The 243,793-nt window shown below is 34.7% G+C and overlaps 1 protein-coding gene across 5 annotated transcripts; it reads left to right on the forward strand.

Annotated features, from left to right (window-relative positions):
• The first annotated feature begins 51,645 nt into the window (after positions 1–51,645).
• kn (EBF transcription factor knot) lies at positions 51,646–242,640 on the forward strand. 5 transcript variants are annotated; one of them, XM_074177260.1, is made up of 16 exons: positions 51,646–51,910; positions 54,336–54,504; positions 70,080–70,233; positions 78,683–78,746; positions 92,951–93,006; positions 130,861–130,934; positions 134,628–134,696; positions 214,062–214,143; positions 220,137–220,254; positions 228,843–229,009; positions 232,905–233,031; positions 233,195–233,283; positions 233,354–233,543; positions 236,297–236,506; positions 239,348–239,530; positions 240,522–242,640. In XM_074177260.1, coding segments are annotated over exons 2-16 (1,719 nt in total). In that variant the 5' UTR covers positions 51,646–51,910; positions 54,336–54,370; the 3' UTR covers positions 240,524–242,640. The 5 variants fall into 5 exon arrangements, with proteins under 5 accessions (XP_074033361.1, XP_074033362.1, XP_074033364.1 ...); XM_074177261.1 differs by having other exon boundaries at positions 233,354–233,528; XM_074177263.1 differs by lacking the exon at positions 239,348–239,530.
• Positions 242,641–243,793: the final 1,153 nt, after the last annotated feature.

Genomic DNA, 243,793 nt, shown 5'->3' on the forward strand with positions numbered 1-243,793 from the left:
TGAATCGAAACAGATATAATTCACAAAAACATTACACAAGGTAGTATATGAAAGAGTATTCACCCTAAATTCAACATACATGGAAAAGAACCAATCTATCTTCGACTTTCCATCGGCACTTTAAAAAAACTTCAAAAAACGACGCCAGCAATTTTGAGTAGTATTACGACTTTTCAGTTGGGATTCGAAAGAAGCTTCTGTACATGATATAAACACTTTTCTAAAGATTCTATTGATGCCAAATACTTTCATCCTTTCTTTAGATAATGATGGAGAATTATGAAGCCATTCTAGAAAAAATTATTTCCTCATTGAAGAAGTTTGTTCTGATTGGTTTGAAAGATCATAACTTAAATTGAATTTGCCTTGGTAAATAGGTGTCAGAGGAAAACGAAAACGGAACTTTGGAACTAAAAAGGAAATTTTTAATTGTAATGAACATCATCATATATCTGAATATATATAACAACACACTTCTTTGTTAGCACATTACATTCGAATTTCCTTCTTTTCGTATTACATCTGATGTATTGATGTTTCCCGTGGAAAAAATTAACGACTACATTTCTTGCGATTTCCCACATATTTCCGAATCAGCCGACCACATGTGCCGAAAAGATGAACGAGATTGGTGATTTGAGAGCCAATAAGGCGATCGCGGCGGCGGCGCTCAGGTGAAGGCGGCACAACGTCGGGACGCTTCAGAGCACCGGTCCCAGGGCGCTCGTCCCACGGCCACGTGCCCATTACAACGGTATTTACCTCTCGCGGCTATTGTAATGGACGCGATAACTGCCTGCTACTGCTATCGTTTCGTATTCGTGAGAATTGAATGGTGATGCCTTCAACGCAGAACTGGATATGGATTGGAAAAATTATAAGTTTGCTTCATTTGAGTTTCGTTTATCAATATTGAGGTAATATACACACAAATTTCGAATAAAAACTTTCCTTAATGAGAACCAGGTACTTTCAGCCGAACAGTATGAAACTACCTGCTACTGTGATCGCTTCAGATACGGGATATTGAATGGCGATGCCTTCAACGCAGATCTGGATATAGATTCGAAAAATATGAGTTTCCTTTATATGACTTTCGTTTATCAATATTGAGGCAGTATTACAAAAATTTCGAATGAAAACTTTCCTCAGTGAGAACCAGGTACTTCCAGCCGAACAGTATGGAACTACCTGTTACTGCTTCGGATTCACGAGAATTGAATGACAATGCCTTCAATGCAGAACTGATTATGGATTCAAGAAATAATAATTTTGCTTCATTTAAGTTCCATTTTTCAATAATGAGGCAATAATCACAGAAAGTTCGAATAAAACTTTCCTCAATGAGAATCAGGCACTCCAAACCGAACAGTCTGGTACTTCCAGCCGAACACTCTGTTACTACCGGCTACTGCGATCGCTTCGGTTTCGGAAGAATTGGATGGCAATGTCTTCAATGCAGAACTGGTTATTGAATCGAGAAATAATAATTTTGCTCAATTTGAATTCCACTTTTCGAAATTGCGGCAATCAGTACAGAAATTTCAAATGAAATATTTCCTGAATGAGAGCTAGGTTCTTCCAGACGAATATTCTGGAACTGCCTTTCACTGAGATCGCTTCGGATTCGCGAGAATTGGATGGCGATGCCTTCAACGCTGAACTGGATTTGGAATTGAGAAATGAAAATATTGCTCCTATAAAGTTTCATTTATCGATATTGAGGCAATCATCACAGATATTTCGGGAAAAAAAAACGTTTTGGAATTGAAACCAAGTATTTTCAGCCGAACAGTCTGGAACTACCTGGAATCAGAGGTATCAAATTTATTGCACCCATAACAGAACATCATGAAATCACTAGTTTATAACTACAAAAAAATATAATAATGACAAGGTACCTAACAAAATTCCAGAAATTGATCAATTGAAAATAAAATAAAAGATTTTTAGTGCATAATAATCAAAATACTCATATATTTGAACTTTCTTCATCTACAATGATATCGATGTGTGGACAGGTCATTCGAACATCTTTTGAAATTTGAAATGAAAATAATCAAAAATTTTTGTTGCTTTTTTCGGAAATGTCACTGGTATATAACAATGTAGAGACGTCACCAATCAAGTTTTCAAAGGAGAAATGTTGATTATGAAACTGAAAAGTGTTTAAGAAAGTGAACAAATACTTGTGATTCCATAGTTTTTAGTTTTTATTGAGCGAAAAGAATGCTGAAAAGTTTAGAGAGTTCCAACACTAGCACCAATTTTTTTCTCGGATTCGTATTCTACACGCCAAAATATCCAATTGTACACAGTTTTTTCACAAAGTCGGCAGGTGCAGCGTATACAAAGTTTTTTCAAAAAATCATTCATGGCAAGCAAGAACTCAAGTGGTGGTGCTGCTCTTTGAGCTTTTATAGGAAATGTTGTCTAATTCCTTTGAAATATACCAAAACAATCCACTACATATTGTTCTTTTTTTTACAGAAAGGTTACTATGACTTCCGAAGAATCTGTTAAAATCTGCTTTTCTGCTAACTAGCTGTCGCTTCGCTACGAACGGCAACCTCCATAAGTGAACATTTGTGCGAGCTATGGATTAAGGAGGTCTTCCTTTTCAACGTACGATTCATAGCTATAAAAGACTACAAACTCACAGATTTATAAAATTGTAGAGGTCCGCTGTTGACGTCCCCACTCCGTAGGTTTTTGGGTCTAACATTCCTTCTGCAATTATGGCACGAGACATTATCAAGAGAGATGGAGCAATGGCCGAAGTGACCTATCTTGCTGTGATACACAAATTGGTTGCACTGACCAAACCAGATCCAAGAACCTACCGACCACGGCTAATGAACCCAAAACAAAGAACAATCTGAGGAATACATTTTCCGAGACCTTTCTGAAGTTGCACCACTTCGTCCTGCACTCAAGACCTCCAACTTGACAGTCGCAATAGTCGGCAATATGTCGCAGTAACAATCAACACTAACGATCGTTCTACACTTTTTAATGAACAATCAGATTACGACACGCTGACAAAACGGCATTGTCGACATGTCGTTAGCCGTTATGGGCTCGATGAAGGCCGTTTTGCCTTTAATTATTTCGTTTCGGAATCTACATGCAAAAACGTTGACAATACAATCTTGAAAAGACTGTGTTATTGGGTTTGGCAAGTGCAAAAAATGCATTCATTGAGCACACTTCTGTCGCGAACGTTTTCACTTGCTTTATTGTCACGAGCGCAGAAATGGAGGGTTGTATAACATACCTACTGAGAAAAAATCATAAGAAATTCCTTTCTTGTGGATTCATTCTGAGGTTAGAAATTATTGAACGTTCCCTTTTTTAATCCATTCAGATTTATGTATTCGTGTTGTTGAAGCTAGCAACGCTGGTGATGAAACAATTTTATACAAGAATCGGGTCAGTGTAGTAGTTTTCATTAAAAAAATTCAATTTTAATTTCAAATACAGGTAATTATTGAGCTTCAAGTACTATACATTATGTTTGGAGATTTCTATAGGTGATCGTACACGAAAAGTAAATATATTATTAAATTTACTGAAATCATTTGAGTTGTTTCTACATCAAAATTAATGAATGCTACTTCTGATTTAATCAAGAATCGATGACTCAATGTTGATTCAAAATTATCTTGATCGAAATACATATGAATATAGCAAGTGTTGTCGTGATAATGTCAAAGATAAACCGATGTACACCCGAGATTCCACTCTAGCATCTGTGATGCATTCCGTAAAGAACTACGCCAACAGAACTGTATAAGGGAATCATTCTCTAGAGCAATCGAGAATTTGAATATCAAAATACCTCTATACAAGAAAAGCCATACACAAAGATTCGTGTTTTATTATGGTCCGAAATTATACAACATATTCCCAGTAGAATTGAAAATTATCAAAGGAATTAATAAATTCAAACAAAAGCTCAAACAATTCATAATCGAAAACCCTCAAAAATTTGACATATACTAAAAGGAATAAAAAAGAATTTTACACATTGAATAGCAACTCCTATACCATTTGTATATTGTTGTATATTGTATTTGTATATTGTATTTTTTTTTGTTTTTGTTTCCTCAGAGTTTGAAAAAAAAATGTTCATTTTATTTTTTTCTCTTTCTCACTAATCGTATTACCATGAATTATTATAATATTATCATATTTTTTTATTATTTTATAAAATGTACTTACTGAGCTCTTATCTTGGTGAGTAACAGATCACAATACAGGCATTTCAATGTCTAGGTGAAAGTTACTCATTCAAGATAATTGAAATTTATTAATTATGTATGTCATACAACAAATTGTATATTAACATGGAATAAATAAATTTGATTTGATTTGATTCTAATCGGTATGATCCTTCCCCAGATATTGGGAGTTTTTAAATTTATTTTTCATACTTTCTTGGCTTGAATTGTTCATCTAGTATACGTTGAATTCATTTTTCCATTATAGCAACTGTTTTTATATTTTTTACTGCGTGCTTCACGTCTTCTTTCAGTTTGACCTACATAAAACATCGGACATAATTCACATGACAATTTATAAACTAATCTATCTGACAACAAACTCATGTCTTCGTCATTTTCGTTATGAGATCAAAGACAATATCAAGATATATCAGTCATTCGCGAAATTATATATTTTTTACATAGGTTAAACGTAAAGAACATTAAAAGCAGTCACAAAAGAACATAGAAACAGTTTTCAGAATGGGGATATTATTTCAACATAAGCTATTCATTTCCCCACAGGGAGACATGCGTTCAGTAATGAAATCAATTCAAATAATTCGCCTCTGCTTTAACTGCTCCATTAGAAAATTATAACTAGAATGAATGACTTTGATATCATTCATTTTAGTAATTTCAAAAACTAAACTTTCAATGGATCTTCATCAAGTAAATAACGGCCGAATCAATCAGATCATTCATTTTAATTACTTATTTCTGCTAGAACTCAGTACCTTTTTTAATTGAAAGGGTATACTTTTAGGTGACAATAATTTTTGGAAAGGAAAGTTTTTGGTTTTCTACTTCTTCATACAAAAAATGAGAAATTCTTCCAAAGAAAGCAAGGAAGCGATCAATTTCAAAAATTAACCCTATACAAAGTGGATCGTGCAGAGAAGTAACTTACAGAACAAACTGGAAGAAAAAATTCTCTCAAAACAGCTATTTTCATATAAAATTTGAGTTACACTTTTATATGAACGCTGAATTATATGAAAAATATTGTTCTTCATTTCGTTTGTACTCTAAACATTCGTGATGGAAACAAGTCAGATATCATTTACAAGATTTCTACACAACATAACTAATAAAAGAAGTAAAATTTCACTTATATTTCACGTAGTTGATTTGGTTAATCATCTGATTAGACCATAGATTATTGGAACAGTTGATGTAGGTACTTATCTCTTCAGTGCAAATCCCACATGGAAGCTACAAAAATGAAAAAAAAAGTTTCACAAAGATAACTACGGTTATACTGAAGTTATCATGTTTTTTTTAAATTTCAGTACTCAGTAGTTCAAAAAGACAATTAGTACATATGCATTAATTATGAATAAATTATTTTCAATAAACTATGTGCAGTTTATTCAGTGATGAACTTAGTAAGTGAAAGGAACGTTTCGAAAAGTTTCAGTCTTAGTGTGTGAACGCAGCGTCCGAGTTGAGTTGATTATATTCCATAATTCCATTTCTAGGAGTAAGGTATAAGTATTTCTCATAAACAAAACTTGGTATATTTTATACGTAGTACTGAAAGTAGGCAGTACGTCACTGAGTTTAAAGATATAGTATGAAGGTGTGTCATGAGATGAGAGTATTCTTTTATTTATTCACTTTGAAGCTGCCGCAATTCATAAATATAAAAACAATTAGCGTTCAATTAAATTCTTGCACTTTTCTTTGAAGTTAAACATGGATAATTCATTTGAGAAACAGACAATGATAATTTGAAATATTTGATGTGAAAATGTAGTTAGGCGAATGTTAATGCAAAAAGTCACATGAAAAAATTGCCCAATTGTAATTCACCCCTAATCCGAATATTCTGATAATAGATAGAAGAGATTCAAATTTTTGAACTTATTATGGAACTGCCATTGCTACAGATATGTACTGAATCTTGTTATTGATAATGACAATTTTGATATTCCAACTGTCAAAAACTTGGTATACTATTACAGGTTTACTATACAGGGGGTTGCGAAATGGAATCGACTTTAGACGAGGGGGTACCTGAAGAAAAGAGAAATGTGTGGTTGCAAGCAAGGTTGGCATCAATGACACAGTGACACAATGACACAATGACGACGTTACTATTACTGAGTTTGAATTCAAGAATTGAAAATTACTCTGGCAGTTCAGTTTATGGTTGGTTTATGAATTTTTTTAAAGTTTTTTTTGTGAACATTTTAATCGTTAATGAGAGATTCATAGTTTGTTTATTCTCTATATAATTTGAAGTACATTATCAGTTTGTGATGTTTTAATAATGCCAGGACATGAGTGGGGCTGATTTCACCGATTTTTCTGTAGCGATACTTTGAGACATCAGTGAATACATTTTTTCACAATTCCGATAATTGGGTCCTCTTGAGTTATCAAATTCAAAATGAACTCATTACAGAACTGTAAAGAAAATGCACAAAAGTTTCTTTCAGACAAACTGAAAAAAATATTTCCGAAACAACTACTAGCTAAACTCCTTCCATGTGAAAGGTAGTATGAAAATGAGAAATGGTATGATTGTTTAATATCTTAGCAGTTTTCCCTATATAACTCGAAGAGGTACAGTTTTCATGTTGCGAATTATGAAAATATTGCAGCATGAACTATTGATTATATGATATTTGTTAAAAAAATATCATATATTTTGATTTTTAGAATGGCTACGACTACTTCTGTAAGCACGCTTATGGCAGAAAATTAGTTGTAAGGCCTAACGTTAATGATAGCAAATTGTATAAATCCATAGGCATGATATTATTCTCTCCCGTATGTTGCAAACGAGGAGCTTTTATGTTTCAAAAAATTTCCTGCTGAAGGACACCAAATGTTCAGATACCCATGAACTCAATAGTCGAATACTAAAGGAAACCTCGTCTATAATAATCCAACCTCTTACTATACTGATCAATTCAATCTTATGTACTGGTATCTTTCCAGATATCTTCAAGTCTTCTAAAGTAGTGCCCCTTTTTAAAAAAGGTGATGAAAAATCCATCGATAACTACAGACCAATAAGTATTATTTCAATATTCAGTAAAGTGGTTGAAATTATAATTTAGATTCAGCTCTATGTCTACTTTGAAAATAATAATTTTTTCAGTAACTCACAATATGGTTTCAGAAAGTCGCGCTCAACAATAGATGCAGTGTACGACGTCGTGTCTGGCGTGATTGAGGAACTTGATCATGGCAATCACACAGCGTTGATGCTTTGTGACCTGTCGAAAGCGTTCGACTGCGTCTCACATGAAATTCTATTGGAAAAATTAAACTATTACGGAGTTAGAGGTATTCCGCTTCACTTAATAAGAACATATCTTACTAATCGTCAACAAGCAGTGATGCTCAACGGTACCTTATCAAACTTTCAAACTATTAAGCATGGAGTTCCGCAAGGGTCTGTTTTGGGCCCGCTCTTATTTGTCATTTATGTGAATGACTTGTGCAAACATATGTTGCCGTTCAAATCGGTTCTTTTTGCGGACGACACCACTTTCATTCTGTCGGATAAAAATAATGATATGTTACAGTCTCATCTCGACGAGATATCTAATAGTGCTAATCAGTGGTTTCTATCTAATAAGCTGAAACTAAATTGTCAGAAAACACAATACATACAGATTTCTGATACTAATCAAATTATCTCTAATTGTGATAGGTACTAATAAAGTTAAATTACTGGGCATTACATCAGATAATAAACTTAACTGGTCTACACATATTTCTCAACTGAAGAGAAAACTCTCGGGTTCTCTATTTGTTCTTCGCCAATTGAAGTACATCACTAGTGCAAATATATTAAAAACCTCATACTTTTCACTGTTTCACTCACATATCAGTTATGGGGTACAACTTTGGGGAAATTCATGTCATTCCATTCAAATATTTAGGATGCAAAAGAAGGCATTGAGAGTGCTGGCTAATATTGGATACAGGGATCACTATCAAGAATATTTCAAAAAACTCAGAATTATGCCATTGCCAACTTTATTTCTATATTACGTCTTGATTGATATCCATAAGAAGAAACCGTCCTTGACGAAACAATATCATATCCACGAACATAACACACGAAACGCTCACCACATTAGATTAAAACGATTTTGTCTTCACTCTTCGCAAAAAAATTCCATAGATTACTCTCTGTACAATATTTTTCCCCAAGATTTCAAAGAACTCAGAGAAAACTGAAAAATTATTTGTTGAGGCATTGCTTCTATTCTGTCGATGACTTCAGAACACATTTTTGTGGTAACATACAAGTCACTACTTCTTTTTGATTTTCAAAGTTTTTACATATGTGATTGTTGTGTCAATTTTAATTTGTGAATGTTGTGTAAATTTTAACTTGTAAATTTCAAATGTAAAGCCAAACATGACTTGCTACAAACATATTGTATTATGTAACGTAGTTAAATAAATATTATTGTAATTATTATTATACTCATTAGCATATGAGGTCTATTGAGAAAATAAGGTGAATTTCCATTTATCTCAAAAAATATTCATTTATTCATCAATTTCTATTTTGTTTCATTCAAAATAGTCCCCCTCAGGTATAATCTGTCTGTCTGTTTTTTCGTTAATCAGCTGCCGCCCCCATACGAACGACAACTCTCAGAAGTTGAGAAACTTGTGCGAGCTAAGGACTAACGAGGTCTTACCTTTTAACGTGTGATTCCTAACACGGACTCTTGTATCAGCTTTTTTTCCAATACTTGAAAGTTCTGATTTTATTTCACTATTTTGCTGATGATCTGGCATAGACGAAATTCATTAAAATAGATAATTGTACACAGAACGCTTTTAGTAGGCCAAGGAGATAAATGAGGCACTTCTTCTCTCTGATGAAAACCATCCTTGGTATCATTTGTACTCAATCTTGAAACCCCCCAATTTCACTTCTTATACGTTGGTCTCATTTGATGAAGAAAACCTGAATGTGAATGGATTTCGTTGGGAATCCATGTTCGTGTTATTATAGCGACCCGCAATTCCTGACTATTCGGCACTCGTAACTGCCCCGCTGACGATTGCCCTCGGGGGGGCAGCATCTGAAATCGCCATTTCACTAACCATCATTTCCACTTTCATTTGCCGAAGAAGTAACTAACAACTTTGAAGATTGCCAATTCCATCAAATCATGAAACATCTGGAAAGGAATCCCTTATTAACGAAAATATTAATATACAGGGTTCTCTATAATACATCACCAAATTGAAATTGGAGATTCATCTCGATGAGGACAGAGAAAACGAACACCAATTCAAGAAATCTTTCACATACAACAATACGCCTCTTTGTGATGATATTTCGAATAATATTGAAAACTATCAAGTACATATAAAAAATGCTAATGTGCAGCAGTTATAGGCTGTTAGGTTTTAAAAATTTCACTTTCACTCATCATTTACATTTTTTTCTATATTCATTTTTTATATTATCATTGACTTGTTGAAACATGATAATCTATTGTGACAGTCAGCGGTTCTCCAAATGGAAAATAAGTAATGGTAACTAGAAGGATTTTTTGTTTTTGTTTGCGGATTTTGAATTTATTCAGGTATTTATATGCATGTTTGTTATACGAATACAAGAGAAAAAAGTTGACTAGATATCTAATCTCGATACCTTTCGACAGAAAAGTACAAAAATGTAATAAAAAAATGAGCCTACGGAACACCAGTGTGAGTTCATTGGTGCATTTTTGAATTCCATGACAGTTGTCAGTTAACATTTGACTATTGAAGTTTCCAAATACTCCTATACATAATAGGGGAGCTGTTCAAAAAATAGGGTGATCTGGTCATCACAAAATGTTTAAAAAGTGATGAAAATTGTTATGGAGATTCGTCGAGTTACTATCAGAGAAGTTGCAGAGAATATCAGCATATTTATTGGCTCATGCCAATTTTTGGGCATGGAGCGTGTGGCAGCAAAGTTCGTTCTGAAATTGCTGAATTTAGACTAAAAAAACCGTCGCATGAGCATCTAAATTGTCATAACTGGTGACAAATCATGGGTTATAGTCATGACATGGAAACCAAAGTCCAATCATCCCAATGAAATGGTCCAGGAGAGATAATTCTAAAAAAAGCACGCCAAGTTCGACATATGTACAGGTTTTGCTCACTGTTTTCTTCGAATACCATGGCGGAGTGCATCAGGAGTTCTTGCCATATGGTCGCACATTTAATAAGGAGTGATATCTTGTTATGCGCCGCTTGTGAGAAGCAATACGATGTGAAGGTCAGGTATTTTCGAAAAACAATTCATGGCTTTTGCATCACAATAATCCACCTGCTCACTCGCTATTGCTTGTTCTTGATTTTTTGGCCAAAAACAATACCGTAGTCATGTTTCAGCCACGGTATTCACCAGATTTCCCTCCCTGCGACTTTTTCCTGTTCCCAAGATTGAAGAAACCCATAAAAGGACGACGTATCGTGACGATTGAGAAGATAAAAACCGAATCAACGATAGAGCTGAGAGACATACCAAACACTGCATATCAGAACTGCTTGGAGGATTGGATATAACGCTGGCACACGTGTATTATATCTGAGGGGGACTACTTTGAAGGGAAAAAATCAGAAATTGAAACTTATGACGTCTTATGTATTGTGGGTAGTAATTAGTAAATGAAAACTCATTGTTACTGAAAGTTAACCCATATCATCCCATTGTTTCGAAAATGGAACGTCCGATTTTCACCCCCTCCACTAGTTTCTTGTCATCCCGATGTGTGTTTTATCACTTGAATGTGTATATCAGACTCGACAACGAAGAATACTCACCATTCGGAACTTATGCGTGATAAAATTTGCTCGTCTCATGTTGACGAGAGCAGTACAAAAATGACGTACAAAAAGTAAGTAAAATATAGTTCTCATATTCATTTTATGTTATGTCCAGTGGTAATGATTCATCTTTTTTATCTTTTCTACAAATCTCACTACGATGGATACGGATATCTTCAGTATAATATTAAATGTATGATGTTTTATAAAGTGTTCCAATATTAGAACTTTGGGCAAGGATGGGTCCATAACATTTTTCTACTATTTTTCAGATATTACACAACTGAAGAGCTCATTCAGCTTGTGGAGGACGAGAAATTTTGGGAAGGAGATGTTTTCATAACACCTCCAGATGACGGTGCTGAACTTGCTGAAGACAGTGAGGATGAAGAAATATGCAATGACATAAATAAGATAAGTGGTCATCGACTACAAGCTCAAGCCGTAGCAAATATAACAAATAGGGGAAAAACTTCCACTATTGGGGAAGATAGTCACGTTGATAGTGAACAGGAATTAGAATCCAATGATAATGAGGTTGTGGAGAAAATAAATGAGTTTCAGAAAAGTGAAGACAGCGAAAATAATATGTCAATATTAGAACTGAAGAAGAGATTACCAAAAAAGTATACTAGAGATTCGAAAAACTCAGTAGACCTCACCTGTAACTTTCCCCAATTGTCAGCCCTAGATTTGCCTAGGGCTGACAGATTCCGGAAAACCCTGTGGAATCTTTTGAATTATTTTTCGATGAAACAGTTTTCAACTTCCTAACAGAGATAACTAACTCATGTGGAAAGAAAAGAGAACCCAGTTTCCATGTCGACATCAAAGAAATACGCTGCTTCATACCTATACTTATTTTATCCGTATATTGTTCAGTTCCTCGCTGGAGAATGTGGTGGGAAATTGACACGGAGGCATGCATACAAGCTGTTGTAAATGCAATGAGAAGAAATAGATTCGAAACAATCAAGCGACATCTTCATTGTTTCGACAATAACAATTTAGCAGTAGATAATAAATTTGGAAAAATGAGGTCACTTATGGATATGCTGAATGGGTTCTTCGGAAATTCAGAATTACAAGAAAAGTTGTGCATTGATGAAAGCATGATGCCATATTTTTGAAAGCATGGTGCTAAACAGTTCTTGAAAGGGAAACCAATACGATATGGTTATGAAATATGGTGTCTATGTGAACCACTTGGTTATCTCGAACTTTACCAAGAAAATTTGAAAAAATATGTCATAGCTACGAACCTTTATATGAATCCAGGATCTTCTCGAAAACCTGTGAGGGAGAGGAAAAATCATATGATGCCTAAAAATATGAATTGGGAGTTGGTGGAATGACTGTAGTTAACCTCTTGAGAGTTTTGCCAAAAAATGTACCATTCAAGATTTATAGCGATCGATTTTTTCCATCACTTAAATTGATCAATCGCTTACAAGAACAAGGTATTGGATACACTGGTACAATAAAATATAATAGAATCGAGAAATGTTCTGCAATAGCAACAGCACGATACATAGAAAAACAGCCCACAGGATCTTATGATTTTTGCTCCGATGTGAAGAATAATGTGACCATAACAAATCGGCACGACAATAGAATCATATTGACTGTTAGTACGTGCGATTCAACAGGAATTGAAGATCATGTATACAGATGGGTAGCATCCGAAAAGAAGAAGATTCCTGCTACCCGACCATTTGTTGTCTCTCAATATAACGGATATATGGAAGGTGTAGATAGATTGGATCAGAACGTAGAAAACTACAGGATATCGATAAGATTACAGAAGTGGTGGTGGTCTTTATTTGCTTATTCTGTGGATGTTAGTATCCAAAATGCTTGGCAGTTATTTAGAAAAGTTAACGGTGAGAAAATGGATCAACTGAAGTTTCGACGTACAATCGTTCAAACTTACCTTCAAAAATACGAACAGAGAATTGGTGGAGGTCGTCCAGTTATACATAAAGCTATTCCTTCTCGTCTACCGAATCAAGTGAGAAATGATCAAACATTACATTGTAGCAGCAGAAAAACTGAATAGATGTCCAGTTTGCAAAAGGAATACCACGAAATGCTGTAAAAACTGTAGTGTCATGAACATTGTTTCGAATCTTTTCATACGAAGAATTGATCGATATTCCTGAGTAAAGAATCAATGTGTGAATCCTCAACACAATTGAATTTCTTTATACAAATTTCATATGTATATTTTTTCTCCCAGTGATATAGCTGAAAACATTTGTGCCCTAAGTTCCATCATTGGAACACAAAAAAAACTTCAGAAAAAACCTAAAAACATATTATGCCAGTAACATGTCTTCTGAAACATCATTTCTTTTCAAAAGTATATGAAAACTTGTTGTAATTTGAAAAAAAATATTCGGGCATTAATGGGTTGAAGAAGAATTATAGTGTGTAATGATCAGAATATGTGACAATAAAAAAGTAATATAAAAAACATCCCCTCCGTGAGATAAAAAAAAATTGTGAATAATTGAAAAAACCGTATTCATTTCAAACACGCTCCATTTCTGAACAACGTCGCAACAGTTGAATATTATAGACAAAAAACCAGTATAACATTTTTCTCAAATCAACTTGTGATGAAAGAGATAATAAGTGAAAGTGCATTATTTATTAAATCTATTGCTGCTTCATTGACAATATCAACACTTTAGCAAGAAAACAATCTTCTTTTTAAAGGTTCCAACAAAATTCACTTCCGTTAATGATATTTACAATATCTGGTAACTGAGACTTGAAAATATTTCACAGGAAATGGACACATCCAGAAAACTAACCTCAAATATCTTCGTGAAATTTGACAGATTTACACAACGAAAAAATGTCCCTTTATGCACGAATGCAATATAATCATAGCGTCCTTATTCAGAGTCGTTGTCATTTCTATATTCCGAAGGAGTTTTCGAATAATTGCAATTCGAATTTCGTCATCAGAAACTGCAATGGCTCTTTACCATTTTCGAGATGTGTGACTGAAGAAATCGGTGTCGGCGGATCACTTGCCTTTCCTTGATCACTTCGGCCTTACACTTTTTTCTCGGTAATTAAGCATTTCGTACGCGTTTCCCATCCCCGTGCATTACGGGTTCATTTGGTAATGTAAACCGCTGAATTCAAGAATTTGCGGTAATCAAAGCTCCGGCTCATTCAATCCTTCGGAAATTTTGTATTCGAGTTGTCAATTTGTTGCGTCGAGTGTTTTTATCACATTCTTCGGCGTCGCGTATAAGGAAGCGCGTTCAGAAACAAACGACATAGGTTCCAAAAGTCACTATATACAGAGTGGATGTTTCGAAAATAATGACTTTCCTTCAAAAGCGGTTATCTCAGTGGATTTTTATCACGGATGTATTGATTGTATTGATTTAGTATCACAAGGAGGTCAAAAATAAAAGATTTGAATGTAATCTGAATTCACACATTTATTGTAACAAGTTGTAGGTACACTGACTTTTTTCCTTAGGTTTCATTTCAACCTGCAGTTTCCTCACTCTTTTCTTGGATTAGAGCAAGAGAGCAATACCTGTGCCTAATTGAAATGACTAACTCTTGATTTGAGGATTCATGGGTAAGGGTGAGTTCTTGTTTTTATAGAAATTCAATTATTAAGTGCTGGAATGGGTTATCAAATCACTATTTACTGTAGAGGAACTTAGTTATACTGGTACAGAAGACACTTCGTGTATTCCAATAAAACAAGGAATACGGTTTACATGAGCGTTTTCTCGCTAACCTTAAAATGAATGAATGAATAATAATAATGAATTATTAATATTACTGTAAAAAAGAGAATTGAAACTTTCTATGTTTTTTACCACTTCTATTGTTACTAACGGTACTGCAGTTTCGTCCTATGAAGACATTTTCAAACTTATACATTAAACTGGTAAAAAACTTCAGCTAGAGGTTCCTAATATGACTAATAACCAGTCCGTGCAAAGCTTATTGTTGAATCATCTGAAAATGGAACTTTTAACAGGTGATGATCGACATTATTGCCAAACATGCGCGAAACTAGCTGACTGTTATAAGAAAACAAGTATAGCTGAGGCACCAGTCAATCTAATAGTAACACTGATGATCTTCAAACATGACTCAACTTCTGACGAAAGCACTAAACTCTTACGTAGGTTCGAAATAGATAAACACGTCAATCTAGCAGACCACTATTATAATCTCCTTGCAGTCATTGTTCAATGTGGTTCTGGCGTTGAATCTGGTCATTATTACGCCTTGGTCAAAGACGAAACGGACTGGTTTAAGTTTGACGATAGTCGTGTCACAAAGTGTTCTGGCGATGTATGGAATTTATTGGAGCCTCTGGCTCCTCCAGAGAGGACATTGGCAGATCAAAATCTTCAGATAATGGGGTGCTGCAGTTTTTTCCGGGTTTTCCTGCAGCTGCAAAATAAATGCGCCACTATAATCAATGAAGTCGCCCCGGAGAGCCAAATAATTTATAATTTCATGATTTGTATTTTGGAAGTGTTGATTATAATTTTTTCAGAACTGTCACTATAAAAAAAATTGTATGAAACTTCTGAAATTTTCTACTCTCACCAATGATTGCTTCAATAGAAAAAGTAACAAAATAAAGAGTCTTACCCTATAGTTAACTGCACTAAACGTCACAACTCCTGATTGGAATCCAATTTTAAGAAACCATCGGTGAAACTCAAGGCTTTTGTTTACACTCCTCTAAATGGACTTCTTCAATTCTTGAGACTCGGGACTCCGGCAGTCATCAGCAAAAGCGACCTCGGACATATGTGTTGCTGTGAAGCCAGACATGGCAAACACGGTTTCCCCTCCGCGTACAATGAAATCTCTGAATATTCAGAATATGCAGTCGACGTTTGTCGACTGCATCGATTTTCTAATTTTTTAATATTTTCGTTTTGTCCAATTCATTCTAACGTTATTCACAATTTACCAAATCCAGGTACAGGTAGTATCACACCAGACTACCTGAATCGATATAAACACGCTTCAAGTAATATACCCAAACCAGATACAGGTAATAGCACACCAAACCACCTGAAGAATCAATATAAATACGCATTACGCAGCAGTGATATCCATTCATCGAAGATATTAACTCAGGATATATGACGAAGCTAGCCACTCGCCCTAGCAAAACGTCAGGAAGAAATTCAAAAAATCCGCGACCTTCAAGCCCGGAAAATAGTGACACTATTCTAGATATATTCAATACTTTATTGTACCTGAGCAACTTTGATTCATATACCTCCATAGTTCCAGTATTTTTTCCTTCCTCTCATGGATTGGGCATAGTACTGTTTTCATCAGTTACTTTGGCAGTATTCGTGGATCCGAGTGTTTTTCATTAGTTTCTAGATTGTATTCATCAGTTGTGGTCCCTTTTTGATAATTTCACTTCCTGCAGTTTTTAAATCAAGTACGATTTCCAATTTTCAGCTCCCAAAAAAGATACAACATTCAGAATAGGAAAAAACAAATTCACCATTATTGCTTCCTGAACGATTTCTAAATAGCTACATCTTGTATAATATAATTATTTTATTCTTCTCCTATTCAATATACACCTTCGTTTTCATGAAACTCAATTTTTCCCCTATCTAGCATACTTTTTCTCAATTTTCTATCCTCTTGATCCACTTCTTCATAATCATATTTCCCAAAGTCAGATTCGTAATAGATCACCTGATCCGCTTTCTCATCATCATTTACAAGGTACGGGTCTGATCCCTCTGGACCTGTTGCGCACGGCTGGTGTAAACCTCAGAGGCTGAGCCTATGGCGAGAAGCGCTTACTGCGCAACCTCTGCTGCAGGCAACCAGTGATGCAATCGAACCCAGGTTTGTGTTTAATAAACCCTACAAAATACAAATAAAAAAGAACATTGAGTCAGATGCTACAAACGCAAAACGCATATATACAGACGGCTCCAAAAACCAAAAAAGGCTCAGGATGTGGAGTGTACTCCAGATCACTAAGCCGAAGGATTGAGTGTTGGATGGGAAAAAATACCAGCGTGGTCCCAACAGAACTGGCTGATATATCAATCGCCATAAAAGAAATAACCAGGAAATTTCTGGCAAAAACATAACAATCTGCACTGACATCAAACAAGTCTTATTAGTCTTGAACAGACAACTTGTTACCTCAGGGCTAGTACTAGAGTGCCACCAAGATTTGCCAAAGCCTCGGTAGATAATTACATTATCCTGAGGTGGATTAAAGGGCACGACAGAAGTAAAGGTGATCGCAGTGCCGACTCTTTAGCCAAGAAAGCGGCTGGACTAAGAATTTTAGGACCCAGTGACACCTACGTCCTGATGACTTCGACAATTGCGGAACTAGCCAAATGTTACACTCATGCCCAATCCCTAAAGAGATGAGATGGAATCAAAAGATGCAGTTTTGCCAGGATCACCCTGGGCGACCCTGGGAAGCTGGCGCCGAAGAAATATCTGGCGATGACCAGGAAAAATCTACGCTTAACAGTAGGATTTTTGACTAGCCACTGTCAACTAAGGAAACACCTCTATAATATGGGGCTAGTGGACACACCTTTATGCAGGATGTGTGAACAGGAAGATGAGACTGTCAGGCAAGTCCTATACGAGTGCCCGAAGTTATCGTCGATAAGTGATTGTGTGTTCGGCGAGTCTTGGCCTACACCTGCCGATATAAAGGAGATATCTCCCAGTGACCTGTCCACCTTCCTGGAAAGGACAGAATGGACGATGACCTAGGAGGGCAACTCCTCGGGAGGATGTACAATGGGTCACATGTGGCCTAAGTGCTGTGGGCTTACACGCACCCTCCCTACTCTACAGATCACTTACAAGCTTTTCTAATTATATTGTCAACCTCTTATATTTCATCTGTTAATTACTTATATCTAAGTGTACAATGTTTCGAGTGCGAATTATTGTACAAAGTCTGAAATAATACTTCGTTCTATCAATAGGCTTTAACTGAAAGATTAATAACGGTGAAAATTACAACTACAACTGGTGAAAACAGAAACCATTCAATTATTACTTTTTTGCAATATGAAACATTTCAGAATTTTGTGCCCTAATATCCCCCAATAGCAGTCCGCCCTGTAGCTCAACGGCATTCCTGCGTGGTGCTTATATGGCAGCGCGATCTCGCTTCTGCAGGCCCATTACCTCGAAACTGCCAATATACGGTCGCATTATACCAAAAGTCAATACATATATGAGTCGCGGTCTAAGCAATGGCAATAACCATTTACCACTATCTTTAATTCCCACGACGGCCACCAGATGATGTCGGCGAGCCTGATTGCGCTCCTCCACAGTCACCAATGAAAACAAATTACCTCCTGCGGAAGGATATTGCAGGCCCTAAAAGTTCTACGACTCTTATTTGAACCGGCATCACGTGTGTACCTCGCTTCGACAAATTGTTATATTATGTTTGCTCGAATGCGACCCTATGTTGGCGGATGATGGCTTTTGTTATTATATCGGCACTCGCACGGGCATTAAAATGGAATAAAATCTTGGAATTGCTCGTTTGACATAACGATATCATGATAACTGAACAATATGTTAAGAGTTATTGCTCCTGTGGCTTGTAGCTGAATAATCCTCCTGCGTGTATGTTTAAGGTTAAGAAAGTTCAGTTATTATTTTTAAGGCCTCTTTCGTATTTTTGAACGGTTTTATTTAGCTTGCTATGTTTATTTATTTATTTGTTTTGATCAAATTATTAATTGAAGTTTGACCCCTTTCCTGTTGACAGATTGATTTGATATTTGGTACACACATTCAGTTTTGATGACAATACAATTCAACAAATTATGTATCATTGTCAATCCAAGATGGCCGTAGCTACAAAATGGCGGATTTACATAATGTTTCACAACTACCTCAATATGGATATCAAATGACAGGGCTCGACTAGAAAAATAGTAGTGAACTTCGATGAATATGAAAATTCAAGATGGCCGCAACCACAAAATGTCGGATTACATTTTTTTCACAAATACTTCAATATGGGTATCAAATGACAGGGCTTGACTAGTAGAATGATAGAACACTTTGAAAGAGATATAAATTCGGCATGGCGCAGCTACAAAATGGCGGATTGCATGTTTTCTCACAACTACCTCAAAAGGATTTCAAATGACAGGGTTTGACTAGTTGAATGAATGTACACTTTGAGAAAGATGCAAATTCGAGATGGCCGCAGCTACAAAATGGCGGATTACATATTGTTCCACAACTACCTCAATATGGGCATCAAAAGACAGGACTAGGCTAGCAGAAGGTAGTACACTTTAAAAAAGATGTAAATTCGAGATGATTGCAGCTACAAAATGACGGAATACATATTTTTTCACAACTACCTCAAAAGGATATCAAATGGCAGAGTTTGACTAGTAGAATGAAAGTAGACTTTAAAAAAGATGTGAATTCAAGATAGGTTAGGATTAGGAGGTTAGATCCAAAGGGAGTGGGTCTATTCGACCCTCCACTGCAACCCGCGAGGGTTTATTGTGGCTCACGCCTATTCACACTTGACCAAATAAACCCAGCTTCGAAACGAAGCCGATTAGTTTGTATGGTGAGTGGTCTTTCAGATCAGATGGTGAGAATACGGCTCTGCCGAACTCTAAAAACCTAATTCGGCCCCCAGCGAGGCAGGCACAAAGTATATGCTCTGCTCTTTCATCGTTAATGAGGTAGTCGGATAGTCAAGGTGCAAGATTCCCACTTTGATACCCTAGACAACCTTCCCATATAAGGGTTTTTACACGTCAGCTTCACCTGACGATGCCTTAGATTCAAACATGCAGGGCTTTTTCGCCTCTGGTTTTGGTGAATCATTATTTGAGCGCAAACGTTAGCTAACCTGCTCATGGGGGTTCGTTCCTCCACCTGAGACAGATTCTGCGTATGCCGCTCAAGAATTTGGTGAAAGGTCGTTTCATGAGTTATACCGCTCTAGAGGAGACGACTCAGTCATTTCCTAGCTGCACCACCAAACCTTTTTTTTAGGTTCAGTTATTGGATCTGGAGTTGGAGAGTTGACAAGCTCTCGCTCCTAATCTAAATTTACGGGGAGGCCAGTTGGAGTAGCAAGCTTGACATCCATCTCCTCTGTAGACTTACTCCTGATCTAAATTTACAGGGAGGTCAGTTGGAGTCGTAAGCTCGACATCCATCTTCTCTGTAGACTCAGCGCCAGAAAAAATTTCTAAGTTTACTCTGTCCATAAAAGTCCCACGAGTATCTAGGGAAAGAAGCTTTCTAAACTAACTGATTCGCCAGAATTAATCATTTATCTAATTCAGTTTTGCCAATATTTTACCTGTTTTCTAAGAGTAATATTATATTGCACCTATCTGTTTATTTAAAATCGTCCTATTTTACCAGATTCAATCATTTGTCTAATAAGATTTGCTACTACATACTATTATATACAAATTTGATGTACTATTAACTAATGAAGCTATGGTCTAGTCCAATGCGTTCCAAATTAAATTTATTGTGAAAATTTTGTAAAACTGTGATGATCCCTGACACCAGGAGAAGAAAATTGGAAGATCTAACGCCACTTTCCCTCAATGGTGGGGCCATTCCATGAAACGTTTCATTTTTCACTTGATTGATTTTAGTCCATTTGCAAGGCAATGTGATCAGGATGTTACTCCCCTTTGTCAATTTATATTGATGAACTTGTAACATGCCATTTATTCAAAAATTATAATATAATGCTATTTGCTGTAGATGGCACCCTAGTAAGATTTTTTATTCTTATTCTTTTCGATACCACCCATTCGAACTTCCAAAAGGCCAAATAACTTTTGTCCTAAAGATCCACGCCCTTGCCACCACATGCTAGAGCTGGCTGTATCCATCGTGGCAAATAAAATTCAAAGGAAACGTTTTAAGAAATTGGCGCCCAACATGGGGCCCGATTTTGGAAATTCAATTGGGTGAAAAACTCCAAAAAAGCAAATAAAATTGTATGGTGTGTTACAATTGTTCTATTGGTATTTAAGTGGTGGCTTCTGTTCGTATTGCTTTGTAGAATACAATTTGTTGATTTTAAAGTTTACCATTTAGTACGAAGGTGAAATATCTTGGCATTGTCCTCGATAGAAATCTCACCCCAAATGCTCACTTGGAAAAAGTTTTACACAAAGCCAGACTGTCCCTATGAACATGTCAAAGGATTTGTGGTGAAACTTGTGGAAACTATGTGATGATTGTCAGACCAATGATCACTTATAGTGCAATTGCCTGGTGGCCGAATACTTTACAGAAAACGGCCCAGGCGAAGCTGTCTGGCTTACAGAGACAGGCCTGTCTGGTCATCAGTCCACACATCAATCAATTAAATGTAGAGTGCAACAGACTGTTGGTTGACACTCGAAGTGTCATTCTGGAAATGACCTCGGACTTTATGCCTCCAACTGTCAACTACGAACAGCCTTATGAAGTACTGTTCCCGAGTAGAGAGGACTGGATCCTCCGAGAGAAGGAAATATCAAGAGCAGATACTTGTTGGTTCACAGATGGATCAAAAACACTTTCCGGTTCTGGTGCAGGTGTTTTCAGTCGCAGACCCAAGACAGAGATATTAACCTGACTAAGAACGTATGTACTGTATTGAATTGTGTATTGAATTGTGTGCGGAGAGATTGGAAGAATCCAACCTCATACAAAAGTCAATAAAAATATTCTCGGACAGTCAAGCGGCGTTGGAAATTTTTAGCTCCTACCGAGCAACGTCTAAATTGGTAGCAAATTGCCAAAAACGACTCACCTCGATAGGAAGACTTAACAGATTGTATCTGGTCTGGATTCATGGCCATACTGGCCTGGAAGGCAATGAGGCTGCTGACTTCCTTACAAAGGGTGCTGCAAGCAGCTTCATCGCACCAGAACCTGTCATTGGCATCGCTTTAGGCTTCGTCAAACAAAGATTGAAAACCTGGATGCCAAGAAGATTCATGGATTAACTCACTCCTAGGCGTTCATTCACCCTTCGAAGCTTGATACCAAACAGTTGTTGGACTATATAGGGATGAACCACGATGTCTAACAGGCCTTCTTACAGGTCATTGTCATTTGAATCATTCTATGCAGAAACTCGGCCTGTCGGAAGACAGTGTGTGTCGCCTCTGTTTGGGAAATGACCTGAAAGACCACGCACCATACAAACTAAACGGCTTCGTTGAGAAGCTGGATTTATTTGGTCGAGTGTGAGACACAATAAACCTTTGAGTGTTGCGCTGGGGGGGAGGGGTAGGGCGAATAGACCAACTCACTTTGAAACTAACCTAACCTGTGAAATTATTATCATGGATAATCCTTTAATGTTCATTCATTCAGTTTTCTGACAATAATAATTTGAAACAAATGAACTTCAACTTGATGATTCTTGAGGATGAGTAAGACATTAATAATAAGACAGATTCTTTCAATTCCACATCTATTGTTTGATGATGGATAAGTGGAAACCCAAAACGCTTTATTTTCCAGATCATATAGAGTCAGATATGCAATACCTATATAATATTTTCAACACAATCTGAGTCATTCAACAATCCAAACATATTCGCGATTCCTCTTGAAAATCTGCATGACCGATGGTCTGGTAACTAATAGGTTGATACAACAACCCCACGAAGTGATCAAAGATTGATGCGGGGGTAATTTGACAGGTGAGTAAGTAATGCATTATAACTAGTAAGAGGAATCTTTTGTCGGGTGGGCATTCAGCGTGCCCGAAAACACAACAACTTTGATATAATTCAAATGTAATGAGGGTTGGACAGGAGATAGCGGCTGCTTCATTCTGATTCCATTATGCTCAGATAGTCATTTCATAAATGAACAGTTGGGCAAGTATGGTGGTCGAGGGACGATATTCTGTTTCTTACCCCGATATTTTCAGTGTACAGTTATATTGTTGTACATTTCGTCTCAATTAAGTCTTTTAGTGTTTATTACTTCTTCATTTTACTTTGCTTTGAAAAACAAGTTAATTGACTTTTTTGTAAAATATTAGAATATCATTTTATTCTAACTACCATGAGATATGGAGATATAACAGTTTCTAAATTGAGATGTACCTAGTTTTCTCCTTATCAACCCAAAATGAATGTTCCCTTTTTCAAAATTGAGTTCATAAGAGTTAAATTTTGTTAACCTGTCTGAAATCTGTTTATCCGTTAACCATCTGTCGCACCCCTACGAACGACAACCCTCAGGAGTCGAAACTTGTGCGAGCTAAGGATTAACGAGGTCTTACCTTTCAACGTAGGATTCCTAAACGGGTTGGACGATAGCAAGTGAAAATCGATAGTTCAGCCTGGGGCTTGAACCACCGACAAACTACAAAAAAAGGGGGTGTAAGAGATTCCCGCCAACCACCCTGTCTCTGAATTAGACAGGCTTCTTGGAATCAACGTGAGGTTATTTGTCCTGGATGAGTTTGTTCACCTTTATTATTTGTTTCTGGGAATTTCACAATGACGATGGGGCTGTTAAGCCAATTCTGAAGGAGTTTTTTACCTTTTCGGTCTACCTCCCAGATCCTATTGATGACTTGGCCACTGTAGCTATTAGTATGTGTCTGAGTTGGCCTCTGTGGGCTCGCGGAGTTCATTTATTATCTAACCTAGCTTATATACCTGAAGAAAGAAAAAAAAGAAAGAGAATGAATATGCATGTAGAATAAAGTTTGGCTTACCTTCCGGGTCCGCATCCAGCCCTTGGGTACGGCCCCTTTTAGTTCGTAACAAACCGACAAATTACACAGTCAATTCGCGTGAGTGAACAAAGCACCCACGTCGAACCGACCGACTACCGACCGACGATGTTCAGTTGAATGAAAAAATATTCGCCGCATATTTAGATATAAAAAAATGAGTAGAGTTGTTTTGCTACCAAATCTGTCGCGATTCAGTTTATGTGCCACTGCTTTGCAGTTGAGGCTTCTTTCTGTTGATTTTTAAAGTACTAGGGTGCTGGATGACCTTGAGCTTCATATCTCTGTAGATAAATATCTTCATTGAATCCTATATACTTCAACGCGAACAGTTTGTGTCTTATAATGGATATAATTCTTTTTATTACAATCCTTCATCTGGAGTACCTCAGGGGTCGAATCTCGGACCGCTTCTATTCTCATTATTATTATTTTCATTTTTCAAAGACAAAACACAAGCAATGCAGAAAAATCCTTAGGGCTCTCTCAGAGCGGTTCCTGTGCGAAAGTAGCGATTCACATTGGATTTGAATCGCTGAAGATAAAATAAATTTGAAAAAACGTTATCGAGAAGTTTATTTCATACCAACTCACTTCTATAGATGAGAGAGTTCTCAAACAGTGAAGTTCGATGTGTACTGAGTTATGTTATGAAGTTAACAAACTATATATCAATGTATCCAAATGTAAAGTAGTGTCTTTTAGTAGGAAAATGCCAATCATCGAGTACAATTATCGAGTAGATATCATTTTACTGTCATGTTGAACTCAATTAAAAATCTTGGTAAATATTTTGATCAAAATTTGTCTTTTTCCAACCGCATTATGTCGCTGCTCCAACTACGCTTCACGTAGCCTACGTAAGGTCAAAATTAGGTTATTACTTAAATTTTATGTGACGGGCGTCGATAGAGCCGTTACGAGTTTTTGTTTCGGAAGCGAATTTAAAGATTTGATTTGAATTTAAAAATTAAATTTTGAATATTTATTGTTCACAATTATTCGTATCACAACAGTATATGTCGATCGCACACTGAACACGCGTTATGTAACGAAGCCGTTTACCCTTCCATAAGTAGTTATCACTAAAATTTTTTTTTGTTCAACAGGTGGATCATGAGAGGGTTTTATTTTATGTACATTGTGAAATGTAATGAATTGATGGGTTTGATCCAAGTAAAAGTTTATTCTATTCTTTTCACAGCATGCTGATATAAATGAAAGTTTGTTTTCAATAATATTTTCATTCTATTACATTATTATGAACGGTTTTATTCATCATTCAATATTCTATATAGCTGAGCGGTGAGATCGGCCCGTCTGAACTTCACCTGACACGTGCACACTTTATCATCATTATTACCGTTTCAATACCTTTATATCTCTATATTCTCCGGCGAAGGTGAACAAAAACCCATAATTGCCCACCAGCTTGATTTATCCCCAATGTTGGGGGAATATGAACTGCAATACAATTGTCGATTAAACTTATAGTAAACGTGGCCGGTGTGTAACATAATTTATTTTCTCATATTGGTATGACCGTAAATAACGGGTGAATTGCCAACTGTACGTCAAGTTCGACATACGGACAGTGGCCGTAATTTGTCCGCCGGGATTCGGTACACGCAACCATGATAATCATTTAGTATTATACGATTCATATGATGGAATAATTGTATTTGTCGTTGGATATACTACTCCTCAAATGAAATGTTGCATTGACTATCCTGTCAGAAGCTTTGGTGGCGCAGTATAAAAACCACTGACAGTTGGATTTTCTCTAGGAACTCCTAGAAACACTGTACCCAGAGAAAATCCTGCACGAAGGATATTACCTGATTTAACCCACATACAGGCAAATTTACCTGCACTAAGGGGTTCTAACCGCATAAAAGAACAAACAAGAAGATAAAACGTTCATGCATTTCATTAGTTCGGACTTCCATTGTCTAATATGATATAAATTGATTTGAAATCCCTGAGACAATCTGTGAAAAAAATTAAAAAGATTAGCTGAAAAAACAATTACCACGAGCTGAAATTTCTAGAACAGCTCAGAATATCCGAGAGTATTCGAGATCGTTTCTCATATTCAAGAACATACCGAAACATTCTGGAATACTGTAAAATGTTCGGAAACATCATGAAACATTCGAGAACAATCAAAAGAGAAATGGATAAATACTATTCCGAGGGGAAACCTCGGACACGTGTTTCTGGCTATTGGCTTCATCAGCGCGGTGCTGCCAAGTGTAAAGATGAGCAACACTTGGTTGCCAAAAGCAGGAAACAACGGACACGCGTCAGAAACCCGTGTCCGCGGGAAACCGCGAACACGTGTTTCTGGCTATTGGCCTCATCAGCGCGGTGCTGCCAAGTGTAAAGATGAGCAACACTTGTTTGCCAAAAGCAGGAAACAACACTTGGCTGCACCGCGCTGATGCGGCCAATAGCCAGAAACACGTGTCCGCGGTTTGCCCCCCTTTTTGGAGTGTTGTGTCCACGAATTGTTTCATTTTTTATTTGTATCATACACACTCGATGAAATCTCTATCTGTATATATATATATATATATATATATATATATATATATATATATATATATATATATATATATATATAAATAAGTACTCTTTGATCATTCCCATATTGATTTCAATTTAAGAGCCACCGGTATACAGCTGTTTCAGCCTATTGAGCATCGTCAGTACCGGGCAGGCGGTCAACTTGCCAAGTTTTTATGTCAGTGTTGGTGGTTTGACCAATCAACCGACAACTGCGGTAGCAGAAATTTGGCAAGTTGACTTGGGTGTCACACCAATAGGTGGTTCCACTTATGTTTCGCTTGCATTTACGCAGCTATTTTTATCAAGTACTTTCTTGGTTTTTTCTCATTTTGTCTTCAATCGAGGACCGCCTGCCCGGTACTGACGATGCCCAATAGGCTGAAACAGCTGTATACCGGTGTCTCTTAAATTGAAATCAACATGGAAATGATCAAAGAGTACTTATTTATTTATTTTTTGATTTTCATGGAATTATTTTCCAGCAGCTTGACTACATTAACCTTTCTAGATTTTATATATACAGGGTGTCCCTGGACTTCCCCTTTTTCTTCTCGGGAATGTATAGATGGGGTCAAAATATCACCAGTACTTCATATAACTTTTTTTCCTAAAATCCTTCGTTACCAAGTAACGGGCCCTCGAAGTTACAAAATGAAAAATGTTTTTCTTTGATAACTTTTCAAGTGAATATTCAAAATCATCCAAATTTTGGTAATTGACTTAACAAATGAATTCCTTCGATGAGCTTTCATGCAGGAGTCAGTTGTTTTGCTACAAAGTCAGGAACGGACTACCCCCGATGGTCCACACCCCAAAACTTTGAAATGACAGATATTTTTCAATATTTTTCAACAAATTAAGGTTACTTGGACAATTTTATGGATAAAAGTACTCGTGTGGAAAGTCGATCGGAGCAACGAGTCTTGATAAAAATGTAGTTTCACTCGACGACATCAAACCCGCTCGTCCACCATTATTTGAAATGAATAATTATCAAAGCAATGGAACATGTTCCAAAAGTCCATTCAAATCGTTCTGAATGAACTCCAAATAACGTTCTCCATTCAATCGGTCCTGTAGAACGAATGGTCCTATAAGATGGTTTCCTATGATACCAGCCCAAACATTCACATTGAATTTCCGTTGGTGTTTGGTTTGCAATATCCCATGGGGATTTTCTTCGGCCCATATATGGAGATTATGAGAGTTGATAACTCCATCTCTACTGAAACCTGCTTCATCAGTGAATAAAACTCGATTGATAAAAGTCATATCCTCTCTTTGCCTATCCATGAACCAATTGGCATATTCCAGTCGTGCTGGAAAATCTTGAGGTGTCATGGCATGTACCTTCTGGATGTGAAATGGGTGGAGCAGTTGTTCCCTAATTATTCTATGAATAGTGGACTTGGATGTATGGAACTGTTCTGATTTCTGATGCTCATTGAAGGATCATCAGCGACGGCTTCCAAAATATTTTCCTCCAATACAACTGTACGTACAGTCCTAGGAGCGCCCTCACCACCTCGTTTTGGCAAAACTGTACCTACAATAATATCGAAATAAAACAACGTTCTCAAATTAATTATCAATTATTACATACCTGTCTCCCTCAAGCTGCGATCGACACGCTCGAATGTTTCTCTTGACGGTACCGTTCGATTGGGAAAATGCTCGGAATACAGACGACGAGCTTCTGCAGCATTACAAAATGCTCGTCCATAAAATACATGCATATCTGCATATTCATTGAATGTAAACTGTTCGGCCATATCAAAAAAAATTCAAAATATCCTATAGAATATTGACAATACAATGATAGTCATATGACAACGCACCACTCAACAAAACAAAATCGCATTCCAGTTTCTCATTTTTTATCAAAACTTTCTAAAAGGTTTTTTTGTCAACATCTGTGAAAGAAATGAAACATAATTATTCCCTGGATATTTTTCACCTGATCATGTGCAGCCGTTTTTGTAGTTCATTCGTTTGCTTTTTATTAGTATAGTAAATATTTTTTCCGATGTGCGTTTTTTCAGCTGAATTTAGATTCGTGTTAAAGAATTTCTCCCATAAAATTATAATTATCAGTGAAACTCCTCAACAGTTTAGCTGTGAAGAAGAATTTGAAACATTCGAATGTTGAGTTTCATGAGATTCAGATAACTGATCAACACGAAACGTGATTATTCCACACGTATTATGTACATACAAAATATGGAATGAATTCGATATTTCATAGTAGAGTAGCTTGTTAGTTTAAAAACACCACGAATCTACAGAACTTGATATTTCTTTTGAAAAAATATCTGCTATCACAATTGTGACTTAAACTTCCATATAGGTACTGTACTTTTTGTTTACGACTTCATTTTAGCATACTTTGTATTATTCCTGTTATAAATATTGTTGAATTAACGTTATCATTATTATTTCTGCTTTGATAATTATTCATTTCAAATAATGGTGGACGAGCGGGTTTGATGTCGTCGAGTAGAACTACATTTTTATCAAGACTCGTTGCTCCTATCGACTTTCCACACGAGTACTTTTATTCATAAAATTGTCCAAGTAACCTTATTTTGTTGAAAAATATTGAAAAATATCTGTCATTTCAAAGTTTTGGGGTGTGGACCATCGGGGGTAGTTAGTTCCTGACTTTGTAGCAAAACAACTGACTCTTGCATGAAAGCTTATCGACGGAATTCATTTGTTTAGTCAATTACCAAAATTTAGATGATTTTGAATATTCACTTGAAAAGTTATCAAAGAAAAACATTTTTCATTTTGTAACTTCGAGGGCCCGTAACTTGGTTACGAAGACTTTTAGGAAAAAAAGTTATATGAAGTACAGGTGATATTTTGACCCCATCTATACATTCCCGATAGGAAAAGAGGAAGTCCAGGGACACCCTGTATATATATATATATATATATATATATATATATATATATATATATATATATATATATACATACATACATACACACATCGGAAAAGTCTAGGCATATTTTTAAAAATGGCAATAATTTTTTTTAGATCGCTTTAGGAAAAAAAAGTTGATGGGTGATTAGTAAACGAATGTAACTCACAACAAAATTTATTAAATGGTCAAAAATACTGAGTGCGCATAAAAGCAAAACTAAAAAAAATATGACTCTTCTTTGGCACCCCGAAAAAAAATCATGATACAAAAAAAATTGTAATCAGTACAAAGTATGGCCTCCACGCTGATTTATTACTGCCCTACATCTATCGTGCATCGACAACATGAGATTGTCAATGTCTTGTTGAGGTACATTTGCCCATTCAGCGATTAAAAGCTCTCTCAATTGAAACGTTGTGTGAATGTTCCCCATATGCGGAGTAATTCTTCGTTGAAGCATGTCCCATACATGCTCGATGGGATTCAGGTCCGGTGATAGTGCTGGCCATGGCAATACATCAACTCCTTCGTTAGTGAGCCAGTCAGTCACTAGACGCGCGACATGTGGACGAGCATTATACTGCATTAGGTGGAAGTTTTCACCAACAGCACCAGCAAACGGACGGACGATTGGTAGAAGAATGGTGTCGAGGTACTGTCGAGCTGTGAGGGAGCGATTTGGAAAAACGAGATCGGTTCTGCCACCGATCATGATTCCGCCCCATAGCATTACTGTACCACCTCTGTATGTGTGGACTTCCTGGACGTGTCTGAAACGTTCATTATTTCCAGGTCGTCTCCACAGTCTTACTCGACGAGAATCTGGATGAAATCCAAATCTGGATTCGTCTGTAAACAAAACTGTGGCCCAATCATTTGCATCCCAGTTTTGATGTTCTTGACACCACTCTAATCTTCTACCGCGATTGCCTCTCGACAAAGGTGGACATCTAAGTGGCCTTCTGTTGTGGAGATCTGCTTCATGCAGTCGATTTCTGACAGTATCACGACCAATGGTTACCTGGTGCGTCTGCTGCAACACGTTAACCAACTCAGATGCTGTGATTGTCGGTTGTCTTCTTGCGGTTAAGACCAAAAATCGGTCTTGAACTACAGTTGTAGCCCGTCCTCGCCCTGGATGTTGTTCGGCTGGACTGCCAGTTTCACGGAAACGCCGCCACAATTGACTGATAACACTTTGGGAGACCCCCAAACGAAGAGCTACATCATTTTGTCGCATGCCACCTTGAAGAAGCCCTACTGCTCTATTCATCTCAGCCAATGGTAAGTGATGGCGTTCCATGTTAAAGCACAATATTTCCAGTTTAATTGCCGAGCAAGAACTGCATAGAATGTACAAACTCGACACTTTCAGATTATTCATTTTAGCCGAAAACCTACAGTTTGTAAAAAACTTGATAAAAGATCAGTTACCGTTTTTGCAGGCTTTGTTCAACCCATAGAAATCTACAGGGTGGTCGAGTGTACCAATTTAATCGAAATTAAACGACCTCATGCATTTATTTTTATGATATTTAGTATGTTATAAAAATATCCCTAGACTTTTCCGATGTGTGTATAAATATATATATATATATATATATATATATATATATATATATATATATATATATTTATATACATATATATATATAGAAATACGGAATAATGTTGGGGATGCAGTCAAAAATTGCTGGGCTGTTGTTTAAAGAATACTCTTTGTTATATGGTCGAGCTTTCGAGAATGTTTATTCCCTTTATCAAGACATCTACAATGAATTGATAACATTGAAGCAAAATTGTAAAACAATAGATAAAAAGTACTTACTAACTTGAGGTTATATTAAAAAGTCGAAAATTTCACTGAGAAACACAAAAAAGTCCTTTTCATTATGTAGAAAAGTGTCACACATTAAAATTTTTATGGTTTAAAGAAAATATATATATATAAACTTTATTCAGAAATAACATTTAGAGGATTTGAAATTTTAAATTTTATTTTAACGGCCATGCATGGCACTTACTAGTGGCGTGGTAGCAACTAGAAAGAAAGGAAACAGGAAATATCTGCAAATTGATAATTGACATTATGACATTTGAAGTTTAAAATTTGAAAATTGACAATATAACTAAACCAGGATTACCAAAAGGTATACCAAACAACAGTGATTACACTAGCAGTCTCAAAAAGTATCTGAAAATGGATACAGTGCTTCCAAGTACTCATAAAAGAAGTGAGTAACAAGACTCAACACTACCTCCAAACTCACACACTATCTGTTACTTTGGGAACCTGGGGGAATCAGTTCCAATTTCAAGATATAATTATAAATATTACTAAGATTGTTAATCTCAGTCTTTTTGTTCATATTGTTTGTATTCCTTTTGATAAAGAACATTTCTTTAAACAGCCGTTTCCGTAAATTACTTTCAGTACACAATACTCTAACTTCGGTGTAATTCATTGTGTGTTTTGTGTTGATGACATGTTCAACCAATGCACATGTAGCTTTGTTCATATTACAATCACTTTTATGTGACGTTATACGTCCTGATAAAATTCTAGATGTTTGACCAACATATGTCTTATCACATGTATGACAAGGAATTTCATATACTACATTAGACTTTTCTAGGGTTTTCAAAGGAGTTTTAATTTTGGAAAACAGACTATTCGTAGTAGTGACAATGTATTGAGCAAATTTAATATTTTCACTCTTGAAAACGTTCAAGAGCTTGGGTGTTAAAGACTGAAAATATGGTAAGGTTTTGAAAAATAATGAAGTTGGAGGTATATCTCCACTGTTTGATAAATTTAAATTATTATTATTTATGGGGTTAACTAAATTATTTGAAACAGTAGTCACTGTGGAAAAAGAGTTGAAGAGTAATTTATTCAAAAGTTTGCAAGGATATGAATTTTCAAGGAGAATACCTTTTAGTTCTTTTATACAATCATCTTTGAAAAGTGGATGTGTCAGATTGATCACCCTGTGTTTCATGGTGAGGACTAAATTCATTTTCATCTTTGTAGGATGGTATGAATGGTAGTTCAGTAACCTGTTGCTTGCGCATGGTTTCCTGTACCATCTTGTTCGTAGAACGTTATCTGTGTTTCTGCACACTCGCATATCCAAGAATGGTAAACTGTTGTTACCTTCCTCTTCAGCTGTGAATTGCAGATGTTCGTTGTAACTGTTAAACGTTGTTAATGCTTCATCAGTTCTCCCACGAGGCACAGATAGGATCAAATCGTCCACATAGCGTTTAATGAAAGGAATATTAAAAGGGATTCTATCCTTTACATTCATAATTATATTACCATATTTTCAGTCTTTAACACCCAAGCTCTTGAACGTTTTCAAGAGTGAAAATATTAAATTTGCTCAATACATTGTCACTACTACGAATAGTCTGTTTTCCAAAATTAAAACTCCTTTGAAAACCCTAGAAAAGTCTAATGTAGTATATGAAATTCCTTGTCATACATGTGATAAGACATATGTTGGTCAAACATCTAGAATTTTATCAGGACGTATAACGTCACATAAAAGTGATTGTAATATGAACAAAGCTACATGTGCATTGGTTGAACATGTCATCAACACAAAACACACAATGAATTACACCGAAGTTAGAGTATTGTGTACTGAAAGTAATTTACAGAAACGGCTGTTTAAAGAAATGTTCTTTATCAAAAGGAATACAAACAATATGAACAAAAAGACTGAGATTAACAATCTTAGTAATATTTATAATTATATCTTGAAATTGGAACTGATTCCCCCAGGTTCCCAAAGTAACAGATAGTGTGTGAGTTTGGAGGTAGTGTTGAGTCTTGTTACTCACTTCTTTTATGAGTACTTGGCAGCACTGTATCCATTTTCAGATACTTTTTGAGACTGCTAGTGTAATCACTGTTGTTTGGTATACCTTTTGGTAATCCTGGTTTAGTTATATTGTCAATTTTCAAATTTTAAACTTCAAATGTCATAATGTCAATTATCAATTTGCAGATATTTCCTGTTTCCTTTCTTTCTAGTTGCTACCACGCCACTAGTAAGTGCCATGCATGGCCGTTAAAATAAAATTTAAAATTTCAAATCCTCTAAATGTTATTTCTGAATAAAGTTTATATATATATTTTCTTTAAACCATAAAAATTTTAATGTGTGACACTTTTCTACATAATGAAAAGGACTTTTTTGTGTTTCTCAGTGAAATTTTCGACTTTTTAATATAACCTCAAGTTAGTAAGTACTTTTTATCTATTGTTTTACAATTTTGCTTCAATGTTATCAATTTATTGTAGATGTCTTGATAAAGGGAATAAACATTCTCGAAAGCTCGACCATATAACAAAGAGTATTCTTTAAACAACAGCCCAGCAATTTTTGACTGCATCCCCAACATTATTCCGTATTTCTCCTTAACTAGTCAGTCAAGACTACCCATCGCTTTATATATATATATATATATATATATATATATATATGATGTTTCCGAACATTTTACAGTATTCCAGAATGTTCCGGTATGTTCTTGAATATGAGAAACGATCTCGAATACTCTCGGATATTCTGAGCTGTTCTAGAAATTTCTAGAAGGCAGAAATTTTCCTGAATAGACATGAAGGACTACCACAATAGATAATTCTCTTGATCTTCTACAATGATCTGTGATGTTTCGGAGTTTTATATGTTTACTACCTATGCGGAGTCGGGTCGCTAGTTATGCATTTTCAGATCCATGCAAACCACTGACTCTTTAAGAATTCTGTTGTAAAAATGATTAGTATTAATGAAATCCAAAAAAAATAAATTGGATCATTCAGGAGAACAATTCAGAACTATATGTAATGCCATACTCAAAAAATCAAGTTTGAGCTAATTTTGCGGAACCAAAACTTTGTCATTTTCAGACTGAAATCCTGATACTGAGATACCAAAATAGCCAATAGGTACTCATTTCAGTAATAATATCAACATTTTCATTCCCGTGAGATATGAAACTTTCTCCTTATTAAAACTCTCTTTATAAATGATAGATACGTTCAGCATCTCAGTTTGACCAACTCTTAATGGATGTCAGATTGAAATAATTAGATATAACCCTAATATTACGCTTCAATCGAGTTACATATTCTACTTGAAATGGGGCCTTCCTGTTTCAAATATTTATGTGTTAATTGAACTGATTAGTTGGACATTAAAGTTAGGTTCATCTTCATCCTAGTACGAAAACGTAAAATGAATTTCATTTAATGATAGTATTGAGGATCTTTCATAATCTTCCGTAAAACAAAATATTTCTCAAGGTTTACGATAAACTGGAAGATTAACCAATAAATCTATGAACCGATGAACCAAAAAATAATGAAAAAAATATTCCGGTTGAAATAAACCATTGAAAGGGGTTGCTATACTACAAACGTGGGCATTCGTATTCTTTGGTCCTCGTATAACGAGTGAATATTTGTATACGTTTGTCATTCTTGAGTAATATCGAATATATCTTCAAGTTTATCATGCAGGAATTCCACTTCTCGAATTCGTAATTTTCACAAAAAAAATTTGAAATATCAGTGACAGAATTTTTGTTGAATTGCACGAATTGGGAAACATCAGAATTCAGATAATATTTCGCAGTGACTCAATTAATATTTTGGAGTGTTCAATGAATAAAAGTTTTTTGTAACAAGTATGGTTTTCCAGGATGAACGGAAATTTTATCGAGCAACACGCTAACTAACATACACATCGTATTGAGGCTGTCTTCAGATAAGGAAGTTTGTTGTGAACCTTTGTTACAATTTCAGTAGGTTGAGCGGAAAATATTTATACATATATAAGGGAAATTCTTATAACCAGGTATATTGAAACGGTACTTTGTAATGATTATCTCTGAATAGAAAGAAGTGTTTGAAATGCAGTTTCAAAGAATTTAATTTTTGGTTTCTCAATTAGTAATGCAGTTAGGCTGGAGATAACAACTTTAATGAATGTTATTTTTTTTTCTTATGATCTCTTCGTACTGTCCCGTTTAGTGAAATAGTTATTTTGAATAGACAGTATTACAAATTCCTGTGTTATACGAGGTCTATTAAAAAAAAGGTGAATTTTCATTTTTCTCAAACAATACTCATCTATTTATCAAATTTCATTTTGTCTTCTTCAAAATACTCCAATTCTCTAAGCGAATCTTTATTTTTTGGTATGGCCTTGAGATCTCTCATCGATTCGTTTTATATCTACTCAATCGTTCCAAAACGCCATCCATTCATGGCTCTCTCCAATCTTGCGAACAGGAAAAAGTAACAGGGGTACAAATTTGGTGAATATGGTGGCTGGGGCACGATAACGGTGTTGTTTTTGGCCAAGGTGAACAGTTGCATTATCGTGATGCAAAAGCCATGAATTGTTTTTCCACAAAACCGAACGCTTTCTTCGCATTGCTTCTCGTGAGCGGGCATATCTTCAAGAAAATACTTCTTATTGACCGTACGACAATGTGGCGAGAACTTTTAATGTACTACACCACGGTAATCGAAGAAAACAGTGAGAAAAACTTGGAGTGCTTCCTTGGTCTTGGCTCTCTTGGGGTCTTCCATAAGATCGATTGGATCGTTTCTACTTTTTCGATGTCATAACCATATATCCATGATTCGTCATCAGTTATGACCCTTTTAAGCATATCTGGCTTGCCGTTGATGTCTTTCAACAATTTCTGAGCAATGCTCATGCGACGGTTTTTTGATCAAAATTCACCAATTTTGAAACGATCTTCGCTGCCACACGCTTCATGCCCAAAATTCCCGAAAAAAATGCATGGCATTCCTCATTTTCCAAATTTTCTTAACATTTTCATCGGTTGTCAATGCGCTGAAGCGTCCTGGGCGAGCGTCATTATTCACATCTTCTCGACCTTCTGCGAAAAGCTTGTACCACATGTAAATATTTTTTGAGGCAGGGTTCAATCACCGTACGCCACTGTCAATATTTCAAGTGTTTTTGACTACTTCATTTCATTTTTTATGCAAATTCGCAAATCACTTGTAACGTTTATGCCTTTCACCGATAAACTAAACGTGCTAAACAGCTGAAGTGTGATGAATTTCACTAGTTCGGACTTCCATTGTCTACTATATAAAATTATTTGAAATCCCGAAGACGATTGTAGATACCAACAATCGAAACGTCGTGAACTAACGTGACTTGGAATCTCTACACTTTTTTATTTTTAATTTTTTTATTATTTTCTTTTTTCATTCCTTTAATTTTTATTTATTCAATTATTATATTTTTACTTGTAGGTTATTTCACTATCATTTCACTTCAGGTTTATTGTTGCTTAATATAATTGTTATTTTATACTATTCTTTTTTAATTATTCTTTTTTACTTGTTTCAGGGATTTCAAATCATTTTATATAGTAGACAATGGAAGCCCGAACTAGTGAAATTCATCACGAAACATTGTCAATCACCTTCAAACAGCTGAAGTGTGAACATATGTTCGAGACGAGTGTACCAACTTAAAAGAAACTGTACGTAGCCCGCGAAATTTTAATATTGACCTCATTTTTCAACAGATCTCGTACGTATATTGTGCCTTTGACTTCACAGATAACAAAACAAGATACCATATATCATTTGAAATGAGGAAAAAATTGTTAAAAATTCGTGGACCCAAGGATTAAAAAATTCAGGAATATTTCATGTGACTATTATTTCGAACATCGAAATGAGTAGGTATAATGAATAATCCTTGAGAGATAGACATTGCTATTGTTTTTTGTGAATTGTTTTGTTATATTTCAAATGGATTGATTGGCATCTTGAGGACATGAATTAACTTGGTTGGTTAAACGTTCGTCAAGAAGAGTATTACAGTTCTGTTGTTTGGGAAAAAGGCTTGTTTTGGTATTAGCTAGAATTAGAATATAATCAAAATATTTCCACTTGGACATCACCTCTACTTTTATAAAAGTATCGTATACCTATATATAAAATATCTTTAACAAAATAAATAGCATCCTTGTCATTATCTATGCATAATATTGTTGAGCCACAAGTCCATTGAAAATGTATACTGTGATTTTTACAGAATGTTGTAAACATTTCATTCATTCGGTTGCTGTCATAAATACCTACTGACAATCTCTTGGGACTATGGTTTATTAGTTTCGAGGAATTATGGTTTCTTGAAATCAATGTGACATCAAGAAACTCAAACGTGAAAATTGTATTGAGATTTCTTGGTTTTTTCTTACTGAAAATTCAATCAAAATGTAAAATCATCATAAAGTAATGCAATTTTATCAATCAATAGATGTTCAGTAACTTGATATGATAATATAAACAATGGTTGATTACAATTAGAAAATGAAAATATATCATCAACAAGATATCTCTCACAATAGAGAATAAATAGTTTTTATTGATTCCATAATAGTATATTATGCAACGATCATGTAATGATGGTTATTAAGACACGAGCATTAACCGGGATACGAAACGAGCCGAAGGCGAGTTTTGTATGGTATATGCGAGTGTATTAATAACCATTACATGAGAGTTGCATACGCTTTTTTTTCTAAACCCGATAAATAATGAAAAACTATAAATATTATATTTGTATTGAACACATTCAGAGTAATTAACTCATATGTTTTTAAAAAAACACATACTTAATGGTATTATCATGGATATATGAAAACTATAAAGATTCTAATTATATTTATATTGAATATAACAACTGTAATTAATCTGATCTTTTAAAAATATTGGAGTCGATGGTATTCCTTCTATATCGCTGTTTTCAGACATTTTGATAATATAGGTAGGTAATATGAAAACTGATTTTGACAAATAAAGCAATTAGTTACTTAGGTTAGAATCTAGGACAAACAAAGGAACAGGATTCTTGATTGAAAAATTATGGGTTTCTATTGGTTGATAATCTGTATCGTTATGAAAAATTTGTATCATAATGGATATCATTATGAAACGGATTATGGTCATATAAGTGTATTGTTAGAGTACGGGTGTAGAAAAAACATATTTTCATTTAATATTGGGTAAACCAATGGAATTATAACAAAAAAATTGCTTAGGGGTAGTTTTTTGATCCCACTTGTATTCCTCTCAAATGTGAATCCAAAAAAATTGTTTATCCAACATTATATTGAAGTTATTCAAATCGTAATTGAAATTAATTAATAAAGTTCATTGTACGATTTTCCCTATACACGGTTTAACAAAAACCGCGTTTACGCTTGAGAAAGCTATTGTATCGGTCAGTTCTGTTCAATCAAATCGTAATTGTTGCATTTTTTTAGGTTCCTTTTGAATATACTCATGTTTAATTGGCACATTATTCTTGTGTTGATAGCTATAAAGGTATATTTTGAAAGCAGTTTCAATAAAGATTTTAAATTTTTTTCCATTATCTAAACACTTCATTAGTCAGGTAATAGACCCATTTTTTTTTAATTCAACAAATGAACTATCAAGTTATGATTCAACATTCCGTATAACCATCATTCTCAATGTCTTCAACTTTTATCAAAATTAAATATTAAAAACAACATGACTTTCAGAAAAAAAATATTTTGTGTGCTGTTCCACAAGGATCAGTTTTAGGACCCATCTAATTCTTATTATATGTCAATGACATTGCAAAGTTGAGTATTCCTGGAAATTCCATTATTTTCGATGATGACACGACGATATTGTGGAACAACAAAAACTCAAATGATTCACACAATGCAACATCTACTGATATGAAAAAAATCAAGAAGTGTTGTGATGCTAATTTGCTATCCTTCAATATCACTAAAATGAACATTTTATTATTCAGATGTGCTCTTGATAACCTGTAATTTGGTGATCTAAATTTCTAGGTATTCACATTGACAATAAGCTCAAATTTATCATACATATCAAACAACTCAAAAGTAAAATTTGTTCTGAATGTTATGCAGTGAGAGTAACTTCAATGAATTTGGGAATCAAAAATGTCAGAACAGTGTATAACACCTACGTTATGGAATACCGTTTGGGGAGTATGCAATTCATCAGCACTTCTGTCTGTATTAGTACTGCAGAAACGGGCTATCAGGTATATGTGTAAGATTAAACCTCGTGATTAATGCAGACACAAATTCGTTGAGCAAAATATTTTAACAGTAATTGCATTGTTCATTTTGGAATAGATTTGCCTCATTTACAAAAATATGTCCCTATTTAGGCTGAATGCAATTCTTATAGTACCCGTTCCACCGCCTTGAAATTGCCAATTCCTTTGACAAATTTGGTCAGGAATTCTATTCATTACAATGCCCCTGGATATAAAACAGGCAAACTTGACCAACAAAATGTTTAGAATATGAGTAAAAACATTTCTGGCTGATAGACCCTATTATAATTCGCAAGAGTTCTATATTGATATGTTTACGTGACGAAATGCGCATATCTGAATATAGGTTATATGAGATTTTTGTTTATACTCCTGTTTGATTGTCTGTGTTTATTAATGTAATTATATATGTTTATATTTGTATCATATGAGTGCTGATAATATTTTAAAACAAATCTACACACAACCATGTTGATACAATATCTCGACGTTCAACTATAGTGTATATTCTAACTTTAATTTTTTGTAGATGTTTTTATACTCACATTTTATTTTTGTATACTTACATTTATAATTATTTTTCACAAGCTTTATTCTTAATGACAATAAAGTATATTATTATAATTATTATTATCGACATATTTTTTCAACGATAACTTCGTTATTTAGTACTACTATGATAGGACTCGTGATTCCATAATTCTGGTTTGTTCGACAAGTATAGGTATTGATCAAAAATAGCAAAGTTTGATTTAAAAAAAAAATATTCTTCTGAGAAAATTCTTAGGTCTAGTGGTATTTATAATGGTTATTTCCTGAAATATTCTCAGCTGAATATATGAATATAATAATATAATGAAATCAATGACATTAATGACACGTAGATGTCAATTTTCGCTGTTATTCGCTGTTCAGAAGAAGCGTGTTATCGCTGTTTTCAACTCAACATCATAACATTTTGTAATCAAGTATGATCAAATTTAATAATCACTCCAAAATACAAAACGAAAGTGTTTAATATACCCGTCATTGTTTCGAACTATTCATAAGATTGCTAGGACTTATAAAATATCACTTTTTTGGTATTTTGAAATGTATAAATGAGAAATTAATACAAAGTTGTTCCACGATAAGCTCAATACAAAAAAAATGATCATTTATTGAAACCAGATGAATCCAAAAATTCATTACAATACAAACATTCCTGATAGTACCACTGATGAGAATCATGTAGGTCTAATAGAATTTGATGTTGATTCACAAATGCTTTGTTTGTGGGCTCTGATATCATCTAGATTATTCAAGCTTCAAAAAACCTATTTCCACTATGTTTTCCTGCATCGTGATGAAAAAGCAATATGTATTCCTTCAAATTTTTGATGATATATCGATATTTATTTTTCAATAGGTAGAATACATACAAGTTATTGTGAGATATGTATATTGTATCTGAGTAGAAACTAGAAATCATTTTCTTTCTACACCTGTATGAAGTTTCACTTAACAATTTTAACTGAATTCAGACTTTGGGTACTAATTATTTAAGATAACCTCCAGCAATGGTGGCTTTTTTCACAGAAATTGGATAAGCAAGTCAATATCTGTACAAGCCACTTATTTAACAGGATTACAAGCGATCATTAATCACCCGTTCATTATTCCCAGATCCCTTGTCAAAAATTAACCGAACGATTATTAAGAAACCAGAAGTCGACAAAAGGGATAATAATATATTTACAAGCCCCTTGTAAAAACGTCAGGTACATCCAGTTAATCGGCTAACAATTGCTTTCGGTCCGCTCCACCCAATTTCGAAAATTCGTGAAATATGCATGGAACCGAATTTTCCGTGTAAAAGGCAGAGCCAGAGTTATAAATCAATTTTTCAATATCGCCCTGCTAACAACGTGTGAAAATATGTTCTTTGGCGGGTGGATTCTACAGCAGCGTTACGGGTGATGGGTTTGATATATGCTTGGCGTTATCAAGTGTTTTTCCCATTTATGTCTTCTCTACGAAAGGTGATATTTTTATTGTTACCGCTAAATGATCAGGTTCATTCATCTGGTGACAAGTAAATAGATAACAATTGATGAGAAAAAGAGAAAAAAGTAGAAAAGTCAAAGTAGAAAAAGATTCTTGGACTTATTAATAAATGTGTAATCCTTTATTTGAATGCGTGTACCTACAGTACACGTCACGGCTGATGGCGAGCGATCGCGCAGGTATAGACTCTCCTAACTAAATTACTATTGGATTACGATAAGCCCCTTGCCCGCCAGTGTCGTACGTATAATTATTTCTAATTAGGGTAGCAAATGGAACATGACTTCTTTCTAATTTCTTTTCATATTTTATTTAGTATTATATGTAGTAGTACAGTTCATTAAAATATTATATAATGATGCACTTAACCAAAAATGAACTTTAATCAGTCACAACCTGAATATAAATTTTCTCTCTATCGTCATTTGAATTTATAATCACTGGATTTACCTCTATTTGAACGTCTGTGAATGTTTCATTTTCCAATATTTCCGCTCTATATCAACTACATATCGGCAAAGCTTTTACCGTTCCTCTGAAATGATTTGATCAAAGTAATGCTCCGCCAATTTTCTCACATCTTCCAACTTGAAAGTTACATTTTTTTGGGACACGTTGTTTTTGACAGTAGTCCAAATGAGTTCAATGGTATTCAAATCTGGATGGTGAGGTGGAAGTCGCAAAACGTTATGTCCGTGTTCAAGCAGAACCCCGCCAAATTTGTATCTAATATGATGACTTTTATTTAGCTTGATCAACTCGTATAATTTGGTTGTGAGCATGTTAGAGTGCAGCCGCTTCACCATGTCAGCCTTCCTAGAATTTGTGTTGTGGTCTGGATTGATTTGAATATTATGATATGGTACATTATCGGTCACGACTACCGAAGTACAGGTGAATTTGGGATTAACTTTTCTCTAATTGAATAAGACTGGCCGATACTTGATGAAAATCCATATTGAAGTATACTTTATACTTCAATATGGAAGTATATATATATTAACGTGTCGCTTTTTTTGTAAAACCCGTTACAATGAAAATCATACAATAAACGGTATTAATGAATTTTAACTTTTTTGTAACCATTTACCATAATTTTCCGAATTGATTTTTGAATGATAATCCCCTGATGTTGTACCTGATTTACATATAAGCCGACAATTAGGTATAAATTCCATGTCACCTCCTGGATGGGCAATAATGAGTCTTGGTCCCTTCGAAATATTTTTTAAATAACCCTTTGGTTGATTCTTCCGCCCAGTTCTTGGAAGATGTATGTCCACTATGAAAATATGTTTCATTAAGAAACACAATTGCTGGGTGTTGGCTACAGAAATAATTGATTTTTATGTAAATACTTGATCCTCAATACTCTAATGTCTATTTTCTCTATTAAAATATTTCTGTTATTTTCAGTCCTTCTCCATTTGAAACCTATTTTCTTTGAAATTCTACGAAAAGATGTTGCGTAAGCCACAAATCCCGAAACGTCATTGGTTTTGTGTTGGAACTATTTTACCGTAATACGACAACGTTCCGTCTTATGAAAGTCGTAAATAATCCGTCTAGTATTGAAATACTCATAATCGGGAATATCAGTTACTGATGCTCTTCTAGGCCGCTTCTTTCTTGGGACGGAAAATTTTACTTCTCACTTTTTCACATTTAATAAAGTTTCCGACTCACATTTAAAATAATTGAACACTTTAAAAATTATTTCACGTGCCTGGTTTTTTGTTAGGCGATGGCATTTTTTCAGTAACAACACTAATTATTCAGACCATGCCAAACGCCAACAGAATTGGAGGACAAGTAATGATACGCCTCTGTACAGAGTATTTATTTGTCAAGAGTTGTAGTGCGGATTACATTGAAAATGAGTTTTAACGCTTGGAGGTGGGCTAGCCATCACGTTTGGCGCTTGCTATAGTATTCTCGATATTCTGTGATATCATGATGATATTACCTGTTGTCATTCTGATTGAATAATTTTGTTATCGATACACTGACCCCTTACTTAATGAAAATTAATGATACTATTCATGATTGTGAAAACATTTTCAGACTAATAACTTCATTGAAGACGCGTTTTGCTTCACAGTAGCTTCTACAGTCGAATTTGTTCACTTATATCTGTTTTCTACCTGTTAACCTACAATTTCCATCATTAACTGATTGAGTTTTGTAACTGCTGTCGTATAAAATTAATTGTAGAATAAGTCATTGTAGAATGTGGAATATCACCTGTTTCTTAAACTATATATCACTGATTCCAATCAACAAAACTTCAACACAGATTTTTCTGAAAAACTGAACACCAAAACGAAAGAATTTTCAGTCCAAATCCAATTTTCACAAGAATATATCGGTTTTTGAATAATTATTATTTGACCTAATGTAATTTCATACATTAAATATATCCGCTAGTTAATTTCACTTAAACTTGTTTAAATTTTTGTTCCTAATTCAAAATATGTATTTTCTACTGAAAAGCTTTCCAATTGGTCCAATTTTCGAAGTATCTGTCAAACACTACAGTCTCATTGGCTGACTGTATTCTCGTCTCATCTTTTGGTGACACATATTCCAAAAATATTATTCCTCTTACCGTTTTCTACAGGTTTTTGTTGAATGTTTATCATATTAATTTGGCATGATTTACGTTACATCCTTACATTTCCATAAAATATGCTGAAAAAGTCTCCGTCTTCGTTGTATTTCCTGCAGCTAAGGTCACCCTTATATCATTTTGTTTGTGTTTTCTAAAACGGATATGTCTATTGAATAACTTTGTAAGTATCCTAAATATGAATCCTTCATGAAGGTTTTTTCATGTTATCAGTACTCTATATACGTCTATTTGCTATGCTTCAGATCTATATTTCCTGTTTCTCAAGATTCCATGTTCATTTTCTGACCCATGTATATAACAAGTTTTTCTGCCAAACATAACTGTACTTGTAAATATTTTTTATGTTCATTATTTCACATATTCTCGTTTCGCCAGATACTGTGTAACTCACTGTTTTGTAAGTGAGGTGGATTAAAGAATGTCTCTAATGCTTCTATCTAGTTTGTTACTAGTAGTCGCGTGCTTGATCTGTGGCTATCCAAAAAGAGGTTGAATCACCATTCACCATTCCAATACATCGTTGGATAATTGGATCTACTTCCAGCTCCCAAATCTTCCTCAGAACTTCGCTATCTCCTCCTTTCGTTTCACACTGTCCGAAAGTTGGTTCTAGGTTCACTTCTAGATATTTTACTTCTCACTTACATGTGTTTCTCTTCAACTCGCAGTTCCATAGATATCATTTTTTGTATTCACTAAGGATCCATTCGTAACTAATCTGATGTCGTTGCATTTTTTAACAAGTCAGTTTAATTTCTGGCTAATTGTGGGACGATATTTATTATACGCCAAAAAGACAAGGGATAATAACTTTGACTGAATGGAAACACATTGATATGAAAATGGAATTCCGTTGGTTCGAAAATGGTTGGGTATGACAGGACCAACATGCATACTCTTTATACATGTATCTTGAAAATGAATAGAGCTGAACAACACTAATAGTTGATAAGTGATTTATTCGTAAATCAAAAATTATTTGAAATCGCAAAAATTCTTTAAAACTGGCATGGAAAAATTAAGTAACTTCCACTTGAGCCACAGACACAAGTGATTAAAATGAAAAATGAGAAATAAAACTTTCTACTCTACCACTTGTAAAAGGTGATTAAAAGGTAACGACTGAAGAACCACTCCATATTATTAATAATTTCTTTCCTGTCTAAAGATATGTCTATGAAGAAAGATTTCCGTCGAGAGGAATTGGACAAATGTCCAAGGATGAAAGAAGGGTTACCCTTGATTCCCTCTAACTATTGACGAAGCAGGGCCCAGGGACCTGAACGACCTCGCCAAAATGTCATTATTTTCAGGTTCAAATAGATCAAGTTCATGTACAAGATATCTTACAAATTACAGTAGGTAGGGGAGACTGGGGCAAGATGAGATAGCTAAGACAAAACTCGTTATACAAAGAAAATTAAACTATTTAATATTATTCTTTAACAAAAGAGGTAACCAATATATATTTCTCTCTTATAATTAAACGTTGTAGCATGCAAAATCACAGAACTTTTTTTGGAAAATAATGAAAAAATAAGCTCGGCAAATTTTCCGTTTTGCCCCATAACTGGGGTAAGATGGGAAACGATGTGGGGCAAAACGAGTACGCTTTTTAATCGGGTAGAGAGCGTTCACAAATGTGTGCCTCTTCATCTTCCTCATCTACTCCGGCACATGAATTATGCGCCCAACCGTGGCACACGCCGCAGATGACCCAACCTTCGGTTGAATCTGAGTATAAGTACCCACAATAGATGCAAACACAGTCATCATCCTCTTCTTGGGATGAACTATCTTCCGATTCAGTTTCTTTTTGCACCTTTTGGTTTGACGCTTTTTCTGCAGGTTTTCCTTGAAAGTTGTCTTTTTAATCTTCTTTGCAGTCTTTTTTTTAGGTTTCTTTATTTGTTTTTTACCTTTTTCAGTCACTTGATTATCAGTACATAGAAAATGTTATTTTAATCATAAGGACGGGGCAAAACGGGATAGTATCCCATTATGCCCCGATCATCTTGCCCCGATCCACACGTAGGTGAAAAGATGACGCAATTCTAACCTCAAACTTTACCGGTGAAAAAATCTGGTTTGAATTTAATGTTTTGGACTACTATAATAAGCTCGGGATTGGAATAATACATTAACACATGTACTTACATGTCTGTACATCAGTTATTGAATCAAATATCGCGTAAAAACACTTGCAATATCACTTTTTTCTCTCTGCAGCGCAAAAACGAGTTCTAAGCTGTTCGCTCCGCTTGGACACACTAGCGAAGAGTGAAGTTCGTGCAAATGGCGCTGTCGCCGCTCCGAACACGATTACTATTCACGCACACAAGCTTACTTCCCGTGCCGCCCCGAACTTCATCTTGCCCCGGTCTCCCCTACCTACTGGTAACAAATGGGGAAAAAATTATTGATTCACTTTCTACAAGTTAATTGACTCACCTTGAGTTATAAAATAAGATTCTTTCATTCCAAATTGCATCTGAAAATGTGTTACGGTATTATTTTGGAATGTCAGCTTTTTTTGAGAACATCACATTTGGAATCTACAATTGAAAAATTCAAAATCAATAGATTAATCTCACTTTTCGTCTTATTTTGATTGAGTGTAATTGATGAATTGAGTTTTGATATTTTTTTGTGAACTCAAAAATTTATTTCTAGCTGAAACGATGCATTTTGACTTCCACCGTATCAAAGTAGGTTGCCTTGAAAAAATGGCTGACAGATTCATCGAACAAATGATATCCAATAAGCCCCAAACTAATTCGAAGAACAAGCCGTCATCAATTCCAAACGAAGTTCTACTACCACCGCCTTGCTTTACATGGAACACCAATTAAACAAATTTATAAGCCTCATAAAAATGCTAGTTGTTGGAAGTAAAAGAGCAGCCGAGCATCGCGGAGGGTGAATGCAGATTGGGTCTAATGAAGAAAATTGGACTAAACGCATCTTTAATTCCTCTGCATGACGGGGCTCCGGCTCTACCAAGGCCTGCCAAGTCAAGTCGGCAACGGAAGCAGCCACTTCGTTACACCGAATTTAGCAATTACAACTTTGCTGAATAATTTAACTTTGCGAAATTTAAACTAAAATTAAAATAACGCAATTTACGACTAACTTTATCTCTTTCACAGTTTCAATAAAGATCGTTATTGACCAGAGGCATTATAAGTTCCTCGTTTTTGGTTGAGTAGGAATGTTTTCCTCGATATTAACTTAATGGTTCGAGGACTAATGCTTTTTATATAAATAGTCATCAGAATTCGAAAATCGATTTTATACGACTCCTGACACCTTCCAGAAATGAGTGTTGTCCTCATTTAAGAGAATAAAATGAGGTAATACCAGTTCTTTTTTACAGTTGAACATGAAATGTTTAAATGCAAAATATTCCTCTTTCGATAGAAAATTTTAATGAAGAACTCATATCATTAAGCAAATAAGCAAATTGCAGTGCACAATGGGTTTAAAGCTGAATTGATAGACTGAATTCTTTCCAAAGAAGTCTACGCAAAAGCAATTCGGGATGTTTTTTATATTGAAAACTTACATAATCATGATTATAGAGCTTCAAAATATTTTGGAAAAAACCAGAAAAAGTGGTTCAAGTCATGTACTTATTCCTGAGATAATTTAAAATAAGTCTATGCGAATTTGTGTCCGGAAATGCTTCGTTTCGGCGATACAGGATGTTGAAATTGAATTTTGTTGTTCGTTTTCCAAAAATTACTTTTGCAAAAAATAAGTTATTCGCATGAAATTTGGTCCCCGAGGTTTTTTCGACGTGAGAAATCATAATTTCCTATTAATTTTCATGTAACATCTATACTGTCATTATTCATTTCAAATTGCCCCAACTTTTTTGACAGTGAACTTTTGGTACTTTTCATGAAAAAACCTAATTTCCACACCTTTCCCAAGTAAAAAAAGAAGATCTCCGTCCTCAACAACGCTGAAGGTGATCGTTTTCGAAATATTTACAATTTTCTGTATCGCTGTATATTATTACTTAGCTTCTGTAGGACGCTGTAGTGAAGTTGCTGATAACATTACAAAAACTTAGTATTGAAATGAATCATGACAGCGTACGCAGTGCTCTGTAGATGTTACATGAAAATGATTACGAAATTATGATTTCCTACGTCAAAACAACCTTGGGTACCAAATTTCGTAACTTGGTTTTTGCAAAAGTTATTTTAAAAAAATGAACAAAAAATCAATTTCAACACCCTGTATCTCCATAACAGAGCATTTTTGGACACAAGTTGATATAGATTTTTTTCTTAAAATTGTCTCAGGAATACGTAACTTGAATATTTTAATACCTTGTATATTGGTCAAACCGGCAAAACATTCAGGAATCGCATTTAGGAATCGTATCCAGGAACATCATATGAGCTATGTAAACAAGAACACAAGTTCTACATATTCAAAATTTTGCACAAAAAAATAGGCTTGAAGCTAAATCATTTGGAAACAATGGAAATTAATAAACTCAAAAATTCAATAATTTTACTGAATGACGTACTGAATTTGAATAAATCACTATTAGGTACTGAACTTTTTCTTAGAAAACGATGTAATTCTAGTCTTTGTTGACATATTATCATTGATGTAGAAGAAGAAGTAGTGTATGCTCTAGGTAATTATAATTGAGTGTGTACCTGTGGTATATAAAAATTGACTACATGTAGAAATAATATATACTCTAGGTAATTATGAGTGAGTTAGCGTGAAGAATTACTTTTCACTATATTATTTACAGGAAAAAGCTACTGTGATAGCGAAACATGTCGTGACAGTTTTGAAATTAATTTTATGACGATTAAATCGGGTAGTTTGTGAAATTACTATGCATCTTTATCGAGTAACGGCCGAGTCAATCAGAAAAAAAAAGAAAAATAAAAAACGATTTTCAAATTCAGTATCTTGATTCAGTTGAAATATATTTGCTTAGTCTAACTGATTTCGTGATAAAATATTGGTTTTGAAATCAATAATTTGATTTGTTTCAATTAAATTAAGTGTGTATATACCTGAAATGTCATTTTGTGAATTATTCAAAAAAATGCATCCATCTATTTAAATCAAGATTACAGTTTGTCAGTCCATTCAAAATAATGATTTATTCAATATTCATATATACCCTTGAACTTAAAAAATCTCAAATTACTTTTATTTAAAAAAAAATTGTTTGGTTTCGATGATAGAATTTGTTGGTATTGAAAATACATTATATTGTATTGAAAATACAAACAAATTGGAAAAAATCTTGAAAATACCAAAAAAAAGGTAGATGAAAAACTGATTTTCCTCCGCAAAAAATGACTTTCGTTAAATATTAAAAATATTATTTGAAAATATTATTTTCAATATTTTTTTATATTATTAACTGAACTGTTGGCATCAGATATTTTGAAATCATAATAAAAAATCAATTATCCAAATTACAACATTGAATTAGCAATTTCAAAGAAGATGACTGAAGGAATAATATGGTATTTATAGGTATGTGTAATGCAACGAAACTTTTGTGCGCTTTCTAATTAACTACTATACTTACTGTATATGTATTGTCAAGTAGTGTTCTATGGTTCGAATCTGTTTTCTGTTTCTGTTTTTCCGTTAACCAGCTGTCGCACCCCTACTAATGACAACCCTCAGAAGTCAAAACTTGTGCGAGCTATGGATTAACGAGGTCTTACCTTTTAACGTGTGATTCCTTACACGGGTAATGAATGTGAACATTATTCTGAATGTAAGTTTATTTCAAATATACAATCCTTTTGCCCTTAGGTATGTGTTTTCAGAAATATTTGTAGCTCTTATGGTTTAATTAGGCTAAAACAGTTATATTTGTTTTCAGTTAGGTATCTGATTTAGTTCTGGTGGGTATATTGATTAGCTTCCCTTTATTGCAGTGTATTATTTCAATTGTCTGATTTTTTTCATTTGGATTATTGATTTTTTTCTGCAAATTTTCGTTTGAGAAACTCCAGGAAGATGACAAAATTTGCAGGTAGTGATGCAATAATCACTACCAAATGGCCTGGAACTCAGAATAGTTCAAATAAATTCGAAAAGAAATAAAAAGTACACCCTAGATATTTTTCGAATGATTTAATTTCCTTTAAAAAATGGTACACCCTAGATATTTTTCAAATGATTTGATTTCCTTTAATAAATGCTTGAAAATGATCAATTCTTTTAATTTCCATGTTCTCAATTATTCGGACAATAGGTGATCATCATGTATCGTAATCTATCTATTAGGCAGAAATCTATTCAGAAATGAATTATAACCCAAATTATCGAGAATATGGTTCATCTTAGAGTATTTCTCTGAATTATTGGATGGGTACTGTTCTGAGGTGTTTTTGGGAATATCTTCCTTTAGTTGTAAGACCTACTACTTAGTGGAAAGAACATGAAAGATTAGAGACCAAAAAAGCATAATCAATAATAATTTCTTGAACTTCTATTCATTATTATTACGAAAAATACAACTTTCGGTTTCTTCTCAATGAATGAATTTCTATGTCGCCGAAAATAGTAATACTAACTGAAGATTTTCTAAAATAGTTTTGAGTAAGCTGTTCTATTGCGCCGAAGGGAAGCAAATACCATAAAAGAAGAGAAGAAGAGCTTTGAGTAAGTTTTGTGAGTAAGGATTGAATCTATATTTATTATTCAGAAGGAAAATTAAATTACTTCGTCTATCTAGAGAATGGAAGTATTGTAATGGAATGTGTTGAGAATGGAGATCTTCAAAATCACAGATGTCTTGGGTGGAATTTCCATCCCCTCATCACAAACATTTTCAAAAATATATGGAAGGTTGAGCAGAAAGAGAAGTTTTCAACCAAAGTATCTAAAAAAATACAACGTACTGTAAGAACACCAGAAATTGAGGTAATGCGTTTTATGCGTTCAGGATATTTCGTGTTAGCATTGTATTTGCATTAATTTCATAATTTCACTGTTAGAAAATATTTTTCTCAACCAATTTCACGTAACGAAACCGGTCATGACTCTCATCCAACACCTCACCTTCCAGTCGTCTCACAGTTCTGCGCCAACTGAAAACACGGAAATACGCTTTCCTGCTGCGAGCTCTCCTGCGACCTATCCGCTCTCGCGTGAGCGAAAGCCGCACTTAATCTGAACTGAACGCTTCGCGCTTCTCCCAGTAGAGACCACCACCAGATAATACCGTCCCAGCACGGCGCCTGGGATGTAACTCGGCCGCTTCATTGGCTGGCGCCCGTTCGCGCTATCCCAAGCGATTGGCCTGGCCTCATGGGCTCGCGACGCAAGCCACGCCTGCTACCCTAGCAGGACGTTCGCGGTGGCCCCTAGGGGTGTAGCTCCACCCTTGGGAGGCTCTCTTCGGGCAAAGATAGAGAAATATTCTCGACGCTTATCAATACCGGGTCCCAGTCGCGAATTGACCTTACTCGGTAGAGGAACTCTCGCGAGATAAAAGAACAACGTTGACTGAGAGTGTGCGGGTGGTTTTTCGGTTGATCAGAGTGTGTGTGGCCGCAAGGCAGGACTTTGTGAACCGTCTTGAAAAGCTGTCAAGACGAGGTCGGACGAGGGACATCCTGCGGAGCGCGGTTACCCAACGGCGTCTCCTTGGCCCGCTCTGTCCTTAACGGCTCACGAACTGGACCCTGTGGCAGCCGCGTGGGGGCGGAAACTCTATCCAGGTACTGATAATCTTTGAGAAAATAGTACAATATGGATTGAGAATGTTGACTGGAGACAAATGTATCTGTTGTTTATACAAGACGTTTATATCTAAGCACGTGTGTCTGAAAATTAATTACTGGACAATCCGTTATTGAAAAAAATACACTCAATATACCGTTGTTTTAGATAACAGATTAGTAAAATCAAGTTGTTCAATAGATGAAGAGCTTTGAATTCATAAAAATTAATTGTACTATTCCTGTCTGTTTTTGAATTCACTATTCGGTTGGAAGAAATTTGTTGTAGTTCTAGAAATTCTAGTAATAATTAGTTTGTAATACTTAGATCAGCTCTGCGTGCTCATTAAGAAATTACTGTTGAAGATAGCTGGAGAATCTACACCTCAACATTCGCTTTATATATTATCTAGATGTATTTTATGGCTGAGTAGATCTGTTCGTATATCTAGCAATACAAACAAAATATTATGAATTATAGTGTATAATGCATTTTGCTCTCTTCATTGAGTAAGGACGTGATCTGGCATATCTATTGACTTTTGAATTGAAAAAAATTATATGTTGAATATTCATTAGCATCAATCAATAAAAAGTGTCATACTTTCACTCACCCAATATTTTGTAAAAAAATCTTCTGTTTTTAAATATTCATTTTTTATTCAGGTACCTACATGAACCAATTGAGGAACGATAATATATATATAATTTTATTGTTTTGACATATTTAATTCATTAAAATGAATAGTTTTTGAGTGCATTCGAAAGTTAAAAATAGTAGGTATAGAAACTGTTGAAAAGATTCATTTTTTTTTTTAATTATTTGCTATTTTGATGTTTTTATGAAGTATACCTAGGTACCTACATATGGAAGTACTTATACAAGAGTAAATCTATGCCTGTAATAATTGTGATAGATAAAATTTCATTAGAGTTTTGACTTCTCATTTCATTTTCACTTTCATTGCATTTGACAAAAATTTCAATATTTTTGGCACGTAATATTCAAGACTCAGAAACTTTCATTCATGATTTATATTTTGTTGTTAGAAATTCATGAAATTATCAATGAATTTCATTTATAAATATATATATATATATATATATATATATATATATATATATATATATATATATATATATATATATATATATATGTTTATATTTTCTATTATTAATATTTATTCTCATAGAAATTGCAGTCTTATAATAGAAAATTTAAAATATTTGTAATACTAAAAAGCACTTTCATTACTTAGGTGTTTTGAAATTAACAAAAAAGAGACCAAAAAATGAGTTAATATGAATATTTGGCTTTGATTATCAATTTTCATGAAAAACTGAATATATTAACATTAACAACTGTAACAAATCAAGGTTCCCTGAATTGAAAAACACATTTAATGTTTATGAGGAAGTGATATATCATTCCGTTCAAAAGAAATATCCCAGTTGAAAAAAAAGATGGGTAAACTAGTATGTTAATTCGTCGTTCTGTTTATCCAGTCCAAATTTAATCACCCTTATTGAATTTTATGATTTTTAGTATAATTTTTTTTCGTTCAAAAGATTCTATTCAAATCATCCTAAGCTATACCTGGTTCATATGACATCCTCTCGAAAAATAACGTATTTCATTATAGGTACCTGTTTGATATCTTTCAGTTGAAACACAAACAAAAATTCTGATAATATAATAATGTAACAAAACAATATAGGATCAATGGAATCATGAAACTTTGGGCATTTGAAATGAGCCGACAAAGTAATGAAAACCAATTGACTGGTTATTTCCTCTGAACAATGTAAATTTTCAATGGAGGATTACTTTTATTTATGAAATTCGCTAAAAGGTAGCTGAATGTTATGATTTCATAAAATATCCAACTGCGATATCTATCAATTTGAATTTTCGAGTAAACAGAATATTAAAGAAAGCCATTCTCGATTTGAAATTGAAACTCATAATCACGTCATAAAATCTACTTACTATGAAATGTGTAATGCCCACAGATTAATACTCATGAAAACAACCATAGTTCATAAAAGACTACAAACATTATAAACTTCTCAGTGAATAACATTCAACTGTCAAATGATAGTGATACGTCAACAATTGCCAAATTTGGACTTCGACTTTCATTTGTATAGCTATCTCTCTTTGATGTACCGAATTCAAGTTATCATCAGAAAGTTCTTGTTGATAAAACGCAAACGTCAACTACTGTTTTGTCCAACCTTTTTAATTGTTGAAGATGATGCTATATACCTATTACAGTATGTATTTTATCGCTTCAGTGGTGCATGTATGATGATTCGTTGTTCCAGTTGTATCTACTTTAAATTATTGTGGGTTATATGATGACATAAATAGAAATTTCATGAATATTTCTGAATCTCAGCTTATTCATAATCTTCTCTTTAGGTACGGGCACCTCAAGAGTGGCCGGTCCTGGTCTGATGTTTGGTCTGCATCACCACCAAGATGCTACTGGGTTGCACCATCATCATCAACCACGTGGTCCCAGCCTCAAAGAAGAGCCCTTAACAACGGCCCGGTCGTGGATGCAGAGCACTGTATCCGATCAAAATGGGTAGGTTCCGTATACTATAATTTTTGAGATGAGTATTTGTTACTGAAACATTACAGAAATGATTCATGAGGTTTCGTTTTCAAATTGTCAACAATTCTATATAACATTATTTATTTTCGTGACAAAAACTCATCTTCGGTCATTAATCACTATAGTAGGTAATCACTAAACTAATTTTAACTCAAACCAAATAATCATGTAGGTGAATCATTAGGTACTATTTTTTAGGATATCTTCGAACGTTTCTCTCACATATACCGATTCTTTGAAGGTGATTGACAATGTTTCATGATGAATTTCACTAGTTCGGACTTCCATTGTCTACTATATAAAATGATTTGAAATCCCTGCAACAACTAAATTCTTCTTTTTAGTTGTTTCAGGGATTTCAAATCATTTTATATAGTAGACAATGGAAGTCCGAACTAGTGAAATTTATACCGATTCTATTAAGCATTATTTATATAAATAACATGACTTTCAGTAACATTATTATTGTCTTTCTCAATAATCGTAAATTAATCATGGAAATTAATCATCAAAAATACAACGAAAAAAATCCATTCTATCCAAAATATGGGGGTTTCTACAAATATATGAATCTACAGGTGTTTTATCAAAGTATTTCGTTTTTCAAATCTGATAACATTATGAAAATCATTATTGAAAATCTGAATATACGTTAACCAAACTTGAGCTTTTTTGATGAAGTCTTGAAGAACGTTGAATATGTTGATGAATGTACTTGTGATGCACTGTTTGGAACCTTTGGTGTAGATATGAAAATTACTGGAGTTTTTTCCAACGCCAAACCATTATTTCAACACCTCAACATTTTTTTCTATCACCAAATGAACATACTCAACATCAAACTGCAGTTTGATCTTCCACTTGAAGATGATCACTTGGTGATCGAAACAAGTGTCGAGGTGTTGAAATAATGGTTTGGTGTTGGGAAAAGCTTCAGTAATATTGATGAATCATGGTTTATAATTTTCAGTATGTGTGTTACCGGCAAGAACTCTAATGCCTCGCTTCAGAATCATAAATAGCGGCTGAGTGTGAATTATCAAAACACAGTGGAAAATTCCGTGAATGTCGAAAATGAATGCCTCCAAGTTAACTAGTGATTTCAGCAGTCTAATCACAAATATTGCTTTGGATACCTTTCTTGTCAATTGATCTGCATAAAGTTTCCAATTGAGAGTGGGATCGATCGTAGATCCTAGAAATTTTACGCTCTAATGGACGGTTTACTTCGTAATAAAGAAAAGTGTCTCAGTTTTTGCAAATTTAAAATGATTTTGAACCATTCAACAGCTTGTTTTACAATCGAACATGATTGTTAAGGTAGCATCATCAGAAAATTCGGTTGTTTATGCGTTCATTTTCTTGGTAGATGGTTTATATAGATCAAAGCAGTCCTATTATACCACTCTGAAGCTTTGTATTGTCAAACATGATTATTGAAGTGACCTACTGGTGATGTAGATGCTGAGTATGAACACGACTGAAGAAGCTATTGTTTAGCAAGTAGGACGACACTATATTTGAAAATCATATGATTGAAAGTTTCTGTGACTTTCTGTTCAGACTTTTGAAAATAATCTCTGCTTTTTATGTCGTACCTTTTACGAGATCCCCTAATGTATTAACTCCTTGTATATTTTGAATATCAAATGTTATGAAACCCATGAAAATGAAAACGAAAAAATGTTGGAAAAAAAAGCACAATCTTTCGATTAGCTTGAATATTTTCAAACAACCCAAAAAATCGAATTCTCACATTTACCTCCTTCGATTTTTTTTAGTTCGTGATATATAAGATTGATAAATTTCACTTTCATGTATTCCTAGTTTTTCATTTATTACTATTTTATTATCAAATTTCCAAAGTATATTGGCCAAAACATCAGAGGTTGCCGTAATACCTATAAAATCATAGTTCGAAATAAGATTGGAAATACATATTCCGAGAGCTCGATGGATACCATCAGATACATTGTCCAATTTTGGATTTCATCAATTATAGTATGATTCACATATGTGTCTTCTTAACAAACACTTCACGTCACAAAATTGCAATTTGGGATCATGCAGTTCGTGATTTCTACTACGTGTTTTGACCCACATCAATGATACATTTCGCCCAAGATCTGTTGTAATTCATCATCATACCGACTGCGCCATTGTGAGCCTACAAATCCTAAATATAGCCTTTCATGTTCCAGTGTTCATGTGACTTTGCGGAGCAAAAAACGATTGTCAAATAAACACCTCCCGCAATATCGGAAGTCCATAAAAAGACCAGTTAAGTTAGCAGCTTTTTACGGTATTTAGATGTCAGATAAAGGTGGTGTTTATTCGAGTTTTTCGCTCATTTATTTCAACCAGTCAATTGTGCGTGGTGTACAACTCGAATCGACTAACGACCAATAGAGGGTGATTTCGGGGTGATTATATTGAAATACTGCTGCTTGCAACGGAATATCTACCGTGATTTATAACAAAGCCGGTCGAATCACACAAAACGAGCCATTTATTTTATGGCGATGCTGAAATCATTGTTATTTTTATTAATGGCATTTGTTTAGTTTTCACTTTCGGTTCCGAATGGCTTTATTAGGGAGGGCGTGAGGTTCGAATTAGAACCACTGATTGCAAACCAATGTAATTAGTGTCAGTGTATGATTTCAATTAATTATTAGGTAGTTTAATTTCATCTATTACCGCTAGGTGAACATTCGATAAATAAACATATAAGCTGATTATCCCTACCAATTTCAATGACTAATGATGATATCACTTCACTTTAAACATTTTTGAACATGAAATAGAATTGAAGAACTTGATGTTCCATAGTTTCATTAATTCAAAGGAATAAACCTTTCTGTATCTGTAGAGTAGGAAGGGTGAGTGTAGGCCCACAGCACTAAGGCCACATGTGACCCATTGTACATCGTCCCAAGAGTTGCTTTCCTTGATCATCGTCCATCCTGTCCTTTCCAGGAAGGTGGACAGGTCTCTGGGAGACATCTCCTTTATATCGGCAGGTGTAGGCCAAGACTCGCCGAACACACTCTCGTATTGATGATAACTCCGGAAATTTGCATAGGACATGCCTGATAGCTTCATCTTCCTGTTCAAACATTCTGCATAGAGGTGTGTCTACTAACCCCATATTATGGAGGTGTTTCCTTCGTTGACAGTGGCCAGTCAGAAATCCTACTGTTCAGCGTAGATTTTTCCCGGTAATCGCCAGATATTTCTTCGGCACCAGCTTTCCAGGGTCGCCCAGGGTGATCCTAGCAAGATTGTATCCTTTGATTTCATTCCATCTGTAACGTTTGGTTAGTTCCGCAGTTGGCGAAGTCATCAGGCCGTATGTGTCACTGGGTCCTAAAATTCTTAGTCCAGCCGCTTCCTTGACTAAAGAGTCATTACTGCGATCACCTTCACTCCTGTCGTGCCCTTTAATCCACCTCAGGATAATGTTATTATCTACTGACACTTTGGCAGATCTTGGTGGCACTCTAGTACTAGCCCTGAGGTAATACGTTGTCCGTTCAAGGCTAACAGGGCTTATGTGCTATCAGTGCAGATTGTTGAAATGGACCTTTATGCATCTCTAACACATGAGGGTCTATTGTGGCTCACATTCACTTGAACTCGACCTAGTGAATCCAGCTTCCTGATCAATGAAGTCAATTAATTCATAGGTGAGCTGTCAGCTGTCGAACTGTCCACTGAAATCGAAGAAACTTTTCAAAATGAATTGAATATCAAGATAAATGATTGAATTTACCAAGAAATCTCACTGTGCTTGAATCAAATTCAGATGAGATCATCCAACTGTATTCAAGTAACATTTTATTGTGAGATTTTCACTGCACAGTTTACAAATCCGCAACACGTATTTCGCTATAGAATAGCATCTTCAAGCATTTTCATACAGACTCTACTAAGTTCAGATGAAAACTGATTAAAAATTCATATACTTATCATAAAAGAAAATTTTCACCAACTCAGAAATGGTCCTACAATTAATTGAAACTTCATTTATTCAAACCGCGACTTGGCATAAATAATTTTCATAAATACTTTGGATTGATTCTATGCCAGAAGTTTCAGTTTTACCTTTTATTATTGTCTATAATTAGTGAATAACATTAATGAAAAACTTTTCCTGATAACGCTGAACGTATATCGTTTGATATCCGATACTTAGGTTTTCCCAGTATTCCGCCAATCGAAACAATGAGCTGACGAGCGTCTCTTAGACAGAAACCATGTTAATCCTGTAATTTATAAGGAAATTCTACACTTACTATTTGTCTATCTCAACATCATTATCAATTCATTGAGAAGTTTCATTCATTCAACGAAGAAATAATAATAAGAAACCCTTGGAGTCCTTTGCTGGATAAAATGTTCAAGAACAACCTTCAAAATGGGACACATAATAGTCAGCAGACTGAAATTTTTTCATACTGTTACAGAAAAGTAAATGATATCTCAGTCTATTTTACTGGTACAGGTAGGGAGTTGGGCATTCAATTGAATTCACCTCTGAAATGGAGGTAAATAATTCAATAGATTTTCCAAAGTGAGTATTACGAAAATTATCAATAAATATGATCTTGCAATTTTTCACAAACCATATTATACGGACATTTTCATACATGATTCTTCCACACATCCCTATCAACATAAAATAGCAGTGTTCGATAGTATGCTTCACATGCTATTGAATATTTCACTGTCAGAAATTGATTTTTCAGAAAGAACTGAATTTTATCATACAAATCGCGGTCAACAACGGTGACAAAGTAGAAACTATCGACTCCATTCTTTCTAAAAATTTTGGAAACATGTCATTTACCAGAACTATCCCATTTCAAGAAACAATAATGGGCGTTCTAGGACATCAACATACTTTAATGAACCCACCAATAACATAACTCGTCTTTGGAAAAGGAATGGCTCGGACGTGTCTCACCGGATCACTTAATTATTGAAGCAAATTTTTCAGAAACAATAAATACAAACCTTCAATGTAGGATAAATCAAAAGTAAATGAATTGACCTGTGGTTTTTGTCCAAAACTTTATATTGGCCAAACGAGGAGAACTTTTTCCTGAAGAGGTAAAAAACATAAAATTAGTTTTCTCTTTGTGAACGTCAATTACACATTTGCAAATCATCATAATTTTTCAAATTGTTTCAGATTCATACGAGTACATCTCATTCTTCCAGATTTTGACAATTCTGGAAATTTCAACTCGATTCATGAATCGAACCAAAAGAGGTTCGACTTGCATTACAAAAATAATGAATTCAGGCACGTGAATTGTCCATTTCAATTTGTCCATTTCATTAAGAACCACTTGTAACACTTTTCACGTTCGGTAATCACCAGATTTCATGGAGATAAGTCTGGTGTCCGTGCAATTTTCCGCGTATCAACGGCATGGGGAGACAATTTATATTATTGAAGGAGTGCTACCTCATTTCCTAATGGCCATTCCCTGTTTTTATTTTTCAAAAATAACTTAATATTAATCTGTTATTAATTAATTAACGTTGAAGTCGTCATAACGTGTGCTGACATCATTTGCTGGCGGTAGGTAAACAAATACGGGGAATGCCTCTTGAAGGTTGGTATGATCGATCAATCTGTTTCGTGCTACAATTTTGAATAATTACTCATATTGGAAGTGGAGCATGGGGTAATATAACGATTTGATCCATGTAGTTTTCCAATGAGAATATTATTATATTTTTCAATATTTTTGGAATTAATTGAATGACAGTACAATGAAAATAATACCCAAATAATATGTAAGAGCTTTGGAAATACTAAATATCATTTTTATGCCAGTATGAACCGTAATGATTAGATTCACTGAAAATCACGTTCTTTATATTTGAAAAAATATTGGATTTTAGACTATCAAATTCTGATGATGAAAATAATCAAAAAATACTGTTCACGTTTTTTAATGGAAACGTGAATTGTTATCACAATTGATATCAAGAGATATTGAGAACTGTTTTCCGCCTTTGCAATTGATGATATGATCATATTGAATATTTGAATAAGCTTATTTCCATTGATGTCACTGAAAATAACAAATATTTCTCACGAACTTTCATATATCATGGAACCTCTTCCGGTGAAGGCTGAAGGCATTTTTGTAGGAAACAGGATCACACTATGCGAAGATCATCAAAATAAACTTGAAAATATTGATTTTGTATTGCTTACTAGAAAACGAGTTTTTATTGGGAAAATGATCCTGAAGTCTCTTACATATATACTGTATTTTTTAATGGCCCCTCTCTTTTATTTTTTGAACGGGTACACTCAAAAAATTTAAATTTAATTTGGGATAATGAAATTAATGCATATTTTATTCTGAAGTGATATTGACAAATGAAACAGCGCTATCTGATGAAAAAAATTAAATGGAAAGGGGGGTCTAGTGACACATCATTTTGAAGCTCCTGACGAATAGTTCATAACCCTAGAATGAAGTCAATATCTTCACCTACTACAAAATAGCGAAACATTCAATAATTTCCTGAAGACAAACACATCAATATCGATATTTCTAGAAACATTTCTTTTTATTTGCCATATGGCTATTCCAACAACCCGATAAGGTTTAATATGTTATTATTCGTTTAGAAAAACGACAAAAAAATGTCAGTACGACAATGAACATCATTGTTCAGTTAGAATATTCTCATTTAGTTTTCGGTCTTACAAGTAGAAAGGAACCACGTCAACAATCTCTAAAATGGTCAAATCTCTGAAGGATTTTCAATGAACGTTTTCCGAATCGTCCTATCTATAAAACATATTTGAGGAAACTTGTATCCAAATTCACAACTACCGGTAGTGTACATAAAAAAAGCCCCTAGGACATCCGTCCATCCGTCCATTCCGTGCAAATCATTGGTGAGATGGTAGAAAATCCTGAACAGTCTACTTATTCCGTCGCGAATATTTGTGAGGTGTCTCCTTCTACTGTGTGGATACTTTTGAAAAGGAATTGGTATCATCCATACAAAATTGAAATGGTACACCAATGAACTGAATATGACCTAGATCGAAGCACAGAATTCTGCGGAATCATGACGTAAACCATTGCAAAATTCAACATAATAACTCTGTTTGAATATGCTGGAAACTACTGTTGACCCTCTCATCGTTGAAATCGTCGAAGCGAATCCTAATGAATCCGATATGGATATTGTATTCCAACAAGATTAAGTACTACCACATCAGTCCAGACAAGAAACTATTTGGATACTACTTTTCCCGGTCGTTGGATTGGCCGTCGAGGTCCTACAGAATGGCCAGCCCGCTCGCCAGATTTGACACCTTTGGACTTTTTATGGGGCTATTTGAAGCAAAAAGGTGTCCAAAACTGAACCTACTCCAATATGGGTTCTACGGCAGAGAATAATAAATATTTGTAGAGATATTAACGTTACTATGTTCGAAAATGTTCAGCGTGGAATATCTGATAGATATGTCAAAAAGTTTAAGGCAACAATTTCAAGCGTCTTCTGAACTCACCTCAAGCGAATTAACTCATATTATGTAGTTAAATGACAATATGTTCAGGCAATTATTGAAAGTTTCGCCATTTTGTAGTAAATAAAGATATTGTATACTAAGGTTATGAAGCATTTGTCAGGAGCTTAGTGTAAGAATGAACTGAAAGATATTGAAGGATTGTAAGAAAGGTATGGAAAAAAGTCATCGAAGCAATTGTGAATGTGAAACAATGAAAAAAACATAAATGAGATTTATGATGAATGATATGCTACCACAAAACGTCATAGAGAGATAGCGCTAACATTTTCAATTTATTTTATTGCAGTTAAATCATCTAATAACATTAAAAAATGTAATGAATATGTGAGATCAGATTTGAAATCATATGACAAAAGTTTACGTTGGCCGCCTACCTCAAAAGCCTAAGTGATTGAAATTAATATGTGATTTGAAAAAATCCACTCTAGTCCCTGTTAAATTAGAGAGCAATTTACTTTAATCTGCTGAATATCCCATAGCAAAACTTTTGGTATATATTTTTACCAAAAAATAATCATATGAAATCAGTTCAAAACCATTTTCTTATTTATATTCGAACTTGATAGGTATCCACTTCATTTGGAATCAATGATAGATAGAAAATTTCAATACATGAAATTCTAAACAATACAATTTGTCACATGTTTGGTATTTACACCTATGTCGAAAATTACCTTTATTGAGATATTTAAAACTTGTGAACCCTCATAGCTACATAAACTTTCCCAAATATATTCTAAGTTGAAAATTCTTTGAGACTTTTCTTGTATTCCTGGAGTAGTCTCTTTTCTTGTTTTATTTTACTGGGCTATGATCCGTCTCCATAGCACTCTTAACAATAATTCAATTTTGTTACACCTTCGTTTCCGAAAACTTGAACGTTCCATTCTTAGCCACCCCTTCAGAGGTATGAACTATCACACAATTTTTCTGGACCTCGTCCTCTTCATGAATATATCGAGAGTACAAAAGGAAACGGACTCATCAAAAGCCTCGGATGATCAGCTCTCAATTGTCGTTCATAATTTATCTCTCATGCGATAAAATGTTAATCTATTTTGTCGAATACACAGGTAAATGGTGGCGTCGTCCGTTATCGCCCAGGACGGGAGTTTTGTTAGCAACTCCCCGCCACAGTGTCACGTATTGGTTCATCGATAATGTATTCCATACACCCGGAATTGCCCGTATTGCCTTTTGCCTCTATCTGAGTTGCCTTGCTGCCGCGCACAGTTCATGGATAACGTATATTGGACGAAATGGAAATGCCAGGGAGTTTTCAGTACATTTCGAGATATTGTGGATCTTTGTTTCACTCTTATTATATAGGGCGATTCAGAAAGTTTGCGAAACTATGGATATTTTTTGTGGTTGAACTTACGCAGAAGGAGTTTTTGAAAATAGGACCGATTTATGAAGAAATTAGTTGTGGAAAAGCTAAGATGGAAAGTTGAAAGATTAGAGACGATGCGTTTTTCTATTTAAAAGAGAGTAGATTTACTGTTAGAACTCTTTAATAAGAAACGACTGTGTGATGAAAATTCTCACAGGACATTCTGTCTGTATGAAGGATAGATTGAATAATGCTAAGTTCATATCTATATCGTCCATCTATACTTATGAATACTTAAAACTCACTCATTTATTTTTGTTTCTACGTACTGGTAACTCCTAGAAAGCTAAAATTTGGTATATAGATGCTTTTCAGATATTAGATGAGCACTAAGAAAGGATTTTCAGATATTCTTACTGAAGCGCCCCCCGTGGGGGTGAAAGTTTTGCGTTTACATATGAAAAATAACTTTTCATTACTGTTTTTCCATACTGCTATATTTTCGGAAGCTGAAATTTTGTAAGTAGGTTCGTTTAATTTTGTAGATGTACAACAAGGGAGGATGTTCAAATACTCCAAATGGGGCGCCAGCCTCGGTAGAAAAAGGCGCGCCCATAAAACAAAATTATCTTTCCATCACTGTTTCCCCATGCCCTCAAATTTCAACATTCGCAATATTTCGCATTCCACAATATACGGGCAAAACACAAGCACTACAGAAAAATCCTTAATGCGCTCTTACACTGATGCCTGTGCAAAAGTAGCGATTCACGTTGGATTTGAATAGCTGGAGAAAAAATTCATTTCAAAAACTTCTCAGGAAGTATATTTCACATGAACGCAGTTTCGAAACAGTGACTTTCGAGGTGTACTGAGTTGAACCTCAGAACGATGTGTATCCACAGTCCGTCGCGTATTTCTGATATGTACCGCTTTTGGTGCAATCAAATATGCCATGGCACTGGAACACTTTCCATGAAAGTATCTACAGAGGAGTGACAAATTTTCAGCCTTTCTTCGATGTTCCAGACTATCAAGGTTGCGAGTGATTTTCGTGTTTTCAATCAGGCGGACGGCTCTTTTCTGGATAGAATCCAGCAGCTTCAGGGTATATTCAGGAGCCGGGCTCCATACATGAGAACAGTACTCCAGATCTGAACTTTATGAAGCATCAAAAGTTGCTGCGGTGTGTACAGTTCTCTGGTTCGTAACAGTGTTCCAAGCTTTTGAGAAACGGCCTTTGCAATTCCAGTAACATGATTGTGCGAAGACATATAATTATCTATTTTAACCCCTTTTAACTATCTTGACATTATTATGCCCGGTTCGGGGACATTTATTTTGAAGAAAACCGATGCCTGGGTTTCTTGGCATTGAATTGAACCTGGGTATTTTCACCCCAATTCGAATTCATCTCTAGATCCTCATTAGGATATGCAACCTCCTGCTGTCGGTGAAGATGTGCATCCGCAGCCGATGTCCTGGAATCCAAATGGAATGGCGAGACAAGTATTCTGTCGTCAGCAAAGCTGTCCGAACATAGAATAAATTCCATATTTTTTTATCCAGTGAGTAAAAAATTATTAGCAACTGTTATAAGTAATCTTAAAAATAAAAAGTCGTCTGGTTTGGATGGTTTCACTACTCACATCATAAAAAATATTTGCAATAACATCACAGATCCACTGCTGCACCTCATAAATCAGTCATTTCTTAGCGGAGAGTTTCCTGATCTTCTCAAAATAGCTTGTATAATCCCGATTTTTGAAAAGGGCGGCATGGGAGAAGTAGAAAATTATAGACAAAAATATCCTTGCTAAGGCATTTTCAAAAATTATAGAAAAAATTCTCTACTGCCGCATTTTAGCATATACTGAAGTGAACAAAACTTTTTTAGATTGTCAACATGGATTTGGGCCATCAAAATTAAAAGAGACAGCGTCCGCACTTTTTTTAAAAATTTATATAAAGAGCTAGATGATGGCAAATATATTTTGACTCTATTTTTTGATCTGTCTAAAGCATTTCGGCGGACAGGAACATACTTTCTAAAAAATTATATAATATCGGTATAAGAGGATGCCTCCTAAGCTATATCAATTCCTACATGGAAAATAGGAAACTAATGGTAAAATGTAACGAATTACAATCGGACATGTATGACGTAATTCTCGGTGTTCCACAAGGCTCTATTTTAGGCCCACTACTATTTTAAATTTATGTTAATGATTTACCAAATCATATTCAATATGGTGCCACCACTTTGTATGCTGATGATACCACTGTTACTGTGTCGGGTGTTACTGAGGAGGAACTTTACCACAAAATATTAACCTGGGGACGATCGAGTCATTTACAGCGCGTCTTTGTTGCTCAGAAAAGATTACTGAGACTAATTTTGAATATAAATCGCTTAGGTAGCTGTGAATTTTTTTTTATAAATAATAATATTTTTACGGAACCTAGTATTTACATCTATAAATGTCTAGTGTACGCGAAAACTAATATACTTTCTTTTAATACCTCTGCGGAAAGGCACATGTACGATACACGACATAAACAATTTTTGTCGATACCTGGGCACAAAACAGCTGCATTTAAACAATCTCTTTACTATAACTGTATCATTTTATTTAACTGTGTTCCTTTGCCTATCAAAGAAATGAAGTTATCTTCATTCAAAAATGAAATAAAAAAATATTTGATGCTGAATGCTTTTTATAGTATGGATAAGTTTATAAGTAGAAATAAATGACATGTCAAAGTGAAAATATAGGAGGGATGAGGAATCTAAATTATTTCCTCATTGTGTAAACTTTTTGTGCAGTGTAAATATTTTGTTTTGTCCCATATACACCTGTTTTTTTTTGTGAATTTAACAAGTATAAGTTATATTATACAATCATATTTTTAAAATATTTTTATGTGTAAAAATGTGATGAATCAGTTTTTAATCTGTCTTTATTTATTTTGTTACATGACTCTATAGTATTTAAGGGACGTGCCAAATGTACAATATTGCATCAAATATTGGTAAATGAATATTCTATTCTATTCAATAAGTCGTTGATATACATTAAAAATAGTGTTGGAGACAATATGGATCCCTGAAGAACACCAGCGTTGATGGTAAAAGTATTCGAGAGATTTCCATCGATGGCCACTTGCAGAGAACGTTTTTTCAGGAAGCTGAAGAGCCATACACTAAAATTATCCGACAAGCCATAGCCCCGAAGTTTGGCCAGCAAACCCTCATGCCACACACGATCAAAGGCCTTAGGAATATCAAGCACAACAGTTCTTGACTCCCCATGTTTCTCGATTCCTTTATTTCAAATATGGGTGACATACGATAAAATATTTCTTGATCTTTTTCCCGATAGCTATATTGATGATCGCCCAAGATGTTGAAGCCTTCCATGACTTTTGATATAACGACAGCAAAGCTACTGGTCTTAAGAAATATTTTTCTTGTCCTTTTTTGCAATAGGCTGCATGCGAGCAATCTTCCAACAAGAAGAAAAAAACACTTCTTTGTAAGACAGGCTGAAAAGTCATTATTTGAAATATGACATCTTGAGCTTTGAACAAATTAAAATGATAAACTTTTTCTACCTGGAACAGTGGGTTTGCAACCCATGTGTCGTAAACTGGGTAAATTTTCGTTATGTGGACACCCGACGATTTTGAAAAAAATTTTGGCTGTACTTACGTATTTTGATGCGTAGATTACGAATCCGAAAGAAAAAAGCGGCGCTCTCCCTTATTTAAAAAGTTACGGCCCTTCAAAGTTCAGAAAAGGGCAACTTTTCAACCTTCTTTTTCACTAAATAAACTATTTAAAAACACAAGCATTTATTCAGTAGGTCACCTTTACACCTTATTCCTCCTTCTTTAACACTTTTCACTTCAATAATCAACATTTTTCTTATAAAAACTTAATTTAAAAACGAATGCTTCTCCTGGTGACATTATTCTATTTTTAGGTTAGTTACTAGTGACATTTCAGAAAAAAGCGGTTGGTATTTGCCGTCGCCTACTATTTCAAATTCGTAATACACCACCAAAAACCAATTTACGATCTAAAGAATGAAGGTAAAAAACATTTGAATTACTTCAGGAATATGGACAGCATCAGTCGTACCAACCATATCATAAACCTTAAAAACGTAAAATACAGTGATATGTAACCAAAAAGCAGCTCCGTACATTTTTTAACATTTTTATAAGAAAAATGTTGATTATTGAAGTGAAAAGTGTTGAAGAAGGAGGAATAAGGTGTAAAGGTGACCTACTGAATAAATGCTTGTGTTTTCAAATAGTTTATTTAGTGAAAAAGAAGGCTGAAAAGTTGCCCTTTTCTGAACTTTGAAGGGCCGTAACTTTGTAAATAAGGGAGAGCGCCCCTTTTTTCTTTTGGATTCGTAATCTACGCATCAAAATACGTAAGTACAGTCAAAAATTTTTTCAAAATCGCCGGGTGTCCACATAACGAAAATTTACCGTAAACTGTTGCATGATTTAGGAAAGTACTTTGAATTTCTTGTAAATATGTTTCTTATAACTATCTAGATTTCTCAAAAATCGTTTCCAAAAACTGGCCATTGACGGTTTTCTTCCAGATACAATGAGATGCGAATAGTAATGACATATTTACGGTACACTGTGTCTGAAGCTGATATTTCTTCACTAATATCCAACTACAACATTTATGGAGTGAAAGCTTATATCCTTTGAACGGAAACAATTCAGATAAAACATTTCCCCACTTCACTGATCTATAATTCATCAACGCTCAATGACATATAAAATGACACTGACAAACATCTAAACAAAAATGAATATTAACGACGCCCAATTTTTCACGGCTCCGAGGCAGATAAGTACGACAAAAAGTTATCAACGGAACGACGAGATGGCTGATGTAAAATTAATAGGAACAAACGAAAAGCAGCATTTACCACCTTCATTAACAGCAAGGTATAAATTATTGTGTGCACATAATTCACCGAGCTCGAGGGTATATTTCTGTTAGTTCGGCGGCGCATTTTACCGAGCGATTTCGACGTCGGCGTCGTTTGGCGTCGTATTTGTCGGAGAGGACTTTCCGTAGTCGAGTTTGTCCCAATTTGGTCGTGATTCCAAGGAAATGGATTTGTTGGCGAAACTCTGTGAAAAATGAGATCTGAGAGTAACACTAAGATGAAATATACAGTGTGTAAAAAGCAAATGGAATAAATTCATTATTTCGGTTAGTGTACATAGTGTACATAGTGTAAAATTACGAAACGAATTATAATTTGACATTCTTCAAAGTAAAAATGCCACCCCTACCTTCACCCCTTTCGAATGTCAGGTACAACCCTCAATTTTTTTAATGGGTAGTATAGATTTGTGATATATCGTCTGAGAGGTCTCTTCATTCTCTATTCGAAAATGTCATCGCTTTCAAGTTTATTGCAACAATTGGGATAAAATAAATCAACGTGGGTACTGAAATTTTAAAATACACTCAAAAACCAAAATGTAATGCAAAACGTAATGAAATGTGGAATACGAAGAAGAACTATGGAAGTTAACGTAGTAGATGTTCAAAATGTTCACCACGAACGTCTTGAGGCAACATCTTAATCTCAAAATAAAATGCTGCTGGGTATGAGAAAATTTTTACGTGTAGTGTCGAGACACAAATCAGCAGTTTCTTCAGTCGAATCAGTACTTGACAATTTGAAAATTGTAAACTTCAAAATATCGAATATGTACACGAATATGAAACGTAACTGACCACTCTGACACTGTAACAATGAATTCCGCTAGCCGATTGCAGTTAAATCTGATTGACCAGCGTAAGGAGGCTTGTTTATTTTTTCCAATAGATGCAAATGTACGTGGTAATCATGCTTTGAACACGTATCTATCTTTGTTTGGGTTGCTTTGTTTGTTGGATGGATGAAGTTAAGGTTATTACTAGATTTGTTATGACTGAGTGAAAAACTGAACTTGAAGTCTGTAATAAATATTCAAAAATTGTTCGTCATTGCTTGGAAAAATGTCGAAAGATTATTATATTCAACACAGAAATTTCGAGTCGTAATCGTTCATTATGCATCACGTGAATCAAGTTTCATTCAGTCTATAATATCCGAAATTGTATCCGAAATATTGAAAATTAGTACTAGAGTCAAAATACGTAATATTCCTTTTTTTATTGAATAAAACAACACGAAAAAAGAATTCAAAATGTCATTTGAGTTGAAAAAGATTTGAAGCATTTTGCTATACATGGATGAATGTAGGATTAAAAAAGGCATCAGAATTTGCTATAAAAAATACAGGTCCTTATTTGTGTAAAAAATGATGGGGATGACCCTAAATAAACGAAATGTCGTATGAAAAATAAAATTATAGCAATTTGCAGCCTTCAATCAGAAACCTTTTCATATTTTTTGTTATTTTGTATACAAAAAAAAACCGAACAAGAAAAATAAGAATCAAAGATTAAAATTCGCTCAAAGAATGTGAACTGTCTTGAAATTGATTAGAAAACTGACTGTACTATAACTGATATTCAACCCTAGCTCGCACTTTTATATTTTTTCTTCTTTCCTTCTCAATACTATCTCTCCTTTTCAGATCGACTGTGGGTCGAGCTCACTTCGAGAAACAGCCTCCTAGCAACCTGCGAAAATCCAATTTTTTCCACTTCGTCATCGCGTTGTACGATAGAGCCGGTCAACCCGTCGAAATTGAACGAACGGCCTTCATTGGTTTCATCGAAAAGGATCAGGTTCGTAAGAATTTTCATTCAATTACTCAACTATGTTGCAAATTATATTTGAATTTTTTATATATGCAGTAACACTGTTTTCAAAATTAGTCAAAGAATAATAGATAGGCAGTCAAAAACCAGAAAGACCAAACACGGTACCTTGTTTGGACTATCTAGTGGTTATAATATACCAAAAATTCACCAGGAACATAGGTGATTAAAGTTACTTCACGTACCTATTTTTCAGAAATAATTTGTTCTACGTATATTGAAAATAGCTGATTTTCCAACTCGTTTTCAGCCAAAATTCTCTCAATAGCCGTTTAAATTTTCGCTTCACAAAACAATTCTTCGAGAAAAGTAGACAATTAATATTTTTTTTTTTCAAAATGAGTCTTGAGTCGATTTTTTATACTAAATGATTTAGACTCCGTAAGTCGTATGAAATCTCATCATTTTGGGCTCATTACGTTTCCAGTTGAGCTTTTTGTTCAGTGTTTGCATTCATTTTCGTTGCCTTTTCGAGCAAGTTCTACCCACTATATCTAGGTAGTCCATTTGGTCATTTCAGTCTCTTCTCCACCGTGGCCATCATCATTTTTCGTTTCAGAAAGGATTCTTCATTCTTTATCAGCATCATCCTCATTCATTTCCATTGGCTCAGTGGATTTGCATTTGTCACCTATACTTTAGCACACCATGGCCGTCTTTCTGGAACTATAACATCCACTTCTATGATCTATAGTTTGCTAATAGAAAATGAAATTAAAAATCCACTCCTTGGCTATGGGAATTTTCATCATATCGCTGAGGTCCATTTGTCCATTTGATTCACAACTATTTCTCTGGTTTCAAGTTTGCATTACCAAACCACTACTGGATCTGATAACACCATCAAAAACTACGCTGCTTAGCTGATGCTTCTGACATTTTGACATCGACTTGAGGAACATATGATATCAGAACTAGTTCAGTGACTCACCCATTCTTCTTTGGGGTACCATACCACCTTGAGAAACAAATGTTGCTATTTTCTCCAAATTTGACAAATGCAAGTTTGTTCTCATGCATGTCCTGTTGATGTATGAATGTAAGTTGGTATGAACATAGGTAGGTATTTTTCTTTGACTTGATTCCGTTATTATAATATTTCAGCTTTCTGAAGTAAGCGCTACCAGAAGAACTATGAGGTTTGCATTCCCTCCAAAACTAAGTCTATTGTCATATCAATGGCTGCATCGTCAGTTGCTAGTTTAGTAGTGATTTCATTGTCTGAAAGTTGTAGTTTCAAGTCCCATAACTTACATTTGTTGCTGCAGTTTGAGAGAAAATATTCTTGCTTCCCAGTTACTGGTGTCTGACGATTGAAGTCGGAACATTTCTTGAATCTCTTATTGGAATAATTTCACGTGAAATAAGGTACCAAAGAACTACTTTGAAGTACATCTGTCTTTCTGGGGAATTTCTTGTGTAATACATAGTCGAGGTGTAGACAAAATATTAGCAAAAAATGTTTCGAACGGTATGGGATGGAAACACATCGGAGTGCAAAAATGTAGGGATGTTCGTCAGCTATATATATATATCAAATTATATTTCTGAATACATTTCTTTGTGAGGCAAAACGTTTCTTAAAACTAGGAAAAAGGCAAAAAGACATCTAAGAGATCTTTGATCGCCAATTATCTTCATTTCCACAACCTCCAAAATCAATCATTTTCAGTATTCAATAATACTAAATATTAACTATGGGAATTTGTTGAATGGAACATTTGCAATCGGTTTCTGCAACGTTTTTCCAAATGTATTTAATTTGAAGTGATAATTTCAAAGTGCATTTACTATGGATTTTCAGATACTCCGACTCTACATACTTTTCACGTAAAGCGCTATAGCGTGCACGCTTCAAGACAACAAATAATCTAATAACACGTGTAATGTGCAGCATGCATTCGCGTTGTTTACCGCTGCACTGGAAAACTAATGTTACTAATTAGCGTGAAAGCTACATGACATCCCACTTCTGATTATTTAATTCCTAGCCTTGCATCTATTAATCAAACGCAGACGTAAAATCAGCATGGAAAAATGCCTTCAAGAAGTGATGAAGAGCGTGATGTAATTAATTGAGTGGGAACTTTATAGATTATACGATATTTTTACATGCTTGATGCATAATTATATTCCAGGATGATGGTCATGGCACTTCAAAAATCATCATTATTCAATTCATAATATCCACAAGAATATTTTCTGTATTTTCTGTATTTCCTATGCGAACAAACGAAAATGTATTGCTGAGAAATACGAGTATTTTTGAAATATAGTCACGAGTAAGTTGTGAAACGTAAATCAAAATACATTCCGGATAGAAGGCGGCACATACCTCATTTCGTAGTTTAGAAAGACTTATCTGTGTTCCGCAGATAACTCTATAGAACTTTTATTGCATATGCACAGCTCTCTAAGTATCTCAAGCGATTCCTTACAATGTTTGTGCATCTAGATAAGAAGTTCTGAAGAAGTGCATATGGTGAATTTGTTTATGACATGTTTGGTATTGTATTTGATTTAACACAACTTCTGCAAAAAATATTCTTGTTGCATCCATTTTTTATATAACTCAACCAGAAATCTAAAAGACGTTTGAACATCGTTGCCATTATTTATTTGGATTTTCGAACTTATATTGTCTTAGTCAACATATGCACAACATGGTTGGAAACAGTACTGTTGAAACGGCCCACAAGAAACCTTGAGTCTTAGAAACATATATATACGACACCTTCTCAGTATGTAACTATGGAGACATTGAAGTACACACCTTTCTCTGACGCATAGGACATTCAATATTTGCAACAAATAGGAAAGTACCGGACTTTTTCAAGGCTTCCATATAAAAAACTGCCGGAAAGGTTAGGAAAAATTGGATCACTGTACACTAGAACCTATTTCAGACCCAGGCACTTCATCCCTAGTAGCTTCACGGAATCCACCAAACACAGTCAATGACGCCAATCATTTCAACGAATACCAACGAGTACCAAATAAATGTGGCAACAAATGAATCGGTGAAAATATCGCTTGGTATAGACAAGCATAAAAATATTTTTTAAGGACGAAAATACAGCAAATCGGTAGTAGCAAAGCGTGTTTAGACCTATCATCCGGAGATGATTGTAGATACATTCAAGAGAAACGTCCTTCCTTACGAATCAGTAAAGAGTTGTCCTGAAAATCTTGAGAAGAGAATTGGATTAGATAATATAGAAAACACTTGCTACATGAATAGCATTTTACACGAATAGCATGCAGCTGCAGTTTCATAAGAATGTATCATCTTCCTCACCAACCGATTTCCTGGAGTCTTTGAAGTCCACTAGATACTCGTTAGGACAAGAGAATTGTTCTGAATTCTTTGGGTTCTTGTTGAATACTCTTCCTGAGAAAAAAATATCAGAATCAATACTCCTGACAGCTCTGGATTGAATGACTCCATACAGTCTATTTCGTCTTGTGTTTGTTAATCTTTTGTTGGAAAAATTCTCACTTGTTTACTTTGTAGTGAATGTTCACCTGAGGCACCAGTCAATCTAATACAACACTGATGATCTTCAAACATGACTCAGCCTCTGAGGGAAGCACCAAACTCTTACGAAGGTTCGAAATAGATGAACACTTCAATCTAGCAGACCATTATTATAATCTTCATGCAGTCATTGTTCACTGTGGTTGTGGAGTTGAATCTGGTCATTATTACGCCTTGGTCAAAGACGGAACGGACTGGTTTAAGTTTGACGATAGTCGTGTCACTAAGTGTTCTGGCGATGTATTGAATTTATTGGAGCCCCTGGAGATCCCGTATTTTTTGTTTCATGAAAGAGAGGACATTGGCAGATCAACATCTTCAGATGACGTGGTGCTGCAGGTTTTTCCGGGTTTTCCTGCAGCTGAAAAAGCAAACGCGCCACTGGAATCAATGAAGATGCCCCGGACCGCCAATTAATTGTTGTTGTTGTTTTATAATTTCATGATCTGTATGGAAAAGTTATTTTCAAAGTATAAAAAACAGTCTAAAATTATTCTTCGAAGAATTTCATTTATATCATTTGTAATTTGTCAATCGAATATGTAATATATGCATTTAATTGAATTGAATGTTGTTTTTTTTTAGTATATTTTTTTTAACGTGTCCTGTAATTGGATGTACACCTGTTGGAAATAAAGTGATATCTATCCATCTATCTTTAGACAGCTTTGTTATCATTTCAGAGTGGGTGAATTGATGGAACTCTGAAAATCTATTTTCGAGAATCTACTGAATCCACTAATTAGTGTCGGATATAATTCAATGTCCTTCATGGTATTTGCCAAGGGAGTAGTTGTTTTGCGTTAGACATTTATTAGGGAAGAGATAAATGTTTCGAGATTTCCTTTCGAAATAATAACAAATCATCAAAATAATCTAGAAATGATATCACCTCAACTTCATGCATGCCAGTATCAGAACACAACTTCTTCTGAAAGTCATAACACCCGAACTCGCTGCAAAACTTCAAATTCCTACGCAAACTTCAAAGACTGAACTTCAACTTCAAAGTCGCGAGGCAGGTAGTAGTGGAAAATATAATTTCCATGAAAAGATATAACTTTAAAACGGACCCAAGCGGCGGTATTTAACTCGGCTGTGTTGCCATGGTAGCGCGTTCAGTAAAGTGTACAATGGAGGGAAAGTGAGATGAATAAATACAGCGTGTTCGACTCGGCTGCAAGTTGTAGAAGCGAGATACGGGGGAGGTATGCCGCATTGGCGTGCCAAAAATTAGTGATGTAATTTTCTGCATTTATCTTTTGAGTGAAGGTGTTCTGGAAAAATGACATGATAGGGACAAAAATTTATATTAAGGATAATTTGTAATACCACATTTCTGGAATATCTAACAAATAATATTAGTTATTCAAAGAGAGATATAAATTTATCAGTTGGGCTGAAAGTTCGTAGGATAACATACAGATGGTGCCACTGATAATAAATCCATATAATTTTTAGTCAACCCTGACATTCAAAAGACGCGTGTACAAAATACACAGCTGTAGGTGTATTAGTTTGTGGAATAGAGCATTTTGAGTGAAGCAACTTTTGTTACTTCGAAGCAAATGCATTAAAAAGAATTTCATGTGTTGATGAAGCATTGCTTTTTGGCGATGAAGAATAATACTGTTGATGTAGATACACATTATTCGGGCTTCGCCCCAAAGAGGCTGTTACCGACGAAAACATAAAATAATTCCACAAAATAATTTTGTATGACCTCAAAGTGAAGTTGATCGATAAAATGGGGCGCTAAAGATCGAAAGAATGTGTTGGATTTATCGTGTATAAATATTTGGGTGTGCGAAAGCTCTGTTCAAAGAGGGTGCCGCGCGTGCTCACAATCGACAAAAAACAACAATGAATTGATGATTTTACGCAGTGTTTTAAGCTTATAAGTCCATCGTTTCACAAGAGAAACAAAACGATCGTTATGGACTGCACGTGGTTAATCGACTCCAAAGCATACAAAGATGCTCACTGGAAAGGAATTAAGCTCCCATGAAGAGGTAATCATCAAAAGTTGTATGACTGCTAAAACCATTGTATCGCCTTCGAAGTCAACTATAATGAATAAATAAACAAATTTTATCAGAAAAAAAAATCAGTCTACGAACTTTTCAGCCAACTGTTACCATTTTTGGAAACAGTATCCAATTCTCTCTGGTATCTGTAGAGTAGGGAGGGTGAGTGTAGACTCACAGCACTTAGGCCACATGTGACCTATTGTACATCCTACGGAGGAGTTGTCCTCCTAGGTCATCGTCCATCCTGTCCTTTCCAGGAAGGTGAACAGGTCACTAGGAGACACCTCCTTTATATTGGCAGGTGTACGCCAAGACTCGCCGAACACACACTCTCTTTGGCAACCTTGAGGGGTCTCACGGTGGCCTCCGCGAAGGTTCTGGAAGATGCAGCGATATTACTGTCGTTGCGCGGCTTCTTCAACCTTTTCGGAATTCCCTCCGTAGAGGTGCACAAGTGAGGGAGTTTTCCTGCATGGGCAGCCGGTTCCTTGCCTACATTCAAGGCGGAGCTCTTGGCGCCCGTCGCAAAAAGTCCCTTGATGTTGGAGGTGATCTGCTATGTCCAGCCTCATTTCAAGCGGTAGATTGGGGTGGAAATTTCTGTTCATCCCCAGCCACCGTCTTAGATTGAGGTGAGCACTTCTGTCCACTCTCGGGATTCGTTTTTGTTGTTTTTTTTTTGTGTTGTTTCATTCATGTGTGTTCGCAAAGGAATAGTTGTTCACCCCTGGCAGAGCCCCGCATTACCAGAGATAGGCTGATTACAATAAGGTTTCTCCCAGTTCCCCAAGGGGATCGTTCGTGAGCTTGGGTAGGCTGGTCCACGGTGGCATGTTTTGTGAAGGCTTTTGTGGGGTTTCAGTTCCCCTCATCCTACTTATTTCTGCCAGTGACCAGGAGCCCGGCGATCCCTTCTTTAAGGTCACATTGGCTTCCCGGACAGGGCCCCAGTCCCCTGGCCTATCCCCTATCCGCCACCAGGGGACGCGCACGATAGGTAGCCCAACCCACAGGACAGTATCCCAATATTTGTGCATGAGGGGGTTTTTTCACTTATTTCTGTATCAATTGCAAGAAAATTATATTTTTTCTTATTGTATTGAATTCACTACCTTCATTAGATACACAAAAAATTCGGAAAGGATATAGTCGTTCAGTATCAGGTGCATTACAAGCATAACACTCAATTAAATCTTTAACAAATGAAATGAAATCACCTGTCTTTGCAGTGAGTGCCACAAAAATATTGAAAGAGTTTGATCAGAACTTCAAACAGATCATATCAATAATTGAGATCAATTAACGACTACAAAAATGTAAGTGAACTGAAATCAGCTTGTGTAAAGTGGGTACGATGAAAATCGAATTAAAGTTAAATTAGTCTGTGAGAGATATACATTTTGAGAAAACAAATGATAAAACATTTGTTTTCCCAAAATGTCTTACCTTTTAACCGTGTTAGGAATCACAGGTTCAAAGGTAAGACCTCGTTAATCCTTAGCTCGCACAAGTTTCGACTTCTGAGGGTTGTCATTCGTAGGGGTGCGACAGCTGGTTAACGGAAAAACAGATTTTAAACAGATTTTAAACAGATCATGGAGTAGAATTTGATCTAATACCATGAAGGTCATCAGATTTCATCCAGCAGACAGTCTAGTGGTTACTTACCGATCGGTATCAGATTGTGTCTCCTCATCAGTGGAGTATTTATATCAATAAGTTATTGATGTATCGTGTGCAAACAACTTTACAGTGCAAGAACATCACTGAGACAAAGCTCTAAGACTCTAAGACTTCGGAACCTGATTTTTTTCTAGCTTGCATTGAGTAGACGAAAATGTCATTTGGAGAAATGGTTATAATCAGCATTTCCCTTGCTGCAGGTAATATACAAATACAGATCAGCTGGTTATTCGACCAGTGAATCGGTGAACATTTGGTATATCTTGAAAGAAGGTAGCTTTGCTAGATTGTTAGAGTCAACAGAATCTAAATGTAATCAGACTTGTTCTTCAAGGACAATCACAATCAGATATCGCTTTATATAAGTCGTTGTGTCAATTTTTCATTTCTCCCAGCTCCAACTGTTCGTCTTTCCAAACATGTAAAATTGTAAATGAAAAATAGAAGCTTTCGAAAGGAATTCGATTTTTCTTTCCAACAAGGACCATTTCAGTTTGTCTTCTTCGAATTTGTACAAACCAATCCTTTCGTGGAAGTCATGACGCCGCCCTTGCATAGGGGAGCACGTCGAGGGAGGCGCAGGGGAAGTAATTGTGTTGGTGGCGTTGCAGAAGATTAGGGCGCTTTTAGGGCAGGATATTTATCATGTAACCTGAAACCAGAGTCCTGGTCACAATATAAACAATGACCGAGGAGTATCTACAAGTTAGTTTCTCCAAATTTGCTATGACAAAGCAATATTGCTATGATATAGCATAATGAAATATATATATATATATATATATATATATATATATATATATATATATATATATATATATATATATATATATATATATATATATATATATATTGACTGACAAAATAGTGAACACGACTTGTGTGTGCAGTACACATTTTGAGAAGAAGAAGAATGATAATTAAGGAACTCGACCATAAAATATTTAAAGAAAAATGTAAGAAGTTGCTTCTTCGATTTCTCAAAATTTTATATCTATGCTTGATGTTCATCAACTCATTATGCAAGTAGTTTATTTCTTGTATCGATCTTTGAATTGGAGACAAAAGTTAATTGGATGCAGATTTGATTGAAATAACATCGAAATAACATGTAAAGATCATATTCAAAACTACTTAGTTTTCATCAGAGACATTTTTTTTGCAGGAAGCCGACGGACAGAAAACAAATAACGGAATTCAATATAGGCTACAACTTCTTTTCGCAAACGGTAAGTTATCATTTTTTTTCGACATTTTCTTCTCTTTTCAAACTTGGAAGACGACATTTCTTACATGAACACGTTCTTATAGCTCTAAATGCATATGATTATTCACAGAACTTTGACTAGTGAAAGAAACTCTTGAGAGGTAATCACTCATTAATTTGAAATTATTGAAATGAAGAAAGAAGGAATTAGTTATCGTTGATTCACCCAAAACTGACATTTCAATCAATTATTATTTCAAGTAGAAAGTGATATTAATGCAAACAAAAGAAATTAAGAAAAAAATAGGTTCCACCATATAGATATTATATAAAATAATGCATTAAACGTATTACTAACACCTAAATCATCTTTCATTCAAAATCCTGAGGGACTATTTATTCAGTTAGCCAATATGTCTGAAATTCTCACCATATCATTTTCATCAACTCAAAAAGTATTAAGGGATTTAAAAAATATTCATGATTTTTGGGAAAGAAAGTTTTTGGCTTTCTACTACTCCATCTTGATACAAAAAAAATCGATGTATACCAGTGAGGATGACAGTGTTCCATGTAAGTGCAGTTTGTTACCATTCATTTAAAGTAGAACTCATGTGAATGATATCTGATTTTTATTCTACAACGAATGTTTGAAATACAAACTGAGTAGAGAAAAGTATCTTCTGTATAATTCAGTGTTCATATAGAAGTATTTGTTTCGAAATAATTTAATTTTTTTCGTATAATTCAATGTTTATATGAAAGTAGATGTTTCAGGAGGACTTTCTTTCAGTATGTGTCTGAAAGTTACTTCTTTGCATGATCTACACATCTATGTATAGAGTTACTTATTTTCAAATTGATTACTTCCTTCCTTCCTTTGGGAGATTCTCTCATCTTTATTTGTATCAAGATGGAGTAGTAGAAAGCCAAAAACTTTCTTTCCCAGAAATTATTCACTCACAAAAATATAACCCCTTCAATTCAAATATTCTTGATGTTTTGCATTTCACCAAATATATCAACTAATTTAAAAGGCATGTATAATAAATATCTTTGAACAAATGTTCATCAGATGACGCGACGATCACAAAAGTGTAATTCACACTTCGTTTCATAAAGAAACAAAATGATTTATTGCCATTTTTTGAATGTCTTCAATATGTATTTGAAATAACGTTATTTTTGATTACTTATAACTTTCATCTTCAAATATTTATGTATTTTATGTTCGTAATAATACAGAAATAATACATCCGCATTCTAAAGTTTTTATCAGAGGAAATACTGATTTTAAATGATCAAAGAAATATGTATTTTCATCAGTCTGGAGAAAATTAATTGTTACAATAGAAGATACCAGAATATATTTTTTCACCATTGAAATATACACAAAATTCAAAGCGATGATTATCGAACTAGTCAGCACTGAATCTAAAATACAAAAATAGTGCAATTTATTTCACATCACATTATGAAAGATTAAAAAGAGACATACTTATGATTTTCAATATTCCATAAAATATTTCAGTCACGACAAAAAAAGTATATTCATTCCATCACAAACGTCATTGATGACCATATTTATATTTCTTAAGAATCATTTTTGTGATTTCATTACCAATGTAACTGTTGAGAACTATTCTGGTCTATCTGCATACGTCTCACAAAACTATCATATGTAAAATATAAGAAGAGCAATAGAAAATCTCTTTTCTCGAAGTATACAGATCAAATAAGCAATCCCATGCTGTCCCTATCAATTCCGAAGTAACCCCAATACAGACTGACTCACCAGAATCATAAAGTAAAAAAGTTATGGAAGTTCGGCAACGACGACGTCCGTAATAAAGCTGGGCTTTACCCCAGCCGTCCCCTAAGCCCCAGAGTCCGAACAACGAACAAGGAAAAGCCACAGACCAGCAGAAGGAAACTAGTATGGCCGCAAATTCCTCGAGTTTCCACCGCCTCCTTATCTCTCTACAAGACCAATCTCCGCGGTTTCTGGGGGAGTTCTGGAAGTGTCGTACATCATGCCTTTGATTACTAGTTGAACCTTGGTTGAACTGTTGCATCAACATGGAGACAAGCTGACTGTTTAAATATGACAAATGATATCCCTTCTTATTTTCACATTTGTCCACCCCATCGCTGCTTGTGTAGTGTCTTTGATTTCGAATTGAAAAATAATGTGATCAGGAGAGGGAACATTAAAAGGTAAGACCTCGTTAATCCTCAGCACAAGTGTCGATATATGCGGGTTATCGTTCGTAAAGAGGCGTTATCTGGTTAACGGAAAACAGATTTCAACAGTTCTGATGGTGATAGCATTTTTGAAAGCTTTGACAATGTGTGAAACAATGCAGATTTGTATTTCGTAATCTTCATTTTCAAATTTGAACCACTTTCTCTAACGATGGTCATAGATCAGTGAAACAGATCTATGAGAAGCTCCATCCATTTTCTTCGATAACAGTTTTGTAACTTCCGGACCTTTAATTAGGTTTCAAGTCTCTCCATTGGTGTTTAGCATTCTTTCCCGTACTTATCTTTGTGAAACTGTATGGACAAAATCAATTTTGCATACGCCCTCCACTGGCAGATGAAAAATTATGCAATGTATAGCAAAGTTAATAGTTCTAGGACGCAACAAGTGTACAAAAACAGATTAATTTGTTCAACTGGTTGCACAAAAATAGAAAGGATTAAATGCCATATCTTCTGCAATGTTGAATCCATTACAAAATATCAATGATACAGCAACAAGACGGTATGAATTTTTCGTTTTTCGGGACCGGATTTTTGTTCATTTTGAGTGATATTTTCAATATCTTCATACCAATTTAAAAATATATTTTTCCGTTAATCAGCTGACACCTTCTTACGAACGATAACCCTTAGGATTCGAAACATGTGTGACCTGAGGGTTATCGAGGTCTCACCTTGTAAAGAGCGCTTTCTTGCACTTTCGTATCCATCAGAAAACTGATGAAATATAATTCTTTTTATCAGTGTTGATTATCAGAGACATTTCATCAGTCCGCATTTTTTATTTTTTGAAAATCTCTCTCAGCGAATTCTTACACAACTACCTTACACGAGTTTCCTGAGTAAATTATAGTTATGTCATAAGTAAATGAAGAAATTATGCCAATACTTTCTAGGTTCAGAAGTTCGATAATTCAAATTGAAAACAAAATTGGTCCCTATACTGCAGGTTTACTCAAAGTTTAGTCAATTTGGATATATCTCTAAGCCTAAATTCTTCTAGTACATCAATCAATGTCTTATAATTGACGATATCGATTTCTTCAAATCTTACCAAGGTATGGTAAGCTATTAGATGTGTGCTAATAATCAAGAGTCACATATGCTCAGTCATAGTCCTTGGGAAACTGATATATGAAGTATGTCATAGAAATCAAAATTCAGTGTCTGTCACAGGATGAAACATAGAACAATTAATATTTGCAACTTGGTGCAAATGTGATGAGAGGCATCTGTTGTGGGAGCAAGAGCAGGAAAATTACATTGAATGATTTCCAGAAATATCACTCTTATCCTGAAAATGATACATCTTTCATCAATATCCAGTGAACAATCATTAATTCCCGTGAGGTGGCTGATGTCATTCTTTCTGTTGAGACAAAAATGAAAAAAACTCTTACTCATTTTGTCAGTTGTGAGAATTTTGATTGAATTTACGTCCACCTTACGAACTTCTTTGGAAACATGGTTACTGACAACACATCTCTTATGAGATGAAACATACTAACATTTTTATTTTCCAAAAGTCTTTCACTAGTCTAAATGATATATTGATTTCTACAATTATAGTAGGGAATTGAATGAATTGATTTTGACTAATGTTTATCTTGTTAGTTTTGACAGCTAAGTGGTAAAGAACTTCCAAAAATGTAAATGTCAAGATTTCTCCAGATTCCTTTCAACCATCCAGAGATTTGTTTTTCTCCCTCTTCATAACGAATTAGCTAACTCACAATTTTTTATTATAATTTTTTCCATCAATTCAGCAATACTTGATATATGCGATGTGGGCTGGTAGTGTTTTGTCTCCTATTTTGTAAAGAGGTTTTGTCCAACCTACTTTAAATGCTGATGGAAAATAACTTTTGGCGTACTATTCATCCATTCACATATATTCAAATAACATTTTTCCACAAAATGGATCCAGAAACAGAAACATTGAAATGTTATATAAAATACCCTCTATACTGATATTCAAATGAGGCATCACATATTTGTTGAAAAATGGCACAGGCGTTTTAAGTTAGCACTGACATCATCAGTGTAAATTGGTATCCGGACAAATGTCCTTTATAAATAAGCAGCCTTCTCCACTGAGCCTACACCACTTTCTTTTCGTCCTTCATCTCGTCAAACATTAAAATGATAATAGCGAAGTTTACTGGCACGTCAAACTATTCGACTACCAAGGAAACAACCCCTCGCACTCACGGAAGACTCGATAAGAGCGAGTCTGATAGCGTTGAAACAAAGACAAGACGTCCGTGCCTTCAGGGTCCGCCATCTTTTAACTCCTCGGAGAGCGTTTGTGGAGTTATTTTATTACAAATAAGGACAGGATGAGTGTACCGCAGGGAGGACGTTGAGTGAGGTGTGTGTGTGCTGGTAAATGAGATATAAGGTCGTTTGGTACACGTTACGTATATTTTGAAAGGGAATCTCTTAAGCTGCTTGCTTGATACGTTTGACAGGATGATATGTTTACTGGATGTGATTTGTAAATCAGTTTCGTGAACAAGATTGTTGATGAAAAAATACATGTATTTACGTCTTTACTTTCGGAAAAGGAACTACCTTCTGTTCAAAATTTTTCTTTTCCACATTGTTATTCACTGAAAAGAAAAGATAATATTCAAGACCGACAGATGGAGAAAACCTGACCTTCCTGATTTTGCTTGACTACAGCAAAGCATTTGACAACTTATAACATGGAATTCTATGCTAAACCTTCGCTCTTTTGGGTTCTCCAATGATGCATCATCTTAAAAATGAATTATCCCTCTCACCGTAGCTGGAGTATCATCGGGTTGATAAATGTTATAGGTACCCGATGTGAAATGAGGAGTTCTCCAATGTTCTATTCTGGGACCTGTACCATTCATTATTTACATATCGGACAAATCCATCAGAATATGCAAAATAAATCATTTTGCAGATAATAATGATGACGATTCTTCATTTCATAGTGATACTTTGCATGAAGCCCAGGATAATATTAACCGCGACTTTCAGTCTTTATTTTACATTTCTTCTGCTTTTATCCGAACTGAAATGAGTTGGCAACAGCTAACTCAGTAGTTGCTGGGATATCAAGATGAAATCTTTCTCATCGAGGTCGAAGTACAATATCACTGATAATGTCTGCTGTAGTAGCGGACGAAACGTTTGTTTCTTCAGGTTCTATACGAGCACTTTGTTCAAGATAAAACCTTTCTCCTCGCAGTCAACGTACAATATCACTGATAATGTCTGCCGCAGTAGCAGACGAAATGTTTTTCTCTTCAGGTTCCATACGAGCAAGACCTATGTTCTGATATGGTTTCTACTATCAATAACTTTGGTTTGAAATATCTGAGAACCGTAAGGAAATCGGAGAATTATACTTTCGATATACTTGTTTGATACCATTCATTTTGAAGAAGAAATTTTCCACTCAAACTGTAAACCCACTGTTACGTCCAATAAAATTCAATAACTTCATTTATTCATCCAGAATATAATTGAATACTTTTCATTTCAATTACAATTCATAACTGTTGCACTTATTCCACTTATCCAGTGTCTCTCATAGACCTATCGCTTTCTCTCTGAACTAATTTGAGTTCTGAACCAATCTGCCTGATCTCTGAAAGATATGCAGTATAAGCCATATTTGAACACTTCAGTATATTCTCCAAATTCAAGTATATTTCCAATATCTTTTCGAAGAGATTGGGAAGGTCACCTTCGATATAACTGTGTGAATAAAATCAATCCTTGATTCGAGTGAATCGCCAACCACTGTACACAGACACATTTTATCTCTCAGAAAAAATCGAACACAAATAATGTCACAGAACTATGAAATGAGCAAAGTTGTAACCTGTAAAATAATCACCCCACTTTCAGACATCTGTTTGATGCAATATCCATCACTGTCAAAATTTGGGACATATTTTTTCAATATCCTATACTCAGTACTCAAAACCGACAGCACCATTCTCTGCTAGGTATGCTTTTTTCGTTCTCAGAAATGATAAAGATTTTATCGCTTCTAGCTATTCTACTAGTCAGACTGTCGATTTGGGACTACCTATACAAATCTTGACGTTTGCCTAAAATTCAGTAATTTACTATCGCCTACAAAATTCAGTAAAGCAAATGACGTTCTATCATCGATTGGACTTCAATAAAGTTTGAACAAACCTCATGACTGCCGTTATTAGAATGAAAACAAATCAAATTAGTCTAATTAGGAAATTATTGAAATCAATTTTCATTACACACTATTTATTTTCATAGTAATTGCTCTCGCTGAAATTTTATGGTTGAGTTAATCTCCTGATAGGTAACAAACCACCCTGATATATGATTAGAGGAGTCCTCATACAATACTCTACATTAGGCAATATAGAGTTGATGCCTTGATTTGTCATGTGCAGACGTTGAATTCTGCCATTTGTTAGGTTAGATTAGTATCTTTTGTACTGAGTAACCTTTCAATAAAAGCATTTATTATTATTATTATTATTATTATTATTAATTGATATACGGTTCCAAAATAAAGCAATAGAAAACATCAGTAGCCAATCCAGTAATAGATTCTTGGATAATTACAATGAATAATTCAAGAGCAGTTCACTCATCGTAACCATAGCCTACCCAATATTAGCGATACCTTAGAAAAATCATTAATTCATAAGCAATCTTACTTGTATCATATATTTTTTCCTAGTGATAACGGGTTGTTCAATAATTTTTTTTATCTCAAATATTGACGACCAGTGACTTCGTTAGTTTGTAACTAACACTGTCAATTTTCATGTAACATACAAATTTCGAAGTGAGTTGAATTTCGTTGAAACGATCACATATATCAAAACTTGGAAAACGAAGTAAGTTGGCCTCATCATCAAAAAAACTGATGAAATCAATATTCGATCTTCTTTGGGTGACTTTTTGAATTGGGAAAAATGTGTTGTTCAATTTCATGGCAATAATAATATCTCCCGATGAAATTCTCCTTTTAATATACTCATAAATGGAATACCTAGTTTTATATACGAAGCTACACATTTTTTATGTATGCATACCTTTATCATACATACCATACCATATGTCGGAAGACAGTGCATGTCACCTCTGTTTGAAAAATTATGAAACAGCAGAGCACATAATTTTTGCGTGTCCTGCTGGGGACCGAATCAGGTTTTTAGAGTTTGGCAGAGCCGTACTCTCACCATCTGACCTGAAAGACCACTACCATAAAAACTAATCGGCTTCGTTGAGAAGCTGGGTTTATTTGGTCGAGTGTGAATAGGTGTGAGCCACAATAAACCCTTGCGGGTTGCGGCGGAGAGTCGAATAGACCCACTCAAATGACTGAAAATATTCCATGAGAGACACCAGGTACACAATTTTATGAAAAATAAATAATTTCTGCCTGAGCCTCTCATGAATTAATCTGTATTTGCTGAATTGTCATGGCTTTGAGAATTCTGAACCTGAAACTAGAGAGTTTGGAGCTGAAAAAGACCGACAGACAGACACTTTTATTGATCATGAATTCAACAATTTACATCGGGTTGACAGGTCATAAAACTTAAAAATACAATTGAAAAATAACAGTAATGCAACAGTAATAATATGTCATATAGGACAACATAGAAGTGCAGGTCAGCATTATAATAAATAGTAAATGTTTAAAGTGCATGAATTTTGACAGAATGGAAAGAGTTCATCAACTCATCTCAGTTCATATTGCAGAGAGAGAAAAATTCCTGAATGTTATAAAATGTATTCGTGATCAAAAACGACTTGAGACTATGTTTGAATCTGGCCAGGCTTGTTATAGTTTTCAAATCGTTTGGTGAAATGTTGAAGTACTGCATACCAGCGTAGTCGGGTGATTTTTTATAACTAGAGTATTTCACCTGTTGCAATCTGAATTGATTTTTTGTCGTGTTTGGTAGCCATGAAAGTCGCTATTAAGCTCAAAGTTATTTTTATTCTTGTAAACATATGTTAATAGTTTATATAAATAAATAATATATATATATATATATATATATATATATATATATATATATATATATATATATATAAATAAATATAAATATAAATTAATAATTGCTTCTCGACAGAACTCACGATAGTCTAGTCTGAACATAGCACGGATTATTCTTTTTTGGGCCAGAAAAACTCTATTACTGAAAGTTGCTAGCCCATAGACAAAGATGTTGTAACTTATGGTCGAGTAGACAGTGGTTTCCTTTGTCAATTTATCAGTTCCAAGTTTGTTTATCTATAATTCAGTCTGACATTCAAAATTCAATTGTATTGGAGACTACATATTATCGAAATTTGTTGTTGTATGGAATTTCGTTTTATGAAAATCCAATCAATAGGCTGATGAAAATAGCTCGATCTGAATTTTAAGTGATGGATTTGCTCTCATGAATTACATTAGAACTATCCAATAATGGGTCTATATACGTGACGTTTGCAGAAGCACTCATTGCTCAACAATCTCACGTGCAGAAATAACGAACCCACAGACTGCTTGTAACATACATTTTTTCCTAGTGGTACTCAGTTGTTCAATGATGGAAGATTGAACAGTTCTGAGCAAACACGCGTCAGTTAGCACAATGATGAATTTCTGCGAATCTCCAGACAAAAACCGCTACGAAAAGAAATGTCTCAAATACGTCAGATACATAATAAGATGGGAGGATGTATAGATATGACGAGAAGCAGAGGTGGTCGTGAAGAAACCATCATTCCAGAAAAGTCGCACGTGCGATTCAAATATTTATCGCGAGAATAAATCAAACAACTCGGCCCATATTATGCCTTTTATGTCGCCTTACCGTTTACGCAATAATGAGAAACTACTCACATAGCATGAAGAGCGCTTGTAAATGCAATTAATTAATTAGTAAAGTCAATTGTCAATTACATCTATTGCCGGTTCGCAAACTCTTAGGATTGCCTTTTACATTCGGCAGGAAAAACTTTATTTACACTTTAGCGCAGTAAGGAGTAGCGCTTATAAGGAGCTGGTAGCCGCACGGCACGCTGAAAGAATTACAAATCGATCTACTAGACGTTGTTTTTAATTAGATAGATAATTAATCCGATCAGTCAATCAGATCAAGTGGAACAACAAGGGCTCAGTCGGTCGGAGACGCATTCCTGGTTCTACGGGAATATTTTCGAACGTTTGAAGTACTGATTTGGTGAATGAGGATGCGAGTGAATTCTCTGGATTGATATTCAATGGACAGGTCTCATTCATTATTCTCTGAACTGAAATACACAGAGCTTAGTAAATAGTTTAAATAAACGCCTTCAAAGCTTCTATTATTTAAGACCTTCCATACGCAAAAGTTTCGAGTAAGCTGTCTAAAACTCATCAAATCTCAATAAGTATCTCGTCAGGTTCGCCCGTAACAAATTCAAATCAAAAATAAACAAACGTAAAGCCTGCATAATTAGATAAATTCTGTCAAAAACAGTTCTATAGCTTTCTGGACGATGGGTTGACCTGTTGTTGAAAATTCAAGCGGGTTTCCCATTCAGTGTCGGTCCTCTTATTAATACGTCAAAGAATGTCAATTGGTAATGGACTTCCTTCTCCATAGTGAAGGTGATGGAAGGTTTTACCCTATATACCAAAAACACACTCACACGGAACATTATCTGAATGTCCACCATCAATCTACCAAGAGAGGAATCATCAAGACTCTAGATGATAGTGCTTTCGGTCTCTGTAATACAAAAAAAGATCTCAAGAAGGTTCTGGGCATCATCACAAAAAAGATCTTTAACGGAATGGTTATTCTAAAGTGATGGTGGAAGTGATTCTGGCTAGAAGACAGCAAGAGTCTCGCAAGGAAAAGAAGCCATCACAACCAGTGATTGCACTTCCCTAAGTCAGAGGATTGTCCGAAAGGATAGAAAGAATTGGATCCAAGTACAACATCAAACCTACCTGAAAACACTATCTGTAGCAGCCTCACCAAAACTAGACCACCAAACGCGGACTGTGATTTCAAGAATTGCATTTATCGGATACCGTGTCAGTGGGGCAATTCCTATATTCCTTAGAGTACGGCTGTGCCGAAAATCTAATTCGGTCTCCAGCAAGGCAGGCACAAAGTAAATGCTCTGCTGTTTCATCATTTTCCAAACAGAGGCGACACACACTGTCTTCCGGCAGTCCGAGTCTGTGCATATGATGATTCAAATGACAGTGACCTGTAAGAAGGCCTGTTAGACATCGTAGTTCATCCCTACATAGTCCAACAACTGTTTGGTATTAAGCTTCGAAGAGTGAATTAACGCCTTGCAGTGAGCCAATCCTGGAAGATTCTGTCAGAATTCCATTATTCTTCTTGCTGTTCAGGTGTTCAATGTTTGTTTGGCAAAGCCTGAAGTGATGCCAATGATATGTTCTGGTCCGATGAAGCTGCTTGCATCACTCTTCTTTGCAAAGGAGTCAGCATCCTTATTACCTTACAGACCAGTATGTCCAGGAATCCAGACCAGAGGCAATCTGTTCAGTCTTCCTATCAAGGAGAGTCGTTTTTAGCAATTTGCCACCAATTTAAAAATTGCTTGATAGGATCCATAAGCTTCCAACGCCGCTTGACTGTCCGAAAATATTTTCATTGGCTTGTGTATGAGATTGAATTCTTCCAATCTCTCCGCACACAATTCAATGGCGTTAATTTCCGCTTGAAATACAATCGCATAGATTCCTAAGCAGGTAGATATCTCTGTGCTGTGTCTGCGACTAAAAACACCTGCACCAGAACCGGAAGGTGTTTTTGATGTCCTGAAGTAACTTAGTTTGAATGTTTAGTTATATTTTTTCAATTTCACTGTGATGCAGGAGCAAATATCTGAATACGTGTCTATACGTGTATAGACACGCCTGAAGAAGCTACTGTATTGCGAAACAGGTGTTGCATTTTTGTGAAACTGTGGAAATATCATAATAAGGTGTTTATTGAATACGTTGTGGATTTTCAAGTATCGTCTGATATTTGAAAAAATCTGTTTTTCCGTTAACCAGCTATCGCACCCCTACGAACGACAACCCTTGTGGCGAGCTAAAGTTTAACGAGGTCTTACCTTTTAACGTGTGATTTCTAACATGGGTTGAACGACAGCAAGTGAAAATCGATCGTTCAGCCTGGGGCTTCAACCACCGACCAACACGACGATCAATTCGAGTGAGTGAACAAAGAACTCATGTCGAACCGACCGGCTATCGACCGACAAATAATATATAACATGTGGATAAAATTGTTCCAGAGTTTATTATTCCAAAGGACCAAAATAATGTTCATTATTTGACACGTAAGTTTAACAAACATGCTTGTATTGAATAGTTTCTATTAGTTCCACAGTACATTACAGCGTGTCACACGTCATTTGACTTGAAACACATAACTTTCAAATTGCTTCAAGACGCCTTACTGTCATTTCATATAAGTTTCGACCTCTGTCAGCCAATTTCAACCATTCCCGTCCCGGAAACCTACCATGTCTGTCGTATTATTAACTCTATTATTATGGCCCATTCCGAACTTCTACTACCGGTCGATGTCTGTTCTGAAGCATTAAAATTATACTGTCATACTTTATGATCTCGTATGTATACCTCGGTCAGGATATTTTGATGGGAAATTTGGGGTGACCCGGAAACGAGTTCATGTCGGAACTGATTGCATACCCTTCTCCAATATATATTTTTTCCAATGTCATCATCACCCTAATAAAAAGTATTGTTAGATATTACTGAGTACTGAGTAATAACACAATTAATGAATTTCAATTCATAATGAATAATTCATTATGATTCATTAATGTGCTGCAAATTCTTTGCAGAATCAAATTTTGAATAGCACCAGAAGTTAATAGATGTTCCATAATCATTTTAGAATGGCTTCGAGTCAAAGAACAAACCGGTGCAGGGTAAAAACTATTGAATGTTCATATTTGTAAAATGTATATGGATTAATATTTCTTCGACAAGTTCATGTTTATTGTAACAGATATTGAACGGGATTTCGAAATTCCGCGAATAGTTTTGCGAAAAGAGTAATATGATTGTATTCTAAATTTTTTTGTTTGAAGATGAATCTGTTTTCACCACAAGTTGTACCACCCCAAAAATGAAGAATATCCATTTCCGCTATCGATAGCTACTGACAATCAATGATATAAAGAAAAACGTTGATGTGGTACAATAAATTATTAGATCTTTTTCATTTCGGAGAAAATTTGAATGCAATAAGAGTAACACAATTTATAGTTTCATGAGACTCAATTTTATTCACAATGACACTTTTGTTCGATTTGTTGACTTGACTGTAAGCTTCATTATTATAATTGAATAAGAGTTAATTTGTTTATAATGACATTTCTGTTGGATTTGCTGACTTGTTTTATTAGGGATTTATGTTAGGATTTCACGTGATGTTATGAATGATACCATAAATTATCATTGAAACTCCTAATTTGCTGTTAAGAAATTCGGTTCCTCAATCGGGAAGTAGGTTTTTCTTCCGAAGGCACCAACTTTCCTGGTCGCCAATAGAAAAATCAAAAGCTATATAGCACGTAACGTCAACATAAAAAGGGGGAATCTTTGAACATCATCTTCATTAGAAAACTACCTATAATCCTCAAATGCTGTTGGGTTTCAACACTCTTATAATTATGTTTCCATCGCCTCGATGAAACGTATTTCCTCATTCGCAAAAGTAATTCAAGCGTTCCTACATACACTTTCAAATTCATTAATTTTTATTGATGGCTGGAAATATCTCCACTACCTTTAAAAAACAGGTCCAAGTGTATTTGGCACATAAAATAATCATTTCAGGTATTTGTAACTTTTGTGTCCATGGTTCTGATAAAGTTAACAATTATATTAAGATCAATATGCAAAGGAGTAAAAACCTCTTGCATGATAATTGAAAAAATATTATTTGTTCAAGGTACTTCGAGAAAATTTTTTATGTTACCTATATTTCTTAACAATGATATTCTTTGGTTACTCTTTTTTTAAGGACAAAACACAAGCACTACAGGAAACTCTTTGAGGCGCTCTAAGAGCTGTGCCTGAATCGCTGAAGATTAAATTAATTTGGAAAAACGTATTCAGGAAGTTCATTCCACATAAACGCAATCCCTCAAATGAAAAAGTTCTTGAATAGTGAAGTTCGAGGTGTACAGAGTTGGTCCTCAAAACGATGAGCAGCCACAGACCGTTGCGTATTTCTGATATGTACCGCTCTTGGTGGAATCAAATGTGCCAAGTTACTCAAACACCTTCCGTGAAAGTATCTATAAAAGAGATTTTCCGGATTATCAAGGTTGCAAGTGAGTTTCGTGTCTCCAATCAGGCGGATGGCTCTTTCCTGGATGGAATCCATAGCTTCAGGATATGCTGATGGGCGGAGCTCCATGCATGTGAACAATACTCCAAAGAATGTCTGATCTCAGCTTCATAAAATAACAAAAGTTAGTTTTTGAAGTGTAAGTTTATAGTTTTCTGGTCGGAACAGTGTTTCAAGCTTTTCAAAAGCAGCCTTTGCAATTCCAGCGACATGATTGTGCCAAGACATATTGGTGTCCATTCAAACCCACCAATAAACTTATCGAAGAAGAAAGCGGAATTATCTGACCTGACATTATTATATCCGGATCGTAGACATTTATCTACTGTGCAAAAAATGGCAACACTTTGTATAATCCCCTTGGAGTTTTATAAATATACTCTGAGTTCAGGTCATGATGTTGTTCATAGTTGAAAAGTGGTATCTCTTGACTGAAAAAAGGACATTCTAATCAGTGTGACAATCATCTAGAAGACCTGTAAATGAAAAATCATAGCATAGCTTTCAAACTTCCTTATACTCATGCTGAAATGTACCAAAATGATTACGATTTTTTTTTCAGGTGTGCGACAAGAACAGGACATCTACGTGAGACTCATCGACTCCGTAACGAAACAAGTAAGTCACTCCTCTGTCACTCACTCCACCTTAGTGTTATTAAGAGATTAATCATATCTCAAAATAACTTAAAAAACAGTTTTTCACCAAAATAACAAGAATATCGTCGTTGGATAACCCTACAATCTACTCGAGTCAGCAAATGAGAAAAATGACGAAATTAAAACAAAATTAGATATCCTCTTCACCTTAATGAACAAAAAATATCGTATAACCCCTGTATAAATTTTTTGAAACAGAACCACATGGAATAAACTTGCACAGTTCCTCTGCAAACATCATTTAAATAGACTGCTTTTGAAATTGGTTAAGAAAACATAAGGAATTCTTTGTAAAAACATTAGAAATTAAACGACAAAGCACAACTAATGGAATTACGGTTGGGAAAAGGTCGGGCAAATGAGAGCAAATAGAATTAGCACCCAATGTGTTGTCCTACCACTTGAAGAGCATCTACACGCTCAGAATGAAGCAGAGTGCTAGATAAATGAGAGAGAACGAATGACGTGAATACGATAATGTAAGAATATCATGGAAAGGTGATTATTTGAATTCACAGTTTGAACTTATTGTTTTATAAAGCAGCAGTTACAATAAAACCATCAAACTGTGGGAAATGTTCAAAAAAATATGACTTCATGCACAATATCACTGCTACCTCACTGAATCAGTAGAAAACATTAGGATTTTTTAAATTCAAGATAAGTCCTGACGACATGGTATTGATTTTTTTTTATTCTGCTCTCGTGAACTGTCTGACATGTCCATTCCTTACAAATCTCTGAAAAAGACGGCCCCAACCTCAGGCTTTCGTCCCAACATTTTTCAATATCATCCATTCCAACAACGTTGTTTTCTGTACTGGTGTGCAGAATGTGGATGTTTGTTGTTATATTCTTTAGAACATAATTCAGTCACGTGTTTTGATCACCAAGTAATCATCTTCAAGAAGAACACTTAGGCTGTTGATAAACTGTTTGCCTCCTATCATCCAGTGCCCCACATTTGCGTAAAACATGACAAGCTGTCGCTGTCACTTTGTTGCATCGCATGCAGTTGAGCTCTTCTTTATACAACCTATATTGATCAGATATCTGATTATTGAACAGTGAACAGTGAATAGTTATGTGATTATTTCGAGCTGATTTCTTTTCAATTCTCTTCTCCTACGATCCCTGGTTCTGTACCAAAGGTTTCAGTACCTCATAGCTGTTTCAGGGCCTACATATGGAGCTGATATGGCATCCGTGTCCGGCACACTTATCAGATTTTTTTTTACAGTTCTGCAGCACGAACTTTAAGAACCAATGGTGGAATACTTTCAATTTCAGTCCCTAGTTTCAGGAAAAATAATTTTTGGCCTCAGCCTATCTATGAGCGCTACTTATGGAGATTCATTTCCTTGATAATTCAGGGTTGATCAGGCAGCTAGAGAAATTTATGTCTTTTTCGAAGGTGGCAAAAAGGTGGAAAAGGCTGAATATGAAGTTGTAAATGACTATCTTCACAAAGAACCAGAATTAATGTGATTTCTTTGGAGATATAATTATTACAGATTCTATAGTATCTATAGTATGATAAATGGCAATTAGGCCCATTTTGTACTTTTATATAACATTTTTTTAGTTTTGGGTGGGGAATTGAGGAAGTAACGATAAAAGACTTGCTATTCGGAGACGACAGCTTTTGCATTTTCTTGGTTGAGCTAGAATATTCATGTGAAGTGTGACTCTGTTCATAGGCTTGAAGTGCCCCGAAATAGGAAGAGAGAGAGAGAATATACCTTGAGTTTTTTTATATAGATTTATATGTGAAAATGGGTGCTTAGAATCAACACACCAAGTTGGCGGGTTATAATCCTCTCACAATATATCTACCCCTACCAGAATATTCCGATTCAAAATCTGGAATGAAAAATAGAATGAATATCGATTAAATTTGAATCGTGGAGTTCTAGTAATTTGAGTGTGATGATGATGGAATAGAAATTGACACTATTAATAACAATCACACATTTTTCGTGCTTCTAAGAACATTAGTGAAATGTTTCAAGTACATGATTATTTCAGTCTTTAACTGAACATTTTATTATAGTTATTTTTATCTCTAATATCTCGTTGACGCACGGTAATTCAGAATGTATTAGCGAATATTAAATAAATGTCGGCAATTTATTAGACGGTTGTTAAAAATTGCCTGCTAACAAAATCAGGTTCAACAATTTATACAGAAGTCAAGTTGATGGAGTGAAAAGGGGAAAGTTTAACGCGTTTATGTTCTTAAATTTAATTTTAGTCAATCATCTAACTTCAAGACGGTTTGAGGTGGAATTTAATTTCGCGCTCGCCGAATTTGTAGCGAGAGAGACATATTTCAGCGCGACGAGTGGTGAGAGATAGAATCTACTAGATATTGTTTGCAAAGTATGGAGAAGTTTTGGTATCTCGACTTCATGTCATCTCACATTTCAATTAGTACAGTGCAGCGTTTCGAGATGATGAAAGATTTAGTATTATTGAGTGCTCATTTTCGACGTGTGTCGACAAAAGTGAAGTGTATCAATCCTACCTCAGAATCCCAAAATACTACAAATGTCAGTGAATGATTCTGTTTTCAATTCGATTCGAAAAGTTTGACCAGTCTGAAATTTGAGAACTATTTTACAAATGTTTCTCAGTGTTTTTTGCGTGAATGTCAGTAGAGAATCTGCTGAAGTGCAATAAAAGGCAAACTGAAGAGTTCACTCTCAGCCAGAAACTTGTCGTATTCACCGATATACCTCCTATTCATAATCAAGGCGAAAGTTTTGGAGTGAATTTTTGATTTTTGAAAACGGATAAAGATTGGTTTCTCATTGATGAAAGCAAAGTATAGAATATTTTTCAATTGATTATTCAATTTGTAAGCAAAATGTATGAATAGTATTTTCACAAGTTACTGAGTAATTGGATTCTTCAGTGGTTTATATTACGTAGTGAACTTTTCAGTTTGCCCTTCATTAAACTTCAGCAGATTCTCTATTAATTAGGCTTTGTTTATTTTTCCAGATTGAGAAAAGTTATACATAGTTTGTACAGAAAATCAGGTGAAATTGAAATTTTCTCAATAAATATTCATTTATTCATTAATTTCTATTCTATCCCCTCAAAGTAGTAGCCCTCAGCCTTTGTTCAATCCTTGATGCAGTTCCGATATCCACTTTTCGGTATGTCCTTGAGTTCTCTAAGCGATTTGGTTTTTATCTCCTCAATCGTCGCAAAACGCCTTCTTTTCATAGACCTCTTCAATATTGGGAACAGGAAAAAGTCGCAGGGGGGCAAATTTGGTGAATACGGTGGCTGAAGATGAATATTGTGTTGTTTTTCGCCAAAAAATCACGAACAAGTATTGACGAGTGAGCATTATCGTGATGCGAAAGCCATGAATTGCTTTTCCACAATACCGGAAGTTTTCTTCGTATTGCTTCGCGCAAACAGCGCATAACTTCAAAATAATACTCCTTATTGATCGTTCGACTATGTGGCAAGCACACCTGATGCAGTATGCCAAGGAATTCGAAGAAAACAGTGAGCAAAACCTTGAACTTGATCGAACTTGTCTTGGCTCTTCTGAGCTCTTCTATTGGGATGATTGGTTTCGATGTAATTGCCATATATCTATGACACCCCACCAGTTATGACATTTTTTTATAACAAATTTCTTCACATTAGTCGGTTGTTGATGTGCTGAAGCGTCCAAGTGAGCCTCGTCATTCACATCTCTCGACCTTCTGTGAAAAACGTGTACCACCTATAAACCGTTTTCTGACTCAGAGTACAATCGCCGTATGCCACTGTCAACATTCTGGAGGTTCTGGAGCATTTATTTAAACTTTTCACACAAAATTTGATACAAATTCTTCAATTCCTTTTTTTGATAGCAGGAAATCACCGAACACGCAAAACACCTCTAACTTTTACGCCTATCACCAACAAACTGAAGATGCTAAACAGTTGAAACTGTGAACATATGTTCGAAACTAGTGTATCAACATAAAAAAATCGCTAGTCGAATGTACTTAACCCGCGAAATTTGAACAGTCACTTAATTTTTTGAACAGTCCATGCACATACACTCAAAAACAGCAAGAAACATTGATTCCTCCAAAAAAGAAGTGTTTCAAAGAATGTATATTTCAAATCTTTCTCACTAATCTGAATAAATTTAATTTTTGATTTGGCGTCATGTCCTAATGCTTCTTGCCTTTCTATATGAAAATTTTTATTCATCGCGCAATGAGACTATCCGTGGAAAATAAACTCTGTTTCAGTGTCATATCATCAAATTACAGAAATTTCTTTATTTCTACAACAGAAAGTGTTATATTTATAATAACTTCAATAAATTCAAGCAGCATTCCTGCTACTTCGTACTGAAGCGCAGAAGAGCCACATATTTTTATTATTTGTTTCTTGGAAGTTACGACTTTAAATCTCGAAATCTCGACTTTCATCTCGAAATTTCGACTTTAATCTGAAAATTTCGACTTTTATCTCGAAATTTCGAGTTCAAAGTCGAAATTTCGAGATTAAAGTCGAAATTTCGAGAATAAAGTCGAAAGTACGAGATTAAAGTTGGAATTTCGAGATAAAAGACATAATTTTGAAATTAAAGTCGAAATTTCGAGATAAAAGTCGAAATTTCGAAATTCAAAGTCGTAATTTCCAAGAAACAAATAATAAAAATATGAGACCCTACTGCGCTTCCTTAACTTCGTTACTTTCAATCAATACAAATATTTGAATAACTAACACTTTTTCCTTTTACAACCTAAACCTCCTTCTAGACGACATGATATTTTTCAAGCAGTTCCATTATTTGAATTTTTATTCAAAAACTCTGAAAAAATGATTGATAAGTCAATATGACATATATTGTTCAAAGAGATCAGTTTCTCAAAAGATTTCACTTTCTGGAATCCAGAATGATTTGTTAAAAAATCAAGAATACAAAAAATACGGGTTCGTATTGAAAATTTCAAAGTTAAGTTTGGCCCAGATTGGACAACACCCTGTATCAAAATTCTATGAACAAAATCCGATTGCAAATTCTAAATTTAATCTGTGAACAGATTTGTATTATCTCTGTAAACAAAAAAGCGGAATATAAGTTTTTTGAAAATGTTGTTTCACCTCCGGAACCTAAAATCAGGATTTGATTTTTCTATATTATTTGATAATACCCGAAAACATGTAATCTTATCACCAGCTCTCTATCGTTCTACGTTTACGAGATCTCCGCGCATATAAACTTGAACATGATTTGCTTTGTATAGAAGAGTACACATTTTCTCTTTCTATAATTTTTTCTTGCTTTCAAGTACCGTTGAATTAAGATTTTTTTGTTTGAAAGTTGATTGTAAATGTAAAACCTTATGAAAAACGATTCTAAAAAATATGCACTCTAATTGTTACTTCAGAAGAAAAATGAAACCTCAGCCCCTGTACACCTACGCACTTCAAAGCCCGAGCCCATTATACAAAAAATACTCATGATAAACACATTATACAACATGTGGCCTCTGGGGGCGTTTGGTAACAATATCCACCGCCTGCTTGGTGATTTTATCGTTAAGACGCGATCGCGTACACGTGACTGCCACGCGACCGCCGGAATGATTGCGACCAACAGAGGAAATGGCCATTTTCCTATATACATTCTCATTAGTTGCTTATCAAAAATTGTTTAGCCGATCTGCAAACACGGGGAACAGGGTCGAACTTCCCCCAACAGAATTTCTAGGTTAGTACGAAAACATTTCGGCACTGTTTTTGTGTTCCACAGCTGGTTGATTCGGAAAAAACCTATTTTGAATGTATGTATATAGGGTCTTCCAACAGGGACTTTCGATAATGGATAACAGCCATCTTGTGGAAGCGACGTCTGTCAAATTCGCGCTTTGCTCATTTCAGTGTCACCATAATCGTCCTACCGAGAGGACTATTCGCAATATGGAAGATGAATTTTAGTCCACTGGTACAGTAAACGATTGACCAACACCCATTCGTCGATCTGCCGAAAACTTCGCCGCTATCTGTGAGAATGTGCAGAAAAATCCGAGGCAGTCGATTTCGCAACGCTCACAAGAACTCAGCTTTTCGCAGACCACAACTAGGCGAATTTTGTGTCCTGTCTTGGGCCTGCACCCGTACATAATTCAACATGCCCAGGAACTGAAGGTAAACGACCATAGATAACGACGTATTCGCTGAATGAGATCTGAAGCAATAGGCAACTGTCCTTGAATTTCATCGGAAAATTATCTTCAGGGATGAGGCCCATTTCTGGATAAATGGGTACGTGAACAAGGAAAATTGTCGAAATTGGGACGATAACAGTCCACATGAGATCCAAGAGCATCCAATGCATTCCAAAAAAGTTACTGTTTAGTGAAGATTTTCGAGAACGACGTTAGCCACACCATCACAGTCAATAGCAAGCACTATAGGTAGATGACTTTGAACTTCTTTTGGCCTGAATTGGATGATCTAGACACCAAAGATATGTGGTTTCAACAGGACGGCGCTACGTGCCACACACGTCATGCACAAGCGATTTGATGGCATGGTCAATTCACGTGGAGGTGATGTGAACTGGCCATCGAGATCGTTTGATTTGACCCCTTTGGACTTGTGGGGTTTTCTCAAGTCGCAGGTGTAGTCCTCAAAGCCAAATAACCCATTCCATCGGTCAAATTCTGCCTAATTCATGCTCCAGAATCATGGAAAATTGGACGTTTCGGATGCGCTCAACCCAGAGAAGCCGCAGCGAAATTTGAACGATGTTATATTCTACATATAATGGCATCAATAGGTCTTTCAAATGAATGAAAAATTTTGATGATATATCACACACATTGTTTTATTTGAATTTGAAGATGGGAAGCGCTCAGTGAAGTGCCCTATAAAACCCAAAAGTAATGTCTTTGCGGAGTTGAGGAATTCAGCACGTGTCGCAGACCAAATTAAACTAGATATGGTTTGAAGAGTAATCCTAAGGGTCCAAATTCCATCTTCCATCACTAAATTTTTCTGTATGAACCTGTTTGTTATGTTTGGATTTCCTAAGTACCTAATTTCAGACTGATTATCAACTTCATACAGATGTTTTTCCAAAATTTCTTTTGATGTTGTCACTATTAAAAGTAGATGCAGCTTCAGTTCCTTCCTAATTCTTCGCACAATCCATCTGGTGTATGATCTTTCAACTCACTACGTCATATACTGAGTAATTTGTCACTTTGGCAGACTTGTTGAACTATTTCAATATCCTGAACATTTCTTGCATCCTATGATGGACCCCGTGCGGCAGTCGATGTCAAAATAATAATAATAATAATAATAATTAAATAGAACTGGCCGATACTTGATGCAAATCCATATTAAAAAACTATTGTATGATTTTCACTATGAAGGGTTTCACAAAAACCGTGACATGTGTTTCGCTATACAATAGTTTTCTCAAGCATAACTCAAGCTAACTCAAGCATAGCTTGACAAAGCTATTGCATAGCGAAACACGTGTCGCGGTGTGTGAAAATTATACAATAAACTGAATTGACTAGTTTTTTTTATAATAATAATATTTATTTGTAGTTCCTTATTACATATAAATACAATAATTATTCAATCTATAAAAATAATAAAAAAACTACAAATGAGGCTAGAAACAACATGTACCGGAAGGTTACTGTTGATCTTAGTTCTAGCCTTGAAGAAAAGAAAACTAAACTAGAGAAAAAAACAAAGGAAAAAGAAGATAAAAAAAAAGAGAGAAAAAAAAAGGAAGGAGTGAGAGGGAAGAGGGAGAGAAAACATGTTAAATGTTATTACTGAAAATTTTTCAGAAGTATAAAATCTATGAAATCAATGGCTTTCTGATTGAGCAGCGATGAGATATTTTTTATAACAGCACTTGAATAAAAAAACTTCACTAACTTTATATTCTTGCGGAATATTATTATAGAAACTATATATATTATAACTGAAGGATCTATCGAGTGCTTCGATGGAGAGGAGGATGAAGTAACACTTTTAACGTTTGTTTGAAGATGATCACTTGGTGATCGAAACACATGTCGAGGTGTTAAAAATAACGATTTGGTGTTGGGAAAGAACTCCAGTAATATTCAATACCCTATATATACCTAAGACATGATTTTTGACCTCTTTCAATTCTAAAAATGTCTTTTTTATCTTGGCATGAACCATACATAACATTAAATATGCAAAATGACTCTACACAAGCGCATTCGGTAATTTTATTTCCAAACTTATTGATAATAAATGACGATAAGGATAAAGCATTTTCGAACTCATGTAACTTCTTTGAACACATTTTGTGACATGTTTTGTCAACCTCAAATTCACGTCCATTTCGATACTTAAATTTGACTTTTCAATGGATTGCCAAAAGAATCCTCATCGTCAAATACTGAGTTTTCCGATTCCATATTGACATGAACGAACCTGGCCTACAATTTTCCAAATACGGTCCTGCTTATTTCTTTCCTATCAAGAATAGTTTGGCTGATCAGCAAATACACGGTTAGGTCAACTTATGTCTAGAATGTCTAGATAAAACTAGATTATCCTATGAAAAATTATTTTTTAATGCGTGGGCATATAAGTCTGAATATTTGCTACAGTGTTTGCTTCGGCTTCGGGTAACGGTTTAATCAGTCCGGAAAAGTAAACAAAGTTCCTTGCATGTTTGCACTGTTTGCAGACACATGTCGGTTTCACGTTCCACATTTATGTGCTCTGTGATTTATATCGTCAATATCGCTGAAATATTGTGTCAAATAGTTCTGAGCATATTTCACAAAATCTGGGATTCAAAATAGTATCCTTGATTAAAAATAGATCATGTGAAGGATTTGAAAACCTCACAAGATTAATCTATCAAACACATTTTTTCCACATCACAACTAAAAACAATGTTTCGACACGCGTTTTGCTACCTAAGCTAGCATCATCAGGAAATGACTAAAATTCTAGTTTTACTCAGTACTTTTATTCTGGTGTGGAAAAACTGTTTTAAATGGATCATTTCTGTCAATAAACTCATAATGATGATTCAATCCATCTCAATATTTATGTCGATAATGGTTTCTGATCGAGTTTTCAGTTTGCATCATAATAAAATTATCAAATTTTTAGAAAGGAAGATTTTTCAGAAATGGAATATTTTGACAAATTGAGAGAAAACAGCACCACCTCAGCCCCACAATTGAAGGTGCGGTGGAAGTTTGTATCAATCAGAAATGTTTTCGACTTGATTGTGTAATTTTTTTATGATTTTTTGTTATAATTAGGGAATGATAGTATTTTTTTCAATTTTTATCTGTCAAATCGGTACCATCATGGTTTGCAGGATCACTTAATCTTACACCACTAGATTTTGTTGTACTGTGTACAGGCAAAGAAAACCTTGTTGCTGTAGAAGAAATCTAAGTAATTCCAAACATGCTACAGGAACTTTATTTGTTAAATTATAAAACAACGCTCCGGGGCGACTTCATTGATTCCAGTGGCGCATTTGCTTTTTCAGTTGCAGGGAAACCTGGAAAAACCGGAAAAACCTGCAGCACCATATCATTGAAGAACTAGTTCTGCCAAAGTCCTCTCTCATAAAACAAAATGCAGGGTGTCTCCAGAGGCTCTAATAAACTCAATACATCGCCGGAACACATCGTGACACGACTATCGTCAAACTTAAACCAGTCCGTTTGGTCTTTAACCAACGCCAGAATCACAGTGAACAATGACTGCATGAATATTATAATAGTGGTGTGGTAGATTTCGAACCTTCGAAAAAGTTTGGTACTTCCGTCAGAGGTTGAGTCTTGTTTGAAAATCGTCAGTGTTATTATTAGATTGACTGATGCCTCAGCTATACTTGTTTTCTTAAAACAGCCGGTTAGTTTGGCGAATGTTTGGCAATACAATCGATCATCATCTGTTAAAAATTCTATTTTCAGATGATTTAACAATAAGCTTTGCTTATACTGGTTATTAATCATATTAGGAAACGCTAGATGAAGTTTTAGAAATTCAAATACGTTCTCGCTACCTCTCGAAGATTTACTACAAAGATTTACAAATACAAGACAAGATATACTGTATGGAATCATTCAATCCAGAGCGGTCATGAGTATTGATTCTGCTATTGTTTTGCCCACGAAGAGTATTCAACAAGGACCCCAAGAATTCAGAACAATCCTCTTGTTGTCCTAACGAGTATCTAGTGGACATCAAAGACTCTAGGAAATTGGTAGGAGGGAAAGATGATACATTCTTACGAAACTGCAGCTGCATGAACAGGTGTTTGAGTTTGGTGAATAATGTCAGAATAAAAATGAGGAAATATATGAGGTTGACATTCAGAACAAAGACACTATTTTTAATATTTTTGAAGTTTTTGATTCATTTTGAATTTTTGAATTGTGAAACACATGATTTATCCTTCTTATAATTTTCTCAATCAATTTGGATAGCATAGCTATCGCTTTTTGATAGAGACTCTACTAGAAATATCAAATAAATATATCAATCATCATGGAAATATCGTCTTTTTCGAAAATGAAAAAAAAAATTGTCATTTTTGATTATGATATCAACATAAAATCCAGGTCAGCTACCCCTATAGTGAGCTTCAGGCTATGAAATGAATTACATGTTTCTGTTTTATAGTTGTATTTCATGAAATCATATGATATCTGGAAACTCATAAAAAAATATGTAATACTAGTCATATGTACATAGTAAGCGCAGCGTTATAGAACAGTGCTTTCAAAAATTGGTCTACAGCGCCATCTAGTGGCGAGTTACAGAAAAATTGTTAGACTAAAAACATGTCAAGTTTCATCACGATCGGTTGAGCGATGTAGAAGTTTATCACTTACCAACCAACCCACCAACCAACAAACATTCATTTTTATATATTAGATTTCAGAAGTTCTGAAAAAATTCTTATATGAAAAAATCTCCAGATCTTCTGAAATATGTTCAATCTGATGAAAAATATGAATCACAAAACGTTATTGGATTCTGAAAGATATTCCCTTGTATTCACTTTCCAATCATTTTCAGAAGACCAAAAGTTGTACGTAATTTTGTCTTTACCATTTTGATGAAATGAATAATAATTGTCCTGGTTTTGTTGAAGAACATCAAAATATCTCATATTTGATCAAACTCCAAGGTAAATAACAAATAGAATTTTCTTCAATATTTTAGTTTGTAGCTAAACCATCCATATCGTACAGTGAAAAAAACAAACGCCTTTCACTAGAGTAATTACTAAATTCAAATGATTCTAACCGAAGCAAAAATCAACTCTTTTATCACATGATCTTTTTATTTTTTAGGAGAACAAGAAAACCAAAGATTTTATAAAGTTCTCGGAAAATTGTCAGTATTACCAAATAAAAACAAATAAGGAAGTATTATGAGGATATAATCCTTATGAAAACGGTAGTTTAGTTCTATCTTTGTTCCGGATTTCATCTGAACGTTCCAAGTTCATCACTGTATATATAACACAGAAGGGTAAAATCGCATAAATAATAATGATGGCACAAAATAGAGCAAATTACCTCCCTAAACCTCGGATTAATCCAGACACCTGCCTCCACCTTGTCCTAAATTAGTCCTGTCCTAATAAATCCCCGATAATTGGGTACATGGTACTATATAAACAATAAGTTTCTCATTTCTATACATATGAATTGCCTAGTTGATGCTTTATGAACGACTTTGGCTCAGATTGTTGGATGTGATATAGAGTTTCTTAAAATTAGGTTGAAAGTAATTCCCTGCAAAAATACGACATGTAAAATAGTTTGTTCAGTTTTGATTCCAATCAGTTATTCAATTCATATCAAACATTTATACTTTTTTATCTTGGAAAGAGAATGTTACAAGTACTATAAATACATTTACCAAGCATTCCCAACCAGTAATAATACAATATAAAAAGCAGTGAAAACTAAACATCAAAGAAAGTCGGAATTATTATAGTTTAAAAAACACGCTTTTAAAGAAAATCGAACTAAAAAGTTGAAAAAAAATTTTTTAATAAGCTCAAAACAATAACGAACGAAAAATACTAGTATTATTGTGAAAAAATCGCTGAGCGCTTGATATACAAAAAATATGGCACAAAGCGCCCACCCATTTTTTACAATAATACTAGTATTTTTCGTTCGTTATTTTGAGCTTATTAAAAAAATAATATTTTCAACTTTTTAGTTCGATGTTCTTTAAAAGCGTCTTTTTTAGTTTTTTGAACTATATTTATTTTTCATTTTTTGTTTCGTATGCTATAAAAGCATGTTTTTTAGTCTTTTTAAACTATATTCATTTTATCTAAACTTCGGGATCAATCAGCCGTATATTGTTTAGAAAGTTGACTATTGATGTTTTCCGATTCCGGAGAGGGAGCCTGAAAATCAGCTACCAAGCCCAAGGCAGCAGGCGCACAAAGGAGAGTTACAAATAAAGCAGCAGAAATGCATGTAAAGTGAGTTCGAATTATATCAAGGAGGTTACGTACAGCGCCATCTGCCCGCGAATAGATCAAGCAATGATGTCGATATATCAAAGAGTTACGTACACCGCCATTCGCCCGCGAATAGATCAAGCAATGATGTCGATATATCAAGGAGGTTATGTGGTTATGTACAGCGCCATCTGCCCGCGAATAGATCAGGCAATAATATCGATAATTCTGTCAAATACAGATCTCGAGCTTGAGAGTTACAAAGAAAGTGACATACATACAGGTGAAACTGATATAAAGCATGTGAAAAGGGAGAACATCCTAGCGGGTGAAGAGATTTCAGCAGAGAAATATTGGCATCAAACTAGCGATCCGCCTCGACTTCGCAGACACAGAAGACAACTAGAGAACTTCGCCCGTTACCTGATTACCTCTGATAATGACTTCCGCAGTCGTACATGAACACCTACAGACTACGGTTAACAAATCTTACAAATAGCTTGGACAGTTAGCAGAAACATTCAACGTACAAGATCTGCAGTGTCTTGTGATAGAACACATTTCTGTTCTGTTCTGTTTTTTCCGTTAACCAACTGTCACACCCCTACGACCGACATCTCTCAGAAGTCGAAACTTGTGCGAGCTAAGAATTAACGAGGGCTTACCTTTCAATGTGTGATTCCTAGCACGGGTTGGTCGTTAGGAAGTGAAAAATCGATCGTTCGGCCTTGCGGTTCGAACTACCGGCTCACACAGCGGTTGATTGAGTGAGTGAAGCAAACCACCCACGTCAACCCAACCGGCTACCGTCTGTAGCTATATATTTGAAAGTAGTTATTGCATGTCTAGAGATCATACATTTTTCATAATTTTTTTTTATTATTTGAAATGTAAACCAATAATAAGACATGTTTCTAGATGAAAACTGGACGGGTTGTCTGTGAAACAAACTGTGTGAGTCTCCAGGTGAAAATATTACCAAGTCGTCTGCCATTCTCCTCCACATCTTGGCCGGTTGGACGACACCAGCCAATTGGGTCAATATTTTATTCGTATTAGACTGTGTATCTGCTGTTCATCAAAAAAATGGTAGTTGTTGTAGTTGAGCAATGTGTCAACATGACATTTAAAGTAAAACTCAGTGAATTCAAAATAGAGACCTTTTCTTCCTTACAACAACTGCATGGAAATGAATGGTTGCCACGTACCCAGGTGTTATACAGGTGTTATAAATGTTACAAAAAAGAGATAAGAGAGTACAACGAAGATCATCCATGCTCATGGTATCTTTCTACTTCGAAAATTGATGAAAACATCGAGAAAATAGAATCATCAAGGTCGTTAGCCACTTTCCGTGAACGATTGAGAAAGGACGTACAGAGTTCTGGAAAAATGAGTTGTGCATCCAGAAAAAGGATGGTGTAGGGGAGTATATTGAAGAGGACAAAGGACAAATTGTGAAGGAAAAAATAAAAAGGGACAGAAAAACCCCGACATTTTCAACCACACTTCGTGAGTAGTGTCCGAATCTTGTTAATTTTACAACTTCAATTGATATAACATTTCGCGATTGTGCATAAATTTCTATTTGTGTGCATCAAACTGACCCAATGTAACCAATCAAGGAACCTTATGAGTGACAAACCACTACGTCTTCTGTGGTGGAAAGGAACATACCTTTTCTGGCTACTCAGACCAAATAGTGATCCTAATTTGAGTGAAATATGGAAAATATAGTGAAAAGAGGCGAATGCAACAGGTTCTGAAAGGAATGAAAAGATGAGCTACGATCATTGTAGCATTCATAGCACCAAAAGATTAAAACTTCGGGATACAAATATCGAGCGAGATTGAATATTATATCCCAGTCAACTGGAACCCATATTGGACAGGGTGAAAAGAAAGGCGGGGATTACCCGGTTGCTGCATAGATTTACCAGATATGGAACAAATATAAAGCAACTGCTACCAACTATTCGGAAAAAGTGACAGCAATGTGAACTACACGAACAGCAGCATCCAAGATAATCTTGAATTGTGGACGGAGAAGAGAAGAAGAGAAAAAAAACTACGATACAGCTATCTGCATCATCAATACACATCCATCTTCGATCAATTGACTCTATACTGAAAGGCAAGAGACTCAGAAATCACTGTCAACGGAGATCAAATACGGATCTTCAACTTCATAGGTATATTGGTCCTACCACTACGGTACCACCAGTAGAATCGTTTGAACAGGTATAGATTAGAAATGATTCGATAAGAAATATAAAAAATCGTAGAAAAATTTTTATCAAACGGGAAAAAACCAAAATGTTGCTTTAAGGCAAGCTCATAATATAGCAGAGCTAGTCATAGAACAGTTGAAAGTGTAATAAGAGCCTGCTATCTCTTGACTTACATTTGTAAGTCAATGGATGACAGGAAAAAAGTAATTGATGGACGAACAAAAACGAACATATTGAGTAGAGAAAAATATGATGAACATAGACACTAGTACAGGTGACGAAATTGTTGGAATAAGTGTCATGGAAAGATGGAAGATAAACGTAATAAACTCTCATGATTCAGAAGTATTTTCTAATGGATTGAAAAAAATGGGCAGGTTAAAGGACTTCCAAGAAGTAGAATGACAAAGTTATGATGTCATAGTCATGATGATGACAATATACGACCTCAAAATATTACTTTTTATTCCGTGAATAATTTCGACCTTTTATATTAAGAAAGGTATATGTAGTGGTGTAGACTTTTTTCAAGAGGACTTTTTGACCTGTGAATTCGGTATTTTGGAAAGCCAGGACTGTCGATCACAAAATGCCCATACAATTCCGCTAACACTACTGGCGACTATTAAAATTGTATCGCACATAACTCGATTACATACTGAACTGACGGCTGGCTAATCTTGTTTGAAATAAATGCACTGTAAATGTACAATGTAAATTTTATCGTTCGCTCATTTCGCTATATTACTCCTGACAAATATTTTTATGTAACAAATCACTCTGAAAATTTCGGTTGAATCGTCCCGTTTAGTTCGATTGTCATGTGCTTATTAACTTTTATACGCTTTTCATGTCAATTCGTTCAGATGTGACGGTTTTTGTCAGTGTTTGTTTGATGAAGAGGTAATTATCAGATAGGTTTATGTTTTATGTGATATACCTCTTCCACAATAAGGTTTTCAATTCCAAGGCTTTGCGCATGAAAAGGGTATTTGAGAGCTATTGAAAGTGCAGGATTTGTCACATTTGGTTTTCCCTAGAAAGGTAGACACAACTGCTTAGCACTTCATTTGGAGATACTGGGTATGGCGTACAACTACTAATAAATGGAAACACAAAACATTTCTACAAGAATAATTAATCCAAATAGGGGTCTATAAATGAGACTCTCTCTCTCTCTCTCTCTCTCTCATTGAAATGTGAATAAAAAACTGTAATGTTGAACTTCACAAGAGTAGAAATAGGAGAAACTTACCTCGATGTGTTACTGTGAACACCTAATATACTTTTCTGAAGACACAATATGTTGGCGAAACGCTGTAGTGGGCTAATATCAGGTTTAATTTGATAAAAATCGTTTATTGATGGTTAAAAAAGTGTAAATACGAATAAGTTAAACTTCCAACCGCACTCATGAAGTTATGATTAAAATTTGGCTTTGATCATTCTCGACAAATAGCACGTAAATCATGACATCAAAATTAGTCAATAATAGTTTTAAAAAAATTGTGTCATTTTGAGGATGATTAAAACAAGTGAATTCATGCAAAATCTCAGCAGAAACATCAATTTTCGAGAACGAAAATATTTTTCTCACTGCTGAAAGAATGATAACAATTGTGGTATGTGATTATATTAGCTAACATAATACAATATATCCAGGTGAAAATAATTGGGTTGCTTTTCAACAAATATCTCATCAATAACTTGATGTTATTATTTTTTCTGAAGAATGCTAGATATTTTATATGCACTGATCTTGATTTTTCAACTAACCTATATTTAAGGCTATTTTGGGTCCATTTTCAATTGAAAACTATACGATTATATATCAACAAACGTTTTGTCTGCTACTGCGGCTGACATCATTAGTGGTTTGTGCGTTGACTGTGAGGACGAGGGTTATATCACTAATAAATTGATGGATGTAGCCGTTACTACGTAACTTAAATTGCAGAAAACTTGTGACAAACATCAACCACGTTTTGAAAAAATTTCAACAATTTTTATCTCGAAAACGAATGATTTTTTTATACCATTATTTATGAACAAGTCGTTCATTTTGACGAGATCCACTACATACTTGGTTTTTGTAATGTTCTCAGCAACTTCACTTAGCGCCCTAGGAGCTAACTTACTTATGTTACGCCCTTTATATTATCACACGAAAAAAATCCACCTTATCGAAAAGTAGTTCGCATGCTTCATCGACGATGGATCTGAATCGGCTTCGGAAAGCCCGAGAACGGAAGAAGTATTTTCACAATTATTTATCTATCAGCCCAATCCGATGGTTTCGAAACTTTTTTGAAAAATGCACTTTCGGTCTCGTTAAAATTACATTAAAATGCCAGTTTTCATATCAGATATAAACTGTATATACCGCTCCAACGTGACTAATGCATCTCTGGGGAAAACGCCTTTTCCGATTGACGTTCGCATTCCATTAGCGTAATTTTTAACATGCTTTATCAATTTCTACATTTCATTTCAATTTCCTCTCGCCGGAAGGTACTTCTGGAAATGAACAAGTCCCTGTGAATTCATTAGGGTTTTTGGAACTGTTTTAATGAAATTTTCATTGGTATTCATCAGATAAAATAGCCGTAGTGGATATGGACCAGCAGTGCAAAAAACTGATTTTTCTGGTGAAAATTGAGTTTAATCGGAATTTGAAGTCGATATTGGACGATATTTGCATAGCATAAAGCTTATATTTCTTGACAAACACACACTTGTCAATTATACTTGAGCATGAGCATCTCTCTCTTGACGAAAAATCTCTCTATGAGTCGTCAGAAAACTCAAACATAGCTTATCTAATACAAAAAAAGTTCCACAGGGCGATCTGCTTAGAAGCAAAGTTTTGAAACCAACCACCGAATGAGAAATCAATCTTTGTTTTCTGCATCCTTCACCAGCACCACAAAAAAACTAGCACAGAAACAAGGCATTCATGAACCCATTTGCTGTAGAATCAATGGTGCTACAATGAATAACAATTGTTGGACCAGCAGTTTATGAAGAAAAAGCCATTCACCCTTCCCCCTTTACAAAGATGTCATCTAGTATCTGCAAAAATCTAAGAGAAACTGATACATACGAGGCTTTTGAATTATCTTGAAAACAAGAAGCTTCTATACAAAGGTCAATACGGTTTTCGTAGATCTAGCGACACAGAGACAGCGGTAGTGTCACAAATCCAAATGAAAATTGATAAAAATAAGAAATGGTGTTTCTTCTCCCTCGATTTGTCATAGGCAATCAAAAAAGCTCTCTTCAAAATATAACTTGTGGTGTACCCCAAGGATCTATCCTTGGTCCTGTTTTTCCTTATTCATTTTAATTCTCTAGCCAATTTGAAATTGAACGGTATAATTAAAATATTTGCTGATGATACTTCTATTATATATTTCTCCGACAGTTATGAGAAAATAAAAAATGATATAAAGAATTATTTTGATGAAATTCTCATTTGGCTTAATGAATATAAGTTGAGGCTCAATTTCAATAAATGCTCATATATGAATGGTAGCCAGAGAATAATTAATGCTTCAAATAATTCGATTATGTTTGATCAAATAAACCTTTTATCCACACCGATAAGTTACTGCGTAAATTTCAAGTAATTTTCAAGGAGAAAATTCACGACTTGTCAGTAACTTTGATAATTTTGCTGATCAAATAGGTTTCAAGTAGTTGTATGGATATTATCCTAACGTTTCAAAGGATGAGATCTTCCTCCATCTTCAGAATTGATAAAAAGTAATTTTTCTTCGAAATGGATAGGACGATCCATTGTTGAGAGCTATCAAAATACACTTCTTCCCAGATGTTTACACTGTGAAATCTCCAGAAAAATCGATAAAAATTTCAAATTCCATTTGGTAACCTCTTGTTTCGAAAATATCCAATGATCCAAGAGGCATATTCAACAAATAAACCGAAGGTTTTCCCAATTCGAGAATATTTTTCCATATTACTTATGAGAAGCCAAACAGTTTTTGTGAATAGTACCTAACTGATTTTTTGTATCTAAAGGTCCTGATTCGATAAAAATATCAAATGGCTGTATATAAACTCTTGCCTTGTTCCACGAAAACTATGATTCATTTAATGAGGGTGAAGCCTACTGAGGCCTTCTTCCTATTCATCATTATAGTTTCAATTTTCATTCTAGCAAATGATTCAATTTCATAGCATCCTATATTTTATTTCCAGGTGGAAGTTCATGAATTGATATACTGCAACTCATTTCTGATATGGAATTGTTTTGTTTTGGTTGGTTTCCTGGTTTTGCTGTGGTGTTCGATGGTTACAGTCTCTAAACGTTTCAACTGCAACTGCGGCAGTCATTATTTTTGGCGTGGTCAAATCAGTCTTCTTGACGTATCAACTGAAACTGAAGCTCTCATTTCAGTTAATACGTCAAGAAGACCACTCCACTGAAGATGACTGCCGCAGTTGCAGTCGAAACGTCTGGAGATTAGAACCAAAGAAGACTACGGCAAAACCCGAAAACCAACCAAAACATTGACGCCAGCCGTGAGATTCTATATTCCCATCTCGAGTTGTTTTTTTTTTCAATAAATATTTTATCAATCAGGTGGATGTAAGGGTTCGGTAAGAACTCTCATGTATAACCAAAATGAAAACGAGAGTGCAGTGACCTAAACAATTATTAACATCGATTACGAAATACGAATTTAAGATTGAGTAGTCTAATATAGGCGGTTGTAGAGTGTAGTAGATATTAGTTGATTCTGTAATTACACACAGAACGAAAAACTTACCTAATTATAATAAAAAACAACATTAGAATGATGAATTTGAACATCAATTTTCAACCGATGCTCTAAATGATTGGCATAAGGCATAGTTGTTGATTGTTTAATAAAAAGCATAAATAGCTTAAGGACCACGTTCATTGTGACCATCTTCTTGAACATTGACTGTTGATCATAATATTAATGCTTTTTGTTCATTAACCAATTATTCAATTCCTTATAGCAACAATATAAACATCTATTTTATGACACAGAGTTCATTGTGAACTTACTGATCATCATTGGCCCAAGGTTCAAAAGAATAATTTTAATGGTTGAAGACATTGTTACGTGGTCTGAAATAATTCTTCTATCATCAAGGGTACATTGATCGAACACAAGATGGCACTAGTATTGATGTTTTCTGAACATTGATTCATCAAAATTATTCCGTATTACAAAACTTCAAACCTATATTCTATTACTAAAAATACCAACTTTTGATCACTAGTGAACATTGATTTAATATTCAAGAACATTATGATGATGCTCGTGGACATTAATGGTATTATGAATGTACAGGGTGATTTCTGGCTAAGTTGCAAAAATTAAATTAGATTAGATTACTCTCAAATATTGAATAAGATTTTCCGTAAGATTTTTTAAAGTAAATTGTTCAACTACGAAATAGGCTTGAAACATATTCTCATTAAATTGGTTTTTTGGACGGATTTGAAACGTTTTTCTATAAAGAGGATGAATTTAAATTTACAGGACAAAATGTAATCTGAGATTTGTTGGGTACTTTATATAAATAATTCATTTTTATTCATTTATAATACATCCTGAGAATCTCAGATTTTTTGATAGGCATCTAATTTACAGAAAAAGTAACACCTTTATTACAGAAAGTGTCTTAAGATATTTTTTTATATGAAAGATGTGATGTGCTCGAGAAAATGAAAATCATCCTTTGTTAAAGTAAGCTTTAATTATTTTTCAGATATTCACATAAAATATGTATTTTAGAATAGGTACGTGTTTGTTGATTTCATTTGATGAAAAAAAATTCTATAAATGACCACAACATTATACTTTCTGCTGGAAAGTTTAAATTAAATATATATATTATTTTGAAGCAGATATCCACTGCCCTCATAATATTAAAAAATTTATACTTTATTCCATCAAAGTATGTGTAACTTTCACTTATTTTTGTGATATCTTCTCCAATTGCAAAAATGAAAGGCTGAATTGAGGATTTTTTAGATTGCAGGAATTTTATCCAGTCCTCCACTTCTTGAATGGTTTTTCCGACATATAGAAATGATTGTTGTGAATCACGTATGGTGAATTTCGTTGTTCGTGATTTACCAGTAGAGTCTTTCTTAACTACCTTATTGGTGGGTACGAAAAAACCATGAAGGGCCCACAAAACTGCTACATCTCTTCCATCTGAAATAATGTCAGTTTTTGTTATAATATTTCGAGTGGCATACATAGTTCAATACTAATGCATAAAATTTAAGAATATTCAATAATTTGATGATGTTTCTCTTTTAAAAATAGCAAGAAAATGAAAACATACACATAATTTGGACTTGTTTACCATTATTTTCTTTTATACTGAACCAGTTATTTTGAATTTTCTAAGTTCGATATGAATATATACTTACTCTAACAGGAATTATCTAAGATATTGGAGCCGTCATTTTAATATTTCCAATTATGATTTTAAATTATTAATAAGCTACCTCTAACCGAACCTCTTAAGACATAGAAGAACAGAAAGTTGAAAAATATTTTCTACCAAAATAAACAATTATGATTGGTTTTGAAAATTATTTCAATTATTTTATGTTTAATGATTCAAGAAATTAAAATTCAGTAGAATTAAATAAAATGATACCCACTTCTATAATGTTGATCTATGTGATAACTAACAAACGTAATAAATCGTATATATGTTTTACATTTTTTATCTTACCTTGCCTCGACAAAATATTTGTATACGCCCTTGCGTATAAAACCGCCACGTGCCGAATCTGAGTAGGATAGGTCATTAACTTGCATCTGAAATTCGTGAAATTTGTCTATGATATCCTTATTCAGTAGTAACATACGTTTTTCAATAATTTTCGCGATTTCACAAACTATATAATATAAATTGAAAATGATAACTTACCAACAGATATATTAACTCAACTCCTCACAATAATGTAAAAGTATGCACTTTTTAAACACTGAATTACTAAAATCGGGAATCGGAGGCAAATTCTTCTAACCGTCGTAGACCTGCATTGTAGGTGGGGGGCGAAAAAGCCGCAAGGGTATTGCAATAAGGCATTAATGATTGGCCGAATGAATAAATACATTAACTTATTTTGATAGCCTTATATCAATGTCCTTGGTAATAATATTAATGAAGGAACGTTTTGGCTAATGATTCCAAGCCTAGTAATAATGATTCAACTGAAACAGGATGAGTAACATAACCTTATTACAATCACCCATTGAGCATTAAATGATACCCTTGATGATTAAAGGTACATAATATTGATCAACCTATGTTCATTAGCACAATACATATTTTCCTCGTTATAAAGAAATTTTACCAAATGACAGTGAATTTTACATAAAATTAATGATGAAAATACATTACCATAACGGATCAGGTACCATCATAATAATTATTACGTTGATTATTCAATCACGAAAAGTGATTTACATGATCACTTTTAGTCATTGTCTTGAAAAAAAATACATTGTGCCAATGATTTTCAGTTAATCACTAGTGATTATTGATATCAGGTCCAATTTTTCTTTCTGTGCATACAGTAAGTCAGCTTCTTCAATCAGACTCGCAACATTACCACGCAAGACCTAAGTAGGGAATCCTCATTTCAACCAAATCAATTCTCCGTTGTTCGACAAACTTTTTTCATCTAAACTGCCATCTTATGTAAACGATGAAAACGGTCGCAGACAAGGGGTGTTTGTCCAGGTAATCAGCTAATGAGTTGGTGGCGCTCTTCAACAGCGAAATAAGACGCAGGATAAAATCATTTGCCTAAGTGGTTTACTTATAGACATGCAATCTACGTTTTGCCTCACGCTCAGACATGAATAACAGCAAGATATACTTTAATGAATTAAAAAATTCCTGCTGTGGATTAGAAGAAACGGTTCAACACGATTTCAGGAAAATGGAAAAGGAAGGGATTACGAGTAGGGAGAAACGTTATTATTTGTTGTACAACGGAAATTGGAGAAAGTGGAGTTTCTTGGAGCGAATGAGTGCCTTCAACTTGAACTCATGAACCAATTGAAGTGGATAGTGAGGGTCTCACGTGGCGACCGGTGGTCATTTCCGTTTTACTTCTTGGGGCAAGAATCTCACTAATGCCCACATGATATTCTGCATTTTAGGATAATGCATTTAGGATAATTAGATTCCGTACTGTATATATTCATATATTTTTTTGAGGCAACAAAAAAAGAAACACTTTATATAAAATGAAGTTGAAAATACAATAACCATTTATTTAGGAATATTCGAGAAATAGTTGAATATTCTATATACTTTCTTTGTTCGAAAGTTTTCGACATAACAAAAAGAAATCATATAAAAAATGTGAATTTATAACAAGTTAATACATTCAAGTTTATACTACTCAATTTATAGAAAGGTAGTGAACATAACGTTACTGTGTGTGTAAATAAAAAGCTACGATGTCTTTCAAAGCGAAGTAAGCGTACAGGCTCTATGCCACATATTGAATTCAATTTTTTTGGCAGTTTTTATAGTATATGCGCTATTGTGAAACATACTCATTTCATTATGATAATCGTTTTCGAGTTCATTAATAGAACTATCAGTTTGGGCATCTACGTTGAAGAGGTTTTTTAGTTTTTGAACGAAATCTTCGTCAGTTGATAGTTTCTAAAACACATAGAAAAAATATTCGTTTGTAATGAATAATAATAATAACAATGTTTATTCATCACAGAAAGTATAAACAATGATTGGAATTCAATTCAATGACAAATAAACATGTATACTTCATAATATTTTCATGTAACATTCATGGACAAAGTGTTTCCGGTTGTGAATTAAACATAACACAAATCCATATTGATATTTATAGAATACTTTAAACTACGAAAATTATATAAGGCTCCTATTAATTCAATTTATGCTAGAATATAACTTGTTCTACCTGTTATTGTAGAAAGGAATGTTGCAGTATTCAAACGAATATTGAAGATCATATTTTCAATTCATTTCTTGAACATTTGATAGAAAATGATTATATTGAGTTGTATCGGCAGTTCAATGAAAAGTGTTGGGCAACGAAAAGTAACACATTTATGTCCTAGAGTTTTTCATATTCTCAGTCTAGTGTCATATGAAAATATTTTGTTCTAGTATGACTATAGCCACAGTAGAATGATATTTCTGGGTTTTTTGTATATCATTTCAAAAATGCATTAAAGAATACTTTTCACTAAAGTTCTTGAACCTCCTAAAAAAATATTCAAGAGTTTTCAAAACAATTCAGGTATCTTTGGTAGTCACTATCGAAGATTTACCTATCATAATTACAGGTATCACATTTTATTTGAATGCAAAAACGTTTGCTCTTGACTTTGTCTTCATAAACTACACCAAGGGGAAAGTTTCTTAAATGTAAAATAACTCATTTATTCAAGCATTCCTTGTTAATTGATACATACATTTCAAATCGTTTCTGGATATTTCCTACGATTCAGTTACTTCAACATCAACATATAATAATGTCGATATCAATAATTCAACATTGTCAACTTGGTAATTCTTCAGTGGTGAATTTCATAAACATATTTCTCCCATCCGTAATATTAAATACTAAAAATTGTATTATCTTGTTCGATACCAAACCCTGAAGAGGCATAAGCCTATAGCAGGGCCCCACATAAAACACACTTCCACAATATTTTGTAATCAATCCTAAAGCATAATAAACATTTTTGACCTGACTTGTTCAATACCAACTGTTTATACGTTACCTGATGAAGCTATGATGTTAGCGTTATTAATTTTGGTCAAATGACGGGTCAGTCCATTCATAAATAGGTATATACTCATTAGGAAAAAGATTTGTCTATATCGCGAATTTTGAATTTTTTTATTAGAAACCTCCAATTGCAGTTATCTCAGTTTCTCATTTGTGTAAGGTTCTTGAGGGCGTTTACAATATTCCTGGAAGAATTTCCTTTCATTTCAGTTCATCATTTATATGTCATTTTAATCCTCTTCCTCCTTTTTAGCTAAAGCAAGCAAAATTTTGCCACTCCCTCTACAGACTAACCTAAACATTGATATATGTGGTCGAAGTGAAACCTACCAAATCTTGCAAAAAAATCAAGAATAATCATAGGATATTGCTGACATAACGACGATCCAAATCTCCAGCTCTCATATCATCAAAAATAAATGAAGCAAAAACCTCTCTAACCCCCTTTACTGCTCATGTAATACTGGAATGATCCTTCATGAATTCTTTGAATTCTGCACAGATATATCGTCAATTGACTGCAGTATTTTTTTTCTGGTTGATTCGGCCGTTACTTGATGATGATGATGAGTACGTAATTCACTACGAAAAGTCTTAGCGAAACATGTCATGATATTTTTTACAAACAAAGTTTGTGGAGATCAAATCGTAAGGTTTAGTTTAAGAGACTGCATTACCTAAACATTATTTAGAACCTGAAAAATAAACTAGTTGTAGGAGCTGAATCTTTGTATTTTCGATTCACCTCGTATATATTTGCATGAATATCTGGTCTCCTAGTGTGAAAACTTTTTAAATTCCCGGGGGATTTAATTGCAATTCTTATCATGTTAGACATATCCTATTATCTCAAAATTCTAATGACCCGTCCTCTGTTTTGTATATTTTAATTTATGCGTGAAATTTATCAATTCCCTTCAGGGAACATAGCGAGAAATGCGGAAAGAAAGGGTGGAAATATTTATGCATATTTCTGATGAGCCATGCTTTACTCGTTTGTTCATTTAGAGATAAGATAATGAACTGAATTACATGCATATTCTTTTAATTTTAGGGATGTGATAAAAATATTTACGAAACAACTGGATAATTGAAAAATGAATAACTTTCTTGTTGTTCTTCAATAATTGTTTTTGTTCAATTAAAAATAATTAATGTCAATTTTCATGCCCTCATGAAGTTAGATTTGAACTGAGTCTATTAATTGCCTTTTCAAATGAAGTTTCAATAGACTTTTTTTCAGGAAGTATATGGTACTATTCAGATGTGTGAACTTCGAAGATAAACTTGTGCTAACGAATGAAACATTAACATCTGGATTAAAATGGTTGAGTTTTTCTCACATAACCAAAAATTTTCAATACGTTATATTTGATGATAATCTAGGTGATATCTCAATCATTTTTCAGATTGTAGCTTAAAATTTTTGAAAAGTTCTGAGTACATCAATATTTAATAAATCGGAGAGACAGTTAGAAATGGACATTTTTCGACTTTTTAGCAAAAAAACATGTATTCTCGTCAATAATTGATTCTTCAATATACAAAATTCTATACATTTCGTGTATATTCTACGTATGACATTTTTTGAGTTGTGATAGAGAATTATCACTATGTTTTTCGGTAAAGAAAGTTTTTGGCTTTCCACTACTCCATCTTGATACAAAAAACAAGGATCACTTTTAAAATAAGTAACTCTATTTATGAAAGTTACTTCTTTGCATGATCTACACATCCATGTATAGAGTTACTTATTTTAAAATTGATTACTTCCTTCCTTTCCTTGGAAGATTCCCTCATCCTTGTTTTTTGTATCAAGATGGAGTAGTAGAAAGCCAAAAACTTTCTTTTCCAAAAAATTAATCACTCCTAAAAATATAACCCCTTCAATTCAAATATTACTATGTGCTTGACAGTTTTGCATATGTGATGGAGCTCATTCATTTCCATAAAGAATATCATCTCTGTTGGCTTCAATTATATTTGACCCTAATTACTAAAGAATGATCCATGATATTGAAATAATCAATTAACTCAGAAATCTAATCAGTGATATATAGACCCTGAAATCAAATTTTATTTTTGGTTTACTACCGGTAGTAATTCTTCTTCAATACTTATTTTTCAGTTTGATTGTAGTTTCACCTCATCCGTTCATACTCAATATAAAGTTCTGAAACTGGAATTTATCTTGGGAGCTAATGAAATATCAAACAGTTTTTTCAAAGTAACCATTTACTATGTAGAACCTCTAAAATCATTGTTTAGTGTGGAATACGGGTACATATACAACTGTGTACCATTTCTACACTGATATGTTGTACATTCTTAAACTCACAAACATTAGATATATTGTGATATTAACACAAAGAATGCAAGGAATAATCAGAAATATCAATTGAAACCACTCCCAAAAATTTGTGATTTATCCCACCATACAAATCTTGAATCCAACACTGATACTATGACAGGAGAAAATATTTTCACAGAGGAACAAGTAATACTCTCACTTAGGAAATTACTCAATAAAATGACTTGGATATGATGTTATTTTCAGCTTCCTAGTGAGGAACTGTTCTCAGGTTTTGGCTTGTCCATTGTTAAAAATATTCAACACAATCCTTAGCAAATCTCATTTTCCAGAACGATGGAAACAATCAAAAGTCTGCCCAATTCACAAATCAGGAAGTAAGGTCAAATCAGGCTCAAATCTCAAAGGCTCAAATCAGAAGTAAGGTCCAATATCTGTTCTGTGTAATTTCGCGAAGGCTTTTGAGATATCTGTGTTTAACCAACTAATGCCGCAAGTCAAACCCCTGATCTCTGCAAACCAGCATGGCTTTCTAGCAAATATGTCCACTGTATCGAATCTCTGCAGTATCAAGCAGTTTTTGATAGAAGTAATGGACAGAAAATGATAAGTTGACGTTATATAAACAGATTTTGCAAAGGCCTTTGATACAAATAGTCACTCCATCTTACTAGAGAAAAAGGCTCAAATGGGTTCAAATCTCTCTCTTACTCAACTCCTACGCTCTTATTTGGATCAGAGAACCAATATTGTTTTTTATAATGGATTTGCGTCTGCACCATATTTATCACCATCCGGTGTGCCAGAAGGCTCCAATCTGTGACCCCTGCTTCTCCTCATCTTCATGATTTCACCTCCAAGCTTTCGTGTGGCAACTCACTTTTTGCAGACGATTTGAAGATATTTTCATCTATCTCAAGTTTAGAGAGCTGCTCTTATCTCCAGTCTCAACAAGACCTGATAGATAACTGGTGTCAATGAATGTTAAAAAATGCAAAGTTTGCTCCTTTACACGTAATGCCAATATTATTGAGTATTTTCATACTTTCGAGGATGAAATACTCCTTCGCGAAGAAGCTGTCAAAGATCTAGGGGTGACGTTCGCCAGCAGGTTGACACACCAATACTGTCGCGGTATCGGCTACAAAAATGCTTGGCTTTGTTCTGCGCAACTGTAAATCATTCACCAATATTACCGCTTCAACCATACTTTATACTCTCTCGTTCGCTCCAAGTTGGAGTATGCTACTTTGATTTGGTATCCTCTCTATGATGTATCTAAGGAAACTTTGGAAAATGTGCAAAAGCGTTTTCTGAAGTTTCTTGCATTTAGAACTGATGGCGTGTACCTTGCTAGAAGAACTGAGCACTCCACACTACTTCAAAGATTCGGCCTGCCTTTCTTGGAGCACGTAGAGTTTCATCAAGTATTGTTATGTTATACAAAACTTTACATTGTTTCATTGATGTACCCTCGTTACTAGAATAAATTAACTTCAACGTACCTCAAGCTACTACACGTAGACAGATCACTTGCTATACCCCTTTCACTAGATCCAACCTTGGAAAAGTATCTCCTATAAATTTGATGTGTGATAATTATAATACCCACTGCAGTGGGTATTATAATTGAAAACCATATTATCCAAAATTGATCAAAACATCATCTAGCTCAGTGTCTTCATTTCGTGTTATTTACAAATAATAATTATTAAATATGTCATATTTTTTTCTCAATTCGATGATTTATGTAAATTCATTTCTTAATTTGTCAAATCCTTAATATGTCATTCTTCTGTTATATATTTAGTTTAAGTAGCCTTTATTTATACTGCATTATTATATTAAATATTGTCTTGTAAATGGATTCATCTGTTGCGCAATAAATTTTATTTCTTTTCTTCTCTTTTCTTTTCTCTTCATCCATTTTCGTTTAGATAATAAACTGAAGAAAAATATATCTGAGAATTTCAAAAAAGACACTAGCCTTCAATTCGCACCGTCTGAAGTTCTTCAAAAATAGATTCCCTCAAATTTCGGCAGAAACTTCACGACAATTTGATGCTGAAAGACACAAATTTACTCTATCACAATAACAGTTCGTAGAAACAAATCATTCTTCAATTAAAGTACATTTCCATAATAGCAGATACTGAATTCTCAGAAATATTATTGCATTAAAACGAAAACATTATTGTCAAGATTGTGATTCTATATATTTTATCATAATTTTTCCTCATCTGTTCGGTATAATTTCTGTACGCTACTCCAAGAGACAGATTAAGGTAAAAACGTCATTTCTGAGAATTTAGTGCCTACTTTTTTGGAAATATAGTATAGTTACTTCAAATCCAGCTTCTGAACTTACTTTTATTGAAAACATTTTTTTTGGTGATCACAAAGTATTATTTCAACAACAATACCACTTTTTTTCAATACATTATCGTTATAAAAATAGCATTGTATAATTACATTAAAATAAATGAAGGAGAATATAAACTTTCAGGATGATATGAAAATTTTTTATATCACCTCAATATTTTTTAGACAACTCCATGTCCCAACAATGTTTAGATTAGTCTAAAGATGTCCCTCGTAGAAAAATTACTCTGAATTTCAATATGAACATGAATGATTGAAATATTACTCATCTGTTTCATTTCTAAATCATTCTTTTTTTGTGAACTCCTGAACCCCTTGACACCTATGAATCATCATTTGCAATAAGGAAGCCAATTCCCACGGGAATATTTTAACAAGTCTTCTGGGTTTTTGGCGAAAACCTCCCGAGATGGTTGACTTCTCCTGGGTGTGTCTCTTGAGCTCTGGCCGAATCGTCCTCCGAGGAATTGAAATAATATTTTCAAAGTTTAGCTGGAATAGGTATATTCATGTAATACGGAAAGTTTCCTGAGTTACACTTCTTATGTAATGATATTATAAAGCTAGAAAAATTATTTGTACTATTCCGAAAGGTAAGTTGTTTGGAAATAATAAAAAGTTCAGCGAATATCGATGATTTTTTAAGAAATACTGAACATTGTCCATTCGAATCAACATTTGCAACATTCATCTTGCTACTGAACAACAGTTCAACGAAGGAAGTTCTAATTCAATACATGATTCCTTATTTTTCATTTGAGAATCTGAACCTTTTCAATTGAGTTTTCTATCGTTGCCCACATTCATGAATCGAACAGTCTGAAGGAAATCTGTGTATATTGAATGAAATTCGAGTTCAAACATTAATAATGAAACTATGGGAAGTAACGGCGTTCGGTATTAGTGTCGATACAAAAAATCGATTAAAGGTATTGTTCAGCAAATGAAAATGTTTCTTTGCTGTATTTTTATTCACCTCCACTTCTTCAATAAAAAACTCTCATCAAAATTGTGTTCAGTATTTTCATATAGTAGTGCAACCATTAGGCACACAGAATTTGAAGAATCCTCAACAGTTCCATCGAATTATCAAATCAGTATGATTTTGTTTTGGAAATAAATTGCTCAAGAAAAGAATGAATAATCGATAACAAATAATCTTACAGATGATTTTCAATATAAAACAGATTTGGTTGTGAAAGTATGTTGATAATTTGTGCCATTTTCAAGAAGACCCAAATTATCGAAAATATATATATATATATATTAACAAATTTTCTGCATTCGATGTAGACTATGATATATTGGCCGAAAATTTAACCTCATATCATTGTTGAAAACAAAATAGCCACACCGACTAGAAATATTGAAATATTTCTATTTCACATCTATTTCTGATTTTTTTTGCCAGTAAATTAGAGATTTCATTAAAACAACGATAAAAATAAAATAAAAACAACAATAAAAAGTAATTGGCACTCCGGGGCGACTTCATTGATTCCAGTGGCTCATTTGCTTTTTCAGCTGCAGGAAAACCCGGAAAAACCTGCAGCACCACATCATCTGAAGATCTTGATCTAACAATGTCCTCTCTCTTATAAAACAAAATGTAGGGTGTCTCCAGAGGCTCCAATAAATTCAATGCATCGCCAGAACACTTTGTGACACGACTATCGTCAAACTTAAACCAGTCCGTTTCGTCTTTGACCAAGGCGTAATAATGACCAGATTCAACGCCAGAACCACAGTGAACATTGACTGCATGAATATTATAATAGTGGTCTGCTAGGTTGAAATGTTCATCTATTTCGAACCTTCCAAAGAACCTTCCGTTAGAGGTTGAGTCTTGTTTGAAAATCATCAGTGTTATTATTAGATTGACTGGTGCCTCAGCTATACTTGTTTCCTTATAACAGTCAGTTAGTTTGGCGCATGTTTGACAATACAGTCGATCATCACCTGTTAAAAATTCCATTTTCAGATGATTTAACAATAAGCTTTTCAAGGACTGGTTATTAGTCATATTAGGAAAAGCTAAATGAAGTTCCAGAAATTCACATAAGTTTTCGGTACTTCTTGAACATTCACCACAAAGTAAACAAGTGAGGATTTTTCCAGCAAAAGATTTACAAACACAAAACGAGATGGGTAGTACGGAATCATTCAGTCCAGAGCGGTCAGGAGTATTGATTTTGCTATTGTTTTGCTCACGAAGAGTATTCAACAAGAACCCCAAGAATTCGGAATAATCCTCTTGTTATCCTAACGAGTATCTAGTGGACTTCAAAGACTCCAGGAAATCGGTTGGAGGGAAAGATGATACCTTCTTACGAAACTGCAGCTGCATGAACAAGTGTTTGAGTTTGATGAATAAGTAGGAAACATTCCCGTTCTCGTTCATCATTAAAACTTCGTTCTTGAAATTCTTCGTCATGAACAACACTTGTAAAATGCTATTCATTTTCGTTTGGATCCTCCATAATTTTGTTCATTCATCATTCTTCAGAGTGGATTTTGAATTTATCACATGACTATATCGAAATATTTCTCAAATTTTCAAGCTATAGTCAATTTCTGAACTAGCTTTTGAAGTCAAAAGCTGATGTTGATTGAAATATTCCGTAGATTGTAGTGAAATGGAGGTTTCTATAGCGTGTGGCGAACGATGTTTGTCCTTGTGAGTTATTTCACATTATGAAAATACCGTATGTAAGCCAGTTCAAATTCACCGCACTTTCTTGTTTCTCCTGGTATCAATGTGAAATTTTGATGGTTCAAACGGTATCACGAGAAGTATTGATTTGACAAGAAAGTATCTATAGATAATTTTTCTTAAAGTGCTTTGCGGTAATGTCCCACTCAAAAAGGGTATTTGTACTTAAAATGAACTGCTGAATCAAGAAATGTATGGATATACTGGATCATTCATCTGAAATTCGAAGTTGGAAAAATGTTTCAAAAGTCTATTTTGATATCAGGGGAGACAAAAAGCTGATAGGGGTTGAGTTGTTGATTGACTTGCAAGGCATTAAAAACTATTTTGATGGGTGTACTAAATAATTCTTAGCGTACTTCCGAAGCGAATACAATTTGAAAATCAAAGTATGTCATTCATTCAACAACTTCTCCTAATGGAATACATTCATCACAAGGAACCTTCAACGACTTCAGATATTAAAAAAATGTATTCCGCTCTACAAACCAGGTCACCACGATTTCTGTCACCTCTTCGTTTACTTGTTTTCTTGTGATGCACTGTTTGGAACCTTTGATCTAGTAATGAATATTACTGCAGTTTTTTCCCAACACCAAACCTTTATTTCAACACCTCGACACGTGTTTCGATCACCAAGTAATCTTCATAAGGAAAAAAAAATTCAATAACTTTTACACTTTTTTTCATTGAGGGATTGAAAGACTAGGTATATAAGATACAGTTTGTGTGATTCGACCACTGTATCACCAATTTTACACATTTCAACATGGGATTTATCTTCAGGGATATTGAACAACTTTTCTGCGAGTCTTCTCTCTGGGAACATTCTTGTACAGTCGAATAGTGATTCCTGGTTATTGTTCTACCTGTTGCAAAAATACCATGCTTACTCTTTGCTTTCCAGCACATTGTTGAAAAAAAGAATCTTAGGCCCTGAAGAACCAGATTGTATCATATCCATTTGTTTTCTGATTTCTGAGTCGTAGACACTAACATCATAGCTTAAAAAACTTCAATTCTTTTGAAACCGAGCACCCCTATCAGATCGATCTTCATTTTCAGGGTCGAATTTGGTTTTTTTGTAGCTCACAATACAATTTTTCATGATAGCTCCATCCATGGACATTGATCGTCAAGTCTTTATTCATGTCTTCAAATGCTTAGCTCAGCTCTCAACTCAATCAAATGTAGTTACTTGATAATGCACGATTTTCAAATTTTTTAATTTGCGCAGTTTTGATAGACATACATTTTTGTAATGTTTTTTGTAAAACTATGTCATTGACTTGGAGGTGTAAGACTGCTAATCGGTTGAAAATAAGATAGTATAAGCATCGTGCATACCATCTTGTTGCTTTTGTTACTTCTTTCATCCATATTAATCATTGATAATATTTTATTATTTTTCATCGAGAGAGAAACAAATCAGAACTATGAAGGATGCTCTGACCCATGTGTCTAACTAGTGTTTCTTTATCCAAACACATGTTGCTCTCAATGTCCACTAATCTTAGTTGAGCCTCCCAAACAAAGCCTATGGAGGGTCGCCGTGTTACATATTCAATTAAACAAAAATCTATCAACTGCTCTAAACGTAAGCACCTTAATCCTGGTACTGGGGAAGCAAAATCCGTCGTGTAGAGAGATATGTGTATCCGTCGGCCCTTCCTGTGGTTTCTAGACAGACAGTGGCGTAGAGCAAAACGTACTGGAATGAAAAATAACAGAAATAATTCAGTGTATATACAGAATTCATTAAATGGATGTGAGTCAAATGAAATGTAGCTGAATTCAAAGTAATTGTAAAAAATACAGTAATGAGAAAGAAAATTCCTGTAAAACTCTTGTTATCAGTCATCATTGAAGTAGAAAGTGCTAAACACGCGAAATAGATAAAAACATTGAGGCTGGGTTTGTGAGAACACTTTTTACATTCATGATAGGTATAAAAACAGTGATCAGGCTTGCAATAATTCTGAAAAGGGATGTTTTCAATGACAAAATAATTCTTTGGGGGACAGTAGTCAATACTAACAAATTACAATTAATGAAACATACGGATTGTCGTATCTACATTCAATTAGGATTAAACATAACCAAAGTCTTCCGGATTTATATTCCTTCATCAATAGAGAGAAAGAGTTTGTTGAATACTGGAAATGGGAAGATTATTTCTCATTTCCAAGATGTTCCTCCATTGAGCTGGCCGCACACTCTGCAAAAAAATTATTTTCGATAATTCAGGTCGGATATTGAAATAAAAAAAAGTATCAATAGGCATCCTCTACTAGGCATACCAATTGGGGTCAACTGGAATGTTTTGTACTTGTTTTGCAGTTCCATCATGTTCTTCTCAAAAGGAAAAATGATAAGGAAAGTACAAAAATTCTCTTTATTCTCCAGTCTCAACAAAAACGTTAATCCCTTTGAACGAAAAAATTACGAAAGATATATAACAGACATCTAAGTTTAATAGTCGCAATCAGATAATAATATAGGGATAGGGAGTACGTGCTAGTAATAGTGAAAATACCGCAAGAGATAACTAGTCCGTAGATTATCTAAATTGAATTATCAACAATTGACGTTCAACAAGGCATGAGTACTATACACAGAAGTTTTGGAAATGAACTCTATTTCTGTGCGTACGTACATTAAAGAAACTCATTTTTAACATCAAATCCAATAACTGGAAACGAAAACAGATACAGCCAGATTCCAAAAACAAAGCATATGTAATTCAACAACAGACAACGCTGTTTTGACCCACGAGGATCACATCAGTGATGCTAGATTTCTGAACTCGACTGTCATCAAGTGAAAGCGATGACATGATCGCCAGAAGAATCAATTCACTAATATCGAAGATAATCGAGGTCACCTGCAAGGCAACTAGATGAAATCGGAGCCGAAATATAAATCATTTGTGATACTACACTAGTCAGTGCTTCGTTACTGGGCGCTGGTTTTATTTAGTGGCCCTTGCAGTGAAAGCTGTAGTAAGAGATGGAGTACGATTCTCATTCGGCGGTCGATATCGAAGATTGACTTTGTAACGGACGACCTTGGGAAGCCCTGTGCATTTTTTTAAATTAAAACAATGATGTTGATGAAAATACATAACAAAATGGGTTCTCGTAGAAAATGAAAATATATTTCACTCAAAGTATCACTGGAGTTTTTTTTAATTGGAAAAAGTGTGCGGTGTCTCTGGAGGGTAGAAGATCATATAAGAAAAACGCATTGTATACTCAATGTGGTTAAAATGTGTTTGAAAGCGGACTATTTTCGTAGGGACACCCTGTATTTATACTTTTGAAAATATCGATAACAGAACTTGCAACTCTGGTCTCATCTTTAGAAGTCTTTCTTACGAGAAATACAAACTTGAAGTTTCACCAAGAAAACGTATAGGAACGCCCCTGAGTTTTTGTAGGGGTACGAAATGGCGGGATTAGTTTTGGAGACGGGACGAAAAGTCCTGGTAATTATAGAGACTAGAGGGTTATTCAATGTTCATTGATGACTAGTAGTATGAGCAGTAAGTCACTTCTGGAAGGGTCCGTTCCATCGTTGTTATAATCCGATCTTATCTCATATTTCCATTAAAAACGGGGTCTAATCATTCCGTTGAATAATACATTGGGCCTCGCTTCTGTGAAGGAGAATAATTTGAAACTCATTTTTGAGGACAATGTGGAAAAATATAGCAAATATTATTATAGTTTTCAACCGAATATACAATGTTACCCACGAGCGTTTTGTAAAATATACTCGCCATTGAAATTAATTTGACAGTTGTCAATTAATCATATCTTACTGGATGAGAAATCAATGCGTTTTTGGAAAAAATATTTCAGATATTTTTTTATTCGATTAAAAATGGGAAATTCTCTCAAATGGTCGCGAATTGTATCCGAATCAGCAATAGTGTACCGAATGTATCACTTCAAATCCACTCCACTGTAGATTTTTATTTTTCTAAAGCTTACACATGCTGACTGACAACTCTCATTCCTTCAATTTGTGACAATTTAGTATGAGAGTGTCAAAGCTAATTTCCGAGTTTGTTTGCCGTGGTCTGTAGGTTTTCATTTCTGATGTTTCGTCTACGACTGCGGTAGTCACTACCTAAATCTATTAGAAAGAAGACGAAATACTCTAGTTATGGATTCTTTGGAGAAATGACGCTATCTATAGTCTTGAATCATGAGATCCTGATGGTTTGTCAAACTGTCGCGGATATTTTGGCCGAACAAATATAGAAGGCTGTTATTTATGACGCATTGCGTCTGCTCGGGGCACATGATTCTCGGTCCCAATGGTCACTCACCACACGGTGTGGGAAGTGATGATGTTGCCACTCATTGGGCTGTTTTTAGTGAATTTAAAAACTCTCAATTGTTGGGCTCCTGGCAATTGACCTGGTTATCATACCCTGGGGCCAACACTGCTCAATAAAAATGAATTATCGAGACAATGCCTGATAATTCATGCATAATGTATTGAAATCCTATTCGATTACAGAAATGAAATTAGTTTTACTTTACCATGATAAACAACCCTTCATTACCTGTCCTTAAATTACTGTCAAAAAATCCAAAAAATAATGAAAAATGAACTTTCTACATTTTGTCCACTTTTATGTGGTAAAAAAACAGAAAGTTCCATTGCCTGATTATCCTACCACATAGTAACCTTTATATTTATATTCACTTTGTATCGATAGTAGAATAAATGTTTTTTTTTACCATTGCCAAAGTCAAGAGTATGTGAAAACATTGGCTCAAATTTATGTTTTTTTTTTAAACAAAATCACATTAAAGATATCAGAACGGTCAAACCTGAGATGGTATAAGTAAATCCTATACATGGTTACCCATTTAAATGAAATTTGAACTAATAAATTACACATATTTTCCAACTATGTCCCATTTGATATTGAAAATCGTTACCATTTGTGATTGCTCTAAACTAAAGTCAAGAGAATTTGAAAAGGACCACAACAAAAAGTATATAAAGGTGGTTTGAGTTCAACTGATACATATTCTATATCAACACTCATTTCAATACTTCTCAAAAGGCATTCCGAGAAAATTACAAAACATTTCAACATACGTTTTGAACCTGTTATATATGTCTCTGAATCCTCTGTATAAAGGAATCGTAGGATAAAAATGTTACCTCCTTTTCATATTCAACTACTTATTTGGGCTGTGTTGAATTGAATGATTCGAAGTCAGTAATGAATAAATCACCAGTCAAATTACTTGGTAGTTTCATTGTTGAGTTTGCTAATTCACGATGATTATAAAACAGAACCATTAGGATAAAACTTATTCAAAAGGTGACTTCATTTTTTAGCATTAATTTTTTTAGAGTTCTAGCTGATTAAAAACAATTTTAGAATACGGCTTCAAATTATATAACTTCAGGAGTTATCAAAGCCAAAGGTGAATACAAATAAATCAGTATTCTTCAGATGGCATTTAAATATATCTTGATGAAAGTTTCATTTTTAGATATTTATGAAGTTTCAGCTATTATATTTTATTTTTCGTAAATTTGGGTGCCGATAATTGGTAACTAAAATTGAAGTACGTTATTTCAGTTCATGAATATATTCAATAAAATGCGACATTTCAACAATAACGTAACAATAAATTGTAGCGGAGTGGTGCAAAATGCAGAAATTTCATATTGATTGTTGAAAATCGTGAAATATTTTTAAATTCAGAATTCATGAACACGTGACAAACAAATGAATAGGTACATTGACTACATAATGGAAAGCATAATTTTATTTATCACATTTAGAAATATTGTCAGTCGTTTATTTTTGTTACAGGCTATAATATACGAAGGACAGGATAAAAACCCCGAAATGTGCCGAGTTCTATTGACTCACGAAATCATGTGCAGGTGAGTTGATTAGACTGATAGAAAATATATCCTGGATTGGAATAAATTAAGAAAATACATTAAGAGTCTAAGTTACACTCCAATTTTTTCATGTTTGTTATGTATGACTTTCCAATCCTCCCATACTGAAATAATTTTAGAGTTCAATCAATGACGACAATGTAGATTAAAAATCAAAATACACAAGAGCGACATATTAATCTATCAAAACAGTAATTATGTCGGGCATAAAATCAATTCATTGACAATTTTTCAAAAGAGTAATTTTCAACTTCCTCAGATTTCCAATTAATTTCTCCTAAAATACGAAAATCTTCAACTGATCTTTTGAAATATTAAACTCTAAGATGCTCCTTCATTAAGAGATTGTAGGAGAGAAAGAGAGAGATAATGCTAAAGTCTCTTTCTAGTTTTGACAAGCTCTAGCTAGTAATATATCCTGATGAAATAAAAACGTTAGCAATAATTTTCATTCGGAATTAAATACTGACGTTAGAAAGTGAGACCTCGTCAATCTTCATCTAATCACACCTAAAAAGTAAAAGTAGACTGTACTGCCCTTTAGTGAAGGGAAGTTGATATTTAGCCCGCCCGAGTTTCGAATTTTGAGGGTTGTCACCGGTTTTCGAAAAATACATTTCAATCTATTACCATGTTAGTTTCATGCTACTATGAATAGTTCCTAACATATTGAAAATGATTTTTTCTTATGCCCTACTCTGTATATGAAATTTCATGAAAAGGAAAATTTATCAAGTATATTTTTCGAAAATGGATATTTTCATACCTTTCCTGAAAAAGTTTTGTAAGTATCTATCCCTTCCATTGATTTTTAGGTACTCATTTCAATATTTTCTTCAATAATTTTATGAGATAGTTGTCATTTATTGATTACACCAACAAATATATTTCATCTTCTCATAGAAGTTGACTAATGCATCTGAATGTATTTTTCTGAAACTTTCTCAAACTAAAAAGTTTTCATCCATCTTATGTTCTGATATGGTTTTGCTGAAATTGCAAAATTACTCATGTTAAGATCACTACAGTTGTGGAAACAGTTGAGAAAATAATTTCAAGAAAAGATTTGTGAAAATTCGTATAGAGTAACCTAATTGAAATCACCCAGTATACTAAACTAGCCTGCCACTCAATAGGTGGTGATGGAGAAAATTTTCTCTTTCACTTCAAAAGTTGACGTAGCTCACTGGATGATGTAGTCACGAGAATCCCTAAATATCTCTCCCCCGATAGTCTTGTGTAACGCTAAGGGTTGCGCGGGGGCGGGTGCAGTCCCCAGGGAGTCTGTCTTTTCCCTATTCCCTTGTCTTGCCATAACAAACATCGTTCCCATTCGCCAATCTCGGCACACACCATTCTTCTGTGCATTTTCATCTTTCTTACATGGTTCACGGGAAATAAGTCATATCAAAATGTGTTAGCACTTTTCACTCCTGTAAACAATCTACTCTGCCGCTTTGATATGCTTGACAAATTATCTTGTCAGTGAAAATCAGATAAGAAAATTCGAGGAATGTAGTCTTTCAGCCTCATTCTCTATAGATTTGTTTTGCTTTACGTATAAGATCTTTATTCAGTACTAGCAGAAACTTTAATAATTTCACGATATTTCTTAATGAATGCTTGGGATTTGGATCCGTGATATATGAAAGGATCAGTTGAGAAGAAAATATTTTAGGAGTGATTAGGTTATCGAGAAAATGGCTTTATGGCTTCTTTCTTCTAAAGAAAGGGAGAATGAAATCAAGTACAAGAAAAACTCTTCATAAAAGTATATAGGAATCTCAATGATTAGAGAAAGCCAAAAAGCTTAATTTCCAAAAAGGTGTTACTATTGGTTGTTTCCAAAGTTTTTGTCCCTTTTAATGTCATATGTTTTTACAGCTCCATATCTCAATGAATATCAATTACACTCTGTCGCAGTATCAACTGATCGATAGAGAATTTTGTACTGTTCATTTTTACACGCTTTTCATTAGCTTCATCTGTATGTATGTTTGTTTGTGACTCTCAAGCTCGGGATTTGTATTTGATAGAATTATCAACATTATTGCTTGATCTATTCGCGGGCAGATGGCGCTGTACGTAAACTCCTTGATATAATTCGAACTCACTTTACATGTATTTCTTCGTTTGAAAAAAATATTTTTTTTTATTAACACGCGCGCCTGCTGCCTTATTTATAACCCTCCTTTGCGCGCCTGCTGCCTTGGGCTTGGTAGCTGATTTTTAACAATATATACGCTTGATTGATCCCAAAGTTTAGATGAAATAAATATACATTAAAAAGACTGAAAAACACGCTTTCATAACATACGAAACTAAAAAAATGAAAAATGAATATAGTTTGACAAACTAAAAAACACGCTTCGAACTAAAAAATTAACAATATTTTTTTCAAATAAGCTCAAAACAATAACGGACGAAAACTACTATTATTATTGTGAAAGAATCGTGGGCGCTTTGTGCCATATTTTTTGTATATCAAGCGCCCGTCGCTTTTTTCACAATAATACTAGTATTTTTCGTTCGTTATTGTTTGAAGCTTATATAAAAAAAATCAACTAAATAGACAAATTTATGGAACAACCTAATACATAGCGAATCGAACTGTATACCTACACTGCTGAGCTGAAATTTATTCAGTACTAATTCAACATGTTCTCCATTATTTCATTTTGTCTCTCATTTTATTCAATTTTTCTCTCGTCCCAAATTATTATTTGTTTTTGGGTTTCTAACCTTCTTTCCTGGATTTTCAAGTTCACCCCTGAATTTACTACGTGATATAAACTTTTGAAAAGTCTAATTGCTCAGTAATTAACCGTATTCAAAAACTTTTGTCGAAGAAATGAAACGAATCAGTGTAAAAAAATTTGATATGATTTAAAAACATAGGCTTTTACAACCCTAATCACGGTTAGAAAAAAATGTCGAATGGAACCATGAGTTCCATTAGACATTTTTTCTAAACGTGACGAATGGATCTTGTAGTTCCATCAGACTAAACGTTCCGTTTCCTACTAAAGCAGACATCATCAGCGGTGACCCGTATCAACAGAACTTGGTATTCAGTACTCAAGAAAGCCATAAATGAACAGGAACTTCTCAAAAACGTGGACCATTCAGAAACACGGACCAATAAGTGACCCTCCCGTCATCCTCCTGTAATTTCCACCGCTAGCCTATTATCATCCCCACTATCATCCCCATCGCCCCCACCACCATCTAAAATAATAATACGGATGGACCACCAGTCTGAGACTTCGAGATAGAACCTTTGTCCTCACAGTCAACGCGTATAGCACTGATGATGTCTGCCGCAGTAACAGACGAAACGTATAGTACTTCAACCAGATAGAAACAATCCATTTCCATAAAAAAGTCTTTATCTAATCAAAAAATTCAGTGTCGGAGTGAGTAGGCCCCTCCACTCTTAACTTTTGAACTGGGCAAGATATCAAAATTTAAATAATGTGATATTTTCCGATGACTCTGGAATTGAAATAATTTGTCGAAAATGTTTTCTACTCTACGACAAATGTCAAATTTTCGGGTAACTTAGTGATTTTGCTTCAAATCGATAAGTATTCAGAAAATGAGCAAAGGTCAGGACATCCAAGATGGTTTAAGTCTCAAATGGATAAATAATTCCAATTATCTTTTTTTCAGTCGATGCTGTGACAAAAAAAGTTGTGGAAACAGAAATGAAACTCCATCAGACCCTGTGATAATAGACAGGTGAGTGTTAAAAAATTCAAATAATAAATTATGATCTTGAAAAGGAATGGAAAAGGAAAATGTTATTATATTCGAAGTGTACTATGCCAATGTAATAATAAATAATTGATAAAGTTTCTTGTCAACATGACCACCATCAATTTTTTTTCAAATACGGACTTTTTTACACACTTTATATTAGCTTCACCTGTATGTATGTATGTATGTATAATTGTTTGTATGCATGTTTTTGTGTCACTCTCAAGATTGGGATCTATATTGACAGAATTATCGGTATTATTGCTTGATCTATTCGCGGACAGATGGCGCTGTTCGTAACCTAATTGATATTTCTTGATCTACTCGCAGGTAGATGGCGGTGTACGTAAATATCAATTATTGCTTGATCTATTTGCGAACAGATGGCGCTGTACATGACTATCAATTATTGAAATCAAATCAAATCAAAATGTACTTCATTGTTGAAGATGAAATTTCATTAAAATTGTGTTATTATTTTAGTTTTAATTGAAAGTAATATTTGAACATTTGGTGATTTCAGCATTTGGGGTGGAAATGTAGTGCAACCTCCATGATAGATGGTAGGAAATCAAAATAAAAAACATATTTTAAGAATCATAATTTTGTACTACAGATGAAATATTTAAATATTTTCAATTACCCGTAATTCAGTACAGAATAAAGTTTTGAACGAAACGGAAGATACATTTTAAAATCTAATTCGATTATTTGAAAACAAACCAGAATATGGATTTCAACAATGAAAACTTTATCGTAAATTGTACACCTAAAAAATTCAGTTACTTAAATATTTTAAGAAATCGAAAAATTAGAATTAATGTGCTTGACATACATATCAAATCGAAAGATCGTTTTGAAAAATGGAATTATTCATTGAATAAACTTAGTTTGAAAAAACTAAAAAACACACTTTTGAAAAACATCGAACTGAAAAGTTGAAAATAAATATAGTTCAAAAAACTGAAAAACATGCTTTTGAAGAACATCGAACTAAGAAGGTAAAAATATTTTTTTAAATAAGCATAAAACAATGAAGATCGAAAAATACTAGTATTATTGTAAAAAAGCGTGGTCGCTAGATGTTCACCAAATATGACAGAAAAGCGCACACGTTTTCTTCACAATAATACTAGTATATTTTGATCTTTATTGTTTTATACTTATTTAAAAAAATATTTTTAACTTTTTAGTTCGATGTTCGATGCGTGTTTTTTAGTTTTTTTAAACTATATTTATTTTATTACAGATATTGATAAGGCGATAGATAAATTCACCATGCAAGGGTATATCACATTTGATAATTTTACAGCGTTTCATTTAAGAAAACCACCATCATCAGTGACAACAATGAAACAGACAAACAATTTATTTTATCATGAATTTTTGGGAAAAAAGAAACCTCAAAGCAACGAAAACTCAAAGCAAAACGAAAACTCAAAGCAACAATGCAATCTACATTGAATGCTCGAAATGACGACCTCTTTGTTGAATGCACATGAGTTGTCGGTCCAGGCGATTTCTGTGGCAATTTTCTAGCATTATAGGTGTAATACTAATACATGCATCTCTTATTTTTTGTTTGAGGTGGTCGCAATCTGTACTTGGTGTTAAAAAAAAAAACTGCATCTAAATTTTCCCTACTATTTCTGCATCATGGGGAGGAGCGCCATCCTGTTGAAAATATTGTATTTCATGGCGGATATTCAGTGGCAACTCATCGAAGTAGCCAACGAATTCACTGAATAGATCATCGCAAAAGAAAGGGCCAAGGATGTTTGTTCCCACAATTTCCAACCAAACATTTATTCTGAACCTTTCTTGAAAATTGGTTTCTCTATGTAAATGTACGTTTGTAGATATTTCTACACCTATAATGGATATTTCTGTTGAACCAACAAATATTTCCAGCTTTCCTATTTCTACGTCTTAACCATTTCGCAAATGGTACTCTCCTTCCGTGATCCCTTTCATTGAGATAATGAACTTTGCGTATTCTGTTGAATATATATTTGTTCTTTTCCAAAATAGTTCTAGTGGATTTTACAGAAATCCCCATTTTGTGGTCAATTTCTCGTAAAGAACAATCTCGATAAAAATAATTTTTGTTACTGGCCAATCCTAAATTAAAAAAAAAAGATATTTTCACTGTGTGAATTTCTCAAATCACAATAATTCTTATCGATACGGAGACAAATACGAAAATTCATCGACGGATCAATTCTTGTGTTGAATAGTCAGCAGGAAACTAAACAATGGGATCATTCTGTAGTTTCTCACCCCATATTCAGCCGCACAAAAAAAGACCACTTTCGTCGAAAGTCCACGGCAATCTTCCATCCTGGACCTGTATCGCTGATAGCGGGGGAACAGCAAGAAAATGGCGTCCCTGGGGAATCGACGCAGACAAGAAAGGGAGAGAGGAAACATTCCTACGGTTCGGACGGATCTATCGCAAATAGCAATAGAAGTTCCTGCTGACTTATACCAATATAAACACCAATACATACAGCTGAGTAGAGGCTTGCATGTGAACATGCAATGTCACGTTTCGTACATGGACTAGACGAAGTTGTTTGTATCAATTATACTAGACAAGAGATCTTGCGGTAATTGTTGTTTATTACGGGTGTTCAGGTAATTGTTGGGGACAAAAAACTTGTAGTCGAATCAACGAAGTCTTTTCCTTGGAAATTCTCAGAAACTGCTTCAATTTTGAACATTTTTTTCAAACATTTGTTTTTTATACTATCTCTATATGATATTTATATACAAAAATCAGTTTTGTGTGGCTGTATCTGTGAAAAAACTTGTGCGTCTCGTAACGCACAGACAGAAGTGATAACTTGAACTAATCTAATAAAACTATTCAACATTGAAAATGTTACATTTTAAAACTCATTAATACAGGTTATAGTATGAGTTTCACTATTAAGGGTTTTACAAAAACCGCGACATGTGTTTCGCTTTCTCAAGCGTTCCAAAAATCTCTCGTTACCAAATTAGGGGCAATCAAAGTAACAAAATGAAAAATGTTTTTCTTCGATAACTTTTCTAGTGAATATTCAAGATCAACCAAATTTTAGTGATCGACGAAACAAATGAATTGTTTTGATGAGCTTTCATGTAGGAGTCAGTTGTTGTACTACAAAGTCAGAAATGAACAACCCCCATACTCCACACCCCAAAATTTTGAAATGACAAATGTTTTTCAATATTTTCAACAACATCAGGTTGAATCATCTAAAGGAACAATTTGTTCAGGCCAGTTTCAACTCCTTACACTGTAGGTTAATGGACTGAAACCTATCAGAAAACAACTACTTTCCTGGCTAATATCACGAAGGGCGTTGGATTATATCCGACAGGTGTCAGTGCAGGATTCTTCACTGAAGTTATTCCTGCAAAAGATGTTGGCAATATATCTGCAACAATAGATTTTCAATTATTGGAACATACTTGCAGAACGGTTTCGGGATGTTTGGCCACTCGTCAGTGCAAGGCAGTATCTATCATCAACATAAAGTCGATGATTTCCGATAATTGAAAATCGAATTCCTTCAGGGTATCATTCCTTGAAATAGGCTGGAGCGGACCACAAACGGCAAATTTGCTCAATTCCTCATATAAGGAAAAAATTTCCACATATAGACAGTGGGCATACTTGAAGACTGACTATAACTCAAATCATCTAAAGGAACAATTTGTTCAGGCCAGTGTCAACTGATAGATTTCTGATGCTCATTGAAGGATAATCAGCGACAGCTTCCAAAATATTTTCCTTCAATTATTTCCATTTTCATTCAAAATCAATCTTTTCAAATGATGCTAGATTTCTCAGGTTGGATATCGTCGAACAAAAATGCATTTTTATCAAAAATCTTTTCTTCGATCGAAAAATATTTGTCATTTGTCATTTTAAAGTTTTGGGGTGTGGACCATCGGGGGTAGTCCGTTCCTGACTTTGTAGCACAACCACTGACTCCTGCATGGAAATTCATCAAAGCAATCCATTTGTTCAGTCAATCACTAAAATTTGGTTAATTTTAAATATCCACTTGAAAAGTTATCAAAGAAAAACAGTTTTCATTTTGTTACTTTGAGGGCCCGTAGCTTGGTAACGTGGTATTTTAGGAACAGAAATTATGTATATGTGATATTTCAACCCCATCTATACATTCCCGAGAGAAAAAGAGGAAGTCCAGCGACTTTAATCAAACCTACTTTTTATGTCGCTGGATATGACGACGCAAGGATGCAATAGTGGCCTCCTCGGTTACCCAAATTCAGTCATTGAGATTTTTTCTGACGGCACATGAAAAGAAGGTGAGTCAGATTCTACCTGACATTGAAAAATCTGGGAGGACGAAAGTCCTAGGGTGCCGAATGTATGTTGCGAAGTGACACTACGCAACGGTTTGAGGATAACATATTCTTGACATTTGGAAGTACATATCTTCTGTAGAATTGGAAAGATTTCCACGCTTTGCGGAGCGTGTTCGATTGCTATTGTATATTGTGAAACAGCCCGATTTAATGAGTTCATCAATTTCATCATTGCTCATATTTATAAATACTCCAGAAACATGTCTGGAGAAGGGGATTGCAATATCTTAATTCACAAACAAGAAGTAGGCATTTCTGGTACAATATTCAAATGGTATCTTCATTGTCCCTTTTGTGTTCAAATTCATTACGGAAATATTATTATTATCGTTGTATTGATTGTTAGTCCTCATCATGACAGTTACGGTAAATTTGCTTGGTACATAATTCTATCCCCTTAATTCGTGTTCCCCTTATTAAAACACCGAAATCCCGATTTAAAATCACAAATCTTAACAGGACATAATCTCTTAAAAAGGTTAGTGGAAGCAGGAAAACGCGAAGCCAGTAAATATCCAACCCTTGTTTTACAAACAAAAGACACTCATTCTTCGACCTTATCTGCCCTTTTCTCTATCACGCACAAGACCGCGCTCTATCTCTCCACCATTTTTCTCCTTCCAGTTGCCCTACCCAACTTACGTTTTCCATTTTCGGGGCTCGTTGTTGAGATAAGGAACAAATGAATACAACGTCGAGGAAATTCGGCTGATCGAGTTTTTGTCCAGAAAGTGGAAGCATTTGAATTTGGAGGTTATGAATACTGAATGACAATTGCAGATCACTATTATTGAAGATTATTATTATTAGGGATTTTCAGCTACACTTTTACCTTCACCATTCTACTTGAATCTTAAATGCACGAATCGTAATTTTTGGTAAGCTAGAAAAAATGGTAATTTTTATTAAACTATTGGATCTCTTGGTAGACAATTTTGAAACAAATGCATCGCAGACATTTTTGAAGTTGATGCTGCCAATGAAGTTCGTCTCATTTCCGTCAACCCTATATCACTTACCAAAAATCCATAAAGATATGAGCCATTAAGACTTTTCGTGAATGCGGTAGGTTCACCAACTTATCAGATAGCCAAATACTTGACAAACCTACTGTAGCTGCTCATTGAAGAGTCGGAACAGTTTTCTGAAAGATTGGAGATATGAAGCTAGGTCCTGGAGACCAACTAGTTAGCTTCTACGTGATCTCCTTGTTCCGGTCAAAAACACGAAGCGGCTGATTTGCGAATTTTTCACGAACAAACGGATGGTACCGTAATGGGCAGTCCATTGAATCCGGTGATGGTGAACTTTCGCGGCCTTGAAACAATATTGTTGGCGGCGTTATGATGGTGATGCGTACGTGGTATAGCAAAATGGTGAAAAGATACTAAAGGATTTTCCATCATATCTAAACTGTCTCAATCCAAAAAGCCAATTCACAATGAAACCAAGCTTTCTTGGGAAAATGTGTTGAACATGTTAGAGACTGGATTCGGAGAATTTTAGAGAAACACGACGTGAAACCAATATTTAAGCCAATGAAAACTATAAGAGAGAGAGACTTAGTTCAACTAAGGACCCTAGAGAACCTTTAGGGACACTCAGGGTATACCCAATCCCTTGTAGTAAGTATAGGTACATGTCTTTCTGAACACTAGAGAAATTGTCACTTTGGGCGAATCGATAAATTAGCTGTAGCAGAACTTGCCCTCATCTCGTTTGTTTGAAGGTGGTTGACAATGTTTCGTGGTGTATCTCATCAGTTCGGACTTCCATTGTCTAATTTAATATAAATTGATTTGAAATCCCTGAAAGAATCTGTAAAAAAATTTAAAAAATCAACTGAAAAATAACAATTCTCTCAAACAAAAAACTGAAATAACAAAGAAATAACATACAAGCAACAACCAAAACAAATTTAAAAATTGAAATATTTATGCAAGCTGAAAATTAAACAATATTATTAACAAAAAATGAAAACTTGAAATTGAAAGATTCATGAGGTAACTTGATTTGGAATCTTTTAATTTCGATTAATAATTTTTTGTTAATGATATTTTTTAATTTTTAGCTTGTATTATTATTTCAATTTTTTCGTTGGTTGTTTATATATGTTTTTTCTTTGTAATTTCAGTTTTTTTTTCGGTTAATCTTTTTAATTTTTTTCACAGATTCTTTCAGGCATTTCAAATCAATTTATATTATATCAGACAATGGAAGTCCGAACTGATGAAATACTTGCTCTCATCTCATTGGGAGATACACCAATACTCAGATTTACTATCCAAGAATATAGAGAGAGGCAATAGAAATTTAGAAATACAGGGATAATTTCAATCAAAAGGAACATTCAATGCACATTAGGAAAATCTAGCTACCTGCCTTCAACTGTACACAAACAAGACCATTTGATCCAATTGAGAGAAACGAAGCCATGCCCGTCAATTATGATATAAAACCAGAGACAATTCTAAGAATGTTGTTTTTGCGTTAATAATAGTTTCAGAACTTCGACTGTTACCTCATCATCATTGATAATGCTTACCGCAGTAAATTTCAGGTATAAAAACCTACAGACCATGGCTAAAAAATAGTTTCGACAACTTTGTTCTTTAGTGAAAATCGTCTTTCACGTTCTAGAATTCTCGTTTTGAAAATGTTAAACAAAAATCAAACCTGCTGGAATTCCTAAAAACAAATGAACAAAAACGAGCAAACTGTCTGCCAATCCACCAACAACTCACTTATTCTTATTATACATGTTTTTATACACCTGTTCAACTAGAATTACCACAATTAACTAATTAAATTCTATAAAAACTGTTGTATCAAATGCATTGTACAATAGTTCAGTGTACTAGTTTCACTGAATAAGTTACTAGTTCTACTGAAGTGGTTACTGGTGTAATGAAACGCGTGTTGAATAAAGTTCATATTGTGGAAATTGTTCAATTTATTAACTTCTCTACTGGATTATTTTGTAAGATGTTGCAGTTATCTTCAAATAAATGTTTTCCTAGAATATTTCCCGTCTAAAACATTTCTTGAAACTCTCTACCAGTCCTTGCCAATCTTCGACAAAAGTTATAAAGAAAAAGGAAATAAATTACGGATTTATTTTCAAAAATTGAAGAAATGCCCGTTTTTGCAGCGGTTACTGTAACAATTTTCCATATAGTTCCAACAGCCGATAATGAATTTCCAAATCACTTTCTTCATGCTCAATAAAATCAAACTCCACACCAGAATCCCTTCTGCAGGAAGCCAAAAGTAATTGAGCAATGACATATTAAGCGATGCAGAAGTACTCCAGCAACAAAAACAGATGGAGGCGGTCGAATTTACACCCCTAAACATCCAAATCCTTAAATCTGCCGGCCATTTGATTGCACTGCAAGAAAATCGAAATGAAATGAGACGTAATAGATCCCTCCGATAGGGGAGACTGAACAATTTGTAAGAGAGACTCATTTGCAAATTGATTCGATTGATTCTGTGAGTGGAGTTGAGAGAAAAAATGGATTAGGTCCTACGTGACTGGAATAAGTGTTTCGTGTCATTATTTTGATTGTTTTTTGGGTTGATGGGGATTGTTATGAGCATATGGCTATCGAATTAGAGGATTAGGACTTGTCGTTAGAACTAGACACGAACATTTTACTACGCAATTTTGATAATTTGATCCATCAAGCAAGTTTACTTCCCAAATATACCACATTATATTGTGAAGATGATACTGAAAAATATAAAAAATCTATGAAGTAGTTCTTTACGTGAAGGAGATTTTGAATCTTCATCGGGAACTACATAAATGAAATTCTTCAAGATTCTGATTTTTTTTCAGTTGTAGACAACACAATAGACAGAGAGCTGGTCAACTATATTGGAGTTATCAAATACTGATTGCTTGGTTGTGTAAAAAACGCGTGCATATTTCGCTATCAAATTTAATATTCCAGAACTCAATTATGAAAGCTTGCCAGTTTATGAACAAGTCGAAAACAATTCAGAGGTATACTTTAGACTCTGATGACTTATTTTTGAAATGCAAAAAAAATCTATGTCCGCGAAAAAAAAAATGAAATCTGATAATCTTCTGGTTCAAATAATTAGACAAGACAACAAGAATATACCACAGAAGCAGTAGGTATTGCTTGTGTGTGGGCATAGGTATATACTATGAGTATATACAAACAAATTATTCGAGAGTACTTTACTAAAATTACTAACAATGAAATCAAGTATACAATTATTGTGAGAGCAAAATAAGTATGCAGACTACCATACCTTATATTTACACAAATACACAGACTCTCATATAACACGTACGCTTCATACACAAAATTATTCGCAGGTAATTACGAATTATAGATAGTGCATATGGATAATATAATTGGTTCTGAACTTTCTAAGAGTTAATAATGTGAAAGACTTTTATGTTTATATATATATATATATATATATATATATATATATATATATATATATATATATATATATATATATATATATATATATATATATATATATATATATATATATATATATATATATATATATATATATATATATATATATATATATATATATATACGTTTTTATATGTATATATAAAAGCGTGAACATGTAAAATGTTGAATAATAAATATTGAGATAAAAATACGAACTTTCTTATTAGTCAATGGGCTATGTTCTTCTTCCTTATTCAGAGAAATCTGACAGATTACGGATATGCGGTTGGTTAGTACCTCGTCCCCTAGATGGAGTGACATTTTGTGATGTTCGCTCCAACTTCGGAAGAGGAATGAAATACTCTGAAAGAATTCCGATTTTCAATTGTGGAATATCATTGACTTTAGGTAGATGATGGTCACTATCTTGCACTGATGAGTGGCTAATAAGCCCGAAACCGGTCTGCAAGTGTGCCCGTTCCATAATTGAAGGTCGACTCTTTCAGTTGTATTGCCAATTGCATATGCCGGAAATTTTCTGTGAAGATTCCTGCACTGACGCCTGTCGGATATAATCCAACGCCCTTCGTGGTATTAGCCAGGGGAGTAGTTGTTTTCTGATAGGCGTCAGTCCATTAAACCTACTGTGTAGGTATATAGAGACTGGCTTGAACGTTTGAAGTTCCATTTGCTTTAGATTTAAAATACGAACTTTTAGAATGTCAAAATACTCGAATATACTGATATACAGGTACTAAGTGTACTTAGGAAAACATTATGAATAAAAATTACTTTCAATTTTCAATTATTGACCGTATATAATGCGAGGCGACTGTTTTATAATTTGAATTTTTTTTCAATCTGAATGCTGACGTTTCGTTTTGCAGTGTTTCGGTAAGGATATCAAATATTTTCAGTGCTAAATATTGATAGCATTTTTGGCGTATTGATTTCGAAGCGAAAGGTACTAAATAATCATTTTGTTGAATTTCACTAGTTCGGACTTCCATTGTCTACTGTATAAAATGATTTGAAATCCCTGAAACAAGTAAAAAAAATTATTAAAAAAGAATAGCTGAAAATAACAATTATATCAAGCAACAATAAACTTGAAATGAAATGATAGTGAAATAACCTACAAGTAAAAATATAATAATTGAATAAATAAAAATTAAAGGAATGAAAAAAGAAAATAATAAAAAAGTGTAGATATTCCAAGTCACGTTAGTTCACGACGTTTCGATTGTTGGTATCTACAATCGTCTTCGGGTGATGACTGGACTGATTCCTCCGAGAGATGACTATTTATAGGTCGTTGAAATACTTTCACTTCCTCTGCTTTCCATTTTCCGCTTCACTGATTCCGTGAGAGATGACCGTTTTGGCGGGAGTTGGCCATTTTTCGTTTGATGATGGGTTTCCATATGTTTCGTATTTCTACGCTGGCCTGGCTGAATACGTTGTTGGACAACATGTATGCGGCTTCCTTGAATTTTCTCCTAAACCAATGTTCCTTTCTGTGCAAGATCTCAGCTTGGGACCACTCGATTTTGTGTTGATGGGTCCAAACATGGTCTGCTATTCCTGATTTGCTGGTTTCTCCTCGCTGTGTGTGCTTCTTGTGCTCGGCAATGCGAACATTCAATGGCCTCTTAGTTTCATCAATATAGGATTTTCCGCACCCACAGGGTATCCGGTAAATGCAATTCTTGGAATCGCAGTCCGCGTTTGGGGGCCTGGTTCTCGTGAGGCTGCTACGGATAGTGTTACCGGATCTGAAACAGGTTCTGATGTTGTACTTGGAACCAATTCTTCTTATCCTCTCCGATAATCCTCTGATGTAGGGAAGTGCAAGCACTGGTTGTGACGGCTTCTCTTCCTTGCGAGGCTCCTGCTGTCTTTTAGCCAAAGTCTTTTTTACCATCGCTTTGGAGTATCCATTCCGCTGAAGATCATTTTTGATGATGTCTAGTTCTTTCTCGAGACCTTCCTTTGTATTACAGAGCCCAAAAGCACGGTCTAATAGAGTCTTGATGATTCCTCTTTTTGTCGATTGATGGTAGTTGGATTCGTGGTTCAGATACTGTCCCGTATGAGTGGGTTTTCGGTATACAGATGTTTCCCACTTAGTGTCGGTCCTCTTCAGCAAAACGTCTAAGAATGGCAATTCGTTGTGGATTTCTTCTCCATTGTGAAAGTGATGGAAGGTCTCACACTGTTGATGTGTTTCAGGAAGACATCTAGTTCAGTATTCCCATGGTTCCATATTATGAAGGTGTCGTCAACATATTTCAACCAGACTCGAGGTTTCTTGTGGGCTTCTTCATTCCTTAAATTGTTTTTTTCAGCTATTCTTTTTTATTTTTTTTTTTACTTGTTTCAGGGATTTCAAATCATTTTATACAGTAGACAATGGAAGTCCGAACTAGTGAAATTCATCACGAAATATTGTTAATCACCTTCAAACAATCATTTTTTTGTATCGTAGTATACGTATGAGAAGATTTAATAAGTTCGGTCTCATTGAGGAACTGAGTTGCAGCGATGTGTTAAAGGAATATTTGTCCGACACCAAAAATCTCAGACTCTTCATAGAGAGCATCACTCGCGTATCTGTTGAGTATCATTCTTAGGAATCGTTTTTGCATTTCAAAAGTGGAACGAGAAAGTCGCATATAGGTGCTTTTATATGCCGTTATAAAACATGACACGAGTAGGAAGGGCTGCTATTTCAAGTGCTTCATATTTGAATTTTTTTTCATTCACCGACAATTTTAACAGAAATATTTACTTGGACAAATGCTGATGTGAGAAAAGAAAATCCAGTAGATGCCACCAGTAGACATGTTACGTACTCAATATAAATTCGATCACTTCGTTCGAAGAGCCAGTACTTTGAAGGGATAAAAGTCAATATTTTTGCTGAAAGCATCATTAGTAAGCTACTCTGATATGGAAAAGAAGCTTTTTGGTTTTATACTTCTACAAAACACCAAAAAAACTTCCAAACAAACGAAAAAACAATTGAATTTGAACTGAACTCGAATGCTTTCTTCCTTTCTGAAGTGTTTTTCAAAAAATCAATTTCTCCTAAATAAAATTCAATTTCAATTCAAACTATGGTAGATCAAGTGTTTCATTTTTTTTTTGGTAATTTCTGAAAAACAAACAAAGCCTAATCAATAAAAACACTGAATAACAAAATTATATTTTTTTAATGATTCATTTATTTTATTTTTAGTCAAAATTTTTCAAAACAAGTGCCTGACTAATTGAACTCCTCTATAACTTTTCTGTTTCTCAGCTACTCTATTGATTTGTCTTTGTTCTAAACCCGAATCCAACCTTTAAAACAGCAGAAACGGAAATGTATTTTTAAAAACTCTCTGATTCATCTTCAAAAACCGGCCTTACCTTCAAAATATATTTCATTAGAAATACTTTTTGACTCATCTGTTGACACTTTCTGATGTTTTCATCTTCTTTGAATCATCCAGCTGGAATAAATTGCAAATAGCAGTTCTCTCTCATAAAACGAAAATGAAAAGTAATATCGCTAGGGCAAACAAAGTTTCATTTAGTGCCAGTACTTCTTGATAATCTATATTGAAAAAGTTGTCTCTAGCACATGAAACAGCTGATCTAATATTTGGTCCAGTAATCCCAATGTTTGTTTTTCTCTAAATAATGTTAACATGTAAATGTAAATATTTCTGAAGGAGTTGTATTATCAAACGTTACTTTTATTTTGATTCCCCATCAAAGCTTTTTCAGGCTTTCTAATTTGGAACTGAAATACTCACGACACCTGTCGAAGTATTTTGATTCATAATATTCTAGTTAGTTTAAAAATACTATTGAAATTTCACATATAGTTTAGTAACGATAAAATTGTTTCGTTTTCTTTACAATATATCGGTGAAATTATTGAAAACAGTTTTGAATTTATTCCTCTTCATGCGGACCAAAACAAAGCATTTACTCTGCAACCGTACCAATGACAAAATGCGAATCAGTTTCGTTGAGAGCTCGTTGATGTGTATGAGTTATTTAGCTGTTGATTGCACCCGAACCCAGACCTGTCACGGCGTGGCTGGCTGAATTACGATCGCATATTGTCAGTATCATTGTCATTGATAAGGTTGCTGGATGTCCTCAACAACCGTGTTGCCGTTGTTTTGGAAATTATCCAAGCTGGGGATAGAGATGGGTGGGGTGGTATAAAAAAGTATCCATCAAAGAGGTTATCTATCAATACTATTATTATTATTTGCTATCATCTCGGAAACTAATAATAATTGAGTAGAACGAGATCCCATTTTTTGAATACTCAACCATATACAGCAATTCACAAAAAATTCACCAAAAGTATAGAAATACCTGAAATCTTCAAGACTCGTAAATGAATGAAAAGTTTCAGAGGCACATATTTTGTCCATGCACAATGTATTGTAGCTTCACCGTTTGTCGAGATACAACGCTTCACAGTTCCCCTCCACCAAAAATTGAAAAATCTTATAAAAATTCAGATCATTTCAAGTGAACACACCGAAATGTTGAATTTTTGTTACATTCGGTTTCGAATCCATTTATGAATGTTTAATATCAAAATAAAGGTGATTCTTAAGAAATATTCTATAACCAATCAAATTCAATTATCCGCTTCCAACTCCTCATCAAATAATTTCGTTTATAGTTGTCGAAGCTTTCACAAATTTGCCTTCGTGAAATTGAAATTGGAATTATTTTCTATTTTATTGCTGAGTTTTAGTTCTGCGTTTCCAGAAGCATATTGAATAGGAATACTTTGTGTGACCATCTTATTGATCCCTGAGGAAACTGACCATTTTTAAAGCACTCACGAAAGTCAAATTATGTTTTACGTAGGTACTCATTTTGTACAGAAGAAAATATAGTGTTCTTGTTCAATTCCATTTTGACGAGCCTATGAATGAAATGAATTCATACGAGTTATACATTTAGTGAAGAATGGTGTTAAATTCTCATGATATTACTACAGAAATAGTTGAAAAGAGTTTCGAAACGAACTTGACCTACTTTTGTTGAATCACCTGAAGGAACAATTCGTTTAGGCCAGTCTCAACTCGCTACACTATAGGTTATTGGACTGACCTATGAGAAAACAACTACTACCCTGGCTAATACCACGAAGGACGTTGGATTATATCCGACAAGTGTCAGTGCAGAAATATTCACTGAAGTTTTTCCTGCATATGCTGTTGGCGATACAACATACAACTGCCGCAATATATATTTTTTATTATTGGAACACACATGCAGACCGGTTTCGGGCTGTTTGGCCACTAGTTAGTGCAAGATAGTGTCTATCATCAACATAAAGTCGATGATTTCCGATTATTGAAAATAGAATTCCTTCAGAGTATCATTCCCCGAAATAGGCTGAAACGGACGACAAACAACAGGTTTGTCATCGCCCTATCTGCCTGTGAACGAGGTAACCAACTTTCACATGATTTGATTCATTGCCATCCTTCAAGTATGCTCACTGACTATATGTGAAAAGTACATTTGCTGATTTGTTTTCAGATGAGTGTACTGATCACATGTATGAATGTGGCAGATAGACTGTATTACTCATGTGTGATATTTATCTGCAAATTAACCAGAAATATTACCAAAATATTTTGATTCTTTCATGACTACAACACAAGAACCACCAATGACTTCCACATTTCCAGGACAAGAAATCGTTGTTTTTCAGAGGATTGAATGATTTCAACCAATTACCATACCACATTGAAGATTTTGTTACTTTATATTCATTCAAGACTCAGCTGAAAATATATATTACATCACGTACTCTATGAATTTTCAGAATTTTTCAAATTTTTGTGTTTTACATCATCGAATTTTTCTATTGGTTCGAGCTTTTATGTGTTCTGTATACATTGTGTTACATCGTGTTACATTGTGATATATTAAATATTTCATTACCTACCCACTCGAATAATTGTTTTTATGCCCTAGAATAATTGTAATATGGAACTAACTATTCTGAATACTCCTGATTTGTTCTGCGTTATGTATCAATATTCTCAGGAACACATTTCTATTTCTAGCTTTTCAGCTTCTTGTATTTATATATTATTTGAACGTATTTTATTGTTAGAAGAATTTGTATACTATTTTAATATTTTTTATATACCATTTTCACCTTTTTGGACTTGTATTTATAGTAGGATTTCCAATTTTCAAACAAATAAATGAAAAAAATTAAAAAAAATGAATCTGTCTTTTCCTCCTGATACACTACCTCTGATACACTGAATTTAAACGTTTGGACCTACTGAAACGTGTGACTATCCAACTTCCTTCACTGAATATTCTCCCTTGTCTCAGTTACTTTTTTTTATGAAATGTACACCTATACAGTAACCTCTGGATGGAACAAAACTAAGAATGATTGATTTTGTCCCATCCAAGCTATTTTCCAATTGTGATCACAAAATACAGCTAGCATTACATAATTGTCCAAATTGACTGCTGAAAATGCAAACAACAAATGACAAAGTCATTGAAAGATATGGGTGGTCGCTCATGGAACATGTATACTGATCCATCAAGAACTGATGCAGTCGTCCACACAGAATATGCCGAATAACTTTGGAATGGTAGATGTAATAGCACACAATTTCAACTCCCTAGAAATTATAGCAATTACTCATAACAACATATCCACCGAGATGTACCAGATATTTCTCTCAATGGCTGTATAGAAAATGTGAATTTCACATATACAGTGTGAGTCGCCGAAAACGAAACATATCGAATATTTTCAAGACACTTGTGCTGAGAAAAAAATGTGAAAACAAGCCCATTTCAATTCAAACAACTGTTATAATATCTCGTTTGAATTGGAAAGGGGGATATTTTTAGGAGAGATTAATTTTTGGAGAAGAAAGATTTTGGCTCTGTACTTCCCATATTTTTGTGTATAAAGCTATTATATCTCCTTACCCACCTTTTGGTAACCATCTTCCTTAGAATATGAATAGCAACAGTACTAAGTATGACACTTCACTAAAAAGCAATCGTCGTCCACTGCAAATATTTCCATTTTGACGCCCTCTTCCGGAATAAAACTGTTTTGTATTACAAATTATGATTTAAAATTCAGAAAAAAAAATGTATACAAGTTGTATAGATCATACTCCGCGAAAATTATAGATTCCCAACGGAAACATTATTAACAGAAGCAAAAACTCTGGATGCCCGTCAACTTCACTACCAATCACTAGTTCTCCACCACCATAAAAACAAGCGCCAATAAGAGCCTATACAGCCGAAACCTGAAACACGCTTCAAAGCCAAAACAACAACCATTCCAAGAATTAATACACGAAAATGTCAAAGTTATTTTACTTACCTCTGTCCATATGATGCACTGTTTGGAACCTTTGGTGTAGTAATGAATATTACTGGAGTTTTTTCCCAACACCAAATCGTTATTTTTAACACCTCCACACGTGTTTCGATCGACAAGTGATCATCTTCAAAGAGGAAGATTAAAACTGATTACCTCTGTCCAGTCTCATATGCTGATATACCAGATGATCTCCGCAGAAAACGATCATTCGACTTGCATACACTATGCCTTGCCTACTTGTTTATATTCAAACTTGTATCTGTATTGTGCCTGAACATACTTATATTCATATACTTTCTTGTTTGTAATATCTATGTTATGTTTTTTATTGTTATCTATATCTATTTATCTTCTTGTGATATCTATGTATATATTGTGTATTCTATAAATTATAATTCTATAAACTACTTGAGAATTCAAATACTTTCGTCTTTTGGGTGTTTAGTATTTATTCACCACCATTCACTATGAGCAATAGTTGTATTCAAACTCTACTTATATATTTGGTGAATGAGTTGTATTGTTATTTATAAAAATAACCAAAAATTGAATTACATTGTATGAACCCAATAAATGGAAAACCATGCATATTTTTAATAATTTCAGACTGTATTGATACATGGGTATAAGTTAGCCTTGGAACGTTTTCTGATATTTTGGAGAATTCATAGAGTTACTCGATGACATTGTTTGTCCCACATGAGGGCGTCAAAATGAGAAGATACGTAGTAAACAGTTACACGGATGATTTTCTTCTTGATGATATGTTCTACTTAGTACTTTTCCTGTTCTAAGGGTGATGGTCACTACGTATGGGAGTGAAGTATGGCAGTTGAGGTTATGATAGAAATATGTCCACCTTGAACTGTAAATCGACCTGGTTCAGCTTTTTCCAACAAATGTGTCTTGAACATTTTAGATCTGTTTCGTTTTCAGGGTCTCACAATCATATATCAGAAATAATACCAATAAATCCCAAATACTGTCGATGATATCCACATTTCGTGAACCCAAACCCGTTCATCTGAACGATGCGAACATTCTGCTGAAACGTTGGCAACAATGTGACATGTTATGACGGCTTTATATGCAGATACACGTCAAATGGAATTTGCGAATTATTACAAAAATACATTGCATTTGTACACGTTCATTAAAATGGTAACTGACAGCAAATTGCATGCCTGTTTCGAATAACTATTCGATAAATTATGCGGATGGCGGGCGATACGTTGTAACGATGTTTTCGTTGTGAAAATGGAATTATTCGGCTCGATCAACATTTTCGTTATGGATGAATGGGAGAAACGAAATTGGGAGGAATTTTAGGGCAGATTTTTTCGGTTGTTAGATAGAGGTTGCGATTTTCAACACTGTTCGGCGTTCAAATAGAATATTAATAATTTTACATTTATTCAACTACCCGAAAATAAAATAATATTGAAAATTATTTGGGAAAATTTTCTGTAAATCACCCAAATGAAAGATTCATTTTTGCCTGTGATAGATTTGACAGTTGTATCGTAAATTGACAGCAAGCTCGTAGTCAAGTTTCTTATTAGTCAGTGGGCTATGCTTGAAGACTGACAGTAAAGAAATCTAAAGAAATGAACTTTAAACGTTCAAGCCAGTCTCAGATATACCTACACAGTGGGTTGAATGGATCAGATATATCGGATATAATCCAATGCCCTTCGTGGTATTGGCCAGGGGTGTAGTTGTTTTCTGATAGGCTTCAGTCCATTCAACCTACTGTATATCTCAGACTGGCTTGAACGTTTAAAGTTAATTTCTTTAGATTCATAGTCAAGTGTTGAAAAGTTCGAATATATTATTCAACATAAAAATACATCAATAAATTATCAGTAATCCAACTTTAAAATATAAGACCTCGTTATTCCTTAGCTCGCACAAGTTTCGATTTCTAAGGGTTGTCGTTCGTAGGGGTGCGACAGCTGGTTAACGGAAAAAGAGATTTTCTACGGATTTTTTTTAAAACAGAAATATACGACTTTTCTAGCCTTCAATATCAAAAAAATGAATTAATAAAAACACTAATAACAAAGATGATTGATTAAATATTATTGAAGGGAAAGTGCATCCCAAAAAAATTATTACTTACCAGAAAGTATAATTAGTTTAAAGTAGTAGAATTTCTAGTAAATATTTTTTCTATTGAATTTTTGGTCAAAAAGGTTGACTTTTTTGAAAAATTTCTCTGCAGAAATATATCCTTTTAAAATTTTAACGATTAAAAATAACTGAACTTCTCTTAAAAAAGCTCACCAGAAATATTATCTTGTTTGAGAGACTTGAATATATGTTTAGATACAAATTGGATACTCACGAATTTGAATTTTTCTTCAGACATTCTCATTATGCAGGCTACCTTTTTTAGGGTAATTCTTCCATTACATTTGTGCAAATTTAAATAATTCAATAAGGAGATTGGGTTTAGATGATTGTAATTCAGTTCTATCGACTTTAGGATTTTCTTTACATATTTCGGGTGAGGGATCAGTTAACCAGCACCCCTACGAACCAGCACCCCTACGAACGACAACCCTCAGAAGTCGAAACTTGTGCGAGCTAAGGACGAGGTCTTACCTTTTAACGTGTTATTGAATCCATCCCCAAATTCATAAATTGTAGGATTTTTTCACGTATCCTCTCTTATCTGTGGCGATGACTCTTTAATCTCTTTCAATTCTTATTTTTAACTACCATAAATTTGCTTTCTTAAATGGAATATTCGATAGTTTCTGGAAGAGAAAGGTTTACAATTCAGTCTCTTGGAATATTCAGAAATCAATAAAATGAAATATTTAAAAAATTTGCTCAGTGACCAAATATAATAGATTTCAACTGATTCAAGTACAAAAACTCACGTATTATAAAATTAACTGTCATTCAGGTACCATTCACGTACGAAGAAAATATCATTTAGTGAAATATGGGTTATGTTTTTGTAAACTATTCGTTGAAAATTCTATAATTGAGTGTATCAATTACGTTTATCATAGATTTTCATTATGTGTTGGCTAACTTTTCACATATGTTTGTAATATAATTGGGCCAATGAAAGAATACACATGCGTCGTCAGTTAGTGCATCTGATGTAACAAGACAATGTGGCTACTATCCCGAAAAACCTAACATTTCAAGAAAGAACTGTTTTCATTTGCAGAATTCACTAAAAATAACCACATGTTATGATTTTAGGTCAATTTCATAAAACTCGTCAGCAATTTATTTGATGATACTCCATATTCTATTTTTTCCACTCCGATTTATAGCCATTTAAGTATTCCAGTATTTGGAACATTAGACAACACCATTTTCAATTTGAGTTCGAGATTTATAATGACGACATATAATTAATTTATTCTGAAATACGAAGGGACAAAGGGTAGTTCATTCTTGTGATTTTTCAAAATATTTTGTTATGACCGTCATATCAGAATATTTTATTCGGAATTCAAAATTTTATCTTTCTCAATATGCTACTATTGCTAACAGTTACAAACATTCCCAAAATGCTACCCCATTTTGTCCATAGTTAAATCATCTAAAAGAACAATTCGTTCAGGCCAGTCTCAACACCCTACACAGTAGGTCAATGGACTGACACCTATCAGAAAACAACTACTCCCCTGGCTAATACCACGAAGGGCGTTGGATTATATCCGACAGGTGTCAGTGCAGGATTCTTCACTGAAGTTATTCCTGCATATGCTGTTGGCGATACAACTGCCGCAATGCAGGAATAACTTCAGTGAAGAATCCTGCACTGACACCTGTCGGATATAATCCAACGCCCTTCGTGGTATTAGCCAGGGGAGTAGTTGTTTTCTGATAGGTGTCAGTCCATTGACCTACTGTGTAGGGTGTTGAGACTGGCCTGAACGAATTGTTCTTTTAGATGATTTGATTTATAGCCAGTCTTCAAGTATGCCCACTGACTATACGTGAAAGTTGTCCATAGTTTTTTGATTGTGAAAGCAGCTATTTGGGTTGTATATAGGAATCTAACAGTGAATGCTTTGCTGACTACAGCTTTTCCATCTGAAAATTTTGATGACAAATTTTCATGTCTCTTCATATTTTATTATTAACAGTAATGCGAAAAGTTGAATCTGACCCTTCCCATAGGGTAGTTCACTCTTGTGATTTTACGTAATATTTTGCTATACGTCCAATCAGAATATTTTATTCCGGATTCAAAATTCTCGAAATAGTATCCCTCGAAAGGAAGGTAATGCACGCAGTTTGGAAACTTTCCGTGATATTTTGTTAGTCTATATTTTCTGAAAAAATATAATTCAAGTCGATAGAAAGAAAATATTGAAGCGATAATTTCAACATTCCTCATTGGTAGTAATAATAGATAAAACAGATAGAATTATCAAGTTTGATTGAAACATTCCGATGGGAAAGCTTTCTATAGCAAAATATTTGGAAAAGTCATTATAATAATCATTTGGTATATGTACAAAGTCTGTACAAAATGTAAGGAAAATGGTTCAAGATGAAAGTTAGGTACTCAAAAATCACAAGAATAAACCAAGTAAAGTTCGATCGAAATATTTTTATGAGAAAGCCTTAGTCAGCAAAATATTATGAAAAATCAGAGTACCCCCGCCAGGATTAGATTCGAATTTTCCCAAAATTGGCAATATTAACACAACATATGTGGTGAAATCATGAAATGTGATTGGACTATTCCAATGACAAGGTCTTGGCCAGGAAACTACTACGAGAAACTTCAAGGAATAGTTCAAAATTTTTTCATTGGTGGCAATGCTGAACTATCAAGAATAATAAAATTATATAATCTGGTTAAAATATTTCGATGGAAAGTCCTTGGTCAGCAAAATATTATGGATAATCACAAGAGTAAACTATCCTAATAGAAGGTATGCAATTTTATGTATATTGTAACGAATTTGAAGCCGTCCCTGATCGATATGCCGGCCAGCGAACACATGACATCACCGTAAAAGGAATGCAGTCGGCAATCGCCGGTAAAACTCTAGTCGAGTATAGAACCGACTACAGCTTTCCAGAAAGAACCGTTACACTATTTAAATCCGGCTTCCCGACCCCAGGAGAGTTCAGAAAGTGAATCGAGCGGTTAAAGAAGGAATTCAAATAGTGGAAATAAATTAAGCGTCAGTTGCTGAAGGTTGTAAATAAACTAGTTTGTGATTAGTGGAATATTATTGGAATGAATTCATTTGTTGCAAGTGGTGTCAGAAGTGGGATGACTCCTTCTTTTTTTATATCACTGACTATTTTGTCTGCCTCTTCTTTCTTGGCAAGAGGGAGGCTTCTAGCTAACTGCCTGATTGGTCGGGCATTCCAGTGTCGATTCTGTGCTGAACCACTTTCGTTCTGCCGCCTTCTCCTTCTCCAATATCAAATATTTCCTGGTACTTCTTAACTAATTCCCTCAATTTTGATCGGTGAGTTGTTGGTATGTCCTTGAAGGAAATATCAATCAACTTCTCCAACTCTTTAGACAAGTTGTTGGCTTGGCTAGCCGAACTGCGTACACTCCGTATCATAGAGGAAAATGGGACACGAACAGTGTCCCAGCATTGTTTCTTTCTTCAAGGTCACGGAAAAGTAGTTGACATTCATGACCCTGACCGGCACAACTTTATCACCTCGCATCAATAAGTCGGCATAAGTATCAAGTAGAATTCATGTAAACTGTTGATATGAACATGTTTTTTGGCTCATGAATGTCATATTTCGAAGATCTTTTTCTGATTAAGAAATTATCTACACTCGACCTTTAGTTCCGTATTCGTTTTTTACTTGTAGCAAAAGAAGATTGTAAAAGTATACGTTTTAGTGCGTATTTCAGTGAAGACTCATGTGTTTTCTTTCGTTGTCCAACTGAATCTACCTAAAATGTATCTGAAAATGATGAAACGAAATTTATTTCCCAAATTCCCATTCAATATAAGTAATTATTCAGGAAATCACCCTGAATGATCCAACCAACCGTATGGTCGGGTAATCATTATCTTCGTAATTAAGAACCGCACGAAATTCCATACACCCCATCCGAGGGGGGCGCCACTAGCAAAGCCACTTAGGGCTGTTGAAAAAACACTTTCCGGTCCAGTGACTTCTGTCAATCCATTTCGGGGATTACGTCAGTCAGCAAGAGGGTCGGCGGCTAATCGCAGAAGCAAGGCCAGCTTTGTCATCAACCGCAGATTAGCCGCGGAACAGTTGAAAAAAGCGCGACTCCCACTGCGTGGATACTAAAACAAAACAAAAAACGCTCCGAAGGGATTACATTTGATCGCTACACCGGTGCGATTCGCTTTTGTCACCGCACGCACTCCGGCAAGCCAAATTAGCCTTCTTTGTGTTATACGCATGCCAAAATTGAATCAGAAGTCAATAGAAATACGGAGCACGTGTCGGCAGAAGGAATTTGAAATTCAATTTGGAAATCTCTATACCCGTTTTGTCACTTCGAAGAATTGTAATTTTTTCGCAAAGCTTTCGGATCGAACACAGAAAGGCGAAGGTTATTCGGCCGTTTGCGAATAACAAAATGCTACTCTCTGGCAACAGGCAGAAATAATTGAAAAATCACGAAATACTCACAACAATCTGATGAAGGGCAATACAAATCACATGAATCTATCTGAATCATTATTCAGACAATTTCACTTAAAAATTTCGACATTAATAATGAAGCTTCATGGTTTGATGACTGTTCTGTACTGTACTGTGAATATTTCTTGATATACTCCGGTTTATTTTTGAGACTATCCTCAATATTTTATATATTTAATCAACTATTAATTAGAGTCTCAACGATTTCAGTATGGGTATGTTAATAGTGCTCGGATTATTAGTTCCAATATAGTCCCATGTAACTTGCTTTTCTGTAGATATTTACCACTTATTGTAGCTCCAATTTATGATCACGTCTGGAAACGGCAATTCATTGCCGTTTGTCATTGTGAAAGCTTGAAAAAATCTCATGCTAGTGAAGTAAGTACTGTAGAAAGAAGTTTTTACTTATATTTTTATATGTAGGACACCTGTACTTTCGTATGGATTTCTTCAAAATATATCCAACGTTTCAAACCATTTCATGTTCATGTTGTTCATGATCTATGAAAGTTACGATCCACATAACCGTTCTCGTCTCGTGTGAATAATTCATTCCTCAACTAGAAATAGCATTTCCAGGCAAGGAATTCTAGTGACTCTTCTATTTCTGACATTCATGATCTTTTATGGATTCTAGAACGAGGCTAGCTTCCTTTGAATGAACCAAAATACTTCACCGATGCAAACGCTGATGTGCAAGCTATCTACGTTCAAACTAATTAATAGAGAGTGTCGTGTGACTTTGATTTTCTCTTGTAACTTGAATTAATCAAGTGTGCAGCAGCTGAATTATTGAAGAGAGGAATCTTGACAAGTTGAGTGTGGCCGAATATCTGGAACTTATGGTCGGTCGAAGCGGAACATCCATCTCATGAATCTTGGGTGAGACGACTTGTTTTGATGTGGTGTCAACGATTGCCTCTCTGTATCTGGAAGAGTTGATGTTCCTACAATGTCTGGTACCCTTTTCTTTCAATGCAATGAAATCATATACAATTTTCGAATGATATCTCCTCTGATGAACTACTTTGTTTTTTGTACAATATATCCATGATAACGATGATATTTTCTTTCGACTTGTTATTGGGAAAGGATCTTCTATAGCAGATTGGTCCTCTCTCAAGACTGGTGGTTGATTTGGTACCTTACCTTGTTTTTTCCGTTTATCTTGTCTGATTCTGTAGTATCACGTGAAGTATGTGTCAATATCTTCAGCGAGAAGTTTGTATAATAGTATGTCATGTAATATATATATATATATATATATATATATATATATATATATATATATATATATATATATATATATATATATATATATATATATATATATATATATGTTAATCGAAGGTTTTCACGGACAGGAATATGTTGAAAAGGTTTTCAAAACCTTTACGGGGAGATGAGGTCATATCGAGAAGAAGAAGAACTCAGGTACCGAAACATACAGGTACCAAACTTAGGTAATCAAGAACGGTATTTATGGAACGACAACATTGTACCTGCACAGTAAGAAGTCATCCGAGTAGGGTCAGAGGACTTCCGAACACTTAACAATAATCGCCAGATGATGATAAATGTGATTTTGTCGAAACGTTGCGAAATTCATTCCCATCGGGGATGACAATACACCACACGGAATAAACCCGAAAAATAATTTCAACATATATATATATATATATATATATATATATATATATATATATATATATATATATATATATATGTTTTTCTGATTATTTTATCTGCAACTTTGGAGGTGTAAGCTGTTAAATTGGAAACGCTTTATATAATGATTTCAACCCTTTTTGTCTTGTTGAGACTGATTTCTTAGCTAATATAGTAAATGGATCCTGTGTCACTGAAGGTAATATATCATTGTTGAATATAAATTTGAATAAAAAATAGGTAGGACGGTAGCTTGGTGTGTTGACGTGGGTGTCTTACTTTACTCACCCAATCGACAGCTGTGTGGATCGGTGGTTCGAGCCGCAAGGCCGGACGATGGATTTTCACTTCCTATATCGTTCAACTAGTGTTAAGAATCACACGTTGAAAAGTAAAAACTCATCATTCCTTAACTCGCACAAATTTCGATTTCTGAGAGTTGTTATTCATAGGGGAGCGATAGCTGGTTAACAGAAAAACAAATTTCAACAGATGTAACCCTTACGAGTAGTATACTTGGTATAATGTCAATGACAATGAATCAGTCTCATATAAAAAAAAATGTTGGTTAGAGTGGTCTTGGCCCTAAGAATTTCTTGATATCTTGATACCATTTCCATACATAAAGAACAATCCTAGTATCAAAGGTGTTATTTTCTATTCAGGATACACCATCACATCACCTAGATGAGGAATAGGAGGGGCCTGAAATTATTAAAAAATATATTGAATAAAATCAGTTTTCCCATCAGCTCTAAAAAGTCTAAACAAGTGCGAGCTGCGAGTGCGAGGATTAACGAGGTCTTGCGTTTCAACGCGCGATTCCTAGCACGAATGGGCAGATTCTAAATTTCATCCAACTCATGAATAAATTGATTTTGAAACAAGTAATAACCTTAACATGCCTTCAGTGAAAGTTGTTTTCATAAATTTTCTGGCCCTAGTATCGTTTCTGGATCTGATTCAGACTCAATTCCCAGAAGAACAATCCAATGAACGCAGTCGTGAGTAATGCCCGAAATTAATTTTTCAACCTAATCAATAAGAGCACTATCTCTATGAGGCATCGGTATGTTTTCTAATAAATTTCATACGTAATTAGTATCACTTTACATTCGTGATGTCTGGCATCATGCAAACACTGGCCATCTGTAGTTTCGACTCGGGACACGCGAGAAGAGACCAATTTATTATTTACTTGATATGTTTCGTGCGACAGATGCATACATTAACACCAAATTAAACAATATTAAAAAGGGAGTAAGGGTTGATACGGCTCCATGAAATAATAAGTAAGCGAATTTCTACATGTTTATTGACAAATAAATAATCCACCTGGCACGGGAATGAGAAAGCAAACAGGACTATCTCGTCATCAGTAAACTATGCGGAAAATTTTCATTTCTGATGTAATGATACGGTATTTTGACCTTAACTCCTAATCTCATTTCCAAAACTTTGCGCTATCATTATTTATTATATACTCCATATATGTAGAATACTTTTTTTTGGAGTTACCTGGCCGGGCTGGAATATGCATAGAAGTTGATACAATCTGGAAGAAAAATCCCTATCGAAACAACGCCTTCGCGTAAACATTCAACAACTACTCTCATATGAACATTGAATTACACAAAAATCACTATTTCTCATCCGGTTTGTACTCCACACATTCGTCAAGGAATTGCAACAGATATCATCCATAGGACATCTGTCAAAGTAGTTGTCATTTATGCCTTCAGTTTTGCCAAATCACCATAAATGGATATATCATTTTACAAAACGTGCAAATAACAAAGTTGTTTTATCAAAATGGTGATCTGTTCAGGAAATGACTATTCGCAATGTGGTGGATAAATTTGAGTTCACTGGTTCAGTAAACGATCGACCAACACTCGTACGTCGACGAAACGCAAGATCTGTCGAAAACATCGCTAGAACGGCCTTTCGCAGACCACAACTTGGCGAATTTTGCGTCGTATTTTGGACCTGAACCAGTACGATATTATACTGACTTGGAAACTGAAGGTAAACGACCTTAGACAACGTCGTGTGTTTGCTGAATGGGCTCTGGAGCAGTTGGCAACTGATCCTGACTTCCATCGAATAATTATCTTCATCGTTGGATGATTTCTGGATGAATGAGTACGCAAACGAACAAAATTGTCGAATTTGGGACAATACCAATCCACATGAGCCCGAGAGCGTCCAATGCATCCCTGAAAAGTCACTCTTTGGTGTGGATTTTGGGCTGGCGGCGTCATCGGTCCATATTTCTTCAAGAACGACGTTCGCTAGGCCATCACTGTCAACGGTCCCCACTAAAGGTCGATGATAACCAACTTCTTCTGGTCCAAATTGGATGATCTGGACACTAGGGCCACACGGTTTCAACAGGACATAGCTACGTGCCACACAGCTCATGCTACACGGATAATTTGGGGGCATGGTCATTTTATGTGGAGGTAATATGAACTGGCCACCGAGATCGTGCAATCGGTCAAATTCAGCCAGATTAAGCACCAGAGCTATATGAAGTTGGACGTGGCGCACATTCGAACGATATTCCACACATAATGTCATCAACAGGTCTTTCAAAAGAGTAAAAATTTCGATGATATAAAGATATGAAGCACTTAATGAAAGACCCTATACTTGTCTTACTCCTCATCAGTACCTATATGGACTTTTAGTGAGAAGAATACGTATTCCTAGCATTACGACCAGATTACTGCTCTAGTTATGTAATTACTATTTAACTCTTAGTTTCCACTAAACTTTTTTGGTTATTTACAACTTCCATAATCTGTTAAGTTTACCTTGAGAAGTTACTACATGAATCCATAGTGTTTTTCACAAAAAAACAGTTCTATTTACCTGTACGAAAACTGTAGAAAACGGCCTAAGCGAAGCTCTCTGGCTTACAGAGACAGACTTGTCTGGCTATCAGTGGTGCCATCAGTACCACACCGTCAGCGACCATGGAGATCCTTCTAGATTTACCTCCTCTCCACATTTTTCTGGAGAGAGAGGCTAGATGAACTGCATAAAGACTTGTGCACGTTGCCAATTGCACAAATCAATTCAATGCAGAGTGCAGCAGACTGTTGGTTGACACTGGAAGTTACAGCATTCTGAAAATAACCTCTGACATTATGCCTCCTACTGTCAACGACGAACTGCCTTATAAAGTACTATTCCCGCGTAGAGAGGACTGGATCCTCCGGGAGAAGGAAATATTAAGAGCAGATAGTTGTTGGTTCACAGATGGATCAAAAACATCTTCCGGTTCTGGTGCAGGTGTTTTCAATCGCAGACCCAGGACAGAGCTATCTACCTGCCTAGGTACTTATGCGACTGTATTTCAAGTGGAAATTTACGCTATTGAATTGCGTGCGGATAGATTGGTCAAATGCAACCTCACAAGCAATAAAAATATTCCATGACAGTCAAGCGGCGTTGGAAGCTCTTGGCTCCAACGGAGCAACGTCTAAATTGGTAGTAAACTGCCAAAAACGACTCTCTCCGATAGGAAGGCTTGGAAGGCAGTGAAGCTGCTGACTCTCTTGCAAAGAAGGGTGCTGCAAGCGGCTTCATTGGACCAGAACCTGTCATTGGCATCGCTTTTGGCTTTGCCAAACAAACACTAAACACCTGGATGGCAAGGAGATTTATGGACTTTTGGCAGAATCTTCCAGGATTGGCTCATTTCAAGGCGAGTATTCACCTTTCGAAGCTTGATACCAAACAGTTGGTGGACTACCGTAGGGATGAACTACGATGTGTAATAGGCCTTCTTACAGGTCACTGACATCTGCATCATCATATGAAGAGACTTGGACCGTCGGAAGACAGTGTGTGTCGCCTCTGTCTGGAAAATGATGAAACAGGAGAGCATAGTTGTCGGATTTAATGATGTTGTTTATCAAAAATGGAGTTCAGGAATTAAACAGATACTTATCTTTGCGTGAACAATGAGAAATAAAACTTTCACACATTGTCAGTGGGCATACTTGAAGACTGGCTATAAATTAAATCATCTAAAGGAACAATTTGTTCAGATCAGCCTTAACTCCCTACACTGTAGATTGAAGGACTGTCACTTATCAGAAAACAAATACTTCCCTGGCTAATACCACGAAGGGCGTTGGATTATATCCGACAGGTCTCAGTGCAGGATTCTTCACTGAAGTTATTTCTGCATATGCTGTTGGCGATACAACTGCCGCAATAGATTTTCAATTATTGGAACACAGTTGCAGACCGATTTCGGCTTATTGGCCACACGTCAGTATAAGATATTGCAACACTAAGTCGATGATTTTCGATAATTGAAAATACAATTCCTTCAGAGTATCATTCCTCGAACTAGGCTGAAGCAGACAACATACAACAGGTTTGTCATCGCCCCATCTGCCTCTGAACGAGGTAACCAATCGCATATCAGAAATGTGCCCAATTCCCCGTATAAGGAAAACACTTTTCACATATAGACTATATGTGAAAGTTTTTTTCCTCCCAGTGAAGAGAGTTGAGACTGGCCTGAACACGAACATTTTCAAAGAATACAATGTTTTTGTATTTATTTATTGTTTTCGTTCGAAAATATCCTTGTAGGACGAAATTGCAGAAACTGCAAATACAAGTGGTATAAAAACATAGGAAGTTTTGTTTCTGATTTTTCATGATTATCCATCAATTTACGTATCTCTATGAGCAGTTTTTTCTTTGCTGATCTATTCATTTTAAATTTTCCACAAAAATTACTCATTCAATATTTAATTCTTATATTCATATATACAAAACATAATTAATCCTGATGCTGGGACGTTTGTACATCAATGGGAAATCAAAAGTCAATATAGAATTTTGAATTATTTTTGGCATTTAAAAAAAATCTACAAAAATAGGTGCGTTAGGTATCTCGCTCCCGATATTCCAATTTCAGCATCCCGGCCAGAAATCATGTACAGTTTCGAATGTACCCTGTTCTGTCGTCATGACGACCATCCTCAAGAACGTAAATCTGCCGTTCCACAGTCGACTTCGGTCATTCTAGTTGGCCATTTCCGAATGCACTTCACACTGGCGCACATGTGCCTGACACACTCGAGTGTGAAATCACCGTGTTGACATCAACACAACTTCGGCTTTTGAATTATGTCCCCACTTTGGTTCGACATAATTATTCGATTTTGCGGGTACAAATCTGTTTTGTGTTGACTTCTTCCGGTTTCACGCGTCCCAACATAAACCCATCACTCATTGAGAACGTTTAGAGGTTCATTTCAATATGTTTCAGTTTAGGGAGTTTTAGCCATAAATAAATATGAAATGCCTGATGAAGATGTAGGCCGCACATACTAGATAAGTATGTGATAGCAACTGTAAAATCGATCGAGTTAAAAAAGAAATGTATTTATACTAAACAACAAACAGAATGGTTTCCAAGGATGCACAGTTTTTTTTAAAGTTCCTTACTCATAGTATTCATTAAGTACCATTGATACAGTTAAAATCGATAAAAAATATAACAATATGAAACAAGAAATAATAAAATGACCGTAAAAAATTTCAGACCCATTTGAGCATTCGAAGGATTTGTCCCTCTGTGATACTGAATATATCCAGTTCACAGTTCCTCACCATTTTGTTAACGGTTTCGAGACATTGTTGAAGAATAGACGAATTGTTTGAGTCACGAAATAGATTGTCTCTTCTTCTCAGTCTTACGTCTGGTAATGAAATCAATAGTATAGAGAATTTCAGGTACTTTCCGTTTTCTAAGAATGTTGGAAACAAAAATCACTTCCGAGTACTCACGGCGGTCTTTCAATGGTTGCATATTAAATTCTTGTAATTGGCTAGAATACACAACCATATTCCAGCTTAGAACGAACAATGGAGTTAAAGAGTAACAAACAAGTATCGTGATTGAATTCACGGCTAGATCTTAAGACAAAGTTCATTTTTCTATAATATTCAGATACTAACTACTCAATGTGCCGAGAGAAACTGAACACACCAGTAAAATTGATCCCGAGATCTTACATCTCATTGATTCTCTGTAAATTGGTGTGATTAATGAAATAGTTCTTGATAGTGGGTGATTTCCTTCGTGAGAAACTTATTATTTTGCTCAGCTTTGTTGAAAGATTAATCTGATACTCGAGAAGTAAGTACATAAATTAGCTAGATCATCTTGAAGTATATCAGAATCTTTTCGCTTTCGATTCTTCTAAAAAGCTTGATATCATCGGCATATAGGAGAAATTGAGATTGCCCGATATACCGAGAAACGTCATTAACAAATAACACGAAAAGGAGAGCACCCAAAATCGAGCCCTGCGGAACTCCCGAAGTATCGGTGAATTCGATTGAAGATACGTTGTTGAACTGAACGAACTGTATTCTGGTGGATAGATGGCAGTGAAAGAAATCAACTGTGTTGTTTGTGAAACCGAATGGTTTTAATTTCAGGATCAAAACCTCGTCGTTAACTCTGTCGAATGCATTGGCCAAGTCAGTGTATATAACGTCTATTTGATAGCTATTTTTCATTCCATCCGTAACGAAGTCACTAAAAATTCGCATAAGTTGGTAATGCTAGATTTATCACGAATAAAGTAAAGTAAAAAGTTGACATCATCAGATGTGTACCCCAAAAAGTTAAAGGAGTTATATCTGAAATGGAGTTTGTCCTCTCTAGAGCTAAGGAAAAAGTGAGAAAAATAAAAAGTGGAATGTTAGTTATTGGACATTTCTCAATTCCCAAGCTTCTCAGATTCCTTCAGCTTATCAGGCATAGGCAAGCAGTTTGCAACAAGTTACTTTCAAGCAAGTGTAGAACACTTGTAGAAGTGTAAACACTTCAATAATTATTTCTACAGATAACAAGAGATCTCGAAAAAAAATGCACTTCATACATCTTCATAGCTAATCTCTTCATGAACAGATTTGAATGGTAGCACGCTGAGTATCGAATTACTTTTCACAAATTTGGATTTGATATGACGACTACATATTCACTATTTTTCACAAAATGGAGACAACTCAATTCTCAACAAGTGTTCCTGAATGTTAAGTGCAGATATATTCGAAATTGAAAATGGAAAGCTACCATTTTCCGAAGTTTTTTGTTCGATTGATGACTTATTTATTCCGTAAAAATTTATATTGAATTTTTTTTTGTTACGACCAGTTTCGGTTTGTTAACCATATTCAAGTAAACTGATGCATTTTGACAAAACAAGTCTAATACACAATGAAACAGTCAGGTACCTGCAATAGGTTACAGAAATAACAAATATTACGTGAATTATCAATAACAATACTAAAATAAAAGATAAATACTTATCGTTTCAGTATTGGTATTGATAATTCAGGTACGAAAATAAAATATAGATAGTTATTGTTTTTGTTTTGTTAGAATGCACCAGTTTACTTGAAAATGGTTTAACAAACCGAAACCGGTCGTAACCAATAAAATCTTCCCTTTTTTCTATATTTCCTGAGATTCTGGTTGAAAAAAATGTCCATGAGAGTTGAATCAATAGAGAATTTTCCGAAGTGTAATAAAGGGTGAACTGAATAGTTCACTCCGAAAAGTTACTGCGTAATATAAACCACCGTAGAGTTTAATCAGTTAATCAGTCAGTTAATTGTCATATTCAATGAGTTTGCCGACAAATTAAATAATTAATGAAAAAACTTTTATATCCATACTTTTTTTTGGTAATATGATTGACATTTCGGGAAATAACCCTTTTTCATTTTCAAAACTCAAAAAATTTACTTTTGAACCACGCCTCAATTGCAAATAAATATATTTCCATCGATAGACGTCAAAATGATGAAATGTCCAGAGAATGTTTTCTGATAATTCAGTTTAGGTTCATATTTCTATTTTCAACCGTCCCGCCTAGGCAATGGCAACCAGGTACGATCCATTTCCACAGAACTGTTTGAAATACACCTGTTACGTGCTGAGAGGATACATGCAGATTCTTTGAGTTTTCTCATTTTTCTCTTGAGGTTCCTCAGTGACAATTTTCGTTCCACTCCGTTTTACTGCGTGATCATCAGTTAATTTTGGAATGTGCTGTTTTTATATTGCTATACCCGATCCTGTTATATATCTTCTCTCTATATACCCACAATGTTCAATTTGTCTTACATCTAGGGGTCTTAAGGTTTCACCTAAGTATATAACTCATTTCACAGAAGAATAACATAATTATGAATAAGTACACTCTTTTTGGATTCAAACTGTACAGTAAAAGCAGCATGCATCTATTTTTCCGTTAACTAGCTGTCGCACCCCTATGAACGATAAACCTCAGAAGTCGAAACTTGTGCGGGCTAAGGATTAACGAGGTCTTACCTTTTAACGTGGGATTCCTATCATATTAAGGTTAGCGTCCTTCAGAAGTGTTGTTATTTCCTACAAATGTACACTGGTGGTTTGAATCAGATATTAGGAAACTGAACGCGAAAGTAACTTTCATAATTGGTTGTGCAATATTTCAACAACAACAAAAAGTAATAATTGGCAATCTGTACGAGCTGCTACCATCCATTTTGAAGTACGCACGGTATAGATTTCTTTGGCCGGATTTTGGCTTGAAAACTGTGGAAACTATTAAGACTGGGACGAAAGTCTGGAAAGTGTTGCGAAATACTAACACAGATAAAGTACATATTAAAATCTGTTGGTTGTTCGCTTCTATCAGGCACTTTTCCAAAATTTTAAAATTCCACCTGGGAGATTTTTTAGAATTATTTGAAAATTCAAATTTATTCTTTACCAATATTCCCAATCCAATAATTCGGAGAACCATCAAGTTCTTCATATTACAGATTTAGATTAACATTTACCATGGTATTGAATAGCCTACGCGGTTTTCAGACTTGTCACCCCTTGTTCAGTTTCCATAAAGTGGAATCTATGATAGGAAATTAACGTATTCATAGGAATTGTATGTACAAATTATTGACGAGACAGTCTTATGACTTCGTTAATTTTTTGGGATGTGCGATAGTGTTTCAAACCGAATCGATATTATTTTGAAGTACTTACAAGTACTTATTGTCGTCATTGCCTGAGAGTGGACGTAACAGAGTTTACAATCTCAAAACTGCGTTTTTTATAATATTGATAATTGCTCTCTTTTGTTTCCTTTAGCCACTCTGTATTCATTCGTGATATTCACAGAAGTTTATTTAATAACTACAAAATTTATCAGAGGAATTGATTTCGGTTTCAAACCCAGTTTCATTGAATAACCTTCATGTATTCTTATCAGTGTTGCATAATAAATGTGTTATTATTATTATTTTGTCGTATTTATCATTTTCACCACCATATAATGTGTAGGTAGTAGGTATTGGGATATTCATAATGAAGTCACATCACAATTTGTATATATTGCATTTTGTAAATACCATTTGTGATTTTCCCGTATGTCTACTCTACTTTCCTCTACACCGTGTACCCCATATGCTTCCAAATCGAATTTATCATCAGAGTGGGATCCATTTCCTAGCTTCGAGCTGATTTTTCGAGACCTGCATCAGTGATACTTGTTCGATACACTCCTGAAATCACTTTTATCAGATCCTTTTTCAGACTAGAGTTGTAGGAAATTTTCAATTGATCGGAAGATGATTCAGTAGTCACTGAAAGATCCATGTTATTTTTATTTGGCCTAGCTTGTTTGGATGCGTTAAGTTTCTTTGATTACATTGCTTTCATTTGGCATAATAAATATTCTTACGCTTATACATTTTTCATTAATGAATGCACAGTTTTTAGCACAATGCACAAAATATGACTTTCAATATTTGTCAGTCATACATTATATTATAATCAATTAATACAATGATTCTGAAATATCTCGAACAGTTCATTTTATAAAACAATAATGTATGTAATATAAATTCATAATAAATAGTAGTTTGAATTTCGGAACCAATAAAAAGTTAGCATTTGATCATTCTTTATTATTCATTTTGCACAATAACCTTGATAAAAATAGGGAAATTTCTATAGACATGAAATATCAATTGACTAAAACTTTTCTGAAACTGATAATGTTTAGCACATTATTTACAGAATTTGAATAGTAGTAATATTACATATTGATAAAAATTGATAAATTTTTTTCAGGAGTATGAAAATGAAAAAAACAGTCACTATTTTCACATAAAAATAATGACCCTTTGGAAATACAGAATATTGAGAGCAAGTGATATTGGTGAAGCTATAAAACTCATATTTTCAGAGTAGTTCATATGTTTCCTCAAATACATAATACAAATTTTGGAAAAGAAGTATAAAATGTTTGTATGGCGCTATTTGGAGTTATTATTTTTATCTTATACATAACTAACTTTGAATATGTTCTATTAGACTTATCAATATATAATTTGCTGCAGATCTCTCATGCAAGGCTGCATACGTCATGAATATTACTGGAGTTTTTTCCCAACACCAAATTGTTAATTTAACACCTTGATACGTGTTTCGATCACCAAGTGATCATCTTCAAGAGAAAGATCAAACTAAGTCAGTTAGTTTGATCTTTATCTTGAAGATTACCTCTTGGTTATCGAAACACGTGTCCAGGTGTTAAAATAACGATTTGGTGTTGGAAAAAATCTCCAGTAATATTCATTACAACACCAAAGGTTCCAAACAGTGCATTACAAGTGCATACGTCATGACTTTCGAAAGGATTCTTCTTGATAGTGACTTCGTAGAGAGGATATCTTGTCTTTTCAATGTTCTTCTGACAATTTTGATTGAAAGTGTTATCACGATTTTGAAAACGATTGTTGATGCTTTTTTATTTTTCAATACAACTTTTGGTGTGTATAAATACCAACTTCAATTTCTTCAACAAATTCTACAGAGAGATAGAGAATGCTGAAGATTTTTCACTTCACTTCTTCAAAAAAGTCTATAGAATAATAAAAGGTGTGTCAATAGGTTCTCATTATCAATTGTAGTAGTAAACTTGCTCAGTGGAAGGCACTGAACAATGACCTTCTCAAAGTAAAATAATGGAAAAGATATATAGACAACATTATAATGTAAGGTGTTGGAGTATGAAAAGCTAAACCTGCTCACGACAACATTGGTCAGTCAGATTACCAGGATGATATATTAAAGAGTCCAAAACGATAAAAATGATGATTTATAGAAGAAAGTAAAAAGTAATTAACACATCATGACATGTCAGGTGAGCTATTCTTTACTATCCTCCCCCCTTTTATTTTTCGAATGGGTTAACTCAAAAAATTGAAATTTGGGATAATGAAATTAATGCATGAATACTTTGAAATTGACACATGAAACTTTCAAGATGGCGAAGCTCCTGACGAATACTTCATAACACTAGAATATGAAGTCAATATCTTCATCTACTACAAAATGGCGCAACATTTAATAATTTCCTGAAGACAAACACATTAATATCGATACTTCTAGAAAAATTCCTATTTATTTGCCACGACAATGAACATCATTGTTCAGTTAGAATATTCTCATTAATTTTCGGTTTTACTAATAGAAGCGTACCACGTCAACAATATCTGAAATAGTAAATTTTTTGGTTATAAAAACGACAAAAAATTTCAGTACGACAATAAACATTATTATTCAGTTAGAATATTCTCATTAATTTTCAGTTTTATTAGTAGAAAGGTATCACTTCAACAATCTCTAAAATGGTCAATTCTCGTCTATTGGAAGAAAAAATTGAAGCGATTTTTATTTACGGTGCGACTCGTAATTTTCACGAGACTGAAAGGATTTTCAATCAACGTTTGCCGAATTTTTAATTAAAACAACGATAAAAATGAAATAAAAACAACAATAAAAATTAATTGGCGCTCCGGGGCGACTTCATTGCCGAATCGTCCCATCTGTAGAAAATATTTGAGGGAACTTGTATCCAAATTCACAACTACCGGTAGTTTACATAACAAAAAAGCGCCCAGTCGCCATCTTAAAAGTTTCATGTGTCAACTTCACTTCAAAATAAAGTATTCATGTATTAATTTCATTGTCCCAAATTTCAATGTTTTTAGTTTACTCCTTCAAAAAATGAAAGGGGGGAGTGGGGAAATTAAAGAAATGCACTGTATAACAAATATGATTTAATTTCCAAACTCTCATTGTTCACGAACATGTCGAAAATAAATTTAGTTTTGTATTGAAAATGAACTAATTGATTGAGTACAAACTATTTGTTATTCATTATTTCGATCCTTCAATAAAAATTCATCGATTTTATCAAAAAATGATCAATAATATTCTTTAAAATTCTGAAGGATATTTATTGTGATTGAAATTTTTTATATCTACTCATACCTCTTGAAGTTGTGTTGGTAATTCCAGAATTGCTCTATTCCTTGTGACATGCAGTTGCAGTGACATGGATGTCCTCTTGTACTCTCCAACTGAAATGATTTACTAGTAAATATAACATTTGTGTAAATTTTTTGAAGTGGCAGAAACGAATCCACAGAATTCAGTTGTATATTGATGCCAATATTCAAATTTCCCACACAAATAATTGTTTGGAAGGGTAAGTATACATTGTTACGAATAAAAAACAGAAATTCCAGAAAACTTGAGTAAATACTTACTGGCATTTCAACACTCAGTCCACCCAACTCTCACAATACAAATATCCCAAGTAGTGGTTAAACTTTCATCTGTTTTTCTATCTCGATGCTATAACTTTGCTGTACCACTTCATAAATCTGTCAAACCAGCACTCCAAGAAGGAGCCGGCACTTCTTTAAAATTAGTTGGAGCTATTAAGACCTAAACGGGTACATGTTTTTTTATTCGGCTTCGTATCGGAAAAAGAGAAAAAACTGGACTACATAAATCAAAACAATAAATCCTCGTTCCTCAATCGCGGAGGTACACGAGGTGTCCGCTGTTTCTCGCAAGATCTGCGGATCATTTAACTGTCATTATTGATATATAAGTGATGTTGAGACATTTTTATGTGGCATTATTGTTGGCGATGATGGAAATAATGTTTCAGAAAGAAATGGGAATACTTTTCATACTTTTCTTCGGAAACTCGTTTCGTGAATGCGAAGACTTGAGGACAAAATCAAGTTATAAAAATATTTAAATAGATGTTGTATTCAGTTGGAATATTTTCAACCCTGTTGACAAAATTATCACTTCTGTTTTGAAATAACCTGTAATAAATACGTAGACTAACAATTTTTAATTTTTTATCAACTTCTAGAGTAAAATCCCAAAGTTAATAGAAAGTGATATCAAAATTGATATTTTTGTAACTCTATGCAATTATGTATACAGGGCATTCCAACGAAAACTTGACCCCCCCTGTAAGTCAGAAACGGACGTGTAATCGAAAATTACAAAAAAATCTGCTTAAAATCTGATTTTCCGTTAATCAGAAAAACACTTCAATTTTTATTTCTAGGGGGACTAATTCTGATATAGAAATCATACCCGAAACTTCACCACTCTGCGGTCAGTAACTACCCCTCCTTTTTTTTTCAATAGCATTGGAGGTCGATTGATACCTCATTCGAAAGGTATTTTGTCTATTACTCATGTAATTTTTTTCGAAATTGGTGCATTCGTTATTGAGAAATTGAATGTTGAACGTGTTATTTAAGAAAATCAGAAAATTCTCTGTCGTTCATTTTATTGAGTAAATCAACAGAAGTAATATCAATAGCAACACAGTCAACGTATAAAGTGTTCAAAATAACATCCATCTAGTTCCATACAATAATACAGTCTACTATTGAAAGCATTCCTAACATTTTTGAAGATATCCAGAGTTAAAAATCGGCATTTCCGAACAATTCTCTGTAGCAGGTCTTTTACATTTGTAGGATGTATTTAATTAGTAGTAAACGTTTCGAAATGGCTGACACTGTTAGTTTTTTCTGCACTGGTAGTTTTTGTTGAATGTAATTGTCGCAGAACGAAAAGTAAATAGTTGGCCACTGTCACTTCTTCACGAATTATTATTCAGTTATCCTTGTTCACTGTGTTTCAACATGGTTTAATCTACTGAAGAAATAATAGAAATTGTTGCAACCTATTATCGAAATAATGAATGTCCTGAAGCTGCTGCAAGAAATGACGAAGTTGAAGTTGCAGTTTTAGAACATGTACTAATGGATAATCGACAATCTATCGACAAATAGCTAGAGCGTCTGGTGTATCAGCTACTGGTGTTTTTCGGATTTTGAAAGCCTACAGATTCCATCCTTTCAAAATAAGTCTAGTTCAGGAATTAAACGAAGATGATCCTGATCGTCGATTTAATATTTGTGAGGTGTTCAGCGAGAAATTGATCAATAACCCAAACCTGTTATACAATACAAGTTTTTCAAACGAGAGTTCTTTCATGTTGCATGGTGAAGTGAATAGACATAATTGTCGTTACTGGAGAGATGTAGAGCCTCATTTAGTGAACAAATTCACAAACTCCACAAAAATTGAATGTCTGGACCGGCATTTCTGGTATTCATATTGTTGGACCATTCTGCTTTGAAGACAATGGAGACTCATATCACAAAACTGTGTAGATCCTATTTTTTCAAAAATTTTAGAAAATGATATTTGGGTGGGTAAGTTTCTGGACGAATGTTTTCCAGTGCGTTGGATCGGCAGAAGGGGTCCAGAGGAGTGGCCAGCGTGATCACCTGATCTTACACTGATAGACTTGTTTCTTTGGGGTCACCTGAAGTCGAAAGTGTACTCTACGAAGCCTACAAATCTAGAAGACCTGCGATAGTGGATTGTTCGGGAATGCCGATTGCTGACTCCGGACAACTTGAATGTACGGAACGCTTTCGAGAGTAGTAATATGGAACTAGGTTTAGGTCATTTTGAACAATTTATTGCTCTCGTTTCCACGACAGCGGATTTTCTTTTTTTCTTAAATAAAATATTCAACATTCACTTTCTCAATAACGAAATGAACCAATTTTGGAAAAAACCACAAAACTAATAGAGGGACAAAAGACCTTTCGAATGGTGTATCATTCGACCTCCCATGCCACTGAAAAAAATAGGGAAATAGTTGCTGACCGCAGGGAAGTGAAGTTTTCACGTATGCTTTTCATATCAGAATAAGTTATTCTAGAAATAAAAATTGACAAGTGTTCTTCGAAATTTTCGATTACACGTTCATTTTTGACTTTCAGGGGGAACGCCCTGTATATTCCTTCGATACCCTCAAGATCAAAGTCAAGTAAACAAAAGGTATTTATTATTCACACCTAGAATAAAATAGGAACGTACTGAATATTATTTCCATGTATCTTTCTGTATATAATCTGAAATCTGTTTTTCCGTTAACTAGCTGTCGCACACATACGACAATCCTCAGAAGTCAAAACTTGTGCGAGCTAAGGAATAACGAGGTCCTACTTTTTAACGTGTGATTCCTAACACGGGTTCAACGATAACACGTGAAAATAGATCGTTCAAACTGGGGCTTGAACCACCGACCAGTCACCGACCACCGACGGCAGTCAATTGGAGTGAGTGAACAAAGCACCCACGTCGAACCGCCTGGCTACCGACCGACCTATATTTCGGGAAAATGTCACATTTTTTCAATTGCCAAGATATAAGTAGGAATAGTATGGGCGATGTCATTTCGAATGGCATGAAACCTGAATAGCTACCGAACATCGGCTGTTTGTTTGTATTACATGGGCGGAGTGGTATAATTTTTTTATAAACCTACATGAATGTTTTTTATTAGTAGTAAAGAGTAATGCCATTAGTCTTTCATTCAGCTGTTTGGATTGACTTCGTATAGACTATACAAACTGAATTATTAAATTCTATATCTTATATTTTTGTTTACCCACTCAGTGACTTGAATCGGCCCAAAACTATAAGGACTCATAGTATTATTCAATAAAACCAGGCAAATTTTCAACAATGAGATAGATAATATTCTAGACACTCTACCAGTTCGAAAAGTTTTCTTTTGGTGATATTTGGGGGTTTGCAGACAACGTAATATGCACGTCTTGAATTGATATTTTGCAAAACCAAGTTGAAATTCGGTTTTTGACTTCGGAGGTTAACAAACGGGTTTTTCCATATTTTCATAAGAAAATAGAGTATTGACCGTCTTTGATCTATCCGGAGAATCGGATATCAAAGTGGTCTATGCAATCTGTAGGAAATGGAATATAAACAAGTTGTAATTAGAAAATTCACTTCTCATGCAGTTTATTTTGAGTGATTCTCAAAAATAGAGTAGATCATTCGAGGATGTCCTAATTTCACGTGATCTAAATAAACTTTAATTAAATTCCAGTTGAGTTATATATTAAAGAAATTTGAAATTACAAATTCGATAACAAAACTATAAAATACTCTTCATGTGTCAATTCAAACTGATAATATAACCTGATTCTTTATAAAATGTTCCACTCGTATATGATTCTAGAAACAAAGAATTAGTTCACAAAATTATTAATTTTTTCACAGAGCAACATGGAAACAGTATATATAATTCACAACCAAGCACTTATCACAGTCTCCAGAACTGCAATACTCTTCTCGACGCTCGTTTCACCATGTTGACGTCTTCAGGACATGAAGAAATCTAATGCAACTGTTTCATACTCATTACTTTCAGCCACCACCATACACATTTATTACTGTAATAGTGATCATTCCAACAATTTTATCAATTTCAGAGAAACTAATAAATAATTCGGCGGTGAAACGGTTATTGACAAAATAATTGAAATGAATATTTGAGAAGACTTCTTTCATTTTTGTTATTTCTTAAGAGTTTGATCACTTCTCGCATATCTAATAAACGATTTGTAATGAAAAGACATTGACTACTAGTTTAATGATCCAATAATTTTTCTGAAGAAAAGTTGCTTGGGTGTCAGGATCAATTTTCTTTAAAAAAAACATTTGTTTTCTTGCCGACATTTCGAATTTAATTAAATTCTTCTTCAGAGCTCCAAAAGTATTTCAACTATTTCAAAAACCGTCAGACAAATCAAATACATATTAAAAAAAATTAAAAACATTGCAATAACCAAATTTCCGAGACAACACCAACACAAAACGACATGAAACAAACGTTTGCTATGCAAATTAACTTGAAACACTGTGTTGAAGAACTGCGACTCTTTTTCCCAATCAGTCGTTGACTTCAGTTGCCTGGAAACCTTGAAAATCGATTAATTTTCTCAGATGAACTCATTTACGGGACTGACAAGTTTCTTATCCAAAGCAATATGTTTTATTCTTTTGTTTCTCCCAACTCCAAGAAGTTACTAACTTTCCTCGTGTCTCCCTTCGATTTTTCCGATTATTTCCACCCTTATATCACTCTATTGGCATTGAGTAATTCTGAACCGATCCAAGCGGTTTGTTAAAAGAAATATATTGATGGATGTGAATGATGGAAAGAAACGTTTTTCGAGTATGACATGGTCTAGTTAATAATTCAATGATATTAGTGTTCCATACAGGGCTATTCTAAGGTTTATTTTGACTAATATGATAGATATCATCTGTACAAAATAATTATTATGAAGAAAATGACAATAAGGTTATGTACCCCTCAATCCCGTCTGTAGTTTCTACCGACAGTAATACTACTTTGATAACTGGATGTATCGCTTTTTCAAAGTTTGCACGGATAACTGAAGGTGAAAACCTAACTTTTAATTCATTGCACAGGTCTGTAACTGAATGGAAGGCGAATTCATAAGATGATCGTATTTAAAACGGCAAAAGAAAAAATACTAACAGAATGTACCTATTGTTTCGCAGTCCATGAACAGTGAATAAGTGATAGAAAGACTTCGAACATCTGTAAAATGTACCACCAACAAATACAGTAGTTGTTAAATTTGGATCTATAGAAAGGAAAACAATATTCTCGGTGGAATCGTCGATTTGAAGAAAATGTTCGACCTCATTTGTATCGATTTTCGTGCTATTAAGAGCGTCATGAAATTCATCAAATTGCTGCGGAAACTTATGAAGATTGGACAGCCCGGAATGGATAATATTATTGCGAATTAGAGCAACATTTTGTGCGCACAGCACAGTTTTGGAGCGTCAGTTCTCTACATCTGTCCTCTATGAGCTGATACTCAATTTTGCCGCTTTAAAAGGTGGTCGTCGTCTTTTGAATGATCTGTTTCTTTTAACATTGATACCGCAGTACGTCTGTCTTCGGTTGTCCTCAAAAAACTTCTGCACTATTTGTGAATACAATACTGGAATTGGAACTTTTAGAAAAAGAAAACTATAGAACAATTCAAAAAATTCAAGAGAAAACTTATATAACGAAGTGTTTGTGCTTATTTCAGTAGGGTGTGATGCGTTTGCAAACGTGACAAGTGGTCAGATAGTTTAGTGAATCAGATTTAACCCCCATTCCGGTACTAATTGCTTTACTTTTCTTTCTTTGCATTTTCAGCTGAGTAGTGGAGGGGGCACGCCGAACGGAATTACAGGTGTACCAAGGAAGAAAATCATAATATTACCCTTCACTACACTACACAATTGTCTCTGGTCTGGATTCCTGGCTATAGTGGCCTGGAAGGCAATGAGGCCGCTGACTCCCTTGCAAAGGAGGGTGCTGCAAGCAGCTTCATCAGACAAGAACCTGTCATTGGTATCGCTTTAGGCTTTGCCAAACAAAGATTGAACACCTGGATGGCAAGAAGATTTATGGACTTCTGGCAGAATCTTCCAGGATTCGCTTCGAAGCTTGATACCAAGCAGATGTGGGACTACAGTAGGGGCGAACTTCGATGTCGAACAGACCTCCTCAAAGGTCACTGTCATTTGAATCGTTATATGCAGAGACTGTCGGAAGATAGTGTGTGTCACCTCTGTTTGGAAGAAGATGAAACAGCAGAGCACATACTCTGTGCCTGCCCCGCTGGGGAGCGAATTAGAGTTCAGAAGAGCCGTACTCTTACCATCTGACCTGAAAGACCACTCACCGTACAAACTAATGGGCTTTGTTAATAGGCTGGGTTTATTTGGTGTGAGCCACAATGCACCCTTGCGGGTTGCGGTGCAGGGTCGAATAGACCTACCCACTTTGGACCTTATTCAAGCTAACACTACACAATGGGATTGAACCAGGTAGTTTACTGCAGTTGATAAGCCAATACCATACTATACCAATTTTGACCATGGGACCCAACTCGAGGATCCCATTGAGGAACCCGGGACGGAACTCATGTAAGCCTGTATGGAAGCATGATTTGAAAATTGATAGTGGGTACTGAACACGCCTGAAGAAGCTTTAATATAGTGAGACACGTGTTGTGTTTTGAGAACTCTTTAGTGAAAATCTCGTATTAAAATGTTACTTGAATACGTTATGGATCTTTCCCAAGTATGGAATAATCCCATCACATATTTTATGAATCAATTACTTATATTTCAAAACAAACCATACTCCGTATCATAGACATATGCTACACATCCATCCTGCAAGATCTGTTCCAGCACTCAGTCGTTAGTGTCATCACATGCTCATGTCATCTGATACCCAGATATAAGTAGAAAAGCCATCACAAATCAGGAATAATCATTATTGCCATAAGTGAAGTATACCCTTACAAGTATTAACGTAAATGATTCGTAATTTAACTACAAAAAAACATTTCTGTCGAGATACTGCGGTTTGAAACGATCTGATAGAAGCAGGCATGTGGTGAAGAATAAATATATTTTTATTGGTGAGATGTACAGTGAGATATTGAGTTTCAGTTAATTCATGATTGTGCAGTGCATTACAAATGATTTTTTTCTCAAAAGAAGCGATGAAAACTAAAACTAGAATAACTTTTGCAAAAAGAAGTTATTTACCCGGGGTTTTTTGACGTGGAAAATGATAATTTCGTAATAATTTTCATGTAACATCTAGAGGGCGGTGGGTACGCTGTCATTATTGAATTCAAATTGCCCTAACTTTTTTGACAGTAGTCTTTTAGTACTTTCTATGAAAAAAACTTAATTCCTACACCTTTTCCAAGTGAAAAAGGTACACTTCCTGAACAACGTTGAATGTGATTGTTTTCGAAATATTTACATATTACTTAGCTCCTAGGGCGCTAAATGAAATTGCCGAGAACATTACAAAAACTAAGTTTCTAATGAATCTCGTCAAAATGAAAAAAAAGTTCATAAAATGTTTGTCAAAAAGTCATTTTCGAGACACAAATAACTGAAATTTCAAAAAAAATACAAAAACCAACCATGTTTTAAAAAATTTCAGCAATTTGTATCTCGAAAACGAATGATTTTTCGATGAAGATTTTAAAGATGAAAGGTGTTTATTCTGACGAGATCCGCCACATACTCGGTTTATGTGATGTTTTCAGCAACTTCATTTTGCGCCCTAGGAGCTAAGTAATATGCATCAATATAGGAAATATGATATCTCGAAAACAATCACCTCCGGCGTTGTTGAGGATGTGTACCTTTTTTACTCGAAAAATGTACAGGAATCAGGTTTTCTCATGAAAAGTACCAAAAGTTCACTGTCAAAACATTTAGGGCAAATTGTGAAGATCTTACTATAAAGAGCTTTTTGAATACGTTTGTTATGGATTTTCATCAAGTATCGGTCAATTCCATCATATGTTTTTATATGACTTGTTACACACAGTCTTTTGAAATGTAATGTTATCTTATCTCGTCTCGTCTCGTCTCGTCTCGTCTCGTCTCGTCTCGTCTCGTCTCGTCTCGTCTCGTCTCGTCTCGTCTCGTCTCGTCTCGTCTCGTCTCGTCTCGTCTCGTCTCGTCTCGTCTCGTCTCGTCTCGTCTCGTCTCGTCTCGTCTCGTCTCGTCTCGTCTCGTCTCGTCTCGTCTCGTCCCGTCCCGTCCCGTCCCGTCCCGTCCCGTCCCGTCCCGTCCCGTCCCGTCCCGTCTCGTCTCGTCCCGTCCCGTCCCGTCCCGTCCCGTCTTGTTTCGTCTCATCTCATCTTATCTTATCTCACCTTACCGTTTAATTAGTACGCCTTCCAGGTAAAAACGGCAACTTTCCCTTAGATGGGGAAGAGCGAGTTTTTCTCTTTTAGTTGAAACATCTGTTGAGTTCAGTCAGTACCCAAGGCAAAAAAAAATCCCAAATAACTTATAACTTGTTGCTTTAACTATCCATCATATCATAATCATCAGAATGGCTTTTCAAAACGCAAAAAATTTACTTCATCAATAATCTCCAATATTCCTTTGACTTTTTTAATGTCGGGAGTGTCCTTATTTTCCGCTTCAAATTCTAACCATGTCATACGGTCTTTCTTGTTTACCATGTGGACGTCATGTATGATGTATCTAATATCTTCAGGAAGACTCCTATATGGTTATAAGAACTTGTCATATTCTTTATCGATACCACTTTTTCAGTCTTAATCTCTAGTCACCTGCATCTTCAAGAATTACACATTTTTTGTGAATTGAGGATTCCTCGAGACAAGGTAACTAATGCGCATTGATTTGATTAAATTTCATTAACAGGATTTTTCAGAAATGGTCTTGCAAGGATAACCTGTTGCCTCGGTTCATTGTCATTGTTGTGTCGAATTGAAATGAATTCATATACCGGGTGAGAAGTGACAAGAAATGTACTTCAAATCCGATTTCACTCAGAAAAATGTAATGATGATATAGGTTCAATTGTTGCAAAAGCATATTCAAGCATTTCGCGAATTTGGCATCCAACTGCCAATATTAATACTCTGATATGTAGGAATATTCCAAACAGAAGTCGATAGTATTAGGTTTACGTGAATTGAATTGATACATAGATATATGCTTTTTTGTATACCTATAGAGAAGAGCAATATGTAGTGATAATTTTTTTGAATCTTGAAGGAAATAAACACAGTGTTTTCGATGAAAGCCGGCATGGGTGGCACTACCCCCCCGACTTCTCATGGGTAACATTGTCATATCTCAATAAATTCACACAAAGTATCATTAAATCACACACCTCAATTTTCCACCTCATTCGTCTATTGGTGGAAGTTATATGAAAATCCATTCATTAGTTTTTGACTTGATCGCATTCATACAGAAACAAACAAATAGACAGGTACGCTGGGGAAATTTTATTTATGATATATAATGACTATTTGTGTTCTTGTGAAGAAGAACTCATTTATGTGAGTGATGCATGAATATCAAAGTACCGAGGCAATATGCAAAGTCAAGATTTATAGAAAGGTGTTCCGATAGGCATTTATAAACCTCTAGTCATATTTTAGACGGATAAAATCTAAATTTTCCCAAAATCAAAGGAAAACTTGTAATTTTTATTTTTTAATCCCCTCATACCCTTCCAAAAATATCTATTCTTTGAGACAACACATCTACGCATAAATGTCTGGACAGGTACCATTCATATGAAATGTCATAAGACCCCTTCCTGTTTGAAAATAAATGTTAATTGCACCTTATCGGCGACAAGTGTTGTCGATTTTTTTAATAATAAAAAAGCGCTAAAAAAAAAGGATTCCTGACTCTGGAATCCTTTTTTTTAGTGGAAATATTCACACCCGCAGTGTATAATTCAATTCCTGAGAATAAATCCAGAGAAAATAAAGAAGCACAAGGATTTTGGTGTACGAACCATTGTTCGTACGATTGACAACTGACATCCCAGTAATTTCCATCGAATGACTCACATACCCGAGTCATTTCAACCCCTCGCCTTGAACCCACGTCCCAGGTGGACGAATATGCAACAACCCTCTTCCTCCGGTTATGCGATTCTCTGAGAACTGTACGTCTTAATTCGAATAACGTATTTCGATAGGAATAAAAATTGAATTAAAATTCAATACTGGCAATCTACGGGATTGCTTCAATTATTCCGTGCAACCGAAAAGGCAATTTGCTCAAAACAAAGTGGGCTATGTCGGACACGTGACCTGAAAAGCCGGTCGCGTGCACGAGTTTTGTTACGTTGTGGATGATCAACGTCTATGAGCTTTCGAGGGAGGATAATTATGATTGAGTTTGCTCAATCAGGTTTGCAAATATAGAAGGATGGAGAGATATTCACATACTTTGTGAAGTGAACATTTTAATCAAAAGCCAGCAAAATTTTCGAAATACAATACAGTACATTTCTTTAATATCCCTCCCCCTCTTTTATTTTTTGAACGGGTCAGCTCAAAAAATTGAAATTTGAGATAATGGAATTAATGCATGAATATTTTATTTTAAAGTGAATTTGATAGATGAAACTTTCAAGATGGCGACTGGGCGCCATCCTGCAGCCACTGGAATCAATGAAATCGCCCCGGAGCGCCATTTAATTTTTGTTGTTTCATAATTTCATGATTTGTTTTACTTTCTTCGTTATTGATTATAATATTTTCATTTCCTAATGAAATGTCAAATGAGTTTTTTAACTTTTATTAGGATAAAGGATTTTCACGTATCTGGCACCTAAACTATGTCATTACCTCATATATGATATCATTTTCTATAAAAATTTTAAGCATTTAAAAAGAAACTGCATAAATATGTAAGAATATTTGAGAAACTAGATGTTCAGTCAATTCGTATAGTGAACACCTCAAGTGTCTACTTGTTCACCTATTATGTTTCTCTTTCTCTTTCTCAGACCGATCATTAGCTCCAGAGATTCAGCCACTCAGAACTTGTCCAGATTTTTACTACCAATAATTAATCCACTGAAAGGTAAAATATCATCTTTTGTGAAAAATTCAAGGCATTTCGTTGAACTACTAGGGGAAATCGAAGTCATAGAGCAGGATCAACTGATCAATTTCGACGTGGAAAACCTCTAAGCCACCAACGTTCCTGTCGAAGAAGCACTTCAAATCATACAGAAGAAGGTATCCGGAAATGGGGACCTGAAAGATAGAACAAACTTACCGATGCAATTTCACTAGTTCGGACTTCCATTGTCTATTATATAAAATGATTTGAAATCCCTGAAACAAGTAAAAAAGAATAATTAAAAAAGAATAGTTGAAACTAACAATTATATTAAGCAACAATAAACCTGAAATGAAATGATAGTAAAATAACCTACAAGTAAAAATATAATAATTGAATAAATAAAAATTAAAGGAATGCAAAAAGAAATAAAAAAGTGTAGAGATTCCAAGTCACGTTAGTTCACGACGTTTCGATTGTTGGTATCTACAATCGTCTTCGTCATCACCCGAAGACGATTGTAGATACCAACAATCGAAACGTCGTGAACTAACGTGACTTGGAATCTCTACACTTTTTTATTTCTTTTTGCATTCCTTTAATTTTTATTTATTCAATTATTATATTTTTACTTGTAGGTTATTTTACTATCATTTCATTTCAGGTTTATTGTTGCTTAATATAATTGTTAGTTTCAACTATTCTTTTTTAATTATTCTTTTTTACTTGTTTCAGGGATTTCAAATCATTTTATATAATAGACAATGGAAGTCCGAACTAGTGAAATTCATCACGAAACATTGTCAATCACCTTCAAACAATTACCGATGCAAGTAATCATGGAATTACTAGGATCCTGTGTACGAAACTGCTACTTCCAACTGAAGGACGAATTCTTTACGCAAGATGAAGGACTGCCAATGGGATCGCTACTTTCACCTGTTATAGCCAATTTATATGTGGAGTGGTTTGAAACTTTGGCCATTGAAGAAGTCCAGAAGAAGCCCCGAGTCTGGTTGAGATACGTAGACGACACTTTCATAATATGGAACCATGGGCATGCAGAACTAGACACTTTCCTGAAGCACATCAACAACGTAAGGCCTACCATCACTTTCACAATGGAGAAGGATATCCACAACGAATTACCATTTTAGACGTATTGGTGAAGAGAACCGTAACTAAGTGGGAAACTGTATATCAAAAACCCACTCACACAGGACAGTATCTGAACCAGAAATCCAACCACCATCAATCGACTAAGAGAGGAATCATCAAGACTCTACTGGACCGTGCGTTTGGGCTCTGTAATACAAAGGAAGGAAGTTCGAAAAGAAACTAGGCATCATCAAAAATGATGGAATGGTTACTCCAAAGTGATGGCAAAACAGGCCTCAGCTAGAAGACAGTAAGAACTCCACAAGGAAGAGAAGCCGCCACAACCAGTACTTGTACTTCCCTACATCAAAGAATAATCGGAAAGAATAAGACGGATTAGGTCCAAGTATAACATCAGGACCTGCTTCAGATCTGGGAACACTATCCGTAGCAGCCTCACGAAAACCAGGCCACCAAACGCAAACTGCGATTCCAAGAATTGCATTTACCGGATACCCTGCGAGTGCGGAGAATCATACATCGGTGAAACTAAAAGCCCATTGAAAGTTCGCATTGCTGAGCGAACACACACACACACAGCGAGGAGAAACCAGCAGATCCGGAATAGCAGAGTATGTTTGGACTCATCAACATAACATCGAGTGGGCTCAAGCTGATATCATCCACAAAGAGGAACACTGGTTTAGGAGGAACGGTCATCTTCCGCCAAAACCAATGAATCGGAAAGAGGGAAGAGGAGATAGGTGAAAGCACTCGAATGACCTATGAATAGTCGAATCTCGGAGTAATAAGTCCAGTTATCACCCGAAGACGATTGTGGATACTAACAATCGAAACGTTGTGACATAACTTGGTTTCAAATCTTTTAATTTTTATTTTTTCATTCTTTGTTAATTATATTTTTAATGTTCTCAATTTTTTCAGCTTTTATTAATATTTCAATTTTTATTTGTTTGGTTGTTGTTGTATGTTATTCCTTTGTAATTTCAGTTTTTTGTTTAATAAAATTGTTATTTTCGGTTAATCTTTTTGATTTTTTTCAGGGTTATTATAGTTATTTATGTATCAAGGGAATTAGGAGGGCCTTAATTACCGATGGCAAAGTTTGCGTCCCGAGGGCCTCTGGCCCGAGGGACAGCAATTGCCTGAGGTTATTAAGGCTCATTAATTCCCGTGGTACATAGATAATTTTATTTCTGACCGATTTCAATAAAATTTTGTTCATTCTTGAAACGGAAAAATGTACCAATTCATTACCTTCCCGGTATATTTGAATCAGGTACCGTTGATTATAGTAGAGTTTTCTTGTTGCTAGGTTGTTGCTATGTTACTTGTTTATAAACAGAACTTTTTTATCAAGCTGTGTTTGCGGTGAAAACGTGTTTTCTACCCCAAATATAATGGAGGATATCTTGAAAAAAGCTGAACAAGCAAGAGAATCATTAATTCCATCGAAAAGTGAAGCCGTATACCAAAAAGAATACAAGATATATCTGGACTGGCTGACACGGAAAAATGTTATGCCAAAAGATGTCACTGAAACTGTATTTCTGGCATATTTTCAAGAACTGGTCAGGAATTTTCTATGTTTTTCGGTAGATTTGGTAGTAATTGTGTTTATTCGTTTCAGTCAGAAACGTATAGTCCGAATTCTTTATGGACTAAATGGTCAATGCTAAAATCGATGGTGACTATACATGAGAAACGAGATATCACCAAGTTCAATGAACTACAGGCTTTTTTGAAACGGAAGAGTAAGAGTTATAAGCCGAAAAAGTGTGCTGTTTTATCTCCTAAAGAGACTGTAGTGAACAGAAGCTCCAGCCATACAAAAGAAGAAATTGTTTCCAGTGGCGGAAGTAATTTTCAGGGAACATTTCAAAATTGTACATTTATTATTTGTAATGACGTGAATAAATAAAATATGGTTCAGTTTTCATTTCTATTTATTTTTACTTGTGAAAGGTAGAGGGAATTATAAAATCTATAATGTCCCAAGGAAGTTATGACCCTCTTTATTGATAGCGTAACTATGACGATATAAGCTTATAATATCCCGGTCAGAAATAAAATCAATTTATATTATATTAGACAATGGAAGTCCGAACTGATGAAATATGTTTCTCTTAAGTTTGAACTGTATTGTGAATATTCAAAAATATAAGAAATTGTTTTGGTTAGGTTATGTTAATAACTCTTCGAGTTTTGAAATTGCAAATATGTTGAAGTGATTCATATTTTTGTGAAATTGCACTGGGTAATTATTTTTAATATGCTACAAAAAACAAGAATGTTAATTTAACTAAGCCAATAATAATTAACAGTAAGTTTCATTCATTTTATTCCGATGATGAAAAATCTTTAATCAAATAATATATGCAACCTTTTTTGAATTTTCAAATTTTTGTTCATGTTCTGCAATTTTCAATTGCAGAACATGAAAGAAATATGAAAAGTTATGGTCATTCAATTTCTCACTTCAGTGATGTATACAATGAACGTTCTATATTCATTAGTATTTGAGCAAATTATTTTTTTTTCGATTGGTGTCAACGGCGTCGGCTGCTATGGTCACTAGTCTCCTGTTTTGGGTAGCTTAGGTTGATAACTCCACAAGCCATCAAGAAATAATTATAACTATTAGCTATCCCATTTTCGAAATCATGATCAGGCGTCCAACCACTGCGTCATTTAGATACTAGCTGAAAATCATTATAAATTTTTTATTTACACTAAAACCTCAAACAAAGCAGTTTTGAAATTATCAGCACCGAAGGAAGTATTTACTCTATTGTAGGACTGTGCTATATTTTTTTTAATTTGAAAAAAACAACGTGATCATTACAATATATTCTCTATGACATCTTCCGCGATCAAAATACTCTATCTTTGAGTAATCACCGTTTCCAGACCACAAAATCGAATCTGGTGTTCCAACACTTTGATTCACTCCAACAGCAATAAATAATATTTCATCTCCCGATAACGCGGAGTGTTTTATCAAATTATCAGTGATTTGTGAAGACCGTGTGTTGATTACTGTCTCTAATTAACAACGCTTAGCGGTGTCCGATAAACATCATAAATTCCGTGCTAATTGTGGTGTGCTGTTGAAGAGATAATCCTCTTCACACGTCACTCTGAATATTGGTGGAGTGGTACTGGCTCGTGGAATGGATGCAGACATGTTCCAGACAAATGTTTCATATACGTACGTTGTTTGAATACCTTTTTCAATTTTTTTTTTAAAGTAGAATATTTTCAGTTGTTTCTGAAGTTTTACAATGACATAAACAATAAAAAGTAAACCCTGAAGTCGGAAAACTAACTAGCCAAAGAACCAAAGAAATAAATTATGAACACACAATTTTTTCCATATCGGTGCCAACTTAAAAAAAAGTATCTATGAAATTCAATTCTTGAGTTTTTTAATCACATCTATCATATATACTCGGTGGCTTTGCTGGCACTCAAAAATATTTTAGGTTCGCAATTGGATTCTATTTCGTTAATTTCGTATGTTGATGAAAACCAGCTGACCCAGGGAGTTTCGAACCGTCTCAAAATGATTAAATGTTGTGTTGTTATCATTTCAACTTATTTTCATATTGTGTTTTGTGAAGCACTAAGTTTGACCATACGAACACGACCAGTGCTACTAGGTTATTTTCACGCTCAATAATCATTACAGAAAGTAAACAGTGAACTGAGTTTTAAGTCTCGAATAGTATAACAGTTGTTGAAAAAATCCAAAACAGGAGATCCACTGCACAAACAGTAGATCTGGCAACACTGAACAAGTGCTATTTCTTCATCTGCAGTGGACTGATTCGCAATATTCCCCACTCCAATTGCATTACATTTGTAAGAGATTTGATCTTTTCTTGCCCGGCATAATAAAGAACACTGAGATAGATATTGCTGACTTTGCTTCTATTATGACATAACAGTTATTAGTGCGTGCACAATAACAAATGTCATTTGTTTGAAGGTGATTGACAAATGTCATAACCTGATTCGTGTTTGCACGCAGTAATTTTTGATTTTTCAAATTACTTTCTTGATTTTTCGAATGTGTACTGAAATTTGCAGATACTTGATGAAAATTCATAAAGTATATAAATAACACTTCATTGTAAGATTTTCACTGAACAATTCACACAATCGCAACACACGTTTTTCACTTTATAATAGCTTTATGAGATAAGTCCATGCTAACTACGACGACAGACCTTTCATTAAACAATATGTTTTGTTAACCTTTTATAGTGAAAATCTAAAAAATTTAAGACATCCATTTCGTTAATTCTCAATGTGGATTTTCATTAAGTATGGGGCTAGTTCCATCCGACTAATTAGAGCTTAATATAAATTAACATTTTGAATAATATGACTTTCCAACTAATTAGTGACCAATAATTTTATTTAAGTTGCTGTATACTCTTATTACCATTTGGATTATTTGGAAAGGAATTTTACAAAAGATTCAATCAAATGGACTGAATCTATCTGAACTGGTGTCTTAGTGAAGTTTCTGCAAGAACCATAAGTCAACTTGAATACCTACTCCTGATCAAAACTTTCAATTAGCGAAACGTGGAAAACATTTTCCCAAAGCATGAAAAACGATAAGAGTAGTTTCTTGTATGTGGAGTAGAGGTACATGACTTCAAGCACGACTATGAAAATTCAAAACATATTTTGGATGATCGAATATAATTGAATGATTCCCCTCTACCCAATCTGTTTTTGTTTTCTGTAGTTGAGATTGGTATTTAGTTGATAGGTGAACTCAGGTAATTTTCCACTACATGTCCATTTAAATGAGTTTCTTCCTATCTAAAATTCATTTTTAATGAATTGAATTAATTTCAAATATTAGATATTGTTTCATATTTTCATCCTGTGCATGATCTAAAAACCTTTGTTGGTAGATTTTGTTGAAGATAATTATTTTCCTTCCTCTGGAAGTTTCCCATGTTTTTCTGTAGATTTCTGTCAAAAATATTCCTTTCTCAATTTGAAAATGAACTATTACATTTTTCAGTAAATGAATAGTTGACTTTTTGAAACTATATCTTGTAAAGGAATGGAACGATTTTTTAAAACAAAGCAGTAGAGGATACATTATGAAAATTCTTTTTCAATTACATATTTTCAGATCCTCATTCTCCTTTGAAATGTCATTCCCGGTTGAAGAGTTTAAGGTTTTGTAATGGTTCTTGAAACAAAATTTGGTCCCGTTCAATTGAAAAAGAGATATGTTTGAAATGAAAACAATCCTTAGAAAAAAAACTATTACTTTATCATAATATGAAAAATGAAGAAATTTCAAAAAACAGAAAGAAATAATGAAATACATCAATGAAATACATCACTCTTTGCATTTACAAAGATGTTAATTACTATCGATTACCAGTATACTGACATGAAATAACACGAAAATAACCAATCTAAGTGGTCTTTCAAATATTTCTTTGTAATGTGAGTTGTCAGCTAGAAATATTTTTATTATTTTGTATCCACGTATATATCTAACAACGTCAACAAAAAATCCGTGAATGAAAACACCTATAACGATATTACAAAGTGACCAACAATACTTTATAGTCGGTTTCACAAAATTTTGATATATTTAAAGGGATGTTTTCACGAGAAAGTATTTGAAATGCAATTGCTTTCTCAATCAGCTATTGCACCTCTACTACTAATAACGCGCAGAAATCATAAATTGTGCGTGTCGATGAATAATATTTTCTTACCTTTCAACATACGATTCCTAACACGGATTGTACAATCCGCACTGAACACCTATCACAGTTGGGATCGAATCAACATTCATATAGCGGATGTTGCGTGAATAGAACCAACCACTCACGTCAACTAACCAGCTACCAATACAAAATAAAAACAGTGGCACGCCCTTTTTAATTGTTTTGATTAGTTATCAGTTTACCGACTCAACATTCTTGAATGTTGATACAGGGGGGAAGTCCATTGTCTTCCGTTGGCAATTCATATCGAATAAATAGTCTTGTTAAACGTTTCAGCAAGCTCATAACAGATGTTGGCCCAAGGACATGTTGCTCAAATAGGGTGCTTTTACCCTGCATATTCAGCAAATTCAGACGGTCAAATGGTCCTAAATGCACCGAAACAACAACATATGCATATAAATGGAACATTCGAAAAGAAATCGATAGCAAAGGCATACAAGAGGCTAATGTATCAGTTGTGCTGAAAAAAATGATGAAATTAGATTTCTTTATTCAATATAGTTATTCAATATAGCGTTCGTAAAATTTTTCGATATCATTTTTATAGCACGATTTGTCTTTAGCCACAAATAGGCTTCAATTTCGACAATTGCCTCTTCATCGGCACTGAATTTATTCCCAGCGAGCGTTCCTTTGAGGTCTGAGACCAGGAAAGTCTCTGTGGGCCATATCTGGAGACTATGGTGGATTTGAAGCCCAATTCATGCAATTTTGCTTCCTTTTTTATTGATTCGTGATACAATGCATTGTCTTGATGAAACAGCACCTTCTTTTCATTCAAATGAGGCTATTTTTCGTCGATTTCGCCCTTCAAAAGCTCCAATAACGCTATTAATGATCGCCGTTGATGGTATGACCTTTTCAAGATAAATATTATACTGATACCATAACCTTGCCAGGCAACCGTCGCGTCTTTGCATGCTTTGAAGTCGGTTCTCCACGTACAGTCCACTCAAATGATTATTGTTTTGATTCTGGTATGAAATGATGGAGCCATGCTTCATCCATTGCCACATATTGACCCATAAATTCAGGAAATTCAGGTTGGAATAGCTTGAAATATTGCTCAAAATCATCAATTCTTTGATGTTTTTGGTCGACTGTGAGCTCGCGCGGCACTCAGTTTGATCAGAGCTTTCGCATATGCAAATATTCATGCTCGATATGTCCAACATGTTACTTCGATATCTTCAGAGACTGCTCAGCTATCTCCCACCATTTTCTCTATGCGGTCAACCAAAATAATTTTATGAATTTTTTTGATGTGTTCGTCGGTAACAGCCTCTTTGGGGCGTGCATTGCCTGCATCGTCCTTGGTGCAGTCCGTTCAAACTTGGAAATCACTTCTCAACGGTTGATTATCCTGGTGCAAAGTCCAGGTAATAGAATAGAAATTTATTTATACTGAACAACAAACAAAATGGTTTCCACTTACATGATGTACAGTTTTTTCGAAAGTTCCTTACATATAGTATTCATTGAGTATCATTGATACAGTTAAAATCGATATAAAATATTACAATATAAAACAATAAATAATTAAATGGCCGTAAAAAGATTCAGGAACATTTGAGCATTCAGAGGAGTTGTCCCTCTGTAATACTGAATATATCCAGTTCACAGTTCCTCGCCATTTTGTTAACTGTTTCGAGACATTATTGAAGAGGAGACAAATTGTTTGAGATACGAAATAGATTGTCTCTTCTTCTCAGTCTTACGTCAGGTACAATAAAATCAATAGTATAGAGAATTTCAGGTACTTTCAGTTTTCTAAGAATGTTAAAAACAAAAATCACTTCCGAGGACTCACGGCGGTCTTTCAATAGTTTGTACACATGTCTTTTGAAGGTTAGTATTAACTAATAATCATATGGATTCAATACAAGTAGCGCCATCTGTTTGTTAGATTAACATTTTTTTAGCCCATCTAGTAAGATGGATTGGGGAAATGGGAAAAAATCGAAGTTGTGACTATTATATTCAATGAATAATATATGAATATTCAAATGCAGTTTTATAGAAATGAATTGATTGCATAAGACTTATATAACAGGTTTTTATTGAGACTGTGGAGAAATCTTCAAAATAGTCTTGGAACGGTGCCTGTGCAAAAATAGAAATTTTCGCTGGATTTAAATAATTAATGTCTATTAATATCAATATTTATGAAACTCTCTCTAAGTCCAGTCACATTTCATCACTGGACATCTTGTAACTGGAAATTTGATGTTTTGTTGTTCAGTAATCAATTACAAATAACGTTGACAAATTTAAACGATTGCTTTAGAAAAATCTTATATCCTGTTGAATTCCGTTCCATCAAATATTTTTCAGTTCGGCAGTTGTTGAAATCAAATTGGAATCATTTATATCCAGAACATCTTCTAACTGGAAATTTGATGTTTTTTTATTGAGTAATCGATTACAAATAACGTTGATATACAGTTTTCTTAATTTAAAAGATTTCTTTAGAAAAATCTTATATCCTGTCGGATTCCGTCCCACCAAATATTTTTCAGTTCAGCAAATGTTGAAATCAAATTGAAATCATTCATGTCCAGAAATAATTGAAATTCAACATTCATTCAGCGAAAGATTAAGTGAAATGAAACCTATATTCGTGTATTTAGGTTTGTATTAATTAGCTGCAGTTTATTGCTGATTCCCAAACATTCTGTCAACATTACCGTGACTACCGTCCTAGACTAATTTCACTTTCTACGAAGAGCAGAAAATAACTTAGTTGGAGTATTCGCTTTTGCACATCGAGATACTTTTAAGTCCTTTTATGCATCTGAAACTCTCGCTTTTATACCAGGTCAGTGTATTATATTTTCAACAGAATACGTGGGATTAGTGATTATATTACTCAATTTTAGTCTAGAAGCAGATGGATGATTGACCAGAGCTCAAAAATAAAGCAATTGTGATTCATCACTGGAAGAAGAAACTACAGGATGCTTCTGTTGCATGATTTTCATCTCAATGCCACAACTAAAGAGAAAAGAATAATTCACAAGATATGTTGATTGTTTTTTAAAGAATGAAAAAAGGAATATCAGGAATAATAGCAATTATCTTTTCGAAATACGACATTTTTCACATATTCTTTGTAGTTTGAATGAAGAATTTCGTTTTGTAGAATACGGAAGCCAATTACCTTGTATTTGAAATTTCAAAATAAATTGTTCAAAAAAATTAATATATATATAAAAAAATTCTATAGTTGAAAAATTTATCAGAAACTATATTTTTTGGTTTTATTGGTACGGTCAAAATATATATTATACTATGAATTTGACACTGAGAAACGTGCGAATATTTTTGATTCTCACGCCTCTTACTATGTGAATAGAAAAGACGAAGTTGATTACATAGTTTGAAGAATCAGGGTATGTTATTTTATTGGTAGTTTCGAAAGTTTTGAACGTTCCCATGATTCTACTTCAAACTATAATATATAAGTTGATACTCATTGAATTTGATAGAAATAAGCGTCATTTGAATTCAGTCAGCATAAAAATTGACTGCTCTGGATTCGATAAAATTGCCGAAGGTCTCGATTGGTGAAAGTGAAAAACGAGTAAGTTATCGAAGTGCTTGAAAAGATAGTAGTCGGTTGACGAGAGATCTGGAGAGTATGGTGGGTGAAGCAGAACTTCAACGGTCATTTCGTTCAATTTTCGGACGGTGATTTGTGAATCGTACGGACGAGCGTTGTCGTGGAGCAGAATCAGACCTCTTCTTTTGACCAGTTTCGACTGCTGCTGGCGAAATTTGCAGTATATTTCGTCGATTTCCTCACAGTAGGACTCTGAAGTGATGGTGTGGTCATGTTGCAGAAAGTTATAGTGATTCTCATCAGCGGCTAACCACTATACAGTTATCATTTAGTTCAATATGGTGAAATAGAAAGCCAAAAAGCTTTTTTTTTTTGAGAAGCATACAGAATATTTGGGAGAATTTATTTTTACAGTTCGAGTACGGCTAATATTATATTCTTTCAACAATTTGATGAGCCTACAGAACAGATTTATAGACTTGCAGCACAAGTACGATGGTTATTGGATATAAAACAAAAAGTTTCATTGATATTTTGTTGCCTCGGTCGGTAGCCGGTGTGTTCGAAATGGGTGCTTTGTTCACTCACTCGAATTGACTGTCGTGTGGTTCAAGCCCCAGGCTGAACAATCGATTTCCATTTGCCATCATCCAATCCGTGTTAGGAATCACACGTTGAAAAGTAGGACGTCGTTAATTCTTAGCTCGCACAAGTTTCGACTTCTGAGGGTGTCGTTAGGGGTGCAACCGCTGGTTAACGAAGAAACAGTTTTTTTTAAATAAATCGCAAATTTGATGTTTCATAAAGCTTAGATCAGACATTCTTTGGAGTATTGTTTTGTGTATGGATCTTCGCCCCAAAGCATACCCTGTAGCTGCTGGATTCCATCCAGGGGAAGTGTTCAAGTGACTTGGCATATTTGATTCCACCAAGAGCGATACATATCAGAAATACGCGACGGACTGTGACTGCTCATCGTTTTGAGGTTCAACTTAGTACACCTCGAACTTCACCATTTAAGAACTCTTTCATTTAGAGAATTGCGTTTATGTGGAATAAACTTCCTGAGAACTTCTTTCCAAATGATTTTGATTTCCATCGATTCAAATTCAACGTGAATTGCTACTTTCGCACAGGCACCGGTCTTAGAGGGCCTCCAGAGTTTTTCTGTAGGTCTTGTATTTTATCTTTGAAAAACAATTGCGGAATTTCTGATTGAACGGCGTTAGTTGTGTTTTTTCTTTCTGAAAATTAACTGTGAAGTGATTAACACATTGTTCAGCAAGCAAATTTAGTATTTCTACCGCTTTTCTTAAATCAATACTCATAACATAGGCTCCAAATGTATTCATTGCCCAAAAAAGATTATACGAATTTAGCAGATGTTAATCAGGGAAACTCCTGCAGAGATTTATGCAACCATTTAAAAATTCTAACATTACCGGATAATTTCATTTTTGAAATGTGTGTATTCATGTGTGTTAGGAATCACACGTTAAAAGGTAAGACCTCGTTAGTCCTTAGCTCGCACAAGTTTCTCAACTTCTGAGAGTTGTCGTTCGTATAGGGTCGGCAGCTGATTAACGGAAAAACAGATTTTTTTTAAACAGATTTACACCAATAGGTCGAAATATGATCGCATTTCATCTTACCATCATGTAAATACAATAAATTGCAATGATTTTCACATAAATCCCGTCAAATATATAATGTAACCTCTAATTCACCTTCTTACTTAGGGCTAAAACTTTATGACAAACTGCCCGAATCATCGAAAACTAATAATAGAATTCAGATTTTTAAAACTACCCTTGAAAGATTTTTATTGGATCATAATTTTCATACAATAAAGGAACGTCTCAATCTTCCGAAATTTTATTTCTCTATCACATTAATTTAATGAAGCTGGTGTTGAATGAAGTTGATGTGTTTTGTCCATCATTGTATGCATATGACAATCTTTTATATTTTGTATGTTTTGGTTTAATTTTACTTTAAGTATTATTTTATGTATGTACAAAGTGCTATTTGACCTATCCTATAACTTTATCCTATTATTAAGTTCTACAGGATCAATAAAGTGTTTTGATTTGATTTGATTAACTATATGTTCAATGTTCAGTTTCTGGCATTTTCAAAACTTCCAGAAACCAATCTCAGTTTTTGGTATTGTTAAACTATTCAACCTAGCTATACGTCCTTTATGTTATCCTTTACAGAACTTTTTTTCACAATACGACCATTACATGTTCCAAAATATACTGATCCATCCACCTAAACCTGCGCTGCTCCCGCGGGGGGATCGAGCCGGTTCCCCAGGGATAGGTATTGACTCTTCTCTCCCCTGAGCTGGTCGTCAATACCGCAGGGAGCTGAGCCGAAGTTGTCCGAGACCGACCGAACATTCTTGCCGTTTATCTGGCCGCCAAACTTCTCTGTTATTCGGTCTGCCTACATATTTACTACCCCGACACTTAATTAGTACTCTTTATGTAACTGGTTGAATGGGCTTTTCGAACTTTTGATTGATCGCTGACCGACAAGTGAATGACTGAGCGAATGGAGGATTGAAATCGAGAGAATGAAATTTCTTCCGAGTAAAAAAATACGGAAATGAAATGAAAATGTTTCATTTTTGTCGAAGGACTAAGATCCGTTATAGAACAGTTACAAATTAACGACAATCTTGAATTTCATTAGTTCGGACGTCCATTGTCTAATATTATATAAAATGATTTGAAATCCCTGAAAGAACTGAAAAAGAAGAATTAAAAATGAATAGCTGAAAATAAAAATTATATTAAGAAATGAAATAATAGTGAAATAAAATACAAGTAAAATAGAACAAAAAATTAAAATAAAAAGTTCACACAATCTTCTTCGAGTGATGACTGAACTGATTCTTCTGAGAGATAAAACCATGTTTTTCCTTGAAATGGTTGCATTATGGGGGATAAAAATCTCGACAAATTTTTGACTAGCCGAATCTCTGGAGCTGATGATCGGTCTGAGCGGATCATTCTTCCTGTGGATTTTGGGTAGTCCATACAAGTGAGGGGGCTTACTATGGTGCGGTGTTAGCGATTATCTCACCTTGTCCCGAAAAATTGACTTGGCGTTTTTTCAAAATCTGGTACAACTTCCTTTCAATTGATGCAGTAAGGTCCCGTACGATCTTCGTGTATTGTCCATTCTGAAGAACCTCTTCGATTTTCTGTTCGTAGAGAACAGTAACCATCACAACAGTAGCGTTTTCTTCATCTGCAGGTAGGATCTTGATGGTGTTGTCTCTACGTAGGCCGTTCAGAGCTCTACGTTCATCATTGCTGATGTTAGATGTTGAAACTGGTTCTCGATCCAGCTGTTTTCTGATTTTCCATCTGAATTCTTTTGCCTCGGTCTGGTCAATGAGGGAACTGGTGGATTCCACTGCAGTAATTATCTCCAAAGTGGGCACAGATGTTGGTGTAATGGTGAAATTCAGGCCTTTTCTCAACAAGGATTTCTCTATTCCCGTGAAAGGGCGGGAACTCATGTTGATGACGTTGGCGGCTTCATAGTTGTCCTGTTTTCGGTCTGCATTTGGACATTGTTTCCTCACTAACTTCCACCACTTTCTGTTGTGGGTTTTCTCCATGTCTTGGTGGATCTTCAAGCACGTGCTTTCAATCTTGGCAAAGATTGGTCCATAATCCTCTTCCAATATATCTCTTCTTATTTCTTCAAATCATTCCGTGGCATCCTTAACAAAGTCGACCTGAAAGTACTCGAATGACCCATAAATAGTCTTGGAGGAATCAGTCCAGTCATCACCCGAAGACGATTGTGGATACTAACAATCGAAACGTCGTGAAGTAACTGGAATCTCTTAAACTTTTTTATTTCAATGTTTCAAAATGAAATAAAAAATTTCCACTATCATTCAATTTCAGGATTTTTTTGCCTAATATAAGTAATTGTTGTTTTCAGCTATTCATTTTCAATTCTTCTTTTTCAGTTTTTGCAGGGATTTCAAATCATTTTATATAATAATGGAAATCCAAAATAATGAAATTCATCATGAAACATTGTCAATCACCTTCAAACTAACGACAACAGAAAATGAATGAGATGAAATGTATCTCTTTTATTTCTGAAAAAAAAATCTTTTTGTTTTTCTACTTCTCATTATTAGGTAATCAAAAAATTTGGAAACTACAAAGAAAAAAAGAGAGAAAATAAATACAATAAAAACTCTTCATGAAGATGTAGATTATGCATAAATATTTCTTTCAGACACAAACTAGAAGAGCTTTTGAACAACTAGTTTCACATGAATATTGTACAGGAAAGTTAAAAGTCATTTCGAAAAACTTACTTTGTGTCCCGGATGATACAAATCTACTGATGTTACTATGACGTTACGTTCAAACATACGCCTAATTGATCCAATACCACACATAGGTATCAAGTTCGAATTGAAAAAAAAAGGTAACCTATTGGCTTTCATTTTTCCATCTATACCAAATCAAGTTCTATGCATGGTCTACAAATTGTAGGGAGTTCAGTTCAATCATAATTGCTTCCTTCCTTCCTTTGGCAGCTCCCCACAACTTTTTTGTTATTATATAAAGACTCATTTTATCAAATGTTTTGATTGATATGAAATGATCACCTGGATGCAGTTTAGTTTGATGACCTAAAATACTGTAAAAGCTCTTATACATGTTAGAAAACCGTTATAGGTGCCTTACATGACAATTTTTTTGAATGAAATCATAGTCGGATACACTGGATATACTGTATTCATTTGGTTTTTTTATAGGAGTACTAAAATTTCACGACAATATTTGTAACTGGGATTGAGATGTTTCAAATAAACAGCTTGAAATCATTATAGGTGTTCCGCAGGAAACAGTTCTGGGTCCAATATTGCTTTCAGTGTATATTGACAATGATATTGATAATGTCTTTATAGGCATTGTACTGTATGGGAGCATACCAGAAGAAATACAAAATCATTATTAACAAAAAATAAGAACATATTTAATAACAGACATTAACAAAAGACAAGTAACTAGAAAAAAATCCTTTTGGAAATGTGGTATAGCAGGATGTTTATCAAAATAATTACCAACAATTGGCAAATTTTTTTAACAATTCATTATGATTTAAATTATATATTTCTCTTATATTTATGTGCTTACTTATAAAATGCTAGGCGGCATATGTTCAAATAGAATTAGGTAATGGTAGAGCAATTTTGTTCACTGTAGTGTCTATATTATAATTATGTATTACTGAAGGTACCTACGTATGCACAATTGATCTGAACTAGTTACAGTTATATTTTATTTAACATGTGTGAATATTATACATTATTTAGTATATCAAGCCTGCCTACGAGCGTGTGTTCGTATGTGCAGGTCTTTGTGTGTATGTGTAGATCATTCTTTTTATTGCCAAACAAGTAATGAAGAAAAGAGAATTGAAACTTTCTATATTTTTTACCACTTTTATTTGTAACTAACATTACTGCAATTTCGTCCTACAAGGATATTTTCAAACCTATACCTCAAACTTTAAGTTATACATAACATTCGTTAAATGCATATATATATATATATATATATATATATATATATATATATATATATATATATATAGATATATATCAAGGTATATATAGATATATATATATATATATATATAATATACCTTCAAATTTAAGGTATAAATATGAAAATGTCCTTATAGGATGAAACTTCAGTAACGTTAGTTACAAATAAAAGTGGTAAAAACATAGAAAGTTTAATTATCCTTTATTCATTAGCATTTCCTACCACGTAGTACACTTATCGCCTACCCACTTTTTTCACGCTTTCTGGAATATATATTTAATTTATTATTGTAGATTCAAATATTTTCATTGTAATGAGAATAAATTCATCTTTATTATTATTATTATTTTTATATGATATCATAAACATATTTCAATGTATCAAATCTTATGTTTATTTCCGAAAAAATGCATGATATGGTTTAAATTAATGTATTTTCAATCCACAATTTTTTGACAATGAAGTTACTCATAGTAGGTACGTTTGCAGGTTCATACAAGTAATTGAAATTCACTTTGCCTGTCACTTTGCGAGAATTTCATTACCTTGCTGGAAATGCAGTGCAGTCAGTATTTAATACCAATTGCTCTCTTTTCTACAGAATTCAACGATTTTCTTTGAGTATACAAAATGATTTTTTTTTCATTTGTAACAAATCAACACTAGTGCTATCAATAACAATCTTGCTGCTCTGAAGGAAAGATGAATAAATATTGTAAGAATAAAGATATTGTTATTCACTTATATGACAGTATTCTTATTAGGAGTGTATTTTTAAAGACAATAATAATCTTAGTTGAGCGATTGAAAATCGTGAATCGTTTTGAATCACAAGTTTTGCATCCATGGACAAAAATGATTCATTTCTGTTTATCAGAAAACAAATTAGACATCACTTAAGACCAAAAATACTCTAATAACACTTGACATACAAGTAAATTGATTTATTAGTCATCAATTTTGAAAGTTGATGTCTCCAGATTCCACTGTTCTGAGTCGTACCTCATCTACTTGTGGATTCGTTGAAAGTTGATGTCTCCAGATTCCACTGTTCTGAGTCGTACCTCATCTACTTGTGGATTCGTTGGGTCCCAAACATTTTGGATCAATTTTTTCCAAATCGTTGATTATTTGAATATTCTTATTATTCTCAGATAAATAAAAAATCCTGAAAGTAGACATAAGTACCCATCTACAAACAACTTTCTCAACAAGCTTCAAACATTAAAAAAATGGAGTTTCTTATTCAACAACGAACCGAGAAAATAAGGTGAAAACTACTTCCCAAAGCTTGTCTCAAAAACACTCCAACACCTAAGCAAACTGCTATTATTCCACCACAATGGAAATCCACCCAACTGTATTTCTGCGGATGAATATCTCACAACATAATCTAGTTACAAGTAGGCGGACTACTGCGAGGGTCCTTTATATCGTGTTAGTCTCCTGTCCTGCGGCTATTGCCTCTCTATTTATCTTTGCCGGAGTCCTGCTCCGTATTTGGCACACATTAGTTAGAGTTGGTAACATAAGGCATCCGAGAATGTCCTCTGGCCATATGGGCGACTGTAATGAGGTCCGACACCCTACTTTACCGGCCGACACCAGAATTTACTACTAAACGTCAGGATTACGGAATTTTAGGTGGGTTGTTGCAGCAGGAAGTTTTGCGAGGATACTGAGAAATGAAAATCGTCTGAATTGAAAAGCTGGGAAAATTATGTTGGATGAATCGATTGGATGAAAGTTTTTATGCGCCAAGCATTGAAGCATTTCATAAGCTAAATACGTATACTTTGTCCATCTAAGCAACAGAGTGCTCCAAAACATTATCACGCATAGTGCACGTGATCTCTCAGACAAGGCTGCTTGTACAGAGTCGCACTAAGGAACAACCGATTTTTTCAACAATATGCCGGATCGAATAAATTATTAGATGAAGTGTAAGGACACAAATCATCAGTTTCTTCAGCAGTATCAGTACTTGATATTTAAAAAAAATTAAACATCAAAATACCGTATATTTACACACCACAGGTGTTAAAACGTAACTGACCACTCCGACATAGTAACAATTAATTCAGCAAGGCAAACGCAGTTAAATCTGATTGGTCAGCGTAAGGAGGTTTGTTCATTCTACCCAATAGTTGCAAATGTGTGTGGTGATCATGCTTTGATCATGCATCTATCTTTGGGCTGCTTTGTTTGTTGGATGGATATAGTTTAGGTATTCATTATGAGTAGAAAAGGAGAAGATGCATAAAAACCTATGTGATAGTAATCTACCTTATAAGCCCGGTAGGAGTTGCAGGAGCGGGGAGTCTGGAATATAAACGAGTACTGTAAGAACACCTGACATATATCATGTATACTGTACATCGGACAGTACATCGGACAGGTAGATTACAAATTTTACTGTTTTGAAAGTTGTTAATAATTTTAGTTAGGCTAAATATTTCAAAATATATGATTAGAACTCAATTTTACAGTTTTCTAATATTTTTCATTCACTGAATATGGTAGAAACGTATATTTCACGAGTAAAAAGACCTCAAGGTAACTAATAGGTATGGGCTTCCATGAAATAAAAATCACTGATTTTTCCTTTACTAAAATCAGTAGAGAAATTTGTTTACGAGTGAAAGTGCCTGAACTAATTCAATATATATATATATATATATATATATATATATATATATATATATATATATATATATATATAGATAGAGATTTTATCGAGTGCGTATGATACAAATCAAGAAAGAAATAATTCGTGGACACAACACTCAAAAATAGGGGCAAACCACGGACACGTGTTTCTGGCTATTGGCCTCATCAGCGCGATGCAGCCAAGTGTAAAGATGGGCAACACTTGTTTGCCGAAAGCAGGAAACAACACATACGCACGGAGTTAACAGCAGAAGCCAACCGCACATTTGTGGTTCCAATTAGAAGACCTAGAATTCCTAGGCTACATCTAACATGACCACGTAGGCAGCTATAGCTACCTGTCTCAATTAGACAATCCAATGAAGTGCTTCACGACATATTTGATGACTGACTTTTTCAAATTCATTGTACAAAATAAAATCGAATGGTTTGCCTAAAATATAACCTATTCAGTCCTAATTATGTCCTGATGATGCTTACTTGATTGACGATACGCGCGTCAAAAGCCCTAGATTCATTTAACATCAGAGGTTCCAAATTCTACTCATTGAAATATTCTATACCTATATACTGATGCTTTTGTATTTCATGCTCCAATTATGTCTTCTATGATCTTCATAAGAATATCATCAAAGTATTCAAGCGGAAATCTATGCTATTTAATTGTATGCAGAGAGATTGGTAGAATTCAACCGCACACACAAGTCAATAAAATTTTTCTCTCAGACAGTCAAGCGGCGTTGAATGCTCTTGACTCCTACCGAGTCTAAGTTGGTAGCAAATTGCCAAAAACGACTCTCCTCGAATAGGAAGACTTAACAAATTGTCTCTGGTCTGGATTTCTGGCCACACTGGCCTGGAAGGCAATGAGGCTACTGACTACCTTGCAAAAAAGGGTGCTGCAAGTAGCTTCATCGGACCAGAACCTGTCACTGGCATTACTTTAGGTTTCACCGAACAAACATTGAACACCTGGATGTCAAGAAAATTTTAAGACTTCTGGCATAATCTTCCAGGATTGGCTCACTCCAAGGCGTTCATTCACCCTTCGAAACTTGAAACCAAACGGTTGTTGGACTACAGTAGGGATGAACTACAATGTCTAACAGGCCTCCTTACAGGTCACCGTCTTCTGAATCATCATATGCGAAGACTCGGACAGTCGGAAGACAGTGTGTGTCGCCTCTGTTTGGAAAATGATGAAACAGCAGTGCATATACTTTGTGCCTGCCCCATTGCGGACCAAATTAGGTTTTCAGAGTTTGGTAGAATCACACTTCTATAATCTGACCTGAGATATCACTCACTATCATATAAACCAATCGACTTCGTCAAGAACCTGGTTTATTTGGTATAGTTTGAATAGGTGTGAGCCCCAATAAACCCAATCACTTTTGACCTAACCTAACCTTACCATCATCAATAGATTTGAGATTTTTTATATGGGAAGAATTTATAATCAGGAAATGATAAAGAACTAATAGTTAGATCGTCAGTTGACACTGAAATACTAAATTTAAGATTTTTAATGAGAGCAAAATTCTGAACAATATCTATTTAATAAAAAATAGGCACAAAACAGTAAACGACTTGACATGTTTTGATATGGTCAAAGTTACTTTTTTTTTCTTTAAATACCATTTCTATATTTACTGGTGACCAGTTTGACCAATGAAATCAGGGAAAACTCAAAACAAAGCAAACATCTGAATTGTATCTCAAAATTTGTCATGAAAGGCCGATTCAAAGACCCTGTTGAAATATGATACGGAAATGCCCTTTCAGCATTTAATATTCAAATCCCATCAAGCATCGGCTGCAAGGAACGTCCTGTACATACAAGACGCCTTCCCCCAAAAACATAAGACTTCCGCCCCATCTCGTTGCAGGCAGTGACGTAATGGGAAGGAGATCAAATATTTATCCGTCTTGATATAGGGTTTATTAATTGATGACAGGCACGAAATAGCAGATTTACATAATACATGGACACCGCAAGGATCTGTACCTAAGTCGAGTCACGAGGCCAAGTAGGCCATGGGGAGCGGTCGCTGAATGCCGCTGAATTACCTGTAGACAGTATTAGGTAACTAATCAGTGTTTTCCAGTACGAAATTGATTATAGTGAATGAGGACAAAAAGTTCACGAACTGTAGGAAGAGCAATGAATGAAGACAATTATTCTTCTTCTAAGAGGGAAAAATCGTTGCATTGAAACTTTCCTTGAATATAAACTATTACTCATAATTTTGAAAAACTGTTTACATGTTGATGATAAAATGTTACAAATTACAGTGCTAGAAATGGCATGTTGAGAGGTGAGGCCTCGTTAATCCTCAGCTTGCACAAGTTTCTACCTCTGAGGGTTATGGTTCGTACAAAAACGATATCTGGTAGAAAAAAACAAAATCTCAGTTTACTCTTATATGATCAATACAGCTTCATCATATGATAACTATCATATCTCATGAATCACTGCATCACTAGCCCTATTTCTGTCATTTAGCCATTTTGCAAAAGATTCGTTCTCGAACCATCTATTGACTGAAAAAATAATAACAAATATTAAATATTAACCATATATTTGGTACGTTTCTGTTAATATTCAAGAATGACATTCCCTCAATGGTAATTTAAAAACTGCCACGAGGTTTCACAGAACGCATGTCTCACTGCTGTCTATTAGAAATTGAAATATGTTGGAAGGCGTGGTATGGTTTGGAAATTTTAACAAGGCTTCGAAAATCAGCTGTTGATGCTAAGTTAATTTTTTTTCTGTTCTGGATATCTTCGAACTCCCTGTGCTTAAATGTACAGTTGTTTCTGACCCAATCTAAAAAGTCATAAGCATTATGATCAAAAAGTCTTTTCAAGTCCGACTAAGGCGGTAACAAACCCCTATTTTCATCAGGGCATATGAAAAAAAATAAACTTCCGAACGATCCTTTCAAAATTGGACTGAAATTTGACGGTGTTTCAAGTTTGCAGCTCATTAAGCCACAAACTGACCAAAACGTGAACAAAATAAAATTATGAAACACCAATAAACTTATTATTATTGAATTCAAAATGTATTGAACTCAACTTCTATCTCAAATATCACGCAATTGTCTTCTTTTTTGAATAATAGTGGGGTGAGTGCAAGTTAGGGTCTATTTTACAAATACAAAACGTGGACAGATACATTTTAATTATAATACCAAAATACAACTCAAGAACCCATCGATTTACCTAGAAAGTAGTTCAAGAACCTGTCGATGACGCTGATAAAAATGGAAAAATTCACAATCTTGCAACTGGCTTCTGGCACCATGTGATTATGCAACCTTTTATATTTTTATTTTTTGTAACTGATGGATGCTAGCTGGTATATAGTTCCGAATTCAGTTACTAGACTGCATCCAGTTTCTCATTTCGAAAGCGAAATTCATGAGCAACTTACGCATTCACTCAATTTCAGCATTCGTTCTGCCTTACTTTATTTACAGTATTGAGCTGTCAATGTTGACAAGCCATTATTCAATTCCTCTTCGACCTAACCTCCAACTAACACTACATATTCCCCTTGGCGATGATCACTAGGTGATCGGAACTCGTGTCGAGATGTTAAAATAACGGTTTAGTTAGAACTCCAGTAATATTCATTACTACACCAAAGATTCCAAACAGTGCATCACAAGACATAGAAAGTTTTATGTATCCTCATAGGACGAAACTATGGTAACGTAACTGGAGTTTTAGCTCAACACCAAACCGTTATTTTAACACATCGACAGGTGTTTAGACTACCAAGTGATCATCTTTCCTTTGAAGATGATCACTTGGTGATCGAACCACGTGTCGAGGTGTTTAAATAACGGTTTGGTGTTGGGTTAAAACTTCAGTATTATTCATTACTATACCAAAGATTCCAAACAGTGCATCACAAGTATAGTAACGTTAGTTAAAAATACAAGTGGTTTAAAAAGATATCAAGTTTTATTTCTCATTTTTCAGGAAATATAAACGTTAAGAAGACGAATGTTGAAGGGTATCTTAGTTGGATGAAAGAAAATCATCTGATTGATGTTATAAAAACAGGCCTCAAATGTTTAAAAGGAACATTTCGACTATCGCAATAAGCTAATAAAACTTCAAAAGTCCACCATGTTGATCGTCCTTCAAAAGTCCACCATGTTGATCGTCCTTTCTTATTACAAAAAGCTCACCGGTACAACACAGTACAGTTTTTACTGCTCTAACGTTCTACGAACATTCATGACCGGGCTGATTTTATAAAACGATCTACCAGACACTTTTTTTGTCGTTCTCATCCAGCTCTCATTTGTCAAGAAATGGGAAATTACAGAAGGCGTGTCTGAAACGAACTGACTCAGCACTCAAGTTCGAGGTGAAAAGATTACCCAACGGTTCTTAATGGGGACGTTTTCAGGAATTAGCAGTTTAGTTCGTTCACGTATTCAAGGGAGGGCACAGTTTCTGCAGAATGTTGCATTTTTGTGAAAGTTGGATTCAATGACTGAATGACAAATCACGCATTACTGAAACGTTCCGAAATGAATTTTGTGGTTGTACTGAAAGTTCTCACGAAATAATGCAGGGAAGCCACCAATAGTGTTTGTTTGTTCAGTTACAGAATACATTAATTGTGATCGAAACAAAAAAACTTTTGAGAGTGACAAATCAGGACGAAACTGAAAGTTTTTCATGTGGAACCTACTGTAAAAGCCAATAATTTTCATTTAATAGATGGGCTGGAAAGTTCGTAGGCTAACACACAGATGGCGCTACTAGTATTACATCTACATGATTTATAGTTAACCCTAACCTTTAAAAGACACGTGTGCAAATTTCACAGCTATCGCACTATTCTTTTATGGAATTTTGTGTTGGACATATTGTGCATGAATATTCGGGTATGCAAAATCTCGGTTCAAACTGGGTGCCGCGCAAGCTCACAATCAACCAAATACAACAACGAATTGATGATTCTGAGCAGCGTTTGAAGCTGTTCCAACATATGAAACCCAAATTTATGCATCATGTGACACTGGAGGAAACATGGCTTCTTCATTTCAAACCAGAATCAAAACAATTTTCATCTGAGTGGACTGCACGTGGAACCGACTCCAAAGCGTGCAAAGATGCAACAGTTTACTAGAAAGTTTATGGTATCAGTATTTTGGGGTGCGCATGGTGAAATATCAATTGTCTATCTTGAAAAGGGAAAAACCATAAACAGTGACCATAACATAGCGTTATTGGAGCGTTTAAACGAGAAAATTGTGGAAAACAGTCCTATTTGAAGAAAAAGAAAGTGCTATTTCATCAAGACGATGCAACGTGTCACAAATCAATGAAAACGATAGCAAAATTACATGAATTGGGCTTTAAATTGCTTCCGCATTCACCGTATTCTCCAGACCTGGAATTTAGCGCCAAAGTAGAGGTAATCGTCGAAACTAAGGCCTATTTTGGGGCGAACTACAAATCGTACTATAAAAATGGTTGCGCAAAACGGTATCGCAATGGTATCCGGAATCAAATATGATTGCGGATGTTGAAACAAGGCGTATTTTCAAGCCATTTTTTTCTCTAATTTTTTAAATTGCTTCCATTCTGTACCTTTTATATTCTCTCTGGGGGTGCGTATCACTACGACAAAATTTTATCGCGTCGAATTCTCATTACGTCGAATTATCGTCATATAACATGAATTTCAGTTTCACAAACTTTCGTCTGTGGAAGGGATGGCTTTCGACGTAGTAGGGGTTCGATTTAGACGTAGTAAAAATACAACGTACTGAAACGTTCCTTTCTCTGGTCAATCACAATATGAACCTATGACGTTCGCTCTATTCTATGTGAGCCCTCTGTGTTAATGTATCCATTTTATGGTGGGTATCGTGAGGATATTTTCGTTGTTTAGTTTAATTTTATTTTTTCATATTGCAAATTGAGTATTCTGAATGTTTGGGGTCTAAAAAACCATATTCTTTCGAAGATACGTTCACATGATAATGTTCTATTTCTAAATGTCTTAAATGTCGATACTTTGCAATAGGTACTTAGAATAGGTACTTAGAATACAGAACAATTGCTGACAATGAACTTCAAATGACTACGGACAATGTATACCTTTCCACAAGAGCACAGTATGCGATATACCCTTGCTGCTGCCAGAAGGTGTATTTTGCATGTAGCCGACCTGAGGCTTGGTGGGTTTGAAAACCATTTCAATGTTGTGTTTCCCCAAAGGTTTTCCAATTTTGTCTGAAATCCTAGGAATATATGGTGGATACTCAAGTGCAACCATCTGAGCCTCCTCCCCGTTTTGAATCGTGAAACTCTTCAGTTTCATGGTCCTGTTGATCAAACATCGACTGCCTTCAAAGCCGAAAAACAGTGACACTGAAAACCTCCACCGCGAGAGCCTTCACCATTTTGTCAATTATTAGTTTCATTAGGCTGAATTTATTTGGTGGTGATTATGAATGGTCTGACCTGTTACTTGACGAAAAATGATAACACTACGGATGAAACTACGGTGTTAGCGAAACGCGTCTAGAATTGAAAAAATGTTTGTGAAAATTGTTAAATCATTTTCATATTTGTAATAGGAGTTCGAATCGATATGAGCTATAATAGTAATTATAAAAATTCCCCACCCCACTGAGGATGGGGAACTGTTCGTTCTCCACCCCCAGGCGCATACAAGTTGATGAGCCTGATGTAGTCCTTCTCGATCACCAGAGAAGACGATATTTTTCGTGAAGTTTTCAGCTCCTGGCGAGACGAATATCGTCCGAAAAGAGGAGGAAGAACGAACTAAATATCGAGATTTTCTCTTGGAACTCCTTGGAAGTCCTTGGTAGAATGATGCCCTCTCTACTCTCGAATCTCAAAATCATACCGGCTTGCCGCACTAAGGCAGAACTCTTAGCCGGACAGATGCAGAAGGCTGTCATTCTTGCGCTTGCTGATGGCACATGATCATTATATACAGCGATCATTCACTCCACGATGTGGGTAGTGGTCGTTGGTAAGCAAGGCTGGCTCACCTTACCAAACGTATCAGGGCTTCGAGGAATTAGGCCTGACCAGCACAAACTTCGGTGAAACAAAAATAATGACGTGTTCATTTTCAAGTTTTACACCCACAAATAGAGAAAAAAAATAATTATGGACTATGTATGGAAAAATATTCACTTTACGAATAGAAAAAGAGAATGGGAAACAATCATAACATTGAAATTTCAATAGTTCTTTGAATAAATTGTTTGCTGTCATGTAGAAAATAATCATATGCCTGGATTGTGATCTAGGTACAAGAAACCGAATTTGTCACTACACAACAAGTCACTACAATCAATTTCGTTATTCAAAACTTCAAGTAAAAACATAATCGCGGTGCATTTTCTTTTTCTCTCTGCTGGGCTTCTGAGTTGAATGTGTTGAATAAAATATTCTGGTCTGTGCCCCTAGCTGGATTGAATCCATTGCACTCAAAATATGAATTTCAAGCACTCACGCTGAACAGATGCTAAGCGCTGAACGGAAATTTGATAAAATAGAAACCAAATTAACGAGGCACAGCCTACCTCACTTCTTATAAAAGTAAAACACAATAATTTGAGCGTAGTAATATTCTGAAAGTTTTTCCAGTTTCTGGATTAATATCCCAATAGCTATCCTTGTTACAATGGAGGGTTAAATATACTCGCTCATGTTGAACCTAACTAACTAGTACATGAAAAAGTCCTAATTAGTTGAGTAAACCATACGTCGTTCCCCAAATTTTAATTTATTTTAGCTTAACTTCCAATCACATCTAATAATTAAAAATCACTCAATGAATTCCACGCTCATCGGTGGAATAATCCAATCGAAAGCAATCCGACTAATAAGTCATAAGCAGAGACCGAAAAACGTTTCCAAACAGTTTCATAGTGGTCAACTCAAGCGCGACTCGAAACAGGAAATTGATTGCCAATGGCTATCAGTAACTGCATATCGGTGTCGTGTCGTTTTGTTTTTATTTTATGAGTTGTTGATGTCAAAGGGGTCGTTCGGACCCCTGCTCGACGATAAAAAATACAAATAGCGATGGTTGGTTGGAATGTCAGAAAGTCGTTTTTTTGGTGAAAGAAAGTTATAGACTTAAAAAACGAATTCGATTTTTTTTTAATCGAATCGATTTCAAAAAGAAATCATCTCAACGGTTTGGAACACTATTCAAAAGATATTTCGCAGAAGTCAATGTTTCTTATTATTTTTTGGGAAATTTATCCTTTCATAACGCATATAGCGATGCCTATAGCAGTGCAGTGATCTCTCTTGCATGGGAGTCATCGGCTGCATCGAATAACATTCGAATGAAAAATTTTTGTTGATTTCTATATTTTAAATGAATTCCTACATTTAAAACCGGAATTACGTACAAGGGTTATTTTTTGTAACCGACAGTATTGTGTAAAGTATCAAGATTCGTGTATGTTTCCGACCTTTGTAATTTTTAGTTGTAGTGAGGCTGTTACGGATAGTGTTTCCAGATCTTACGCAGGTTCTGATGACCTAGGACCAATTCTTTTTTTCCGACTATCCTCTGACGTAGTTCGCTGATGCAGTACAACCCCTGGTTGTGACGGATTTTCTTCTCTGCGAAACCCTTGCTGTTTTCTAGCCAAAGTCTGTTCCACCATCACTTTGGAGTAACTATTCCGTTGGAGATCTTTTTTGATAATGTCTAGTTTCTTCGTATTACAGGCCTCGAACGCACGATCCTTTAGAGTTTTGATGATTCCTCCATTGGTAGATTTATGGCGGTTGAATTCGTAATTCAGACACTGTCCCGTATGAGTGAATTTTTGGTGTACATATATATTTCCCACATAGTGTCGGTTCTGTTCACCAATACGTCAGAGAATGGCAATTCGTTGTTGAGTTCCTTCTCCATTGTAAAGGTGATGGAAGGTCTCACGTTGTTAATGTGCTTCAAAAAGGTGTCTAGTTCTATATTTCCATGATTCCATAGTATGAAGGTGTCCTCAACGTAACTCTCCCAGATTTGGAGCTTTTTCAATGGTTAGAGTTTCAAACCACTCCATATATATGTTGGCTGTAACTGGTGAAAGTGGCGATTTGATTGGCAGTTCCTCATCTTGCGTCAATGATTCGTCCTATAGTTGGAAATAGCAGTTCCGTAAACAGCATTCTAGTAATTTCATGATTACTTCTATAGTTAAGTTCGTTCTATATTCCAGGTCCTCGTCGTTGGATGCTTTGAATTGTTCTTCCGACAGGAACGTTGGTGTGAAAACTTTTTACGTCAAAACTGATGAATTGATCTTTCTCTGTGACTTCGATTGCCCCTAGTAATTCAACAAAAGGCTTTGAATTCTTCACAAAATATGAAATTTTTCCTTGTAGTCATTGTATTATTGGAAGTGAAAATCTGGGAAGGTTTGAGTAGGTGAATCTCTGGAACTAATGATCGATTTGAGAAGAACATCCTTCTTGTGGATTTTGGGTAGTCCATACAAGTGAGAAGGCTTACTGTGGTACCGTGTTAGTAATAATCTCTCCTTTTCCGAAAAATAGACATGGTGTTTGGTACAATTTCCTTCCAATTGATGCAGCAGGGTCTCGGCGATCTTCTTGTATCCCTTCTGATCCCTTCTGAAGAAAATTTTCGATTTTCTGTTCGTAGAGATCAGTATCCATAACTACAGTAGCGTTTCCCTTATCTGCAAGTAGGATTTTCATGGTGTTATCTCTCCGTAGACCATTCAGAGCTCTTCGTTCTTCATCACTGATGTTAGATGTTGAAGTTGGTTCTCGTAGCAGCCTCACAAAAACCAGGCCACCAAACACGGACTGCGATTCCACGAATTGCATTTACTAGATACTCTGTGATGCGGCAAATCCTATATCGGTGAAAATTAAGAGGCCATTGAAAATCCGCATTGCGAGCACAAAAAACACATAGCAAGGAGAAACCTGCAAATCTAAAATGGCAGAGTATGTCTGCACTCATCAACATGACATCAAGTGGTCCCATGACGAGATCATCCACAGGAGAAAACACTGGTTTGAAAAGAAGTTCAAAGAAGCTACATATATGTTATCCAATGACGAATTCAGCCAAGCGTGCGTAGATATACGCAACATATTTAATCCTGTAATCAAGCGGATAACGGTCAACCCTCACCAAACGGTCAACTCTCACCAAACGGTCAACTCCCGCTGAACAAGAGGAACGAAAAGAATATAGAGGAGATGGAAGAAAGCGCTCTAATAACCTGTGAATAGTCATCTCTCTGAGGAATAGTCCAATCAGTCCAATTGTGGATAATAATAATCGAAAAACCATGAAACGACCACTTTCAAACAAACGTGATAAGTATGTTCGACTATTTTATTTTCACAGTAGTTTTCTACCTGAAGTGAAATATATATAAAATGTATTGAAACTTCACATTGTGAACCCAATAAATCATAACTATTTTCCTTTTGGTATGCCTTGGATTGCAATGTTATTTGACTAAAATACAGAAGATACTTTTTCCATTTTGTGTACATTCCGATCTCACCACCTTCGAATTTATATCATCTGTGAAAATTCCATGAACGTCACACTATAAAAGAAAGTCAATTCCCTCTGAGTCATTGCAAAAACTCAACGATCGAAAGCGCCAGTCTGATACCGAAAGAAATACATCATACAACAAACTGTATAAAACTGTTATCGTCTTTTCGAGATACGAAAAAATCCCGCATACACTCGCTGTTCGATTTTCTTTTTATCTTGCTGGAAAACGGTGTAAACACGAAAACCGCAGTTGAGCGTCTCGGCGGGGCTGTTTCCAGTTAAGTTAGTTACGCAAGAACGTCTCTTTAGAAACATAATTTATAAGCGATTCATAATGCGAGAGTGTCGACAAGAAATTGAGTGAAAGTTTCGAGACAACGATGAGAAAATACAGGCGAAATTAAATTTCGCACTGTGCTAACTTTATTATTACCCGAAGAAACGAGCTGGTGGAAGATTTGAAATTATACACGGGTGCCTTTCAGGGCAGAGTTCTTTAATATGGCGGTTTGTGAATTGCTGCTTCTATGGGGTGAATTGAAGTTACACGTGAGATATAAAATTTATTTAATACGGGCAAAACAGTAGCAGTAACTAGAATGCGGCTGTATAAACTGAAATTAGATTGAAACGAAAAAAATATTCAATGTTCAAAAACGTATTTTATTTTATTCATATACTGTATCTATACCCGGTGGTTTCACCAGCGTATAGTTTCTTATACTTAGCCGACCGTCCGGCATTCGTTGTTGGCGTTTACAGTTCGACATTTCTCGACAATGTTCGGTTGTCTTTCAGCGTCTTGCATTGCCTGTTCGGTAAATAGTTATGTTGAATGGACTTGTTTTATGATTTTGGGTTTACAGTTCATTTGATACTAATTTCAAATTGAAAAACATTGCACTTTGTTTCAGCTCTCTAAATACCGTTGTTTTCCCGTAATTGATTATTAAATATCGGGACTAGGCCCGTGACGTCACGGGTGTGTAAAGACACGCTCGAAGAAGCTTTTGTATGGCGAAATACGTGTTGCGTTTCTGTAAAATTATTTAGTGAAAATCTCACAAAAAAGGGTTCTTTGAATACGTTATTTGTGGATTTTCATCAAGTATCAGCCAATTCCATCATATGCACATAAAAGTTCTAAATAATTTCAATGATTTGCATTTTGCAAATTAATCAAAACTAAACTGAAATACCCCGTACGTTTACCGTTTTCTAAATAAATACGTGTAAGTCATAATAAGGCTTTGAGTCTGCTCGTTACTGACTAAAAAAATACAAAATATTTAAAGGTAAGAATAAATGCTCATTTCATTTGTTGTGAAAAGGAATGCATTCACCAAATACCAACTGTAGTATGGTGCTTCCACCAAAATCGTCAATGAATTGTGTAAAGATGTTTTATCATGATGATATGCCAGGTTGGACCCATTTGTCGATTGTATCAGCTGTCGCCTTTTCTTATATAAAACATTGATTAATTCAATGAAACTCCCAACGAAAAAGAACACACTTCAATTGCCTGTATTAAGTTGATACGTATTTGACAATGTTTCAATCAAATTTTCTTTAACTGAATCGGAAAATATCGAGTCTGAATTAAAATATATCAATCCGAAAACCAATTCCATTAAAGCAGATTCTTCAGTTATTTCAATCTAGGTTACATTTCACATTATGACCAACTCCTTCGCCAATTTTTCGAATTGCCACCAATAGTTTTCTCTTTTTTTCAGATTCTTCCTTAAGTTTTTCCTCAAGTGTAACCAGAACTGTTTGAAGAATGCTGGCAACCCGAGGGATATGAGGAGGTTCCAAGTGAGTATTCGGAAGCTACAAAGTATAACGAAGTATCCTTAAAAAATTTTTTTCTATATATTTGTGGAGGGTCAAGTGAAACAAAATATTTCGATGTTAATCTAGATGATGACCGAGATATTTCAGTGTTATTGAAAGTTAACGAGAATGTTTCACTCAAAACGGAAAAATCTCAGGAGTTGTTTTGAAGATACACTTCTTCCACGAACAATTACTTGTTAAGAATTTTTTTGATATATATCCACTGGAACAGTTGAAACTCTAAGGTGAATGCACAGAAACATGAAATCCAATCCTTCAGTTTCCACAATTAGTTAACATTCTGTATGGATTAAGGTTAAGTCCAAAGTGAGTGGGTCTATTCGACCCTCCACTGCAACCCGCAAGGGTTCGTTGTGGCTCACATATACACACACTCGACCAAATAAACCCAGCTTCTTAACGAAGCCGATTCGTTTTTATGAGTGGTCTTTCAGGTCAGATGGTAAGTGTACAGCTCTCCATATGAGAGTTTTTGCACGTCAGCTACACCTGCACCACCAAACCTTTTTTAAGTTCAGTTATTGAATCAGGAGTTGGAGAGTTGAGAAGCTCTCGCTCCTGATCCAAATTCACAGGGGGGTCATCTTCTCTGTACACTCGCTCCTGATCTAAATTTACAGGAAGGTCAGTTGGAGTCGTGAGCTCGACATCCATCTCCTCTGTAGACTCAGCGTCGATTTTTCAAATTGTCACTTATAGCTGTTCAATTATAACTATCAGTTCAGGTTCACATCCTAGGTGGAATTCTGGAATGTATTATTCATGCAATAAGAAGCACTTCATCCTTCATAAACCCAAATTTTCAAAAATCTCTGGATGAGAATAAGTTCAGTCAAGTTCACCTCATGATAACACCAACTCAGTTAGGGAAACGAGTTTATAAAAGAGGTCTCGTTTTATACCCTACTGAATGTTTTAAAAAAATTCTCATTCATAAACAAGTCATCTGAGAGCGATTTTAATACTGATTACTGTCAATTTTGACAAAATTCAACAATGCAGACATCTCTAGATTTTTATTGGTTCGATGTACATGGGGTTGGAACTGATAGGTATTGAGGCCTTCTATCTACAAAAAATTCGTACGTCATCGTTTGGCCCACGCATTGAACATACAAATCGAAAACGTTTTTCTTGACATACTGTTCATCAACGTTGTTTAACAAACTTCGTTTGTTTTTTTTTGAACTAACTGTACTTTCAATAAACTTTATTACTTTTATCATAATTATTACACACACCAGAATAAAACCGAATAAATCCCCGCCACCCCTCGTATACCCTAAGACATCGGCAGGACATGCAGCAGCAGCCATTTTGCGGCCAAGGTAAACTGCGGAAGTGCATCGCAAGACAGACTCCTCCCAAGGGACGTACGCGCTCCCGAGGGATCGTTCTCCCCTCGCGGGAGAACACACGCGTTCCCATGGGGACGGCTCCACGATGACGGCAAAACGGCCAGTAGGCGGCATTCCCGACGTTCGATATGCTGCTAGAAATACTACGACGGCCATCGACCATTTTAAGATATATATCGGTTACGAGGGAGCTGAGGAAGGTTCGATAGCGATCGAGACGTTTTGCTGTGGCCTGGAATGTGTTGTCCTGGAATGTAAAAAAATTGTTGAGACTCGTATCAGAACCAATGTGATAGAGTAATAATTTATTTGTGTAATCTCCATGAACGAGAATTTTGAGTTCCACAAGGTACATTTTTGGGACCTACATTCTTGAATTGATATTACATAATTGATATGATATGGACATCGGGACTCATATCCGTTTTGTGGATGACACGGAAATCTTTTATTCTGGAATCATCCAATCAATACATTTGAGAGAAAGTTTTCCAAATTAAAATGTTGGCCTGGTTCTATCAGAGTCAATTATGACGAATCAACTGATCGAATCTTCCAAATATAACGAAATATCGTCAAAAATAGTAATATTTTTATCATCCCTGTAGAAGGCAACTTCAGACATCTAGAGTTCATCTAGACAAGCACCAGCAAAAACTAACCGAAAATTTGAGAAGCCTATTTGCAATATTTGTGTATATTAACAATTCATTGAAATGTGAAGCTTGAGAATGTTTGCATCAGTACAAACTCATCTGTATCATATTGTTCAATAGCTTAGGGAGCGCCTACGATTCCACAATAGTGATATGAATAATCTGGATAGATTAGAACAATAATTTATTTAAAAAATCGATTATATTCCAAGGATGGTTTTCTATGAATGTCTACACTAAATGACGGAATGAACTTTCATATGCATTCGCTCATTACGTTATCCATGAGAAGAAAAAGATAATTTGAGAAAAATTACATGTGAGATATATAGCTGGAAGCAGTAGATATCCTTCAAACACAGTAGAAAAGTTAATTAGAGAACGTCTTTTCATAAAGACAATGATTTAAAGTTCGTTGTTTTATATGAATCAAGAAACACTAACGGATTATATCGTATTTTCGAGAAGTTGAATGTGAAAGTAGCGTTCAAATCTGTTTATTCATTTTCATAAATGTTAGGAAACTAACCCTGAAAACATGATGTTGTAACAAAAAAAGTTGGGATATATGAAATGAACTGTAAGGACTATGCCAAAATTATATTGCTCAGCATTAACAAGCTATTGAAACTCGTTTCAAGGAAAATGCAGCACATACCCGATTTCGAAGACCAGAAAGATCCAGTGTTGGTCATGGTCAGATAGCGGCCATAGATTGAATCATCACTATCTAAAACTGAGAACGGTATCCGACGCTGGATTTTTTAATTCATTTTGAATAATGATAAAGTTTATATTCCAAATAGCCCTTTATTCACGTTTATATTAGGAATGTATCCAGTTCATCTCATGAAGACTTCACCATCATTGCTGAAATACGCATCGAAAAGAGTGTTGCATATCTGGTGTTTAGGAGCACTGCTTGTTTTGGGTTAGCGGAAAATATTTGGGTATTCTAGCTTACTTGATTTCACCAGAAATCAGAAGTACGCAACAGATGACAATAGGGTATAGTGACCGATCATGACCTAATCAATCCCATTTTTTTATGTTAGTGCTCACCAAGTGAGTTTGTAATAATTTCATTATCGATCAAAATGTGTTCAAATACCTATACAATTTCTGTAATTTTGCTTATCAAGTGTAGCTAGTAGGTATAGTAGATATAATAACTTGACAAAATACCAAGACAGTATAGATTTTATCTCAAATAAATTATTGTACAAGAAAGCAATTACTCAGATAAAAACTTTTTTAAATCACGAAATTGCAGGGATTTTGATAGATTGACCTTGGTGTAAAAGGAATACCTACGATAATATCAACTCAAAAAATTCAGTTTCAAAATCAAAATTTTTGGAATTTACGTGAAATAGAAGGGCCAATAATTTATTATAATAATAATAATCAATTTTATTGACAAAATGTAATACAAGTTGTGGTAGGTATGAATAATACAGACAATTCTGAAATTATACTCCTTTCATTATTGTTAAAAGACAGAATTCAGGTTCTTCTTTTCAACCATATGATAATTATATTTCAGTTTCACAGGTCTAGTGATTTAATAGCTCTAAAACTATATAAACGCTGCCGAGTCTTCAACTGTTTTATCTTCTCTTTGCACCGAATGTATCAATCATTGAAAATTCCAAGAGATACATCCACGACGTTTTAGTTGCCCAAGCACTTTTGAAGTTAAGTTACAATCCTTCACTACACTAGTTACACATACAACTTTTCCTCTACAAAGCACTGAAATGACAAAAACATCCACAATACAAATCGTTCTCCTTGCTCTACACTTCCGTGTGAGTGCCCTTTTGCCCCTGCATATTCCTTTCCGGAACGAGATCAAGGGAAACAAATGAACCGCGCGTAGCTGCTCCGTTATATCTTATAGTTCTTATATACGTCCTCAATCTACCCCATGATTCTGGAGCGAATAAAAATCTTTTCTATTTCTCCCGTTCACCGGTAAATCCAGAGGAAGGTATGCGGAAATTGAAATAAATGTCTCCGGCGCTATCCAATTCGACGCAATTTTCACAAGGAATTCTAGGGAACTCATAACGGTGTATAACGAAGTTTTGATACAGAGAGAACGATATATTGAATTAATGAAGCTTTGTGGAGTTCAGGAAATATGCCAGATCATGACATTCATTTATAAGATATTTCAAATCAATAAACTAGTTACTTTATATTTGTTCAACTAGTGTGTGACAAACTATCTCTATAGATATAGAGATGAAATTCGGAAGAAACCGTTTGCTTATTCACTCCAGTAGCAGAATTACCTTCTGAAACACGTCCACGGATAGCTATTTAGTCCCCAGCAGCAGAATTGCCTCCTGAGACATGTTCTCGGGGGACAATTCAATCCCCGGCTGCAGAATTACCTTCTGAGACATGTCCACGGGTGGCCATTCAGTCCCTAGAAGCAAAATTACTTTCTGAGACATGTCCACGGATGACCATTTAGTACTCAGCAGCAGGAATACCTTCTGAGACCATCTGTCTACCGATGGTCACAGAGAAAAATATTGAAAAAACACAATTTTCATCGGAAAACAGCAAAACAGAGAACGAATCTCGTCAGTAGTTGACTGTATCTCATAGAACTTTGATTACAACTTGCCCCAAAAAAGTTCAGTGGAATCAACTTTTGGGATCTAGATTGCCATTCTGCAGAACATCTCCTTCCAATCCATCAACCAGAAAAGTGATTATCAAGATACTCTCACTTTGTTGCTATACAATGAGAAGCCTCAGTTTTTGAAAAACTACCCCATTCCATAATAGGGGATTATAAGTGAATGGCATTGTTAGTGCCTAGGAATAATTGTTTATTCAGCATATTGAAATATTCTTCTCCATTTGGGTTTGATTTCAGCAAAAATGGTTCTATAATATGATAACCAGAAATTTCTATCCAAACATTCAGTTTTTGGGGATATTGAGTGTGAATTTGGCGTGCTATATTGAGATTTGGATCACTCTAGTATTGGCAATTTTGACAATTTGCTTTCTCATGCACGGCCGGTGTCACAAAATCTGAGCTGGCAGACCTTGGTCTCAGCAACAATAGTCAGTAACCTTCGTCATTGCGGTCAAAGCATATATCACTGGTGATGTTTGCCGCAGTAGCAGATGAAACGGTGGGTACTTCAGGTTCCATTCAACTACGGTCTACCTCACTTGGATTTTGTTCTCTTCAACTCCTGTGACTTGAGGAAACTTAGTCGAAGACTACGTTTCCACTAAGGCAATGAACTTCAACATTGACTATTCGTGAACGTTTACGATGTATAGACGTAACCAGTTTCAATGAATTTCCTATACAATTTCTGTTTTACATTTCTGCCAAATGATTCGAGCAGAGGCCTCGTCATCTTTGCGGCACACGTTATAATGAAAGTTTGCAATTGCGTTGGTATTGTTCAAATCAGGTTGAGGTCGCATGTTTCATTTTGTTGTCTTTGACATCATTTTTATTAGTTGAAAGCTGATATTCTATGACAAAAAAAACGTAGCTAACCGTACGAAGCTCAGTCGTGTTGCTAGTTTAATATATAATTATATGTAGGTGAATATAATCATGACATACGATAATTCAATTATATTGAATTCGTTTTATTCTATTTCCACACTTTTTCAGTCTTTTCATAAGTCATTGCCTGTTCGAGTCAGCTTTTATATATATTTCCAGCATAATAATTTGCAAAAAATGTTTGAATGCGTTCTTCTTTGTTGTTGCCATTTTGAATTCCACGTAAATATGGCAGATATGTCTAAACAAGAACCGTACTATTCCAAACAGGAAAATGAAAGCATTGACACGTGTAACTGGGATTTATCTGATACCTGACTTGCCAAATATATCAATTGTTCGTTCTCAATGAATAATGTACTTGACTATCAATGTTTTTTGCAGGTGGTCATATCAACGCAGGTAGCCGTAGATGGGCCCCTTCTTGCCATTTCCGACAACATGTTTGTACATAATAATTCAAAACACGGGAGGAGGGCGAAGAGGTTAGATCCCACCGAAGGTAAATGTTTGTTAAGTTACTATAATAGTAGGGATTTCATTCTAGAATTTGACGGTGATAACTTTTTTCAAAACTAAGCAGTGTAAACCGATCAACTTCTAGATCCTATTTCAAGTATATCAGTGAAGTGAGAAAAGAGGGAAAAACATTATTTTGGTCATGACTTGCTAAGTTTCCAAGCTAGGGACTTTTATTATCAATGAAAATAAAGGTCCAAGCATTCCAAAAAAAGGTTTCAAAAACTCCCCTCAGAAAATTATTATTTTTTAGGTACTTCTGGCATTTGACGAATGATAACCAACCATCAACAGACTATTGTTTCGTTTGTATTGGATCTACAGACACCAAAAGCTCGCCATTATTTTTTTCTAAGCAAAATTTTTACCCAAAGTTTTTCGATGAAATTCTCATTTTTTGAGTTATACACAAACTGTTAGGAAACGTGAGTTTCCTGTTCGAAAAATTGACATATTCACTCTCGAATATGCGGAAAAGTACTGAATTCCCGAAAAATGTCTTCAATGAATTAGTCAGTCAGTCAAGCCACTTTGGGACATTACCCCCAGGGTAAAAGTAACCCCTGTTAGAGGATGAGTAGAACCTGAACCCAAATTTTTGTGCAGAAAGTTAAGTCAGTTTTTCACAAAACTTTTCAGAGAGATTTACCATGAACTGACAGTAACTAATTAGTTCATAATCCCATTCTTAATCTGCCAGCAAAAATGCGTTGTTCGCCCAGGTGAGATATTACCTACAAATCATCGCGCTCATTTGTATGCGCCACCCCCCATTCTCACGTTACGCCAGTGTTCTGGATAGGGGATCGTTGCGTTGCGTATTCTTGTTGAATGCGGGGTTGTCAGATTTCTATGAACATAAAATCGTCGAAGAAAAACATAAGAAGCATCAATAATAGATTTCATATATTTTACTGTATATTCAGATTTCTACTGAGAAAATCAAAATCCTGACTATTGTTTTTCAATATACGTCTCCAATCATATGTGATGATTTTATCATTTATGAAGTTATCAGGATCATCATTCACAAACAGTTCATAGACCAGATATAATAAAAGCAGTCATTGCTCTGTTTTGCAGTCACTTTTACTGTAATAATGATATTCACTGTTCTCAATGCAAAGTATGAAATTACGTCGGTTGCCGGTCGTTTCGACGTGGTCGGAGGTTCAAGCCTCATGCTGAACGATCGATTTTCACTTGCTATCGTCCAACCCGTGCTAGGAATCACACGTTGAAAGGTAAGACCTCGTTAATCCTTAACTCGCACAAGATTCGATTTCCGAGGGTTGTCGTTCGTAGGGGTTTTTTCGAAAAGTAACTTGTATGCATAATCTATACGTTTTCCTGACGTGTTCATTTTGAAATAAATTATTGTTTTATTTGCTTTGGAAATTTCCCAAATTTTTTGTATAAAGGTGGAGAAGTTGAAAGCCCAAAAAATGATCTTCTTCAAAAATATGCCCCTTTTGATTTATCTGAGAAAATGTATATACAATAACATGGAAAACTTTCATGGTCATATTTCTTATATGATAGTTATAACAGGTACAGAGATACAGATACTCCTTGTTCCTGTAAGACATATTGAGGTACGTTTAAGTACCTTTTTCTATGAGAATTTTTTCCAGTATTGATTTGAGTATTGGAAGATTTGGTGTATTTACTATATCTATATCTTCAAATACATGTGTATTTTTTTTCGTTATTGTCTTTCCATTTCTATACAGTATGGTACAGTTATACTTGACTATTTTTTTTACTTTTCCTGATATATTATTTGTAATGAAATAACGATACAATTCTGATCAGCTATGATATATCCTGAGTTTGAACTATATGTATGAACTACATGAATTCACAGATTCAGCTGATTATTTAAGAATATCACTATATCTTTTTTCGGCACGTATTGGAATGAAAGTGAATATTATTGAATATTACACCACGCACATCCCAAAATACCGTGGCCATAACCTTTCCAGTCGATTGTGCTTTCGGGCGCTTTGGACGAGGTTTACCAGTTTCCCTCCTCTCAGATGCGTTCTGCATCATTGAAGTCTCTACGACCTCGTTTAAAGTCATGAAACTAACGTTTGGTGGTTGTTTCTGATGTAGCAGAGAACTTATAATATGGCCCAAGCGAAGCTCTCTTGCTTACAGAGACAGGCTTGTCTGGCTATCGGTGGTGCCATCAGTACCACACCGTCAGCGGCCATGGAGATCCTTCTGGATCTACCTCCTCTTCACATTTTTCTGGAAAGAGAGGCTAGATGGATAGCACACAGACATGTGCACATTGCTAATTGCACAAATCAATTCAATGCAGAGTGCAATAGACTGTTGGTGGACACTGGAAGTCACAGCATTCTGGAAATGACTTCTGACTTTATGCCTCCAACTATCAACTACGAACTGCCTCATAAAGTACTATTCCCGAGTAGAGAGGACTGGATCCTCCGGGAGAAGGAAAAATTAAGAGCAGATAGTTGTTGGTTCACAGATGGATCAAAAACACCTTTCGGTTCTGGTGTAGACCCAGGACAGAGATATTAACCTGCCTAGGAATGTATGCGACTGCATTTCAAGCGGAAATTTAGGCTATCGATTTGTGAGCGGAAAGATTAGATGAATCCAACCTCACTCACAAGTCAATAAAAATATTCTCCGGCAGTCAAGCGGCGTTGGAAGCTCTTGGCTCCTACCGAGCAACGTCTAAATTGGTAGCAAATTGCCAAAAACGACTCTCCTCGATAGAAAGACTTAACAGATTGTCTCTTGTATGGATTCCTGGCCATACTGGCCTGGAGGCAATGAAGCTGCTGACTCTCTTGCAAAGGAGGGTGCTGCAAGCGGCTACATCGAACCAGAACCTGTCATTGGCATCGCTTTGGGCTTTGCCAAACAAACACTGAACACCTGGATGGCAAGAAGATTTATGGACTTCTGACAGAACCTTACAAGATTGTCTCACTCCAAGGCGTTTATTCACCCTTCGAAGCTTGATTCCAAACAGTTGTTGGCCTACAGTAGGGATGAACTACGATGTCCAACAGGCCTTCTTATAAGACACTGTCATATGCAGAGACTTGGACTGTCGGAAAACAGTGTGTGTCGCCTCTGTCTGGAAAATGATGAAACAGCAGAGCATATACTTTGTGCCTGCCCCGCTGGTGACCGAATTAGGTTCTTTGAGTTCGGCAGATCCGTTCTCTCACCATCTGAGCTGAAAGACCACTCACCATACAAAATAATCGGCTTCGTTGAGAAGCTGGGTTTATTTGGCCGAGTGTGAATAGGTGTGAGCCACAATAAACTTTTGTGGGTTGCGGTTGGAGGGTCGAATAGACCCACTCACTTTAGACCTACCTACCTACCTTATAATAATTTTCAAGTCATTGCTTTGCTTGAACAGTATTTTTTCTCATCCAGAAGCAATGTGAAATTGTAACACTAAATTCTTTTTCATCTATAACTCAGAAACTTATGACTAGAATATCATGAAATTTCAACAGATTTCTGTTGAATGTTAGTTTCAACTGAAAATGCGGTGAATGCAATGAGATTAGCGCCATCTATGTGTTAGGCACAAGACTTTTTAGTTCAGATAATATATACAGTAATGCCTTCCTTCGTTGTATATGCACATTGCTCATATTATCGACGTAACAAAAACATAAGAAGTGTCAATAATAGTCATTTCAATCACTTGAATATGAATTCAAATATGTGATATCGAAAATTTTCATTTTACGAATGAATTTCGGTTTCAATTTGTAGTAGCCAATCAATGAAGTCATTTCTATCTAATTTGGTAACAACTGCAGATTGGTATTTTTCAGTAAATGACAACTTACATAGGTGTCGAGTAACGTGTCAATAAGGTGTCAGTAACGCTCATTCGACCAAATAAACCCAGCTTCTTAACGAAGCCCACTAGTTTGTATGGTCAGGTCAGCTGGTGAGAGTTCGGCTCTGCCAAACTCTCGGTTTCCAGAGGGGCAGGCATAACGTATGTGCTCTGCTGTTCCATCATTTTCCAAACAGGGTTGACACACACTGTCTCCAGACAATCCGAGTCTCTGCATATGATGATTCAAATGACGGTGTTCTATGAGAAGGCCTGTTGGACATCGTAGTTCATCCCTACTATAGTCCAACAACGGTATGGTATCAAGCTTCGAAAGGGAATAAACGCATTGAAGTGAGCCAATCCTGGAAGATTCTGCCAGAAGTCCGTAAATCTTCTTGCCATCCAGGTTTCAATGTTTGTTTGGCAAAGCCTAAAGCGATGCCAATAGCCAGTTCTGGTCCGATGAAGCGTTCTCAACGTAATAAAAACATAAGAAGTGTTAATGATGGTCATTTCAATCACTTGAATATGAATTGAAATATGTGATATCGAGGGTGGAGTGATTATATTTAAATTTAATAATTTTTCTTTCGTTCACAAGCGAATTTCGGTTCAAATTTTTAGTAGTCATTCAATTATTTTCTTCAAAATCTAGATCTCTAATTTGGTGACAACAGCAGATTGGTATTTTTCCGTGAAGTAGTGATTCTTGTATTTGTATTTATCGACTTTGAAATTCTCCCACAGGAATCTTGATATGTGCCTTAATGACACAGGCACTGGAATAGTCAAAATTATTTCCAAATATAAACAAAAATATATATGTAAAATTGTATATCAAAGATTATTTCGTCAATTCGCATTCTAGAACACTCAGAATTATATTAAATCTCGCAACGTCGCACCCAAACATCTCGTTTGTATGCGGACCCCTTTCTCGGATCCAAAACTTTGTAAAATTGCTTCGCGATTCAGTTCACTGGAGGAAGAAGTGAAAATGTCAAGGGTAGTGGAAAAGGAAAGGTAGACACTTTCTGATTTGAAATTTGTGACTGGCCAATTGGGTGAATTAAATTTGTTGGTTGATTGAAGATGCGTAAAAAATTTCTGCAGTAGAAACAAGAGAGATTTTAATTTCTATAAAACTAAAAAGCTGGGTACATGATGTTTTGTATCAATTCTAGGTTGAAATATCCTTCTATATGAATATTTTAATAAAACTGGATATAATTTGTAAATTATCTGTTTTTCGTATAGTATACCTCTGATTGAAAATGTTGAAACGTTTCATACAGATGAAAAAATACAGGGTGCTCTATTTGAAAAAGTTGAATTATGTCTCGGTTTCACCGAGTACTCTATTTATTATTTCCGAAAGTTGAGATTCCCAAAATTATCATATTGATATTGACTAAATATTCCTAAAAAAATCCACTTAATTGCTATAGACATGCGGGTAGTGAATTAAAAAAGAATTGTTTGCAAAATAGGTTTCTCGGAAAATTCCTTGGAAAGCTAAAAAATACGGAATTTAATTTCAAATCAGTTTTTACCCGATACACGAATTTTTTTACCAATTTTTTGAATTGTGCTATTTGAAAATTTTACCAACATTATTTGTTTTCGACTTTCCTCTCAATTAAACTTCATTAACGATTTCGAGTGGAATATTTATTTCAGTAACTTCAGAAATTCAGTGTATTTGCATTGATACGGCCTGTAAAAATAGAAAAAAAAATCAAGGGCAAATTTGTGACTAAATTCATTGAATTCAAGACATTTATAAAAATAAAAAAAAATCAGATAAAATGAAACCTTAGACTATAAACTAATTGTAAATTTATTAAATATTTTTATCTATAAGATGAATTTCTATACCTGCAATAAATCTAAAAATACTCAAACGTGTGCACAAAAATTAGTTTTGAAGCCGGAGGTTTTTCCATGACTCGAATCAACTTGTATCTTCAAAGTCGGTTTGAAAATTCAATGAATGAATCATACTTCACTCATCATCACAAAGTCACTCATACAGATTTCATTAAAAACCAGATGAAGGTTAATGAAGCAATAGAAAAATGATGCCTGAAAGAAAGATATCGACACCTGAATGTTTCAAGCACGAAGAATGCTTCCATTGAAGCTCTTGTAGAAGTTATTAAAGAACTTGACATCGACACTGTGCTAGAACCCTGATTGGTAATTCGATCCATGATGGGATTTGTCTTTCATATACTACAAAGTGATGGCAGACTGGGTTCCTCATATTTGTTATGGTCCTTTACGAAAAAATGGTCTCGTGAGAAATATGAAGAGAGATGAAAGTAAATAAAATCCCTATACATCCATACGATTCCCTGAATCTTAGTGATACATTTTAAGATATTTCATCAACAGAAAAATTCAGATCAGAATTAAATGGTGCTATCAACTTTCCTCTGAAAGTTTCAGATGAAGGTAATTATTCAGCAGTCACTTGTCGTGGTCACATGCGTTATCAAATCGCACTTACAGTGGAATTATACAGCATAGTGTAGATGTCCAAAATGTACAACAGAAACGGACATCTTCAGGGGGACAAATATAATACAAATATTTCTCCAATTTCATCAAAATCCTTTGTATATGGAGGAGCTCAGGTTGCCTACTATGAGAAGGAATACTTGTTTCCAGAGGATGATGGAAAAACAATCGGAGGAATCACCACGACTATATCCATACATCCCCACCAAATTTCAATAGAATATATAGAAATACATTCATATGGCTGGTCTCTTATTGGAGAAACATGAGTGTTAACTGTTGCATACTGCTCTGAAGGAGTTCCTGTCTTCCTAGTAAAAACTAGTTTTTCGTACCAAACGAATGGAGGTACAGTGGTACGAATCAACAATAAGTAATAACATAAAAAAAAAAGATTTGATTCATATAACAAGTGGAATGGTTACAAAATCACCCACCACAATGCTCAAGCACGAAGTCATCATTACAATAACAACTATATCCTTCGCTAAGCAGAAAAACCCCTCACCTCATACACATTTCATGAATAAAAATCAGATTTCCTCAATTTTTTACTCATTACTCGAAACAAATGAGTTTAATTCACAGCAAATTCTATCGAACAAATTTCCAAGTTGGAAGAGCAAGGAATATTAAAAGAGGGCAGTCGAGGGATGGCACGGCGTCCTTCACTTGTTTCATGGCAAACGAGATAATGCAACATTCCCGCTTGAGTGAGAAATAACCCGAAATAACGAAATCTTGAATAGGAAAGTGGTGATAAATATAGGAAGCGAATGAGATTGCAGATTGAAGGAAACTTGTAGAGCCTATGATCGTTTTATTGGGAACTGGTTATATATGATTATATCTATATATATATAATATATAATATATATATATATATATATATATATATATATATATATATATATGATGTGTCGTTTTTCCGGGTGTTCATCCGTTGTGTACTATTCGATAGTCGACGTATCGCCATCATCTCAGATGGCATTATCAAGACGAGTTACTGCTTCGCTTCGAGAGGTGTAACTCGCTCCCGAAGCGAAGCAGTAACTCGTCTTGATAATGCCATCTGAGATGATGGCGAAACGTCGACTATCGAATAGTACACAACGGATGAACACCCGGAAAAACAACACATCATATTCTACCATCCGTGAAAATTTACATTGTAATATATATATATATATATATATATATATATATATTTACTCCTGCGAGGGGTATATGCTTTTTATGCTAAAATAAACTTTTTTATGAGAAAATAAATGAAACACGATAGTTGTAGAGTCAGTTTTGATGAAAAAATAGAACTTTGAAATGAAGGAATTTTACTATCATCGAATTCAGATAAGAATTACTGAAAAAACTCATCTGCGCTGGTATTCTTTAAATATAGTAGATGAGTTAATTAGAAAGCGTGAATTCAGAATCTCCTACTTTTCGAAAGAACACAGATTGGTATTTCTGTTCAGATCGTATTTTTGAAAAGTTGGACGTTAAAGTAGCCTTCAAAATTCCTTGCTCACATCAACAAACGCTAGGTTACCCTGAAGACAAAATGTTAGAAAATGAAGTGTCGTGAATACATGAAATAAGTTATCAGGACCATGACAAAAAATAATATATCGGTCAGACTAAGCAAGACAGTAATACTTGTTTCAAAGAACACGTAGCTTATATCCGATTTCAGAATCTATTGTTGCCCAATAAGCCTTCGAGAACGGCCATAGAATAGATGTGAACTGTCTGGAATTGTTGAGAGCGGTACATGACACTAGATTCTTGGATGTTTTCAAAGTTTTGGAGACTGCAAAGTGTTCATGTAAACTGTGAACAGTGACAAAGGTCCTATTCCAAACATTTCATTGCTAACGTCTTTATGAATCACTGTGGTGAAATTCCCAAAAACATTCATGCAAAATTTCTACCTTAAATCATTGATGTGTGAAACTGAAAGTATACTTAGATATAGAGTCCCATTATAGAGTCAAGAATAAGGTTACTTCATCTCCTGAAGACGCCAACTTTGTTCATGAAACTTGAAGGAAGAGTATTGCAGTTTTGGTAATTGGGAAAAGTGCCTTTATTAAAACAATCGTTGAAGCATTAGAAAAATAGTTGAATATTACATTACAAAATGATACCGTCCACAATAAAGTACTCGTAATTTCATGTTTCAAATTTTACAGGCCAGTTTCCGGGACTATACCCGCCCCTGCCAGTAGCCACCCCCTGTATAAAAGCAATCAGCCCCAGCGAAGGATGGACGGCGGGCGGATCGACAGTTATTATAGTCGGAGATAACTTCTTTGATGGACTACAAGTCGTTTTCGGCACGATGCTCGTTTGGAGCGAGGTAAGATTTTATGTGTTTTGGATAGAAAGGAAATGGCGGGCGGATAGGGAAAACGACTTCGAAAAATAGACGGCCTTCTGTGAATTTTATATTTTCAATAATGGACCGTTTAATGTTTAATTCACAAATGGTTTGACGCTCATTAGGGTCTTGAGTGATTCATGAAAAGAAAATATTTTTAGTTTATTGATATTCCAATGTCTGGGATTGAATTAAATAACCTACTGAAAATCTATACGTGCTGTCATCCTGCCATTATTCAAAACGTTATGGATGATATGTAATGTTAACGAAAACGGTACTGATGATATGATAGGACAAGTTTATCCAAACTTGTCTTTTTATTCAACATTCTGAGCTAACTTTGCTGTGACTCTAAATATTGAATTCTGCTACGGGTCTTTTAGGTATAAGTATCAGAACAAGTAAATATTAATTTTGAAATTCTCATTTCTTTCTGAATATATCTAGACTATTGAATTGTTTTGTTTGACATACAGTTCTTGTGTGAAACAGTGAATTTTCATAAACTCTTTCAGCTCTTTATGTAGAAAATATATCGAAAAGTCATTCATGATCCTCCACCATCAGTGGCAGATGTAACCTTTGAACTATCCTGTCTTAACAATAACAACTCTGGATAGGAAAATCTATGATATATACCCTTTTAAAGTCACTTTATTGAGGTGGAAATCAGAACGACCCCTCGCATTATCGGCCTATTTCCTTAATTCCCAAATTAGGTAAACTTCTAGAAAAACTGGTCAAGATAACTGTATTTCTGTCGAAACACAAAATCAGTATTAAAGAATAGTTTGGCTTCCAAAGTGGCAGCAAGGCATTATTGATGCAATTTTTTCACTGATGGAAAATGTTTATACTGGAATCAATACTGGCGAGGTTGCTGCTGCAGTATTTTGCGATTTTTCGAAGGCTCTCGACTGTGTGGATCACGAAATACTGTTGCGGAAGCTTCCCTACTAGGTTTCAGTAGAGGAGTGATACTGAGCTGGTTCAGCTCATATTTGTCAGGTCGTAGTCAGATAGAGGAAACAACCCATCGCTTAGAAATTAGGAAAATACGTAATGGTGTGCCTCAAGGTTCAATACTAGGGCCAACACTGTTTTGACAAGTATAAATATCCCAGGAAAATTCACACGATTTGCAGACAATACTATCGTTTTTTGGCAATCGGACAATGCAAATGATTTAACTAAAATCATATCCATCGATATGATGAAAGCAAAGAGTTGGTGTGATTCAAATCGTCTGTCTCTATATATTTGAAACACTATCATAGTAACTTTCAGATGTGAATTTGACAATATACCCATTGGAAATGACATCATTGAGAATAAAAGTAGCTTAAAATTTTTAGGAGTACATATGGATAGAAAACTAAAATTTGGTTTGTCAACTGGTTATTATGCAGCCAGAGTAGTAGCAAATGAACATGGTTTAACAGCAGCTAAACCTGTTTATTTTTCTATGGTGGAATCTCACCTGAGATATGGAATTCCATTTTGGGACGTATGTAGTAGTTATCTACTACAAAATATTTCAATTTTTCAAAAACAAACCGTAAGATATACGTACAAATCAAAAAGTACAGACTCTTGTAAATTACTATTTACCACTCATGGAATTCTAATAGTGATTTTTTTTATAATGGAAACAGTGTGTTTAGTTAAGAAATATTTCAACGAATTTCAATCCCCACCAACCCATTATGTGACAAGGCAATCCAATAATCAACAACATTAAGTTGCCAATACCACTGACATCAGTCATGAAGGATTCCATTGTCTATAATGGTTGTAGAATGTTCAACTACTTGCCAAAGAATGTAACAGAAATAAAGTTTTTACAATGCTTCAGGAAGGATGTGAAAGATTTTTTAAGTGATGGACCATACTAGTTATAATATACAAGGATTTTATAATGATATTCTTTACAGTTTTTATATATACAAAAAAAATTTACTAATTTATCATTTCCCAGTAGTTTTTATATATACAAACTGTTTTTTACAATTTATTTATTTTAAGGTACCTCGTATGACTTTTATGTTTTTATATATACAAACTGATTGTATGTATTAAGCGAAATTTGATCAATTCAAATGCACTCTGTTTTTTCATAAAAACTGTATTATAGATTGAGTGAAACTATGTCCACAAGATTTACTCTTACGATAATAAAGTATATTCTCTCTCTCTCTCTCTCTCTCTCTTTCTCTCTCATATATGAGAACGACAGAAATTCAGATCACGAATATCGAAGCAGATTCCGGTATCACTTTTGCCTACTTGCAGCGGAAGTTGCAGAATATTGAACGACAGTCATTTTTTGTGGAGAATAAGAAACTTGATGTGGAAGTTTAGCTTTGTTTTGGTCCGTTTTTTGGAGCTCATTCATTATTGAAATTCGTGAAGAAAGATGTCTTTTCCTACTCACGTTCGGACTTTGAGCACTGTTGAGTTCAACAATGCATTCGTGGTGGAGCCAAACACCACTAATAAGACGTGTAGCGAGATGGTGGAACACGAAGATTTTGTTCTTGAGCTCTAGTTCCGTTGCACTGGTGGAAGCTCATTCGGCGGTCAATTTCAAAGCTTGATTTCACAACGAACTGTCTTTGAGTTTTTTGTCGATTCCATTAATCTCCCATCAATTTTCTAACATGGCAAAAAATTCCTTTTACCCAAATTCATATCTAAGAAGAAATTACTGAAAATGAGCTACATATTAGAGTATACTGAAGGTATAAGTATTCAGAGTCAATTATTTTAATGAAAGCTAGAACTGCAACCCCAGGCGTAGAATAAATCCACAACAAGCACTTTTCTCACACCCGAACTACAACATTCTTCTCAACGAGCGTTTTACCAACCAAGTTGGTGTCTTCAGGAGATGAAGACGCCAACTCACGACGCGCGTCGAGAAGAAGGTTGTAGTTTTGGTGTTTGGGAAGAGCTTGTTTTGAATTATTATTTCGATAAAAAACCAACAGAATCTCATTTTTTTTTCGAATGAAATCCTGTAAATTTTTTTAAATAATTCCATAGAATATGCAATACGGCGATACTATGACGGTACTGTGCAAATAAGTTTGTTCAATTTCCAAACGAACATTCAAAAATGGAAATTTTCCCACCATATTGAATTTGGTGAAAAAATTTCCTATGCCGCCATTTTGTAAGGAAACGGGCACTTGTATTATGACGTTGAAAAGAAAATCTAAATCCTATCGAATGGCCAAAACAATATACGGGGTTTTATTGAAAATTCTTGATAAGAGTTGAATCGAAATAGGTTTTCTACTGATTTTTTTTCATTCAAAGTATCGGCTCCAATGAAATATACCTCCAATCCATATTTCTTACCCCAGAAACAACTGAGTGTTGGGAAAATGTCGTGATTATGTGAAATTTCTAGATTTTTATAACTCTTAAATAGTTTTTCCTCCAAAACTTTTTATATATTGTGATTTTTTTCAAGTCACATCTGTTTCAAATAATTTTGAAAGAAATAAATAAAAAGGAAGAATAATAAAGAGAATTAAAATAAGTCGGAAGTAAACGGAATTGAAAGGGAAGAAAAATGAGAGAAAAAACATTAAAACTGCCCGAAACAATTTGTAGAGAAAGTCATAATATTATACCATCAGTCATAACATTATATCATGTCTAGAGAATATTAAAGAAGAACAAGTGAGACGTAGATCAATTCAGAAACAAAGAGTGTTTGTGTCTTCTATTTATATTTATCCTTTACTCTATTGTCCGTCAGAATTTTTTCTAAAAATGAAAACAGTGAATCATAGTAATCGAAATCCGTCAATTCAAATACACTATCATCGTAACTGCTTACCTAGAAAACTTTTGATTTCAGCTAATAACACCTCATGCGATACGAGTTCAAACACCACCAAGACATATACCGGGCGTAGTAGAAGTTACGTTATCATACAAGTCCAAACAATTTTGTAAAGGAGCACCAGGGCGATTTGTTTATGTTTGTGAGTACACGCCAATATATATTTTATCACCAGAAAATTGTGACAATAATTTTATTTCTTGTCAAAGAAACTCCATACCTCTGAGCAACAATATGAGTATTGTTGATTAATAATTAATTTGATACACAACTAAATATTCCTAACAATTTCTCATTGTCCACAGCCTTGAATGAACCCACGATAGACTACGGTTTCCAGAGGCTACAAAAGCTAATACCGAGGCATCCGGGGGATCCCGACAAACTACCAAAGGTAAACAATTATTTTGCTCGATAGGGTATAGATCTGGAACACCTGATATTCAATGAAAAATTTTTTTCAGGAAATAATACTCAAGAGGGCAGCAGATCTTGCAGAAGCGCTTTATTCAATGCCACGCAACAACCAGCTATCCTTGTCAGCGCCAAGGTCACCTACGATGGGCAACAACGGAATGACGTCGACGTTCAATGCTTACACGGGTCAACTGGCGGTCAGCGTTCAGGACAACGGAAACGGTCAGTGGACAGAAGGTGCTTGTCCTTCCTTGCTTCAGTTATTCCCTAGTAGATGCTAGAATAGTACTCCTCTCAATGTTTGTTATGTTAATTGATTTATTCCGGTGAATATATTTCCTTCTCATGTTTGTGTTGTACTGCTCTCCCTTCGATTTAGTTTAACTTTCTGTTATTAACTTCATCCAGTTCTCTTTTTGAGGTTACTGTCATAATATTAATATTTCTGAAGAATTACTTCAATGCAGCAAGTTCAATTTGTGATATTGGAACTGGGTTAGTACACAGCAGCACATTTTTTGTATATCAAAACTCTGAGTTCATTATACTTTTTCTTATAATGAAAATGGAGAAATATTGATAATCCAGTAAAAAAGTTTGACCTTTCACGGCCAAAGAAAACGATATCAAAGATATTTTCTGGGTTTTCAGGGTAATATTTATTAACATACTTGTTTCAACTGAAACGTGTAAATTAATATTCTACTCGATTAGTGACTAAACTCTTGTTTCGAGAAAATATATCGGTAGAATTATGTTTAGTTAGCACGTAGTTGAAATAAATATTTGAAACAATATGTACTAAATATCATATGCTATAATACATACTAAATATCATTTCAAGTTACATATATGAAAAAATCAGCAATGAATTTCAAGAACGGCAGAAAACAGTAACTGCACATTCAAACATAAACAACTGACGAAAATTTAAATAATAATGAAATCAAAAAAATACTTTTTAAAAAATTCATATGAAGTCTATCGTTGACAAGCTTGAAGAAAAAAGAACTGAAATAATTTGTTTGAAAAAGGTGACGTATAAGTTTATAACTATAGAGGAAACGACAAAGAAAATGACAACAAATCTAGATAGAATAAAAAACTGGATATTGATAAGGAAATGTTTCTCCACATCACGTACTGAAAAGAATATGGAGAAATATACTAGTCCCTTCTGGAGAAAAGATGACTCATAAATTTGAAAATATCAAACTTGACTTTTTTTTATCTTTTCCTTGAAGATGATCACTTTGTGAGCTAAAAACATGTCGAGGTGTTAGAATAACGGTTTGGTGTTGGGAAAAAACTCCAGTAATATTCACTAAACTATAATCATCTTCAAACATAAAAATGTTGTTCATTAGGCAGGTGAAAACAATTATCTTTATTCTTATATCAATTAAAAAAAAATCATTGCCTGACTATTTTCAGATATTAAAACAGCTTTGGATACTGAGAATCACTTTCACATAAGCAGTTTTGGAAACCATTCTGATAATTATATTCAGTATGTCATAACTGAAACTAGAGAACTATAGAAAATATTCCAGATTCAAAGTTTCACAAGACTCAATTCTGGCTCCATTTTGACTTCAACTATATAAAATCAACATTTGAAAACGAATCGACTGAAAAACAAATGTTTAAATGAAAATTTTCAAATACTTCATACTTATGATGCACTGCTACATATGCTACATATGCTAGAGATTTGTCGAGTGACATAAATATTGATAGACCTAAAGTCTATCAATTGTGAAAAATCTATATTTTGATTGAATTCAATTTGATAATCTAACATTTTTTCAATTGGTGTAATTAGTAAATAGATTTTTTCCTAACATTTTTTTTTATTTTAATTTAAATAATCTTCTTTATTTTTTGAAGGAAGTTTACCTATAACTGAGATTCGGCCAAATGTCAGTAAAATAGAAAATATTCCCAAATCTTTTGATAAAACAAGTGGGAAAATTTCAGAAACATACATGAAAAATGACTAAAATAAATTATGAAATATGAACAGACCAAATTTAATTTCATATAAAGAACATTTTATAGCTTAACAGGAATAGTAAAAAAATCATTATGCATAAAAAATGCCGCCGATCTATATCAGCTTTAATAAAAACCCACCTGAAGGGGTTATTTCAAAATTGTAATTTTTCTTTATCGAATAATAATAATTTTTTCTCTGAAACAGAAACAAAACTCCTTTCTTATATTGTTATTTCTTAGATATAATATAGGGTGTTGTAATTTGAAAAATCAAGTAAAAATGTCTCCGAATTTTGATTTCCCTGGTATTAGAAATTTTTTTTTCAAAATATCGTTCGATAATGAACAAACTTCATTTTCAATAACTCTTCTATTGAGTTTTCGTTGAATACACCAATGGTTGAATAAATTAATTTTGGATATTTTTTTGGAATAACTTTTAAACAGTTCGGTATATACAGCGAGATGATACGATGAAATAGCAAGGCGCTATTTTCGTGGTATGAAGTTGTTTTTGGACTGAGTAATATAATTATTGTGATATTTCTCGAGCAACAGTACGTCGCTTTTATCTTGAGTATCAAACTTCATTTATCGGTATTTTCATTCAATTGCCTTTATTGCATGTCCTTTGGGAATTATTCTTCATTAATTCACTTTTTCCAATAATTCCCACATATAAAACCATCAGGACTTGACCCAACATAAAATTTTCCACAGCGATGAATATTTTACAAGGTTCAACCCTTCTTTAATTTTTTTGAAGCAAAAGGTTCATGTTCAGTCATATATTTTATATTTTCATTTTACAATATTTTGCAATATTTTGGAATTTAAATTGCAAACAGGGACCATTGAAAAATAATTGATATCATACCTACTGCGCCTCAGTTGAGGAATTGACTATGCCGCTGTGTGCTAATTCATCTATTTTTTCAGTTTAGTTGGTGTTATACTGACAATAGATTTTTATCCTAGGGTTTTTCTTTTAGAAGACTATGGGAGGACGCAGAGCAGTAGCGTGTCACCTCGGGGGACCGGCTACTGTTCAAACGCTTCTACCCCCCATTCCTCCAACGGTGGTGGATCGTACGTCGGCAATATGAATGGCTACGGAGGTGCGACGCCTACTAGCACAACGTCGCAGCTCTCCAACATGTTGCCTGGTTCACCGTCGGCAGGGATTTTCAACACCACACCAAGTGAGTCTCATTATAGCAAAGTATCAGAAGTTTACAAACTTGTACGGCTTCATCTCTGAAATAACAAACGATAAATAAATATAATAAACTCAAATAGTAGCTGAAATACGTCTACTACTAAGACAAGTAGCTTATTGGTTCGGACAATAGGTAGATTTTGTTTACATACTCGTAAAAATTAAAGTGGTAATGTTTCGAATGGAAATGAAATATAAATGAGTATTTTCAATTCAGATGAGGTATTGAACCAAAAGTAGTAATTCCTCATTGCTTCCTCAAAAAAGTTAGAACTCAAAAGTGTCTAGCCCAGCTAGTCAAATAATTTGTTTTGAGTAACAGTATAACATATCTGGAGTCGAATGAAAGTTCACGTACGGTTTTTTTAAAAACCTATATCACCCAGTATGTTTTCATTTTGAACCAAATTTCGAAATACTTTCTGTATTATCCAAAATGGGGAAGAACTATCTTTGATACAATGCTTTATCTTCTTTGATGTCATATTCAAACCAATTTTTTTTTACTCTGTGACCCTCTCAGATGATAGTTTTATGTTTTCCGGAAATTCTTTTCCATGACAAGTACTCACCTAGGCAGTATTTATACCTCAATTCAAATCATTTCAATGAGCAAGATACATTTTAGAAAACAATTATCTCCGACATGAAATCTCGAAAAAAAATCCGTACACCTAAAACTACCTTGAGTCTGAAACAATAAGCTACTTCTCCTAGTAGTAGAGGTCTTCTGTCAACTTTTTGGGTTTATTCTACTCATTTATTCAACGTTTTTGGTTTCAGAGATGAAGCCTTTCTGGTGAGACATCGGGGTTTCACTGGAAGGATCTACAAAATCTTCCTCTTCCTTGTGCCATGTCCTTTGAAATATTTTTTGCATATCAAATCATTATATTACATTCTGATTTTCTATTCTGCTCTGAAGTTTCCTCTGAATATACAGGTCTGCATATTAGTAAGTGAGCATACTAGAAAACTGGCTATTAATCAAATCATCTAAGGGAATAATTCATTCAGGCCAGTCTCTACTCATTTGATGGCTAACACCTATCAGAAAACAACTACTCCTCTGGCTAATACCACCAAGGGCATTGAATTTAGAGTAGGGATCTCGTGAAAAGTAAGTCGGGAGAAAGGGAGTCGGCTGAGCTATGATAAAGTTGACTACTCAAGAGTACTTTCAATTGACTCAAGATTTTTGTTCCGTTGAAAGGCAAAAAAACAAAAATTTGGAAATGATTCCTTTGTTGTGGTTGTATTTTCTCTGGTTGCAGCAAATTCCCATTTAACATCAACAAATTGAATTGGAGTCAGAATTCCTGATAGTTCCGGTAATTCAATGATAGCGTGAAATATGATTTTTCATTACGCCCCTGGTAATAGTTCCAATGTAAGCAATATTCAAAGTATCACAATTGATTTTTGAAAACTTGGTCAACATTTCATTCTCGGTTGAATTAACGAAAAATAGAAGCAAAATTTTAAATTTCATTTTATTTTTTCAAAAGGTATCTTAAACATTGAAAAGAGAGAAGTCACATATTCCAGAAATCAATAATATTTCAGTGAATTTTTCAAAAAAATCGAAATTCCTTCAGTCACATAAAATTTTTCTTGAACTCCAGAAAAACCTCGCGGAAAATAAAGGATTGGGATACCAACACATTTTAGGTGTTTAGTGCTTTATTTTTACTAATAAAGAAGTATAGAGACATATTGCTTCCTGTATGATTATCAGGACCTTAGTATAAAAATGATGATGTTTTGTGACATTACCGAAACTTTCAGAATTATGGGAGCCGATTCATTTCAACGTTGTTATATGAACATTGCAATGAAAAATACTGTTCCTATTCAGAATGTCAAAGTTGAAGATAAACGACACTCTGGAAAATTCTTTAAAAAATTTCTGATAATCAACTTCCGTGACAAAATCTAAATAGATTCACAATTTTTCAGCGAAATAAGGTATAACCAATAATAGCAAATGAAATTTTCTGATTTTTCCAGTATATTTTGTAAACCAAGGGAGCTCAAGTCGATTTTTCAATCATCATCTAATTGTCCTCTGAAATATGCAACTTAGACATAGTATAATACCTATCTCCTACCATTTACGAAATCCCCATGCATAGACTCGAATCTGAGTAGTTCTGTATTTTCCTATCTTCCAGTATTATCATTTTCATCAATCTATTATATTTCGAAGGGAGCAAAGTTGTTTATTGATAAATTTTTTTAAATAATGTAGGTACCCAAAGTTCTGATACAACTCCACAATCAAATAATATCACTGGCTATTTCTGATATTTCAGTTTCATAAATATAAAGTTTATAAATCAAGAAAACAAGTAGACAATGGAACCATAACTAGAACGATAGTATTAGGAACTAAAAGGACTATAATAATGAAAAAAATTATAAACTTTCATGTCCGCCTTCAAATCAACAGGTTTGTTATTTCCTATTATTGTATTTAAAATGCAATAAACAGTAAAAGTCAATCTAAAGTTCACAATTTTTCCATTAATATGTTTGTTATGGAAATTATTCTTCTTTCAGTTTTGTAGAATTGATGCAAGAAGCAATATTGAGTTTTAATGTGAAATTGTCGACAATTTCTAGGCGTACCTATGTATGTATACAAAAAAATATTTCGGAAATATTTATCCTGTATGAAATAAATACTGCAGAAAATATAAAATTATATAATGCATCTATATTGGATCCCATTTCTATTTCTATTGTTATTAATTATTTATTGAATTACATAAAAACTATTGAAATTGGAATCATCCTATCAATTTTGTTTTTGGATTTTTAGTTTCCTCCGAAGCGAATCATTATCATCTCGGACCGCACTATAAAAAACAAGACTCCCCATCGCACCGAGATAAAAGCGCTTTCGCTCCCGTAATTCGGGGCAGCGAAACTACCCCTTTGCACCCCTCCCCGGCATTATTTCAGCATCAACCCGTTACAGGCTGGCACTACTTGGCTGTGCAGTGTTAGTATATTATTTTATTATCGTTTACGTTTTGTTTTCTCGTTTTGCTTGTTAAGCTCGTAATTAGTTTATATTTTACTCCTGTTTTTGTTTGGTGGTGGAGTTTGTTTGTAGATGTAGAAAGTGTGACGCTGTAATAGTTATTTATTTTGATATTTTCCGGGTGAGCTGTTTTTCATTCGCTTCAAAATACGATTGTTTCTATTGACAACATTTCATTTAATAGAAAACCACGAGATGAATCATGTAAGCATCCTATCTGATAAAAGTTTATAATAGATAAAAAATAAAATTATGATACCCTGGAAAAAAATCCGTAAAAGGCATAATTAGATTATTGCCATTATTTGATAACTAACCGCTGTAAAGAAGTATTTGGCCTATAAAAAATAACTACGTACATAAAAACTTCCTGATAGTGTTTTCTGAAAAGTGAAAATCTCACATCAAATAGTGTTTTTTGAATACGGTGTTAATACTGTGGTTATGTAACTGTGCGACTATCGTTTTTCTATGTGTTGAAAAAAATTCTCTTTACCTTTCTCAATGTAGAATAACCAAGATATATTATTTTGTTTCATAAACATTTTTAATAATAGTTTTATCGCTTCGACTTTCACTGAAGTTATAACCTCAAAATTTGCTCCACATCCTAAAACGTTACCATCATGTATACATATTCTGATTCACAAAAAACAAAAGAAAACATTCAAAGATCATGTGAAATGTTTGTTGAACTTTCAACCCAACTCTTCAATTCAGATGTACTGATATCGTGTTTGATTATCTTCTTCATGAATATTTTTTAATACATTCCCTAGGAAATGAAATCTTCGTAGATAAATTATTCCCATTCAATAGTGTAAACTCATGGAGGGAGACTATAGTCACTTCTCCCCATATTACAGAGGCGCATACTATCGGAAATGTAATATGAACTTTGTAGTTGCACGAAAATATATTGTATTAATTAAAGTATCCTTTTTTTCAGGAATGAGTCTAGTCTCCTCACCTTTTGCATCGATGAACCCTTTCGCACTGCCAACTTGCAACTCGCAGGCTTATGGTTCCCCTGCTCTAGTGGGTTCCAGCAAGTAGCCCGCGGTTTGTGAACACAGCCCTTCGAGCCAGGCCAGCCCTTTGTCGTCACCGCATGACGTCAACAGTGCAATATACTCCGAATAACGCGTACCAAAGACCTCTTGTGTAGTTAATCGTATTGAAATGGGTGTTTGGAACCAGCTACGGGAAGCTGGTTGTTTGAGATACTTTGATTTCAAATATTAATTGAAAAACTGTTCGACTTGTTGAGATCCAATTATTGGTAATGCATTGTTGAACTCAACTGTCTTTGAACAATGAATTTGTGTATGAGTTAGCTTCGATATCTTCCTTCACTGATACGACATCTATGGATTCAAAAAAAAACTCAAAGATTAGTTACCTATAATAATAGAGTGCCGACGGCAATACGTCGTGATGTTTCAGTTCTGAAATTGATACACTAAATGAGAAATCGTTTTCCATTCCCCTCTAAAGTCAACAAGAAACTGAATGAAAGATAGAATTCGATTTTTTATTGAGCGATTATTGTGAAAAACTGACACATAGACTTTTTCATCTTGGATAATCAAGATATAAGTTTCCTATGGCAAACTTAAATGGTGTCTTCGTGGTGGAAGATATGTGGGCTCATTTATAACTAGATAACTTGCTTTTCAGCTTCAAATATAAGGAAAAATACTTCCAATAATAACTTGATAAACTTTTCGGAATTCAAAATATTCACTTCAAATCATGGTCTCACACAGTAGGAAATGACAAATTCCTGGCAGAAATCATCGAAGGCTAATACAACAACAAATATTGTATTATAATCAGCAGCAGTATCTTGCTGAAAGTAATGTCCTTCATACTATTTTTATAGTATCACTCCTCAGTGCGGTAGTCACGTCTAGTACTGGACTGATATTTTCGACATTTTACCCATGATATGAAACCTCCTTCCTAGACGGAATACAATTTCTGCTGCTTGATGGTAGAGAAGCACCTAAATTGATTTCTTTTTATGAGTAGTACAATGTTCATCGTATGGGATTAGTCATCAACAGGGATTTGCCATATGCATTTATATTTGCATAATTTATTTCATTGGTTAATGTATCTCTCATTGCCACAGTCATGATTGATTTATTTTATGTTATTTCCATCAATGAATTATGTAACGCCTAGGCCAATTTGTTCGGCTCATATAACATTTTCCACTCAGTTTTATAAAATTAGTCAAAGTATCCGAAACTCCCATTTTCCAAAAACCCGTACAGTGTATACCGAAGGTTGATTTTAATAATAATGGCAAATGTTACTCAACTTCACTGAAATAATTCTGAAAATGAATAAATAAGAGGATTATCAGTTTTAAATGGATACTCAATGAACTGTGATCACTTGATACTTATGAGATAACTAACAGTAAGTTCTTCCACAAAATATTTTGAAGCGTACGAAAAAATATTTTCTGGAGAAAAAATGGTATACGAAGTCAAATATGAAAAGGAATTATGTCATAATTTCCACTTGGTTTGTCCTCGTATATCTGTCGATGAATCTCGTCATATCTATATTATAACCAAAAATACATATCGCTTTAGAGCTGGGATTTCTAAATAACAAAATACGATGTAAATAATTGATGAAATGTACAAATCTGTAAAGTAACATGGAGGTTACACAACGACAATTCTATATATTTTGTAAAATACCATATCGTAGTGAGTTTGTTTCTGTAGAACTGTAAATAGTAGTTTATGAAAAGCAATGTAGCGACGAATACAAATCGGTTTCATCTATTTGAAGAATACTACCAAGTATACGAATAAATATTCCTACACAAAATACAAACTTTTTTAGATACATTTTTCATCAAAGCAAACAAGTGACAGACTTGGTTTCAGAATTACTCTTCGAAATATACTCACGATTAATATTGAGTTGGCGTGTATAATTTGTAAATAGTCTCACTTACTGTTATTTTATTTTTCAATATTGTTTTTTATTGTGTAAAGATTTATTTCGTTACCTATGTGATTTCATCGAAGGTTTTTTTCGAATCTATGGATGTATATTAAAATTTATAATGAAAAATGTATTTTATTGTGGCAACCTGATACCAGCAGCAATTATTTTGTTTATCTCTCTCATCAGAGATCAAACATCCTCACATCAGAATGCTGCCTGAATGATTGACGTCATAAGACTGTTTTGGTATACCTTCTATTTTGGTTTTTATAAATGATCTTTCGAAATTTAGTTCAGAAGCTTCCATTACTATTATTTATTTGGACAATACTAATATCTTGGTTCTCAAGCTTTTATACCACAATTTAATTCAGTCAATAATTTCCTATGGTCTTGAACAGTGAGGCATATCAGTTAAAGCTGATGAAGTTTTTGTTATTCAGAAAAAGATAATCAGAATTCTGGCTGGTGCATTTTCAAGTGAACACTGCAGGCCAGTATTCATTCGTTATAGTCTTTCAACAATACCTAGTTTGTATATCTACCAAACTCTGCTACATATAAAAAACAACTTTTCAATTATTCCAAGAAATGAGCAAATCCATGAACATTTCCTCAGAAATAACTCTCAACTACTACCTGATAGTAGATTGACAGTATCAAAGAATCACCCCATGTGCTTTGGGGCAGAGCTATATAATAAGCTTAGTGAGGACATTAAATTGAGTCGCCTTTAAAAGGCGACTCAAGATTTTTCTATTGTAAAATGCATACTACTCTGTGAATCTTAATTTGAATCCTCATTTGATTGTAGCTCATTAACTTTTTTTCTATGTATGTTTTATGTTTTATATTAACTTTTTATGTTTGTTTGACCTGTTGAATCAGCCAGTATTTCATGAAGATGTTATTTTTTTTTGTCTGATGTGATTGTGAAGGAAAACTGATTTAATAAATGTTTGATTGATTGATTGATATCAACACATGGGCTGGAGAGTCCCGGTCCCAAAAAGAAAACGCTTTTTTTTGTTCAAAATTGCCTTTATTCATCAACGAAATCTTCATCAAAAGCCAAACAATCATTCCAGCGTCGCTCTAACATTTTCTGCAAATACCGAGATGAAAATGTATTACAGATATTTGTATTGAACTTAGTACTGAACTGAGTGGGGTCAGCTGGTAAATGGGTATACAACTTGAGGTCCAGTGAATTTCTAGTTTATTCAGCGGTTGTCTAATTTATCT

The sequence above is a fragment of the Leptinotarsa decemlineata genome, unplaced genomic scaffold (assembly GCF_025532065.1).
Source record: "Leptinotarsa decemlineata unplaced genomic scaffold, Ldec_3_MD MMD2_tig00002974_RagTag_RagTag, whole genome shotgun sequence".
Lineage (NCBI taxonomy): Eukaryota > Metazoa > Arthropoda > Insecta > Coleoptera > Chrysomelidae > Leptinotarsa > Leptinotarsa decemlineata.

Coding starts and splice junctions, on each gene's coding strand:
- kn (XM_074177260.1), top strand. CDS start 54,371: ATGTTTGGTCTGCATCACCACCAAGATGCTACTGGGTTGCACCATCAT. Junction 134,697..214,061: donor GACCCTGTGATAATAGACAG/GTGAGTGTTAAA, acceptor TCTTTTTTTCAG/ATTCTTCCTTAAGTTTTTCC. Junction 214,144..220,136: donor GGGATATGAGGAGGTTCCAA/GTGAGTATTCGG, acceptor TGTTTTTTGCAG/GTGGTCATATCAACGCAGGT.